General features: G+C 43.1%; 1 protein-coding gene and 1 pseudogene across 2 annotated transcripts; both read right to left on the reverse strand.

Annotated features, from left to right (window-relative positions):
- Positions 1-7,676: 7,676 nt before the first annotated feature.
- On the reverse strand, positions 7,677-191,652 carry FAM13A (family with sequence similarity 13 member A). 2 transcript variants are annotated; one of them, XM_073340682.1, is made up of 24 exons: positions 191,481-191,522; positions 188,104-188,293; positions 181,720-181,929; positions 172,672-172,852; positions 157,628-157,787; positions 150,638-150,718; positions 114,080-114,252; positions 66,749-66,790; positions 55,627-55,671; positions 53,158-53,337; positions 49,734-49,920; positions 46,131-46,207; positions 45,014-45,056; positions 38,528-38,678; positions 29,367-29,580; positions 27,768-27,906; positions 26,669-26,750; positions 26,322-26,542; positions 24,881-24,964; positions 19,699-19,794; positions 17,916-17,999; positions 13,846-14,042; positions 13,453-13,554; positions 7,677-11,467 (listed from the first exon to the last, which is right to left on the reverse strand). In XM_073340682.1, exons 1-24 carry the CDS (start codon positions 191,505-191,507, stop codon positions 11,341-11,343), a joined length of 3,093 nt encoding a protein of 1,030 aa, XP_073196783.1. In that variant the 5' UTR covers positions 191,508-191,522; the 3' UTR covers positions 7,677-11,340. The 2 variants fall into 2 exon arrangements, with proteins under 2 accessions (XP_073196783.1, XP_073196785.1); XM_073340684.2 differs by lacking the exon at positions 17,916-17,999 and having other exon boundaries at positions 191,481-191,652.
- Positions 191,653-195,844: 4,192 nt separating this feature from the next.
- On the reverse strand, positions 195,845-196,056 carry LOC140911005 (U2 spliceosomal RNA; annotated as a pseudogene).
- Positions 196,057-257,658: the final 61,602 nt, after the last annotated feature.

Raw genomic sequence — 257,658 nt, forward strand, 5'->3', positions numbered from 1 at the left:
TGGGAACTGAGGCAGAGAGACACTTGTCCAAGGTTACACAGGTAATCGGGGTACAACCAGGAACTGGGTCCAGCTCTTCGGCGTCCCAGCTAACAGCTGTGCCATCTTTCTTCTCCTTGTACCCCACCTTGTGGAGTGCTTTGAGAGCCGCAGAAGGGTGGGGCTAAGTGTGTGCCTATTTCTGTCATCTTCTCTGGGTACTGTTCTGTCAGTGCACAAGCAATTCTGTAAAATGGTGTTTTGAGTATCAGGGCGCAGTTCATTACGGTGTCAGACTGTGGGCGCATGAGAACTTCCCCAGGCTTCAGGAGAGGGGAAGAATGTTCTCTGCTGGCTTAATCTCCCAGAGGCTACTGAAGCCCATCCGGGAGATGTTAGGCCGCTAAAAGTCCAGCAGCGCAGTGGGGCTAAGGCAGGCTCCCTATCTGACCTGGCTCCGTGCTGCTCCCAGAAGCGGCAACATGTCCGGCTGCAGCTCCCTAGGACGAGGTGCGGGCAGAGGTCTCCGTGCACTGCCCCCACCCCGAGCACTGACTCCACAGCTCTCATTGGCTGGGAATGGGGAACTGTGGCCAATGGGAGCTGTGGGGGCAGTGCTTGCAGGCAGGGGCAGTGTGCAGAGCCGCCCGTGAGCCTAAGAGCCTTTGCTGGACATGCGGCCACTTCTGGGAGCCATCTGAGGTAAGTGCTGCCCAGCCAGAGCCTGCACCCCAAAACCCCCTCCCACACCCAAACTGTGTCCCAGAGCCTGCACCCCAAACTGCCTCCTACACCCCAACTCCTTGCTCCAGCCCTGAGCCTCCTCCCGCACCCAAGCTCCCTCCCCCCAAACCTCCTCCTGCACCCTAACCCCCTGCCCCAAGCTCAGCCCGGAGCCCCCTCCCACACTCTGAACCCCTTGCCCCCAGCCCAGAGCCCGCACCCCATCCTGCACCACCACCCGGTGAAAGTGAGTGAGGATGAGGGAGAACAAGTGACGGAGGGAGTGGGGCTGAAGTAAGTGGGGGTGAGGCCAGGCAGGGCAAGGGTGTTTGAGTTTGTGCTATTAGGCAGTTGGCAACCCTGTGCTCACCAAGATGGTTTTTTGGTGCTATTACTGTCATTACAACCTGGAAAAGGGAAAGCTGCTCAAAGCATTGATTAGGTGCACAGAGCAATCCTTTCCTTGTGTCTTTTGCTGCTGGAGGTTAGAGGTTTCATTTCTTCATAGGCTGTTGCTCTGCAGGGGAGTGCAGGAGGGGACCAGTGCTTCCCCCATTTTATTCTTTGAAGTGGTTTGGCTCTGATTTCTCTATGGTTGGATTCGTGTGGCTGGGGTATTGTGTATGCCTAAATACCCAAAACTTGTTAAAGGATGATCCTCAGGTGCTGTGGAGCTAAAAGCCCCTAGCCGTCGTTGTGGATGCAGTGGCAGCTGAATGCAAGAGGGGTGTGCAATGCTGGGTGGATTATGGGTGACCATTTACAATGCTGTTGATACCACTATTACAAAATATGCCATATAAGGTCTCAGTGAAAAACTTATGATTTGCCAAGTATGATAATCTTGTTTATACATTAGTAACGTTGTATGGCGCGCAATAAATATGCGTGGCATATCTGTATCTCAAACCTGTGCTGTATATCTATGTGCCACCCACAGCCAGATTGGCATCAGCACTTTCTAGCCTGCCTGATGGCCGAGCAAAGGCAATCAACTGTACAATGAACCCATTGAGAGAAGGCAGGGATACACCTATGAGTCAGCAGGACACCTAGGGACATGCCCGTGGACAGGGGACTCTGCTTTTCCATGCCCATGTTCGGTAAGTTTGTGTTTAGGACAAAAAGTACAAACCACACGGCAAAAGGTTGCTGCTGTTTCTCCATTTTGTCTTCAATCTTGCTTCTTTACGCTGGAGTAACTTATCTGGAAGCTGAACAAAGGACTGAATGAGTCCTCCAAGCTTTGGATGCGTTTCAGAGGGACTCTCCAAGCCAGCAAACTCACCAACTGCTAAGAACCTGATATATGGACTCTGAAGCCTTAGTTATATATCTAATTGCTTTACCATCTAACAACTCTCTTCTCATTCTTTTCTAATAAACCTTTATTTTTAGATACTAAAGGATTGGCTAGCAGCATGGTATTTTGAGTAAGATCCAAATTAATATTGACCTGGTAATGTGTCTGGCCCTTTGGGGTTCAGAAAAATGTAAAGCAGGCTGTGCGATTCCTTTTTTCAGCTTCTTGATAACTAGTGGCGGGATCAGGAGCACAGTTTGACTTATTGGTCACAAACCCCTAGTTTTTGGAGAATCTGCACTTCTTTTTGGAGCCTGCCCTGCCCTTGGCATTTTCACTCTGGCATTTTCAGTGAGGGCTACTCTAGGCACCCTGGGTCACAGGGTGTTCCTCTTGGTGTCTCAGGCCCAGGTCCTCAAAGGTAGGATGGTGATCAACTTCCAGTCTGGTTCTCAGGCTTTGGAAAATATGGTAGCTATGGGAAGAGGTGAGTGGGGAATGCGAGGAGGAAAAGGCTTTAGCACAAAAGCTGATGCTATGTCCACGCTTTCAGAAGGACTTTCTCAGTCTCCTCCCCCGGCAGCACCCGAGTTCAATGCTGAGATTATTTCTAAGAACCTATTGTTCATGCTTGCTAGAGGACAGAGAACTTACTGCTCAAGGGAAGGGAGACTGGACATTTCTGTTCTCCCTGTCTCCTGCTACACAAACAACGTCGGGTTGAACCGACGCAAGAGGTGGCAAGTTCAACCCTGCTAAGAATTACTCTCTTGCACAATGAACCTGGGGAACTCATTGTCACCCAAGAGATTAAATCTCATTAGCAGAGATTAAAAAAGGACTGGATATTTCTATCGGTAACTGAAGCCTCCATACTTTGCACAAATAGGAGTATTAGCATAACCTGACATCTAGCTTCCAGGAGGAAATTGTCTGGGCGGTGGGATGGGGGAAGGAGCCGGTTAGCCCATCGCTACCTACTGCATCGTCTTCTACTGAAGCATTTGGTACAAGGCACTGTTGGAGATGGGCAACAGGGCTTGATGGCCACTGGTCGGATCCACTCTGGCAGTTCCTGCGTTCCTGAGAGAGAAGCTGCTCTGGGTGCTCTGCTTCTGACGATGGGCATCGTGTAGCATGGTAGTGCTTAGAGATTATGACACCTGGCTTCTATGTGGCTGCTTCATTCTTCCAGCTAGGCAGCCTGTACCAACCAGAGCATGCACCTCCCATGAGTATCTCCCAAGATAGCTCTTCCTGTCTCAGGATTGGCTTCTACTCTACCAATGGGAATTTTGCTTGAGTAAGAAGTCCTTAGCTAAAGCCTCAAAGAGAGACAAGATGCTGGGTTAGAAGAGTCTGGCTCCTGAGTTTGCTTTGAGAGAAGGAGTTAGCCGTGATTGGGTCTGTTCGGGAGAGAACTTGGATGGGGAGGAGGGACCTCTACTTCCCAGCCATGCTCCTGGCAGCAATCGTGCACTGTTCAGAGCAGCAGATGCTTTCCAGCCCCCAGAGTAAGAAATTCACAAAGCTTTACAGCATAGAACTCCTCCACTAAGGGAAGGAGGGCGGCAGCCTGGAGGGAGGTGGTCATGTGCACTTGGCAGCAAGTCAGCACTTTAATGCTCCAAGATTAAAGGAACCTGTGGGAGAATTAGAGGATCACAGATGTTTTAAACAAGTGCAACAGTCCCTATCCCAGAGAGCCACACAGGGATGGAGTTTGCAATGCAATTAAACTGGGAAACGGCCATACCCACACCATTTTGCCACTAGGGAGCGAGTGCTAGAGTCCTTTAAAAATGGCTTTAAGTTTGCTTCTGTTTGCAGAAAACTCAAAAGCTTTGAAGTGAGGGTGTGACTTGGAAACATGGATGCCTTTTGCATGACCTGCCTCTTGGTTTTTATCTTCCTGCACACTTTACAGTGGCATCCCCCTCTCTACAGCAGACTTATATAAGGAAGCTCCCTGTGTACCCTATGAGATAATATATCAGAGGGGCAGGGGATGGGCTGAAGGGGGGCCCTTGTAAACATTTTGTCACCAAATTCAAAGGCAGGTGGGGTGATTTGCCCACCTCTCATGGGGTGCACACTTCTCTTTAGATATTGCTAAATCATCCCTGCTGCAGGTGAGAGAACCTAAAGCTCAGAAAAACACTCTTGCAGGGCAAACATTTTGCCTTTAAATGGCAAAGATTTATTTTATCAAATCAGCAAAAATTCCCAAGGCAGGATATACCTAACATTTATTTCCGCCCATGGTGATCAGTGCCAAATGTCTAGGACCAGCAGGGCAGTTTGTTAGCACCCCAAGTTCAGGACTTAACTTAGCAAGGCCCTCACCTCAGAACAATATCGTATTCTATCCCTGGAGATGCGTGCAGCTCCTTTTTCCTCTCTTCACCCATAATCTTCGCCAGCCAAATCCCTAATTAGGGTTACCGAGCCTGTTGATTGTTGCACCAGTCCCTTTTATTATCAATTCGCGCAGACGTTCACCGTGGCATGCAGTTGGCAAGGACTGCTAGAGACCTGCAGTCAAAATAGTTTTATTTCCTTTGTTTCATACAAAATACAATCATGTACAAAAATGTACACATAACATTTGTCAATCAGTTTACATTAAAAAAGACACTGTAGATTCAAATTAAATTTTGCTTACATAAATCATGTAAACATAGAACTGGGCCCACACTGGCTAAAATTTCATTATTTGTTAAATATGTCATTTGCACGAGCCGGTTATGAGTTGCTTTCATACAGAGAATGAAGTCTGCAAAAGTGATTTTTCTCCAGCCATGCATCTGGCTGTTACTGGCTTCTGAACTCCAAAATCAAATTGTATACACTCACACTCAGTCATTTGTGTAAATATATACCCCTCTATGTATATACATATACACATAATAGAAGATGGTTTACACCAATGCATGCAGATGTCCACAGAGAGGCACAAGTAGGCACAATGAATACTTTGAACATACAGGTTGTAGCAAGCATTAAATACCCTGTGTCATACAGAACAGATAATATACAGGTTGGACAGAATTGGATGCCCCGCATGCCATCATGAATAGCTTGGATGTGCAGATCCTCTAGATGTACAAGGCCAAGAACTTTTACAATTCTTTTTGCCAAGGACAACAAGATACTTCAACAATACATCGAAATGTAAGGGTAGCACAGCATATGGTTCCTTCATGGATAAAGCTAATAAGGTAACCTGTAGAGGACTCACCAATCTCACGTCCAAAAATAAAGAGGCATTATACACTGCAAATGATGGTTTCCATTGGCAGAAATCTATTTGCCTCAAAAGAATACGGCCTTTCCTCATCCTTTTTTTGTTTTTTTTGTTTTAGTATCTGCTTATAAAAAGCATGTAGAAATAGGGTAGGAGAGAAAAGCGGTCAGAGGTCATTCTGATGAAACCACGTTCCATTCTATCTAAAACCCGGTCCTGCTGTAGTCAATGGCAAAACTCCCATTAACCTCAGTGGGGTCAGGATTTCACCCCATAGATTTTTAAAAAATATTTTTAACTATGCTGATTATTCATAATGCATTAGGGTTTGAGACAGAGCGAAACTGCAGCAAATCTTCTCGCCCGTCCTGCGGCGTGTTTACTTTCACGCAGCAGGGACGTGAACAAACACGGCAAGCAGTCTCACTTTCTGGTTTGCATGCACGAGCACACAGCTGCAACGCTGTTTGCGAACACGACCATAGGCATGTTTGCATTCAGATGGAAACTGGCCGACATGCGCTTTAAAAAAAAAAAAAAAGTTACCCCAATATTAGGTTTTGAAGGACCAATATTTTTTTTTAGCCTGGTCATGTCCCTTTAAAATCCTGGATCCTAGAACTCCGTATCGTGCAGTTGAGGATACAGGGTGGAATTTTCAATAGCGCTGAAGGAAGTTAGATGACTTCCGGAGGGAGCTGGGTGCCTACCTCCCTTACGCTCCTTTCAGAAACCCACCCTAAATGCACAAACAGGACTTAAAAAAAATAAATGGCACTAAGTACCTCCCCCTTTGCCTACCAATAAAAAGGCTTGCAGATTGTCAGAGTATTTGCATAAAATCCACTCACAGAAATGTCTCCTCCACTCTCCTCACTGCCCACGTTAACTGGAAGGATTTAGAATGTCATCACATTTCCCATGTGTCAATCCCTTCCCCTGCTTAGTAGGGGCCACGCAGACACTTACAGGGAAACCAGAAAAGAAACCACTTTCCGAAATGGTGAGAGTTGGATTAAGGCTCCCAGAAGCAGCCTGTCAGACTCATGTGTATGTCACCATGCAGGCGAGGTTCAGAGTCAGACCGGTCTCACATATCTGTGAGGTCAGAGTCCAAACCCTTTTCCAGCTGGCACCTGGCCTTCACTAAGGGCCAGTTCCTGTGCAAATCAACAGGTCCGTTGCTGTGGACTCTAGGGGCAGCAGGATCAGGTCCCAACACAGCACAGGCATTTCAATAACCCAATGACTCCCTGAGGGGAAAAGCAAGAGGAAGCAGTCAAACTTATGCATTTAACTGCACTGCAAGGATTTTGGCAGGAAGTGGGCATACTGTCGATGCACTGAAAAGGTTCCTTCTTGTTCTGCAGATATTGCCAGTTCAAACAATGTTCCCAAGATACAGAATATCACTAGAGCCAGTAATCTCTCAACAACTAGACAGCACTTTTTAAGTGTGCACAGTGTAGCAAAGCACTTACTTTCTGAAATACACACAAAAATGAGAGACATTATTCAGAACATTAGCAGCTGCAAACAGGCAGCAGCTGTTAACCACATGCAGTGATTCCCCAAACTAGCACAGAGGCATAGCTAATGATAACTACTGCAACATGGCACCAATTCCAGAATTCAAAGCTACTTTCCTCTCTAGAATGAACAGGGGTGCACAAATTTCACTCCCCCGCAATCACTGGCCACCGATGCAATTTCTCTCCCACATCAATAAGAAACCCAGATGTTGCTGTGGGTCCTCACTGCGAGTTCCCTGGGGCACGGAAAATGTGAATAAGTCAACGGTACAACTTTGCATACCACCTGCAAAGCATTCGTGTGTGACAAAATCCATGCTATAAACACACTGCATGTTAACTACTGCACTAGAAGCCTCTGCAAATTTAACAAACACCGTACCTAAACACCAAGGCTACAAATAAAGTTCCCTCTGACTTCTAACCAGCTACTTCCATTACAACCTAGACATGAGATCTGTACAGAACCAGGCATCGACTGTGATATCTTACTCTCAGTGATTTATCCACGTTATACTACTGGACAGCAAGCACGCTTCTATTTCTGTTCTGTTTCCAGTGTGTCCGAATCACCATTTTGCAAACATTTCCCTAAATGGAAGTCTTGCTGAGATGTCACTAATCTATGCTTTTCCCTCTCAGGCACAAGGGCTTTTACCATGACTTGACGGCACTTATGAATTTTTGCACATATATGGAATAAAAACTGAATCCTAACAGCATGATCAAGAAATAAGATGCTTTAATTACACCATATTTAATATAAACATCTATTAATTGAGGGTTTACGCCAAAGTAAACAGAATAAAAGCAAATGCTACCTGTGAAAATTACAAGCTTTTGCCATCTTTAACTCTTTCACTTTTATCATTATATTTGTACCCTGTTTATCATCATCATCATCATTTTTAAATAAACCTCATTTATTATGTTAACATTTAGTAATACACAACCACGCACTCCTGAAAAAACAAAAGGACATGTGTCGGTATCATTTGAGGCCATGCGAAGCCAGTTACCAAACAGACCATAATGCCACGAGAGAACAGACTACAAGTTCTATTGCCATGGAAGTATATTTTGTCTTATTCCAACAGCTTACTCATTTTATTTGAAGTAGATACTTGTACTGCACTTCACTCCTATTAAAAGCACTCTCACTTGCATTCAAACATGTTCTCATGTAAACAGCAATATAAATTGGGTTATACACTCAAGGGCCTACAGTAAGTGAAATAACAAAGGAAAACTGAGATAAAAAAATGATAGCAATGATTTGATTTTTGCATGAAATTTTTTGGAGGTGGCAGGGGTTGATCAGTACCTGAACGGCTATTTTGTGAACTGCAGTAAATTCTACTAAACTCAATCAGTTTGCATGAGATACATCTCAACTGGTGCTATTCATTTTATGTTTTTGTATAAAGAACAGCTTTTTAACAACAGAGAGCTAGACAAGGATTTTTAGAGTACAATTTTGGCTATATAGGTTTTGTTATTAGCTTTCAAACTTTAAAAATATAATCTCTCTAAAGTGCATCATTATACTTATAATTTATATAAAGTATCTGAAATCATAGCAAGGTGCCATGTAAACAGCAGTAGCTAGGCAGTCAGAAAACCCTACAGTCTTATAAATTTAAAAACAAAGTATTTTGCTATACGCGGTTGGTCATGAATGGTCAGGGGCAACAAAACAGTTAATTATCAGTACACAGTTCAAGCAGGCTTTTAACAACAAAATGTAGTCTTTGTGACTTCTGGAGTTTTGCATGATGGCTACAGACACTGATGGCTAGGTAATCGCAGCCACTGTAATTTAGGTATTAAGGAGATACGGCCCTGATTCAGCAAAGTATTCAAGTTTGTGCTTAAGTCGATCTCTACTCACAAGAACACCAGCCACAGGCTTGACTTCAAGCATGTGCTTATTTCAATAGGACTTGTCACATGGTTAAGTTAAGCATGGGTTTGAGCGCGTCACTTAACTGGCACCTAATCGTACAAAAGGCAACCAGCAATATTGACTTCTGAGAAACCCAGCAGCCATTTTGTCCTACCATTTCTGCTACTAAACACCACTGTCATATTAAACAGTTATGCCCAAAATACCCAACCCTCCTCTGCACCCTTTCAACTGGCATAAAGCTGGTTTGGAGGACAATGGCACCACTATTATTTCCTGGAACTCTCAGACATCTTGCATGCAGAAGAGAAAGAGGACTGTCGTCAGCCAATCTGGCCCACATTTTCAAGTCACCTCTGCATGTGTGTGCCCAGGTATAGACATCTCTGGGGTCCGGTTCTCAGAGGAGCTGAGTGCCTACAACTCAGAGGTCAATGGAAGCTGTGGGTGCTCAGCACCTCTGAAAATCAGGCCCTAGGCTGGGCACCCAAAAACTAAAGGCGACCTTTTAAAATATAGGCTTCAGTCTTTCCTACTTCTCCTATTTCTTCTAGGTGGAGGGGATAATTCTGTGATCGATGAAGAACAACCTGGAAAATCCCCCTAAGTGCAATGAATTTGGTGACTAGCAAAAGAAAAGACCCAACTTATTTATACTACCTCTTACCAACTGGCGCTGGCTTATCTTTAATGTACTACTTCTCACAGGCCCTGTCTGATGCCTGACAGTTCTAGATAAACTCGCCAGGGTTCATGGATGGGGAAGAGAGAGACATTTCTTTTTAATATGTTTTGAAATACAGAAGCTATTGAAACATGCTGTAGATGTTCTGTATCTACTGTGGCGAGAATCAACATAACATAGCAAAGTGGGGGAAATGCGCTGAGGGAACATGAACTGCCACGTATCTTGGAGCCAGACTGTCCTTGTACGTAAGCATGGGGTAGGACGCAGGCAGGCTTCCCACCTCCTCATCTGACCTACACCAGGGCCAAGCACAATTGCAATCCCTGCACTCAATATCCACTGCCCTGCTCCTCCACATTGGCTCACTGATGGGATCAGTATGCAGGAGGGAGTATGCAGGCTTGCTCCATCTACATGCAGCAGGGATGAATCCTGCCCTGGGAAGTCAGAATTCTTGCCCTAGTTCCAAGTAGGGGCCTCTCCCTGGGCTGTGTGAAGCTGCACATTGAAGCTCTTGAGGGTGATGCAAGGAAATAATGGAGGCCAAATGCTCAGCACGACAGTAATAAGAGCCTTATACTTTTTTTGAGCTCATTTCCCTTCAAAATAGCAAATGTCTAACATCAGCATCTAAAACACCTGTCTATAATTCATTCACAATGTTTTCCTTTCTGAAAATTATTCATGTTGACTTGAGTGTGTTAAGTTCCAACTTTTGACCTCAGACTCGCACCCTTCCAAGGGCAGAATTTGGCTCAAAGTTTCCCGTTTCCTGAAGCATCCTCTCTCCTCCAAAGTATTTAAATTTGCAATTATGAGCAGGAAGAAAAGACCATGAGTTCACTGTGTTCTGTATCCCCGTCTCTGCAATTCACACTGAGTGCTGTAATCCATGTGGTCTTACCATTTAGTGCACAAAAGAACAAACCTTCGGGTGTGTGCGCTATACGTATATGGACCGTCCAGCTCAGCCTTTCATGTCAATATCAGACACTGAAAGATTGGTGGGCTGTTTATGTTGATGTGGACAGATCTTCAATCTGCTTACCAGACACCTGAACGGGGAGAGCTGTAGTGACAGAGCAGCTCGTTCATTTCAATATAACATCTCAGCTACTAAAATCCAATAGGATTCTGACTACTGCCGTCAGAACCTCCACTCTGATCCAAATGCTCAATCACAGTCCTCGTGTCACAATTCAAAATGCCAGCTAAGATGACCCGGCAACTAAGCGTATTGCTGAACCTCCTTTGACAGTGCTTTTCTGATCAGAGGCAGCTACCATTTACCTAAGCAGAAGTGACAGTTAGAAAACACATGGGTAAGAAATCAAACACTAGGAAAAGTCACACTAAAGGCCAATGCAGTAGGCAGGGTGTTGATTAATAGCAATTCTCCAGCACTCAATGGGGTAACCGAAAAGGCCAAATTCCCAAACACCAAACCTACAGGTAATTTGGGAGCCTGAGCTCACTGTCACTGTAGCTGAGAGAGAACAGCCTCAGGACTTCCCAACAGCAGGAACCGTGTGTCACGTTCCACTGGAAAGGGCACTCGTTTGGGAAAGAGGAGGTTATTGGATGATTCACCACTATTCATACCAGTCAGCCTCTCACTATGATTCTCTGGAAAAACATAATCTGACTCTGATATGCTAAACATGACAGAATTGGGAAGCGAATCAAAGCTAAGGACCCTTTCCGCGCAGTCTCTGAGCGTAGCATCACCGCTCTCTTGCTGGAAACCCCAGTCTAGGTGACTGGCCTGGTGGCACAATGGACTACAGCAAGTGCAGAGAGCGATGTAAGCCACCCTTCCTCCACCTCCCACCTCTAAAAATGGCCTTTCAGTTCTTGGGGAGCTGCTAAGCCCCTCATTGTAGGGCTCCTGCTGCACCATTCATGCATTCATCTGGTTGTCTCGGTCTCTTCTTAGCCACTCTGCGAAGTCGATCAGCTTCATTACATAATCTTGGAACTAATATCTCTTTTACTGATCAGCACCTCCAGCAACCTCAGCTTTGCCTTAATCTGCTTGTATTCATTGTATTCTTCAGCCATGGGAGTGCGATCTTCTTTCTGGACATTTCTAACAGAAACAAGGAGGAGATGTGAGAATTTTCTGCCAGGACATTACTTCCCCAGCTATCCCCCACTCCGTTACTTGTCATCTGCAGAGAAAAATGATGAATGTCATGTTTAGTTAGCTACAAAAGGAAAAAAAGGTGCATAAACTAACCTAATAATGGGGTGTGAAACTCAGGATATTTCTGTGTCAAAGCTGAAAGTGATCCTGATACTGTTCTAGAGTCAGAACATATTGACATTCTTGTATCAGAGCCAGTTATACTATCCCCCCAGACTTCAAACAGTGTTCAGTTTATCATGTCTTATGACAGCTTCCTGTTCCATTGAAACTCTCTCACTGGTTATAACAGAAGCTATTATGAGCGGGTACCCCTTTCCAAAGGTATAAAAGTTTCCATTTCCAGTTCTGGAGGGCCATGGGATATCAGACCATAAGTCTGTCAATGGAGCAAGACTGAATACTGCCAATCCTGGGACCTGGGCCACACATTTTGGGCAGAAACTTCTGCGACGACAGAAAGAAGGAAACTTTTTGTTGCAAGTTAACCCTGGGTCCTTTTTGAAGCTGAGGAGAGATTCAGAATGTTAGAAAAAGTCTCTGCGAGTGATGAGCCACGGGACAAAAGGGCTGGTGAGGTAGTCAAAGGAGCATAAATAGATGCATTTAGCACATGGATATTATCAGCTCATATGCGACATAGATACATGTCCATGTACAAGTGTATATATACATACACACACACACACCAGCAGCCAATGCAACCGAACTGAATTCCCAGCTGCATTCTTTTTCTGAGCTCTGATGCTGTACACAGAGTGAGTGCTTGAGCTGCAGGCTTATGGCCAAATTCTCCACTCAGATGCACTTGGTTTATACTGAGGTCAATGGGAACCATGCTCGTACAAGGAGAAAATTCGGCTCGTAGGGTTTATGATATCAGTTGAGCCCCTCCCCAAAGTGGGCCTACCTTTGCGTTCACTGTAGGACCATCTTTCCCCCTAGAGTACATATTTTCAGTATCCAGAATCTCTAAAGTCTAGGGTGTAGCATGTTATTTCTCATTATGGAGACTCAAATATGGAACAGACTCTTCATATACACAATATGTTACAAGAAATCACATGCATTTAACTATCAAGTTTCACATTTCTTTTTGAGAGATGATTACACCTCTTGTTGCACTGTTTTAAGTGCTGCTATTTAATGAATTACCCATTAAGTACCAAAGTAGTGTTTGCACAGACCAACAAATGGGAGGGAGGGATAGAGAGATACATTTCTATAGTGTCCCTTCAGACAAGATTATTCTTCTGTCCCAAAGAATTACATTCCTAGGAGTCAGTTCATGAGTTAGCTCTAGGTTTTAACTTATGGTTTATATGATTTACTGCTCCAAGCACATTAGAGGGAGCTTGGAACACTTGGATTTTCATCTTGGGTCCGTTGCTGCGTTTGGGACTTCTGAAAATTTTGCCCTAAGTCCCTTAGGTGCCTAACTCCTCATGGGATTTAGGTGCTTTTGAAAATTTTACTCTTAAACTCAATGGGCTGTGGCTCACAGAATTAACAGGAAGACTCTCAGGCCTGGTCTACACTGGGGGGCGGGGGGAATTGATCTAAGTTACGCAACTTCAGCTATGTGAATAACTGATGCGATAAATTGACCCCTGAGCGCTCGGGAGTCAACGGAGAGCGCTCGGGGGTCGATTTATCGCATCTAGACTAGAAGTGATAAATCGACCCCTGCTGGATGGATCGCTGCCAGCCGATCCGGCGGGTAGTATAGACATATCCCTGCTGACTTCAACAGGCTTTGGAACAGATGCTCTGTATCCCAGCTTACCTATCAACAAATTGAGGATAACAAAATGAGGATTAATTTGGTAGCATACATAGGGCACTTTCTATTTTCAGAGCCTTTTGCTCTCAGTAAGTATTACTGGCAGTAGTTATAGAGATAGATGGATGAATTAGAAATGAAATACCTTCCATTTTGTCGGAAAAAATTATCTTCAAATTCTCTCAATTTTTTTCTGATCCGTTTTTTCTCTTCCCTGACTTCTTGGAGCTGCTCTAAGAGTTCTGGCCTGTAGGGTTAAATTATAGATATAAAAATTACATAGAAAATTAAAATGGGAATGGTATAGTAATTCTACAAAAACATATGTAGCCAATCCTACAAACACTCCCTAACAAATTGACACAACTCTTAAGTTTAAGAATGTGAACAGTCCCATCACTGATCAGCAAAACAACTAAGCATGTGTTTAACTTTAACCATGTACTAAGGTCCCTCTGGCTTCAATGAGATTTAAGCACATGCTGTGGTTTGCTGCATCCAGACCCACACCCGGTATAGTTCAAGAGACTTGACATACATAGAAGCAGCATGGAGGGTAGAAAGCCCCATGTCCTGGCTACTCTTTGAAGGCATCTTATCATCCACTGGAGAAATGAAGCCATCAGCCTCATCTTCTAGTTGATCCAGGAAACTCCGCACGCTGAAATCTGGTTTCAGGGTGACTGTGAAATCTGGTTTCACGCTGCCATCCTCATCGGAACCCTCCTCTTCCTCCTACAGAAGGAGACACAGTGCCCCCATAACAAGAGGTTACTACTTCTCTCTGCAGATACAACCCGCATATCATATTCTTTTACCACAAGCACTGGGCTACAGATATGGAAAGAGGTCGACAGACAGAGACAGCACCTTAATTGCTCTAAGATTTACAGTGCACTAAAAATATCAGTAGTAATCAGTAATATCAGTAGTAACACAGAGCCCCAACCCATTATTAGTAGAAACCACCACCACAAATTCAGCTTTGTTAGTGAGACAAAGTGAGGCAGAATCACCATGGTGAAAAAAATCAGAATTCTTGGCATCCTGCTATTTTTTGTTCATTTTCAGCATTCTTGATTAAGCTACAAGTACTTCCAAACTTGACAACCATTGGACGCCATGTCTCAATGGTACCAGTGTCCTCTCTCTGTATCCTCCACACCTAAGCCCCTCAGTGATTTAGTTGTGACAAATCCACAAGCTGCCCAATTAATTTACATGAAACCTCTCCTATGGTGGATGCCTCCCAAAGACTCTACAGCGCTTGGCATGTTGCTGATAACTTTTGCATATGGTGATGATAGAACACAGCAAGGAACTGTCAGAACCAGAGAGCTAAAGGACTGATTTGTGTTGTGACAAGGAGTTACAAAGGGAGGGTTTGTGATATTTCAGTCCAATGGAGAAGTTCAAGAATTAGACTGTATCTTGATGAAACTATAACATTAAAAAGTTGAAATACTTTAGCGAGAGCGCTTCCTTCAAGCTACATTTGGGGGCCCGGCTAAGTGAGAGCTCCCTGCGTTTACAGCTACACAATGTGAAGGGCTCTGAACAGCCAAGTACACCCCCCGCTCCCTGGCACTCCCAAATGAGGAACCTGTTCTGGGATTGAGTTATTTGTTCAGACCTTGTTCCGGCTTTTAACCAATTGGTCCCTGTCCTCCTCTCGCTTCAAGCTAAGTTGCTGTATGCCAGTTGTATACCACAATATAGGTAGCAAGGGAATGAGACAGCAAATGAGATAAAAGAAATAATAGGATAGGGAAGAAATATTTCAACTAGGGACTGACACATGCCTGGTTCAGCAAGGTACTGACGCACCCCTCTAGCTTTAATGAGCTCCTGAGCAGTCCCAATGAAGTCTTGAAGGAAACGATGTGCTAACACGCACTGCTGAATTGTGGCTAAAAATAGCAACTTCTTTTGCCGGTTGTCCTGCGTTCCCTTTGCTAGTATTGCAGTTGTTTCTATAAGATCTTTCTCCCTTTCGAACCTAGATCTCCTTCTGCTTCATTCAGAAAGGAAGCAACAGAGGCAGATTCAGAGTTTGTGTACTCAGGTCAGAACCCACTGAGGTCAATGATGTGTAAATGGCCAAGGGTATACCAGGTCTGGCTTTGGCCTGTAATCATGTATTTATGAGGTCCGTGGCCTTTCCCATGGAAATGTGATATGAAGCCACAGACTGAGAATTACGACAGATTGAGCACCCACTGGCTAGCAAGGGAGAAATGAAATAAAAACAGAGACCTAAAAACATCTGAAGAAAAGCAGCAGGGAACAGGTAAAAGATAACATGATTTTTGATTGATAATTAGATTTTAAAGCTTTTCTAGAGACATACCATGACACAGCTTCACTGCCAGTTATAAAACTTAGGCCAAGCAAGAATGACTGCCAGTGCCTTCTGTTGTGTACTGTTCTCACACCTGACCCTGCTGGCTAATTCAGAGAGCAGTGCATGGGTTTTTGTATCCAGGTACAGGGTGCTGTGCATACTAGCCCTAAGTTCTAGGATAAAAGCAATGAAGAATGGGGAAGGCAACAACAGATCCTGCTCAGATGTCCGGGAGTGTTTGCTACTCTCCTTTGCCATAGGGAGAGAAATTTTAAAACTGATTATTTCGGGCCCCTCCCCCTCCAGAGTGTGGTGGATATTATAAGTCACTGAAGTCTATCCCAGTGGGGCTGGTTCAAGTGGCTTGTTCCAGTTCGAACCGCACTGCACTCGCTGCCACAACTGCCAAGGAGCAATTCAAAACCATGGTAACAAGCTTTTGCCAACTGGAACCAGAGGGATGACAAGACACCATCAGACACAGCACAGAACTGTCACTTGTCTGGGGCCAATTTATGGTCACAGATCATCTGCAAAGGTTTAAGCCCCTTGAACTGAAGGGGGCGAATCAGGAGGCTCCTTAGTAAGAATTCAACTGGAAATGCCTCAGACAGACGTGTAGAAGTATGATTTTAAATGGGCCTCGACCTGGCCTCTAATTTTGTCCCCACAATCAATTCACTTCCGCAGTTACAGTCTGATTGGCTACAGGTGACTATCTACATCTGCAATCAATTTATTTTTAATTATTTTTTCACCTTTGCGGGCATCTATTTGGAGCCCCCAGCACCTTAAAACATTCTAAAGTATACAATTTTCAACCCAGTACTGTAGTGCATCAGTTTTCCCAGAGAACAAACTTTCCAATGAATTGACCTGGCTATGGCCTCTCAGGGAGGTGGACTACCTATGCCAATAGGACAACCCCTCTCATCGGGGTAGGTACTGTCTACACTGAAGTGCTCCCGCAACCCAGCTCAGCGGCACGGCTCTGCTGCTGGAGCATGTTAAGCGTAGACAAGCCCTTGGGCAGATAGCCACGACTTCACTACCGCGGGTACTCATGCTAGGTAGATTAAAGCTAGCCTGGGTATGTCTACACGTATTGCAATCACACCTTGAGTTGGGAAGAAATCACAGCACAAAGTTGGTGGTGCAAAATTAGAGGACATTTTAAAAGAATATGGCCCTTAATTCAAGCTTGGTTCAGCAATTATCTATTAAATATTAAGAACAATTCACTGAGGGATAAGCTGCTATGTAAACACACAGCCACTTAACAAGTATGATATTGTAGCTTCACCTTAGTTAATATGTACTTCATATATGCAATTAATATTTAGCCTGCAATAATATAACCAAAGAATATTTAGTTCATGGTATCTGCAATATTACCCAGTTTTGGATGGTTAACAGACAAATGGGCAGAGGGGGTGTGAAATCAGAATGTACGGTTGTACATTTCTCTTGTTCATACTGTGATGGCAATAAAAAGCATGCAGATAATTGTGTCATATGCTAAGCCCCTTGGTGCTGGTGATTGGACTTTCTTGGACAAAAGTAATATGGACCAAATTAATCCCTAGTGCGTTAACTATTTAAGGCACATGCATTTAGGCCAGTAATGAATCTGGCCCAATGTTTTCACATCAGTGCTTAATGCTGGGAAATACCAACTCATGGCAGCAGAGAGTGAAAAAAAAATCCAGCCAAACCAAGCAGATCAAATATTCACTAACGTAACTAAGCTGTACTCACTCTGCTTCCAGAAGTGTCGTTTCAAGTGTAAAGTAAGAACTGGACACAGCCAGGAGGTGAACAGGTGTGGGTAAATTTCCATAACCTATACGTGTGTGTGAGCCGAGACCCTATTCGTGTTCTGGGAAAGCCCAACCTAGCCATGGTGTGGCAGAAAAGCCTCAGAGCTTTGGTGTGAGGAAAAGAACAGCAAAAAACTGGTGCGGAATACTCAAAAGAAAAAGAAAGCAGAGGTGCAACCAACAATCGTGAAGTTTTTATCAAGTAAAATACGTGCGGAGAGGGAAAACACAAAGCCAAGGAAATATTGTAGGCTGATCTGCAGCAACGGAAAGGAGGGATTTGTTCAAAACTGGCTCGGCTTAAGCAGCTACTGATTTCTATGTTTTTGGAGACACTGCAAAGAATCAATACTAAACGAACAAAATCAATCAATCAATCCGTCATTGGCGGGAAGGGGAAACTGATGCAGACTGAGCAATTAGTTAGCAGCTGGAGGTCTTCACCTTTATCTCCTTGAAGAAGGAAGCTGTTTCACCCTCGATAATTGGCTGCAGCAAAGGGCTTCTCCGCTTGCTGGAGGGGGAACCCTGTGACAGGTGTTAACAAGTAGGTTACATTGTGAACCCCTTTCTCCTCCACCACCTGTTCTCTTGCTCTCCTCTCATCTCCATGACTCTTTTAGCTCATCCAGACCATCGGAAGAAAACAGCTGCTTAAAAAGAAAAAACTCCTGGCGAAAACCTTGAAGCAGAGAGAGGTTTTTTTTTTTCAAGTCGCTGCTGAGCAATGGACATAGGTGCCAAAGGCGTGCAAACAGAACACGATGCATGGAAGGGCCAGCTGTGCGTGAGCGGGAAAATAAATGCTTTAAGGAAAAAACAACAACGAAAGCAACCCCATAGATGTATAAAGACAACATGTGGCTCTGTATGCCCTGTAAAACTCCATTGGGCCAATTTTCGAAAGCGCTCAGCACTCCCAACCGAGGCCAGACTTTCAATAACTCAGTTCTCATTTAGGCACCTAATTGACACAGCTGGATCTGCAAAGGTGCTCTGCCCCCAGAGCTCTCACTGTTCTCAGAGGGGTGGGGGAAGGGGAAAGACATGTACCGTTGTTCTCAATGGCAGCTGCTGGGGGCTGACTGAGCACTTTTGAAATTCTGGCCATTTCAATTTTGGTGCCTGAAAGGGAACTGAGCTCCTTGGAGAAGCTGGCGCTAAACTGCCAAGAGGTGGCACTGGGTTGGATGGCTTCCTTCTACTTGCTAGCCTTACGTACCTCGTTCACACAGGGGACTATTCACAGTAATGATTCCAGGAGGTTTTTTTTTTTTGTTTGTTTGTTTTTTTTAAATAGAGCAGGGCATGCCAAGAACGTCCAGAAAAGTGTGCTCGCCAGTGTGTCTGACTGCTCTGAGTAACACTTTGCCAGTCTGTTCTTCTGAACAGATGCTCTGTTAAAACAACTGCCAAAACGCAAGCATGGCCTGGCAGTAGAGAAAGGACACAGGATCATCTGTGAAACAAACAGCAGGCAGAAATCAATATAAAACAGCTTACTTTCACTGGCAGGGTGAAATGAGTGTGCGTATGTGTTTTATAGTACAATAATTTTAGGGCCAGTGACGAGGGCAATACCAGTTGTGTGACATAAGCAGCTTCAAATTTGGGCCACTGAAGATAAAAACACGTAAATGGAACTGACGACAATGACCCTGCAGGACAGATGTGTGGGATTCCATGGAAGCGGTAGCACTCCTCGCATCAATTTAGAAAGCAGCAGCCATTTGTGTATTCTGCTAGTAAGTGTTGAGGTTTGGGAGGCTGCCTGTCCTGTCCTGTTCTCTCCTTCAGACAAACTGGGCAGTCTGGCTGCTGGTGTAGTTGAGCTCCTCAGCAGCGTGGGCAAGACACAAGTCTCCATTCCTGCCAACGTAAGTGACCAACACTGAATCTACGATGTTGAGTGAAAAAGGAGGTGAGGCCTTAGCCAAAAACTATGTAATGACAAATCAACAGCAACCCAATGGAAGGAGGAGCACCACAAGGTGAAAAGTGCTCAACATCCATGGGCATTGGAGTCCTTGACCAGCTCTTCACTAGTCCCAGTTGCTGTGGTATAATTGACTTGCAGTCGTTCAGGTACTCGGTTCTTTGGTGATGGGAGAGGTTGGGCCTCTGTAACTGAGCGGAGTGCAGAGGTGTGATTCTCCTGTCCTCCTCCCGCCAAAAAAGCTCCCTCACCAAACCAAAGCAACCCCCCCTAGAGAAGTACTGTACTCACAATAACAGGAATGGTGTTGGCCCTGGAGAGGATCTGTTTGACCAACCGGTACCTGTCATACAAGGGCTTCATCACCTGGCGCTCATTTTTTGTTACCTGAAAAGCAAGAAAGAATGAGACCATGAGTCTGGCAGCAGATACTCTAGTCTGTAACGTATGCTCCTGCACCCTCATTTATCTGGGTTCAAAAGAGAGATGTGCTAACGGCAATGGTCCTGAGATTAGTATAGCGTGAACTTTGCCACTCTGACCTGCCAATATACCTTTAGCCCTGCTCTTCCAATCCTTGGCCTAACTTCCAGCTGTGTGGTGCTTTTGTAATGTGGATAAACGGAGGTTAAGACATTTAGGCTCAAACTAGTATTCATTTGTTCTCATTACAAGATCCCTACACACTAGGCAGTCTGCATCTGTGGCCACTTCTGTACTTGTGGCCAAAAGCACAGGGCTCATACCCACATTCTTGTGTCTGGGATCCCGGAACAGGGTGATAATTTTGACCTAGGAAGAAGCGAAAGGAGTTGTGATGACTGACTGCCTTCCCTTGCAAGTCCCTCCCCAAGCATGCTGATCTACAGACCTTATGTAAAATGACATTGCAACAACTCTCCTCTGCCTCTGCACTTTCTTCCCTAAGATGCCTGCAAGTTGTTACCACAGAATTGCTCATTTTACTCTCCAGCTCATCTTCTGGAAAAATGCTAGGGAGTAAAAATCCCTTTTAATGACTGGGGAGAATGGAGGAGAGGAGAGGGGGAGATTTAAATCTACACTAGCTAACAGTGGTGCATGAGAAAGTGAAGCTCTACACTTCTACAGAATCGTTTGATTAAATGGGTTTCTGTATCTTTAATATCTCGTGGGTGAGACTGGAAAACAACAAGTAGAATATTTCACATGACCATATAGTTTATCTTCTTCATTTTATTCACCAGTGTCTTACCCACATCCTTGGTCTGTTCTTCCATTGTATCTTTGCTCTAAGTTTACATTATAAGGGCTCTTTAACTGATTTTGATGTCATTTCTATCGACTTTTAAAGTGCTGCTCATCACTGTAGTATCTGAGCACCTTCCATGTAAAACTGATAGCAACAGAAAAGTCCCTAGCATAAAAACTCTGCTTGGGGTAGGGTGTGCACTTCGGATATTTTAGATTTTATCATTTTCCTTTTGTGCTGTTTTTGTTTTAGGTTGATTCTTTTCAGGATAGGTTTCTTCTTTTTCTAAAGGTGGTGTTTTGTGGGGTTGGTTGGATGTTTTGGATAGAAGGGAGGAATGTAACCAGCAGTATGGAGCCCAAAGATACACCACCCATTTACAGCATTCACAAGTCTAGGTTCACCATGGTCTTCCCTGGGTTTCATGCTGCTGAGATTACATTCGTTAGCTAATGCAGTCAGTGTTGCCTTGTAAACTGTGGACTATTGTCTGTAACTAGATGGTTTTAATGGTGTTACGAGGGCACAAAATGAAGTAATGCAGTGGTGAATCAGGATCATATCCTCCCTGCCTAGGCTATGTTGGGACCTAAAAATGGGCAGAATGCCCTGGCACTGCTTTTCTGTTGGACTATGCTGTCCTTAAGGGTTAGAAAACGACATGGAAAGGTGCCTGTTGAGGCAGAGAACCGAACCGTCAGTTAATGCCACTTCAAAGAGGATAAACTCCCATGTTTTGTAAATAATTAAATAAATAAATGGTTTGGACTGGGAAAAAGAATCCCTAAGCGCACTGAGGAAATAGAGGCTCTTTACCTGTCACTAGAGGGTCTTCAGGATGTGTCTGCGATGCTGCACTCTAGCATATTTTCATAAAATCATATAATGAGTGTGAATGTAATTGTAACTGGAATATGCTTCATGCAAAAGGTCTCTTGTCAGGGTACAGTTATAAAGCTTATAATCTACTGAGTGTGGTCATCCTATTTGTATGTATGTATGTATCACTCTTGTACGTGAAACTAGAAATATAAAATATAACTCTGAGGTCCTATTGTAATTATGCAAAGCGTGGGCCATTAATGGTGATTTGGAATTTTGATGGTTCCCATTAATCATGACAATTGACTGTAGATGGCTCTGTTTACTTTTAAGTCTTCCTGCATACCTATGTGCTGGCAAGTGGGTAATGAAGTCTTACAGTGACATGTGATCATGTCACCTGAACTGGAATCCATCTTTAACCTGGTGCTTTTCCATTTAGAAGGAGGGGTGGGAACCCAGAGAGGGAGAAAGGATTCCCGCCTTGTGCAAAAGCTATGTAAGGGGGTGGATCAGAACAAAGGGGGCTGCAGTCATGAGAAATCCCCTAGCTACCACCTGAGCTGGAACAAGGACTGTACCAGAGAAAGGATTGTGCCCAGACTAGGAAGGCGTCCAGTCTATCAAAGAAGCTTATTGAAACATCTCTGAGGGTGAGATTTTATCTGTATTCAGTTTTCTTACTGTATGAGGCTTAGACTTACGTGTTTTATTTTATTTTGCTTGATAATTCACTTTGTTCTGTCTGTTATTACTTGGAATCACTTAAATCCTACTTTTTTGTATAAATCACTTTTTACTTAGTAATTAACCCAGAGTATGTATTAATACCTGGCAGGGGGGGGGGGCAAACAGCTGTGTATATCTCTCTATCAGTGTTACAGAGGGTGAACAATTTATGAGTTTGTCCTGTATAAGCTTTATACAGTGTAAAACAGATTTATTTGGGGTTTGGACCTCATTGGGAGTTGGGTATCTGAGTGCAGGAGACAGGAGCACTTCTTAAGCTGTTTTCAGTTAAGCCTGCAGCTGGTGGGGGATGAGGTTCAGACTTGGATCTGTGTTTGCAGCAGGCTAGCGTGTCTGGCTCAAACAGGCAAGGCACTAAAATCCCAAGCTGGCAGGGAAAACAGGCTCAGAGGTAGTCTAGGCACATTAGGTGGCAGTCGCAAAGGTGTTTCTGTGATCGAACCCATCACAGTGTGGTCCCTATCTGTATATCTGAATATTTACATCAATGTTTTAGATAATGGCATACAGAGTATACTTATAAAGTTTGTGGACGATACCAAGCTGGGAGGGGTTGCAAGTGCTTTGAAGGATAGGATTAAAATTCAAAATGATCTGGACAAACTGGAGAAATGTAAACAGAATGAAATTCAATAAGGACAAATGCAAAGTACTCCACTTAGGAAGGAGCAATCAGTTGCTCACATACAAAATGGGAAATGACTGCCTAGGAAGGAGTCCTGTGGAAAGGGATCTGTAGGTCATAGTGGATCACAAGCTAAATATGAGTCAATAGTGTTAACTGTTGCAAAACAAAAAGCAAACATCATTCTGGGATGTATTAGCAGGAGGGTTGTAAGCAAGATACAAGAAATAATTCTTCCGCTCTATTCTGTGCTGATTCGGCCTCAACTGGAGCATTGTGTCCCGTTCTGGGCACCATATTTCAGGAAAGATGTGGACAAATTGAAGAAAGTCCAGATAAGAGCAACAAAAATGATTAGAGGTCTAGAAAACATGACCTATGAGGGAAGACTGAACAAACTGGATTTGTTTAGTTTGGAAAAGAGAAGACAGAAGGGACATATCAGTTTTCAAGAACATAAAAGGCTGTTACATGGAGGAGGAAGAAAAACTGTTCTTCTTAGCCTCTGAGGATTAATGGCATAAATTGCAGCAAAGGCAGTTTAGGTTGGACATTAGAAAAAGCTTCCTAACTGTCAGGGTGGTTAAGCACTGGAATAAATTGCTTAGGGAGGTTGTGGAATCTCACTCAAAGGAGACTTGTAAGAGGAGGTTAGATAAACACCTGCCATGGATGGTCTAGACAACATTTAATTCTGCCCTGAGTTAGGAGACTGGACTACATGATCTCTCGAGGTCCCTTCCAATCTTATGATTCTATGAAAAGGCAGCTAGCATAACAGAGCCTTTGGTCGAAATTTCGGGCCCACGCCATGTGGCGAACAGCAGCTAATGAAGAACAGACCATTTCTTGCTTCGTTAGAGTGGCTCTAGGAATTCTGCAAAAATAGACTCTCTGGTTTAACTACAGCTGTTTAGTGTCTACCTCTGCAGGTTCATCTGACACTGGTGCAGACTCAGTTACACAATAAATCTGAGCTCCACTGATTTTTATTGTTTAATTTTTTTTTTAAGTGGCCCAACTATCCACATTATCCTGGATCTCTCAGTACTTTTCCACTGCAGCAATGCCAGTAGCTGGAAACAGGAAAGATGGTCAGCTGCAGCCTCCCTGGCTACTGGGTTCAGTTTTGCTGGGTTGTAAAAGTAGCTTATTTAAAAAAAATTAAGAAGCAGTTATAATATATTTTTGTTTGTTTTTTATTAGCATAACAATAGGCCAGATTCTGCTGTCACACTGGTTTTACACGGGTGTACGTTCATTAACTTCAGTGGGGGATTACCCGATTTACAACACTGTGAGAGCAGAAGCTCGACTCAGAGAGGAGACAGGAAGGACAAATCACCTCCCTGGAATGGTTTTGTTGCTGTGCCTTACACAGTAATAAAAGTCTACTACCTAGATGGCTGAGTGTAGGCAGTAATAATCATGTGACCTTTGGGTAGCCATCTAGATGGTGATGAGAGGGGGAAATTAAAATAAATAATTTTAGAACAATGGGCTCAGAAGCAAATATTTCAGGCATGAGGGAAAAGAAGGGATCAGGGACTCCAAAGCATCAGCACACTGAAGGGGAGAGAGAATTTGCCAACTTGGCACCTTCTGATACATTGGCAGCAGAAGACAGGCGAAGTGGAACGAGAAAACGTTAGCATTTACCAGAGGTGTGCGCTGTTTAAATGATTGTTACAACAGTCTCAAAAAGGTGATAAATGAATTTACTCTCCCTCACACTATCAACGTCCCAAATGAGTTTCTCTTTACATCCAGCCAGCTTCCACCAGTGCAAGACTCAGGGATACCAATCATAATTAAGAGCCTGTTGCTCTGATATACACTAAACCTCGCAGTTAATGCAAGTCTAAAAGCACTTCTCACCAGATGAGTGATTGCATTGAGTAAAGGGGCTGGGACTGATTAGCAAAATCATTGTGCTTTCCCCCCACCAGCATGGGTGTTAATATACTTATAAGGTAGCGGGAGGTTAATTATGACAGGCAAAGACAAGTCAAGCAACTATTTTACATGTGTGCTGCTGTACGTACCGGTCTTCCATGAATGCTTTCATAATACAAGAGTGCTTTCTGAAGAGCCACTTTCTCAGCTGCTATCTCATCTCTAGTCATGTCCTAGATAAAAGATGGAGGGAGGGGGAAGAGAAAAAAAGTCATATTTCTGCACTCCAAGAACACTGAGCTTTAGCCTTATCTGCATTCATACTGTAGTTTGAAAAAATAAGCCATATTATTTTGCAATAAAGACTGCAATACTTGCCACTACTTCCCGAGTCCCTTATCCTGTGATGCACTTTAAGAAACCATTACCACAAAGGGTCCACGTTATGTGTTATGGAAACAAATTACAGCTAAATGACATTTAGATTTCAGGGGTAACGGTTTGTGTGTTTATCAAGGGGATTAATTAGTTTTTACAGTGCTTTGAAAATGTAAAGTGCTATATACTCGTTAAGGTTTATTGTTTATTTTGATGTAAGAGGACATAACAGTGTAAGTCTTTCACGAGACACTTGCCCTTCGAATCCAACACCATATATTCCATCACTTGTTCCATTACTGCACGCAATATTACAGTAGGCCCCACAGAACAACCACAGACTCTTTTTAAATCTCTCAACTTGCTGCTTTTTGTCCTGCAAATTCAAAGCGATGAGAGAATTCTGTCTGCACCTTTTCTAAAAGCATTCGTCAGGGATTATATTTTTATTTTTCAAAAAAGGTTTTGCTTAGTTGGCATGTCAGCGAACTCAAGGCCTAAATGTATGAGGCTATCAACGTTTCAGGAATTAGCTACATCAGACCGAGACCGCTTCTCTGCCAATCACACTCAGAGACAACCATGTAGCTAACGAGGCCAGATATGAAATTCTTAAGAGTGGACATAAAGTGCCTTCAGACAAGGGTGATCGACTTTGAACGAGCTACCATGAAAGATCAGACAAAGCCAAAGCATGCCCATCTTCAGAAAGTGCAAAAAGACCCACGTGATTTGCCTAAGCCTTCTTGTCATAACAGAAGATAGGGAAACCCAAACATGGGAAGGGGGAACCCATGAACAAAAGCACATCAAACACTTCTTGGAACCTGGGAGAGGCAAAGAACAGAATCCATTATGAAATTCAGTGTGGATGGTTCTTTGACAATCTAAATGATCAATTCCGTACTTCAACCCTATGGTGAGGGATGCCACAGAAAAACGAGAGAGAGAGAGATAGCGAGAAAGACTAAGCAAGACCAGCGTACTATCGTAGTTCAAGATTATTTGACAAAAATTGATGTTACAGTGCTCCAGTGAAAAGTAAAACTACTTTAAAAATGCGGTATGTTAAACATATATGAATATCATTACATTCTAAACACAGCAGTGTGCAAGGAGGCCTTGCATGGATTTCAGAAGCTGTCAGACAGCTGAGCATTACAGGACTGTATCTGAAGTCCTAACATCCAGCCTGACCTGCGTGCACTGTACCTTAATGTCCTCAGGCCGGTTTGTCTCTGCTCGTTTTTCTTGCAGCTTCTTCTGGATAGAGTCCAAGGTCACCTCCACCGCGGGTTTTGCAGATTTATCCGACAGGTCTTGCTGCTTGTCATCCTCCTTCTCAAGCTGTGACCCGAAGCTCTTGGGCAGCGTGTTGCTCCGCTGGCGCATCACAGGAGCCAGATCTTCTTCCGATCTCTTCAGTTTTGACTCTAGATGGATTTTTTTTGGGTGGCGATGGAGAAACAGAGCGTTTGCTGTTACTGAGTAATAGCGCCAGGCAGCATTTCAAGATAGGTCAAAGTCAATCTAAGCCATTTCCCCCTGCAGTTACTCACCTTTAAGCTGCTTCCGGAATTTTGCCAGTTCGTTTGTCCATTTCAGCACCTCTGGGTTGGCTGCTTTGTCACTGTGGGAAGGCTAGAGGAAGAGAACAGAGACCCACAGTGAATCATCCTGAAGGGAGTGGAGAGAGAACCTCAAACCGAGATCTGTATAAACAGGTTTATTGTTGTCAGCAGAGGTTTCGGCACAGCAGAGGGAGCCAAGAACTTCTGCTTTCCCATCACAATTCTATTTATTAACTCCCCCTGTGGCTTGGGGTTACTTTCTTAAAACTTCTTGCCTCAGTTTCTCCCTCTGTAAAACATGGATAACAATTCTCATGCAAGGGTGTTGCAAGGGTTAATTCATGCGTGTAAAGCACTCTGAAGGTGGAAAGTACGAGATATTATATTGTAAAGGAGAAACACTGAATCATCACTGCCATCTGCAGCAGCTCCAAAACAAGGCAGGAGGGCACTCTTCCTGTCTGATGCCAGCTTTTCCTAACACAGACAAGACTGTTTCAGAACTAACCTTTTCAGTTTAAATCACTAGCAAATGTGGGTGTGTGTGAGAATCTTTTCTCAGTTACAAAGCTTCCTGTGCATCAGAAGAAAACATCAGCAGTGACTGGAGTACTGTTCACATGTGCTGCTCAGCAGCACTTTGCAAGGGTGCAGGAACCAGAGTCAAGGAGCTCATTCCCCTCCCCTCCCGAGTACATGAGTACCCTGGAGTTACTGCTTTCCCCAGAGTGAGAACCTCACTAAAACAAAATGTGCATCCCATCAGCCCAACTGTCAATAAATAAGAGGTTTAACATAGCCATTCTCTCACACGGTTACCAGCTTTGGGCATATTTACTAAACAGGTAATAAAAATCCTAGCAGTTTCTTAGATGACTTCCTGCATGCACTCCCAGCATCTAATGCTTTGGAAGGGAATTCACTTGGCAGTGCTAACACATGAATATGTGCTTTCCATTGGTTGTGGGGCAGCTCCACCTCCCTCTGTTTCCAGGTACTCGAGCTGTATCTGAAAATCTCCCCTGAAGATTTTGTCAGCTTGGGCTCTATTCATTTGGTTACATGTGCTCACTTGCAGAGAACTTACTCTGTATTTCCTCTCCTCCTCAAATCTGTCCTCAAACTTCCTGATCTTTTTCTTAAGCCCCTGAATCCTCCGGGTCAGCTGTGCAGGTGTCAGATCCTCTCGGTCATCCTCACAAGATCCTAAAGAAGAACTCCGTCTCCTGTAGGGAGCACAGAATGCAGTTAAATCTTCTGTAAGCAGCCAATGTACATCTGCACGCTCAGAGGGTCAATTACACCTCAGTGTAAGTTCATTCAACTCCCATGGACATCACGAAGCTAAATTTAGGCATGATGTAATTGGTAGTTAAAGGGTTAGAATCCAGGAGCCGTGAGACCAAGAAATGGGGTGTTAGACTCTTTGCAGAAGACTGAAGGTGAGTAGGTTGACTGTTTGCTACGATTCAGAAGAAAGTAAGCAGGAAATTTAGGAGAAAGCAGGTCCACCAACTTGCTCTCTAAAATGAGGTACAAGACCTGAAGATTAGCTGGCCAACTCCAGAGATGTGATGGAGAACTGGTAACTGGCCCTCCATCCAGAAGACACCTTAAATGTTAAAAAGGAGGGGAGGAGGGAGGCGAGGAAGCCAGACAGAGGTGAGGGAATAGTCTCGCATTATTCATTGTCCAAAATTTAAACATTTTCCAAAGAGCAGGAGCTCCGAATAAAAACATCTGAATGTCAATGATGAGCCACTCCTGCATCACTACTTCCAGGATATTTCATACTTCTGGAGTGGTTCAAGTTACTCCACCCTTAGCCCGCATGCTAAAACAAGATTAACAGCACCTGGGATGAGCTACAATTGGGCCAAAATGCATAGCCTGTGATGTGCTGTTGTTCAGACTGAATTTAAAAATATAAATACATATATATCATGTGGAACTGGCAATAAAAATAGTGGGAGTGTCTACATTTGTTTTGCCATTCTTTGCCAGAATTGCCACCACATTTGTCATACTCCCAGGTCCGAATGATTTCCATTTAAAAAAAAAAATCTGATCTCAGACCACAGATCTGATCTCAGTGGGGAGAAAGTTTTTATGACCAAATTATAAATCCCTTTAAATACATATCAACCAGTATATAGGACATCACAACACAGTTTTCACCAAGCCAATACCTGGGGAACCTCATCGTCATCATTAGCACTTCAAGTGCTTTTTACCTGCAGATGACCTCAAAGCCTTTTACACAGGAGGGTAAGTATCATTATTCTCATGTCATAGATGAAGAAACCTGGGGCACACAAAGTTAACTGACTTTTCCAAAGCAACACAGTCAGTGTCAGAGCTGGGACTCCAATCAGGTGTCCACTGCATCGCACTGCCTCTCCGTAATGACAGACACACCACAGCAAGATGCGACAACATCTTTATTGTGACAGAAGTATCCTGGGGATCCACGCACAAATCTGGAAGCCACTACTAGAAATCACTGGAATAGAAAGTGAGGAGGCTTCTGTTGGTGGGGATCACCAGCCCCACCCACACATCAGGTTACATGGCATTATCTTGGTAAATGAGATGCAGCTCATTACCACTCTGCAGTCCTTTGCTACTGGGCAGTGCTGGGAGCAAAGCCTGCAGCTCAGATGGCTGCTGTGAAATCACCACCTACCTCATGAATGAATGGGAGTTGGGAGGGGAGGGAGGCACTTCTGTATCATCCAGGTACTGCTGGCTTTGCCCATAGGCATAGAAACGAGGGGACAGCATTGGATCACTGTCCTCATCCAGAAGCTGGCGAATTAGACATCCAGCCTGAGGGGACAGGTGAGCTTCGTCTGAGTCTAAGCCGTCTCGTTGCCTGGAGGAGAAAGCTGGGACGGGCCCTAGAAATCAATTGAAACCACTCAATGAAAGTGAGCTTTAATTTTCCTTATTCTAAATGCATTCAATGATCACCACAGACATGGGACAATTTTTAAAGCCCTATTCTTCTCAACTTTTCCCCTCCTTTACAGAGAGGGCCGGATTCTTCACTGGCTGGCACCCGCCGTCACCCTTTACTTGTGTGCAAAGTGAGTGCAGAAGGAGTGTGAAATGCTACCAGATTGAAATGGGAGCACGCTGCACAGGTGTGTATATGACTACACAAGGTGCCAGGCAGTGGAGAACTAAGCCCTAAATCTGGCCAGTCATCATTGCTCACTATTTCCAAGAGACACTAAACTTGACAGCACCTTCCCCCTTTGCTGTCCAAACCTTTGGGGCTGGAACTGAACAGACTTGAATATATTCAAGTATAAAGGAGGTAACTGAGGGCTGCAGAACGGTACGTGCAGGAGGAATCAGTTGATTCACAAGATGTGCAAATGCCGTAAATGATTAACAAGGTGATCACATTGTTATGACCCCTCATCCTTCCCCACCTTATCCCCTCCCTGCTTTATGATACCCTCAATCACTGCATCATGGCTAAAAGTCAATTTTTATCTCATGGGGGCATGGTTCAGATCTTACTATTGTTCTGAGTTGCGTCTAGCCTATTGCAGCTGTAAAAGTGTTAATAATTAATCATCCAGGCTCAATTAATTCTCACGTTAAAATAAAATAAATAAATAAATAAAATAAATAAATAAATGACACCAGGAGCCACCCAGTCACTCTCACACTAGCACTGTTCATAAATCTCCCATCCACGGGTTGAATTAATCGGCTGACGGTAAAAGTAACCATCTCGGAAGACTGGGGGTGTGAGAAAGGGAAATCTGTTTTGGGAATGCCAATTAGCATACTGGAACAAACTGAAAAAAAATCATCTCAATCCCGTGATCACTCTGTCCAGATGCCATAAGGGGTCTAACATTCTCTGTTCAGATAGTTTACTAATCTGGTTTGCATGCTCCTACTTAGCACCACAGGATTAGACGATCTAAGAATTGTGCTTTGAACAAGTAATTCTAACAAGAAGTTCTGAAATCAAATAAAAAAGTTAGAAAAATCATCAAATAGTGGGTGATGAATCATTGGAAAGAGCCTGAAAACAGCGATAGAACCATCTGCTTCCTGCAGATACAGGTTCTGATACCGATCTTATATCAATGAGAGAGATCAGGCCTTTTTATTTTGTAAATTTTGAAAAATGTAGCCCTTCCATTTACTGCATAATGTTACATTTCCGTATTCCTGTCCTCTTGTAAAATCACCGTATGGCCCAATGTCCTCTGCATTACTGAATTAATGGGAATACTCAGTTCAGTACCAACTGGGGTGTAAAGTGCTTTACATCATTTATGCATCAAAAGCTAGATGTCGCCTCACTGGTATGGGAGAGAAAATTGCACCCCTCTGCCTCAATGACTGATGCTGCTCGTAGAAACTTAAGTCACTCCTGAAGGAATGGTAGGTGGTATCCGCACAATGGCCCTTCTATAGGGTTCTGAGATTGAAAAGGCAAACTTTCACTTGTGGCCAGATTCCAGAAAAGCCCCAAAGGACCACAGATGCAGAGAAGATGCACTGATTCAGCTGTGATGGATGTGTAATTTTTTAACCACAAGACACGTGTACATCATGTTACCACTAGTTTATACATATATATAGGGCCCTACCAAATTCTTGGCCGTGAAAAATGTGTCACGGACCCTGAAATCTGGTCTCCCTGGTGAAATCTGGTCTTTTGGCTATTTTTACCCGAAATTATACAGATTTCACCAGGGAGACCAGCGTTTCTCAAACTGTGGGTCCTGACCCAAAAGGGACTTGTCGGGGGAGTCACAAGGTTACTGTAGGGCGTTGTAGTATTGCCACCCTTACTTCTATGCTGCCTTCAGAGCTGGGTGGCTGTAGAGCAGTGGCTGTTGGCCAGGTGCCCAGCTCTGAAGGTAGTGCCCTGCCAGCAGCAGCGCAGAGGTAAGGTTTGCAATACCATACCATGCCACCCTTACTTCTGCCCTGCTGCCTTCAGAGTTGGGTCAGGACCCCTACAGTTACAGCACCATGAAATTTCAGATTTAAATATCTGAAATCATGAAATTTACTATTTTTAAAATCCCACGACCGTGAAATTGACTGAAACGGACCGTGAATTTGGTAGGGCTATATTATATATATTTATATAAAAGGTAAATTTCAGTTCCCTTCCATAATCTCTGCAGCAAATGTCTTCTAAATTGCCTTATCCTTGACATTTCCTGGTGTTGAAAATGCTTTGCTCAAGGAACCCAATAATAAGGAGAGAGAGAGAAAATACAGAGGTTTAAGGTTAAAAAATAAACCCACAATCTACGAGCCCTTGAATCAAACTTTGATGATTTGGGGCCATATGCATTCCAGAATCCAACTATTTCCCTGAATTTAACACAGCCCAATGTTTTCAGAAAGGTATTTTGAGGCCCCTTGGTAGTGAAATGTGGAAACTAATGTCCAGTGCAAAAGGGGCATCCTTTGATTCCCCACCCTCACTGGTCAAATTAATCTCATATAATTCTTCTGCTTATCCCTCTTCCCATCACGGAGAATTAACAACTTTAGAGTCGGACCTTCTAAAATAAGAAGCATTTGGGTGATTTACAGTCAGTGGGATTAGCATTATGCCTTGCTGGGATTTAGAAGGGAAAAAATGAGGGCAAAAAGGAACGCATATAGTAGTAAACAAACTCAGCTACTACGCAACCTGTGAACAAAGACGTATGTGACTTTGTCCTGAGGCAGATTTACATTTCTGATATCAGGTACCATAAAATGACTCAAGAGGGCTCTGAGACAAGTGGTTTTACAGTCAGCAGCGACCGAGGCATGTGCGCTACCAGATTAATTTCAAATACAGATGACAAGCTGAAATGCACATTCTAAAGGAGAATGGGTCAGAAAGGGGAGGAGAAGGAAGTCCTAAAAGGAACGAAAGTTTGAAACTTGGATGGAACAAATGGCTGCTTCAGAAAACGGACTATTTCCCACTTTCATTCCTCGAGGTCTTGACTCTTTGGGTTAGTTGTTCCACTTGCGGTGTGTAATATTTAGAAAAAATTAGATCAGAAGATCACAATGGCTAACAAAGCCTGACCAGAAACGGAGCAAGTAGCAAAGGAACACATGATCTGCTGTATGGAATCAGATCAATGAATGGTCCAACTAGTCCAGTATCTCGTTTCCCAGAGTGGCTAGTGTCAAATGCTCCTTGTCATGCACAATTATAGAGTAACTGATCCAAAGTTCCTCCTGGTCCCTCTCAGTTAGTGGTTGGCTTATGGCCTGAAGCATGTGGATTTGTATTATTTATGTGTTTATCTTACCTAATGTCAGACTCTCATAATGGAAGCTCTCATTCCCTATCTAAACAACTAAGACTTTACAAAACCTGCTAAATTCTTGGACTGGATAAGTTTCACAGGTTATTTATGTCTTGTGTTAAAAATATTTTCTCTTATCAGTTTTACGTGTATTTTCAGCTTTACTGAATGTCCCTTGTTCTTGCATTAGTAAAAAGGTGAATAGGAGTGCTCTATCTATTTTCTCTAAGCCATTCATTAATTTGAATACCTTTATCATGTCTCCTCTTATTCACCTTCTCTCAACTAAACAATGCCAGTCTTGTCAACCACTTCTCCATAGGGGAGTCTCTCCATGCCTCTACCCAGCAACCAGAGCACTTCTATTTTAGGATATCTTTTTTCATTCTTCAGTAATAAGGGACATGCCTAAGTACAGGGAAGAAATTACTTAGAGATTGTGCTCATGGGTGTAAACACTTCAGAGTGTGTATGTATGAACATTCTATTTGTTGGTTTGGAACTTCCATTTCAATTCCTTTAGCCTTGTCTCTTCCGAGTCTGTGTGGAAAAGGCAAATGTGAGTATTATGTTTGTAGCCTTCACTCTCCTCTTCAATACTGGTATATTACCTTTCACAGTCCCACAGCTAATCTGCCATTGAATCTTTCAGCCACCTGTTGTGCATGCGTGCAATTCTGTAGGTGCAAATATATATGTTACCATGTTCCCTCTTTAACAAATGGCCATATGAAGGATAAGTGATGTTCTTCAGTTGACAATAGAAGTATTTTAAATCAAGAGGTGTGGAAAATGCAGTGTAGTGGTCTCTAGGCTGAAGAAATGTATATGGTTATCTCAAGACCATCTGTTATCCTCTTATAGGGAATGTTCTATATGTTTATTTTGTTTACTCACAAAATTCATGTGGTCCTCTACAGGATGAAACGTCACCTAACCATATTTAAAATCTATGCATACCGATGCAAATGCAGTTGTGAAATGGATCCATAGACTGGACAAGGATATACAAAGTGCTGTACAGCACTGAAAGGAGCACTATTTCTGAAAGGAGACAGATAGCGGAGTAACACATGAAGGCCAGATTTTCAGATAGTGTGAACTGGTGAAGCAACTGAACGATACCAGTGTTTATCAGCTGGGGTGCTGCCCTAAATTCCATTTGAAAAAGCTGAAGAAAATGAAAGGAATTAAAATGACCTTTTAAAATTAATTAATACAATTATTGTATTAATTAACACACATACTAGTTTTATAATGAATGAAAGGTGTTGTATCAGTAGAGAGAATAACTTTTTATTTTAAAAAAATATTCTTATACTGTGGCCCCTCTTAGTGTATCAAAATAATATATAGCCCTAACGAAGCATTATCACATCTTAGCTCAGGGATAAAAAAAATTTATATTAGAGAAGTCAAAGCACTGCTGTTGATTGTGGGTTTTAACAGAAGATTTTTATGACAAAATCTGGTCTAAATTTTAGTTTATAGTGTTCTTTTAATACTCTAAGGCAAAATAAATAAGGCAAAGTAGACAGCAAACTGGGGGACAGACAATTTGGGTCACCCCAGCAATATTCCACTTTCCCATTGGAAAAAACATGACTAGCCTTAGGCAAGTGGGAACATTACATATCATTAGTTGTTTTCACTTTCATTTTCATTGTGGTAAAGGATGGGGGAGTAGGTTTGGGGCCCAAACCAGTAAAGTTTTGTGGTAATTTTGCAAAGCAACGTTTGACTATGAAAGCAGCAGGGTGTCCCTTCCACTCCTGGCAGTTTGATCCACAACAACTAGATTAAAATCCTTTGTGATGGGAGCGGTTCTGGAAACGCTCGGTTTTATTTGTTGCCAGCCTGCACAGACTCACTGACTTTGCAGGCTACCCTAGCAGTCAAAAACAGCCCCCAGTACAGAACTCATTTACAGGCAGCAGAGATGAGGTGCAGGGCCAGTGTTGCTCTTTGTGAAATGCATTTTATCGGTACCTCACCTTAGCATTTGATGCAGAAACAGCCCAGTTCACCCTCTGCATGCTCTGACTGAGAACAAAACCTGCTCAATTTGTGTCAACTGAATGTATCCTATTAAACCATGGCATCGCTGCACAGCAATAGCTTCTTTTTTCAATGCCTATGGGCACCACAGTGAAATTCATTCTGGTGCAAGGGGCTGTTGCAAAGCATACTCTAAGCCCTGCAGGGGCTGCACCAGAGTGCCCGTGCACACCCTATGTAGCGCAAGACTGGTCTGTGTGCCAGCTATGTGGGGGGTGGTCCAGGGAGGGCCCACATCAGGAGCCGCAGATTGTTTTTATGCAGATCCACTGGCTCCCGTCCTTGAGAGTTTGCAGCTGCTACTCCAGCCGAATGGTAGCCCTTGTGTGGGGGGGAGAGGGGGGAAAGGAGAGGGGGAGGGAAGGAAGAAGAATTGCACCTCCCCAAACTCCTCCTACATAGGACCCATATAGTCAGTCTTTATGCAGACAGAACAAATGTCACCCCACGTGGGGATAACCATTCTCTGTGTAAGGGCCTGGACATACAGAAAGTTAATCAGCAACAACTCCACATGTAGACAAGCCTCAAATCTGAATTCATTCTAGCTGCCAACAAGTGGGCCACCTCCGTACACCGCTTAGATCAGAGCAAGGAGCACAGAGGGGCTGGGGTTCACAGAGCTATCCATGCACTCAAGTCTCAGCGGTCCCAAAGATGAACATTTTCTAACCTGATGCTGACCTCAGGTGGGTAGCGTAATTGCTACTTTGTGTCCTCACCCCCAAAAGATACTCAGTGATAACAGTCACAGTTCTAGTGAAGTGCCTGGAAGAATCCCCCAAGGGAGAGAGACTTTAATTTGCTTTAAGACATTGTGGTTTAAAAATGATGAGATTTAGTCTGTGTGTGTAAAGGTAAGAGAACAATAGCCACTCCCCACACAAGACTATCTTGTAGAACTGTTTTCATATCTGCTTCCCCTCAGATCTTTCCTAAGAATTTTAATTGGAGGCTGTGATACCTGGAGGTGAAGGGAGTCTCAGCTACTGAATTTGTGTTCACAAGCCAATTATGAGTCAATCCACCAGGAACCCAGAGTTCTGTGGCATCTAAACATGTAACAGCGTATGCAATGAGAAGTACACAATGCTAGAATTTCACAGGCAGTCCAAACCATGAGCTGCTTTCCTGAGGAACTGGCCATTTCACTGATTTTAAGGAAGATTCCGAGCTCAGTTATACTGTATTTGAATTTGGAAGATTTTGCTGTTTACCATGGAAGCGAGCACAGCTGCAGGGCCAATTCAGAGGAAGAGGGAAGACATGCAGGGATGTACACTGCCACGCGGGTCAGACTGCCCAGATCATAAGAATGGGGCCAGACTGTGAACCCCTTACTCATATTTGTGAGCAGTGACTCACGAGTCATCTCATGGACAAAGCCGGGCTCTAGACGTGGAAATTATGTATGAGTTTGGGCTAGCATCTTCCTCTTTTTAGCCACTGCCAGCTTGATCACACATTCATAGCTGAAATGGTTCAAAGTCTCCTGTTCACCAAGAGACAGCAGCCACCATTTTGCTGCACTCGTACTGCAGCTACAAAATGGTGACATTTGGAGACAACTGACACATGTCTCATCTGCTCTGGCTGTCCCTTTTGCCAAACTCCTCTTCCGTCACATATGTATTTTAAACAGGAAGGAGGAAGAAAAACAGCCTGAAAGAAGTGCTTTTTAAAAATACACCCACACGTACCCCTTTCATTTTCATGACAATGGTCCAGAGTCTCTAAGCAAGTCAGAGCATTTCCAGAAAAGTTCTTTGAATCGGAACTAAAGCACATATCACAAGGTGGGACAGTTTCTGGGAGACAGGCTTATAAGTCTATTCTCCCCTTGAGGTCTACGTACAACTCCGTTAATGTCAATGGGAGTTACGCACAGGCATCAAGGAAAGAAAATAATTTTTATTTTAAAAGGTTCGAGTGACAGCAGAATACACAGGGGAGACTCTTGCCTATGTCACCTTTGAAAACACAAATACTCGTATGCTTGTCCAAGCCCTTCAGGTTATGGCTAATGAGAATCCCAATAAAATATAATGAATCAGAGGTCTCTTGGGAGACTTCCTTCAGTACATGCTGCCCTTTCATCAGATGTGTTGTACATGATGATATCATCCAGGGAATTCCCAGGCTGGAGGTGGGGGTGGAGAAATTCAATGCAATTGAAGGTAGCTGGTGGCCTGACTTTGAATCAGGAGCACCCACTGCTACTGGTTTGGTCTGCCCAGCCCTACACTGTCATGGAAAGCAAAAGACATGTGTCACGTAGGCTATGGAACCAGGAACAAAGAACCTGGCCATTGTCAACATGCTGCACTGCTCACAGGTTTTGTTTTTCAGAGTAGCAGATGCCTGTTACACGCTTCTCTCTCTCTCTCTTTTTTAAACTCTTTTTTCTATATCAAGAGCTCCTCCCAATCCACGCCTGCCAAGTTTCAGGACTAACAACAAAAGCACACTCACTTGCACACTGAAGAAAGGGATATATGCAGGAATCATAATTGATCTGATCCTGAAAGATGCTGAGCACCTTCAACTCCTCTTGATGACAGTGGAGTTGCTCAGCATCTCGCAGGATTGGGCCCAAATTGTGTAATTCAACAATATGCATTAAAAAAAAAAAAAGTTATTTTCCTTCGCAACTTGGTCCCTTAGCATCTCTGGGATAGATCAGAAAGCCTGGACATTTTGCTGATTGGAAAATGCTTATTATAGTAAGCGGCTCCTCTCCCCACAAACATGCAGCCTACATGCTGTAAATTACTCAGGAGTATGATTTCAGTGTTTATTTACATGCAATGCAAACAATAAAACAAACACAACTCCTGCATTCATCTCTGCAAAGTGCTATACTGAAAAGATCGTTGAGTGCATCTGAATATATGTAACCCATTAATGGAGTCAGTGCAAAAAAAACCTCTGGAAAACCAAACTAAGACACAGCATTAAGACATTTGAACTGCAAGCAACTTAACATTACTTTTTTACCTGGTGAATAGAATTCTACATGGAGTATAACACAGACTAGGGAAGCCTGTCCCTAAGGACCACTGGAGGATAGGAAATAGAATAGTCTTTCTTGAAACCTGATTTTCATATCTATGTAGGGTGGGAGTGGGGAGGGGTAGCACAAGGAGAAAGCAGGATATTCTCTTTTGTCTATAAAATGATCAGTTTTGTTTAAGTGGGATCCAGCTCCTCACTAGCCTGAGCTGCAAAACACCATGAAAAGAATAAACCTTAAATCAGAAAGGAAGAATCATTGCAAGAAAGGAGCAAACACATTCTCCCGCCTTTCCCTAAATTACAATCCGACTTGGCACCAACCCAATATTCCATTTCCAGTTCCTCCAGACTTCAGATCAAAATACATTTCCTGTTGTTTTTGGCCAGGCACTGTAAACCCAAAGATACGTCCACCCCACTCATGTTTCCCTCACTCTCTCTTTGTGTCATACCAGCAAGCACACAACTGTACCTTCCCAGCTGTTGTCATCGCACAATGCTGTCAAGTCCAGCCGAGGCACTTCTGAAACGAAGCTATCTTCCTGACCATCAGCATCTTGGTTCCTCTGTAATTTGGTTTCGGGAATGCTCGAGTGCTCCTGAATCTTCATGCTTGAAATCTGCTATAATCCCAAACACACAGCAAAAGAAAAAAAAGAAAAAATAAAAAAGTAATGTTCAGAGAGGGAGGTAAAAAATACCTATAGCTGCAGCAAAAAGTGTGTGTTCCTTTAAGCTAAAAGATTAAAAACAAACCGTCCACTATGCTTCCAGCTCAGAAACTAAATTCCCTGTTCAGTGACCCCAAAATGCTAATTGGTCACTCACAGTGGCAAAAACATCCGTCCATCTGCTTTCCTTGAACTTTTCCTTGTTTAGGAAGCCACAAGGAGCTCCCAAGGCTGCTTGTCCAGACAACTGCATGCAGCTGAAAAAAGCCTCGAATCACTGACTGGGAAGAACAGGGATGGAGGGGGGAAGAGAGGGTGGGTGCGTTTCCTTAAAGAAGTGAAACTCTTTGGAACATCAACAAAAATGCCGTTGCTGTTGCTAAGGCTACAGGAGCACCATGGTGTCTTTTAAAAGCAGCGGTCGCTGCTCCTGAGGCAGCAGCTCGGGAGAGCGAGAAGCGCAGGCCCCGTACACCAATGCTCTCATGCAGGCTGGGCAGGCTCAGATCAATTAGTGCCAGCTAAGCTGTGCTGGCTGCACATGCCCTGATTTCCTGTGGTTGTTTTCTAGCTGGGCGTGGGGAGAGCAGAACTATTTATGGAGGAGCTCTGGGCTTTAAAGCAATGTTGCGCAAATCTAAACGGCAGTAGGGTTTGGCATCTCAGCTGGAAGTAGTGCAGACCCTGGGAAAAAGCCAAAAAAATGCAAGAAAAGAGCAAGTACTTTTTTTTTTTTTTCTTTTTTAAAGCACACAACCTGCTGTCAAGTAAGTGATCCATAATTTATATCTAGCAGGAAGCAACGGCTGCTTGCTTCACTATTATTCACCCGCTGAATACTACATAGGCTGCGTGTTCATGCAGAAATCACTGCTATTCTCCCACTCCATACACTGCAAGTGTGTGCATAACAGCATAGATGCTGTGCGTGTGCACACACGGTGTGTATCACCTTCTGATCTCCTCAATAGTTCTGTCACTATCAGACAAAGTAGGGGAGCTGTCCCTGCGGGCTGCTAACGCACAGGAATCTGAACAGTCTTGAATAATGACCTTCATAACTACTCAGGATGGTGGGGGGGAGGGGGGGCAGAGAAAAGAGAAAGTAAAGCACGTATGTATGTATATAGACCTATACAAACACAGAGCATTCAGAGTAGGCAGTAGTTATAATATATAAACAGTAGTGATGATCTATACATAAACGGTTACATAATACTTGATTTCAGTACGCATAGTTTATTCTTAACTGATAGAACACAGTGACGTAAGTAACTAACAAGCAGAATGTTAAAAACAAACGAATGAACAAACAAAAAGAACCTCTAGCAATCTAGTGAGCGATATAGATTATACTGAGAGTTTCTGTGTCCAAAACACTTGACACCAAAGAGAATTGTCATTGTACAGACAATGACACTGGATCCAGCCCACACTTCAAAGCTGCACGGAATGAGCTGTCAGAATTGACACTGCATACAAGTGTGTCCCTAACTCACATACAAATTTTGTGTCCTACTTACAATATTCTAAGACATAACAATTTTATTGTATTCAGCAAAGCAATGAATATTCTACAATAGAGAAAACTGCTCAGAGAATATGCATGATATCTTGACTTTTTAAATATTTATAACCTTGATGCTGAAGTTCCAGGTATTTAAAAATACTGCTATGTAATGCTTTTGTATAACTTTGCATTTTGTTTCTCTTTTCTATAGGTTAACTTTTTTAAACATTATTTAACAAAAATAAGGCAATGCTAGCTGATATTACTATGAATTAGGAACTTAACTCTCCCTGTTTTACAGTGCACCAAGGAAATACTTGACAACACTAAGCGTGTGTATCATAAGCACAAATGTCAATTCCCTACCCAGTATCTTACAAGCTGCTTCCCACATGTGGACTTAAAATATTTCCTTACAGTCAACAAAAACGTGGGTTTTTTTCCTGAAGAGATTTAAATGATGACAGATGCCTATAACAACAGGATTCATGACAGGGCAGAAACAAAGAGTGTTATCCACTCCCTAAAGGACAAACTGTACCATTTTATAATTTGCCCTTGTGTTGTCATCACACTAATTTAAGACTAAAAATCCTGCAATGAGCTTTCGAAGTGATGTAATTAATAAAAGCATCGTAGGGGAAAAACCATACTAAGTTTCTACAGCAACTGGAGTATACTAAACTATTTTCTTTAGCAGCTAACAGAACATTCAGGAATAAAGGGACCATTTAGAAGGCAGCAACCAGAAAATGTAATTTACCTTATTACCATCATTTCTACTTATTACAGAATTAACTGTTTTCCCACAACAACCTTATAATTTCATGATTCATCATGATTCTGGATACATTATGCCTGCAGCAGATATAAATGCATGTTCCAGATAGGTACATTTCACCACACTGTAAATATTTCCATGGACATAGTAACTTAATGACATGTGTTTTCCTTTGAGGTCACTTAGTTGATTGCAATATTTGAAATTCTTGCTTAAAAATGGATCTGTCCTGTTATAACAATCAGTTACTCTCAGTTCTTGAGGGCCTGGGCTAGTTACTCACTCATGTAACTGCTAATATTATGAATAAACCATTAGACATTCTGAAGAATAACGGTGGCATAAACCCAAGAGAGACAAAACGACAGATGTGCACTAGTGTAACCTAATGCATTTGAATTAACAATCTCAACCTACAGTTCCATGGATAGTTCACTATTTTAATGACAAAAATTTTCTTTTTGGTTGCCTGATGCAAGTGGCTTCCAGCCGTTATGAAGCTGAGTTGGCAGTATAAATAGCAACAGAAGAAATGGGAAGCGGCATGCTTTAGGGGTCAACAGATTACCAGGCCTTACAAATCTAAAGAACTCTGTACTGATCTTACTAGCCTGAAGTCATAATATACTCTTGGCATTAGTAACATTAAACAACAAAAATCGTACAATGAGACACTTTGGATAGGATTTTTAGAAATCTTTCACAGCTACATTTTGTAGGAACAAATATTGTAGTTGTAAATAACTGGGATTGCAACTGATGCCACTTAGAGTTTAACTACATGACTAAATCAACAAATCAGGTAGGCTGATATTTACATGATTTATTTGTACCTGGCAAAACTGGAGCTGCAAAAGAGAAGGTCAGGTTCTGACCCCTTTCAAAAAAATCAGGTCCTTTACTGAGCTGTTCATTTTAGGGGTGGAAGATGCCATAGGGGCAAGCAGCACATTGCAACACCATAGTTGAAATGCTGGTGCTAGAGCCAGAATGGAAGTGAATGACATCGCTACAGGTATCGCTCATTCCTGTTTCTTCATGGGTAAGACAACAAAGCAGAGGTAGCCTTTTATGCTTATTATGGGGAATGAGGATAGCGATTATCGTTTTGGTTACAGTAAGTGTACAAGGTGCCGTCTAAACAGAGACCAAAACATGATTCTTATTCTCAACTGTGTATGACAATGCTGTACTCAGCCATCTCAAAATGTAAGAAAGAAACAGAAATGTGTCAGAAGTCTGTATTCTACTAACATCCAGAAGTGAATCCAAGTCTCTTTTGCATTTGTTTTAAAGGGCTCTTTGACCCTCCCACCAACAAACTACTAGAACTGTGAAACATGGAACACCTTCCAAGAGAGACAAGACACTAATCATTCTGTGGCTAACCCCCTGAATTATGCAAGTCTCACTGCATCTGGGGAATCATTCGCAGCTTTGCATAAATGTAAAAAATGAAAGATTTTAGTGATTTAACTGGGGGAAAGATAATGCCACCCGACAGGACCCCTCTGTTAGTTCATTTGGCATTCCATTCCATTTATTTTACTCAACCCCTGAAATGTTTAACGTGCTGCAGAGTTGAATACTGGAAATGCATTAACTGTATTATAAACACTGGCAGGTGGAAGCTAGAGGTTTTTGCAGTTGAAGCCCCTCACACCTTTTTTTTCTTTTTTTTTTTTTTTACGACCGGGAAGGTCTGGGAAGCCATTCTAGTTTGAGGAATGAGCACATCAGCTGGATGTCACTATAATCAGCAGTTAATATGCTGATGAACAGATTGACATCGTTACATTTCGAAGTCAACACTGAAATGAATGGGAACAGTTTACATGCCTCTGAGAGCTACTGTTTCAGGGTGGATGCAGATGCAGACAGACATCATTTACATTGGTTATATTCAGTTCCGGTTTGGAAAGGTTTCCTTTGCAACCCTAAGTGCTAGAAACTTTTTTTTTTTTTTAAAAAAGGAAAGTTTAGATTCTGGAGCACATATCTACGGCAAAGGATGGACTCTGGCAAATTCCAATGCTCCAGAAGTGCAGAACACATGGGGCTCTACATGCATGCATCCAGGGTCCAGTGCAAACCGAAAACTGTATGTGCAACAACCAATGCCAAAGTGGGTGGGTGGAAGGGTAAGTAAAAGCCTTTCACTTATTGTGAGCGAGTTGTTTGTTACAAAAGGTATGTTTTAAGCTCCCCTAATCAACAGGCTTACAAGGCACAAGGAATGTAAAACTACCGTGAAGGAATGCAACATTTTCTTGACCTTATAATTCCTATATAATGCGATCTCAGGGGTAATGCTGCACTTTTCTTATTGAATTTTAAGTTCTTTATAAGGAGAAGTTCATTCTGAAACCATAATTTAATATTCCAGATTTTTTAAAATAAAATGAAACAAAAACAAAACTAGTTTGAAATCCAAGGGTCAGTTCTTAGAAGTTCCTGTGGAAGTTCCCATCCACATCATGCAGGAGCTTGGAGACAGCAGCCTCTGCAGACCCCTGTGTCCTCTCCCACACAGCATGGAGAGGTAGGGGCAAGGCATGATTGAAGCCTGGGCTGTACCCTCTGTGCCCCCATAAGTGTGTTAGCCAGCCCAGCTGAGCCAGTGTGGAGTTATCTGTACCTGGTGCAGGGCAGGCACAGATTGTTTCCCTCCCTGGAGCCAAGGGGAAACTGGGGACTAGACTGCATTTCTGAGTCACAGGGTGAACTCTGGTCAAGCTGAGAGCTTGTGGCAAAGCTACAAATTGAGCCTTAAGGCAGAGCCACCTCCCTCACTGAAAACATGGCCTGCATAACCTCTGTAGCAACGCGCCATGACAGGGCTACGCTGAGCCCAATAATGCATCATTTTCAGACAATCACTTCCCGTTCTCCCTTCCCTTCCTGCTTCTTGAGAGCGACACTGCTGGAAATCAAAGAGTCTAACAACGTCAACAAAAGAGCAGCTACTATTTTTAAACAGTGCGAGATGGGTTAAAAAAATATCAGCTGCAGACCCCCTCTCAACCTCCAACCCGTCACGTGGAATTCAGATAGCCCTTGTTCACAATAGCTTTTTCTTTTCCCCATGCCTCTTAAAATCTCCCTCTGCCACTGATGCAGCTCCACCAGTGGTAGTAACTAAAGGGGCATTACTGCAGATAGGTCTCCAGTGGCATTTTAACTGCTGTGCTGTCTAAATGAACCAGTGATGAAAATGCCCGCAGCCTACTTATGCTGGCGCTCCTTCTTGGCACTTACCAGCAGAGCTGCACTTGTTGTATTGCCACTTTAAGGGACAAAAAAGTCTTGTGGAGTAACCGGCACAGGAAAAGAAATGTGCAGTAAAAAGACAGCATGAATGCTTTTCAGGTCATCGCTCCAATCGCACCGTACCTTGCTGGCTTCTCAGGGTATGTTAGAATACTTACAGAGTCGCTGGCAAGAAGCCAGGGTGAAAAATGATTAGCATAGGGCAGAAACAGACCCCTTCTAAATAAGCAATTCCCTCCCTCAAGTCACCATCCCCAAGACAGAAAGGGGGAAAAAAATTCAATTTGCATCAGACAGTGTCATGAAAATTTATCCACCAAGATTAGGAAGCCACAATGGGAAGTCATATAGAAAAGACCAAAATTATTTCAGAAAAAAACAGGAGAGACAAAGTTAATCTCAGTACATGGTGAACTAATCAGTCACATGCCCTGCTCACCAGGATCTTTATGGAACTCAATGTCAAACTGCTGACTTCAGTGACTGTGTTTTTTTTTTATAAGTAGGGGTTACAGGGAAAGGAACAGATGTTTTAAAGACACCTCATTGTTCAACTATATCCAGGAGAAAAACAAAGCAAACTCCATTTTGGAGGTCAGGGCGCTGCCTCACAGTTACAACATTTCGTTCGAAGCATTTACCGTCCTGACCAGCTAGTTCTATAAAATTCAATGTTTTTGTTTGTTTTGCCCAGGACCAAATCTCAACAAATATGAAGATACCAACCTGCGAGTGCATGAAAAACACATCATCGTTTTCATTTTCTTTGCTATTTAAAAAAAAGAAAAGAAACAAAAATAAACCAGACTGTCTCATAGTGAAAGGAAACAGACTTTTGTACCCTCTTACTTTTTATACTTTGGCTATCATTGCCAATACCATCTCTTTTAAAAGGATTTGAGCGTACTTGCTATTGCTTGTAAATACAGTAAATATGCGATACTCAGTGAGTGTCACAGCACTTTAAGCTGTTATCCCATCCATTTTGCTTCCTCGTAGAAGCTATCTGTGGAAAATATAACAGAATTAAATTCTGCTGCCCTTAATCCAAACAAATTCACATCTCCCAACAAACCCTACACTCACAAATGCAGTGATGGAGTAAAATTCTCCTCACTCAAGCAAAGTTGAGTGATTGGGCTCGGGGGGTGGGGGAGGAAAATGAAGTGCAGGAAAGGGGGTTGGGACCCCCAAACTTGGGGCCAGGGAGCTGTGCTGAAGTGCATCAGCTGCCCTTCTGCAACAGTTGTCTTGGGGTGTGTGCTGGGGTTTACAGTACCCATGAGAAAACAGATCCTGGGGCCTATCTCCCTACTCTCCATGCTATTCTATGTGGCACAGGTGCCAAGCCCCTTTCTGGTATACAAGAGAGGGCCGAGGCTTTCCTGCAGAGCCAATCTCCTCTCTATACCAGTCCAATGTGCGGCTAATGTGGTGATGAAGCCCCTCTGCAGCAAACTGAAAGTCACCCCCATGGGCTCCTGAGGGTTTGTCTATACAGCAGATGGGAGCATGCTTCCCAGCGCAGGGAGACAGAAACATGCTAGCCCTGCTCGAGCTAGTACACTAAAAGTAGCAGCGTAGCCATGGTAACAGGGGTGGTTCCGGCTAGTGCCCGAGTACACACCCACCCATCACCCCTACATACACATAGGGTGGCTAGCCCAAGCTGCTGCCCACTACCCACGCTACAGCGTGATTTTCAGCAAGCTAGCTTGAGCAGAACTAGCAAGTGTCTGTCTGCTTGCCCTAGGAAGCATGCTCTCAGCTGCAGTGTGGATGGAAGAAACAATCACATCATACAGAACCACTTGGAGAGCAAAACGTAAGCTATAAAAGTCACCTTTCATCAGACAAAACCTCCATGTCATCAGGTCCTGCTCTGGCTGTCGGCCTTGAGGAGCTAAAACTTTCCATACTCTGTAACACAGCAAATGTTAAAATAATAAATTAGGTAAAAAGAACAACAACGCTGGAGGCTATTACAACACTGTATCCAAACCAAGTATTACATAGAACAGGGGAACAGCAGCCATAGGTCTATCTTTCATACAATTACAATTTAAAAAAGCATGCTTTATTATCAATTTCCTGCAATAGAAACAACAGTGTAGCACTTAAACAAGTACCTGTCACCAGAAACCCTTAAAGTGTTTCACAAAGAACAGTTGGCACGGGCCAAGGGATGTGCTAGCCACTGCTTCCCGCAGGTCCCATTGGCCGGGAACGGCAAACCGTGGCCAGTGGGAGCTGCGGGGCTCCGTGCCTGTGGACACTCCAGATAAACAAACCGGAACGGCCCACCAGCGGCTTTACCCTGACGGGCCAGGTGCCAAAGGTTGCTGACCCCTGTTATAGGCAATGCAATTTGATGGCCCTTCATTTGAGAGACGTTAGAGAAGTGGTCACCAACGGGTCGATCACAATCGATGGTTCGATCCTAAAGGATGTCCCAGTCGTTCCCAAGCTCTGGCAGTGCAGCGTGGCTGCTGCTAAGGCAGACTCCCTATCCCAGCCCCACGCCGCTCCAGGAAGCGGCCAGAGGTCTCCCTCTGCGAGCAGCTCCTGCCTGCAAGCATCGCCCCCGCAGCTCCCAATGACCGGGAGAGCTGCGAGGGTGGTGATTGCAGAGAGGGACAGCATGCAAAGCCACGTGCCCCTGCCCTCCCTCAGGGGCCGCAGCAGCGTGTTGGCCCCTTCCAGGAGGGCTGTGGGGCCAGGGTAGGCAGGGAGCCTGCCTGAGCCTCGCTGTGCTCGCTGCCGACCGGGAGCTGCCAGAGGTAAGTGCTGCCCTCCTTCTGCACCCCAAGACGCAACCCTGAGCCCCCTCCCAGAGCCAGCACCCTGAATCCCCTCCTGCACCCCAAACCCCAGCCCTGAGCCCCCTCCTGGAGCCAGCAACCCATACCCCCTTCTGCATGCCGAACCCCCTCCTGCACCCAAACTCCCTCCAAGAGCTTGCACCCCAACCTCCTGGCCCAGGCTCAGCCCTGAGTCCCCTCCCACACTGCGAACCCCTTGGCCCCCAGCCCAGAGCCCGCACCCCCTCCCGAACCCCAACCCCCTACCCCAGCCTGGTGAAAGCGAGTGAGGGTTGGGGAGAGCAAGCGACAGAGGGAGCGGGGGATGGGGTGAGTGGGGCGTTTGGGGAAGAGGCAGGGTAGATCCTGGGTTGCCCTTAGATTCAAAAAGTTATCTTGGGCATAAAAAGGTTGGAGACCACTGGGTTAGAGCCTCGCCCACCCCTCAACCCCAAGGTATTCAGTCAAGTAGATATTTTGACAGTCTTTTCTTCTTAAAGACCACAATCTGGGCCAGATTCTCATTTAGACTTCACTCTGGCTGAGTGAAGGGGCCTGAATGGGAACATCAGTGTAATGTCCTCCCACTTTCAGGCCTCTTTACACTGCAGGAGTGGTATTAATGGGCCTTAGTGTAAAAGCAAATCAGGCTCTCAGTGGTACTTCAGTGGAAGTTGCACATGTGTATCCAGAGCCAGAACATGGCCCCACATCTGCAGAAACTAATTTGCTTCACATTTATTTAAAAGAAAGAGAGAAGTATTTCCCATGTGTGTGGACTGTCACTGTACCATCCATTAATGCAGTAATGGGAAGCAGAAGAAGAATCCCCCACCAAAGAAAATGATAAGTCTTCCCCATTAGAGAGAGGGAAGGGAGGCAACTGCATATACTGTCCCACAGGGACGCTACTGCACGGTCAGTGCTTGCCGCCAGAGAGCATTTAGCTCGACTCTGGCCAGTTACTTCAGAATTGTAAGTACCTTGTGCAAGAGGATCTTTTTTGGATGGGGAGGCTCCTTGCATGTCTTCACCTCCTGGACACCCACAAAAGAGCCTTGCACTTACACTCTTGGCCCAAACGCTGAAATCTGTCTCGTGTGGCAGCTCTAAGGAGAGAGTGTCTCAAAGGGTGCAGACATTAAATGTCTATTATATGCGATCGGATACTGTTGCTTCATGTTAAATCTAATACACAGAGCCTATGATTTCTCAGTTTCTTTCCTTCATTTTATCAATGCCATTTCTATCTAATACACAAAAGAACCCAACTCATTCCCTCTTCGGTATCTGTGTACATTTTAGTCTGATAAATAAACCACGGCTGTGTAATCTAAAACAAGTGTGCCAGAACACGATGTACTTTTTCAAAACAAAACATATCACATTTAACGGGCACTCACCTATAGGAGACTTTGGAACTCAACCAACAACAACCAGAGAAAATATTCCACAGCTGGTAAAGCCTACTCTTTTCTCAGGGTATTGTAATGCTACCAGCGGTGCTAAGAGTTTGTGATGTGCCAAGTATCATGCAGCATTGCATGCCTGTCTTCATCAATGGCCCACGCTGAAATATGCTGTAAGTTCTAAACTGCTAACACAACATTTAGTGCCTGTGTTGGCTATACGGGGAAGGAGATGTTGCATCAGCGATTTTTGCAGTTTGTCACGGTGGGCAAACTGTCTTCTACTGGGAAGGTCAAACAGGGATCACAACATTCTGTGATTCAAAACAAAAAGGCTGCACAATGTAAACCCATGTCTTCTACAGGCTGTGCACATTCCACTGTGCTCGCGACATTGCAAATGCGCCAGATATGTTTGCAGTCAAAAGGTGTGATGTATCTAGATTGATCACCTTTCATCCTAAAGACTCCGAAGCATTTTGTATACAGCACCTCTGAAATGCAGCTGCTGCTGAGAGGAAGGGCAACCACCAAATTCACCCACTGATAATGCCCTGGCACTCACTCACTACAAACACCACACCGATAAGCTACATTGTGACGGAAAACTATCGGACAGAATTAAAAAAAAAAAAAAGCCCCACACAAGCTGATGGTCCAACCTGTGAGGTGCTGAACAGGCTCAATCCTACTAAAATCTTGCAGGCTTGGGGACAAATTTCACTTCCTTACTCTATTTTTGAAACCATATTGTTTTGCTCTATTAAAAACAAAAATAGCTATGTGTAGACTAAGAGGGTCAGTGTCTGAATTTGGCCCTTCTGTAACCACAATGCACTTGTTAAAAGTAAAGGTGTACTTGTGGCACCTTAGAGACTAACCAATTTATTTGAGCATAAGCTTTCGTGCATCCATCTGATGAAGTGAGCTGTAGCTCACGAAAGCTTATGCTCAAATAAATTGGTTAGTCTCTAAGGTGCCACAAGTACTCCTTCTCTTTTTGCGGATACAGACTAACACGGCTGCTACTCTGAAACTTGTTAAAAGTGTAAGGCCTGATTCTCCATGGCCCTAACCAGCCATTTACATCTGTGCAAAGTGCAAGTGATTACATCTGTATAAATGGCTACACAAGGTACAAGGCAGTGGGGAAGCGGGATGCTTGATTGTGAGTGGGATGCTCTTTCCCAACATGATACTGATGCTCTCTGTACTTTGTATGGCATGTTTGCTTACCACAGGGCTATCCTGGTTATCGTTAAGCTCAGAAAGTTTGGTGCTGGATTTCTGCCGTTTTGGTTTATTCCTTTCTCCAATATACCCGGAGTTGTTTTCTTGTAATTTTTCTACTTCCTGAGGAGTCAGAATACAATCTTCAAGGCTTCCGAATCCAGAAGGAATGTTTTCTTTGTTGATGACCTCTCTGAGGAAGGCAAATTACATTGCAACAAGCTGTTTTTTAAAAACACAATCCTATTGCATTTATGCTATTGGCAGAGAAATGCATTATGCTGACTGGTGCAGTTCTGGAATTGTCTCTTAAACCCCATCTGCGTTTAACCTATTGCAAGAAACACAACAAAGGTTGTGACATCCGAAATCCCAACAAGGAGTTAAAAACAGGTGCACTACATCGCATGAGAAAACATGGTCATCAGCACTGGGGAAACGATCCAACTCCCACCAAAGTCAGTGGAAAGAATGGATCAGCCCCTGGCTGTACTAGTTATTTTTAAAAGGTTATGCCAGTTAACTTTCCCAGAGACAAAATGTTTGGGTTTTTTTTTTTTTTTTTTTTTTTTAGCAACTAACAACTTGTAATAATTTCCGGTATAATTGAAAGCAGAATTTGGGCATGTCTCCCAAACCTACTGTAACTCATCTCTTTACCCAAGTTTGCAGGGTAAGAACACACGAGGGATTTCCACTGCACCACCACCCCCTGCCTCTTTTGGGAAGGGTGAGGGAGTGATAAATAACAGAGAACAGGATGGGGACGAAAATGCCTCATCAAGAATAACTGGACTGCTGTGAGAGAGGGCTGTGTGATTTGTTGTGTTGCACGGAAATGTGTTTGCTTGCTTAAATGCTTCTTATTGGACACTGGGATAAATTCCTGTTTTGTCTAGTCAGATCTGTGTGTTTTCCAGACATGTCATCTATGCTCATCTTTGCCTCCTTGTTTAGGAGGGTGAAGATCTTCTGCTAGCTCCCTTTCCCTGCAGTTGTTCTTCTGCAGTGCCACTCCTCTGCCCTCCTTAATAGGTGTTTTTCTATTACGTGCAATAATAGAGACACTTTCAAAAATACAGGCATCACTGTATCTTCTATTTGTATATCGATATGTATCTCCTTCCTCCCAACCTCTATGCTCCCTCAGGCTAAAAGCACATCTATCATGCCAGAGATGGAAGGCTGGAATGGTGGGTAACAGTTGTAAGCATCCACAGCAGTTTTGTACAGCGAGGTACAAAGCTCAAGTTCTGCTTTCAGTAACATCAGGGAAGTTGCTCTGGTGTGGCACTGGTGTAAATGAGAGAGGAGAATCTGACACTGAGGTGTTTGGCTAGTCCTCATGAGGGCAAAAGTATTCATAGTTTTAAAAAATGCTCTAGTTATTTTCTAGGTCACAAGTCATTTCTATGTTTTGTCCCTGGAAAAGGTAGATGACAGAGAATTATAAATCTCTGGATAAGGCTTACCAGACCCATTTAACTTTGTGCAATTATTATTTTTAAACCACTGAGATGTCATTCATTACATTTAGACGGTAGGTCATGTGGTGTGCAAAATGTAAGCCCATCCATATATTTATGGCATAAATACTATCCCAGTTGTGTGCTGCCACTGTGTTGTGTGGCACCATGGATCTTCTTTAGATCTGTGTCCAGACAGAAAAGAGATAAAGCCAGCCAAAATCAAAAAGGTCTCAAATGAAATTTTCAATTTTCACAATTTACCATGACAGATTGCAGGACATTTTATCCCTATGAAACCAGAGAAATGACCTGATTTGTCGGTGCCATTTAGGACTTTTGATTTGCTTTAAATTAATGTCTGGGGCTTTGGGATAAATACAGGACTGAAGAGTTAGCAGCTAAATGGGCTACAAAGCACGAACAGCAAATATACAATGCGATGCGGAGGCTGTGCAGAAAAAACTGCCTTGCAATATATGCTGCCAAACACGTACACTAGCCCGCTTCTGACCTACTTACCTGAAAAGTCAGTTAGAAATGCTTTTACTGCAGGAACATTTCTCTGCTATGTTAACATCCCATAGTTACCGAAAGTCGTGGTGTATTCTCCATCCCTGACAATTTTTAAATCAAGACTGGATGTTTTTCGAGAAGATATGCCCTTAGAATTATTTTGTGGAAGTTCTATGGCCTGTGTTATACACAGTGGTGATCACAATGGTCCCTTCTGGCTTTGGAATCTATGAATCTATATTCCTGGATGTCAAGTAGCATGGATTATAATTTTTGAGCCCGGGTGCCTAAAGTTAGGCCCCCGGAAATAAAAGTGGCTTGATTTTAAAAAATGCTAAGGCCTGTAGCTCCAGTAAGATTTGTGGGTATTCAGCAGCTCTGAAAATAAGGTAATTTTTATAAAGGCACCTATAATATGTATTTAAGAGCCTAACTTTAAGCCCTCAATTATGCAAACACTTATGCACATGATTAACGTTAATATGGCTACTCATACGCTTAATGTTAAACAGACGCGTAAATGTTTGCAAGATCAGGGTCTGAGTTTAAACATGTTGGCCGTCGTATACAGTTGTACTGCCCTACAAAAAATAGCAATATATCAAATTCCCCTCACACACCCATACTACACATTCTTGGGATGAAGTCTTCTATATATGTATTTTGAAACAGCTTAGACTGGGCAAACATCTTGACCATTTAAAAATACTTTTTATTTTCTAAAAGTGGGGAAAGGTCACATTTTTTCCTTTCAGTAAAAAAAAATCCTTAGATCCGTGCGTGAACACAACCTCTATTCAGAATGCGATGGTGACACATCTGTATTATATGCTGTATGTCATCAGGAGGAATACTATGTATGACTAATCCTTGAGAGGCATTTAAAAAAAGCTGTCTCAAAATACTGTTTATCTGTCTTATAACCACTGAGATAAAAATGGTCGATTTTTGATTAATAAAAGGGGCACGTTCTTCTCCCAAATGCACACACAGAGCACTACAAAATTTGAACAGAAGCTGTCTTTCTACATGTGAAACTAGAATTTGGTCCCAATTTTGTAGCTGTTTCGTTATACAAAAGCATTTGAAAGGGTTATTTTTTGTCCAGTATTAAGTTACAAATGCCAAAACTGATTTTTTCCAGGAGTATTACTGTTTCCAGATACATACAATTAAAACAAAAACCAAACACTACTTTTAGGCTGACACCCGTCAGCCCATTCCGCTGTGAAACGACCACAAACCAAGGCCCTGGTTCTGCAGCTCACAGCTCCAAGTAAGCCAATGGAGCTCATCCACAGGTGCAGCAGTCAGTCTGTACGCGGTCAACTGCGGAACGGGGGCCAAGGCTTGCAATAACGGAGCCACTGTCTTGCCTATTTAATGGGTGTGATTATGATGCTATCAATGAAATATCATTTTTAAAGGAGAAGAAATCGTGAACATACACGTCTCTGTTTCGTCGGCCTTCATCCTGCTCTTTGTGATGCCGCCTCCTCTGCCTGGTGGATACATTTGAAGAGGCTGATGATGTTCCTGATTCGGAGTCCTCTGAACTCTGCCCACCTGAGCCATGAGCATCAAAGAGATGCTGTTCCACTGCTGAGCGGATCGTCTTCTCTAAGTATCTGTCAAGATGAAAAATAAGGTCAATTAAACTTACAAACTTACCAGAAAACCTCTCCCTTTTTAGAAGTCACAATTTTTTAATAACTGCAGTAGTGTCAAAAACATGCTAAGGATGGCAGACGCATGGCAAGACATCAGCTAAATTGTTCAGATGTGGTTGACTAAAATGGGGCACGTTAAGCAGTGACCCAAATTTTCAAAAGTGCTGAGCATTCTCAGCTCCCATTAGCGTCAACGGCCATTATGGCCACTCAATACTTCTGTAGAGGAGTCCATTTTTACTTAGGTGCCTAACTGGAGCCCCCCCGAATTAACAGACCCCGACATGAAGAACTTTAGTTTGAAATGAGAATTTAAGATTCAAGTGATTAGACAACCCATACCAAGATAACAGGGTCTACAGCTTTTTACTGTGTGTTTTTAAATTCACTCCCAGTTCTGGGGAGGGAGGGGGAAAACTGGGGGGTGGTGGTGGTGGAAAGAGGGATACAACATGGGCAAAACACCTCATGCTGGGTGACCCATGACAAGCAAACCCAGGGTAGGGGGGTTGCTTTAGGTTTGGATGGCTGGTGCATGCATGATGCAAATATGTGCAAACGGGCCTGCGTCATCCCTTCTCTCACCGGCTCTTCATGTGCTGACCCACACCCCTAGCGGGTGGAGTGGTGTGTACGGGTGAGGAACAACACTTCTCACAGCTCCCTGGTGCACCGGCAGAATGCTCCTGCGGCACCTCCGCTTCCGATGGTGCAGCGCACTTCCCTCACTGCACCTGACCAGCATTGTTGGCCTGGATGATGTGAGGCTGGGGCTATAGTCATGCCTCCTCTTTAACTTGCCCCCATCCTTCTGGGGTGACTGACTCCCAGACGAGCTAGGAGGGAGCAGTCCCTTGTGACAGAATGCACAGACTGCAACTGTGATTGGCCCCTGTGAAAGGCCTGCCAGAAGGAAAGGCTCTTTGAAGTAAGGACCTTAAGTGACATGAATGTGTGTGCAGCAAGTTCTTTAATAAGTGTATGTTAAGGGCATGCTACTGAAAGTGTGGACAGACAGGTTATCAGGGTGAATGCTATTCATAGTTACACTCATCATATATCTCCACCAGGTGAAACAAAATTATATAAGAAATAGTAGCACCTGTGAGAATGATGAGTGATTACCTTCTCACAAGTACGACCACACAGTAGGGCAACTCATCATAAACTTTACTCAACTATATATATATATATTGCCCAATTCTGATCCCATGCTGTTTTAACACTGCTGCAACTTACTGATTTTGATGGAATGACTCCTGTTTGATTCTGGTGTGAGATTGGAATAAGAACTACTGTGAGCAGCAGAGCTTTTATTCACTTCAGTATAGTGATGGAGTCACTGTAGTGACACTAGAGTCAAGGTTGTGAGACTGTTTCCGTTGTAAACCTAACTGAACCCTCGCATTCTCACTTTGTGGAAAAAATGTTCCTTTTTTCTTGAAATTTCTTCTGCTTATTTTTGGGACAGAGGAGGGTTTGGAGGTAAAGACTGAGATAAATCAGACAAACATTTCCGATACATGACAGTTTGAAAAAAAAGGAATTTCTCTCGCACTTCCCCCGATATTTTGAAGTATCTTATGTTCTCTGGAACATCATGGCTCACAAAAGACTTGATTAGAAACTCCAGATTTGTTTCATTCATTCATGTTCAATAACATTTAGCGCACTAAAATGTTCTATGTTAAAATGATTTCTTGAGAGAATCTGATGGTTAATTTTGAAAGCGTTAGCTATGAATGTGAACCTCTACATGGGCCAAGAGGCCACTGAAGAGTTTATAAACTTGTTGCTAACTATTATGTTAGCTGAGTTTGTAAACCCTCAGAAAAATCAAACAAATCAAAAAAATTAGCAATATCATAAAAGTGTATTTTAACTTTGCTAAATGTGTATGTGTGTGTGTGTATATATAACATATGGGCAAGAATAAATTCATATGCCAAAATTTGGGACCTGAATGTCAGGCAGGTAAGGAGTCTCTTTATAGCACAGTGAGGTTGTGCTTCTTGAAATCTCCGTGGTTACATAACCATAACATCCCACGGGTGTGGGGAAAAAAGCAAGGAACTATGACACCCAGGCACTTATTTGAGAGGAAGTGGTTTATGATCACTATACACAATGCACTTTTCTTTGGACAGTACTAGGCTATTACAGAAAAATAAGAGAATAACATTTTTAAAAGCTTAAGTAGACAACAAATGACAGCAACAAAACTTAAAAATAAACAGAGACACTTACTCTCCAGTAGCAGGAATGTTACTGCTCACTTGGGATACATGGGCACTGTGGAAAGGGAAGAAAGATCTAATTACCAAAGTACTGTCGTGGAACACCTGAAGGAGAACGTTGGCTTTTCTTCTCTCATTGCCTTTTCTTAGACACTAAACCATCTACTAAATTAATTAAAGGTATGATTCATCAGCAGGAATTCATCTCCTAGAATTACATATGCACATGACAAGCTTAGAATCATAGAATATCAGGGTTGGAAGGGACCTCAGGAGGTCATCTAGTCCAACCCCCTGCTCAAAGCAGGACTAATCCCCATTTTTGCCCCAGATCCGTAAATGGCCCTCTCAAGGACTGAACTCACAACCCTGGGTTTAGCAGGCCAACGCTCAAACCACTGAGCTATCTGACCCCTCAACAGAATTTTGACTCACACTATTAGAATGTACATTTATACAAGGCTAGTACACTCAGAATTGGATTGCTTGTCATTTACTACCAAGAGACTACAGTCAAAAGGAAGGTATTTTAGGTATAGCACCTTATGATTCTTCTCTTGAATATTCTGCAGCTGTAGATCACACTTAGTTTAATCAAATGAGCTCTGTTCTTTTGAGTCAAGATTTCAAAACGTACACGCTATAAAGTGACTCAACATTTAACAGGTTTTAAACTACTCATCAGGAAAAAGGTAAAACATATTTCCTCTTCCCAGATTCCCCTGCCCCAACTCCCTGTTTTTCATGTTCTTAGCTCCCCGCCACCATTTGTTTTTAAGTATATTTTCTCGCCTTTCTGTTTGCCTCTAAGTCTGACTCCAGGCTCAGGAAGAGGTAAAATAACAGAATTCTAGTTGTCACCACTCACTGTTCAAAGCACTTTCAAGTAAGGTGACGTGCCATCCCACATGGCCATTACTGCTCTGCAATCTAACTGCAGGGTCAGATTAGATTAGGCCAAAGAAATTCCCTCCCCTTTCCATGTACCATCAGATTGCTCCCCAACTCAACTTTGACTCAACTTTGAAGATAAGAGGGCACATGAGATTTCACTCCTGTTCATCCCGCCTACAATATTAATTAAACCAAATAAGTTAGCTTAAACACTGCATTTGGCTTTATCCTCTTATCAGCAACAGAATCAGTAGCAGGGTTGGCTGGTGTACTCAGAAGTAAAACGACCCTATGCTAGATTACAAGAGGGACTTGTGAAAGTCTTACTCAAGAATTCTAGGTTTACTGTGCCGCACTAATAGAAATTTAGTGTTTTTAATCTATACATGCAAGGTGCATCCTTTCAGAAACTTTAATTGCTGATGATTCAACAATTGCTCTATTACTTTAAACCAATCACAGTTTCTAAGGTTTCTTCTATCCTTTCTCTTTAATATTTCTCCCACCAAACTACTGTAGCTTCCCTGCAGAGACCTGATGCCAGCCAAAAGGCTGGAGCACTCGCTCTCCTCAGAAGGCAAGCACATTGTCACGTCACTGGTAGCAAGTGGTAGGGAGAGGAGCTTGAACTGGTGGGAGGAGGTAAAATAAAAGTGTCACAAAAATCAGTTTAGTAAAGTCACACAACAGCACACGTCTCTACAGGTCTAGAGGACAGAACTACTGCAAGTCCACATGTTGTAGATAAGCCAGAAGGCTTTTAGTTCCTGCAAGGGATTGAGTGCATCCCCACTAACCAGCTTGGTGTGTGTAAATTAGTGCAGTGCACCCACACACGCCACTCCCTTCAACATTGGCTTCACCTGTGCACTCTTCACCTCTGCACTGTTCACCCAGACACGGTTCCTCAAAGGATTCACATAGCATGAAAGCACATGTGTATTTGGCAGTCGATTCCATGTATATACATGGATGTTATACCATTAGAATACACATACAGTTGTATATTTCAGATTAATACACTTATCATTTGTATCATCTTATTGTATTTAATATTATCCTTACACACACACACACACACACACACACACACACACACACACACACACACACAAGAGACAGATATAGAGGAAGACTCTCCTCAATACACATGTAGGTGATATCTAGCTGATTAACTTAATTTATCCCATGGCTATACTACTGATCATACATATTTGACCATTTCACCTGCTGTCTACCCACCCACTACAGTCTCTTCCCCATGACCCCTCAGCAACTTCAAAGAGTTGAAATTTTAAATATTTTTCTTGGAAGGTTTGAATAAATCCCACAGAGAATGGGTTGCTTGGCAGAAGGCAGATGAAGTGGCCAAAGTTGCATAATAAATGTAATTTCTCACAAATGTATCACTGCCACAAGTGTGGTTGTACTTTCTCATATCAATATTTGATATGTATTATATAGAAATAATAGAAATCTAACACACACATATTCACTTGCCCTTTATCTCATCTCTCTTCGCTTCTCCATCCCCAATAAGCTTTCTGTTAAAAAGACATGGGGTCTAAAAAAGGAGAGGACGCTTAAGAGGAGATTAAACTCGGAAAATAGCATTTTCCTTCACTTTATACCATATAATTCCAGCAAAATTACTGTTGTGGAAAAAAAGGAAACTCCTGTTTCATGACTGTAGTGTTGAGCTCTTCATTCCATTTGTTTACTAGTGATATTTCACACTTTGGGCAGAATTTTGAAGGTTTATGGGGGAATGATTATTATTCCCTAAAACTATTTTTTGCCTTTTATCATGTAATTTCATTTAAACTTGGGGAGAAAGGATTATTAGAGCATGCAGTTTCTTCTTCTAGGCAAAAAGTAAATAAAAAATCAAATGCAAGACAGTGTATAAAATTCCAAACATTTTCATAACCTTCACATATATTGAGTAGTGATTTTAACCCATAACAAACCTGACTTCATCAACACTGATTCAGTTTCAAGTCCATTGAACCTTCTATTTTCTGATGACACATATACATATGGCAACTATTTAGGGGTAGCTGTTAAAATATCTACTAAGGGACTGTAGGTTCTATCTGAGAGCTAGACAATACTGATTTTAAAATTACTTCATGGACATAGAGAGCATGAAGTAAATACACACACACACACACACACCCCCCATCACCACCACCACCACCTGGTGAAGAGAAAGTACTTCAAAAAAAATTTAAGCTTCATTAGCCCTTTTAAATTTTAGAAACTACCTCTTTATGTAGTAAGCATGGCCATATAAAAGAAATAGGATTTAACTTTTTCTTGGTCCTGTGATATGTTAATGCTCTTTACTGGGCCTGTCTCTCAATAATAGTGGGATTTTGAAGGAGAAGTTTTCAGATACACTAAATTTCTTATAATTCCACAGTAATTGGCCTTCCATGCTATTTAATTTTGAAGCTTAATTAAAATGCACTGCTAAATGGGTTTATTTACTCTATTCTGTAACATTAGCCAGGAAGTTAGGCCATTTTTTAAAAAATCTCTTGACGGAGTCAACAGAATTATGAAATAGCTTTAGAATGTTAGGCACAAACGTATTTCTGACTATGTTAATTTCCAGTAAATACATGGAGATATTTAATGAGAAATTCTCAAAAAGCTAAGAGCAAAGAAACACTTCTGGTAACAATTTCCTAGGGGTTTGCTGAACTTCTTGGGTGGCTGAAGTCACTTGGTCCTCAGCTTCATGCTTCACAAGGCACCCAAAGGCATGCTATGAATGCCCCAAACACATTACTTGTCATGTCTTACTGCGTAATTAATTGCCTCTAAATAGCAGCTTTGTTCATCAATCAGTGAAACAATGTGAACTCATGTCCTGCTTGGTGAATAATTTTCTCCGTCTGCGTTTGACTCATTGATATATACAGTCAATTATTTTCATTACATTATAATGTACTTCTACTGCTCCACCCCAAGCCCCACTGACATTAGTTGGAGAGTTATCCAGTTCTGGGATTTCATGCTCCCTCAGAACTAGCCTAGGCCACTAATTCCTGACAAAAGTCTTGTTTTAAACACCAACCCCTCACTGACCTGCTCCCACAACCCCCTCACACTTCTTCCCCCGGGGGGGGAGGGGTCTGAATCACCAGAGAGCCCCAGTGTTAGCTTACACCTGGCTCCCTAGACTTGCAAATACAACCTAAGTCTCATGGACACCTCAGCTCTGTCAGGGCCACATCCTCCAGGTCCTTCTCCATCTCGGACAACAGATGCTAAATTTTTCGAGTACTACTCCATTAATACAGGACAAGCCAGTTAATATCCAGCTACATAAAGGCCAAAACATTCAAACCTGGGTGCCTAAAGGTAGGCCTCCAAATTCATATTTAGGCACCTAGTTATGGGCATCTGAATTTTACAGGTACTGAGCAACCCCAGCTCTCATTGTTATTAACTCCAATGAAAGGAGGGTCGGGGGGAGAGGGGTTATATACTGTTCCATTTAGGCCCATTAGGCAAGTGGACTGATTTATTTCTGTTACAGTTCAACAGACCAGTTTTTATCAGAATTAGCTCCAGTCTCACCTAATATTACAAAGCTGGGCACGTTCATTGTAAGGGGCTTGATCTTCCTTGTACACAAGGGCAAAACAGAAGTAACTTCACTGAAATTAATGGAGTTCCAGTGGTGTCAAACTGACGTAAGAGGAGAATCTGACCCAAAGGATCTGTTAGCAAAGAGTAAGCCTTCATCACTTGCTCAATCATTTCTGCCTCTGTTCTCCTTGTTTATTTATGCTATTTTAAAATATTGCAAATAAACTTCTGACACGAATAAACTGAAAGCTGGAAATTACAATCAGTGTAGCATGGACTTAGGCAAACTGAACACAGCAATGTTACGGAGAGGCATGCATCTCAAGGTAACTAGTTACTGGTTGGATATCTTTGGAAATTAATCTTAAAAGATCTTGAGTATGATTTCACATGTAAGTCATCAAGGTAAAAATATAGGGTTAGATTCTCATCTCTGCTCTGGCACCTTTACAAGAGGTAAAAGAGCTGGAGTGGTGTAAATGGGCCCTAAAAACCCTGTTTCTGTCTTGAGGAGGATTCCCCTCCAATGTAAGCACTGCGGAAGACAGCCATAAGGTTGTCCTCTGAGAACCCCATTACAAGACCAGGAGTAGCGGAGCTGCTGGGAAAGGGGGATGGAGACAGGAGCGGGGGGTGCTGGGCTGGGCTGCAGCACACAACACTGTGGAGATTCTGGGCAGGGCTGTGGCCCTTGGGGTAGCCCAAGGAAGCAGCCATAAAACTTAGACAGGCCCTGAGGGCTGTCTAAATTATGCCAGAGTCCTCTCCAGCTCCCAGGGAAGGTCAAGACTTGGGAGATTTCGAAGGTAGCTTAAGCCACCTTCGCCATACCCCACTTGGTCTACAAATTCTGTGTTTGTGTCTCTTAGAGAAAGTCTACACTGAAAAAAAAAAAGATGTGTTCTTAACTCAGGTTAACTAACTTGGGTTAAAATAGCAGTGAAGATCCAGCAACTTCACTTTTAACGCATGATCATGAGGGTGCCCTGCCTTCTAGGTTTTAACTCACACCGTTAACCTGAATTTAAAGCCAAGTCTCCCTCCCTTCACTGCTATTTTAACACCAGTTAAGAACACAATTTCTTCTGCAGTGTAGGCATAGTCCAGAATTTCACGTATAGTTCTTTGTTACAATAAAGCTACCAAAAATGTGCAAATGAGGGTGATTTCATTTTGCACTCGATCCCACACATTTGTCATGGCTCCCACAGAGGTCAGAACTAGAAAAGTTTGGGTACCACAACTCTTTACCTTTTTAATTAATCTTAGTCTTTTAATCTAAACTGAATATACCCTGTCATGATTTTGAATTAAACTTCCCAATATCTGCACCTTGTGCAGAGTGTATCATTTACCTATTATTGCACTTGCCATATGAGTTACTCAGGAACTGAAAACCTTCTCCCCTCTCCCCCCTTCCCTCCCCACGCAATAACAGAGGCACTGCAGAGCAAAATGTATTACTGTCGAATATTAAACATTGTAATTAGAATTAGTCAGAACATACCGTACTATAATCTTGCACAGGACTGGCTTTTCCCTTCTGCCCCAGGGAAGGCGCATTAAAACAGCATGGAAAACATCTATAAATTTAATCTAAAACATTAAAAATATTTTTAAAAGCATACAGTGTTGCTTTCTGGCCATCAATAATGACCTATAATTATCAAGGTCTCAGGCTATGGAGAGCTCAGAGCTTAGGACTAATGCTATCATTTGCACAGGAGGTTACTTACTTTATGCAGAGAAGCAAAATGTTCAAAAAGAAAACGTAAATGATAACCAAAGGAAAATTACAGAAGAAGCAAACAAGTTCACTCTTCTAGCAAAGCTGCTTGAGGAAAAATGCCAATGAAAACAGTTTCTACAGCTTTTTAAAAACAGAAAAATTCCGAAGTCTAGTTGGTACATAATTCCTCTGGTTTAACAATGGGACTTTTCAATATTTAAATGTATCAGAAGATGTTGGAATCTATCTAAAAGTTATTTATTATCCAGAATCGTAATGTTAGGTGCTTTCTCCTTTATAGTTTAAGGTCTGTAACAGACCTTGTTTTGTCTCGAATTTACAATTCCATTATAAAAAATTTGCTTCATGCTGAAATTTGATGTACAAATCTTCAAAGCAGGAGAGGACTCTTTTTTGTGTATAAAATCTGAAAATGGTGATGTGCTGCAAATGCCTAGCTATGTCCAACCATGGTAAGGACTTGATTTCAACCTTCTCTTAATATTTTCATTTTTTGGAAGTTCAAATGTAACACAATTAGCCTTACCGTAATGTGGTATACTGTATTTTCATGGTTATCTTAATGCCAGGAAAAATGAATCCCATGGAGAACAGCAATTCTCCTTTGCTTTTCTTATATATGCCTCCCTTTATCCCTAGTTCGGGTATAATCTCCTGTGACTGGTGGACACTGGCACCTACTGTTCAAAGCAGAGATATCTGAGTGACGCAAGTACCCTGGCTAAGGCTAGAACTCTACTGGAGTACAGCAATAAGTACGCAGAGATCTATACTCCAGGCTTCTGTCGCCCCTTCCACTTTCATCTAATGCACATGCAGTGGAGCACAGAACCACCAGCCAAACAAGGTTTCATTTTTTCAAAGGGCCCAACACTGAAAGGGTTCTGACTAGCTAACATGACTCTGAGTCTCTCAGGAGGTGCTCAAGACATTGACGGATCAGCCCCTTAAGTAACAGCCAATAACTCTGCAAACAGATTTTCAATTTTGTCCTGAAAGGCTGACATCTGAATAAATACAGTAAATGTCACTGCATGACTTACCCATACAGACCCTACAGGCTAACACTCTTGTCAGTAATGCTGCACTGATAAGACCATTTCTCTTGTGTAACATGGGACAGATGTTAAAGAGAGAAAGAGTGGGAGGGGGATTACCACAAAGAAAGAGAATGGTGGCATTGAAAGGAAAAACACAAGGATAACACTGGGGAAAACCACCTGATGGATGAATGCAGTGTGTGTAGGGCCAGACTTCAAGTCAATCAAGTTTTGCCACAGACTTCAGTAAGACCTGGGTTGGGCATGGTATCATTTCAATACAGTGTTCATCAGTGGTGCTGGAACCCTTTTAATAGTGGGGAGTGCTGACAGCCAGGCCCCTCACCCCTGTCCGTGCGTCCCCCCCATGACAGCTGGGACCGGGAGCAGTGCCGTGTCTCCGTGATGGGGGGACCTGGATGGGGTAAGAGGACAAAGGCTGGGGACAGGCACGGAGCCAGTTGCAGAGCCCCGGCCCGGATCCTGGGAGCAGAGTCCCGAGACTGGGGGGTTGGGCACACAGCCAGTGACCCCACGTAAAAACCTGAGGGTGCTGCAGCACTCCCCGCACCTCTAGTTCCTGTGCCTCTGGTACTCATTAGTGAGACAGCCCTGCATCTCAAAGCAGCTCATTAATAGTAACTCATGAATCAGGCTATTTGCTTTTTCCATTCCTTTGGTTTACATCAAGATATACCCATTGAGAAATTTCTTTAAAAATAGTCTATATGACAACATAATTTCTAGAACATAGTCTTCACCACAGATCACTATTACCTTCTATTAGTTCATCTTACCAGACTGGGCACAACTGCCCTTACTTGGAATTGACTTTGCCAGCTGCTCCTTGCACGTGAAACTACGTTATCTAACACAGCTGACATTTGCTTTCCTGTTGTATAAGCTAAGTAGTCCAGAGCACTCCCTCTTATGTAACAATTTCAGTTCTAATGTTCACATGGCTTTGATGATAAGACATTCTGGAACACATATGCCCTTCAAGCATGAACTTCTAGGACAATCGCCAGTAAGGTTTTCCTTTTCTTTTATTATTGCAATATTCATATTGCAAGGTATTCAGTACAGCACCTCTGAGCAAGTGAACTAGATCTTCTTGATCAGACTTACTTGAGTAGTATTCTCCCCCCAGTTTCCAATAAAATCCCCAAAAGATGGATTTTTTTAATTAGTATATTTTAATAATAGTGGGTTACGAACAGTTTTGATTCAAAATAATAAGCGGAACATCATTTAAGTACTAATTCTTGCCCTTCGGTTGTTTTGTTTCTTTCTTTTTTTTTTAGTAAGATCAAGGAAAAGAAAGTTGTTTCTCACCAGGCATGGACTATGAAATACAGAATCAAGTAACTGAGTTTAATAAAAACATCATGACATTCACAAAAGTGATAGAATGTTCTTCTAGTTGGCAGAAGCCAAGAATTACGTAGCATTTGGAATATGAACAGCTCTTGTTCACATCCACCCAGCATGTTACATAACTGTCTGCATGAAATTACTGTACTACAGTACAAACCCAGAAACCGCTACACTCCTAGCAACCCATATCCCTATGTATTTACATTAAATTATTCAGTTGTTATATCACATGAATAAGGCTGCAGACTATGTAAACTTGGCTAACGGCAAACCAGGACAAATAAAATGGACCAGCAGACCAGACAGACTTATGCACTGATTCAAAGAGCTCCCCCTCCCCCCCGGAACAAAGTTGATTACAACACGTCATTTGCTTCCCTAAAGTCACATGGGAAAATCTGCCACCCACCACAGGAGCTCTGAACTGAAAAAGCACCAGCCGTTGCCCAGCATGCGCTGGCTCCCCTGTCAAATTACCTCCACCTGGCAACCAGCCTAACAATTACACATTTCTGATGTGTGATAAACAACACATCAGAAATGTTGGTTTTATTTACCAGTAATTGCTTCTCAGTGTTGTTACAAAGAAACAAGCTAGGCATGAGGGTTTGTATCACAAGGTGTGCTACTCCCTCTTTGCTCTTATTTGCCATTTCTTCATTTTCAAACTGCTTATTGGCTCTCATTTACTCCTCTTCAAACTTGCAAAGTACATCCTCCCATTCCCATAGAAGTCACCCTCCTTCAGATCGCCTTCATCCATTCCCATTAAAGTCAAACCTATACTTAGGAGACCACTTGAATCTTTCTAATTTCCTCCTCCTAAGAAATATTGTTCCTCTAATCCCACAGAGTCCATCCTTCCCTTTAATAGGCTTCTTGATTCTTCACCAATAATTCCACTCAAACCATGCATCCTAATCTCTCTTGATCACTCCAGCTCAACTGATATTTTCCTGGATCTTCTTTCCAGGAGATTTCTGCTCTAAGGGAGGTCTCAGCCCTCACTAGGTCCCAAATCAGGAAAGCACTTGGGCATGTGCTTTGTCCATCCTTAAAAAAAAAAAAAAAAAAAAAGTACAGGCTTAAGAGCTTTCCTGAATAGGAATGCTTTCATGTATCAGATCTTAAAGGAATATAAACTTCATTTTTAACAGAAAGGAGACTCAAAGGAAAACAGTATGGCACATAATTAGTAAGAGTCCTTATTATATTCCCTCCCCCTACCACAACCTTCAGGGTTAGTCAGAAGGAAGTATATCTGTTTCAACTTTTGTCCAATGATCTTTTATTTTTAGCTATTGTTGTAACAATATCTACAAGGAATGGTCTATTTTAGAGTAAAAATAAAACACAGCATTAAGGCATAATAGATCCATGAAAATGCATTGAGATGTGGGGAAGCTACCTAGCATGGATACTACAGGCATCTATGTTAGGGTCTGATCTTGGTTTACATCTTCATTAATGATCTGGGAGGTGGAATGAACAGCACGTTAATGAAATTTGCAGATGATGCTAAAATGGGTAAAGTTGCAACACCAGGCGGGATAGAGGGACAACAACAAAGGACTCTAACGAGGTTAGAAATATGGGCAGAAAATAACAAAAATGAGATTCCACGTGGAAAAATGTAAGGGAAGGAAAAATAATCTAAATGGGAGGGAGAAACATGGGAATCAGTAATTCTGACAGAGAGCTAGGAGTGAAGTTTCTAGGCAACAACTAACAGGGGAAGGTGGAAATACAGTGAGAGTCCACCAGTATCCAAGTGTAAACACCAAAGAGGGAGGGGAATTATTCAGAGTGGTAGACAGAGATACAGCTTAGAGCGATGGGCTGAAATTTTAGGCTACCTAGCAATCTGCAAATGTATCTCCACTGCTATGACAATCAATAAACCACCCCCCAAACACACCTTTCAAGATCTAGGAGTCCTACACAAGCCTCTCTCTCTCTCATCCAGACAGATGGCAATTCCCCCCTGAACAGGCATGTCTGGAAGTAAGGCATTTTCTTATTTTCCTGCACTGGCTTCCTGCAATAGCGGGAGAGCAGCCACTGCATGGCTGCTGACTTTCCACCCGGTTTCTGGGGCAGTGCAACTATGTGCTGTCTCTTACTCAGGCTTGTGGCAAAGCCACCATTGAGCTGGTACAGCACGAGTATTATTTAATGAACGAAATGATGTAATGAAATTATGTAATCAACATGAAAATCAAGTTCATCCGCTAACTGAAAAGTTGACCAGTCTGATGTTAAATCAAACCCCACGCCCACAAGCTTTCAATCTTTTTACATCTCAGAGGATTCACCTGCCCCACTGGCCGGTGATCATGACATTAAACAATAATCTTAGACTTAATTAGAGCCTGTTCACACATATCTGGCATCATCCCCAACATTATATTAAAATATCAAGTCCTTCCCAAACAGAGAAACCAACAAAAAGGAGGAGTAGTAAATACCTCAAATAGAAGGGTGACATAGGCCGCTCATCTTCTTGGGAACTAAAAATAAAACACATTTTTAAAGTTAGTATGTAGTTCTGTTCTTTATTAGCAGGTTAATTTGTAGCAAAACATTTGCTCTTTCAAAAACAAGATAAAAACAAAACACCATGTGTCTGGCCCAGAGACTATATTCAATGCATGTATTTTGTTCTACAATAACTTATGGAAGGGAACTTTAAATTATAGTCCTCAAAGTCATGAAATCCCAACTAATTTGCCAGTGATCATGAATGTGGAATGATCTGCTGTAGAACCGTCAGGAGTCACTGCAATTCTGCAGCACTTCAAGGACTATTCCCATAGCAACAATACAGAAATTCTGCCAACAGAATAACCGGACCTTTTGCTTCATGCAGTTCCAGAATTGAATAACCTGCTAGTAAAGGTAAACCAAAAAGCTTCTGTTAAACAAGAAAGATTATTTAAAAACATTTAAGATGCCAATTTAGTAACTAGGTGTGCACAGAGTGAAAAATTCTAGGCCTGATTCACCACTGCAATATGCTGGTTTTATTCTACTTAAACGAAACTGAGTTGCACTGGTATAAAACTGGAGTTGCACAGTCGTGAGTCAGGCCTGAGTAAAACTCAACCATTTTTAAAATAAATACAGATGAAAAAAAACCAGTTCCTCCTTGACTTGAGTCCATTGAGTCTCTGATTTGAGATTACTGGCCAAATTCAGCCCAGGCCCAACTCCACTGATTGTAGGGCTGTTGACAATTAGAATCAATTTAGCGCTAAAGGATTTTCCTCTCCAAAGCGCTGTTCAGTATTTGCCTTTGTATTGTTTAAAGGCCCGCTTGTTCTAGTTCCCTGATCCTACTTATATTTACGCAGGTGCTTAATTTTCCTGCTGCGAATAGGGCTACTCACAACAGTAAAGTTAAGCACATAAGTGTTTGTAGGATAAGGGCTGGAAGTCGAATTGTGTCAAGGAACAGGTGTCTACATGTTTGCTATTTGTAGCATGGAAAAAAATAAAATAAAAGATTAGAGACTCATGCCAAGGAACTGTGTTGCACTCTCAGTCATACCTAAACAAGACACTGAGCAGCAATTCAGTGTTCCCACTTCAGGAATGGGATCTCCAGATTCTAAAGCAGATTGAACAGTGCAGGAAAAGACTGTTTCTGGTATTATCAACTCTTATTCACAGACCCTCCTCCAACACAGTTATGTAATCATGTCCCAGCCACCATACAAACCCAGCGTTAGAACACAAACTTCCCTAATCAAGCCATACAAAAATGCATGTTATGGTCAGATGCATCGGGTAGACAGAGACTTTGATTGTAAGTCTTTGGGGCAAGAAACTTTGCCTTACTCTACACACGTATAGGACATGATCCAAAGCCCACTGAAATCAGTGGAAGTCTTTCCAACGTTGTCATTGAGCTGTGAATCAGGCCCACAAAGAGCCGTGTAAATTTGGGGATCTGTATAAATTATTTTAAACATAATAAATAATCATAGTAAAAGATTTGAGAAACTCATGTGCACTGGAAACAGAGAATTCTCTACAGTCTTTCCATTGTTTCAGAAGCTTGATATCAGGATCACAACCAGGACATGGTGGTCAGGGCCAATGGTCAGAGCCAAGGGGTGGCCAGGCCTCGAGGTTAGCGTGGAGCTGGAGTCAAGAATAAAGACCTTGGGACACACCCGGGAGTGTGGCCGGGAAGCAGAGCTGGAGGTCAGAGCCAAGGATCAGAAGCTGAATGCCACAGTCAAAGGGTGAGCCAGAGAAGTCAAGGATGGAGAAGGGTAGGAATTGAAGAGGGCACAAGAACAGGAAGCAGAACCAAGAGCAGCTGTAGCGTGGAATGTGTTGAGCAGCCAAGCAAGCTCTGGCTGCTGCTGGGCCAAGTAGTAGCTTAGCTACACCCCTCGCCCAGTGAGGAAGTGCAGTCAACCCAGCAGCCCCTGCCAGCTGTGCCCAGTGAGTTGCCAGGAGACTGATCCTGCTGCAGCTGGCTCCCTGACACTTAAGATGTCATCAGCTCTTGAGAGAGAGATACAGAATCTTGGACTTTGGTCTTATCAGATAAATCAAGAGGGAAACTGATTTTGTTATATGAAAATTACTGCTAATGTTTACATTTACACAGGGCTGGCCTAACTCTGCCTACACCGAGTCAATTGAGTTTGATTTCGTTGAAGTCAGTGTAGACTCCCACTGGCTTTAATGGGAGCAGAGCTAGGCCAGCAGCGAGGACTAGCGAAACACCTACCCTTAACTCCATGACTCGTTTGAGATGTTAAACAGTGTAATTTCGTACATTTACAAAAGTATCTTGGTATATATCTTTAAGAACAGAATAAAAGTGAAAAGAAAGTTTCTGTGGATTTGTTGGAATAGGGCCAAGTACTGAACTCTGACATACATCAGCAACTCCCAATGGAGTCAAACGGAAGCTGTCTGAGCATCCACAAGTTGAACTTGACCCTGAGCCAGCCACATACAGCTTCATAAGCGAAATCTGCCTCGGACTGTATTTACTGACTCTAGCCAATGCAATTACAGCCCCACCATAATGAACACCAAACATATCCATAAATAATTTTTTAAAAACAGAATGAAATCAAGCCAGCATATAGAGAGTACTACAGGCATGTTTCTGCATTATCCTTTTCATCCCCCGTTGGAGTGCAAGTAAGGGAAATGTCTAGACAAGATGACAGATATCTGTGTCACTAGATGGCAAATAATCTTCATGATGAAATGACAGCTCCATTCTCTGAGAAAACACCTGTGTTTTTAGGTTCCACAGTGGTCTAGAAATCTAAGGCAACATAAAATACCACCGAGAAGGGAATGGAGGCTATTGTTGAAATTACGAGATCTGGCAAAACCCAGGATGACTACTTTGTCTGGAACAACAATGACTCTGCAGCATTCCCATTCCTCTAACTGATCCAACAATTCAACCATCCGTGGAAAGTTTGTTGTTCATTTCCAAAGATTAGTTCTACACTGCTTGGGCAAGATTATGCTCAGCGAGAGGGGGAAGCGGGGGTAGGTGCAATGGTCCCCCACCTCCTGCACTGGCTGGTTTAGCTGTTCCTGTAAAGGGGAGCACACAATGTACTTTTCAGAGGTGCTGTGTAATCAGGCTCCCCTGTGCCCTGTCAAGTCACTTAGTTAGCATCTCTGTTTGTGTTTAAAGTGGGAACAACACCCACCTCCCAGGAGAGCTGAGAGCAGTAGTTACTGCTTGTACAGTACTCTGAAGAATTAAAGAGAGTCATGTAAGGCCAATTATTATTGCTTTGCAGAAGACAAACTACAGCATGTGTACATAACACATTCTACAAAGACAAGCATCTATAACCGAAAGAAACTAATCACAACAACATATGTAGTCCTTATGTGTGTATATTTGTCTCTCTGTAATCTGTTGCACATTCTTTATTAAATCAATAAAAAGGTTCTTATGATTCATAAGGCCAGAGGCAGAGTTTTCATCATTTACTCATTATACTTCAATAACATAACAGCTTTATTTATAGCCTGAATGCCAATACAGTCCCGATGGCCTATGCAGAACATAAAAAAATAAAGCCGAAGTGCAGAACAATCCACAGTGCTGTCAGAACTTCCAGACATCAGTGTAATTTGGTATGACAACATCAAATGCCTTTCAGTACAGAACAGACATCAACTTCGTCGCACCCATACACATTGTCTTTCCCTATCTTAGGGCTCCCAGTTAGTTCCCAGGTCACAGAAAACATTACAATGACATTAAAAGGTCAAAATAACTTTCTTATATAGATATCCACTCGAGATTTTTTGATGGGTTTGTTGAAGTGATAGCATTAGCGGAAGAAGTTGCTGTTTGAGTTATATTTTCATTTGATTGTAAGTAAAATCATTGCATTATGAGTTCCATTAAACAAGTTTTCTACGTACACAAACATATATATTCATCACTATATATTTTTGCAAAGTAAACCAGAAGAAAAACTACACTGACAGCATTAGTCAGAGGGGGAAAAAAGAACCATCTCATTTAGCTTACAGAGTTATGAAATTTCACAGGCTAAATAATAACTTTAAATGCTTTATAACTGTCTATATCCACCAGCACTAACAGACAGCCACCTCTGGGATGAATGGTGGCAACATACCGTGTCACAGCACCATCACAGGGAGAGGGGAAGACTTTGGGACAGGAACACTGGGTTTTACCCTAATCTTACGAAGTATGCTATGGTGCTTTGATATCCGCAAAGAGCGAGTTATCTCAGTTTTTAAGATCTATTCCAAAAAGCACATCCTCCCCCAGACAAGTGCATGTTAGTTACTTGATTGAGTGTGCACTGGAAGGTTGAAGACCTGTAAACCATGCCCAGATTTGAACCACGAGTTCCATGTAACCTAGGCATTCCCAAAACTGGATGTTAGATCATCAAGCCCCCTGGAAATCCAAATAAAATTCCCACATATAAATTATTACCATTTTTAATTTAAAACAACATTTCGTAGCCTGCTGCTGTAAGGTAACATCTTGTTTACAAAAACTCACAAATTGTAGTACGAGCAGAATTGGGAGCCTCACACAAGAGCTTTTAAACTAATTTCTACCTACTTTAACGCATGAAAAATCAGATGCAAGATATACAAACAAACAATGTGATTTAAACCATAAAGGGTTATCTTCCAATAGTTACACCATATCAGTAGGATGGTAATGGATTGAAAAGTATTTTGCACAAGACTCCTTTACTGCCAGCGACACTTAAGATGTTTCCTGACAGAAAGATCACAGAGTGGCACAGTGAAACATCTTGTTCTGAGGGATCTATCATTGATGACACACAGTAAAAAGTACTCCTCACCTGCTCCCTTTCAGAACATGGCCCTGAACAAAATGCTTGAAGTCTTTAAGAAATCGTAAACATTTAAGTGTACTGCACTGTGTAATAGTGATTAGACAATGACCTTTTCAGAAAGAAAGGATTACTTAGCATTTACCGCTGTAAAACCAAGTCAACTGTTTGCACAGTGGTAGAATGAGTGAGCAATTCTAACGTTAATTTCCGGTACCTTCTAGATTTCTACAGTCCTCAACAGACTATCCACCCATTAGAACCTGCTAGTCCTTCTGTAAACTACAGAACACATGAAGAAAATAAAAACTACTGGGTTTTTGGTTGTAAATTATGATTTTCCACTCCCACCATCTCCCTGTTAAACGTTACACACTATTTATAGCCACAAGGCACTGAATATATATGGGGAGAGGAGAAGTGATTTAAGTTAATAGTTGTCTGTTCAGCTTCCATTCACTGGCATGGCTAAGCAGTTGACTGGGAAGCAGAGGGGTTAACTGTGCTCCAGACATTGATAGATTTTCCACAATTAGGATTTTGAACAGACGTGCATGGCATTTTCAGACAATCCTTCAAAAGTAGGCAGTTTCTCGCTCATCCCACAGCAACATCTAAATCCTGATCATGTCCTTGCTGCTAAAATAAATAATAAATAATAATAATCTCAATGCATTTATCTTTAGTTGTCCTTGCTGCTAAAGAAATGTTGCATTCCTGTCTCCTACTGAGCTGATGAAAAAAAATCTGATTTGAAAGACTGGTCGAATGCCAGTAATGTTCCCTAGCTGGTGTAACACATAATAGGCTACTTGATCTTGAAGCAAATATTTTTCGTATGGAAAAACACACAAAACATATTACCCATAAAGAACAAACCAAAAAAATATTTAATGCTATGACATCCATGAAGTTTGAACTGTTTATTGGTACACTGTCATAATCCAAAACAAACAACAAAAACACCCTTGCACTATATTTGGCCTGGCAGGAATTGTGCCATGCAGGTAACACACTGTAAGGGACGTATTCATGAACTCTGACTCAGTTCAAGTCAAAAGAGGGTTATTGTTTTCTCTACAAAAACTGACCAACACACACACACTGGACAACTATTATTACGAATGTGGAAATCTGAATTTAAACTTCTGAATGCTTATAAAATACAAAGCTGCGCCATTGCTTTCCTGAGCTTTTGTAAGGATGGACTCCACTGGCTCCCCAAAGATGTTCCCACCATCATATGGCAAGTTCTCAAGGTTCCACTGTGCCTCTGGTTGAAGGCCAAACATTCACAGCCAATGCATCTGTGAGTACCTATCCTGGAAGCTATTTCCCTTTCCCATGGTCATGAAAGGTAGGCTGTACCTGCAGCTGACCTGTGTTCATGCTCTCAGTGAAGAATATTTTTTAAAAACAATATTCCTCATATTTCTTGTTAGATAAAGTAAGAGAACAGGTGAGCCTTTCCCAGAGCTTGAGCTAAATTCTTGTCCATTTGGACTGATAGTTTTTGATTAGGGTAACCAGTACTGAGGACTGACAAACTTTTCACCCCAGGATATCCCAGAACCCTTACGGCCCAGGATACCAAATGGCCAATCCTGTACTTGGCTAGAGCTCTCCACAATCACACCCTTGTCAGAAAGGCAGCTCTGCAAAGGTACAGAGACTGGGAAGGACCTTGATTTTAATCCTTCATTTGTTTTAAATTAGAATAGTTCAAAATGTACTTTGACTGAAAGGTCAATGTTTTGCAGTGGAGACAAAGGAGCTAGACATCAGTAGAGTATACTATTCAGCCAAGGTCATGTTTTCCTACTGCTGTGCCATAGACCGCATGTTTGTTCTGTCCCCAAAAGTTAGATAAAAATAAAGGCTCTTCTTTCCTCTCCATCACATTTTAAAAAGCTATTCTGGACTTCAAAATAAATCAATTTATTTTTTGTCACAACACTTTTTATGGAAATACACTGTTGTTGCTACTTTTAATACAGACAATTGGAGGAGCCATGGAAAAGCCAACGGTATCAGTTTACTACTGGTATCTATGCTAAAACAGGTTTTGTTATTTTGGGCTCAACTGGGAGATCTGCTATTCTGAGACCAAAAAGATATCACAGTCTAGTTTTCTTCCTTCCATTCACAATGAGCGTGTAAGGCTAATGCACATGTGTAAGAGACAGCAACACTTTTCTTTTGCAAAAGATTTTAGTGGCACTTTTTTGTTTTGCTTATTTTGATCTTCAATATTTATAAATCTCTATAGAATATTGCATAATGAAGTTATTGGAAACATAAAACAGTCCTCACAGAAAACCAATATCACGGTATGGTAGTATTTTGCACTGAATGTACAGTTTTCCCCACAGATTCTTCAGCACTCCATTATTTTTTAAAGCCGACGTGGTCTGAGTGAAAGGTGCAAGATTGACATACCTGATTAATCTTTATTGCATGTGATTTCTTAACATCACAACTGTTCCCTTGTACTCTCCTCCTCCACAACCGTGGGAGAAAGGGAAGGATTGCTAATGAGAAATATTATCAGGATATTTCAGGTTCTTTGAAGAGAAGAAGCTTCATGCCAAAAACATTAGCCATACTATCGAGGTGGGTGATGGAGAAAAAAGAAAGGAGGAGGCATAATAACTGGTAGAAATAAAATCCAGCTTCCTTTATGTAAATAAGAGGAAACACAAGTTTAACAAAGTTGTAACAGCAGTTTCAGCACACTGAGTGGTCACCATTAAAAATCAACATTTACTTCAGTTATTAAGAGATACCATTGTGGTTTCCTACTTTAATTACAGAGGGGGTGCTGTGGCATTTCAGAAACCACTGTGGAGTAACTGTTGGCATGACCTGTCTTTGTTTAAACAGAGACCAGTGCTCTTCATTTGTTCTGTGGATGACCTAAAGATCAACTTTCATATCCAGCAAATTTCAGAAAGATTTTATGTCTGTAGCACTTCTCTTCCTGATGGCCTCAGTGCAGTAAAGTATTTAAGGACGTGTATAACTTTAAGCATGTCAGGAATCCCACTGAAATCAAGTTAGGCAAATAAGTACTTTTGCTGATTAGGGCCTATGCAACAAAGCATTAGATATCTATTCAATAACAGTTATCTTTCTCCTGAACCTATGCCACATATATAATCTAAAAGGCCCTTAAAAATATTTCGGGGACCAGCTTGGCATTGACTTAGAAGGGTCAGAGGAGTCTCCTACTCCATTTTCCACAAAACCGGAGACTTTCTCTTTCTCTCATCCAAGCGTTGACCCAAGAAGACCCTGCCTTAGCTTGTAAGATAATGGCTTGTGGTGGTATGACTGCAGGCTGCAAGGAAGGCAGAATGACCTCTTAGTATGAGGTTGAGCATCTGTGCTGATCAAAGCACTGATTTATCTGGCATTTTAAAAATGGCCAATTTTATAAAAACAAGCTGAGAGAAATGTGCAGGATTAGTATGTCGTACCACTGAGAAGGTCTTATTATTACCTAACCTATGTCTCAACAACAAGACTCAGGCATCAGTACCAAGTCTATAATAGGAAGTCATTCTCTTTTAACCCGAGAGAAATCCACTAGACAGTATAGGCACGTATCATTTAAACCACAACCAAGTATCTACATATGCACTGCCTCAATAATATATACTGATTCCTGAGGACAAGGAGATGAAGGACTGCAGACTCAAAAAGAGCAGTGACACTTCCTTCAGCCTGGTCAGAGTTTTGCTGTATATTTTGCTAGTGTTCTCACATTACAAAACAGCAGCGTGGAAAGAGAAATTATTTTAATACGGCTACGATTTTGGTGCAGAGGTCACAGTTTTCAAGGTAACTGTGAATTTGAATGAAGTCCATGACCCATCAGCAGTACCTCCTGTCCCACAGAGCTGGGCCTGGCTCCCCGTTCCAGGCATTGTGACCTGGCCCATTCAGTTGGAGCATCTACCCTTCTGTAGATGGAGACAGAGGGGAAGTGAGCCAAATTTGATCAGCGTTGTGACCTAGCGCATGGGATTGCAATGCCACTCACTTTTGGTCCATCTGTCCCTCTGTCTCCATCTACGGACTGGTACTATGAGCACGTGGGCCATGTTGCAACACCCAGTCAGGCCCAGCCCCATGAGACAGGAACCATCGCAGAAGAGTGAGTGTGGGTGGGCTTGTTCTCCAAAACCCCCCCCCCATGGGCTCCTCACTCCCACCTTTCCCTGACTTATCTTTTCCCACACACCTCTGCTATGAAATTTATTAAAAATTTCTGTGACAAAACTGTAGCGCTAATTATAACAGCACGATAAGCAGAGTGGAATCACGCCCTTCCCCCTGCAAACTACAGGCCATATTTATATTTAATTTTGTTTATTTGCATGTTGTGGAAACTTATGATTGTGTAATTTTGTACAATTATTTTCTGCTTGTATCTTGTTATATTACTGATATGTTTATCTTTGTAAGCTGCTGTAAATAGTATTCAACCCTGTTCCTTCCTTCCTTCTTTTTTAATCATAAACCTCAACTAATTTTAAATCTTAAAAAAAAAAAGAAAGAAGACAGGGCAGAGTTTTGTCTCCTTATTTGTGGTTTGGCAATGCTCTCCAGTTGGATAAAACCAGAAAATAGGTTAGAAGGAGGTGGAAGGAATGACTCCAAGTGTACTCCAGCCAAAGTTGCACCCTTTCCTAGAATTTAACAGTGGCAAGATGTACAATCACTTTTACACACATTGCACAATAAAGGAACCAAACTGACTAAGTAACTGTAGGCCTTTTTGTTTCTGGACTGCTTCTAAAAAGTTGATGGGTGTCAAGTGAACATATGGAGAGGCCCAATCTTTCAGAATAAAAATCTAGATTTTCTTCTCTGATCTGCCGTTGCTGGCAAGAGAAAGTAATTGAACTTGGTTACAGATAGTTCAAGTTAACAATACTATATTTCATTTACAATGTTGATCACATCCAGAATATTTATCACAGAAAAAAAACTGGAGGCAAAGCTTAATAAATGAGAAGATTTGCAGATCGGCTTGCACTTTAGGAGCTGGAAGCCAACTCTCATTGAAGTCAATGGAAAGACTCCCATTCAATGGTTTCAATAGGCACTGAGTCACAGATCTAGCAGATCAGGCCTGGAACTTGAAGTCAAGAGATATAGACTGTATTCCTTGCTCTGTCATTGTCTTCATGTCTGACCTTGCATATGTCATTTATGATCTGTACCTCAGTTTCCCCTACCTGTAAAATGGGTTTAATAATTCCAATCTCTACCCCCAGAGTTCAACGGTGAAGCTTATTTCACTAATGTTTATAAAGCACTTTGGATTTCTGTATCACCTTCCCTCCAACGAACTCAAAGGATCAATATGATTTCATCAGGCTTATCTTACAATACAACTTTCTGATCAGCTGCTCATTGCTCTGAAAAAGAAAAGCTAAAACAAACAACCTGTCCACAATTCCACCAAGAAGAAAACGCACTAGAATAGGAACATTTTACTCCAGCGAAAATGCAGTTGTACTCATAAAAACAGAGACGGTAAATGAAACAATCAGATTGGGAACAAAGGGAGTTCGGCATCACCAGCAGCCCAGTTGGAAATCATTAACTACACTCATCAGCCCATAAAAGGGTTTAAAAATATCTGACATGGTTTTCTTACTCCTTCCTCCAATTTGTTAATTTCTGGCAGATTGTAAAAAAATTAGAGGCCACTGAGAATCTAAATCACATACATGGCTCTCTTATCAGCCAGCTCCTTGAACCTGAGATGTGGAAGGTACATTTTGTGAAAGCAGCCACATGTTTCAACTTCATGAAGTCTGTAATATGATACACACACTCAGCTAAAATAAATAAGAAATTTTGAGTCAATAGTACTGCTAATAATAAAGTTATGTTACTGTTATTCAGAAGAATACTTAATGTATTAACTCAGCGGTTCTCAAACTGTGGGTCAGGACCCCAAAATTGGAGAACCCCTGTATTAACTAAATGAAATGAAAAATGTCATTTCCTGATGCTGACTTTGAAAAACAGGAGTGCAATAAGTGTTTTGGGAACAAAGAAGTACCACATACACTCGACATTCCACCTCATGCACCACAAGAAAGTATGCCCTGGACATGTATACTGTGTTTCTCTCTTACAAAGACAGCATGTCTATTCACATACCATTCCTTCGATAAACATCTATATATAGTATGAAATGTGTATGTACAGTACACATGGTTATGTGCATAGATAATTATATAATATTCTGTGATATCTAGACAGACCTTCCCCGACATGAATATCTTGATTAGAGCTGGGCAAATTTTTCAGCTGAAACTTTCTTTGCCGAAAAAAGCAGATTTGGGTCAACCAAAACATTTTGCCAACGTGTGTCTATTTTGCCAAAATGAAAACAAAACAAAAACAAAAATTCAGAAGTACTGAAATGGTTCATTTTATCATTTACAAAATGAAATATTTTGATTTTTCAGGCTAGATTCAGATATAGATCAGAGACCAACAGTTGTGGACATGGCATAAACACATCACAGAAAGATGGTCTGGGTCCCCAAGACCTTACAGTCTATTTTGTGCTTATGAGCCCTGGTCCGTGATGCAGAGGTTCATCCACACAGATATCACTGCAGGATTCAGGCCAAAATTTAGTGGTTGCTGGGAAGAGATTTGTTTTCTGAAAAGGGAGAAGGGGACTGAAGCTCATTGCACAAGTGCTTTCATTTGCTGGTCTGTGGAGTAGCACTTGGAAGTTGTCACTAGTCTGCCTAGCCAATGGGAGCAGTGCACTCAGGAATCTAAGGCTCTGTCTTCACTGCTGAAAAAAATACGTTTTACCACAGGATACCGTAACACACATCAGCTCTCCATCTGTAAAGTATTAATGGTGCCAAGGCACTGCACTTTTATCATGAAATAAACTAAGCAAGGTCAACACCTGGTCCCTTGTCTCCGCTACAAAAGGTAAGGCACAGGATCGGAAAGGCACAGTGATTCCTCTGTAAACCCCACCACCACCTTTTTTGCAGTGAAAACACAGTGTAGGAAGAAAGGAGATTTTACGTTAGGAAGTTTTAGGATGAAAGAATTGTGTGGTGGAGAGAATGATGTTGTAGGGTGCCCGCAGGACTTTATGTGCATCTGTCTAGAGGTTAAGGGAATTTAGGGGGTGTAGAAACCAAGGAGATACAATATTCATGTCTCTATTCTAAACTGTTACTTTAAAATAGGAAACCTAAATGATTCTACACCATGTGCACAGTTTCATCACCGATTAAGAATTTTAAAAAAGCTTCCTTTCTTAATCAACTGCATTATTGTTCAAACACATTGCATTTCTAATTGCTCTCAAGTTAAATCATTTCAACTAACAGAAACAAGGAGCATAGTCAAGACAGCCCTGTGAATAAGAGCTACTTTCCCCAGAAGAGCACACATTTACAGTCAAGAGGCTGCTACAGAGAACACAGTAACAGCCACTGGTTCTGACGGCAGAGAGACAGTATCTTGGAATTGAAATCATCACAGTGAATACTTGATCCTGTAAGGCACAGACAGTACTTCTGTTTCTCTGCAGACATCCACATGAAGGCCTCTTGACTGCATCACTGCAAAACAGAGCTCCTCCACATCTGCCTGCAGAGCTGATTCTCCATGTTCCACAGCACATTGAGTCCAGGAGCAGGGCAATATGGTTTGGACATCAAATTCAATTCCTATTTATCATTGCAAGGAAAATACAGCAACTTTAGAGAAGCTGTTAACAACGCTAACTCCTTAGAACAATGCTGAAAAAGCACGGATCAATCACTTACTGCATTCACTGGTCTTTAGTTTGCATGAAGGTGAATATTCACCATATTTTATTGAAGAGGAAAGGAAACACACCATTTAGAAAATTAAAACACCAGCCAGCAAAAATATTACTGACATAATCAAAGGACTGATTACATTTCCCCCTTAATTGGTTACATATTTCCATTTTAAGAGCCCAGTTGCAGTTTACCCTACAGTGTTTTAGCACAGACACACATCAGCAGTTGTTTCTAAGGAGCTGTGTGTCCAGGTGCTATGAAAAGAGAACAGTCCAGTGAAAACCCCAGCTTTTCCTGTTTCTAAGGCAACTACAAAGGAGGATTACACCTGACATGTATCTGGATGAAAGTATTCAGAGGATCAGGGCATCTCTAGTTGTGTTCTGTCAGTCCAGCTGTTAATTCTTCGTTACTGCACAACAGCTATACATTACAGGAAAGGGATGGGAACTCCCTGTCCATCAATAGGAGAGAAATTTACAACAGCAAAAAGGGCTTTTAAGCCCTCAAATCCCATTGAAAGTTATTTGGGCATCTAAATCTCTTCGTGCCCTTTCAAAATACCCGTCTGTGTCATCATGGTAGGCTCCCTGGAAAGGAATGGGGTCATGTTTGTACTAAGCACTGAAATCAGGGGTGCTGGAACAATTTTTATAGTGGGGGTGCTAAGACCCATTGAACCAAACTGTAAACCCTGGGTATAAGGGAAACCACTGCAAGCCAGGGGGTGCTGCAGCATTTCCCACACCCTTAGTTCCAGCACTTATGACTGAATCCTTCACACAGAAAACAAAGCAAAGATGTGGCTCATATGCTCCAAAGAATTGGTAAAGAAATGGTCAGACACATTCTGTAAACCTGCCTCAGGAACTCTAGAAATTCAGCTAATTGCTATAAAGAATAGGCAAGATATGTTTGAGGTGGAGGAGATTAAGGAGGCAAGTCTAGTATTTTACATTGAGGCTAATCAGGAATAAGATGAACTTTTAAACAACTACACAAGTCTCACGCAGCAATGAAAAAAAAATCATATCCTGTAAACTGTTAGAAAGAAGTCATCCATACATAATATACAGTGCTATTACAATGTACAAGTGCTACTGCCATGGCATCACTCCAACCCTGTTAATGATTAATGTCTACATGAATCTAAATAATAGCTAGTAAAAAAAAAAAACCAGCAATATACCTTTGCAGAGGCATGATTTCACAAGCCATTCCTGAAATGAAAGTTTATACTGGTAACATACAACTGTTTCTTCCCCCAACAGGTTTTTCTCTGCAGCGGAGATCTTCTCACACTAGTGCATTCCTATTTCCTAGCCACAAGAGAGAGGCGCAGGATTAATACTGCAATACGCGACACAGAGAAAACTCACTGGAGGAGAATACAGCAAGCTACTTCCACTCTGGGAAGCTAGCGCCCAAGTACCCTCTCCAAACTTCTGCAAGTAAAAGTAATGCGGTCTGATCTGCTGCTGCAGTACTCCTTGACCTTTTGTTCCAGAGAAGCAGCTGAAGCGTCCAGCCAATCAGGCATCGCAGCTGCAGCAGTTCTGTCTGCCTACCTCCTCCTCTTCTGTGGGCTTGCCAGCCTGGTAACTGGAAACTTTCCCCCACAACGATTCCACTGCTGAGGCTGACAATCAGAGGCCACGGCAACCAATGGCTGCTCCTGAGAAAAACACACGCAGCCTCTTAGGGAGACAAAAGGTTCCAGCAAGGAACTGCATTGGCACGAGGAAGTAATTGCTAGTCCGCCAGACGAAGATCACCAGGAAGATTAAAAACACAACAACATGGGTATCAGCAGCAGCAAGATTTTTGTTTTTTAAATTGACGTGACGACGTGAAAAGGCACAACAGGTCCCTCTAGGGGGAAGCATCCTACGTGATCCCTGTGCATGCCATGCCTGCTTGCATTTCCTGTCGATATTTGTTTTCACCCTGCTGCAGGCATGTCTTCTGCAGATTGCAGTCCTGACTCCAGACCTATGACATCACGTCAGGCACGTAGCTCTCGCTTCTTGCGGGGAGGACAGGAACAGAACATCCTTTGATGCAACTTTGTCCTGCTCTTAATAGACAAAGCCCTGCCACATACACACAATCAATGAATGTCAAACCCAAGTACGCTGGGAAAACAACTGGTTTCTAATGACGAAGGGATTGGATGGGTCCTGAGTCACAATGGAAAAAGAAAAAAATGCATAGCTTTGGGGATTTAAACAGCCATAAAGTCACAGACATGATCCAAGGGAGATCAGAATCCAGTTGTCCTGAAAATGCAAGTTACAGCTGTTGAGCCATTAAGTGGAAGAGATCTTTTTCTTTCCAGTGAATTTTGTGCAAGTCAAAAGTGCCAGGCTGAAAGCCCTGGGGACTGAAATCTGTTTGTCCTCAGAACAGGAAAAAACACAGGAATCAGCAGCACTTCAGTTATTATTTAACTATATACAGCACCTAACACAAAGAGCCCTAATTTCAGTTAGTGTCTCTTGGTGCTACCACAAGGCAAATAATTAATAATAATGTTAACGTAGTGCATAGAGGCCAACCAGGTTAGGCCCTCTTAGTCTACAGTAGAAAGGATGCTATACCAGCAAACCCTCCTAGTCTACATGCAGCTTATACTTGCAAAAGGGTGCTTTTGCTGGTATAGCTTATAATGGTTTCCCGAAAGAAATCAGCTACAGTGGCAGAAGTACTTTTAAACTGGTATAATTTCATCTACACTAAAGCTTTTGCCAGTATAGAAATGTCATTTTAAAAAAAATCACCCCTGAATCGACATTACTGTACTGGCATAAATTGCTAGCACAGATCCCAACCTTAGAGGCTACTGGAAATTCGACATACCTAAGCAAGATGCCAAACTTATATCCTTTGTATTTACAGCACAGATACAATTTCATGAAACAGTGAGCAAAGCCTCTTGCCTAATTCACCATAACTTAACTAGAAGTTTATTTGTGTTTCAAAAATGTCATGAGTGACTAAGAAACACTTGTTTCAGAGTAGCAGCCGTGTTAGTCTGTATTCGCAAAAAGAAAAGGAGGACTTGTGGCACCTTAGAGACTAACAAATTTATTTGAGCATAAGCTTTCGTGAGCTACAGCTCACTTCATCGATGTGCATCCGAAAGCTCACGAAAGCTTATGCTCAAATAAATTTGTTAGTCTCTAAGGTGCCACAAGTACTCCTTTTCTTTTTAAGAAACATTGAAAATACAATGACCTATTCCAGCCATGTGCACAGGTCCATGGTGGAGCTGTGTGTCCTAGTGAATTGGACTAATGGTATAAGACTGAGGGCTTGGCTACACTTGCGAGTTATGGTGCAGTAAAGGAGCCCCGGGCACACTAGCTCACTCCCCATCCACACTGGCAAGGCACGCAGAGCGCTCTGTCTCCGCGGCTACACTGCTGCTGGTCCTGCACCTCACTGCACTGCGAGTGGAATAACGTTTGCTGTGCCCCCGCTGGAGTGCCGCGGCCTCACTGTGGACGCCCTGGTCTGTTAGTGGGCTCTGATCGGCCTCCAGAAACGTCCCACAATGCCTGTGCTAGCCACTCTGGTCATCACTTTGAACTCTACTGCCCTGCCCTCAGGTGACCAACCGTCAGACTTACCATTTAAATTCTCTGGGAATTTTGAAAATCCCCTTCCTGTTTGCTCAGCCAGGCGTGGAGTGCTCTCAGCAAATCTTTCCAAGTGACCATGCCTCCACGCGCCAGGCGATCCATAGTATGGAGCAATGGCGAGGTGCTGGCCTCCCTCAGTGTTTGGGGGAGGAAGCTGTCCAGTCCCAGCTGCGCTCCAGCCGTAGGAATTACAGTACCTTCGGGCAGATATCAAGGGGTATGATGGAAAGGGGCCATGACTGCAGTGCAGGTTAAAGTGAAGGAGCTGCAGAATGCCTAGAGCAAAGCCCGCAAGGCAAAAAGCCACTCCGAAGCTGCCCCTGCGACCTGCCGTTTCTACAAAGAGCTGGACGCGATACTTGGGGCCGACCCCACCTCCACTCCGAGGACCACCATGGACACTTCAAAGCCCAGTTCAACAAGGCAAGAGGAGGAGGAGGAGGAGGAGCAGCAGCAGCAAAGCGGGAGCGAGGGTACTGAGGAGGAGGAAGACACCCCGGAATCCCTAGAGGCATGCAGCCAGGAGCAGTTCTCAAGCCAGGAGGAAGGTAGCCAGTCGCGGTGGCCGGTGCTTGGGGGAAGGATAAACACCAGAGGAGGTTCCCGGTAAGCGGCTTTTATTTTGGGAAGGAAGTTATTCGGTGTGGGCTCTTAGGGTGAGGAGAGTTAGGGCTGCATGCATGCCTAGGTGCGGAATAGGGCATTGACGTGCTCTTTCACATCACGGTAATCGGCCTCAGTGATCTCTTCAAAGGTCTCAGACAGAACTTGGGCAATGCGCTTGCGCAGGTTTCTCGGGAGAGCCACTGTGTTTCTTTTCCCAGTCAGGCTAATTTGTCTGTGCCACTGTGCCGTGAGGGGCGGGGGGACCATTGCTGCACACAGGCGCGCTGCATATGGGCCACGGAAGAAGCCGCATTCAGAAGAAGACCCTCCCTTGCTTCCCAGGTCACCCTCAGCAGCGAGATAGCTTCCAGGATGAACTGCTGTGGAAAATGTGGGGACAGTGTTCAGTATAGGGGCCCCCTGCCGCTGTTGGCTCTCCCCAAGGCACAGAAACCCAGAGGACAGTATAGCGTTAAAACCATCAGTCACACTTGACCCTGTGCTTACTCACAATTTTGGGGCTCCCGTGTGTTATGTGCGCTCGCTTTGGGACAGGCAAATTATGCTATTGTGTAGACTGTGCTTGCTCTTGAGTACGGGGGAATCATTGCTCTGTCTGGCGTGAACAATGCTGCCTCTGTTAAGTGTTGCATTTTGCCTTTACAGATGCAACCTTGAGATCTCAGCCGTCTGTGTTATCAACTGCTGAGAGACTGCAAAGAATCAGGAGGAGGCCACGTAGAAGCAAAGAGGACATGCTGCATGAAGTCATGCAGAATTCAACTAACGAAAACAAAAAAGTGCAGAAGTGGCGGGAGAGTGAAAGGAGGGTCCTCCAGCAGAATGCAGATCGCTGGCACCAAAGCACAGAGCGGCTGATAAGCATCATGGAGCGCCAAGCAGACTCGATCCAGGCGCTTGTAGCCATGCAGGCGGAGCACTACCGCCCCCCTCCCCCTCCGCCCTTGTCCCCAAACTCTTTCCATTGTGCCACCACGTCACCTCCAAACCACTTTCCCCAACATCCGGGTTCTTACCGCCACCTGCTGCCTCCAACACCCGTAGCTTCACCATCCAGCCCTGAAAACTATGACCCTTACGCACTGCACTCAACCCCCATCACCATGCAGTGTAGCCATCCTGAAGTGCAGCACGCATTGCACAGCACTCTAGACAGGACATACACAAATCTGTGATTGTACCGTTCCCCACCCCACCTCGCCCCCTTGCCCTTTGTGATTCCCAAGCAGTTGTGTTGTTTTTCTTTTCAATAAATTGATTTTTTTGGCTTTGAAAACATCTTTATTATTGCATAACGTAAAAGAAACCTTAGCCCAGGAAAGCAACAGGCACTGCAAGTCAGTGTAGCATACGTAGAAAACACAGATTCCTACCGCACTTCACTCCTGTGCAGGGCACCACACCAGACATTTCTGTTGGCTTTCAGCCTCAAATTTCTCCCTCAAGGCATCCCTAATCCTTGCAGCCCTGCACTGGGCCCCTCTAATAGCCCTGCTCTCTGGCTGTTCAAATTCAGCCTCCAGGTGTTGAACCTCCGAGTTCCATGCCTGAGGGAATCTTTCACCCTTCCCTTCACAAATGTTATGGAGGGTACAGCACGCAGATATAACCACAAGAATGCTGTAATCGGCCAGGTCCAGCTTCCCATACAAAGAGCGCCAGCGAGCCTTTAAACAAGCAAACTCGTGTCATATGCGTTACTCGAGTTGATATCATCGTTGGAGTCCTCGCTGTCACTTTGAATCTTAAGGAATAACTTGACTGCCAAACGTGACGTGCTGGTGAGACTCGTCAGCATATTCCTCAGCAGTTCAGGCTCCATTCCCGCAGAGCGAAAGGGAAGACAGAGCACGCAGTACAAAAACTGTTGAAAGATGGTGCCAAATGTGAACGGAAGCAAAGGGAATGCTGGGATGCAAACCGATGTATCAAGGGGCATTGGGACAGGACCCAGAATGCCCCGCACTCCCCACCCCCTTCCCACAAGCCACAGGGCCAGAACGGGAAGAGGTGGTCTGTGGGATAGCTGCCCACAATGCACCGCTCCCAATGCCACTGGTGTGGCCACATTTGCGGCACCTGCAGTGTGTTTGCAGCTGTCAGTGTGGACAGACTGCAGCACTTTCCCTACTGTGCTGTACGAAGGTGGGTTTAACTCACAGCGCTCTACATCTGCAAGTGTCGCCATGCCCTGAGATTACAACCAAACTGCCTCCCTTTGACACCGACTAGCTGCAAAGGGATTCTCAAGGAATTACTGCTATCCTCAGCAATGTGTACCAATGTTTCTAAAGGCATTTCGAATGCACCAGCCCGAAGTGATCTCTTTAAACCTTAATAATGATAAATAATCATCATCATCTATTATTTGTATTGTGGTAGTGCCAAGGAGTCCCTGTCATGGACCAGGGCCCCACTGTGCTAGGCGCTGTACAAACACAACAAAAACATGGTCCCTGCCCCAAAGAGCATAAGCTTTAATGCCAGAAATCAGTCTCTTAAGAAAAAGGGGCCAAATTGAAACCTAGTATACACAAGCACAACTCTAGTAACTTCAACAGAGTTGCATCAGGTTTGAATCTGGCCCAGTAGCTTTTTCTAATGTAAACACCCTTCAGTGTTCAAAAATTATATAAAAAAAGCATCAAAATAACTGAATCTTTGCGATAAATTGAGCAGATAAATATTCTCATTACTTGTACATTTTTTCTAATATTTTACTGTATATACAGTGACTGCCATTGATATCAAAAAGATCCTAAAGTGCTTTAGTAATTAGACACATCTCTGAAATGCAGACATCTCTGATGCTGAGGGTAAAAGGCACACATCACACTACACAAAAGTGCAAGGAGTGAAATTCTCATCAAGTACACAGCATACACTCCATACTCTTATGAAAAATACCACGAGATCTTTTACACGCACACACACACCCACACACACACCCTTCATTTAAGGAATCTCTCTCTAGCCTGACTCGTGTGTTCTACTTTACTACTTCTATCCTGGTTTTAAAATCCATGTATCAGGATAGACGTATTCAATACCAGGGAACGAACAGAACAGGGCAATCATCAAGTGGTCCATCCCCTGTCATCTAGTCCTAGCATCTGGCAGTCAGAGGCCGAGGGACAACCCAGAGCACGGGGTTGCAGATTTGATTTCTCCTCTCCAACCACACAGAGGATCTGAGTCATAGGCGCCAACTCTGTGGGAGCTCCCCCGGCTTCCCTCAGTGCCTTCGGCCCGCCGGTGGCCCTGTTGATCAATTCCTCCCCTGTCCTTCTCAGTGCCTCCTGCAGCCACGGAACAGCTGTTCTGTGGTATGCAGGACGTGCTGGGAGAGAGGGGAAGGAGCAGGGACAGGTCACGCTTGGGGGAGGGAAGAGGCAGGGCGAGGTTGGGGCCTTGGGGGAAGAGGCGGGTGGGGATAGGGCTTGAGGAAGGGGTGGAATGGGGGCGGGAAGAGGCGGGGTGGGTGAGTGGGGGAGTCTTGGAAGAAGGGGTGGAGTGGGGTGGGGTGGAGTGGGCTGAGGAGGGGGTAGGGCAGAAATTGAGAACCCCCCCCAGTAGAGGAAGTTGGCGCCTATGATCTGAGTAAATCTGTTTTAACAAGGAGATTATATTATTAATAATACTTTATATGGATTTTGTTTTATTTACATCTTGGGCTCTTCAAGACAGTGACTGACTCTTACTCTGGGTATATACAAGGCCCAGTGCAATGGAGCCTCAATCTCAGCTGGCGCCCCTTGCCACGAGCGTAATGCAAATAAATAATAAATAGTTTACACGGTATTCAACAATACAAAGCCAGGCTCTATACAGTGGAGGAGAATAGACAGGAACTGCACATTTCAAATGGTACAAGGAAAGTGCACTGAAGCAACAGCACAGGTTAGTTTTACTGATGTTCCCAATATGTCCCTTCTGACTTGGTCTGCCAACTTTCCAATTTCTTAAGATTGGACACTACACCCTCCCACCCATTGCTTGATCCTCCCCTGCCCTACCCCCTGCTGGTTCCAGTCTCTCCCCCCTCTCTCAGGACTTTCCTGTGCCCTGCAGAGTCAGGCTTGGAGCTGACCCAGAGCCTGCTTGCCTGCCTAGTTAGGAGTTGCAGGTAGGAGGTGGCCCTGGCTGAGAAGGGGCTGGTATGGGTTGACTACCCGGTGCCCGCCCCATGGTGCTCTGGCCCCTCCCAATCCCCAGGCCAGGCTGGCAGGGGGCAGGCTGGTGGTGGCATTTGCAGGCAGCAATCCTCCTGTTTCAGTGCCCTTGCAAGTGGTAACTGGACTTTTGGTGTCCAGTCAGTACTTTTGACCGGACGCCTTACAGGTTCCCCTTCGACCGGACTTTCTGGTCGAAAACTGGGCACCTGGCAATCCTACTTCTGATGCCCTCAAAATCTGCTGCCTCCACATACTCTGGCGCTGCTGCCAATGGCAAACTAAAACCCTGACCCCTCGATCTTCATGTTCCAAGATGAGGAAAGCTGGGGGGGAAAATAAGCTGGGACCACCAATGGTGGGATGCGTCGGGTCACTAACCAGTTGTTCTAGGACACTGGGGTCTTGGAAAACAAATTCTCTGATACCTGGAACATGATCCTGCATTCAAGGGACACTGAGGCAGGCATGTAGAGAGTTTCTGGCATCCCCGCATTACCCACTGGCCAAGAATTCCCAGGAAATGAGCAATGACTTTGCTGCCACATCTAAAATAAATAAATAAAAAAACCACTGTGCAGCAAAAGTTACTCCTTGGAAATGGATGATTTTGCTTGTTGGATAGGGATTAAAGGAAGGGATAAATAGTGCCCTTGGTCATTCCCATTTAGGAGCTAAAATTCTAGTGATCTATGGGCTGGTTCTAACACAGTGGTTCCAACCCCATCTTGTTACCCTGATTTAATATCAAAAAGAAAAGGAGTGGCACCTTAGAGACTAACCAATTTATTTGAGCATGAGCTTTCGTGAGCTACAGCTCACTTCATCGGACGCATACCGTGGAAACTGCAGCAGACTTTATAACACACAGAGATCATGAAACAATACCTCCTCCCACCCCACTCTCCTGCTGGTAATAGCTTATCTAAAGTGATCATCAAGTTGGGCCATTTCCAGCACAAATCCAGATTTTCTCACCCTCCACCCCCCCCACACACAACATTGACAGCATTGGCCTAAAGAGACATTAAGGCCCAGAGGAGCCAGACACAGACTCAGGGGAAGCTATGGCCAGAGTCTGTTAACTACATGTTTAAAGCTTCCATATGGATGTAGATCATATGAATTAGTCATGAGCAGTCAGATCCTTTGAGAACCAAAAGACCCCCAGGGATTAGCACAGGTTTGCCAGACATCAGACAAGGATGCCTAAAATCTACACCTCCTGGTCCCTCACAGCAGGAGAAGGAAGAGTTTGCATTGAAAAAACAAAACAGAACAAAAACAATGGACAGTCCTGCAGACACACAGGAGCAGGGTGTGTGTCATGGAAACACATAAAAGAGGCTAATAAACTGAGAAGTGGCTCTGCTTTAGTGTGTTAAGCTGTTTGTTTTATGCTTGCTACTATTGACAGGCTCACTGGAAGGTCACTAGCAATGCTTCTGTAGATTGTTTCAGATGTAGTGCTCTGTGGCGTAACAATCACACCCATGCACATTATAAAGTGGTTCTGGTTTTTAAAAAAAGAGCAGCAGTGCTGACATAGGCTTCTCCGCCCTTTCAGATCCTGGGTGTTATTATTGACCTTTCTCTCAAGTAAGTGACTATTTGCAACACACAAACCTCCATGGTTTCCTGTTAAATTAAATGTGTTTTTATTTATCTAAAACCAAGCACAAGATAAGAGGAAGATTTACATAATCTTATATATAAAATTGCTCTTGATCTTAAAAAACCCTTGCATAGTATAGTTTCCTGACTTGATATTAAATGCACCTGATATTTATCAGGCAGTGTTCTATTTTTCATATAAAACAGCAATTACTGCCATATGATGTTTCTATAAATCCAGGTACAGTAGAACCTCAGAGTTATAAACGCCAGAGTTACGAACTGACCCATCAATGACACATCTCATTTGGAACTGGAGATGGCAATCAGGCAGCAGGAGAGACAAACGAACAAAAGTAAATACAGGACAGTACTGTGTTAAATGTAAACTACTAAATACATAAAGGGAAAGCAGCATTTTTCTTCTGCATAGTAAAGTTTCAAAGCTTTCAAAGTTTCAAAGTCAATGTTCAGCTGTAAGCTTTTGAAAGAACACCCATAACATTTTGTTCAGAGTCACAAACAACCTCCATTCCTGAGGTGTTCAGAATTCTGATGTTCTACTGTATTGCCAACAGAATGCTAAATCAGCTTTAAAAAAAAAAATCAGCTCCCACATTTAACTCAAAGTCTATTGATTGCAGAGAATTTTCAGATGAAAGGGGAGGTGATAATTACCAAAAGATTAACTTGGAAATTTGCATCAGAAGAGGACCATTCCTGGCATTATTCTAAAATAAGTTGTAGGGCTCAGGCGAGTATGCTTAAAGCTCCCTACAAAGCCACCACTTTCAAACTCAGCTTCACCCTCTTTGTGCCTTTTCCCCATGGTGTTTCCCTTCAAGGGGCCTTCACTTCCTGCACCCCTTCCCTCAGCTGAATCTTTAACATTTCTAAAATGCTAAGTCTGCGGCAAGGTATCATGGCTCTTGTTTCCCCACACGTTCGCTGGCACGAAACTTTAATGCCCATTAAGTGCAGAGAGATCAAAGATAGAGAAACCTAACTTTTGGCCTTTTGCTAGAAGCCCTGTTTTCCCAAGGCTTTAATTATTTCTGGAGTAAAGGCAGCTTTAAGAATCAAATGGTGTAGACATTGGAAAATGTGAAAAAGAGTCAAAAAAGAGTCAAGTTGCAGTGGGGAGGTTTAGGTTGGATATTAGGAAAAACTTTTTCACTAGGAGGGTGGTGAAACACTGGAATGCGTTACCTAGGGAGGTGGCAGAATCTCCTTCCTTAGAAGTTTTTAAGGTCAGGCTTGACAAAGCCCTGGTTGGGATGATTTAATTGGGGATTGGTCCTGCTTTGAGTGGGGGGTTGGACTAGATGACCTCCTGAGGTCCCTTCCAACCCTGATATTCTATGATTCTACTCTATGGGACTGAGATCAGCCATGTCTATGGCTAGGACTATCTGCTATTCAAACTGGGGTAAGTCACACCAGTGCAAACCTGCATTGACACTGGTGCAGTGCATCACTGGGGATTTTATCCCATTACTACGTTTGTGTAGCTACACCAGTGCAAAATTCCCTTATCCTTGATCTCTCAGCACGAGTCATTTCTCACTATACACTATGCAGACCAGGAACACTTTATGTCACAAACCAAAAACCTCTGCTTGTTGATATTTCATATTGGAGATATAAATATATATATCTATATATATAGATGTATAGGTATATATATATATATATACACACCTATACATCTATATATATCTCCCTCCTTTTACAGTAGCTACCTGTAATAGTAATATCAGATTGGACAATGCATATTTAATTTGAAGTCATTTCACTATCTTAAATGTAGCAGAGATTTTTTTCGGTCTCCCAATCATACTTTTAAATTATGCTCCCACACAATTGAGGCTAGTTATCACACGTAAAACTTGAGCAACACACAAGTTTTGTTGTTGTTGATTGTTGTCTGTACTTGTTAAATCTGTTTCCAAGACTAAACGAAATAAAGTCTCTTATGCATGTTTTAATCTCTCTATGAAATTTCTATTGCTTAAGCTGGCAAAAACTAATTTGCCTGCAGTGGGAGTACATTTCACAAGCTGTGTGCTTATCATGGGATAAATGGCATCACCACCTCAAGAGAACATCAGCTCGAGGTTTATCCCTACCATATATCAGGAAGGGCTCAGAGTGGAATCAACCAACATTCTTACATGAGAGGCAAAATGGCCTAGTGGACAGAGCTTTGGCATGGGAGAACTTGGGTTCTATTTCCACTAGCCTGGTGGATCGACTTGGGCAAGTCATGTCACCTCTCCAAAGCTCAGTTTCTCATCTATAAAATGGGGATAATACTCTCCTCCTTTGTAAGCACTTTGAGAACGACTGCTGAAAAGATGTAAGAGCTAGGCATTGTTATGATGCAACCCCTACTCTCATACACAAAGGTGTGTGCGCTTGCATAGAAAGAGTATAGGCACGATAGAAATTAGCTAGTTTGGGCAGGGACATGGCCTTCTTTTGTACCTATACTGCTCTTAGCATATTGTATGCACTAGCAGAAATAAACAACAAAAAATGAGTGAAAAAAGTAAAAGTGTCTGAGGCCAAAATATTCCAACTGGGTTACTTAAAACTAGGCATCTAAATCCATATCGGCACCCAAATTTGAACAACTTGCACTCAATCTTCTATTAAGGTTTCTTCAAAAAAAAAAAAAAAAAAAAAAAAGACACCGGCTGCGACAACACACAAATAATCTCAGCTTCCCAAAAATCAACATTTAGAGGTTGAACATAAGGATTTGGACAGAAAGCATCATGGCAATCATTATTATACTGTTGCTTTCTCCTCTTTCCTTACTTTAAACACTTTACTGCATTGTAAGTATTTTCCCCAGAGTATGAAAAGAGACAAGAGACCAGGAACTGTGAACAGCACAGAAGTAGGAGGTTGAGGAAATAACTGATCTACTTAATGGATTTTATAAGGATGCATCCGATGCAGTGAGCTGTAGCTCACAAAAGCTTATGCTCAAATAAATTGGTTAGTCTCTAAGGTGCCACAAGTCCTCCTTTTCTTTTTGCGGACACAAACTAACACGGCTGCTACTCTGAAACCTGTCTTTATAAGGATTGTGGCGGTGTCTGCCACTTGAAAAGCAGTATAGCATTTATCCAGTGCCTCCCTTCACTGTGATACACACATAAGATACCCACTGAAAAAATAAGATCCTGACTGTTCTGATGAAACTTTTAGTTAAAGCTAAAGATCAGTTCTGTGCCTCTTAAACACTGCTTTAATATTTAGTAAATTATGTAGTAGCTTCTCCTTTTCGGAAACATCACATGTGAAGCAGTGATATAAGCACCTCCTAATCAGATGCCTGATGGAAGTCTGATGTATGTTACAAGGAAAAGAAAATATCTAAACAACTTAAAAAAATAACCCAATACTAATTGTGAACACAATGGATAGGTGCAGTTTTTGGTGTAATATAATTTGTGAATGTAAATGATGGCATTTCTATGTGAAAAATCCATTGGAAAGAGTTTTGCTTATGTAAGATGGTCCCTGTGCATAATCAAAACACTGTGTGCATATAAATAGAAGGTGCATTTTCAAAACGTAACCCTTAATTGTCCACGTAAAGTAGCCTGAATATCCCATTTAAACAGTCCTGTCCAAAATAGCTATATATATTGCATGGGATTCAGTTTATTTCAAAAGGATGAATGAATAACTGATAGATCTCAAAGCGTAACTGTAAACAGGGAACTGTCATCAAGCAGGTGTGTTTATACGCAGGCCTCGCAGGACTTAGTTCTTGGCCCTACACTATTTTAAACATTTTTATCAATGACCTGGAAGAAAACATTACTGATCAAGTTTGCAAATGACAAAGACTGTGGTAGTGGTAAAAAATGAAGAGGACAGGTCAGTGATGCAGAGCAATCTGGATCGCTTGGTGAACAGGAAGCAAGCAAACAATCATAGAAATGTAGGGCTGGAAGAGACCTCAAGAGGTCATCTAGTCCATCCCCCTGTGCTGTGGCAGAATTAAATAAACCCAGACCATCCCTGACAGATGTTTGTCTAACCTGCAATGGCAGGGATTCCACAACCACATTTCAGAACAGCCAAACAAAGTCACACATCTAGAAACAAAGAATGCAGGCCATATTTACAGGATAGGGGACTCTACTGTGGGAAGCACTGACTCGGATAAAGACGTGGAGGTCATGGTGGCTAATCCACCTGAACATGAGCTCCCAGTGCAACACTGGCTAAATGGGCTAATGTGATCCTTGGAGGTATAAGTAGGAGTAGGAAGGCTATATTACCTCTGTATTTGGCACAATACAACTGCAACTGGAAAATTCTGTCAAGTTCTGGTGTCCACATCCAGGATTAAAAGATTGGAACACATGCCTTTTGGCAAAAGACGCAAGGAGTTCCATCTGTTTAGCTTAACAAAGAGAAGGTTAAGGAGTGACCTGATGAACACAGTCTTTTAGGATCTACATGGGGAACAAAAATTTGATAAAAGAGGGCTCTTCAATCTAGCAGATAAAAGTATAACTATATCTAATGGCTGGAAGCTGAGCTAGACAAATTCAGATTAGAAATATGATTTTAAAAATTAACAGTGAGGGTAATTAACCACTGAAACAACTTACCAAGGGTTGTGGTGGATTCTCTTTTGCTGGAAAATTTTAAATCACAATTAGATGTTTTACTAAGAGATATGCTTGTTTAACCACAGATACTCGGCTCAAAGCAGGAATTAATTAATGGAAGTCCTAAAGCCTGTTTTATGCAGGGAGGTCAGACAAGATGATCACAATGGTCCTTCAAAATTTATGAGTCTATGAATGAAGTGACCCTATGAATAGAAGCCGACTCTGTGGGTGCTCGGGGCTGGAGCACCCACAGGGAAAAAATGGTGGGTGCTGAGCACCCAATGGCAGCCTCCCTATCAGCTTCCCCTCAACCCCCCAGCGCTGTATCACTGACCTGTCCTCATTTTTCACCACAACCACAGTCTTTGTCATTCGCAAACTGAAGTTCAGGGATGATCCATTTCTCTGCATAAAATTCTTCCCACACCAAAAAAAACCAAACAAAAACACCCTGCATCCATTTCACTGTTTCCCATTCCCAAAATAACTCCAACAATCATGACACACAGGCCACTCACAAAACACTCACTTTTTCCCTCGTGCTCCAGACCTCCTATCTCTCCACCCACTATACTTCCTAAAACACCTCACAGAAGTTCTTAAGGTGTCAGCCCATCAGGCAATTGATTCTTACTGTAGTAGAGGTGGTGAATGATGATGATCATCCTGTGGAAACTGGCTGAGATGTGACTGGTTGTGGGGGGTGAAGAAGAATGTATTGGGTGTCTGGTGGTAGGCTGGATGGTAAGTGGCCGAGTACCCTGTTGGGAATATGTCCCTTTGGTTCTAGAAGTGAGCAGCTCTCCCCTGACTACTAGTAGTCTCCCGTAGCTGGTGACAATATAGAAGGCTCTCTCTCCAGATGATTAATGAGGATCAGGTGGATGTGAGTGTGAGCAGTTCCTAGCCCGTGCTAGAGGAAGTGTGGGGCTCCAGACTTGCTCCCAGGACCAGCTCTTCACATTCCAGGCTGGAGCTGGGCAAGGAGGCACCACTGATGGAAGGGGTGGGGCTGCAGGACTCAGATTTAGGGCAGCAACAGCAGTTTAGCTCCGACTCCTCTTTTCTTCTCACTGCACTGAGCTGCTCCTGGGCGGGACGATGTTTCTGAGAGCTGTTTGGTATGTGTGTACCTGGTGAGTCTGAAACCTGGAGAATTTATGCAAATGATGCAATAGTTCAATTGACATATCTGAGGAATACACATGACCCCACTGGCCTGCTCTGGGTTTGCTTCTTTCTGTTTTCATTTTCTGCTTCTGCCCCCTCACCACAGTACCTGTTGCTCTGCTACAGTAACAGGAATACCACAGCAGTCAGTTAAAATAAAATAATGTTACTAGCCATTTAGGTGTCCTAGAGACAGTGAAAGATAAATACAAACTTAAGTTAAACACTTGGAAATAGGACTTTTAAACCATTGTTCACTGACACCTGATGAGTGGGCGGGGGGGTGTCTCATGTCAGAAACTTCAGCAGCCACCAAAAGAGGGCAAACAAATAACATAGACATCCGGGGGTGGGGGGGCAGGGGGACCATATCCCTGAGATTTCTGGTTCGTTCAGGGGGGACTGTCTCTCTGGGTACTGGTTTAGACTCACCTGCCTAGCTCAGTGAGAGATGGGATCCTCGAGGCCAATTCCAGCCCCTGCTCTGCCATTACTGCTGGTCCTGCTCTTCTCACCACAGCTCTCACTGTGAAAGCCCCTCCCTGCTACACAAGGGGAGCTACACACACTACCTGCAATACAATGCATAATCTCTGTGCTCTGCAAAGAAGTGGGGGCGAGATGCTCTGCCCCCATGCTTCTAGTCTCTCTGGCCTCACCGAGGTTGCACTGTCCCTAGATTAAAGCTGAGACGACAGAAAGCAGAAGCATTTGAGAGTACAGCATCTCACCTCCACTTTCTGTTTAAGTCTCCTTGTTTTCCCAGGAGATTTAGCCCTGGTCTACACTAGGAGTTGAGGTCGAATTTAGCAGCATTAAATCAATTTAACCCTGCACCCGTCCACACGACGAAGCCCTTTTTCTCGACTTAAAGAGCTCTTAAAATCGATTTTCTTACTCCACCCCCGACAAGGGGATTAGCGCCGAAATCGGCATTGCTGGGTCGAATTTGGGGTACTGTGGACACAATTAGATGGTATTGGCCTCCGGGAGTTATCCCAGAGTGCTCCATTGTGACCGCTCTGGACAGCATTCTCAACTCAGATGCGCTGGCCAGGTAGACGGGAAAAGGCCCGCGAACTTTTGAATGTCAATTTCCTGTTTGGCTAGCATAGCAAGCTGCAGGTGACCATGCAGAGCTCATCAGCAGAGGCGACCATGATGGAGTCCCAGAATTGCAAAGGAGCTCCAGCATGGACCGAGCGGGGAGGTACGGGATCTGATTGCTGTATGGGGAGAGGAATCCATGCTATCAGAACTACGTTCCAGTTTTCGAAATGCCAAAACATTTGTCAAAATCTCCCAGGGCATGAAGGACAGAGGCCATAACAGGGACCCGAAGCAGTGCCGCGTGAAACTTAAGGATCTGAAGCAAACCTACCAGAAAACCAGAGAGGCGAACGGCCGCTCCGGGTCAGAGCCCCAAACATGCCGCTTCTATGATGAGCTGCATGCCATTTTAGGAGGTTCAGCCACCACTACCCCAGCCGTGTTGTTTGACTCCTTCAATGGAGATGGAGGCAACACGGAAGCAGGTTTTGGGGACGAGGAAGATGATGATGATGAGGTTCTAGATAGCTCACAGCAAGCAAGCGGAGAAACCGGTTTTCCAGACAGCCAGGAACTGTTTCTCACCCTGGGCCTGGAGCCAGTACCCCCCGAACCCACCCAAGGCTGCCTCCCGGACCTGCCAGGTGGAGAAGGGACCTCTGGTGAATGTACCTTTTAAAATACTATATATGTTTAATATATAGTCTTTTAATGCATGTTTAATGATTAATTTGCCCTGGCATTCGCAGCTCTCCTGGATGTACTCCCAAAGCCTTTGCAAAAGGTTTCTGGGGAGGGCAGCCTTATTCCATCCACCATGGTAGGACACTTCACCACTCCAGGCCAGTAGCACATACTCGGGAATCATTGTAGAACAAAGCATTGCAGTGTATGTTTGCTGGCGTTCAAACAACATCCGTTCTTTATCTCTCTGTGTTATCCTCAGGATAGTGATATCATTCATAATCACCTGGTTGAAATAGGATGCTTTTCTTAAGGGGACATTCAGAGGCGCCCATGCCTGCTGGGCTGTTTGCCTGTGGCTGAACAGAAATGTTCCCCACTGGTAGCCACGGGGAGGGGAGAGGGGGGAGGGGCTAGCCACACGCTGGGGGTAGGCAAAATGTGAGCTTGGAACAAAAGCACATGTACTATGTATGTAATGTTAACAGCAAGGTTTACCGTGAAAGAGTGTACCCACTGTTCTATAAAATGTGTCTTTTTAAATACCACTGTCCCTTTTTTTTTCTCCACCAGCTGCATGTGTTTCAAGGATCACAGGATCTTCTCCTCCCCAGAGGCTAGCGAAGATCAGAAGGCGAAAAAAACGCACTTGCGATGAAATGTTCTCTGAGCACATGCTGTCCTCCCATACTGACAGAGCACAGACGAATGCATGCAGGCAGACAATGTCAGAGTGCAGGAAAGCACAAAATGACCGGGAGGAGAAGTGGCGGGCTGAAGAGAGGGCTGAAGCTGAAAGGTGGTGGCAGCGTCATAAGAGGAGGCAGGACTCAATGCTGAGGCTGCTGGAGGATCAAACTAATATGCTCCAGCGTATGGTTGAGCTGCAGGAAAGGCAGCAGGAGCCCAGACCGCCGCGACAGCCCCTGTATAACCAACCGCCCTCCTCCCCAAGTTCCATAGCCTCCTCACCCAGACGGCCAAGAATGCGGTAGGTGGCCCTCCAGCCACCCAGCCACTCCATCCCAGAGGATTGCCCAAGCAACAGAAGGCTAGCATTCAATAATTTTTAAAGTTTTAAACTTTTAAAGTGCTGTGTGGCCTTGTCCTTCCCTCCTCCACCACCCCTCCTAGTGCTTCTCTCCTCCACCACCCCTCCTGGGCTACCTTGGTAGTTATCCCCCTATTTGTGTGATGAATTAATACAGAACGCATGAATGTGAAGCAACAATGACTTTATTGCCTCTGCAAGCGGTGATTGAAGGGAGGAGGGGAGGGTGGTTAGCTTACAGGGAAGTAGAGTGAACCAAGGGGCGGGGGGTTTCATCAAGGAGAAACAAACAGAACTTTCACACCGTAGCCTGGCCAGTCAAGAATCTGGTTTTCAAAGCTTCTCTGATGCGCACCGCACCCTCCTGTGGTCTTCTAACCTCCCTGGTGTCTGGCTGTGCATAACCAGCAGCCAGGCTATTTGAGTCAACCTCCCACCTCGCCGCAAATGTCTCCCCCTTACTCTCATAGATATTGTGGAGTGCACAGCAAGCAGTAATAACAGTGGGAATATTGGTTTTGCTGAGGTCAGTAAACTGCGCCAGCGCGCTTTTAAACATCCAAATGCACATTCTACCACCATTCTGCACTTGCTCAGCCTGATAGTTGAACCGCTCCTGACTACTGTCCTTGCTGCCTGTGTACAGTTTCATGAGCCATGGCATTAAGGGGTAGGCTGGGTACCCAAGGATAACTGTAGGCATTTCAACATCCCCAACGGTTATTTTCTGGTCTGGGAATAAAGTCCCTTCCTGCAGCTTTTGAAACAGACCAGAGTTCCTGAAGACGCGAATGTCATGTACTTTTTCCGGCCATCCCATGTTGATGTTGGTGAAACGTCCCTTGTGATCCACCAGTGCTTGCAGCACTATTGAAAAGTACCCCTTGCGGTTTATGTACTCGCCGGCTTGGTGCTCCAGTGCCAAGATGGGGATATGGGTTCCGTCTATGGCCCCACCACAGTTAGGGAATCCCATTGCAGCAAAGCCATCCACTATGACCTGCACATTTCCCAAGGTAACTACCCTTGGTATCAGCAGATCTTTGACTGCATTGGCTACTTGCATCACAGCAGCCCCCACAGGTGATTTGCCCACTCCAAATTGATTCCCGACTGACCGGAAGCTGTCTGGCTTTACAAGCTTCCACAGGGCTATCGCCTCTCGCTTCTCAACTGTGAGGGCTGCTCTCATCTTGTTATTATTGCACCTCAGGGCAGGGGAAAGCAAGTCACAAAGTTCCATGAAAGTGCCCTTACGCATGCGAAAGTTTTGCAGCCACTGGGGATCGTGCCAGACCTGCAATACTATGCGGTCCCACCAGTCTGTGCTTGTTTCCCACGCCCAGAATTGGTGTTCCACACATGAACCTGCCCCATTAGCACCATGATGCCCACACTGCCAGGGCCCGTGCTTTGAGAGAAGTCTGTGTCCATGTCCTCATCACTGTCGTCATTGCACTGACGTTGCCTACTCACCCAGTTTTGCTTTGCCAGGTTCTGGTGCTGCATATACTGCTGGATAATGCGTGTGGTGTTTAATGTGCTCCTAATTGCCAAAGTGAGCTGAGCGGCCTCCATGCTTGCCTTGGTATGGCGTCCGCTCAGAAAAAAGGCACGGAACGATTGTCTGCCGTTGCTCTGACCGAGGGAAGGGCGACTGACGACATGGCTTACAGGGCATTAAAATCAACAAAGGGGGTGGCTTTGTGAGAAACTGAATGGCCCCCTCAAGGACAGAACTCAAAACTGGGTTTAGCAGGCCATTGATTTCACAGAGGTAGGGAGGGAGGGAGGAGAAAATGAATACAAAACAAATCTGGTCTATTTCTTGTTTTGAGCCACTTTGTGCAGGAAATGGCCCAACTTGATTATCATGCACACTGTGTAGAGAGTTGTCACTTTGGATGGGCTATCACCAGCAGGAGAGTGAATTTGTGTGGGGGGGATGGAGGGTGAGAAAACCTGGATTTGTGCTGGAAATGGCCCAACTTGATGATCACTTTAGATAAGCTATTACCAGCAGGACAGTGGGGTGGGAGGAGGTATTGTTTTATATTCTCTGTGTGTATATAAAGTCTGCTGCAGTTTCCACGGTATGCATCCGATGAAGTGAGCTGTAGCTCACGAAAGCTTATGCTCAAATAAATAGGTTAGTCTCTAAGGTGCCACAAGTACTCCTTTTCTTTTTGCAAATACAGACTAACACGGCTGTTACTCTGAAACAATTCATCTACCTTTATACACCTTGCTGGCAGCAGACTGTGCAGTATGACCGCTAGCCATCATCATCTCCTGGGTGCTCGGCAGAAGACGGTGCAGTATGACTACTGGCCATCGTCTTCTGCTGGCTGCTGATTAAAAGACAGTGCACTGCCGGTAGGACTCAATCGCCATGAGACGAAACTTAAAAGGGAAATGACCTGGCTGAGACACTCCCATGTTTGCCCAGGCGCCCCTGACCTCATCGAGGTTGGTTAAAAGAGCACCCAGGACTATGTCGACGACGGCTACCAGTCACACTGCACTGTCCGCTGCCAAAAGGCAATAAACTGTTGCTGTGTAGCAATGCAGTACCACGTCTCCCAGCACCCAGGAGACATACGGTGATGGTTAGCTGAGCGGGCTCCATGCTTGCCGTGATATGGTGTCTGCACAGGTAACTCAAGAAAAAAGGTGCAAAATGATTGTCTGCCGTTGCTTTCACGGAAGGAGGGAGGGAAGGGGGGCCTGATGATATGTACCCAGAACCACCCGCGACAATGTTTTAGCCCCATCAGGCACTGGGATTTCTACCCAGAATTCAAATGGGCGGCGGAGACCGCAGGAACTGTGGGATAGCTACCCACAGTGCAACGCTCCGGAAGTCGACTCTAGCCTCGGTACTGTGGAAGCGCTCCGCCGACTACATGCACTTAGAGCATTTGTGTGGGGACACACACAATCGACTGTATAAAAACGCTTTCTACAAAACTGACTTCTATAAATTTGACCTAATTTCGTAGTGTAGACATACCCTCAGACTCCTAATTAGGAGCTAAAGAGAGAGCTTCCGAAATCAGGAGCCTGACAGGGAAGATAGGAGACTTCACAGGTGTGTGTAGAAGCATTTATTGTGATCGTACATGCAAATGCATGTGCAGGTGGCTAGTTATGCATCTAGGTACCCGTTTCAGGAGGGAAGGTCTTGGTGCAGAAGTTATTGAGTGAAGTTCTTTGGCCTGTTATATCAGAACAGGTGGTCATAATGGTCCCTTCAGGCCTTAAAAATCTATGAGTCTATTAATCTAATCCTGAGTGGTGTCTTTCCATGCTACATGTAGCACGGAATACAAATAAATAAAATAACACACAAGATCCCATAGAGGTGTGACGCTTCTAGATAGAAAGCTAACTACTCCTCCAGCACAGTGGCACCGATGATTAAAAACAGACTTTTTTCATGCAGACTAAGAGCATATTTAACATTAAGCAGATTTAACATCAATTTTGCTTGAAAATAGTGAACAATTATTCTCTCAGGGGTGGAGAGGGTTTACCACTGGGTGAAATGCTAGTGCAGATAAGGCCCTGGAGCCTGGAACCATTTTTATAACCTTCTTGAGCACAAGGGACTGCTACCAAGTGGCTGGGGAATGCAGAGGTTGTGTGATGATAGTACCACAGACATAGCAGCTTTCCCAAAGACAGTGAGGAAAGACAAGATAAGGGTGAGCCCATGATGATGAGAAAGCCATTCTCTGGTTGCTAGTTAGAGCTGGCAGAATGCAAGGCCAAGCAAATACATTCAGGCACTGCAATGTAAACTCGCCGTCAGAGCTCTCGGGATAATTCTGCCTTAGTCAGCCCCTGTGATGCCATTCCTAAGTGCAATGCTTCATTCACATTGATTGGCTAGAATGAGCTGATTTTGCCTGCCTTTGCAATGACAAACACTTTGAATATTAACTGCGGCAGGTGGGATTTTTGAAAGTGCTCCTTACTCACCTAACTCTGCTCCTAGCAATGACAACTGTAAAACTCGCCCTGATTTCAGAGGGAACAAGTCCACTCTAATGGCCAGATTTTATTCTGCAACCAGCAGCTCCCATTGTGAAAAATCAAGCCCGAACAGTTAAAATTACAAACAGTTTTTTTTAATTGATGTGAAACACTGACAAAAACATGCAGTTTTGAAAGATCAATCTTCATATCCATCTAGAATTAAAAGAGAATCATACAAAAATGTCTTTTTTATTGATTAAAAGCTAATCTGTCGCTCTATGTATTTACAGCACATTGTTTACTCTGGAATAGACAGTGTGGAAGGGGATAAGCTGCAACTGTTTACAAGAAGTTTTAGAAGAGTCACACAAAAATCCACTGTTCTCAATCTGCAAGCAGCAGATTCATGGAAGCCAACTCTGACAATGATGGGTTGTGTGACAGGTGGTATAATACGCTCCAGAGTTAGTGCCTCTTCCGGAGCAAATGATATACTACAAAGGAATGCTCTTTTTGAAGCAATTACCAGACAGTCAAGTGGTTTACGAGATGGGTGTTGGGAGGAAATGACTGGGCTCAGGCTCAGCTGGGAGGCACTATGTGAACAACCCTTTCCTGAAAAAGATCCCTCACTCTCACAGATCTTGGGAGACAGGCCAGTCCTCGCTTACCGACAGCCCCCCAACCTGAAGCGAATACTCTCCAGCAACCGCACAACAGAACCACTAACCCAGGAACCTATCCTTGTAACAAAGCCCGATGCCAACTCTGTCCACATATTTATTCAAGTGACATCATCATAGGACCTAATCACATTAGCCACGCAATTAGGGACTCGTTCACCTGCACATCCACCAGTGTGATAGATGCCATCATGTGCCAGCAATGCCCCTCTGCCATGTACATTGGTCAAACTGGACAGTCTCTATGTAAAAGAATAAATGGACACAAATCAGACATCAAGAATTATAACATTCAAAAACCAGTCGGAGAACACTTCAATCTCTCTGGTCACTCAATTACAGACCTAAAAGTGGCAATACTTCAACAAAAAAACTTCAAAAACAGACTCCAACGAGAGACTGCTGAATTGGAATTAATTTGCAAACTGGATTTGCAATTTGCAATTAACTTAGGCTTGAATAGAGACTGGGAGTGGATGTGTCATTACACAAAGTAAAACTATTTCCCCATGTTTATTCCTCCTCCCCCTCCCCCCCACTCTCCTGCTGGTAATAGCTCACTTAAGTGATCACTCTCGTTACAGTGGGTATGGTAACACCCATTGTTTCATGTTCTCTGTGTATATAAATCTCCCCACTGTATTTTCCACTGAATGCATCCGATGAAGTGAGCTGTAGCACACGAAAGCTTATGCTCAAATAAATTTGTTAGTCTCTCAGGTGCCACAAGTACTCCTTTTCTTATTACACATATTGAATCTATTTCCCCATATTAAGTATCCTCACATCTTCTTGTCAACTGTCTAAATGGGGCATCTTGATTATCAATACAAAAGTTTTTTTCTCCTGATGATAATAGCTCATCTTAATTAATTAACCTCTTAAAGTTGATATGGCTACTTCCACCTTTTCATGTTCTCTGTATCTCTGTGTGTGTGTGTATATATCTATCTTCTTTCTATATGTTCCATTCTATGCATCCGATGAAGTGGGCTGTAGCCCATGAAAGCTTATGCTCAAATACATTTGTTAGTCTCTAAGGTGCCATAAGTACTCCTGTTCTTTTTCCGGATACAGACTAACACGGCTGCTACTCTGAAACCTGTCACTATGAGAAGAGTGAGCTGTAGATAGTAACTTGATCTCTGCATTTGGATAGAACTGGCAGTCAGACCAATGCTGGGAAGAGGGGAGATGTAGACTGTGAGAAACCCTGTGACTTAGGGTATGTCTGCACAGCTGACGAAGAAAGTTTTAGCGCTGTAAGTGGCAGTGTAGACAAGGCCTTACGCATATTAACCCCCTACTGCAAGAATCCTGTTTGCCTTTAGCTCTCTGAACCCAAAATTGTGGGCTGTTTCTGCTGCACGCTAGCCTCACTTTACCTGACCTATCACATTAACGAACATGAACGTTGCTTTCCTGCACAGCTGAATACATTGGTGCCAGCTCAGCAGCCTATTAATCAGTGCCATTCACTGCTATGACCAGTGTTGAAGATTCACATTTGATCCTTAGCTCTCAGGCTGATGCAGGCTGTGAGCATTGCAAAAAGAGAACACTTTGCCTCTGAAATCTGAGGCAGAAGATGCTCTTGTGATTCTGAAGTGGCCATTTTGAACAATTTATGAGTGAACAAGATACCACTGAGGGTAAGAGCTTGGCTGGATTCAGAAAAGGACCGGCCATTTGCATAGATAACAAGAACATCCAGAATTACAATAGAAAGGATTAAAACAACAAAACCAAACCCCAAGTTGTCTGGATGGGATATAAACATTTATGCTTCAAGGCATAAGATGATCATAAACTAATGAGGGCTTTAAGAGAAAACTTTCCCTACAGACCTGTTATTTTATAACTGCTTACTGTAGTATTTCTTACACCTTCCTCTTAAGCATCTGCTACTGGCCACTGCAACTATTAATTCCTGAAATGACCAGACAACATGCCAGGCCTGTGCAGTAATAAATGTCTAGACATAGCAATGATAGGAACACTTGAGCCACTCATTTTTAAAATCTTGATTACAATTTTAAAAAGCCAGAGCTGCCCAGAGGGGCAACTACATCTCTAAAGGTTTCAGAGTAACAGCCGTGTTAGTCTGTATTTGCAAAAAGAAAAGGAGTACTTGTGGCACCTTAGAGACTAACCAATTTATTTGAGCATAAGCTTTCATGAGCTACAGCTCACTTCATCGGATTCATCGAAAGCTTATGCTCAAATAAATTGGTTAGTCTCTAAGGTGCCACAAGTACTCCTTTTCTTTTTATATCTTTAAAAATATTCTGCAATCCCTTCGCAGAGTCTCGTGATACCAACAATCCAAAGTAAGGTAAACAATTCATGGTAAGAAGGTTCTGAATAAGTCCGCTAGCTTGTAAGCATCTTGGAGCAGGGAACTTCTTTTGGTTTGTGTTTGTAAAATGCTGCATAAACTAATGGTGCGCTATGCACAGCAATAATAATCAAATTATGTTTGGGTAATTTCTAACAGTAATTTAACTAAAACACATCATTGGACATCAGCAATACTGGGAGAGATGAGCTGGAGTGCCAGTGATAAGTGCAGTCGAGAAAGTAACTGAAACACTTCTCTGACGGATTGTATTTTCTAAATACAATTTTGTAAATTCTCAATTACTGAAGGACAATCTTCACTCAGCCATCAATTTGCTTTCCACAACCAACTCTCTGTATAACTTTTTCCCTGAGTGATGTACCCAAATACTTGGATGCTAATATCTAAATTGTATTGTTATATTTATTAATCTTATTTGGGTTATTGCTGATTATGTACTATGTATATTGTAATGCTTTCAAACCAACCTTTGTACTTCTGAATAATTTAAGCACTGCACCCATATGTACCCTACTCTTTTCTTAACCTATGTATTTTATCATTTTAACATTCACTCACTACCAATCACAGCTTTATGAATCCATCCCCACTTGAACCTAAAATTCTGAGGGAATAAAATAAAATAAGGAAGTACAGAAATTATGAGAGGCCTGGCTGACTCAGTGAATTGGCAATGGGGTAACAGAACCTTTTGACTGTGGAGTAGCAGCCGTGTCTGTAGCTCACGAAAGCTTAGGCTCAAATAAATTTGTTAGTCTCTAAGGTGCCATAAGTCCTCCTCTTCTTTTTGACTGTGGGTCACCAGTAAGATTCCTGCCAAGTCATTAATGACGGGAAGTCATTAACAGCAGATGGACATTTGGGAGTTTCCCAGTGATCCACAGCACCATAGCACTCAAATCATGCTACCACAATTGGCAGAGTGACCAGGGACCAAACAGATATGGAGACAAAACTACTTTTTGACCCCTAAACCAGTGGTCCTTCTGAGTCAAGTTTGAGGCAGGTTGCTAATGCAGCGAAGTGCAGATTCCACTACTTCTGGGTAAGCAGACCCTTTCAGTACCCAAATCACTTACAAAAAATAAAAATAAAAATACAAATCTGTTTTTCCTTAGGCCATGAAGGAGAAGGATTTTACAGGACTGAAATGCTCAGATTACAGATACACCGGACCGGAACGTGGGATTTGGGATCCATGCCAAGTATTGCGTTATAGCGGGGACCGTGTTAAAATGAAATTACTGTATACAGTAAATGTCACATCTATAAAGTATAGAAAACCTTAGAAAATAAACTCCTACTTGAAGGAAAGAAACGAGAAAAGAAGTGTTGCTTTATTAGAGATTTAAACATTACAATAAACTAGTCTAGTTTTTCTTAAAAAAGTCGGTGAGTTGCTTTTGCTTCGTGCTGCTGTGCTGCTTCGGCTTAGCAAACTGCAAAAGGCTATGTAGCTGCATAATTTTTATAGGCTCAACGTCTTGCGTCTCACACCATCTCAAAGCAGTCTCTAAGCCAGCTACGGTCGCAGCTGACGTTGGAACGACGTCCACTTCATCTTCCTCTTCTTCTTCCATGGCGAAGGCCAGTTCTTCAGCTTCTGGAATGTTGTTTGGTCGTACTGCCTGTAAATCCCTTGAAGTCGAATTCCTCATCAGACTGTGATCTGCTTACTTTATTTTCTTCCAGGAGCGGGTGGCCAAACGACTCTCTCATCCCACCATCCAACAGCGGTTTATCGTTTCAGCACATAATAAATTCCAGGAATCGCCACCAATGTAAAAGAAGTCTTTTATAGTCAACTTCTTCAGAAAATCGGTGACAGACAACTCGCTTTCTATCATTTGTCGTATCAACGTCCGTCAATAGTGCTGCTTAAAGTGGCGATAACACCTTGATTAAGCGTGAATAGCTGATGCTTTCCCATCGATTGTGCTTGTGCTTCTCATTCTGGTGGAGTACTAGAGTCGACAGGACAGCGCTCAGCGGTTGATTTATCGTGTCTATACTCAAAAAAATTGTACTGTACAGTACTTAAATTTGGGATCCATAGCTGCGGCCGCGTTATATCCGAATTCGCGTTATATAGACGCGCATTCTAGCGAGAGTCCGGTGTCCAAGCAAAATGACAGGAGCACCAAGTGACAAGCCTACCCTTGTAACCCCTCTCTTCACTTGACATCCAGCTGACTACCTTGATTAAAAATCTCTCTTTGTCATGGGAAATCATAGCTGAACTCCTTCAGCAAACACTACACTGCACACGCACACAACATTCCACACCACATTTCTTGCAGCTGAACTGGGGAAAGTGCACAAGTAAATGCATGATTCTGATTCAGCACTGGGACCTTTTATACTAGTCTTTCCTGGAGATGGCCAGGGAAGATGCTCTCTGGAAAGCACAACAGGAAGAAAAATCACAAAGCTTCAAATGCAAAACTACCTGGTGTATTCGTGTCTGAAAAGGAATCCTGCTACCGGGGCGGCTCTACAAATTTTGCCGCCCCAAGCAGTCACCGCGCCCGGAAGAGCGGCGGAGCTGCCGCCGAATTGCCGCCGCGGGACCCGGACGGCCGCCCCATTCTGAATGCAGCCCAAAGCACCTGCTTGCAAAGCTGGTGCCTGGAGCCGGCCTGCCTGCTACACTGATCTTCAGCGCTGAACAATGCAACTGGCACATGAGAGAAAACACCAAGAATAAAAAGAGAAAAGGATCCACTGATTCTCGAGTATTAAACATTAAATGGTCAGTGCTCTGAACTGTCAATTTTATCTGTTTATAATGAACTGCTGGGGATGTGCAGAGATGTACATCTAGGTGTCCGGGTTAAAAATCAACTGACTTTTCAAGGATAGGCTGAAACTTCATCAGCCATTTGAGTACTGCCTGTTCTTCTGTGCAAGAGCCCATTGATATCTCATGCTTGAAAAGGCCTCCAAACTCTTCGAGGAGGAGTGCAGTCCAATTTGCTTAAGGTGAAATGTAGCATGACTACTCCATCTGACTCCCCAGGCACCAGAGTAAGGAGTTCTCGCTGGCCTCATGAGAAGAAAAATCTTTCTCCACCAGGGAAAAGCAGGAAGTACTGAACAATCCTCCCATTCAGTGAGGAAAAGCCTGAACTCTGGAAAGAGTTTCATTTCAGATTTCTCTTTATGCCTCAACTGGGATACAGAATCTTTCTTAGAATGACGTGCTCGTTGGGGCCACTGAAGCTACATGTATACTGCAAACAACAAGCCGCAGCTGGCATGTGACAGCCGACTTGGGCTACTGTGTCTGAAGCTGCAAGACTATTTCATTGCAGCATAGACTTGGGCTATAGCCTGAGCTATGGGACCTCACAGGGTCCGAGGGCCCAGGTTTCAGTCTGAGCCTCGAAGTCTACACTGCAATTAAACAGCCTCGCAGCCCCAGCCCGAATCAGCTGGCACAGGTCAGCCAGTGTCTAACTGCAGTTTAGACATACCCTTATAGTCCTTGAGTCCCCAGAATAGTTTCCACACATAGGAAAGAAAGTCCCTTTGCACACAAAATGAAAGAAGTATCTTTTTTCCAGATCAGCCACTAAAAAGATGAGTCAATCAAATGCAGTCTCACACGTACAGCTAGTGATAGACCTCTCTCTCACATGTAAGCTGTTAGTTCTTTGTCCCATCAAGAACTCTTGCTGTTTCCACTGGTTGAACCTCTACTTATGATGCACTGTTCAGACCACAAGATTTAGAATACTCTTCAGCTTTCCAGCCACCACTGTGTCACCAGAGAAATTCTAGGCAAAGAGACAAAAACATGATTGCTAGAAACAAGGAGGTGCCAATGCTCACATGGATTGATAATAAGGTGTTTTGATTCTAGCATACAGACTCTAAGCCCAAAGAGGTAGCAATTTACCTGTCCTGGGCTGATGAAGAGAGGGGCATCTGAATTTTTTATTTTTTATTTTTTTTTGCAATCAAACCAGGTGAATTACTGGAGGAGAAATAATGTGTTCACATGTTATTTTAATTGACAATGTGACCTGATTATAGATGGCCAAGGGACAACAAAGTGACAGTTCAGACCACAGCCAGCTACTAGATCACAATCACCTAAGCTGAACAAACACATAAATCGCAAAAGTCTTTGTTACATTCTCCCAAGGCACAAGCATTTCTTGAAAACTCATTATGTAACAGTTCATACTGCCAGCATCTCACAATGCAAGAAAGAAGGGAACTGATTGCATATGAGGGTAGAGAGAAATGTATTCTCAAGATTAAGTGAGTCAGCTTGGAAAAACTAACTCAACAGAGCCTAAAGCACAGAGAGAGGCAGACACAGAGAAAACAAATCTTGATTAAATGAAAAATAGTGCCTCACTGAGCCATTATTTATTAAGGATATTACTACAGCCCCACAAAGATGCTAGACACTATGCAGACATATAGGAAGATATTCCTTGTCCCAAAGAACTTACCACCTCACCCTAAACCTTTGCTCCATTGTTGAGAAATCAGCAGTTTTCTCCAAGATTCAGGAGAGCTCACAGGGCAGGGATTGTTGTTTGGCTCTGATCCCTTATGCAAACCTGTTATAGAGGCTCTTGTGTGATAAGGGAAGTTGTTAGTTTGGGTAAGAAATATGTACCTAATATAATGCCCAGATAAACTAAAAAAACAGATCTGCTTGATTTGTTCTCTCAGCACTATGTAATCAAGTTCTTATCACATCACATACCACGGAACAATGACAAGTTTTTGCTTGTGTTGCTTTTAAAGGAAAGTTGCTAAAAAGAAAGTCACAAGTGAGCAAAACAAAAGGCAAGTGTTTATATTATGTACATATTTTAAAGCGTACAGATATACGTATTGACACCTCAGCAGTTTACGGTTTGAACACACAAACATCATCCTTAAGAACAGGGTGCAGCTATGTACACAAACCCACACCTTGTTTTAACGACATATGAGCCAGTACGATGGTAGGAATTAGGACAAGAGGCAATATAAGTTACTTTGTGAAAGAAACGCTGACGTAAACAAGCTTCCCTTTGAAAACATTCAAAGGTTGGAAAGCTACTACACGGTAGTTCTGCTGGCAAATCCCACGGCAGCTAAGACTGCAGCCATAAACAAGAGTTTATGATCTATGACACAAGGTGAGAATGGATGAAAAGCACTCCAAAAGCTGGTTTACAATTTAGGATCCCCAAGTGACTTCAGACTGGCGGCTTGCTCTAAGGTTTCAGGTCCTGGAATCTGCATGTAATTTTTCTTTCAAATTTCCCTGCAGATTTTTTCCCCCACCACCTGAATATGTAAATTGGTGATAAAGCAGGTACCTGGAAAAACACTTCTTAGCCAGGTAAGTCTGTGTGTAATGGCTGTGTCTAGCAAGGAGGGTGTTAATCTCCCAGTACAGGCAAATGTCCTTGAAAATGCTGCCAGGATCAAGAATGGATGCAGCCCCAATATGCAATGGCTATGAGCGATACGCAGCAAAGCCTTATTAATTGGCAGGGGATTCATGATGGTAGATGCTAACAAGTCTATAGGTAGCAAACATCTGGTACTCTACAGAAATATAAACAGCATCCGGAAAGGACCTCTGCTCAGCACAACACACTCCCACCTTGGGCTTTGGCTGTGGGAAGCATTTTTCACTCTTACCTTTGTGCTGTAGAAAGCCTTACGCTTTCTGTTACTGTTATATTTGGGCACACGTAGCTTCAAACTTGTATGTTAGAGACTTTGGCAGAAGGAGGCCTTTCCTCCTTTGTGACTGAATAAGCTTCACAAACCCTGTTCCTGAAACAAAAAATCCATTTGAACCTCAATCCAAAGCACTTAAGCCACGCAAAACTTTAAGTGCACAATTAATCCCAATGAAGTCAATGGGACCAGTGCTTAAAGTTAAGCACGTGCTTTGCTGGATAAGAGCCTTATGCATGTTCCTCTTTTCTAGCTGGTAGAGCTCTGACAGCCATTTATACCCACGCAGTTTCAAAATGGGAGAAGTCCTGGGAAAATGTGCGCGCGGGCATGCTTATTCACTTTACCCGTTCTTCCACAGGGCCTGGCTTAAAGTTGTGTTTTTCTGCTACTGTATGCAAAGCAGTTTGCCCTTAGCACATAGTTTTAAAGATGATGTAATTCTTGAGAGAACATATATATTAGGTACCTGGCACAGATTGCTGGTACAAACAGTACTCTACCTATTTTGAAAGACAAAATTATCTCTTTTTATACGTACAGAAATACTTCAACCTCAACATAAAATTGTTCTCTATATCAACAGTCAACATGGTGCAGGGCAGGGACTTCAGAAAGGATAAAATACATATTTTATGCACTGCAATATACCTTGACTGCAAACAATACTTTGCATAGTTAAATTTGTAAAGGGAAATCATGCCTCACCAATCTATTAGAATTCTTTGAGAGAGTCAGGAAGCATGTGGACAAGGATAATCCAGCGGATTCAGTGTACTTGGACTTTCAGAAAGTCTTTGAAAAAGGTCCAACACCAAATGCTCTTAAGCAAAGTAAGCAGTCATGGGATAAGAGAGGGTACTCTCGTGGATCAGTAACTGGTTGAAAGATGGGAAACAAAGGAGAGAGGTAAACAGTGGGATCTGTGCCGTGCAAAATATTCATAAATGATTTGGAAAAAGAGGGTGAACAGTGAACAGAAAATACTAAATTACGCAAGATAGTTAAATCCAAAACAGACTGAGAAGAACTCCAAAGGGATCTCACAAAACTGGGTGACTGGGCACCAAAATGGCAGAAGAAATTCAATGTTGATAAATTCAAAGTAATGCACATAGGAAAACATAATCCCAACTATACATACAAAATGAAGGGGTCTAAGTTACCATTCAAGAAAAATCTTACAGTCATGGAGGATAGTTCTCTGAAAACATCTGCTCAAGGTGCAGTGACAGTCAGAAAAACTAACAATATTAGGAACCTTTAGGAAAGGGACAGATAATAAGAGACAAAATATCATATTGCTTCTATGTAAATCCATGGTATATCTGCACCTTGAAGACTGTGTGCGGTTCTGGTCGCCCCATCTCAAAAAAAGTATATTACAAATGAAAAAAGTACAGAGGTGGTCAACAAAAATGACTAGGGGTGTGGAACAGCTTCCGTATGAGGGGAGATTAAAAAGACTGGGACTGTTCAGCTTGGAAAAGAGATGACTGAGGGGGGACATGACTGAGGTCTATAAAATCGTGAATGGTATGGAGAGAAAGTGAATAAGGACGTGTTATTTTAACACAAGAACCAGGGGTCACCCAATTAAATTAATAGGCAGCATGTTTAAAACAAATGTAAGGAAGTTCCTCTTCACACAATGCACAGTCAATCCGTGGAACTCATTGGCAGGGGTTGTACTTTTCTATAAATATTGTACTTACATTTCAGTGTACAGTATATAGAGCAGTATAAACAAATCACTGTGTGAAATATTAGTTTGTACATGTGCATCTGAATATCTGTTTGTACTGATTTCGCTAGTGTTTTTTATGTTGCCTGTTGTAAACCTAGGCAAATATCTAGATGAGTTGATGTACCCCCGGAAGACCTCTGTGTACCCCATGGGTACAGGTACCCCTGGTTGAGAACCACCGCACTACACAACTCATTCGTTCCCAGCGCATCGTCCATCCTGTGTGTGCACGTGCAGACACATACAGATGTAATATATAATGTACATATACACACATTTTTAGTGTGCTCACATTTACCCAGCAGCCTCAGAAACCACTGCACCATATTGACCGTTTTTTTTAATTATTTTAATATTTTGTACTTCCTTCCATTCAAGGGTGACTTTAAAAACTTTAATGAATTTAGCTTCAAAACCTTCCTATAAGCCAAGTAAGTATTATTATCCCATTTTACAAACAGAGAAACTCAGACACAGAAAGATTAAGTCACAAGACTAAAGTCACATAGGAAGCCTGCGGCAAGAGCAACCTTCCTTCAGTTTGTGTGTTCAGTTATTCCAGAAACACATCTACGTTTCTCAACACAGTTTCAAATGTTTAACAGCTTTCTCAACCACATTCCTTTACAAAACAGGCCAGGTTTATATGCATGCAAATTTTTATGGGGAACAAACTTGTGTGTTCTTTTTATATATGCATCTGAATATCTGTTTGCACACAGTACTCCATTTGGACCATGCACGTTTTTAATAATTCAGCCCTATGTGCAAGTGTGCCATAAGAGTAGGCACATGTGCACATGAACATGTGTATAAATGAAGAAAAGAGCTGGATTGCCAGGTAATGGTATATACAGAAAGCAATATGGGATTAAGTTCTACCAGTTAGTGAAATTTATTTCAATATTAAACTTAGCGTAATAAACTGCGAAAAAAGCAAAAATGAACTGATGCCCTTTTATTACAGTATGGCTGAGAAATTTTATTTTTTAAAAGTATTTTTAAGCTACCCTTTTTCCCTCTTCACTGGCTCCCAACAGGAGTGCTTAAAAATTGCCCCCACATGCCTATGAAACATAAAATTGAAGACATCATAAAAACGGCTTAGGTATGTATCCTCTTATTAAGAGTATATTTGAATATTTTCCATAGTTTCCAATTAGTATCTTAGAAATACATTAGTTTTAAATCATGGATGTCTTAAACTGCATTTCAAAGAGCGTCAGGGCATTTGGGAATCTGGGTGAATTATGGTCCCCTTGCTTAGTTAGGCATCTAGCATAATGTTTTATTCCATGCAGATGGTAACATGATGCAGGCCCTATTCAATGTAAAAGGAACTGGCTGCTTTAAGATTAAAATCTGAGCATCAGCAGCATTTACAATACTGATACAAAGCTACACACCTGCTTTCTGTCCTGGCCATATAATAATAGTCCGAATATAAACACATCCACAGATGTATTTTATGAAAAGAAAGGAGCACTAACCTAGAGAAGAATGCAGCACTGTTAATGAAAGAGATTTCATCTGGTAAATCCATTTTCTCCAAACATGCACTACTGTCAGTTAATCGGCGGCTGACCTGAGGAATTCCATCCGACAACTCTGGTTGTGGCAAGAGACGTTCCTGTATAGACCCTTCCCTGATGGACTTTGTGATCTAGAGAAGAAAAAAAAAGAACAAAATGAAAATGAAAGAAGGGCACAGGAACCTTTCCAGCTAATTTGTAGTAGAAAGCCAAGTTAGAATAGCGTATAAATAACAAAGAATGACAGACTGCAAAACATTTGTATAAACCAAACCTTTTACTAGATGAAAACAATTAAAAAAAAAAAAAGACTGAAAAGATGTGTCAGCTGATCATCAAGGAAATTAACCAAAGGAAGGTAATTGCAATCACTGTAAAGTTATTTTCTACATGATGGTAGGATATCATAGATCACTAAAAGACAAATTAATTATTTCTCCTTGAGATGAATAGGAAACAGAGACTGTAAAAGACAGGAAGTACTAGCAATGGAATTAAAATCTGTTAGGGCAGCTCAAACTTCTAACTGCAGTTAATGTCAACACAAACTGCATGACTGCTCCCCAGGATAAATATATCCATAACAATGCTCAAAAGTAGTATGGTTTAATTTTGGACAAAATCTCTCAATGCTGAATTCTGCACTCATGTGTCCATGCAGGACTCCCACTGACTCGGACAGGTGCCAAACACACACATCCAAATGGGAAATTTGGACCGGAAAGGTTAGGAAGTATAAACAGGAGCCGAAAGAAAAATATTTTTACAACACAGGAAAAATATTAGTTCTTGGGGACAGCAACTGATAGAAGTCATGCAGGAATTAGACTTAAAAGGAGGGACAGGATGGATTTTCTTGAAGCAATTACATATGGAACACCTGTTACTTGGGGAGGAAAGAGATTTACATATTTCTGTTGCCAAAACTTTTGCTATGAAGCCACTGTGATGTTTTTGAAATCACCCAGACCTGTAAGGGGTTCTGTCACCGCCTGTCCTGTAACCTTAAGGTGTCTTAATTCTGTGTTGCTATGGCTTGGATCCCTGACACCAGTATTGTGCCCACAAGCACAAGGTCTCACTCTGGCTTTCACCAGCCTAGTTACCTCTTGGAGGGTGACACCAACAGCCTTTGTAGTCCCAAGTCTCCCCATATCTGTGCTCCCCAAGTTCTTAACTACCAAACACTCAGCCAGTTCCCCTCTGGTTCATCACCACTGACGGCGTGAAACCAGCCCCCCCAGTCATCACGTCACTTGTGCTCCCCACACTCCACACAGTTTACACACCAGAATCCTGCTTGGAATAAAAACCAAAAGTTTATTTAATAGAAAAACCACAGATTCAAAGATGAAATAATATAGGGAAGCAAACACATACAAATCACACAAACTAAAAGTCGCACCCTTGGATTTTACACTTCCATAGTAGATAAAATCCTTTTTTCGAATACAAGTTAACTATTGCCTTTGCACAGTTTCCCAGCGTACCTCCTGTCAAAAGGAGGAAACCCAATATTCACACACAGCCTCCTGCCTAGAGGCTGTCCCTCAGTTTCTGGATGGATTTCACTTCAAACCCCTTCCATTTTAAAAGGGGTTGCGGTATTTTTCTTCAGTCATTATTGGTATGAAATGTGAGGAAATTCCCAGCTGAGTCAATGTCTTCACATTAACTCTAATGGTCCCTCACTGTCATTTCCCAGGCTGGATAATGGAGGGGTACTTGAAGTTGGCTTTGTGTAAACATCTGGCTTGGGAGATGCTTCTCCCTTCTTGACTGCTTCACCACCCTACTGTGAGGTGGAGCTAGGGTGAGCAGATGACAAGAACAAAATATCAGGACACAGGGGGGTGGGGGGACAACCACAGACTCACCCCCCTCCCACTGGAACTATGGGGGAAGGAGGATACAAAGCCTGAGGAAGCCACGGGTTGGGGGCGCAGGTCCCCAGCCCCGCCATGGGTCGGGGGTACACGGCCCCCGCTCCAGCCCTGTCAGAAACATACAGCCCCAGCTCCCGACCGCAGCCCTGCCACAAACTACGGGCACAGGGCCCCAGCCGCAGCCCTGCTACTTACCTGGGGGTCGGTTCCCACCCACTGGGAAGCACCTGGCAGGTTCCTCTGGCTCCTAGGGTCAGCAGCGGCCAGCGGGGTCTCCACTCCACGTGCTGCACCTGCCACAAGCACTGGCTCCAGCTGCCATTGGCTGGAAGTGGTGGGGGCAGGACTTAGTTGGGGGCGTGAGTAGCACGCAGCGCCCCAGGATCAGGGTCAGCCAGGGGGGCTCTGCGCCCTGTCCGCACCCGCAGCTCCCACTGGCCACAACGGAGCCAGTGTTTGTGGTAGGTGCAGCAGGCAGAGACCCCGCCCTGGTCGCCCCGTGCCTAGGGGCTGCAGGGTCCTGCTGCCCGCCGTTTCCTGGGAGCCGCCCCAAATAAGCACCGCCGGGATCCCAGGTGACCTCTTACCAGTGTACTCCTCCAGTCCCGAGCCAAAATATCAGGACAAATGGCGTCCCAACCATACATCTGTTGGCACGCAGGACAAACAACTAAATATCGGGACGTCTGGTCACCCTAGGTGGAGCTGAAGCTTCCCCAAAAATTAGAAGTACAGTTTTCTACAAACACAAATACATACATTTATAACCATAGTCTGTGTACATATCTGATAGCCACCATCAAGTACAGAACAGGGTACACTTTCATAAAAGACCTTAATATATTTTATAGTACACTAGCACTGGATACAATTAGTTGATTTAACTGCTTATTTTGCAGGTTTAAACCTTCTGTTCTCCCCTTGGGGTGATTGGACGTTGATTTTTACAGCCACTCCTGTCTGTTCTGAATAATAACAATATATCTCAGACACGGTGGGTGAGCTAATATCTTTTATTGGACCAACTTCTGTTGGTGAGAGAGACAGGCTTTTGAGCTTACTCAGAGCTCTTCTTCAGGCCCTGAAGGTCATTTCACAATGACCTGAAGAAGAGCTCAGTGTAAGCTCGAAAGCTTGTCTCTCTCACCAACAGAAGCTGGTCCAATAAAAGATATTACCTCACCCACCCTGTGTTTCTAATATCCCGGGACCAACACAGCTACAACAACACTGCATAAGATAACCCTGAGGTGATCTAATAGAGATTCTCTGATTTATGAGACAGAATGATAGATGTCTCCGGAAACTGGTTATGAATAGGTTTATAATAATTGCACTCATATCTGATACGTAAGGATCATAATAATTGCAATCATATCTACCTAGTTTCAGGCTTTTGGCCTGTGACTCTCACTGTTGAGGAATTTCTTCAGCTGTCAGAACACTATCCAAAATCTCAGGACCATTGGTGGTGATGCAGCTGCAGGCTGGTATGGAATCGACAGTAGAGGAGCAATGGAGAGGTCCTGTTCCAACAGGAGACAATTCCTACCATCCTCTGGATTCTTTTAAAGGGGGCATGTAACCGAGGAACTTCTTGGTGTCAACTGACAGAGGGCACAGGTGTTTAGGTGGCATATGAGGTCTCTACCAAGAACCAGGAATTCACTGGTCATCCTAGTCATTATGAAATGTACGTATCACTAATATTTATGAAGTTAGGCTATACTGGAAATTAAGTTCTTAAAGCCTTGAAGTTAAAAGTAGATCACCAGGAGGTTCAGGCAGGGGATAGGACATGCTTCTCTCTCTCTGTCTGGTCAACTGTATATTTTGCATTTTGTGTCCCACAATGTAAGCCTGTCTGCAAGTGGAGACAGATACAAATTAAAAGACTGTAAGGTCAACAAGAGAAGGAGGCCACAGGAAAGAACAATGAGTAGAGGTGTCCTGTTTACAAATAATAAGACTGAAGGACTGTTTTGATATATCTGGGATTGCAAAGAGACAGGGGATCTTTCCACTGAAGAGGCAAGGGGACAGTGTGACTTATCTTGTGAACGTGAGACCACAGCCAAGTCTGGCTGTAATACACGGGAAGGATTTGGGTAAGCTTTTGCTCTATGTGACATGACAATAACTATCTAAGTAAGTTCAGGCTCTAGAAAACATGTTATAATTTTATTTTGTATATGTAACCATTTGTTTCCATTAATTCTACTTGCTTCTTCTCAAATCTCACTTCTTTTTTAAACAAAATTCTTCTTTTTATGGTAAATGTATCTATGTGCTGTGTGATGAGCAGAGTGGTGATCCTGAGGAGTAACTGGTAAGCTGGTGTGTACTGGTCCTTTGGAAGTAGTGGATCTGCAAATTCTCTTGAGTGTCCAGTGGAACAGGAGCCAAAAACTCCAGGGCATGCTCAGAATGCTGGAAGGGAGAGGGGGGCATTGGGGTGTACCTATTACTTACCTGCAGAGAGGCAGCCAAGTCTGCAAGGGCTGAGAGGGGAACGCTTGTGTTGCCTCTGGCTGCCGGAGTCCTCCTCACACTAAGGCAGGGAATAGTGAGGTGCCTCATAGAGCATTATTATTTTCCTTATGTAAAATGAAAACCGTCAATGTATTCGAGATGTCAGTGCAAAGAGAAACCGAGGTACACCGGTGCAGGCCTGAGGTCAATGAAAAGGGAAATCTCAGGCTTTCAATTTTCCACTGTAGGCAGGTATAATTTCACGTCATTCGGCCACCATTTCACCACTTGTATGCACAGGCACAAGAGAAGGCCTGAAGCTCGCCTGATCTAAGTTTCTACAGTGGATAAAATAAGGGTATAGATGACCATAAGAAGCATTTACCCTTGTTCCTGCATGAGCATGGGACAGACACTATGGAAACAAAGGAGGAAGGTGGGATTAAGATGAACTGGGAAGAGACAGGCACCTCAGGCTGAGTCACCTTTCCCTGTTCTACCATTTATGTCACATGCACCAGAGACAGAGTGACTTCAGCAACAAATAAACTAAGTGAAATAGCATTTGCTCAGTGTCTCTGGCCTACAGCCTGTAGGCTGCACACCTAGGGTGAAACCCTGGCCTCCCTGAAGGCAATAGGCCTTTTGCCAGGGGTAAATAGGGCCCATTTGTCAATGGGGCCCAGGATTTCACCTTTACAGCCAGATTTTGCCACCGCTCCTCAAGCGGTAGCAATTTTCTATTGAAATCAGTGGGGCTGTGTGCATTGAAGTATGAGCCTCAGAATCTGGCTCTTAGCAGCTCCATACTGCAGTTTGGACTGGTTTGAATGTGACTGGAGGAAACAAAAAGTGAAACTGTGTGTCCTTCTGGGAGATATGGGGGGTGTCTGAAGCCAGCACTGGGGTGTGAGGACTCCAGTTCAATAAGTCTATTGGATACTTTTTTGACAACGTGGAGTGCCTTATTTATCCAGATATCCCTGATGCTACTATAGTTTATGTTGCACAAGGAGATGTATGTATATAGGAGCTGATATAGAGATCATTTGGTTGTGCTGCTTTGAAAGCTATAAACATTGATGACTGAATGAAATATAAAGGATTTACCATTATTAAAAGCCTTAAATAGAACAGAATTTGCTCTGCTGTACTTCAAAGAGCAAGAGGACATGGGCCTGATGCTCCAATCCTGACAAATGCAACAAGCCTTTTGCTTACCCAGACAGCCAGTGGGTTTCAAAGGGGCTCCTCATGCAAAATCATAGTTAAAACTAGAATCAGAGCATTATAAAATAAACACACTTAATTAGCCACTAAACTCATCAAGGGAAGAAGAAATGACCTCTCAGTGGCAATATTTTTTCTTAATGTGGCAAGTGTATTTTTCTTTGAAAGCTGGCACTCCTAGCCTTCACTTTCCTGAGGCTGTGGGGTCTGTTGTCATTGGTTTTATGTTTGTACAGGGCCTAGCACAATGAGGACCAACTTGACTGTGGCCTTTAGGTGCTACCACAGTATAAATGTTAAACAACAACTCCATTCAAGTCACAGCAGCAGAAAACTCCATGCAATTAATAAAATCATAAATTATTTTTAGTATTTTAGTATTTGAATAGAGAGCTTTTCTGCCTCTGTGACTTGAATGGAATTGTTGTTATTCAACATTTATGTGTGAACACACACACACACACACACACTCGTTATTCTGTGCAAACTACAAGGCTCGGTTGTAACTTTAAGGTACAGCTCCATGTTAGAGGCAGCAGGAATTACACTCTCGAAGATGTAAACAATTCTACTATAACACTGTAATGAATAAGGAATAAATGAATAAATAAATGTGTGTGTAAACAGAGCAGACTCACATGCCATGCTAGATATGGGAGTAGTGATCCAAGGCCAGGAAGTAGCAGAAAGTTCCCCTTATGCCCTTAACAAATTGTAGGCAAACTGATTTAAGTACAAGAGCAGTCATGAGATAAGAAGGAAGGGCCTCGAATGAGTAAGCAATCATGGGATAAGAGGGAAGGTCCCCTCATGGATGAGTAACTGGTTAAAACACAGGAAACAAACGAAGAGCAGGAATAAATGGTCAGTTTTCAGAATGGAGAGAAGTTAATAATGGGCTCCCCCAGGGATGTGTACTGGAACCACTGCTGTTCAGCATATTCATAAATGATCTGTAAAAGGGATAAACAGTGAGGTGGCAAAATTTGCAGACAATGCAAAACTACTCAAGATAGTTAAGTCCAAAGCAAACTGTGAAGAGTTACCAAGGGATCTCACAAAACTGGGTGACTGGGCAACAAAATGGGAGATGAAATTCAATGTTGATAAATGCAAATTAATGCACATTGGAAAACATAATCCTAACTATACATACAAAATGATGGCATCTAAATTTGCTGTTACCAGTCAAAAAAAAGAGATCCTGGAGTCACTGTGGATAGTTCTCTGAAAACATCTGCTCAATGTGCAGTGGCAGCCAAAAAAGCTAACAATGTTAGGAACCACTAGAAAATATCATAATGACACTATAAATCTACAGTATGCCCACATCTTGAATACTGCGTGCAGTTCTGGTTGCCCCATCTCAAAAAATATATATTAGAATTGGAAAAGGTACAGAGAAGGGCAACAAAAATGATTACGGGTATGGAACAGTTTCTGTATGAGGCGAGATTAAAAGACTGGGATTTTTTAGCTTAGAAAAGAGACGACTAAGAGGGGATATGATAGAGGTCTATAAAATTGTGAATAGCGTGGAGAAAGTGAATAAGGAAGTGTTATTTACTCCTTCATATAACATAAGAACCAGGGGCAACCCAATGAATTAATCGGCAGCAGGTTTAAAACAAATAAAAGGAAGTACTTCACACAGTGCACAGTCAATCTGTGGAACTCATTGCCAGGGGATGATGTGAAGGCCAAAACTACAACTGGGTTCAAAAAGAATTAGATAAGTTCATTAAGGCTATTCCATCCGTGGTTATTAGCCAAGATGGTCAGGGATGCAACCCCATGCTCTGGGTATCCCTAGCCTCTGATTGCCAGAAGCTGGGAGTGGATGACGAGATGGATCATTCAATGATTGCCTATTCTGTTCATGCTCTCTGAAGCACCTGGCATTGACCATTGATGGACCATAGTATAGTGGGCTAGATGGATCCTTGGTCTGACCCAGTATGGCTGTTCTTATGTTCATGACCAATACCGCCACAGAATATTTCTGCCAGACATTTCATCTGTAGAATCTGCCTCACACAATGCTAGAAAAAGTAATGGAAAGAGAGCCTTTTGGCAAGTCTGCAAAACAAGACACTATGTATCAGACTGAATTTTTAGAGCTGTTCACACCCCTTGGTCTGTAACACCATGACTTATAAATGCTTTGATATCTTGAGGCTTTCCAAATAAAAAACTATTGTTCAGGTTGTGACGTTGCACTCTATATGATTTTATGAAAATATGCTAATGAGTGTGAATATAATTGTAACTGGAATATGCTTCATGCAAAAGGTCTCTTGTAAAGTATCATTACAAAGCTTATAATCTACTGTGTGCGGTCATCCTATTTGTATAAAGGCATCACTTGTATCTGAAACTAGAAATATGAAATACAACTCTGAGGTCCTATTGTAGTTATGCAAACTGTGGGCCATTAATGGTGGTTTGGAATCTTGATGGCTCCCATCAACCAGGACAATTGACTGTGGATGGCTCTGTTTGCAGGCAGGCCCTCCTGTGAGTCAGGCTGCAAGAAATGAAGGCTTGGGTTCTCACAGGACTTGTGATCATGTAACCTGAACTGGAATCCATCTTTAACCTGGTGCTTTTCCACTGAGAAGGAGGGGTGGGAACCCAGAGGGACAAAGGATTCCAGCCTTATGCAAAAGATATATAAGTGGGTGGAACAGAACAAGGGAGGCAGCCATCATGAGAAATCCCCTAGCTACCACCTGAGCTGGAACAAGGACTGTAACAGGGGAAAGGATTGAGCCCAGACTAGGAAGGCGTCCAGTGTATGATAGAAGCTTACTGAAACATCTCTGAGGGTGAGATTTTATCTGTATTCAGTTTTCTTACTGTATTAGGCTTAGACTTGCGTGTTTTATTTTATTTTGCTTGGTAATTCACTTTGTTCTGGTTTCAGAGTAACAGCCGTGTTAGTCTGTATTCGCAAAAAGAAAAGGAGTACTTGTGGCACCTTAGAGACTAACCAATTTATTTGAGCATGAGCTTTCGTGAGCTACAGCTCACTTCATCTGACAATCACTATCAGAGAATAGGTATTCTATTCCAGCACAGCAAAGTTTTACAGCCAAGTTTTGTTTGTTTATTTCTAAACCTCGGGTGTAAAGTTAGTTAAAAACAGAGAGGTTAGAATGACAAAATCCGCAGCTCGACTACAGCTGGAATTAGCCAAATTTCAGGCTGAGGAAAGACAAAGGGAACATGAAAGACAGATAGAACTCATGCGGCTGAAGAAGGAACAAGAAAGGGAGGCAGCGAGAGAAGCAGAACAACACCAAGCGGCTGCTCACAGGAGAGCTATGGAAGCAAGAGACAAAGAACTGGAGGAGAAGGAAAAAGAGAAACAAAGGGTCTGTGTGTCTGTCTATATGCTGGTTTCTGCCGGGGATAGACCAGGAATGGAGTCTTAGAACTTTTAGTAAGTAATCTAGCTGGGTATGTGTTAGATTATGATTTCTTTAAATGGCTGAGAAAAGAATTGTGCTGAATAGAATAACTATTTCTGTCTGTGTATCTTTTTTGTAACTTAAGGTTTTGCCTAGAGGGATTCTCTATGTTTTTGAATCTAATTACCCTGTAAGATATCTACCATCCTGATTTTACAGGGGGGATTTCTTCATTTCTATTTACTTCTATTTTTATTAAAAGTCTTCTTGTAAGAAAACTGAATGCTTTTTCATTGTTCTCAGATCCAAGGGTTTGGGTCTGTGGTCACCTATGCAAATTGGTGAGGCTTTTTATCCAACATTTCCCAGGAAAGGGGGGGTGCAAGTGTTGGGAGGATTGTTCATTGTTCTTAAGATCCAAGGGTCTGGGTCTGTAGTCACCTAGGCACATTGGTGAGGCTTTTTACCAAACTTTGTCCAGGAAGTGGGGTGCAAGGTTTTGGGAAGTATTTTGGGGGGAAAGACGCGTCCAAACAGCTCTTCCCCAGTAACCAGTATTAGTTTGGTGGTGGTGGTGGTAGCGGCCAATCCAAGGACAACGGGTGGAATATTTTGTACCTTGGGGAAGTTTTGACCTAAGCTGGTAAAGATAAGCTTAGGAGGTTTTTCATGCAGGTCCCCACATCTGTACCCTAGAGTTCAGAGTGGGGGAGGAACCTTGACATGGATGAAGTGAGCTGTAGCTCACGAAAGCTCATGCTCAAATAAATTGGTTAGTCTCTAAGGTGCCACAAGTACTCCTTTTCTTTTCACTTTGTTCTGTCTATTACTTGGAACCACTTAAATCCTACTTTTTGAATTTAATAAAATCACTTTTTACTTATTAATTAACCCAGAGTATGTATTAATACCTGGGGGGAGGGGGCAAACAGCTGTGCATATCTCTCTATCAGTGTTATAGAGGGCGAACAATTTATGAGTTTACCCTGTATAAGCTTTACACAGAGTAAGACGGATTTATTTGGGGTTTGGAACCCATTGGGAACTGGGTACTTGGGTGCTGGAGACAGGAACACTGCTTAAGCTGTTTTCAGGTAAGCCTGCAGCTTTTAAGGGACATGGTTCAGACCTTGGTCTGTGTTTGCAGCAGGCAAGTGTGTCTGGCTCAAACAAGGCAAGGTTCTAGAGTCCCAAGCTGGCAGGGAAAATGGGTCTGGGGTAGTCTCAGTGCACCAGTTGCCAGTCCCAAAGGGGTTTCTGTGATCCAACCCGTCACACAGGTGTCCATAGGAGGAAAAAAAATCCTAGTGAATCCTTTTATTTTTCTCTAAAGTTTTTTTCCCCTCTTTCCTGTGTTGGTATTGGGATCACTTATATAATGCTACTGCTACAAGCCAATATCTGTATCACACACAAACTCTGAGGGACAATTATGCTTGTAAAACCAGATTTTAGGCTAGGATTTTCATTGCACAATTACAACACACCAAACCTAATAGCTAAAGGGAGAAAAAAAGGAATGCTTCATTCTCTATTCCATACTATTTGGAACCAAGCAACAAGACAATGTTATAACACAACACCATAGTATTGTGGTTATTTGCTGGACAACAGTTCCCCACTTCCCCTGTGAGACCTCCTCTGCCTGAGGGGAATACCATCTTGCTGCCTCACATGTCATAGTTCTACACACTGGGCTAGCTAGAGCTGGTTAGGAACTGAAATCCAAGGGCTATACAGTGAGAGCTGGTGGGGGTGTGTTACCAATCAGCTCTGTGTTGTTGGGGAACCAGGACGCAGTACCCAGCCTGTCTGACTCACAAAAGACCTTCTCCCCTCCCCCCAGCTCCCCCAGCCTCTGCTTGAACCAAAGCCAATCAGAAGAAAGGCTTACAAAAAGCAATGAAAAGGTAGGGAGAGATGCACCTAAACCCCTCTGGACAAGGATGACAGGATTAAGGAAACTCCCCTAGCCTCATCTGCATCGAAGATGGGACAGAGAGGGATCTCCATTAGCATACAGAATGGAGAACAGAAATTCCAAGGCAAGAACTGCATTGAACTATCGGACCAGAAAAGCAGGAAAGCACTGCATGATGGGGGAATCTCTGCTCCAGATGTTAATGAACCCACACCTGCACACACCCAGCTCAGTAGTTATCAGACCAATTCTAGTAATAAATACTTTATTGGTATCCAAAATACTGAAGATGCCTAATTGCTTCGTGAGCTCCCTCGAAGGAACACCGCCCATAGAAATGATCAGTTCCTATTGTCTAGCCTGAACAAAACAACTTTGGTATACTCTCTTGAGCCATCAGTTTACCCACAAACAAATCTCATGTTCTCCCTTGAACCATTGTTCTTTCCCTACAAAAACCCCTACCCTGCTCAGGTAAGTGCTCTGATGCCTGGATCCAAAATCTGCATCAGTTCCATTGGGACTTCATCTTCTCCTGACTGATCGTGCTGGGGGCTCTGCCCGTCTCCAGCATTCCAGAACCTCAGCCATCACCAATCGACTCAAGCTTCATGGAGTGGTAAGGACCCATCTCTCTCTTTCTCTCTCTAGGTATAGCCTTCTGACCCTGACTTGTGTGATCAGTCACTTTTCTAAACCTGACTTTTATAATCAAATTTAAGTTAGATTTAATATTATAACTGTTTTGTTTGTTTGGCTCTCCTGTGGTTATTACCTGGCAATAAATAACTTCCATGGTTAAGCTGGTTGCTTTTCTCTCTCTCTTCCCCTCTTGGGTGTTTTTTGGCTTCCTCATTCGCTCTGCAGCAACGCTCCTCATGCCTAAGTTAAAGATCCCTGCAGCGTCCAAAAATCCTCTGGGGTTTGCTCATCAAGTGGGTTTCTACCAGAACAATTGTAACGTGAAAGTGGGGATAGGGACATGCTGAACCTGGGGTGTACGAGGGTGGCAGCTTGGAAGTGCTGCTCGACCCAGCCTGCTGAGTCCAGGGGCATATAAGGGGTCAGCTTGAGTGTGCTGATGAACCTGTCCTCTCAGATGCGCTCTGTTATTATGTGTGTATTCATCTGATTCTGGGGCTGGAAGATCCCAGCCCTGGGGAACCTAGGTCCTGCAGGATAGCTCCACTGGGAGGGAACGTGCAGAAGTAGAGCTCCATATGAGAACACAAGTGACACAAGGAGTACATTGACAGAATTACAGAACCCACCCCACCCCCCTCCCCCGAAAAAATGAGCATAACCCAAAGTAACAGGCAAATCTGGTAACAGATGGGAGGGTAAATGTCATGAATCAGAGGTCAGCACTAGTAACCTCTGCCTTCTCATGGTGGGATTAATTGGTCTGCCAGTCCTGGCCTGAACTCCTGCCCATGTATATCTCTGTCCCATCTCTAAAGCTCTCTCTGCAAGGAGCCCCTTCCTCCAGCTCATCAGAGCCACACTGTTGGGCTCCGTAGGGGTCAAGATTTGCTGCAATCCCAAATGTCCCCTTAATTCCTCACAAACAGGACAACACTAGCACGACATGGCAAGTTTGTGCAGGTAACTGTACTCTTAAAAAAAGAAAAGATATCATTCCTCATTAATTACAAATAACTCCTCATGGAGGCAATAGTTTTGCCTCCCTCAGGCTGACCTTTGGACACAGCAGAGTGTTTCTGATTTTTGCTTAAGGCCACTTGCTTTTGCTTTGGGAGATGCCTTAAAAAATTCTGCATGTTCACCATCACATCCACAAAAGTTGTTACCTTCTCTATGCTTTTTATCAACCTCCTGCATTCCCAGCCACCAGTATACAGCAATCCTGGTACAATTAGGAGTTGCTGCAGATTGCACTGGAGAAAAATGGTTGGCTTTTTTTCTGGCACGATGTTAACTGTACCAAATGGGGATGGTCTCCTGTTAGAATTAAAATCAGTGCATAAGCCTCACACCAAGCTGAACCACAGAACAGAAATCCTTCTGAATGAGTAAACAACTTAATGTTGTTTGATGTTAAGAGATACCGATAAATTCAAGGACAGGCCAAACAGCAAGCTTTGTTTAGGGAAAAGTGAAATGCCTAACATCTGTCTGCTGATAACCTTTTCATTGATGAAGCTGAACCTCAAATGACACATGACAAAGACAGGAGTATGCCTGACCCTTTATGCAAAGACTGTGCTACAACTGCTATTAGCTATCCCAGCGGGACAGCAGGACGGTGAGATATGGTTCCCTCTCAAGGGAAGGAGGCTTTCACTGAGGAGAGCACATGCTGCACTATCTTAAGAGGTGGGTCTGTGCAGGAAGGGTACACTGCAGCAGGGAACGTGCTTCCCAAGCATAGGCGCCGACTCTGCCAGCTCCCCCCTCCTTCAGCGCTTCTCCTCCGCCCGCGGCCCCCCCGCCGATCAACTCCTCCCCCTTCCTCCCAGCGCCTCCCACCCGCTGCAATCAGCTGTTTCGCGGCATGCAGGTGCAGGGGAGTGGGAGGTTGAGCACCCCTGGGGCCTGCAGGAAGCCGGCACCTGTGTTCCCAAGTCAGGTAGACAAGACATGCTAACAGAGTGGCTGTGTGGCCCAGGCGGTGGCTCAGGCTAGCCACCTGAGTGCATACCGGGGTGGCAGGTGAGACTGTACTTGGGTGGCTAACCCAAGCCACTGCCCGTGCTGCCATGGACACACTGTAATTTTTAGCGTTCTAGCTCAAGCAGAGCTAGGGCGTGTCTGTGTACATACATTTTACTGTATGTATTATTTAAGACAATAAAAATACCTATATTTTAAATCCAGAGACAGCTGTTTCATGACTTGAAATTGAATTGATTTTGTGCTGAATACACAGATTTTGTGCTCTGGTTCAGGTGCGAGGGGCTGTCCAACAATATGAAAACAAAAAGTCTCTGAGTGAAATTAGCCATCGGATCATGTAGAATTAATACAAGGAAATACCAATTCACACAGACTGGATTCAGCCATTCACTGTCCCAGCAAGGTCACAGAAGTCAGTAACTGTATCTGAACTTTAAGAGAGACTGGATACTTTTATGGCCAATGTAAAAATTTGTATTGAATCACGCTGAAATAAGGATAATTAAATCTCTCCCCTCAAGGCATATACTGACCATTCAGGAAGGCATCCATTTGCAGTCCTCACTGTTAGTATTTCACAACTGGCTAGGTGCACTATGGGGGTTTTTCCATCTTCCTGTGAAGCATTAGACATTGGCCAAGGTCAGAGGAAAGATAACAGATCTTATAGACTAAAGATCTGGTGCAGTATGGCAAATCCTAGCTTTCTGTATTCCTAAAGAGGAGGCTGTGATGCTCCGCAGAGGTACTCAGGGTTGAGAGACACCTCACCATCATCTGCCCTTAGCATAAGGAAATCTTGTCTGTGCCTGCTATGGGTCAACTCACTGAAACCACCAGTCTCCTGGCAACACAAACACTACCTTCCAGGCCCCCACAGGCCTTGCTTTCTCTATCTGGGTCAGCAATAGGCAAGCACCAACCTCTGAGTCCTCCGAGCATTTCCTGTGGCATCCAGCCCCTTATCCACTGGACACTCACAGAATTACCAAACCAGCTGTTCACAAAGGAACACAACGTACCAAGCACTTAGATATATTTATAGTGAAAACAAGGATAAGTTTATTATCAAAGAACAGAGATTCAAGTGATAGCGAATAAGAACATCGGAAATGAATGGTTACATATAAAAACAAAATCATAACATGCTTCTAGAGACTAAACTTAACTAACAAAGTTACCTCCTGTCTAAAGAAGCTTATTGCACCCAAATTTCTCTCCCGAGTTTTCAGTCAAGCCTGGCTGAGACCCCTCTTCCATGAAGCAAACTCAATGTCCATTCACTACTTATGTGAAGGATGATAGGGTCTCTTCTTTGCCCCCCAACTATACTCGATCAAATCTTTGATATGCACCACAAGGTAGGTCCCCTCCACATCCCACTGTTTACTTCCTCCAGTTATTTTTATCTTTCTGAAGTTTTCACAGTCCTTCATTAGCATTCAGTTCAGACTGGTGAGAGGAGACCCAGCATGAAAGTATCCAACATGTAAGCAGATAAAAATTTCTTATCTGACAGAAATCCTGTTTCTTATCTTTGCTGGCACCAGTCCCTAGCCACAGCCATTAAGAACATCATTTTCAGTGTACATAAGTGATGTCTTCCACACCATCGGTACGCATATTTCACAATGATACTGATGCCCAGCATGACACCGGCTCTTCTTGAGACCTCATATGACATTCTTTGGTGAACTAGAATGTATACACTGGAACCAGGAGACCCCTACAGCCCCTATACACCCTCTGTACTCCTGGCCAGTTGGCACTCAGGGTCACAAGGGATTACAAGTATTCCATGAGCGAGGCAGTGAATATATCTAGTTATATCTTCACTGGCACGCAGTAAAGTTGCAGATCCTAATACAGATCATCCTTCTTCACCAAAGACCTTCACTCATCCTCTGAGGGAGGAAAAAAGATACTCCCCAGTATCTTAAGTTATACATCCATGTACAGATATAGTTAGGATAACTCCATAATTATATACATTTAAACAAAGATGAAGTCAGAATAAGGCAATCAAAATAAAGCGGAAATAACATCGGCTAGTTATAGTTTAAAATAGCATACACAAAAATATGCCTTCAGTTAGTATTTCATTATAACAGCACTCTCCTGGTTGCAAAATCAACTACATTCAAAATATGATTTATACAAGTGAAACTGCAATCTTAAAAATATAAAAGTGGTCTGATACTAACATGATAGGAACCATATAGGTACCTAAATACAGATGTATGTGTTATTTGAAGGGCTCCACATTTTACCAATCTAATCTGTTGCAAAGACCCTCTTCTTTTTCCAGGTTGATATATGTTAGCCTAACCACTATACTGAACAGGCAAAGCCTCTTGGTTTTGCTAAAGCTGGGACAAGACAGACTGATTTAGAACCCGCAGAATGCTATTTGAATTTAACACCAGTCTAAGATTTTGCCTAAAACACTTCAATTAGCTCTCAATGTAAGCTGTATATTTTAACATGCAATCTATCTATCAGCATTATTTCTGCTTCATGAACAATTGGGGAAGTGGGAGGAGCCTTAGCCAGATGCATCTCTCACCTATAGGACAACTAACTTGCTCTCACTGAACCTGACTTACCCAATTTGTCTAATCAGGTAACTTGGAAATGAGCCGCCTGCCTAGTTACCTACATTTTGAATTTGACCACTGGTGCCTCTTGACGCAAACATATTCACTCCATTTGAATGATCAATAGTTTTGATGTGGTTTCAAATCACGTATACACAGACCTGTAAGCTTACCACCTGGGTCATTCAAGATAAACTATTTTAGGTTCTGTTTTAAGACAGATTTTCTCAAGAACTTCATGTTGTTCCTAGTTGTTTATTTTTTTGGGGTAGCAGCATCCTTTAAGTCCCTTACGGAACTCCCAGAGATCTCAATTTCTTCCTGCATTATACTCCATCAAAGGTTGTGCAGTGTCACAACCCTCCTACCAGCCCAACATCACAGCCATTCATTACAGCTATAGACTTGCTTGGAGACGGAGCAAAGTCAGGAGTACACTGTGTCTGGACACCCCCGCACCCATGCCATCCCAGGATGGAGGAACTAAATTTTGGATTTTAAATCTGGGGAGTCATTTAAAAAAAATAAAATTAATTACCTCTTCCCCTTGTTGCCAAAATGCCATCCCCTCTCAAGTACTATTTGTCTCTAACAATTCAAGGCCTGATTCATTACATGACAGAACACATTACAGAATATCCCCGTATGCAGAAGCAAGTGCCAATCTTGATTCTGCACATCTACCAGGCTTCATTTCCATCTCTCCCAACATAGGCTGTTACAAAGGTCACTCATTCCCCCTGATATTTTATTAACCAAATAAATTAGAACTATAACGGCATTTTCCGCAAACAACTACGACACCAATTCAGCAAAGCCCTTAAACACATGCCTAACTTTAAGCACAAGTACCCTACTAAAGTCAGTGGGATTACTCAGGTGCTTAAAGTTAGGCATGTGCTTAAACACCCTGCTGAACTGGGGCCTAAATCGTGAAAATATTTAAGAAAATAACTTGACCAATCATTTAAAATACCGTCGACATTATGTTAAAAATATACACACAAAGCATGTTTGAAGAGGTTTAATTCAAATCAAGTTTTCAACTAGAAAACACACCACCATGTGAGTCTGAAGAAAGCGAGAGATATGTCTTACCAAGATTTATTTATGCACACCACCAGAAAGGTTAGTATAGGCAGCAAAGGCAGCTGAACACACCAGATTCAGTCTTTAATTCTCACACTCGCTCAAAACCAAAGCACAAGCTCTGCCTTTCCAAACCGCCACAGTGATGTCACAAAATTCCACATCCCGTCATCACATTCTGTGCTGCTGTTGCCACATCCACCACTGTCTACGTCAGATTCTGATCTGAGTTACACTGCTGAAACTTCACTTCAGTGGAGTTATTCTGGGTTTACACCAGTGTAACGGAGATTAGAAACTTGGCCTCTGTTATTCAGGGCCCTGGTAAGTCATATGCTGCTGACAGCTTCTGAAGAAACATGGTTGAGCCATTTTGGTTGTCAATAACTTCTTTAAAAAAAAATCTAAATAATTACCAGGGAAGGGTTAAATAAGGTTTATTAGTATAAATAAGATGCCATATGTGTAAAGGATTTATCTGACATCAAAAATCTTAACTGAATCAACATAATTTTCATTTACAATGATCTAGATTGAATGGTTACTGTATCTGTATGTTTAAATAATATATCACTAAACCATTTACTCTGTGCAGCTGGCCTTTTCAAACATCAACGCTTTTGATTCACTGCTATATTAAAATGTCTGAAGCTTTAAGACTCACCCTGGCACTGATATTTTAAGGAGTGTTTCTCCACTCCAGCCTTATGGAGGACAAAGTTGGTTGGGATTTACAGGGTTGGATATTACTTTGGGGCCTAATCCTCCTAAGCACATGCTATCTTTAAAGCACGTGAGTGGTCCTGTTGACTTCAGCGGGGGTAATCACATACTTAAAGTTAAGCGCACATTTAAATACATTGTTGGACTGGAGCGTTAGCCTTTTTTAATTCCAGAGAGGAGATGCCAGAGGATACTAATTACTGAGGATAAATCTGTGTCACAATTGCTCGAATATATAGAACAATATTTCACTAGTAGGGTGGAGTTCTGTCGGGATGACTTCCAAGCAACAGTTCACTCATTCAAGAAATCCTGGTTCTAGAAACCTCTCCACTTGATTTAAAAAGCAAATTTACTCTAGAAAATAACTGTATGTAGGGCATTATGGGGTTCCCTATTTATTACACCCCCTTGGTGAATTCCACATCAAGTGTGCTCCATTTAACAAGGAAAAAGGTATTTCCCCCTACTCACCTAATCCTGCTGTTCCCCAGTGTGAAGGCAAGGTCCTGTCTTTCTTGCTCAAGAATCACCATCAATAACAAAGATTCTAGGAGTTAAATTCGATCCTCAGTTATACTTGTCCAATCCCATTGGTTTCAAACAGCACATAAATTACTTTTATTATGGTTTGCATACCAATAACAAAATTGTTAACTAAATTGCAATTACAGTGCCAACTTTTGCCTTCACTTATAGCTACCCAACTCAGTCAACGGATTGAACAGGTATCTCTCAAGGTATAATTTGGGCACTGTAATTGCAATTTTGTTAACAATTCTGTTGTTGATATGCAAAACTTCATGGTCTCTCACTTGCGTTGTCTCTGAAGGCAAACTCAAGTAAAGAGCAATAAGTTTAGTTACTCAAGTAAACAGATATGATTCTGAACATAGCCAAGGAGCAGATCTGTTGTGAAAGATGATGCCATTTCTCCATAGACACTTTTTCTGAGCTTAACCACTTTTATAAAAGACTTTTGAGACCTAACCTCAGAGGAATCAAGGAATCAGATGGAGGAATTTGTTTTGAGAATGAGGGAAAAATCAATACTGGGAGATACATTCTGTTCTAGAGACATGAGACCAGTTTGGGAAACTGCTTTCTGCATGGCTTTATCAGAGCTCCTAAAATGATGGCAGCATGCTAAACATATCTGAACTTATTTATTCACTGCTCTTGGTAACAGCACGTGAAGAAAGAAGGCACGAAAAGGAATAGACTGCAGCTGTCCTCATCCTTAATAAGAAAATGCAGCCCATGTATACCAGACGTCTCAGGCTACTAAAATCATGAGAGAACATTGCATACTTGCATTATTAATATGACTTGAGTCTGTATTAAAAATAAGGCAGCTTTGAACAGCTTTGCAAAATTCCACATGCCACATTTTGCCATCCCTGGCCTTAGCTGCACTTAATTGTGTGTGTGTGTGTGTTGTTGGAAAGGCCTATCCATATGCCTGCTGCTTCTTGATGGAGCAAGACATACTGCATTTCCTTGTGCCTCCATATTTGTTTACATAAGTAGCTGCTGTCCTGATCCTAACTGTTCCTTGTTTGACTCAGAAGGGCTGGTGTTAGGCTAAATAATGCTCTACATGTACAGCTCATGATAAGACCCCAATCCTGACCCCCACTTTTTTTTTAAACTAAGTTCTTCCCCCAAGTCCCTATCACATGGACTACCAACTCATCAAAGCTTCCAGTGATAGGTGGTCTCTTACTATAAATCAGCTGTTGTACAGCATGGGAAGGATTAGTCCAATACCAAAAACTAACTCTGGAAGTATTTCTGACAGGATGGATTGAATACATGAGTTTCCAAATCTCTCACAAAAACAGTAAAGACAGAACATAATATAACTGAACTCCCACAGCCACGTACTTCTAAAGTTCATCATATGCAATAAACCAAAGAATTAGACTATGTTGGAACCTGGGAATTCTCCCACATGGCAAACAAAGAACTCAATATAGGTGCAACTCTGGCTTGGGAAATTCTCTGGCTTGTGTTATACTGGGGAACTGGAGCTCTTATTTTAGCTTCACTTTTCATTACTGACATGGGGTGCCATGAAAAGACAGTAGACTTACTCTGCTGTTATGCAGGAGCTCAGATTAGATGACCTAATGGTCCCTTCTGGCCCTGAAAATCTATGCATCTAAGAGTGTTTTGCTAAAATGCCAACAATATCAGACATATTTAGAGCTCAGTCTAGAAGATGTTCTGTGCTCAGAATGCTCATTGATTGCCATGCGAGTTCTGCCTGCAGTACGCAGCAGATACAGGATCCGGCCCTAGTTGAAAGAAGTATGGGACAGACTTGGCCCTGAGGATGAGCATGCAGGGGACATTCCGTGTGAAGTGTCCCCCTCTGCCCATGGAACAGGGGGCTCAGTCTACAGAGCTCTCTGTGAGTCGACAAACGGTGAATGGGCACGTAGGGGTTGCCTGCAGCAGGACGACCCACACAGTGCCCACTGCACCCAGTGCAAATAGAAGAGGAATGTGAATATGATCTCTGCACTGGAGAAACTCAGTAGAGGGGGTTCCAGAGGAAGGTGTCTGCTGGCAGCCTGGGAACAAAGCACAGGGTACCCAGTCTCCGCATGCATAGTCCTGGACCTCATCCAATGGACTGGATGCAAACCCCCTCCATAATCAAAAGATTCAGAGGAAACTCTGCAAAGGGAACGGCATTGACCATTCTGTCCTCTGTGTATGTATTTCCGCACGGAGCCAGAAATCATCTTCTTTATCCACCAAAAATGGGGATTCGAGCTCATGAGTGTATCTTTCCCCTCTCAGTTTTCACTGTTTATTTTTAGGCAAGTTGAGATGTATTTAGTTTGACAATGACTGGTTTGTTTAAATTGGTGTGTAAAAATAAAAAGATTTTTCTTGGATTCTAGAAAAGGAATGGGCGAGATCCCTGCAAGCACAGGGGAGCTTTTTAGAGCTTGCTGCATACAATTTTCACTAATGGACCAACTATGAGTAGCAGGGAGGGGCTACAAGAGATACGGATGGGCTTTGTTTTCGAAGACCTATTCTCAAAAACTGCCCTGGAGAGTTTTATTGGTTTTAACATAAAATAAGAAGCCCTAATCATTAATATTTCCACCCCAGATGTAAATGTGATTTTTCACTGTCTTGCTTTTCACTGTGGTTCTCACACTTGTGCAGAGCACTGATATCACAATGATTGTTTCACATGCCTTGTGTTCAGTCCATACATGGTGTAAATGCAACCACCAAGTACAAAGAAGAAGTGAATCAGGCCTAATATGCCAGTAATTCTTTAGCTGTAAATCCTTCTTCTTTCCTCTCTCCAACATTTCTGTTTTGCATGCAGACATGGGTAAAAAAATATATGCAAAATGTCTTGTGTTTGCATGAATCTGGCAGGGTGACACTCGTGGTGCTATAGCAGGTAACTGATGTTTGGAATGGTGCCTACCTGCATGCTGGTGACTGCATTTTAGACACAGATTTTTAAATGACAGGGCTTACAGTATAGTAATGATTCAATATCTCAGATTACTAAATTAAGCTTTGTCGTCAGCCCTTTGATGACAATTATTTTTAAACATATACAATAAAGTAAAACTAGTAGAGAAGAACACCAAGATTTATGCAGAATAATGCAATCCTGGCTAATCACCCTAGGAAAGCGAGCAGGGAAGGGAGACAGACTGAGGGAATGGGGGATTTGCGAATTTTGTAATGAACTGTCAGTCTAGTGTTTCTGCAGAACTACAGAAATGTATTTGTATACTGCCTTCCAGTACAAATATGATCTCTTGCCAAAATCAATAGGAGAGAGACACATACAGGTTAATGTTTAAAGCAGGGATTCTCAGACTTTTGTACTGGTGACCCCTTTTCACACAGCAAGCCTCTGAGTGCGACCCCACCCCCACTTATACATTAAAACACTTTTTTATACATTTAACACCATTATAAATGCTGAAAGCAAAGTGGGATTTGGGGTGGAGGCTGACAGCTCATGACCCCCCCATGTAATAACCTCGTGACCCTGAGGGGTCCCGACCCCCACTTTGAGAACCTTGGTTTAAAGGATTCCTGAGTGCTTTTGTTGCATTGTCTGTGTGCATACCCCTAGTTCATTCTGAGTGTCATTCTGTATAAATGAAATGCAAGTTTAGATTAAAATGAATCTGTCTACAATATGCTGTTTAGTATCCATGATGAATCACTTACTAGTTACTATCAAAGGGTCACCTGCTTTCAGGCTCTTTCTGTTTTTCATCTCAGTTCCGCAGAATGAAAGCAATTATTGTACTACTTCATTCCTGCAACAACAGAGTCTTACATGGTCATCTTTGTGGTGTTCTCGTCTAAAGTGGGTTTCTGATTCTCCTCTCACTTAACTCCCAGTTTTAAATTCTCCTCAGGGGCATTACTTCTAGCTTCCACCAGTGCTAGTGTAAGAAGAATCTGGCCCAACTTGACTAGATGAGTAACTTCTCTTATGAGTCACTTGTCTGTCATAACTCCTATTTAAAATTAGAGGTGTGCCAACACTAAAAGCAAAATGTTATGAAAATTGGGGATGGAGAAGATGATTGAGATCACCCTGCTCTCCCTGTGTCAATACAAGATTATTCTCCACAGTGTATTTTCCAATGCTTTGTCCAGTCTAGTTCTAAATGTTCCAAGAAATGGAAGCTTCTGCCTCTTCCCATGGCATATTTTTATACAGTCGCACCATTACAGAGATTTTCCTAATCATCACATTAAATTTGTTAATTTAATTCTGTAATTATGCATGTACCACTTTAAATAAATTCTCTCCAAATGAGAAACAGGAGAGAGGCTGCAAACTGGATATCTTACAGTGGGTCACTTTTATTCCGCTGTGGTTCTTTGCTCTTGATTCAGATGGCCACAACAAACTAACAGCGGTGACAGAGCAACTGTGTTTCTGTTGCTGTTCTACCAGTTTGTTTTGGACGGATAAAATACTACTCAATGAGAGTAACAGTGGCAGAATTGAACCCAGGATAATTATTTCAGTGCTTTAGATTCCTCCCCTTTTTAATGAGCTGTTAATATACAGTATGGGGTAGGAGAAAAATAGGGTGTAAATATAAACTATTCACTTTCCTTGAAGGACCTGCCTATGTCTCTTGATTAATCATGCAGGATAGGACCATGCCAATGATGTCAGTCAGGCACCACAAATACTTTTGTTAGTCTGTAATTCTTTGTGATGATGGTAAGTTGAGCAACACCATAAATGGAGAAAGACAAGTTTCCCAGCAATGTATTCGAGCCTTTCAAACCTACATACATGGACTTCAGTGGAGCAGCTCTGGTGTATTGGCACATCTGCTTCTTTTACTAGTGCAGAAATCTTATTTCCATATTTACAGCACAAGCACTTTGCTAAAAGGATGGAAATATATGATTGGCACGTTGTTTCCTTACCACTCAAGCCTACCCTTTGGGGGTCATATTACTATTTGTTTTTTAACACTGGGACTGATCTTTTCAGAGTCTCTGCTTGAAGATTCCTTTACTGTAATTTGTACATTTGTTTTCAGAATATGTTAAAAACAGCCAATAATCAGCATCCATTGGGACTACTTCAGATTATTACTATTATTCTGGTGGCGTGCAAGTGCTAAACACAGGTCACACGGGTACCAGAGGCAACTCATTAGGACAAAATGCTTGAAGAAAATCTGCTCAGCCACAGGATGATAAGAGAAGTCCTACATCATGGTTTGCTGAAATGTTGAATTTTTCCTAGGGCCCTCCTTTGTATGCCACTTACTGCCATGATCTGCACTCCTTATCCAGGCAAAACACTCATTCAAATCAATGAGAGTTCAAAGAACCAAATAAATGAACAACAGGAATTTTGTCAGAGTAAGAAGTTCCTATTTTTAATATGGCCCAGTCCTTCACTTGTTGAAGTCAGCAGCAACATTCTTATTGGTTTCAATGATTGTTAACAAGTCCACCTTCTTTAAGATCAGAAATAAGGGCACAAACAAAAATGAAAACATGGTACCTGAAGGCCTAACATTTGCAGGATATTCGTGTTCATATATTGACTCAAACTTAACGAAAAAGTCTATTAGATTCCTTGCTATTGCCAATTTTGCTTTTCCATATTAACTAGCCAATATTACTGTCACTCTGTCTGAGGTTGTTATTCTTTATATCCGTCACTGCTCTTTTGGAAATGGGTTCTTTTGTTTTTCAGTCCCACTGGAAACTCTGGGCTTAAAAAGAGTAAACAGGCTAGCTGGAGGAGGGATAAAACTAATAGCAAAAGGGAAAGGTAAGAAGAAGGAAGATATTGGCACTAAGCACAAAATTGAGATATTGAGAACAAAATTAATCAAGGAACCAAAGGACAAGAAGAGAAGAAATTCTTGATTTGCTTATACACCAATGCTCGGGGCCTGGGTAACAAAGAAGAGGACTAGGAATTGCTCATTTAAAAGTATAAATTCAATCTAGTTGGTATTACTGAAACCCGGTGGGATGACTAGCACCACTGGACAGTTAAAATCTATAACCAATTTAGGAAGTCTAGAGTTAGCAAAAGGGGGGGGGGGGAAGCGGCACTTTACGTCAAAATTGGCATTACCTGTTTTTAAGTCACTGATAACTCAGATGGACCTAGGTCAGAGGTGGGCAAACTGCAGCCCGCGGGACCCTCCTGCCCGGCCCCTGAGCTCCCAGCCAGGGAGGCTAGTCCCCAGCCCCTCCCCTGGTGTCCCACCTCCCTCGCAGCCCCAGCTTGCTGCGCCGACAGCGCAAGGCTCTGGGCAGCCGGGCAGCGCAATTTCAGAGCCGCAGCCTGACCCGCTGCTCTGGGCGGTGCAGCTGCAGCGCCGGCAGCCATCGGTGCTTCAGGTAGCGTGGTAGGGGGACAGGGAGGGTTGGATAGAGGGCAGGGGAGTTGGGGAGGGCGGGTAGTCAGGGGGTGTGGATAGGGGTCGGGTCGGTCAGAGGGCAGGGGGGTTGGAAGGGGCAGAGGTCCCGGGGGCAGTCAGGAGTTGGGAGGGTCTGGAGGTGGTCATGGGACAGGGAGTGGTGGATGGGGCAGGAGTCCTGGGGGTGCGGGAGTCGGAGAGGGGGGCGGGGGCCGGGCCACGCCTGGCTGTTTGGGGGAGACACAGCCTCCCCTAACCGGCCCTCCATACAATTTTGGAAACCCAATGTGGCCCTCAGGCCAAAAAGTTTGCCCACCCCTGATCTAGGTCCTAACAGATCAAGCACAATATGAGGTACCAGTCGGTGTCTACTACAGACCACCAAATCAAACTAGGGAGCAGGATGACAGCTTCATTAAGCACCTATTTACAAAGCGGGGGTGTGTGGGGTGTGGGTTGGAACCGTGTGATCACGGGGAACTTCAATCTGAGTGACATATGCTGCAGGTCTCATGCTGCCAATACTAAAACATTATTGGAATTTCTAAACATTATAGATGACAATCTCCTAATTCACAAAGTGTTGCCGCCAACATAGGGGAATTCTATATTAGACCTTGTTGTAACAGATAAAGAGGAACTGATCACACAACTAAAATTTAATGGTAGCTTAGGTACAAGTGATCATGACTTGATCACATTTATAATATGCAAGCAGAATAAAGTCCAGACGAGTGATATATATACTTGGTGCTTTAATAGGGCCAATTTCACAAACCTGAAAACAAGTATGAGCCAAATCAGCTGGGAGAAAGAATTTAATCAGAAAAACGTGAATGACAATTGGAAATCATTTAAGAACACCTTCCTAGATGCCACAAAATGCCACAGGCCACAGCGAGGATTTTTTTAAAAAAAAAAAAACCTGGTTTAGAGGGGAAGCAAAGGGAGCTGTAAAAAAAATTAATATATATATTACAAATGGACAAAAGGGATGGTTGACAGTAATGAATATAAATCAGAAGTTAGGAATGGTAGAAAATTGATAAGAGAAGCCAAGAGACACAAGGAGAAATCTATGGCCAGGAGAGTTAAGGACAATAAGGAGTTTTTAAAATATATTAGGATAAAAAAAAATCCTGAGAATGGTATCAGTCCATTACTAGATGGAAATGGTAGAATTATCCATAACAGTGCAGAAAAGACAGAAGTGTTCAATAAATATTTCAGTTCTGTATTTGAGGGGGGAAAAAGAATGATGGTGATAACACTCTTTCCATTCCACTAGTATTTCTGGAGAATGTTAAAATGGAACTTACTAAAAGGTTAGACATTTTCAAATCTGCTAGTCCAGAGAGCTTTCATCCAAGAGTTTTTAAAGAGCTCACTGAGGAGCTTGCTGGCCCATTAATGTTGATTTTCAATAAGCCTTAGAGCACCGGGGAAGTTCCAGAAGACTGGAAGAAAGCTAATGTTGTGCCAATTTTTAACTGCAGTAAAGGGGATGAGCCAGGTAAGTATCGGCCTGCCAGCCTGTCATTGATACCAGGCAAAATAATGGAGCGGCTGAGTCAGGACTCAATAAATAATGAACTAAAGGGGTGAAATGTAATTCATTCAAATGAACATGGGTTTATGGAAAATAGACCCTGTCAAATTAACTTAATATCTTTTTTGATGAGATTACAAGCTTGGTTGATAAACCAAATTGGAGAATTTCTGCTGGACAGGCTCTAAAAGAATATTTCCATTCAGTGTTGGTACAACTCCTGGAAAAGGCTATGATACTTCACAGGTGCATGGCAAGCACCACATCAAATACTGAATCAAGGTTTAACAGACAGCAATAACAAAGGATGAATTTCCCACAAAAGGTGACATCCCACCATGTTGCTCTTTTTTACTCTCAAGTATTCCCTTCCTGCATGTCTTCCCCATCTTCAGCTTTATAGACTACCAAAGCTAAAAGTAATATTTGCGTTAGATTTCCAAACAGCCTCACTGGGGGTGGGAGGAAAAGACTGATGACTTGCATCCTCTCCTCATCCTTGCCAAAAACCTTGGAAAAACCATGCTGTATACACCCAGATTTCAGGCTAGCATCTGAAAGGCAGGACTTTTGTTTTGTGTTCTTAACAGCAGTTCCAGATGACCTCTGCATGTACGTTCTCTACTATGTTTAAATTCCTGACCTGTGTAATCAGCTTGTTTACATTTGGAAAATTACCCACTACCCTGATCATTTGCAAGGCTCTTACAAAAAAACACCCTCTGCCAACTGGGGATGGGGAAGTTGGCCCCCACAGCACCTGCAGGGACTTCTCCCATGTAGGGTTTACTGCCAGTAATAAAACCCCACAATGTAAGTCCACATCTTGGTAGGCTGAAATAAATATCTAATATCCTTATGATAAATTGTCAGAATCCACCTTTTGGTCATATCACTTAACAGCACTTCCCTCCCAAGCAGGTAGGTGCATAATAATAAGGAATGGCAGAGAACGTACATTTAACTTGCTTTCTTTGATAAGCAGCGACTCCTGTCACAAATCTGTCAGCATGATGTGACACCTCTGTCATCCCTTACATACTTGCTCGTGAACTGAGGCACTTTTAGACCACCCTTTTTTAATCGACCTTCTGTGGAAACAAATGCTTTGCTTAACCCCTTCTGGACCATGTATTTAGCTCAAAATGACTATCATTATTATTTATAATTCATATTACAATAGCATCTAGAGGCCCCAACCAATGTGCTTGCTACTGTACAAAGTAAGGCTAATCTCTATGGAGTGTGGACAGTCCTTTTGCTCTGGGTTTGTACAGATCCTAGCACAACAAGGTCCTGGTTTATGGCTATGGCTCCTATGCACTATGACAATACAAATAATAACAGTGAAAGACGGAGTCCTGAAGAGCTCACAGTCTACATAGACAAGCCACACAAAAAGTGGAAGTAGAAAGAGAGAAGTGATGTAGGGTCACACAGCAGGTCAGTGGCAAAGCCAAGAAGAGAATCCAGTTCTCCCGAGTCCCAGTCCAGTACCCTAGATCATGCTGACTGTATATTTCCTCAAACAATGAGCTCCTTCTCCCTACCACCAAAAACATCCCGCTGGCCAAGAATCTCTCTCTCTCATGTTCCCAAGTTCCTTACACGATCCGTAAGTGACTCTAAAGGAAGTTTCTGCTTTTTCAATGTATTAGAGACCTCACTTGGATACTATTTTAAACCAATTAACTACAGAGATCTCCCTGCTTAGAAAAGATTACATCACTTCAAGAATACTTTTCGTCCCACTCATTTTGTAGGTGAATAATCCCTGGATGTGAAATTGAGTTGACATTACTCAAGGCAGGTAGAAAGGAGGAGAGTAGAGCCCAGGGCGTTCCTAGAGGGGATAATGGAGCAGCATGAGGGGGGAGCATGGCCAGGGAGAAAGGGGAATACCGTGCAGGGCAGGCAGTCAGCCTGTGATCCACAGCTCAACCACGGGTTAAGGAGTGCTACAGCAAGAACCAGGGGGGTGGGAACAATACATGAGGTCATAAAGCGGGATGAGAGGGGAACACGGCTGGCTGAGCAAATCTGGAGAGGATGGCCTGTGTGAACGGGGAGAGCCAGGGAGATGGGAAAAGTGGGGCCCCTCCGTTAGCAAACTAAGGAGGTTCCCTGTTAGCTCCGATCACTGATAAAGATGACAGCTGTTAGAGTTGAAAGTGCATCAACTATGCCAGCCTGTTGTGTCCACCCAGGCACAGAATCGATCGAGTCTGCACCAGTTCAGGCTATCCCAGTTCTTATCTATACAGTTTTTGAGTAAGGTAAATGGATTGATGCTACCTTTCCAGAAAATTGAGTGTGGTCCTTTTGCATGTGGGCACAAGGGCCTCTTCAAATTCTTGAAAGGGGGAAAAAAAAATCAGACTAATTTTTCTAACTGCCCAAAGCTGACAGTGCTCAGAAAGCAAGATGGGACTCAGTCTTCTAGCAATGACTTAATGTTCAATAAGTACTTTAAAATTACGGGACAAATCCTTTCTTACTAGCCCCAGTTGCCAATTGCCCAGGGAATCCTGCTTCAGGCTGCAGAGCAGGCTCCACACCCCCTCACACTGACCTCACAGAGCTGGGGAGGAAAAGGAGAATCTGCATCCCAATGGATTCTCTGCCTCCACTGGTCCTCCTGCCTGGCCTTCCCCTTCGGTGCTAATGCATAGGGGACCCTCCTGGGGCTGAGCTCTCTGGAGGGATTATGCACCCACTCGATTCCTCTGTGACACACATCAGTGAAGACTGGACTGAAGCCAAGATAGCTGAAAAAAAAAATGGCTCCTGCTGGCTTGGTGATGGGTCTGAGATGTCCACATATCAAAAGGTGTGTTGTTAATATTTCTGTGGGCTCTGCATTATGACTGTAAAGAGCAACGACAAAAAGACTTTGAATAGTGCAGATCTGCAGCCATGTATTTATTTATTTTTGACAGTACAGACTGTCCATTGGTTCCTTTTTAGGCTGCCATTACTCAGTAGGAATAGTCCATATTACATGTTTGTATCTTGCATTATTGTCCTGTTACAATACGAAACTCAAACTGGACAGGATATTACATTTGTCTCTGCCCTTTAAAACAAAATGCTGAACAAGTGTAAACAGCCTGCCAGGCATCAACCTTTAATATAGTGTAATCTCAGAGCTATAAAGCTTCTCCGTAAAAGAGCAGAGTTATAAAGGAAACGCTGACAGATCTTTTATATCTGTAGCACACCATTGCTTTGTATTGCAGTTGCTTAAGTGCATTAAGTTTATATTAAGTTTGAGGTTTGAAAACTAAGCTCTTTTTAGGTATTAACAGATGCCAAAACACGTTAGATCCTTCTACCAACATTTCAAATGTGACTTGCCCCGACTCCATTCAGCTGGGTCCGTTTCTTTGGAACTTGGCAAATAAATAAATAACCAACCTTCCTCTGAGACTAAGCATGGAGTTTTGAGAGGCCAAAAGGAGGTTACTTAATGAAATTAACACAGGAAGGAGGGGGGCGGCTGAAAATAGGGCTGGAAATGGGACGCTGGCAAAGCTGACTGTAAACCCTGTCTCACTACCTCCATAGTATTTAGCGAAGAAAGTTAACATCCACCAATAAAACAAAACTAACAGTGTTTACCAACCCTCATTCCCTATTGCCGTTGATCTAATCACAACCAATGCATTTCCAATACCGTAATGCAGAGCAATGGTGATATCTTAAAAATACCCACAAACATGTTAAAATAGTTACTCTATGAATATTTTTTGACCAACCATCATGGCTCTCTCCATTTTTAGTGAAAACTTAGATTAGCACTGACATTTGCAGACTTAATCTCCAAATGCTTAATAACTGGTTTCTCCAGTCAGAGCTGCTCACATAGAATCAGTCAGTAAGCAAACAAACCTTTACCAACACTTTCTCTTCAAGACACAGAGCCAAATTCCCTGCTGATATCAACGTGGGGCTGCTGTTCTGAAGTCAATGGAGCTGTGCCGGCACTGTATCAGCAGTGACTATGCCACACAGTTTCTGCAAAACTAGTCTGGGAGTGCATGGGGATGGGGGGGCGTGTAAAATCTGTGCCAGATCTACACCTGGTATAGACTACTTCCCCAGCTGCCCTGGCTCAGTTGTGCTAGCCAGTGGCAATGTGGGGGTATAAGAGGGAGTAGCTACTTCATGGAAGCTCTTCCCGCCACCCATGCAGTGAAGGTAGCTCACCAAAGGAAGTAAGAGGGCAGTTTACTCCACCTCTCTCCCCTGCATGGTTGTGTAAAGTGGTTCACTATTGAGCCCTAATGAATTAAGCTTCACAGCAGCCCTGTGAGATGGTAATAATCTTTACCTATTCTCGACAGCTAAATTAAGGTACAAAGAGGCTAAGCCTGGGAATTTCAAAGCAGCCTAAGGGAATTAGGCAAACAACTCCCATCAAATTTCAGTGGGATTTGGGTATCTGACTCCCTTGGACTCCTTTGGAAAAAAAACAACAACTGAGCCTGAATAGATTGGCCAGGGTCAAAGAGTGCTTGGAACAGAACCCGAGCCTCGACGTCCAGCCCCTTGCTTTAACACTCCCTTCTCAGCACAAAGAACCATGTTCAAACAGACACAACTTTAATCTTATAGCAATAAGTCCTTAAGTTAAAATGCTGACCTAAAAAAAAAGGGGGGGGGGGAGCGGGGTGCAGTCCTAGTGCAGCAGAGTTCTCTCAAAACAAAGGGCTGCCGAGAAGTCAAGAAAGCTAGCCGAAAGGAACAACGCCATCGATAGGTCCATCAGTGGCTATTAGCCAAGGCAGTCAGGGACACAACCCCATGCTCTGAATGTCCCTAAACCTCAGACTGCCAGAAGCTGGGACTGGACGACAGGGGATGGATCACTCGATAAATTGCCCTGTTCTGTTCATTCCCTCTAAAGCACCCAGCATTGGCCACTGTCGGAAAACAGAATGGACCACTGTGTCTGACCTAGTATGGCCGTTCTTAGATTCTTAACTCATTTTTATTCATTTATCTGTTCATGAAACCACCACCGTGGTAAGTTTTCTTCTGGGTAAAACCAAACATGCACAGCGATTTAACATAAGCATGAAAACCCCCTCTGCTGCCACTAGTGTTCCACACCCCATCCCCCACTATGTGAACCTATTTGCTTTCAGCTTCACAGGAAAAGAAGAAAAAACATCCTTGTTGAAAGAGGAAATTATTTAAGCAAAGTTGTTTAGATAAAAGAATGATTAACAAGGCATATAATGAGGTATAAAAACTCCTGTTTTAAACATGCTGATTTCATCTCGATTGCTACTGAGGCCTGGGAAGGAAAGTTAAGGTGCATCAGAACCTATTTTACGATCTTTCCAAACAGAGACTTTTGAGATGGAAGTAATAAAAAGTGCAGCCAAATAGCTTTCAAATATATATCACCACTGTTTCACTGTGTCACCAATACCCACATTCAGTTCTCCTTTCGTTTCCTTTTGTCCTCCCAAGATATTATATATGTGGCCTTTTACCTGAGACCATATCTCTTACTAAAAAAATAAACGGGACTTTGCTCTGCTTTGACACAGCCTTAATCTACTTCATTTGTTATAGATATTGCAACAAAACATACACAAGGGTCTTGAAATGTAGTCTGTGATGAAAAAGAGATGGAGACACCCATTTTTTAGAAAACACTACAGCATACAATAGTAATGGTCCAAACACAGCAGGAACGCTCTGATAAGCCGGAATGTTGGGGACTGGTGCTAGAGAACGTAGCAACATTTTTATAAGGAAATGAAAAGCATCTACAAAAAAGTTTTGCTACGCATATAAAATACACTCTTTCCCTGTTGCCAAGTTGCTCTTAATTGGTCAACTTTTAAAATTTCCCATTTTCCTCTGTTCTTAAAATGTGTTCTCTCCACAGTTGCCAGATAGGGATTTTATTTAATTATATGTGTGAGGCAGAGAGACTTTTCCATATTCATACAGCAAAACACACATTTTGGCAATCAACGGGCATTCAATAATAAATGCATGAAGGGTTAAACAGACAATCCTGCAAGCACATGTTGAGCTTGTGAGTCCTGAGTTTGGAAAGGGCACATCAGTAACATTTTAAGGTGGCTCGTTTTCTGCTGTCCCCTTTCTGTGACTGTAACCCCCACTGTTATTAGTTCAACAAGTGGGTTCAGGAGACAAAAGACCCACATGTGTTTCCATCTAGCATAACCATCTGCACACATTCAGCATCTGTCACACCTGACACCTTAAGAGCTAAGATGCCATAAGCAAAGTTAATGAGAATGATTCAAGGTCTCATGACTGTCAGGACGTTTACACTGCAACATAAGCCCGGGCTGAGACTCAGGCTTGAGCCCAAACCCCCATTTCCATCTACACACAAATCTCTCAGGTTAGGGTCTATTGCTTTGCAGTTTAGAGGCAGCCCTCTCGACTTGGGAGTCCACCAAAAGTATCCCACAGTCCCATGGGCCAACTTCCTCTCTAACCACAATCCTTATAAAGACAAGTTTCAGAGTAGCAGCCGTGTTAGTCTGTATTCGCAAAAAGAAAAGGAATACTAGTGGCACCTCAGAGACTAAAAAATTTATTTGAGCATAAGTTTCCATGAGCTACAGCTCACTTCATCGGATCTATTCCATTTCCACTGAATGCATCTGACGAAGTGAGCTGTAGCTCACGAAAGCTTATGCTCAAATAAATTGGTTAGTCTCTAAGGTGCCACAAGTACTCCTTTCCCCTTGGTACAGTACAGCAGCTCGGTCAGTCAGCATTTAACACTTCCATTGGCTTCCGAACACCAGGTTACACACACACCAGGAGAGAGCCTTCTGTGCCAGCAGTAGAGACTGACCAGAAGTCGTCTTTCGTGAAGCAAGCAGCTTCATGGTCACAGGAGCACAGCCAGATTTTGGTAAATCTCTGGTGCAAGGCCAGAAAAAACAATGGACTTCAGTAAGAGGACCAGGAATGACCACTCATACCAGCAAATAGCGAAGAAACTAGGAATGATGCAAATTTACTGGATCAATGACCAGTGCAGGGAGCGGATTAAGCATCTCAAGATTGAGTACAGAAAAAAAGAGAGACCAGAACCACACCTCAGGCAACCCATCATCACACCCATTTTATGAGGAGTTTGATTGGGTGCTGTGCTGAGCATGGAGTCAATGGTGGTGTAGGATGACCTGGTCAGCCGGGATGGTGCTCTACTGGCCCCAGAACCCAGCATGGGGCCTGAAGGAAGCCAGCAGCAGGTGCCGAGTGAAGACAGTGAAGTGACCTGTTGCATTCAGCAGCCCTTTGCTGTCACAGGTCCATTCAGGGAGACATAGCTCACCCTCGGGCACCACAAAGACACAGCAAGCTACAGTAATGCAGACAGCACTGATGACTATGGAATCCAAACAGATATGCAGACACCTCCAGAGGGATTTCAATCTGCCAAAGCACATTCAACCACCATTCTACACCTGCTGAGAGTGTAATTAAAAACTGTCTTCTGTCAGGGCCTCGGAAATCAGGACACAGTTTCATGAGCCCAGACAAAAGGAGGTATTCAGGGTCCTCCAAACCAATGGTGGGGACAGTAATTCAATTTATGACAATATCATTTGGTAGGAATAGTGTCCCAGCCTATCCGTGAATGTAGACTCCCAACCGGCAAAAAACCCTGGCATCATGAACTTTTTCATTGCACCCCGCTAACATTCATAAATTGACCTCTGTTATCCACAAAAGCCTACATCTTTGTGGTTTATGTACTCATGTACAACTTGAGGATGGCAAACTAAGGGCACAAGACTCACAAAGTTCCAGAAGTGTACCTTTCTTCATGCGGGGGCTCTGGACTATCTGCTGGTCATCCCAGGTCTGCAGGACAATGGGATCCCACCAATTTGTGCTGGTGGCCATGCTTCGGAAGTGGCTGTACCAAGTGTCATATGCAGCAACAACTAGTTTGAGTCCGCCAGGACTGTGTCCTCCTCCTTCTCCATCATAAGGTCTGTGAGGTGCCTTCGGTGGGTCAGAAAACACTGCTGAACCATGCATCCGCATCTCACGGAAGCTCTGTCAATTTCCTGACACAGGAGTGAGTGAAAGTGCAAGCAAGAGAAGTTCATCAAAAGATGCCTCCTTCATGTTGCTGGGTCCCGTAGCTAGGAGCGCAAAGACCAAAATGACTGCTTGGCAGGATGTGTTGGCGGGCTGTTCAAACTTCCTGCAATGTGCAGGATGGACAGTCACGTTTTCCCACAATGCATCACAGTCAAAGGGCTAGAGCAGCCACATTTCAAGAGGGTGCTAGGGATTCTGGGATGTGGTTGGATTGACTCGGGTCTGCGTGCTGCAGCGTGGACATCAGAGATCGAGGTTCGAACTCGGGTTAGAAAATTCTTAAAGTACGGTTAACAATCAATCAACGTAGACACTCAAGCCCTTGGTTCTTGAACCCCGGGTCTGCTGATTCGAGTCCCACTAACCTGGGGCTTACACTACTGTGTAGACATACCCTCACTGTCATGCTAAATAAGGAATCAGTATCAAAATTAAAATAAAACCCGCAAAGAAATATTGCCAAAGCAAATGCATGGCTAAAATTCCTTGCAACTTACCAGAAAGCTAGGTGTACGTGCTGTAACATGGGTTTGTTTATGGAACAGCAAAGCTTGGATCAGCACTAAGGACTTTTATTGTTCTCTCTGAGTGGTTTAAGAACAGGTGTCTGATTTATCTATTTATTGTAAAGTAATCCATAAATAGAACATGACCTCAAAGAAAAGCATGACCTAGATGTGGGAGAAATTCAGGCTCTCCAGACTAGCATCTCATGTTACTCTTGCTTTGAGCCAGCCCTGAAAAAGTAGAAGTTGGGCTGCTGATCTAAAAGTCAAGCACACGCACAATAGCAGAAACTTGCCATAGAGAAACAGCCCAAAGAGAATTCATCAATTTGAATTTTAAAATAAATAATTTACTGGAATGCCAAATACTTACTTTTAAATGTACTTACGTAGTTCGTTCAATTACTGTCCCAGAGGTTCCCTACGTACACAAGATAGGACTTTTCTAATTACTGGAAATGTGCTATTAACTACATGCAAGCTTGTTCTCTCTAAGTATAGACAATCGGGGCCTAAGGGTGGTTGGACCTGGTAGAAGAGACACAGAATGTGTCTAACCGATAGCTAGAGCTTTTGTTCCCTCTCAGACCTGCACAGGAACCAGTCACAACTGCACTTACTGGGCTGTCCTGAGAACAGAGACTGCTTACTTCGAGAACATTCTGGGGCACAAGCCACAACCTAAAGAGCTACAGTAGAGGTGCGGCAAGGACCCCAACCCCCATGCTCCGCAAGGGCCAGCAGAAATGCAGAGAAGATCATGTGGCACTCTCTTAAGAAATAGTGCATCAGCTGTGCTTGGACTGTGTACCCAGGAACCCAGGGAAGCATTCTGCCTTCCCACACAGCCCCTGGGGTGGTGTGACTCCACTCAGACCCCAACACAGGCCAGTATGCTACTAGGCATTACCTGTCCTTGAACGTATTTAATGATGGGATTTTCGCAAGTGCACAGTGCCTGCCGAACTCTGCTCCCACTGAAGTCAGCGGGAGTTTTGCCACTGATCACAATGGGAGGAGAGTTGCACCAATGCTAAGCCCTTTTGAAAATCCCACCCTAAAAGTAGTGAAGATCAAAACACCATAGTTCAGAATCTGGTGAACTCCCCACAGTGAAAAATATCTACACTTAACCTGTCTAGAGTAGGTCTGCCTTCTCATAACATGCCCTTCTTCTAAACACGGCCTCAAGTTTATCAAACTTTAAAATGGTTATAATACGTATCTATCGCTCAGGGTTCCTGTGAAACTTGACTGGTCAATTGTGTGACTGATTAATGAGAAGCAGCATGAAGATTGAGGAATCTGAAGAAGAGGACCAAGGGGATCTTGGCAACATGAAAACCTCTCATTCCCTTTACCACCAGGTAAAAGAATTCTTATTTCCCATCTGGCGGGGAAACTGAACCACAACAGAATGGTGTGTCTGCAAATATGCCCATTTTACTGTACCTTGCTTCGTGGCGTTGACTTCGGTGCCTCTCTTTCTAAAGCTCTTGTCAGACTGATAGGCAGGGACTGCTCACAACTGGCCTAATATAAGGAGACCCCAAAAATAAACAGACAATAAAAATACTTAAAAATAAACATGCACACACACACAAATAACTTTCTATTTACTCAGATCACTCAGCATTACTGCCAAGCACCTGCCTGCTTATATATACACACACAACAGGGCACCAAGCAAAGGCAAAGCTCCCTCATGATTTCAAATGACAAAAATTTGGTGGTTCTCTTTAAAGAAGGTACCCGAGAAATAGAGATGGAAGGAGGCAGGAAAAGATTTGCCACCTGATTCAATAATAGTTGAGATCTGCTGTACCTTAAGTACTCTATTTTAGCCTCACAACAGAATATTTCAATGCAGTCTATCACTTCACAGTGGCGTTCTATGTAAAAAAAACATGGTGCAGGGAAATTTTACATCCTTGGTGCACATGCAGATCTGTGTATGTCTTTAGGATTATATTAAGGGCTCGTTAAACTAGCTCCCCCAGGGACGTAAGTATACCCGCAACTCATACTTCGGTTTAAGTTGTGTCTACATGGAGGGAGGGAGCATAGCTATGAGGGTTAGGGATGTGATTTTCAATTCCCTAATTAATAAAGCTATGCCAACAAGCAGCATAGACCTGACATTAGCAACACCACTATCTATTGCTTTATAATTTTGCAAGTGCTTCAGCTAAATTCAACTAAATGAACTCTTATGTATTAATAACATGAAAACAATAACTCTGTTTTACGTAAGTACAGGGTGTAGTACAGTGGGATCCTGGTTTATTAATAGGGCTCCCACGTGCTAAAGTAATACAAATAATTAAGTATTATTGATAATAAATAATAATAATACTTAAAGCTCCTGAGTCAAGAGCATTCGAAAGAGATGCCAAAATTATACATGTGATTATTTGAGGATCATCTGATCTTTCCCATTCCTACTTGACTTATACATAGACTAAACATAATAGCATTCCTTTCCCCCCCCTTGGCATTAAACACACTGCTGTAGGTGAAGCATTTGGAGGCTTGTAAACTTTCCCTTACACATTTCATACTGCTCATTTCCTGTCAGCTCTCATCTTAAAATGTCACCCTAGCTAATCACTTTTTGCTCCTATTATAAATATGCCCATCTGCTCATTGGTGGATAACACTGAAGTACAATAGTCACTAAACAAGGAAACATTACCCAGAAAGCCAAAGAAAGATATTCACAGGTGCTTTTCTCCACACTGCTCTCTTATTTGAATCTGCTATCATAAACGCTGATTGCTCTGTAGGCCAGGTGAGAGAGACCGGTTGTTGTCTTGTCCAAATATGGTAATACAGAAAGAAAAGAAGCCTGCAAGGTTCATCAGGGCTACTATAGCCTTAAGGTGGGATTTTCAAACAGGATCAATTCCCACGGACTTCAATGGGAGAAGAGTTAGGCCAATGCGGAGCCCTTTAGAAAACTCTGGCCTTTGTACAATGTTAGAATGGCACGGAAAAATATTAAACTGGACATAATTAGAAGGAAGCTGTTCAGAACTTCAAAAGCTTCCCAGGGGAAGACACACATTTGGGACTACAGCATGGGTCCTTCTTTTCCTGACCAGTGGAGGGACAACTTGTTCGTGTTTGTTACATATATAATGTCCAGTATCTCAGCAGAGATGAGTGAAGGGGAAGATCAGTTGACTAAAATTAGGGAGGAAGTGAGGGACTTCACCACCAGCCACCCAAGGGGACAGTTTTGGGAAACTCTTTCTGGCCATTGTCATAGAAGTGCTTAGGCTGTTTTACATACTTGTGAGAAGAGGGCTGAGGAAAGGGAGGGAGACTATTATTTTAAAAATTGCTGTGTGCAGGATGTTTTCTGTCCAGTAACCTCAGGGTGGGGTTTGCAAAAGTACAAAGTGGAAATGGAGTTTTACCACTGACTTCCATGGGAGCAAAGTTAGACCAACACTAACTACTTTTGAACCTCCACCTTCATTGTTCTACCTGGAGATAACATGCTTGATTCTGCAAGGGGCTGAGCCCTCTGGCCTGATCCAATTAAGTATTTAAGCATGTGGCTAAGATTGCAGTCAATGGGATCACTCATACTCTTAAAGTAAGGCACATCCTTAAGTATTTTGCCTCACTGGACTGGGCCCAGAGTGCTCAGCACCTTGAGGATCAGGCCCCAAACGATTTCATTTCCAAACACAATTGCACTGGATAGTTCTCTCACAAAAATCTAACTAAGCATTCATAGACCAACAGTGGACATGATGCTGGGCTAGCAGCACACACGTCTGCTAGAACACTGCTGTGATTTAAAGCACCAAGTGCAGAAATCTGGTTTGCCAGCTAATCCCTATGTGAAGTGGAACCATTTAGCTGAATAGTAGAAATGGGTGAAGGGAAAACTACAGACCACCTAAAAAGAAAAAGCTGGCAGGAGATCAGTTTTCATATCACTCCACAGTTTCAAATCCCCTAACTAACTTCCCCTCCTCATCGGATGCATGAACTATATGAAATGTAGCTCATGAAAGCTTATGCTCAAATAAACTGGTTAGTCTCTAAGGTGCCACAAGTACTCCTTTTCTTTTTGCGAATACAGACTAACACGGCTGCTACTCTGAAACTAGAGATTACTTGTAATTTTATAAACAGAGTTTACTTGGTATTTTGCATCCAGGCAAACAGGGGCTGTCTGCTCTGTCACTAAAAAGGGAAGAAAAGGACAGTTCCAAGGCTTTGCCACATCTCCTATAGCTAAACGAGGAGCAGCATCAAGCCCTGTTCAACCCACTGCTTGAGCAGGTTCTATTGTGTTTCAGTGCAGGCATTTTCATCTCTGTGCTGTCAGCTGGTCAGTGATTACAAATTTAAAGTGTTCTGCTAAAAAGATATTTGGGTGGGAGACCTCCAAAGGAAAAAACTTTGCGTGGCCGGGAGCCAGGTTGCACTTTGCCATCCAAGTCAGCACTCAACCAAGGCCTTAGCATGTTGCTGAGAGTCACCCTGCTACTGGAGTGTCACCTTTCACCTGAGATATAATGTAAGGCTGAGGTCTTGATGGTTTCTGGTAATTAAAAATCCCACTATATTTTTTTTGTAGAAGTAGTTATGTGGCAAGACTCACTGGGGTAATTATATTCTGCCTGCCTAGATTCCCTCCTCAGTTCAAACTGAATAAAGACATTCTTCACTTCCAATTCATAACTGTTGGGATTCATAACAATTAGCATTATTGATCACTGCTAATCAGTTGTCACATTTCATCACAGATGTGGCTGCATAACAATGGCTAACTGTATTATTGGACTGTCTATAATTGCAGTTTGAACAGCACTTTGAGATCCTCTAGAATGAAAGGAACTACATAAAAATGGAAGGAAGCATTATTATTGGGTAGGTTTCTTAAACAAGTTTATTCACAGGTCAGGTGATAAATTGCAATAATGAAATGGGGAATTGATTTATATTTTAATTATGTACGTTATTTTTCAGTTTAATGCCACAAAACTGAGTCAAGACCATATCTAAACACGCTGAGAATTCTGCTACAAAGCAGAACATGAGTAACATTTTCTTTTAGCACACATACACCCACAGTGCAGTTCAGACACAGCAGTCCAGTTATGCTGTCCCCTTTCCTGGATGGATGGTCAAGGAATCCAAGTTCTGATGTGACACTACTCTATAAATGCCGAAATTAGGAGGGTGCACTGAGGTCTTATTTTATGGTTCTTGTAAATCAGAGGTATGCACCACAAGATAGGTATCTAATCTGTACACACAACCCTTTTGTTAATGTGCATCTACTCTACTAGTTTATCTCTTATCTTTAGGCTGGCAAATACCACAGAAAGGAGTCACCCCCAATTTGATAATTATGCCACTATATGATAGTGGTCCAGAAACTCTCTCAAGGTCATTGAAGGGTACCGAAAATTAAGGAACAGCCTTGATGATTTTTTCATTGCTTTGAGATTATAATCTTACAATATGGCCTGAGTAACAGGCAGCATGCAGCTGTACTGTCCCAGGAGCGAGCAAAGCAGGGACTCAACTGCAACTTGGAAAGTCTTCATTCAGTCCCTGCTTCCCTACTGATCCATGGGGAAAGCCAACCCTTTCCTTGGCACATCTTATATTCCTGTGCACGGCAGCTGAGCACGTAGGGGAGTGGAGCCAATGTCCTGTCCCCACCCTTGCCCATCTGTGAGAGAGGTGAAACACATGCAGGGATGAAGATGCTCACTAGGCCCCCCCAGCCCTGTGCAGGCACACAGCAAGAGTCACAATCTCGCCTTTGATATTTTACATTGTTATAGCATTGTGGAGTCACTTCTCTTTTTTCCTTCTCATAAAGCTATTTACTTTTGGTTTCCTCCAAAACACTGAATTTTTCAAAACTCTTGCACTTTGTACAATAATAAAACTACGAGGTGCTGAGTTTTAAATGCTTTGCATCTTGCATGGTTTTTGCATTCAAGAGTTTTTTCAAAATGCAACTCAAAAACCACCTGTGATTTTTGCATGGCCTTGGTCGACTGATCCACATTTTTAGTTTTAAAAAGAGCATATTCCCTTCCTTTAAGGAAGCAAAAGGTTTTATTTGTAGTTTGGGCAGATCTTAAGATATCCAGGCCACAGGGCGTCATGTGTCACGTGAGGTCAAGAAGGTGATGAGCATAACGGAGTTCAAGGGAAGATGCTACAGTCCCAAAGTGGGAAGCGATGGCAAAAGCCATAATCCCCTTGTATCATGTTTTATCACCAAATACCTAGAATAGGCCTGGTGCCTGTTCTAAAAGTAGAGCATTACATATGCAGGATGTGAGGACAGCTGGCAATCACGTGTCTGAAATGCACTCATGAAAGACAGAGAAGATACGGGGAAGAAAAAGAAAAGAAAAAAAAAATCTATACTAAGGCTCTGTCTAAAAGCAGGTTCCTGATTTCCATGCCACCTTTCAGCAACAAAATAAATACAAAAGGCCTTTGTCCAAGGCCCTTGGCACTTGCCCCCAGCTCTGCATCAGGAATCTTTCTGTGCCAACACTGATGTTTTTAAAAGTCTAAACCAGTGCTGGAGAAACATTTTTTAATTCATTTTCTTCACCTATTTACCCCTCTGTTCCCATCCCCTGGTCTCTTCATGTTGCATTTCAAAATAAAGGATTCCCACAGAATCGTGTCCCAGTACCCTAGTGTCGCAGCACACACCTAGGAGGAAACAAGGCTAAAAATACACCAAAAAGGGTGGAGGAAAATATATAACATACAGACACAATGATCAGGGGTAGGAGAGACCAGGGCCTGATAGCACAAAGTGGTTATTTTACAACATTTATTTTATTTTTACAATATAAATTTAAATTTGGATTGGGGGCAGAAGGACAAGTTGGGGTTAAAGTATAAGGACAGGAATTGTGGGATGAAGGGAGGAAAGAAGGAGAAGCGAAGAGGCTGGGAAGGGGAGAGATGGGCACTGTGGACTGGGAAGGTGAGGCTGGGCACCTGCAGGACTGCAACGGCAGGAGAGGGAGTTGGATGCAAGGGTAATACAACCAATGGCAATACAGATAATGATGAACGGGATGGAAATACCCCATGTCCAGATTTCAGAGTCCAGGAAATGATGATGTCAGGAGGCTGCAAAGGCTCCCCCCAGCTGCTGCTCTTCTCCATGTGGAATGAGGGTTGGGAGGCCACTGAGACTGGCACCCTAGGATGAACCAACTGGACCTGGCAAAGAGGAGCTGGAAGGCTCTGGCATACCTGCATTTTCAAATTGTAGCCAATGCTTGCTGCACCAGATTCTGTTTTGGTTCATACCCCATGCAACATCAGAGTTTAACGGGATTGCATGAGGGTGTAAATCGGATCAGAATTTGGACCAAAAACTCTTCACTTGTGCAAACACTGCAATTATTGTAAATCTCCCACTAGCCAACGGTAGATGGGAATTATTCAATAGCTTTGCAAGAAGAATTGACTTTGCACACAAACCACATGCAAGTTGCTGGACTGTGTGACCCGGAGCAAGTCAATAAATCTGTAAAGTAATTGTATTTTTGTGACAGGGAGCAATGTGCTGCTACCTTCTGCTGATGCATGAGTTTTTGTAATCTGGAACCTCATTGACTTTCTCCTGCATACTGAACTAATTTATTATCATTCCTTTTTTAAGTTCCACTGCGCCATCTAGAATTTATTACACAATCAGCAGGTTTAGGGACACTTGCCAGGATACAAGGAAGGTGACTTTCAGGAATGGCAGAACACACACCGTCAAAGGGCCCATTAAGTAGTTATGCAGCTTTGAGTAAACAGGTTGCTCTTATTCTTTTTGCCCGAGTGTTTGGTTAGATCATACCAAATCGACTGTGAATAACACCAAACATTAGCCACAGGTCTACAATTAATTGCTTCCAGAAGTACAGGTCTTTCCAGGAAGGTGATACTTTCTTTACTGCAAGTTAATGGTGAGGGACTATGATGTTTTAGGTCGGTGCATGACTGAACCTTTGCCAAGGTGGCCCCTGGGCATTATACTCGCTTGTCTTGGACACGGACCTCCGTCACCCCCTCCACCCCACCACTCTTAGATCCACCTTTTTATTTTAACTAAATGAAATTATTAGAGATGTTTCCTGTTTAATCATAGGCACTCGCTATGTTAAATTTAATAGAGAATAAACTTGTTAAATAGAATAAACTCCCAGGGCATCAAAAGGCAAATGGCAGTAGAAAAATGACCTGCTAAAGGACAGTCATTAGAAGAGTGAAATAGTGGTAGCAGCATATGAAGGTCAATATCAGAGAAATGTATTATACCAGTATCAATGCCTCCCATCCAGCTTGTGAAGAATTCTAGACTGCACCCTGCATGGTCTCACCTGTATCACAGCATTGCATCAAAACTGAAAGGGCAATATTACAGGTACTCACTTTCACTAAAATAATTCTTGCTAGCTCTTCACATGCATGATTTTCATCATCCTTCTTTGTGTGCTCCAGCTCAAACAAGGTATTATAGTTTTCCAGCATTTTGGCCATTATTTTGTTGCAGATTTCCTGTTCCTTCATACCTTCAAATCCAGAAGGCACGCTGCAAAATTGGATGAAACATCAAGCAGAGCATTAGAAGGACTCAAAATACCAGTGTTCTTGGAAATAGCCATCATATTGTATTAGATACTCTTGCTGGTACATAGAAAAAACTCCCTTTACCTGTGAATGGGCTTTCAATGAAAGAAGTTCTAAACATTCAAACTTTGCCTTGGTTACAATTATTGCATTTGTTCTCAATTACTTTGACCCGCTATTAAAAATGTGGTCACACCTTATATTATATGGTACATTTATAAATAATTTAGAAATCGCTAAATAGAGGTTATAAGCATGCTACAGACATGAGCACTATGTTGCATAGATGGTTAAAGTAATTTGTTAACACATTGGACTCAATACATGGCTAATCAATTGTTGTTAAATCAATTAACTGATTAGCAATTAGTCATTTATAACCCCTTAAGCTAGTTATAAGTGGACATTATAAAGTGTGACCAAAATTGCAAACATTTCAAAGAACAGGGGAAACATGTAATCTACTCAATTTAAAAAAAAAAAAACAAATAAAACTTAGTAAAAAGTAGTTTCAAGCATGACACCTGCCCTTGTATCCCTCTGACAATTTTTGTGGTTTTACAATCATATTTTCTTATTTTTTAAATGTTTTCTCTCTCCTGTTGCCATGCGACAGATCCACACAAACAACAGGGGACCACCTGACTCTACTGGTGGAACACTTAAACTGACTATACACAAAAGTGCTATTAAATGTGCAACATAAACACACACACACACACACACACACACACATTAGAGGCTTAACACCCTGTCTCTGTCACTCCCCTTGCTATCTCAACACTGGGTTCCATGTCAGAGCAGACTGCTCAACAACAGGAAAGTTAACCACACTGCTTAATAACTCCCTCTGCTTTTGCCAGCCTTAATATCAAATTTAAACAGTCCCTTTGAAAATCACAGTCCTTCTTGATACCAAGTAAATGTACCCAGGTGATATCAGACCCCTTTCACCATATCATCACAGAAAATCCAAGTTCCTCTGTTCCTGAAGGACCAAACACATGCCATTGGTCAGTTCCTCCTCATATCTCCCTATCCAATAAGACAACACTAAGTCCGAACCTGTAATAAACTTATCTAGACTTTATTCATTTTAAATGAAAATGTAGCAAGACACAGTTGAACAAGAATATTGGACAGACAGACAAAGACAAACTTCGGTTATTATTTTATAAAACTTCTGATCAAAGTAACAGTCTTATAGGTTCAGCTTCTGAGGCTTATCCCAGCTATGGCAGCCAAGGGTCCTTTACCTGACAGACAAAGTTGTTGCCTCTTAGGATCCAGTCTGGTAAAAAGAATCTTGTTTCCTTCCACTAGTCAGCTTTTACCCCAAACCCCTGCCATATGACCGTTCTAACCCCCTTGCTCACAGATGCAAAAGGTGATGGGAGGAGTCCATGAGGTAATTCTTCGGTGAAGTCATCCTGTGTGGGAGTTCCCCCTTCTTCGTTGTCCCGTAAGCTGTTTGCTACCTATTGTACGGAGACTCAAGGAGTTCCCTCTGGACATGTTGCTTTTTAATGGGCATCAACTGACCCGTCTCTCCTCTAAGTGGTGTACCAAAACTCAGCAATGACTTGTTATCATGAAATCTGTCCCAGACATATGAGAGTTATATAACATACATGTATAGATATTACTCTTAACAGGAGAAATACAGAGATGAGCATGAGTATTAAAGTCATCCGTTCACCAGCATTTAGGAAAGTCCAAACACTACATATTTTACTGTGATTTTAATCACTTAAATTGAATAACGTTCCACCAGCGTTAAGCCTGAGAGACTCTCAGTTGATACGTAGGCCTAGAGTTGGCCTAAGCCTTCAGCTTCACAATCTCTCTGATTGGTTTTAGACCTGGTCTACACTACTAAGTGATGCTGACAAAAGCTGCCTTGCATTGCCCTAGTTGTGCATGAGTCTACACTTAAATTTGCCTCCCACTGATGTAAGTGGCCCATTACACGAGCACAGTAACACCATCTCCATGAGCGGCGTTGCAATCTTTAGTAGTCACCAGTTCATTTCATATACAGGATGTGAGGTGACAGAACAGACATATGATAATTACCACTGAAACCCAGTTGTGCAACAGAAACTCAACAAGTGGGGAAAATATACAAAATAATCCTAGATATGTAATAGCCCACAAAATACACCAGAGGAATGTCACACCTGCAAATATTTTCATGTTATTTAGGAACATGACTGGGTGCAATTTTGGTGTTATTATCCTATGTCTAACATTAATAATTTGAAGTAGTACTTATAATTCAAATTATTAATATTAGACATAGGATAATCTAGTAGTGTGCTAGATTTCTATTGGATCAATTATTTTCATTCTCATTGGTTATCGCATTACTTCAGCTATCCACTGAAGTAACACTCTACCAACATTCCAGACATTTTATTTACATACACACACAATTTTACAATGCAGTTCTACTCTTAACAGCATCTGTTTGCTCCTTTCATGCATTCAGAGTCATATCCGCCAATGATAGTGACAAAAATAAAGTTTTTACTGCACTTTACTCCTGCTCCTCCTTCAGAGTTGATAGAGCTAAGAGAGAATGAGCTGAAATCTATTTCATTTTCATGCATCAACAGATCCAATCACTGGCACTTCTACGCCACAACCAAAAGATCACTGAGGGCATCATGCAATAACAACAGAGTTGTAAGTCCAACCACAGGTGTATCCAGGGGCCTCGTTTGCCCTGTCTTGTAACAGAGGCCTTGAACCTTTTTAGTGGTGATGATGCAGATAATGGAAATAGAACATGACTCTCAGATTGCAGGGTGAGTCTGAAGAGCTGAAAATTAGAAAAGTAAACATTTCTTTACTTGTAACCTGAGCCTTTTTAACCTAGAGATCAGTAAGAGGCAACAAACAAACCCCACAAAGTTACTTTTCAGGAATTGTTTTTTCCCCCCACAAAACCTTATTACTGCCTTTAAGGCCAAGATCAGGGGTCTCAAACTCGCAGGGCTTCTGCGGCCCACAAACCTCCCCAATGTGGCCCGTGGGGCTCCAGCAGTTTTGGGGCCCCACCTCCCTTGGCCCCACCTGCCACCCCGGGCGTGTCTCCCCCCGGTGATTTACAATGGCCCGGGGCCCCAGCAGCGCAGCGGAGCTGAGTGGCGTCTGCCTGCTCGCTCCACGTGTCTGCCAGGGCGGGGCTGTGCCTCCTCACGCTGCCCCATCCCCGAGCGCCCGTGCGGCCAATGGGAAGCTGCAGGGGTGGTGTCTGGGGGCAGCAGCGCACCAAGGCACCCCGGCCCGCCCCGGAGCCCCAGGTAAGCGCCGCACCCCCTGACCCTATCCCAGAGCCTGCACCCCCTCCCCACACACCCCCTCCCACCCTCAAACTCCTTCCCAAGCCTGCACCCCTCCCCCCTCCTTGAGCCTGCAACCCCACCCCCTCCTCCTGCACCCCCACTCCCTGACCCACCCCAGAGCCTGCACCCAGCACCCAAACTCCATCCCAGAGCCTGCACCTCAGACCCCTCCCCCAGCCAAACTCCCTCCCAGAGCCCAACCTCTCACCCCTTCTGCACCCAAACTCCCTCCCGGAGCCTACACTCCAATTCCCTACCCCAGACCTCCTACTCTCTCTCCCAGAGCCTTAGGCAAGTGGGGAGGGGCAGAGTTTTGGGGGGGCGGGTTCTGGGTGGCATGAGTGGCATTATTGGCCTGCTGGGAGGATTTGAGGACTGGCATTGGCCCTAAGGTAAATTGAGTTTGAGACCCCTGGCTTAGATTGTCTAGTTTGGATCAGGTGAGGAGTGAAAATTACACTGGTAGTGGGTTCTAACCACACACAAGGGGCAGCCTGTAGTCAGAGGCAGTAGCCCAGGTCTACAATAACAGGCATCTTACAGGTCAACGAGTGAGCAATAAGGTGCAAACTTTAATCTCCAGCCAGTAATATTCATCCCTCACAAACAATAAATCCACTCACAGAATTTAAACAAATAAACAAAAAACTAACACCTCCACTTAGATGATAATGCTAAAATGCTAGATTGCTGGGGATTAGAACTAACTCTGGAATGCTTTAGAAGTGATAAATCTTCAGACTTTGCCTCGGGTTACGTTGTTCTCACCCATGGTCTACAACAGGACTGGCCATACCGTTTCTGTGTCAGAACTTCTTGTGCTATAGGAACTCCCCAAAGAGGGCAAACACTGGGCCTGATCTAAAGTCTACCGAGGTCCATGGGAATCTTTCCTCTGACTTCAGTGGGTTTTTGACTCAGTCCCATTTTGCTCAAGAACAGCTTTTCCAGAACTCACTTAGCACCTTACAGGATTATAGTATTGTAACTAATAATTAGATGCCAACAACTATGTTATGGCAACTTAATCATTTATACAGGAAAGAAGTCAGACAATATTAAAAGTTAAGGCCCTCAGAGTAACATTACCTCCTCCACGTTACTCCAACTGTGTATTAAAATGTAACTGTAACTGCCTAATTAACAATAAAGAGCTATTACATAGATATGTGAAATAGGAATGATTTGACACTCTTTTGAGAGCCTTCTTTTATTTTCTGATATTTTCCATGTTGCAGTTTACTGCCTTAACATGGCATTGAAATAAGGAAATTAAATGCAAAAAACTTGGTATTTTTGTGAACGGGAAAAAGAAACAAATGGGACTCCCTAAAACTCCCCCCACTCACATTAATTATTCCTACTTCTCCTCTCCTCCTACTCACATCGGTTCAACTTTGCAACCAGTCCAGAAACAGAGTCCTTTTGATCCCTGCCCTGTGAGCTCTGCCCATTCCAATGAATGCTCCAGTAGCATCACGGAGAAGGAGTGGCTTCAGAAGCTCCCCTCACACCTCACTGATGAGCCCTTCAATGGGGAGCTGAAACAATGCCTACTCCTACTCTGCTGAACATGATCACTGGGGACCAGAGGAGTGAGCTGCTGTAGCTGCGGCAGTACTAAAGTCCTGACTAGCACTGGGTCTAGTAAGAGAAGGGAAATCATACCCTTTGGTCACATCTTTGTGGAGAATACAAGGGACAAATCAACAACACTTCTTCCCAAGCAGCACCAGAGATTAATTCCAGGCCAACCCCTAGCAAGGCAGGACAAATGTTCAGAAATCTCCTCATGCCTGACTGTGACATAATGATGTTTATATGTAGGTCTGGCTCTAATGCTGGCCCACACACAGGATATGTGGCCTTGCACTACTGGCTGATAACTTTTCTTTTTAGCTCAAGAGGTAAGGGCCTGTGTTTTGGAGCTGTAGGACCAGAATTTTACTCTTGGCTGGGTGATTTTATCAACTAACCCATGTCTGTAGCGTTTGGATTTCATTATAACAAGGCTTCCTTAGGCTCTGCAAAAGTCTTAGAAATTCCCTACTCATCATGCTCACAAGCAAATATTTCAACTCGTCATTTTTTTTTTAACTCAGAATTTTCTTCCTTCACAGCTGACAATAACTATTCCTCACTGAGGACTAGGTATGTGCCACATCTGAATTTTTTGTCTAAGTGATTTTGAGCTACCAGTCAGCAAAAAAAAAAAAAAAAGGTATTTATATATTTTAGTTCAAAAATATATTTCCTTCATTCTTCAGTAGCTCAAAAATGGCTTAAATTGCTTTCTTCAAACCCAAAATTAAAAAATAATATCTGGAGTGAGCTCCTACAGAGTTTCACCTCAAAGGGAAAGTTCTTCAAAAAGGTTTCAACCAGTGTCAATAGCACTGTACATTACAGGAGTTATATTCCAAGCTTAATTTGTGATAGTGACTATTACAGCAATTATGTATGTGTGTTTTGAGGTGTATTTTTTAATGAATACCCTGGCTCCAAATGTACAGTCCAGGTGTGTAGAGCTCATTGCAGGCGCAGGGTCAGTGGGGGCTGAGACAAAATGGAACCAAAGAGAGCCTGAAAGGCACTTCGGGCCAATGCTGCAAGTTAAACAACAATTCTAGTTTTAAAGATTCAGTCCCTCTACTTTCATTCGAATAGTCTGTGTGCTATGTCTGTATGCGTTACATGTCACCAGCAGCCAAAATAGGTACAATTCAAATGAATAACCCCTGTTGAAATTTAGGTCGCTTTTTTAACTTTTGCAAATTAAGCAATAAACCAAAAGCACAGTTTGGATCCTTGGATTTCATACAGCAAATATGCCCAGCAAACAGCCCTTGCACAGAATCAATATATTCCATGCTGGAATCCCAAGAAATACTTGACACATTATAGAGGGGGAAAACAAATCTAAGTCTCAGCCATTACAAATATTAAAATCCCATTTTGGGTTTTTTTTTTTTTTTTTTTACACAGAGATTTTATTCTTCCAAGCAGTAAACAGAAGTTGAAAAGCACATTTGGTTCATAGCGTACTATTAGAGTTATACTGTGGTCTATTTCCACACCTTTTCTTCCTTTTCCTCGCATTCTTCAGACACAGTGATGCAAGGGGGAGGGATAGCTCAGTGGTTTGAGCATTGGCCTGCTAAACCCAGGGTTGTGACTTCAATCCTTGAGGGGGCCATTTAGGGATCTGGGGCAAAAATTGGGGATTGATCCTGCTTTGAGCAGGGGGTTGGACTAGATGACCTCCTGAGGTCCCTTCCAACCCTGATATTCTATGATTCTAAGAGTAAATCAGAGACAATTTACCGGTACTTAAAATGCACACACACTGGCGTTTGTACACTGGCAGACTACAAGAGGGTATAATGATTTAGCTGTGGGTGAAATAGTTATCTAGGGCAAATAAGTGAAGCAGAAGTGCAGTCTGTGCAATGGTGCAATTCACTGTTGGCCTAAAACCCCATAGCCAGGTTTGGAGTGCAAGAGAATTGGTGGGAACAGAAAACAAAAGGTGCATGCAAACAGGAGAATATGCACCCTCTCTGAAAGTTTCATTCATGCGCCAGAGCCTGGTTCCAAGAGATTACGAGTCAAACTACTGTTTGGCCATGACTTCAACCCTATTCCTAGCAGGGCATCTGTCAATGTCCAAATTTACCTGCCCAAGCAAAAGAACATGTCTCACTAAAAAAAGAAAAGAAACTCAAAGGGATGGCTTTTTCTTGACAGGAGGCTACATGTGCAGCCCCACATGATCATCTGTGAGTGGGTTTCAAGTAGGCCGCAAATTTATTAGTTGCAGATACATAAACAGAGTTGCACAAAGTACTACACCATATAGGTTTGATTAAGAGGACACAGTTGGGGGGGACCCTTATTCAGAACCCACAGTAATCCTCCATATGAAATATTTCAGATATTCAAAGGGCCAGATCCGGAAAAAATTACTCAGCACAAGTAATCCTCCTGAAACCAAACATGTGCATACTTTTGTAGGGGTGAACCAATAGCTACTGGACTAAAACAGCCAATATTTGTTGTGCATTTGATCTGTGTAAATTTCCTCTATTCCCTGTTATAAAATGTGTAAGATGGGTTATAAAATCCAGAGGCGTCAAAATCCATGTATGTACAAAATTCTTCTGAAGAATTATCACCATCCTCTGGAAAGCGTTCTCCAGCTACCACACTACCATCAACAAAAAAGAAAGACACAAGGGACGAGAAAAGGGCACAATGCCTATTTATGGAAACCAGCTGCAAAACAACAACAACATCAGAAAGAAAAATGTTCTTGCCCATCACAATAAGAAGCCTTCACCTGAGGCAATTAAACTTATTTTGTCATCACAAAAGGGCAAATATCCAGCAAGCAGAAAAAGCAACGCCGTTTAATACTGTGCTTTAAAATAGCATCCATCTGCTTTTAAAGGCACTCACAATTTGCACTATTTTAAATTTCATCACTGTGGCTGCTTTGTCTTTCCTGATGATCCACCACATCATCATTCCATAAAGGAGCTTTCCTACAGACCTTCATCACCAATTTACAGATTTAAGTAATACAAATGCAGAATAAAGTAATAAGCAGAAAAAAAAATCAGAAGATATAAAAGAAAAACATGTTTTTTAGCTGTGATTTCAAGAAACAATTATACAGGACCACAGTTTACCAGCGCTGGCAGAGGAAGGTATAAAATTACACCTTCCTAAAGAGCTATGTTTCCAGAATAGAAGCTGTTTGGTTTGAAGAGCTTACAAATGTTTCTCTGTGATCTGTCAAGCTTCCAAACTCCTTGAATAAGGCTATTTGGTTTACACAGTTTACAAACTCCACAGACTATGGAGTTTACAAAATGTTTTGTGACACTTATAAACAAGGTGGAGTTTTAACGGCTAAATCTATCCTTTCAAAATTACAGGGGAGGAGCATACAGCTTATAAACCATGGTAAGCGCACCTTTCAGATGTGGGACATTTTCTATGGCAATCAGTTGCAGTTGACGGGAGTCTGGAGACAACACCCCAAAATAAGGATCCCTCATACTGTGCCAACTCAATTCACTTTGACACTTTATTTTTGATCAGAGCAGCAGCAACAACCAGTGAAAGCCACTGTGGTTAATTAAAAAGTCATGTTTTGTTTAATGAATTGTTGGGAGACACATGAAATGTCCCAACATGGTGTTAGGGGCACTGGGCTGTCTTTCAGATGACACATAAAACTACAGTCAGGACCACATGTGCTCTTTGGGATCCTATGGAAACAGGAGCATTAGCCCCACCATTTCAGCCATATTCCAATTAGCGATATCATAATGGGCCTGAACCAAATGGAAGACACCCATTGGCTTAAGTGGGGTTTGGATCAGGCCCACTCTGCCTACAAATTCTTCCATCAGTTTCAGCTAGCTGAAGTATTTTTCTTTGTTTCCTGTCCAAAATTGTTATGTCGGTTGTGAGCACTAAAAGTAATAGCTGTCACATTCAATCCTAGAGATGAACTCCACTGAGGAACAGAAAGATTCCTATATCCAGCTTGAAAAGTTGTTTGGATGTCCTTCCAGATGCCAAGTTCTACATAACTACAAGGTTTTATTGTTATTAATTTGTAGACTATGACACGAACACTAGGCCACCACCAGCCCCGATATTCAAGGCTAGATGCTGCCCTTGGCTACATTTTATTTTATAAACAAATTATTAGTTTGTTGTGCAAGGTCTCTCTCTTTGTTTCAGCTGGGCACATCTTTCTACAGGTTCTCTCTGCACCATTTACACTGGATTGTAACACTTTGCAACAATTTGTGACAGTTCACAAATACATGCAGCAACTGCGTTCCAAAGGAGAAAAGGAAGTCAAACAAGTACATTACATTGTTCTGCCTGAGTGTTTTTGCCAGCATTTAATTTACTAATAAAAATGGATCTCCATGTTGCTAACATTGGGAGCCTTGTTCATTGTTTAACAATTTAATGGGGTGGGTTTTTTTTTATAAAGCTATTACTCTAGACTCATTTACCATGCAATCAAACTCAAATAAGGAAATGTTTCTGTAAAATAATCCATAAAACAATCAAGGCCTTAAATTGTTAGTCGACGAACAGGTTCTGAAACAATCACCAACTAATCGACACCACCAGAAATCACTTTAGCATTCACTGACCTCTCTCTTAATCAATACTGGGAAATTAACAGTCGTCAGTGAGCACTGTAAATGTGTCAACAGGCAGCCTTTTAATGTTGTAACAGAAAAGGAGGAGTGAGAGGGGGAAATTGTCATGCAGCAACATCAAAAAATATTCATGATTGACCTAATAATTATTTACACACCAGTATCACATTTCTGGTATTTGTTAATTTTTAGCAGCATAAACTTTGGGGCAGTTTTGCAATTTTTCATGCTTTAATTGCTATTTCTATTCTCCTAGTTCATGTCAGAACGCAATTTTGTCTTTTGCCCTGTGGGGGCTAGAACTTCTAGCATGCTGCTAGTTTGCCTCTGTCTTTACATGAAGAAATTAAGAAAAAGTCAAGGGTTTGGGCATGAAAATCCCCACCACTTCAAACAGCTGCTGCAATGTACCGATTATAATGTAGGATTGATAGAAATGGAAGACATGTGTGAGGATCTAGGAGAGTATTACAAACAACAGTATTCAAATCAGAGCTACAAAAATAAATCCCTTATTATCCTAATTCAAAAGACACCCTTACTAAATATTTCACTTTGGACTATACTGGAATTGGAATTAGTGGTTAGGATTTACTGAACTCTTCCTTCCAGCTCCACTTCTCAGTGGAAAAATCAGCATGTCTGCAACGCTTCGCTTTTGCCCACACTCAGGAATAGTCTTATTCAGCAATAGATATGGCTGCATCAATGCTGACCCCTAAGCATAGACAAAGGCATGCAAGGGTTTGCACAGACCAGGCTCATGGAGGTTTATCCCTTCTCATAATCGGGGTAAAACCTGATTATCTCAATCACTGCAAAACTCGGTTTGCCCTTGTCTACTCTTATGGGTCAGTCCCAGCACAGCTCCATCAACTGCTTAAATCGGAGGAATTTCCGATTGCAGACAAGGCCTTGTGGGAGAGCAGGAAACCTGCATTTTTATTATATTTTTCTTGGCTCCACAATGGCACGTGGGATGGCCTTATCCAAATAAAAACAGACATACACTGGAGGGACCACACCATACCCTCCTGTGGAAATACCTACTGGAGGTGTACAAAGGATCTAGGTGATTCCAAGAAGCTCACCTACGGAGTTCCCGTCTAATGCATCTCCCATGAAGGGAAGAATTTCCTAATCCCCAGAGATCCTTGTGTTGGCAAGATGCTCTACCTCTATGCATGGTCAGCTCCTGCCTGCTCCTCCTCTCCCCTCCCTTCACCCCCACAGGAGCATGCCACCATTCACCACCCACCCAGTTCTTACACAAAATTCCCTTTTCTAACTGGCATGCAGGCATGGACCATTCCAGCAGCACTCACTTGGGTATGAATATCGACTCTGTTGTCAGAAGGCTTTGCAGAGTAGAATGCCACTGAGTGCGGCTGCATCCCGGCTCCATCTCTGCACCACAGCCCCTGTAGAAGACCTTCCACGAACTCTCCCTCACAAGTAGGGGAGGCCTGATCAGGAGTATGGAGCTCAGGAGATGATTGGGCAAGCTAAGCTAAAGAAGAAGGGAAGTCTCAGAGGAAAATATCCAATTGCTAACTATGCTCCACTCCACAGATCAGACAAGGAAATTTTCCTGTACTATTTCCAAGCAATGTAACCGGCATCACTAGACAACTTATATCAACACTTACAGTTGGATACATGAGCTTCTCCCTCTCAACACAAACCTCTCTGTGGGGGAGAAAAGAACCAACAATATTGTTCATCTACTTCAGAGTGAGATAGGTTTGTTCAGGACAGAAACCCTGGGGTGACGCACAGTGTACTGTTAGCCAGAGAACCCTGCATCCCTTACAGGTGACCATCCATGAGCCGACATTTAGCGCTTCCTGAGCTCAAGAACAGGACACATCTGGGAGCCTCTGGTACTGGACGCAAAGAAGGGAGGGAAGAGCAGCGTGAGGACAGAGCCTTGGTCCTACGTTCCCCTTCCATGCTAGCCAGGAGAGCTGAACAGGATGTCATACCACTGAGTTGCAGTTTCACGCACTTACACAACCAGAAAACTGGGCTGAAGAAATCTGAATTATTGCTCATGGTTTAAAGCCTCTCTCTCCTCACTATAGCGTATAATTACCTATTACCAGCAGATCCCTGAACAACTGAGGACCGTTCCTTCAATGACACCATGCTGCTAGAAGAATGGGTCTGATGAAATGTTTAAAAGAATTTTCTTGGGTTGAAAATAAATGTGGACTTATTAGAATAAGAATCTACATCTCTTCTCTCTGACATGTCTCGATCTTGTAAAGATATAGCAGCCAACTGTCAAAAGCTAAGAAGAAAAATAAGCCAACGGGGACCGGCACCTGCATGTCTTCCCTTTGGGAGATTACCATCAGTGGTGAATACCAGACATTTTTCTTAAACCAGAGTATTGTTTAATTTTAGCAGCTGGAACAAAGCATAAAGACCAACACGTTTATAGGCGTGCCTGTCTTATCCAAGCCTCACCACCCTTTGGCAGGGGGCCAGGGAGGTTTTGATTCTTCAGACCCTCCAGTGGAGCATGTCTCTTATCAATTTGTTTCCAAGGGACAGTTTCCTGACAATGACTCCCCTGCCCAAGAGAGGGACTATTGAACTGTTTAGTGTCCTTCTGAGTGTTTGGATCCCAGCCGTGGCAAAACAAGGCTTATTACTCTGCTAGTACTTCCCAGTTAATAGCTCAGGCAGGAGGCTGCTCATCTGGGACCATTGTGTTGCCTTCCTGTTAGTTTCCTATCAGGCCTGCTATTAAACTAAACCAGCATACGTATAAAACATTCTACTAACCCAGTACAGTCATACTGCTACCATCCCCAACACTGGGTAACATACAGTATTTGTAAATTAATACAGATCAGCCCCACGACCTTCTCAGTCACTGCGACCTTAAAACAACAGTAACTAGGCATAGGGGCTTTATCTTTTCTGTGTGGAGAACTACACTGACCTGGTATTTTGATCTTTTCTTTTTTTCACTTGAGAAATAGTGACTAAAAAGGTGGAAACACACAGAATCCTGGCACTTCACTTTCCTGGGCATCAACACTCACTTTTCCTTTGTCTCTAGATTCTGACCATTGCCAACAACAGTGACAGAGCTCTAGTACAGACCAGACAGCAGCACTGTAACCACCCGGTCCTTCAACCCTGTCAGAGCAGGTCTAAAACGCCAGCAGCTACCAGGCTACCATCTATGCTAGCACTCCCCATTGCTATCATGGTGTAGCTGGCAGCAATGATGGAGAATTTTAGGCAAAATAAATCTAACCTACATGAGCCCAAAGGCATCCCCGTCTGCCTGTGTCCAGGCACAGCCTCAGCTCGAGCGTACCAAATACTTAGGTTTGAAATCCACTGATCTGCTTTTCTTTGGAAGTTTTCCATTTCCACCTGTGGGTCGTGCCACCTTTTCCTTCCCTTCTCATCAAAATACATCATTCCACCTAGCTCTGTTGGACAGAAACGTCATCTTGAGAGTCATTCATTAAGAAAATGAATGAGGAGTTGGAGGCTACAATGCAGAATTTCACTTTCTTCTTGTAAAGCGTTTTGTTCTGCTTTGGTAAAAAATTAACTTCTCTGCTTACTCACTGATGAGCAAGACCACAGATTCCAAGGACAAAAAGAAGCCCAAGAACATATTTTTTAATATTTAATGCCCTGCATAGCTGCTGTGACACCCATTTCTGGTGCTGGGTGGCAGCAGCCTTCCTGTCCTGCGAAGCTTTGAGATTTCAGATGTTTCCCCCATTGCACATCAAGGAAAAAACCAAGACCTTTCAACATTTTTTTTAAACCAAAAAAAAAAAAAAAAAAAAAACCCAAACAAAACCAAAGACACACCCAACCCAAACTAGCCAACAGGCTGGTGGTCAGGGCACTCACCTACGATGTGGCAAACTCAGGTTCAAGTCCTGCCTGATTTGGGACAGACACTTGAAACTAGGTCTCTCATAACCCAGGCAAATGCCCGGGCCCCTGGGCATTTAACTATTCTTGTGTTCGACCAGAAATTCCATCTTGGACCTCAGAAACTTTCCCCAACGAAAGTTTCATCAAAACTTGCCCATTTCCAGGAAAAGTTTTGGTTTCAACAAAGCAGCATTTTCCAATGCAAATCTTCAGTCACACAATTCATGACCATTTCTACCCCAGGGTGTAACAGCTGGTAAATGTTGGCTTTTTAACGGTGACCTACATATGTGACTCTGTATACACCAATCTTTGCAATCCTGTGGTACTGAGTTTGTTTTTTTCTGATTCCAGTGATGGAGACTAACACCACAATAAAATTTACAATATTATTATCTGTAATTTTCAGGTTTATTTATGGACTCTTCAACCTCAAAGGAAACCAAAAACACCATGTCCCCACCACCAACAGGCTGGTTAAAGTTTCAAACGACAATAATTCGACACTTCTGGTAGCACGGACTACTAGAATACTCATCACTTAATGCAGTGAGGTTATCTAAAATAATCATTACTTCAACAACCACCTGGGATTTTGAAGCATGGAGGTTAATGGCTGTAAAAACAAGTGAGTAGGAAGAAACTCTGCATCTCTGCGCAGGGCCCTACTATCTGAAACTCCATCACAATGAACTCCAAACTTCACATTAGCACTGGAGGAGTCCATTACATCCTTGCCTCCAGAAAGGAGGAGGAGGAGTCTGGACCAGAAGGAAGCAGTCAGTAGAACCAATGAATCTAGTGTCAAATCCCACTCCCACTTTCTCTGCAGAGTCCCATCCCCTCCAGATAGGTCTCTGGGTCCTCTAGGAGCACAGCTCCTGTCAGCACCACAGTGCCATTGGATCTGGATCACACACTCCTGAATCAAGAGGATTTGCATGTCTCACTACCTGGAAGCATGGAGCAGGCAGCATCCAGCAGCTGCCCTGTGATGCTCTCTTCCCTAACTGCCTCCTCTCTAGATGTTGTGCAGAGAAGCCTCCCTGGCGTGTGGCAGAAAAGGAAGAAAGCTGTGTAGATGCAACTTTCTTCCTTCTACAAATTTGGGGGATTTTCTGCTCCATTTTTCTCCGGTCTACACCACCTAACAAACTGCTTAAAAAAGAAGTGTTTCAAAATGCCAACAAACTCCCTCCTCACGCCCCGAAAGGACAACCAAACCCCAAATGTTACCTCTAAAGCCTGCATCCATTGTTCAGGGAATTTATAAGATCAACTGAAATGGTGAGAATTCTGAGCTGCGTCTCTTGCCACCTGCTTCAAAACGTGCTCAGCTGAAGTGAAAGAAAGGGGAGGGAAAAAAAAAGCCCCATGAACTTACTGAAAACAAGTTGGTCCAAAAACGGTGGCCAAATTGAAAACGTTCATTCTGTTTGCCGTGTGATGCTCAGCAACTCGGGTCAAGAACCGGCACAGGTACTTCAGCAGGCAATAGTTGGCATCAGGCAGCTCTTTTATTAGTTCTTTCAAGTTGTTCTCCTTCTCAGCATTGTTTCTAGTGTCTGGGAAGAAAAGGGGGAGAAAGAACATGGTTTCTGAGCTCGATCTTTCCTCACCTCCAATTTATTGATGGACATTAACTAAACTAATTAAATGATCAGGATCAGATTCTTTTGTAAGGGCTGGTCTACACACAAACTTGCACTGAAATAACTAGATTGCAAACTGATGCAAGCTTGTTTGTAGACCAGCCCGTATTTACATAGGATTAAATCCAGATTAATGCAAATTAAACTCAGTGCAGTTATACCTGTGTGACAAACCTCTGCCCACAAATCCTGCCTCAAAACACACTTTTACCATTCAAGTATCAGAAGGGTAGCCATGTTAGTCTGGATCTGTAAAAACGGCAGAGTCCTGTGGCACCTTATAGACTAACAGACGTATCGGAGCATAAGCTTTTGTGGGTGAATAGCCACTTCATCAGATGCATGTAATGGAAATTTCCAGAGGCAGGTATAAATATGCAAGCAAGAATCAGGCTAGGGATAACGAGGTTAGTTCAATCAGGGAGGATGAGGTCCTCTTCAAACAGTTGAGGTGTGAACACCAAGGGAGGAGAAACTGCTTTTGTAGTTGGCTAGCCAGTCAGTGTCTTTGTTTAATCCTGAGCTGATGGTGTCAAATTTGAAAATGAACTGAAGCTCAGCAGTTTTTCTTTGAAGTCTGGTCCTGAAGTTTTTTTGCTGCAGGATGGCTACCTTTCAATCTGCTATTGTGAGTCCAGGGAGGTTGAAGTGTTCTCCTCCCAGGTTTTTGTATATTGCCATTCCTAATATTTGATTTGTGTCCATTTACCCTTTTACGTAGGAATTGTCCAGTTTGGCCGATGTACATAGCAGAGCGGCACTGCTGGCACATGATGGCGTATATTACATTGGTGGACGTGCAGGTGAATGAACCGGTGATGGTGTAGCTGATCTGGTTTGGTCCTGTGATGGTGTCACTGGTGTAGACACCTGAAGCATATTCTCATCAGCAACTACACACCGCACCATAGTAACTCTAACTCAGGAACCAATCCATACAACAAACCTCGATGCCAACTCTGCCCACATATCTACACCAGGAACACCACCACAGGACCTAACCAGATCAGCCACACCATCACCGGTTCATAAGGGCTTTTTTTGTGTGGGGGAGGGGGCTACGATTCCCCTTTCCCTGCTCTCCCTCTATACTTGACCTATCTTCTCCCCTTGCTTCTTCCACTAGTCACAAACTCTCTCTCTTTGTACCATACCTCTCTAATTTATCCGATTGCTTTCTCCCACTCAGCCATTCCATGGGCTCTTTCCCAGTCTCAGAGGATGGCTCTTGGATCTTGCAATGTGTCTTGCTGCAGCTCTACCATTCCCTTTGCTCTATGGCTGTATGAAGAAGGTTCTCTGATTTTTTAAAAAAAAGTCATTTTGGATCAATCAGATCATTTTGTTTTGACAAAATCATTTCGTTCAGAAATGTTTTGCTTCTACCTAATTTTAATGCTGCAAGTAAAACTGACAGGTAACAAAGGTTTTTTTCCTCAGACTGATTTAAGATGTATTCAGTAACACTTATAGCTCCTCATGTTTCTCCCTTCCTACCGGAGAGACGTCCTTGCTCCATCTAACCCCACTTGAACTCTTCTGTCTCACCGATACTGACCTACTTTGTCAGGGATGGACAACTGGGGCCATACCTAATCTGCCGGATAACTTCACTTGGCCTGAACTTTACTAGTTCAGGGCAGGCGATCCCACAGCACCAGGGCCAAGAAGGGGGCAGGACATGGAGTCACAAGGGGAGGCCCCACCTGTGTGCAGACATGCATGTCACATGATGCTGAGGCAAGATCCAACGGGCCACAGCAGGGAGCTGTGCCACCTCTTCAGGACAGCAGCCACCCTGGAGGAGTGAGCACAGGGTGGGCTCGCTCTCCACACCTCTACCCAGCCTCTCCCCAGGACCTGACCTCTCTCCCCCACCACATCACATCCCCAGGCCCACCAAAGGGTTTTAGTGGATTCTGTCACCGTGTACTACCTTAAAGTTGCCCATCCCTGTACTATGTGTTCCTAGCAGAAGAGTGTCTTGTCCCGAAGCAGCTAGTGGTTTGAAGAGAGAATACATAATGCTGAGAGTCAAAAAGAGCTTCTTTAGTTCAAAAGGTAAAGCCTTCTGGTTTTGGAACAGAGCATCCTCTGGTTAAGTCCCAACGAGGTCAGGGACTTCTGAGACCCGTGTCCAGTAAACAGCCATGCATGTTGTGACTTAGGCAGCTCAGCAAGTGCGTACTGGAACAATATACATGCCAAGTACATGCTGCTTTGGAACAGCTCGATGTTTTGTGCACTTCGTGCAGAGTGCTTTGCAAAAGAAGGGACAGGACGTTGTGTTGTGGGCTTGCCCTTTCATGGCTGGAGGCTAGGATAGAGGATACATAAAATGATGCTACTGCTACTGACAGCCAAGATGGAGGTTATGCTTTAAGGCCTGAACTGATGTTTTTGATATAGTGCCCTCAGTTTCAAATACCAGTAGGGGACAATTCCGTACACTAAGTCACAGGTCCAAGGACTTTCAAAACAATCCTATTTTTGGCTTACATTTTCCCAAACCCCTTTAACAGAGACTGTGAATAATAATAATAATAATAAAAAAAAAAGAAGTAGTTGGTGTTTTAAAAAACACTTTTGTGCCCAGTAACTATTTTCAGGGTGAATTACAGAGTACCCTGGGGAAAGAAGAGCGCGAAGTAGAAAAATATGAATGATCAACATGCTTACAACTGCCACAGTTTGGAGACTGAGGGCACGATCGTTAGGTTGGGATGTGCTTTATATTTTGCGCAGTCAGACATTCTTACAGTTAAAAATTAAACAAGACTTATCTTGCATGTAATTTAGGAAGGCCAGGCAATAAATGTTCTCACATCTGTCACTCAGTATAGTTTCTCATAAATTAGATTAACTGGAATTACAGCATGTTGAAATACCAGAGACAACTGTTTCTCAGGCTATGGTTTAGTGATTATATGATGTACTGATTTGAGAAGCCCTTTAAAAAAAAATCTCAATGCACATTACAAATTAAGCTTATTTCTATCTCTTTTTACACTACAAGCTTAAATCAGAATTCATTCACAGTTCATGTCTAAACATACCTGACAATTCCAGGACACACATTAATTTTAATTGTGCTGGTCTCTCTGCAGCCAAAAGCTAGCGCCTTCCTCAAAAGGAAAAGGTCAAACATGGCACGAAGCAGATTTGCAAAATTCTGCTCTCTCACTTAATCCATGGCAAGTAATTTTTTTTTTTGAAAGATATATGCTAAAATACCATTAGATGCCTCATTATCATCCATCAGCATATGGTGAGACAGTAGGGTTTGAGTAACAACCGTGTTAGTCTGTATTCGCAAAAAGAAAAAGGAGGACTTGTGGCACCTTAGAGACTAACCAATTTATTTGAGCATAAGCTTCGTGAGCTACAGCTCACTTCATGTAGCTCACGAAAGCTCATGCTCAAATAAATTGGTTAGTCTCTAAGGTGCCACATGTACTCCTTTTCCTTTTAGTAGGGTTTTTGTTTATTTTTTTCCTTTCTTTCTTTTTACTAGGGCTGGTAAGACTTTTATGACAATTTTGAAAGATTGGGATAATAAGCGATAATAATAAGGAAGTTAATAGTATCTCAATTTGCACAGATAATTGGGTAATCCCTTTGATTTGATTTCTAACCACCTTTTTGTTTTAACAACAACTGGTTAAAAAGCCAGGTCAGTATCACTGCCACAAGGTTGCGAGAACATTAGAATTAAACCTCCACAAATACTTCTGATTAGGCAGCAAACACTGCCTACTATTCTAAATATTTGTTCCCCTAAGAAGCTTACAGTTATGATCAGTAAAGCCAAATCCTAACACTCAGGGAAAACATGTCTCCCCACACCTAACTACCTGATTAGGAAATGCCTTTGAGAGCTAATTGTCTCTCTCACCTTCCAACTGGCAACTGAGATTGTTCGGTACTTTTCCATCTACTGAAGGTTCTTTCATTCCTGGAAAAACTGGCAAGATGCTAATCCTCTCTACACTATATTTTGAAGTCAGGAGGGCATTCTTGCGGTAAACAAAGCTACCAATATCACAGCAGCAGACTTAATTCAATGGCCTTGATTTCCCTATTCATTAAGTGTACTATCCTGCAAGGTATTCATCAGGAGCAGGAGGAGTATTTAGCCCTGCGCAGGATCCAACCCTCACCCTCGCTCAGCATTACTCTGATCTTAGGCATGCCATGTCCAGTGATTTCAAGAGAAGCTCAGATTGTTCGGTGGTCAGACAGGAACAGTCTGGGAGTGAGAACACATTTCTACTGAACAGCGTGAAGCACCGATCCCTCTTCTCCTTCATTGAACAGGCATCTATACAGCTTCTCCGCATCAAGCTGAAACGGGGATATGCAAAGGTGGCTGCTCTCTCTCGACACCCCCTGCGAGGCGGGGGGAAGGGGGGAGAAGCATATAAGAGGGGCTGGAAGTCAAGCCTTCCCTCGCCACCACAATTTTAAAAAAGAGGCACAAATCTACAAGTTGCACCACTAGTGACATTCCATTTTATTCAGTCCCCTTAATACTTACAATAAATATGAAGACTGATGAATTGGGAGGAGGCAGGAAACATACACATAGCATTGCATGGGCTTTGTAAACGTGTTAGGGTAAATCTCTCTCAACCACACTTGACAGTATCTCTCTAAATGGGGCACTCTCTTTGAAGCTTATCAGAGGGCACAAATGTTTTCGTGCCATGACAACCAAGCACACAGACTACTCCTGGCTTGTTTGATCATCTGCTATTACAGTTTTCTATTCCATTTTAAATCGAGCATTAAGAACCACTTAACAACTAGTGGACAGCACAGAAAACACAATAATTTATAGAGTGTCACTGCTGTTCACGGTACTATACAGACAAGTAAATAGCAGGTAGTCAAAGTCCCAGCCTCAGGACTTCACAATCTAAAGCTCTGATCCTTATGCACCTTATGCTCAGCTTTATGCTCTGTGAGTAATCTTACTGAAGTCAGTAACGTTTATGGATTTTGTATAGTCCTATTGACTTCAATAAGACTACACACAATGCACACCGTTAAGCATGTGCTTAAGTCTTCGCAGCATTGTGACCTAAATTACCAGGTGAACATCACTGCAACAACATGTGACAACCCGGATTTTCAAGGAAGCACAGCTCCAGTTTGGGCACTTGAATCAGGGCCCTATTTTCAGAAGTGCTCAGCGCCCAGCAGCTCTTACTGTGACATACAAGGCCAGATTTTCAAAAACAGTACAGGATCCAGCGTGCTGAGCTCTTTTGAAAATTTGGCCCTAAATGGTGGAAAGGAGGAAGAAGGGTAACAGGGAACAAGTGAAAACTGCTCTTGGGTGAGTATCGTGACAACAAGGTTTGCTTAGTTTGTGTGTGAGCACACATACTATTTAAAAAAAAAAAAAAAAAATCAGGCAACAAGACGGAGCAGAGATGAACAAGAAAAGCCCAGCCAGAAGAAGTGCGCTTTGACGGAAGACTTGAAGAAAGGAGAGAAGTTGGAGAAAAAGGGAGCTACTTCCAGACATAATGCACAGCATCGAGAAATGCACAGAACTGTGATTGGGTGCATTAAAGAGAGAGAAGTAAGCAGACTACCGTCCGTGAGGGGAGGGATACAGTTGTGTGGTCGTTTTTAGTCTCATGGCATGTCACTACCCATTCACATAATTGAACAATGGGGACAGCTTTGTAATGGGTCATCATATTTCTATACATATTGGGTTTCTCTGAACGAGCAGTAAGCATTAGCTAATCATCTAATTCAATCCCTTTTGCCCCTTACTCATTTCCCTCCCATTTCCAAACACGATGACTGAGAATAATTAAGAAGTGCCATGCAGTGAGTTAAGTTTTACAATTGCTACTGTGGTTAATGGGGAGTTGGGAAACTTTGAAACCCTCTTTTATTCATTCATACACCATCCTAAAAATATACCTACATCAGCTCATCTGTCAGACACAGTGACATGTTTAAGATGTGGTCCTGCCTTTGGGCAACAGATCACACCTTGTTTAAGTCAATAAAAGAAATACCAAAACCCCACCTTTTATAATAATGTAAACAGGTAGCTCAGGGGTAAACTACCCAAAACAGGAACATAATGACGCAGAGATGGGTCTCATAATCCACTTCATAAAGCGGCATTTATTCTCCCTCTCTAAAGCTTTGCGTCCTTACTGTTATTACTGCTGCACTAAATGTTATCTACACATGAAATGCAGATTCAAGTGTTATTATTGGTTGATAAGTATCTTGTGCATTTAGACAACAAACAAGTTGTTCTTTTAGCTCCTTGCTAACCATGATATTAATCAAAATGAAAATACAAGCCAAGCAATGTTCAAAAAAATGAACAGTGATAGCCAATAACAATGCACCATGCAGGAAGTCGGGCCAGCTTTATTACAGTGCTGGATTTGAAATACTTTGATGAAGAGATCCGCTTCCATTTCCATTCTTGGACCCATTTCTCAGGCTGAAACTTGGCCAACAGAAGTTGAGAACCCATATTTTAGCTCTGTCTTTAAGGAGTTAATTGGGACAGCGCTTGGCTATGAAGCAGGATATAAAGGGATACACAGGAATGAACTGTTGTTGCAGAACAGATCTTCCCTTCTCTCGTACTAGGAAGCCCTTCCAATGATACTACAGAAAGCCAGAAATGTGCCTCACCTTGCCAAACAAGGCTACTGATGAGAATGGAGAATATATGATCTCACTCTAGATACAACATATGAAGAAAGAACACTCTCAGATGGAGCCATGACTGCACAGGAACATTCTTTAGCAAGCATTATAATTAGGTTGCTCTTCAACATAAATACACAGAGTGCCAAAAACAAACAATACACAGTGGGACCCACTTTTCAATACATACCTACTCCAGGGAGGAATGCAACAAAAGGCTTATACAAGAAAAAGCTTCCTGTGTTCTGGAAGGAAAGTTACTGTAACAACTTGGCCTGCTGAAAGGAAGTGACTTGTGAAAGGGGATAAGGGCTTTATGTACAGAGCTTGTGCTTGACTGGTTCCTAGAATGTACCAGGGTCTTTACAAGGCAAAAATCAAGCAGCAAAAAGATAAGACATGAATGAATAAACAATCTTAGACAGGGGACCCTAGTCTGGGGGCTGGAGAGCACTTCCAAGGGGGACTTGATCACAACAACAAAATCTCCAAGCAGTGATGCTTCCTGTTAGTCTATAGGTTTGATTCACGCTGCTTGGGTGGGCAAGTACCAATCACACTTCCCTGTACCAATGAGACTCTCTGTACAGACAGAGGGAGGGATGGACATGTCCTCTACCATGGCAGGGAGCATTAATTTCTGCCAGGTGCACCACAGAAGCCAGTTGGCAGAGGCTGCAATAGGGATGTGCTAGAACCAGTGCATCACCTACCCATGCATCTTCTCTGGCCAAAACCACCACTTTTGGGGCAATGGTGGCCTGCTACAAGCACCTTGCCAAAGGCATGGCAGCGACTTGCACTGCTGCAAACCCTCTCCTGGAAGACTTGTGCCAGGGCCTGGGTGAGACTATGGAGCGGAGCTAAGGGTGCCTTTAGAATATGTTGTGATATTTTATCTGGGATTGTATGAACTGAGAGTGTATTGGTGTTCATTTCCATACATTTAAATCCTCTTTTCCATACATTTAAATCCTCTTTTCAGTGGAAATAAATAGTAACAACCTTAAAGCTAACACACTTGGTTGTCAATTTCACTTAAACAATTTTTAAAACTAAACTAAGGGGTTTAGCAGCTCTCTCGCTCTCTTTCACACCCATCCACCCTGCCTTGCAAAGTGGAAGTTCACTAACAGCTGGTGTTTCTGGTTTCCCACGAGCTGACTGTCATGCAGAACTCTAAAGCTCTACAAGATTCTCAGCTTTCCAAAGATTCTATTTGCTGTTCTTTATAGGTTGTCACTGCACCAATGTGTTTTAAATGCAACAGTGGCATTCAGTGGCCAGATCTCTCTGTTAATTAGAGAGGAAATGAGTATATATCTCCATCCAGAGGAATTCTCCATTCCTAGGGGAAATTGCCTGTGGATTCCAAAGTATGAATGGAGCTTTCCAAATGGCTGGCTACCTGTGTTGTTCCAAATGGCTGCCTACCTGCGTTGGTAATTCCCAACATAATGCACTGGTATGACCTTTTGGAGGACGAGGCATTAAACAATTTTCCATTTCATAACAGCAATGAAATACAAGAGGCACTATAGGTAGATAAGTCACAGCTGATGAAATCTTAAAATAATAATCATCATCATCAGTAAGTATGGCTGTAACCAGGAAAGGGCCCTTCTGAACAATGACACCTTCTTTTCAACAATGGAACAGTGTGTCCTTGTGTATGTGAGTATTCAGTGTGGAGAAGGGCGCAAAGAGCTTTCTCCTGCATTTGCACAGCCTGCACAAGGGCCAGTTACAAAAGCAATTCCTGCACTCCTGGACTGCTTCTTCACTGCATTTCCAAGAGAACACATCACCCCAAGGTGGGGCATGGAGAAAGTGCGACTGTGGCCTTGCTTTCTCTTCTCATCAGTGCATTGTTTTGCACTCAAATTGTTAGGAGTGCGTGTGTGTGCACACACACGCAAGCAAGCAAATGCATTGGGAGGAGATGGTGATTGATGCCAAGGGAAATCCAAAATGGAAAGAGCAAGACAGTAAGAAATGCTATACGGGCAGGTGGAGTCTGTAAATTCTGGTTCCCAAGAAAGCCACTACATGTAAGGTTATCAAGGGATTTTACTTGTACTCACCCTGATAAAGCCGTATAAATCTGGGATGCAATGCAGAAGTGATCACCCCATCTGGCAGCTCCCTCAGAAATAATTTCAGCAGACTGGCTACTGAGCACACATCAGCATCTTTAGCCAGCTCCACTTCCTCCCCTTGGTCATATTTCAGACGCAACTGATCCACCATTTTCATGTTACCATTCACCCTGAAGAGACCTTCCTGTGTCAGCCCTGTAATTACATATTAATCATGAGTAAAACAAACAACATACACTTGGCTTTCAGTTAGCACACCCAACAGTACCATTCTGTAAGTAACCAAGACACCACAAATATCACAAAGCTATTAGCCAGTGGATTCTCTAGATAAAGTAATAATGAATGTTGAAGACCAGCTCCTGAGTCCTACAAATATCTACCAAGCACCCACAACACCTAATGACTTCAGTATAACTTGTCAATATTCAGCACCATTCTGGATTTGGGCACAAATGGCTGGAACCTATTTCCACATACTTCAGTTGGTGCCCAGTCAGGTCCTGATCCTGCTACCACTTATGTGAGTAACTTCATTCATGTGAAAAGTCCCCTATTTGCTTCAGTGCACCTGTTCAGGTAAGTAAAAGAAATTTACATCTTCCATAGAGGACACCAGGAGAACTACATCATATTAAAAAGTTCACTACATTCCAAGGACATTCCTAGATTCAAACACTTAAGTAGAACAACTCCACAAAACTGAAGAGCGTCAGTATATTTTCTTAAAAAGCACCCCAGTAACCAAAATGTAGCATTCTTTCAAACCAGTTCTGCAGAATTACTCTTTCATGCTGAAGCTTAATACTAAAAGGATTACAAACAAAGCATGGAACATTTTAAAGAGTCAGAAAGAGACATGGTTAAAACACAAGGCCCAACTTGCAGAATACACCTGTGCAGAAAGCAATCTTGCAATGTGAAATGCTATTCTGACATCTGCTGGACAATGGGAAGCACTGCAGAACAGTAACGAATGGCATTGCTGTGCGAGAAGTTGGGCAAAGTAACAAATTCCCCACAGAGATAAGACGTTCTTTACCTTCCAATAAGGAAGTCATTCTGGAAAAAGGCTAGGCTAGATGATTTTGGAAAAAAATGGGCTATTTTTAACATTTAAAGAGGTAACTTCCCCCATAAAATGCAAATTCTGTCTGTATAACAGAGCGTCACTAGATGATACAGCTGACCTACAGCCAGAGCAGCTAGCTTGGCTAGGCATTCGGTTCAAGACGAACTTGAACAGGGGTTCTGTAGTGGGTTGTCCACATCTAACTTCAGATGTCAGCAGTGACCATTCATGTGTGTTTTCACTCTAGTAAGAGCACCAGGATGGAACTGAATTGGCATTAGTGGTGGTGCACTGTGTGCCTCTTATTTCCCATCTAAATTAACCGAGTTCACATGGAGGGCTGTGTTAGTTATTCTTCCTAGTTAACTTCAACATCTATGCAGAAAATTGCTCTTCCAGGTTAGCTTAGGAGCTCATGGCTGCCTTGAAAACCGTGAGTTTATCTCAGGCTCTTCTCACCCAAGCGGACAGCTTTTAGTTCTTGTTTTCACGTTGGAGAAGGATGGGGATTATATCTTTATCAGACCATCACCGTCTCAGTTTAGAACCCAGGGCTCACTTAAGTTTCCACCAGGGACGAGGATCTAATTCCACCAGGGACGAGGATCTAATTCCACCAGGGACGAGGATCCAGTCAGTTTATATTTGCAGACAGATGGGGGCATTTGGGTGTCAGGTTTCTTTAAGGGAGCGTAGTGTGCCACCACCTGTCCATTTTCTCAATACACCAGTAGGATACTACCATGATCTTTTCCCCTTGACCATTAGTTGATTGGCTCCCAAGCATCTTCTCCCTATCCTTCATCCTCACAAGTCATTGTGCCACACGAATAAAACAACACTGAAGCATGGTGGTGGTAATCTCACTCCAATCATCTGTAATACACAGAGCATGTCTATGCTGCAATGAGATGCCTGGGACTGGCCCGTGACAGCTGACCGGGCTCACAGGGCTTAGGCTAAGGGGCTGTTTAATTGCAGTGCAGACATTTGGGATTGCACTGCAGCTCAAACTTTGGGACCCTCCCACCTCACGTAGTCCTAGAGCCAAGGCTCTAGCCGAAGCCCGAACACCTACATTGCAATTGCAAAACACCTTCGCCCGAGCCCCGTGAGCCCAAATCAGCTGACATGGGCCAGCCGCGGGTTTTTAATTGCAGTGAAAACAAACTCACAGAGTCTCTTCACCCAAGAACGTGGCAGTCAAAGGCAGCCCACAGTAGGGTGACCAGGTGTCCGGTTTTGGACCGGAACACCCGGTCCAAAAGGGATCCTGGCAGGCCGTTGACTGTGTGATTCGTGGCGGTGCCGCGCCATACAGCGAGGTTGGCAACCTCCCTGCTAGTCGCCGCGCGGCTCCTGGGTCTGGAAGCAGCCGGCATGTCCAGCTCCTAGTCTTAGGGGTGGCCGGGGGGGCCACGTGATGCCCCGCCCCACGCCTGCAGGCGCAGCTCCCATTGGCTGGGTCAGGTCAGGGGAAGAACTAGCACAACTCACGAGCGCTCAGCAGACGGCAGTTGAAGGGTCCCATGGTGCACACCTCTCCTGCTGCTGCCTGGCCCTCTTCTCCTCGCGCTGCTCGTGTGGCTGGGCTCGAGCTGAGCCGTAGACCGTGGCTCGCCTAAGGGCATATCTGTCGCCCCACTGCCGGCACCCAGGAGTTTGAGGTATGTGTATCCCCGTCTCCGAGTGCTGGGAACGGGGCCGCACCCCTGTCCCCCTCACTGCGTCCCACCTCCGCACCTCCCATCGTTGCATCCCTCCCCGTCCCAACCGCCCCGAACTCCCATCATTGCATCCCTCCCCGTCCCAACCCCTCTACGCTCCCATCCCCCTCACTGCATCTCTGTGCATGGAGCTGGTTACGAAAAATGGGAAGAGGGGAGGGAAAGAATCATGAAAACCTTTGTGAAATTTCATTTTTTTTTAAATTACCCTTTTTGATGATTTTGCTGCCAGCTCTAGCGTCCTGTAACAAATGAAACCGAATTTAGCATAATACATCTGTCAAAACAATAAATATGCCTGGTTAGGCCTTGCAGTGAAAATGAGCACAAGAGAGAGGGTGGGGGGAGAGCAAGCGACGGAGGGAGGGGGAAAGGAATGAGCGGGGGCAGGGCCTCGGGAAGGGGCAGGGCTTCAGGGAAAGAGCGGGGCAAGGGTGTTCGGTTTTCTGGAATTAGGAAGTTGGCAACCCTAGCCCATGGCCTCGTGAATCTACTGGGAAAGAAGAGTATTTCTCATTATGCAGATTAGATCAATAAAAAAGCAGGTCAATTCTCTTCTGCTGTTGCTTGTAGAAAAACAGAGGACACCCATGGGTTCAACAATGGAGGGTGCAAGAAGGGCACAGTAGCAGGCACATCCCCTTTTCTCTCAATAAATGTAGCCAGAAGGTTAAGGAAGGGTTGAATAGCAAAGATCCCTTTCCTCCCTCCTGACCCCTCCTTACACAACCCTGCTCACTCACAGAAGCCATTTGGAGTCCTCGGATTTGCCTTCCATCAGTCTCACTTTTGACCTAGGGGACTGTGCTAGGCTTGCTGATGAATGATCTCACATTAGCTGTTATTACATGCTTACTATTGCACAGGTCCGCAATATCTACAAGGCCCTGCCTTGGAAAGCTTACAATCTAAAGATCAGAGATGCACAGAGCAACCAAGAGGAAGGAGTCATGTATCTAAAGAAAAGGGTACATTCACCAGATGGGTCTCAGCTAATCCCCTACCTGATTTCAGTACAATTCCTCACAGAGTAACACACTACTCAGAATGAATAGGGGTGACAAAATCAGGCACCGCATTGATTCACATTTGGAAGGTTGTCTCCAGCCATACAGGCTAGAACAGGGTTCATGGGTTGTTGTTTTTAAATCCTGCAGAAATCGACTGCTCCAGTTCGCCCATCTCTGCTCCCCTGCCATCCTCATGAGAGTGACAGTAGAAAAGGAAAATATGTAATGTAAAATTAAACTCAAACAGCAAGGTGTTGGGACAATAAAGAAAAGGAAATCTGTCAGATGATACATAAAGAGGCCACACTCAGAGGTACAGAAAGGGGAGCCATTCTCAGCCTGTAAACTCCAGAGGAGTTTGTTTCTCTCACTAACTGAAAATGTGAAGCTATTAAGTTTGGATAAAGAAGAATCCAAACAGAAAACAAAACCAGAGGAAGAGTCCCCGAAGAAACCCAAGTGAAAGAAGACAAGATGATGGCCAGAGGGGTACCGTGGGAAAACAGAAGGAGCTGAAGAAGCTGTGCAAAACCCAGCAGCATCTCGTGTACGCAGAGGAATACTCATTTAAGTGGTCATGGCACTGTGGGAGGCTTGCTCATTCACACCCACCCACCACTGGGGATCAATGCCAAGACGCCTTCTAAACAAAGTCCACAGTCTTGCTCAGAGACTTTGGGAAAGCAAATTGTAGTTGCAGAGAAATGTTTTCAGTGGAGAGGAGAAAAATCCACAGGAACATCTGCTCTAGGAACCTTCTTACAAAAAAACCACCAAGTTTTCCAGCCTACTGCCATTACTATATGCTATCACAGTCCACAACGCTCTCTCATGACAGTTAAGAAGGAACACTGGAAGACTTCAAAGGGAGCACCAGTCAATCTTCATCCCCACCCCAACCACACTTTAGCCACAAGGTAATACAGGTGCAGCACTGCACCACTATAAAATACACGTGGCTTGAGACCCCACTGCACTGCATCAGTTTATGACAGTGACCCTCCCCTGGTGTCAGACAGGCAAAGTAGTGGAGAATCTGGCCCAAGCACTGTATGTTACTTCCCAAGGGCAGACTATTGGCCCTTCACAACGCATATAACAGAGGAATACTTATTACTAATCTTCTCAAGGGTTTAGGGAAGATTTCACCATAATGTATGCTGAGAATCCTAATCATTTTCCAATGTACATTATTACACCAGTGGACTGGTATTGTGCCTCCAATTCCAAAGGGTTGTGCATGCTACAAGTACTCCATCAAGGCATTACCAAACTGGCCTCCTCATTGCTATGACACAAAATGAATCTAACAAGGATCAACCCTCCTTCCCACTAACCAAATCAATTAAACAAAAGTGAGGTCCAAACCATGACCCCAAACAGCAACCACCCACATCACCTGTTATGAAAAGGTCTTGGGCGGTGACTGAGATCTCACACCACTTTTATACCAGTGTACCTCTAGTGACTGAAATGGAGTTATACAAGTTTAAGTGAAAAGAGACTCAGGCCCTTGATTTCTCCCTCCTCCAGCACATCTGAAATATCTTACGGCTTGTCTGACCGTGGAATAATCCAGGAACAGCTCTTCCTGAATAACTATAGGTGGACACTTATTCCAGAAGAAGAGTGCTTTGTCCCTGTTTAGCTTAACCCACTTGGAAAGTTATTTGTTAAGAGTTAATCACAAACAGCTATTGCACTGGGAATTCACCTCCTATATTAATCCCTGTTAGCTTATTATGAGTTTTTTTTTAAAAGCTTGGTTATTTTCTCAAAGTGTGGGCTGGAAACCCAACACACTGCAATTTAACCAGGGCTTGTAAAAAGCAGGCATGAAGGATGATCCTTAAAAAGGACATTGTTCCACTCTCCAGGGTGAGATGAGAAGATGTAAATTCTCACAGGGTGAAATTCACTCCTATGTAGCAGGCCAGCACAAGGCTTAGCCATCATTTAAGAGCCACGGAAGGGCTTTGCATATATACCAATGGCCTTCATTGGCCCTCTGCAAAGAGGTGCATTTCATCCGCTGAGAAAGAAGTTCATTCTGTTCTACAACTTAAAATGCATGTAAGGAGACGTTGGAAGTTCAGAGGCTTACATGAAACCTTCCAGTGCTAGTTGATAAAAACAAAAAGCCCATTCTGGGGCTTACAATTACACATGGCATTTTATTCACTATCATACACATTCACTACTATGCTTATGTGTAGGACCTAGAGTCGGAAATGATGAGCATATCTGGTTAATTTTAATCAAGCAATAATAGAAGGCTAGTTATAAAAACATTTTGAATTATAAAATGAACAGATTCTTTATAGTCACTTTACAACACAGCAGATTACATTTGCGAATGTCCCTTTGAATATACTTCCACATAAAGGCAACCAAACCACGAAAGGAAAGCCAAATGCAGAATTGTTTTCAGCACATAGTTTGATCCACAACTTGATTCAGTTTTCATGCCAAATAAACGAAAATAAACAAACAGAAAACTTCCTTTGCAGAGGCTTACATAAATAACACTATTAAATGAAAGAGACCGTGTTAACTTTACCATGCTGGGTCAGATATTCTACTGTATTCCACACCACCGCTGGGAGGCCATTCTTGGTAAGACCCTGCTGCTGGAGGTCCTGGAGACTCACACCAAACACCTTCTGACAGCAATCGTCCCTCTGCTTGTTCAGTGGCAGTGCTGCTATCTTTTTCATGTCTTCTTTCAGCCTCACTGCTGATTTACTTTGCTTAAGGGAGCACAAGAGAGCAGTCAGTCACATTTACTACACATTTATTTGCATAGTTACAGCACAGGCATGTCAGTTAAGAATTAAGCTTTTGGGTTTTGAAATAGAACAGTCTGCAGGGCTGGGTTTTTGTTTTGTTTTACTTTAATCCACAACAAAATCTCTATGAAGTAGCACATTATAAACTGGTAGGACAGAGAACAAGGGGAGCGAAAGGAAAAAGAAAGTAAGGCGGAGGAGCCCAAAGCAACAACTTATCTGTAACTAAGAGACAGGGTGGATAACACACTGCTGAGTATCCAAGCTATACTGCTACAGTAACCAGTGGGCCAGACTCAGGAGAGACCACGTATGTCAGCTGCAAAATCTCAATCATCAACTTCGACTCTGATTTTAAGGCCAGAAGGGACCACTCTGACCACCGAGTCTGACCTCCTATATAACACAGAGAAAAGAACCTCCCTCACCCAATAATTTCTGCATCAAGCTCATAACTTCTGTTTGAACGACACCATTACCTTGTGGAAAGATAACCCACCTTGACTTAAGACTGCAAGAGATGAAGAATCCACAAGATAAAGTGTCCAGATAAAACCTAATGGTAACAGGGTAAGTAATAGATAAGAGTAAAAATGTAAACCAAGATAGGGTAGCTTGCGGTTGAAAGAGGAACTCTTTTCATCTAGCAGTAGCTTAACGCACCATCCATCACATCATCTTTGGTTTATTTAGGTAAGCAGAATATAACTCACCTAAATCCATTCAACCAGCATTTTTAAAAAAGTGTTTGCACATATTTCTGGCATCAAGTTTATTAGCGGCTAACAAGACCTGTGGACATGATCCATGACACAATGGAATTCAAAGTGTGGCACATGAGAAACAGCTGAATCTGGGAATGTATTGATAACAAGCACTGATACCTCGCTGAAACCTGGTAGAAATGTCTCAAGTCTTGTCTGTGATTTGTGCGTTACAACATAAAGGGACAGAGCTATTTAACAATACTCACACTGATGATTTTGTTTTCAAATAAACATGACTATTTTCTAATCTCTTTAAATGCAACATGATGTTTCAATTCCACCTCATTAACTAACTTGAACACTTGCCCAGACTTTGCTATTAAGCCAGGCTGTACCTTGTTCCAGGTACAAGACAGAGAATTTGCATTAATTGTTTCTTACTAAGATTGCTGCATCTTTTTGCTAAGCACAGCTTCTCTGAGGAAATGTGTACTAGAATCATCTGTTTGATACCAGGACTTGGCAACTTCGTTCTATCTGGTATGTAAATGACTTTCTTGGACTGTGTTGGTCTGACATACACAGAAGATGTTGCTTGTGTATCTAAGGCTATAGAACAAGTTATAAATATTCCATACTTTTGAGAAAGGGTTTAAGTCCACGTAATTAAAAATTATGCTGTAATGATCATCTTTTAAATACATATGATAAATAAGTATAGTTCATGTTCAAAGTCCAGCTTCCACTGACTGATGCCAAGATGCCATTTAAGAAATAATATTTCTTATGAGAATGACAAGTGACTACCATAAGCTATTTTCATTTAAGATATATGCCAACTCAAAGATTGGGTTGTAAGGACCAGACAAATAAATAATAAATAATTATACTTCCATCAGAGGATCTTGAAACACTTTTCTAATAAAGGCCCCAAACTTGTAAAGTCTTATGCATGCGCTTAGCCTCAAAGAATCACTGGCTGGTAAGTGGTAACCCATTTCGATTTCACAATGGGGAAACTGAAGCCCCAAGGGGTGAGGTGTGTTGCTCAAGTTTACAAGGGAAGTCTGTAAAAGATCCAGGAACAGAATCCAGATCTCCCAGTCCTATCCTTTAACAGAGACTAGAAAAAGGAAATTGTTTAAAGCTGACATATCCTGTGTAATTCCTGACATATTTATAAATCTTTGTTAGACCTAAGTATGTAAAATATAAAAGTCTTGCCTCTAGCAGAAAGAAAAACCCCTACTTAAGTGATCAGTAAGAAACCATTCCCTGTGGAATGCATCCAATGAAGTGAGCTGTAGCTCACGAAAGCTTATGCGCAAATAAATTTGTTAGTCTCTAAGGTGCCACAAGTCCTCCTTTTCTTTTTGCGGATACAGACTTACACGGCTGCTACTCTGAAACCTGTCATTCCCTGCGGCAGTGTCTAAGCAGCCGACTGAATCCTACCTAGTCTCAGTTGAGAAAAAAAATCAATCAAAATATGGGTATACTTCTCTCTTTTTTAAATTCACTGATTCCTGTAATTGGTTGCTTTTTTAGATAAAGATATAAATGATTGGCCCACTTAACCATTTTTTTGCTTAATGGCATTGCAGAGTGTAACAAAAGACAGCAGTATGAATTTTAGAAGACTAGTCACACACTTCAGAAACACGTTTTTTCACGTCTTCCCTTTTCAAATTATCTTAATTAAACTACATGTTGCAGTTGGCCTGTGGTTAAAAAACAAAACTGTCAGTCAATTTCACCATCACTAGACACTGTTTTGAAGGGGCAACAGGTCATCTAAACATAAAATAGAGTGAAAAGACTAGGAGCAAAAACAAGAGAGGAGAAATAACAATCATACCATTTTAGTTTACTGAATCAATCAAAAACATGTCAGTTCTAGTACATGTACCATGTTCCCAGTAAAAAGAAAAGGAGTACTTGTGGCACCTTAGCGAAAGCTTATGCTCAAATAAATTGGTTAGTCTCTGAGGTGCCACAAGTCCTCCTTTTCTTTTTGCGAATACAGACTAACACGACTGCTACTCTGAAACATGTTCCCAGTGTAACAGCCTCCTGAACAAGGTGTCTAATATAAACAGGAGAGAGAGAGCACTTGTATTTCAATTCAGAGTCAAAGTGAGAAAGAAACTAGGAAATATTCACTCATTCCCCCCCCCCCCATGAAATTAACAATCGCTCACAGTGCAAGGATGTTGTGGATGGAGCAGAAGAGGAAAATCCCTACTAGATCCACAGTGATTGGTTAGTTTAGATTTGAAAGATGAAAAAAAATAAGCCAGCCAATCCGAGACATGTTGATACTATCCAACATCTTCCCCTGTAAATGCAGACACTGTTAAGTTTACGCAGTTTAATAAACTAGAGGCCTCCCTCCGCATACTCGGAGTAACCACAGCATACAACAGGCAGCCTGTACTCACACAGATGGCTAATGCACCTGCCCCCATTCTTTCAGGAAGTGTCTAGACGAACTGATGAAGATGGGATGAAAGCATTAAGCAGAGTACTGACGGCGATTAAGATTCCATGCCATGAAAGCCTTACAGTTCAGGGAAAAAGACAAAAATATCCCCCCAAATATGGGCCAAAAATTGCTACGGAACTCTTATAATTTCGTTGGATGAATCTCCTGCGACGTTAGCTTTTGATTCAATACACATGGCTGGGATCAGCCCCCTGCAGTTGAAATCTGATTCCAGGGAGTCTTTTATTGGCAGTCTGGAGGAGTCATGTGACTTGGTACTTAAGTCGTTAACATCTCTTCATTAATTACCAGGCATTTCTTACAGGCAGGCAGAGGCTAACGCTGGGTGACACTGCGGCATTAGCATCATTGTTCCCATTTCTGAGTTAGTGACACTAATACTTCGCTCTTCCTTCCAGCCTGTTACAAAACTCAAACATACCTTCAGGCTGAACAAATCCCTTTGCGAAGACTCCACACTGCACTACTCGCCAAGGCACAAACTTTTCAACTTTCTGAAGCAATGCTGATTTTTCAAAACAAAATACATTCTGCGTAGAGTGCATCTCGCATATATCACTCCCTCTGTATCATTTTGACTGCTCCATTTAGCCGAACCTAGTAAACTGCAGTTGCCATTCAATTCAAAGTAGCAAATGCATTAATTCCTTCTAACATTTTGGCAACAAAAATAATTAAGTAGCTATTGACAAATAACCGTGGCACCTCTCTGGATGGCATCAGAACAGGGGCAACATCTAGGCCTTTTGCATTGATGGGGCATGTTCCTGCAGCAATTTACAGTGACATTTTTTCACTTAACACATTTAACAGTTAAAGCGAAAAAGTCTTAGACATCACAGTTCTGTCACCAATATTATGTATGATTAGGTCAGCCTTGCAAAATGTCTCCATTCACCCAGAGAGAATTATCATTATTATTTTTACACAGGTGAATGTTATCTTTTCCCACTGCTATTAGCCTCAATCACGGCAAAAGGTAGGCAAGTAGATTGGTGCATGAGCTGATAAATTTTCATGTAAGGTTTCTGAAGGCATAATTCTATTAACCTCAAATTCAGCACTAATATGCCACCTCATCTCAATCCAGTAATGTACTTAGAAATGGCAGGGTAGACTACAGTACTAGAAGACCCATTACACGACCTGAATTTTGAAATGCCTGTGATACCGCTCATTCCTCTCTCCTCTCCCCTGAAACTTAAACGACACAAACAATCCTCCTGGGTCATCCTCTTCTCCTGTGGTATTGGTCATATGGCAAAAGGAACAGAGAGACTAATGGCTTGTCTACACAGAGACATAGTGGATGGCAAGCCAGGGTTTAAATCTACAGCATGGTAGCCCGCCATGTACTGGGCAAGTGGACCCTGCAACCACGTACATCAAAGTGCACTACAGAACTTATAGCACGTGGTACCAGGGTCCACATGGCCAGCTTGTGTGTGGCAAGTTAATGTGCTCTGGATTCACATCCCTGCTTGCCGCACACTAGAGCTCCATGTACACAAGCCCTAACACAGCCAGGGGGAAGGAGCATGAGACATGCTACCAGTAACTGACAGTATTCAAGCATCCATAAAATTCCAGATTGCAACACTTGGAAGAGCACTAGAGAGAGTTCCAGACTCTGCCCAGTTCCCTTTCATTCGGGCTTGTACCAGAGTTTGATTCCCAGCAAGGATCAGAAATTACTCAACTAGGAGTTAAGGAGTACTTAACATACAGACTAACATGGCTGTTACTCTGAAACCTGTCAACTAGGAGTTGAAAATCTGGGCTGGATTTTCAAAACAGCTCAGCTCCCGTTAGGCACTAAAAGAAGGGCCTAGATCTTCCAACTGCATTCCAAGTGCTGAGCTCTTTTGAATATTCGGCACTCTTTTGGAATCGCACTTCACCTAACCACATCAGCCACACCATCAAGGGCTCATTCACCTGCACATCTACCAATGTGATATATGCCATCATGTGCCAGCAATGCCCCTCTGCCATGTACGCAAAAGAATAAATGGACACAAATCTGACATCAGGAATTATAACATTCAAAAACCAGTAGGAGAACACTTTAATCTCCCTGGACACTCAATAACAGACTTAAAAGTGGCAACAAAAAAACTTCAAAAACAGACTCCAACGAGAAACTGCAGAACTGGAATTAATTTGCAAACCGGACACCGTCAAATTGAGCCTGAATAAAGACTGGGAGTGGATGGGTCACTATAAAAACTAATTTCCCCCATTGTTACTTACATCTTCTTGTCAACTGTTTGAAATGGGCCACTACAAAAGTGATTTTTCCTCATGTTGATAATAGCCCATTTTAATTGAACTGTCTTATTAGAACTGACCCCCCCCCACTCGGTAAGGCAACTCCCATCTTTTCATGTACTGTGTATATATATCTGCTACCGTATTTTCCACTCCATGCATCTGATGAAGTGGGTTTTAGCCCACGAAAGCTTATGCCCAAATAAATTCGTTCATCTCTAAGGTGCCACAAGGACTCCTCGTTGTTTTTGCACTTCACAAGAGCACTTTGGCATGTACTGAAGTCCATTTCTATTCAGAACAGCACTTTGGCATGTGCTTAACTTTAAACATGTAATTATAGTGCTGTCAGGAATACCTGCTGCTTTTCTGAATCAGGACCTAGGTGCCTAAGTAGAGGTTGAGCTCCTTTGAAAATCTGGTCCTTAGAGGTGGGCTGGGCCATCAGGTACAGGAGCATTAAACTTCAAGAGAAAAAATTAGGTGTCCAGAGACAACAGAGTTTTTTCAGGGGTAGGTTAGAAGGAACTGAACTGCAAGTCAGACGGGAAGGGGATGGGCCCAGCTGACATCAGCCACATAAATATTGCCTTGGGACCAAGGAGATTTTTTCTGTAAGTGACGGAGTCTTTTTTGTAATTAGGTGAAAGTATTAGAATCTCCTATATTAAATTTCAGTTCTCCTTTAAGAAAAGTTTTGTCAATTTAATACGTCCATTCCCTCACTTTGCAGGTGAAGGTAACAGTAACAGATGGTTACTATTACCTTAACATCAACTGTCTTTTAGCTTTCTATTTCCTTCAAGGAATTATAGGACTCAAGAGTGGATTTGAGTCAACATCCTCCTATTCCATTCCCCTCCTTAAGCCCCTAATGTGCTTTTCACAAAAATCACACAAAGCCATGTTCTTCTTAACCTCCATTGTAGTTACAAAGGTGAAACCAGATAACATCTCAGACTAGGATCTGGTCAACAGTCTCTGGGGAACAGACTGTCCATGTGGACCGCAAGAGTGATGGGTTTAAACCATGATCCCAAGATAAATAACAAGCGATTTATTAAAAGGCTTTCATAAACCTATTTATTGGAGTGGACAAGAAATTCTCATTTCCATAATAGTGGAAGAGTAAAAAATTATCAGTTGGCCAAAGGCGGCAATGGTGAGTAGTGTTCACCAGGGAGAAGTTACTGCAACTGAAAGATGCAATTAACAAGAATGGACAGGAGCCAGAGCCTGCATTTTTTTAAACTCACTATCTTCATTAAAATGCAATGGGTCTCCTCCTTCAGTATTATTATTATGTACTTGCTTAACCTCTTCAGAGAGCTCACAGGTACATACATCGTCTACTCCTCAATCCCTCTTCCAAACCAGAGATGCTTTCCAAATGCTGCTATCCCCATCCCACCTCCACTTACTTTGCCCATTGCAGCACCGCAACTCAGCGTCCCATTGTCCACACAGACACAGTCCAATCTTCTCTTACACCTGCCATCTAATACCAGCCTAGGTTTAAGCATTCCCTGGTCCTTCCCCTGGATACATGTTCCTGGGTGACTTGTTCCCCCACTCCCAGCAGTTACTGGACCAGGGGTCAGGCTGAGAATTGTCAGAAGGAAAACAGGCTGCATCAACAGCTCCAAGGATCAGTTTGTATTTCTGGCATTGGAGAAGTAAGGCAGACCCAGACACACAGAGGTTCTTAACTGCAGTGAATCTCCCTACCTAGGAAACCTTCAATGATTTGCCATAAGTGACTCACAAAATCTGTAAAGAACAAAATCAGTAGCAATCATCCCTATCACAGAGAGTCACCAAATAATTCCTGTAAGACATCCCAACTCTGCTTCGGGGTATTTGGTTGTGGTATTGCATGAAACTAATGTGGTAAAGTCACAGTGATGCAACATTGCAACTTAATACCATGTTCCACCATGATTGCTTTTTGCTTCTACACCACCATTTGACATAACATTGGCTTCTCTCTCCCTCTTCCTTACCCCCCCCCCCCACTTCCCCTCCAAAAGATGATGCACCGTTTCTGGAAACACTGCAATACCTGGTCAATGCATGGGGTGGACAGAGCAAGCTCCTCTTCCATCCCCCTGTTTCAAAAATCAATTAAATATACAGTCCTCAAATAAAGGACATATCAGATATTAAACTGATAAGAACAGACACTACACTTTGATCTTAGCACGTCCTAAGCACTTAAATGTGTCAGGCAGCAAGGAGAGTGCTCCTGTATGGGAAACATTTATGCAACCACTGTTCCGACCCCAAGAACGGCCAGCACATGAAGGGTTCCGATCAGACTGTGCATTTCACAGGCGATATATCCAGGGCCCTCTAGAGCCACAAGCTGAGTATCACTGGCTGCCAAGCTAGCTTTAATCACATAGAGGTTTCCTGCAGCATGGAGCTGTACCACCACATTAATGCCGGCAGAAGATGCTGCTTGAAGGCTTTTGAAATAAATACACTCTGTTGTAATCCAGAGGACATGATGTACAGGTCTATATTATCAGCTCTCTAATTAGAGGTAATAACCAGCACGTGATGCAAAGACACTCAAGAGCACAAGCTAACTCCAAAATTATTTGGCTAGGCATATAAATCTAAACTTCAGGTGATGAATCAACACTCCCTAGAGGAAAGGAAAGGTTTGAGGAGTATTTAAATGTTCAAAGGAATTTCCCCACATCCCTCCCACAAATAATCCCCCTCTTCCACGGTACGTAATATCACAACGGATCGAAGTGACTTTTGTTCATGGGTTCCACTGTGACACCAGAATACAGCATTGCTACCATGACAGCCCACACGTAGCAGGGAGTTGGCCTTGACAACAGCCAGTCTATGTATTCCTGGACCCTCCCTTCATTCCTTTCTTGCCCACACAGAGGAAGAACTAGAGAATTCTCTGGTAATGCCGCAAAGAGTCCTGTGGCACTTTATAGACTAACAGACGTATTGGAGCATAAGCTTCCGTGGGTGAATACCCACTTCATTGGATGCATGTAGTGGAAAATGCTGTGGACAGCCGCAGTAAGAAAACAGCTACAGCTGACCACACTGCCTGACCTTCTGCTGGGCTGAAGAACTTCCACACTCCCAATTCCTTTTTTTTTTTTTTAAATTTAAGTTCCCTCTTCCCACTAATAATTCCAGTGGGGCAGGAGGCATGCGCATCCCTGGATACCACAACTTAGAACAGTGGAGAAAAAAATAAACTCAGATACTATGGTGATGAGCACAGATCTGGAGAGAGATTAAGGGAATTGTACAGGACAAGAAACCTCAGGTGTGGCCGGAGTGCAGAAAACACTGGAAATGCACAGACTGACCCAATCTGGTCCATTTCCTCTCACAGCAGTCTCTCTGGCACCATAAGTAGTCCTTTAATCATTCTCGTGGCTCTTCTCTGAACCCGCTTCAATTTTCCAATGTCCTTTGTGTCCAGTTCTAGTGCCCACAATTCACGGTGTTCCAGTAGTGGTTGCACCAGTCCCAATACAGAAGTAAACTAACCTCTCTACTACTCAAAATTCTCCTGTTTATGCATTCCAGGATCACATGTGCCCTTTTGGGCACAGTGTCACACTGGGCGCTCACATTCAGCTGATCATCCACCATGACTCCCAAATCTTTTTCAAAGTCACTGCTTCCCACGACACAGTCCCCCATCCTGAAAGTATGGCATATATTCATAATCACTTGCTTTAGAGCTTGTGCAGGCAGAGCACCAGCACTGAAACTCCTTGCTGTTTTCATGCTCTAGAACTAGTTCAGTGTGTGGTGGAGTTTCAGAAAGCCAGGGAACATGAAAAAAAATTTAGCGCATCTTCTCATGCATTATTTTATAAAGTCACGTTGCAAAGGATGCAACAATACTCACTAAAACCAGTTGAATTTGGGACTCTCAGAAGTATGAAAAAGAAAATGCAACAAAGGAAAAGAAGGTTTACAAACAAGTCAGCCCATCTACTATACCTCAAATACCACTGCCAGATGTACACACCTTTTTCTGAACTGGGGATGGCAGAAGAGTTTGATTTATTGTACAGTAGGGCTGTCAAATGATTTTTGCACCGTAAAAAAAGATAAACAAAAGATTGTGCTTTGACTTGTAGCTTGCACTAAAGGGCATACAAATGTTTACCGGATCTGGCACATAAATACCTTGCAATGCCAGCTACAACAGTGACATGCAAACACCTGCTCTCACTTTCAGGTGACACTGTAAATAAGTAGCGGGCAGCATTATCTCCCGTAAATGTAAACAAACTCATTTGTCTTAGCAATTGGCTGAACAAGAAGTAGGACTGAGTGGACTTGTAGGCTCTGAAGTTTTACATTGTTTTGTTTTTGAGCGCAGTTATGTAATAAAATAATTCTACATTTGTAAATTGCACTTTCATGATAAAGAGATTGCACTATAGTACTTGTATAAGGTGAATTGAAAAACACCATTTATTTGATCTTTTTATAGTGCAAATATTTGTAATAAAATAATACAAAGTGAGTACTGTGCACTTTGTATTTTGTGTTGTAAGTGATAAATATATTTGAAAATGTAGAAAAACATCCAAAAATATTTATAATAAATTCAAATTGGCAGTCTATTACTAACATTGCAATTAATCATGATTCATTTTTTAAATTGAATTCATTTGTTTTGAGTCACAGAGGTCTTCCAGGGGGTACATCAGCTCATCTAGATATTTGCCTAGGTTTACAACGGGCTACGTAAAAAGCACTAGCAAAGTTAGTACAAATCAGTATTTTATACAGGCAATGACTTGTTTATACTGGTCTGTATACACTATACACTGAAATGTAAGTACAATATTTATATTGCAATTGATTTATTGTATAATTATATGGTAAAAATCAGAAAGTAACCAATTTTTTTTACACCTTTTGTATTCTGATGTCTGATTTTGTAGGTAAGTCGTTTTTAAGTTGAAGTGAAACTTGGGGGTCCTCAAGACAAACCAGACTCCTGAAAGGGGAGTATACAGTGGTCTGGAAAGGTTGAGAACCACTGCCCTAGATAACAGCACCTCTTTAAAAAAGCCTATCAGTCTGCCCAGGGGTTAGAAGACAGGGCTGAGAGTGGAGTCAGAGCGGCCTAGCTTCCATTCACACCTTTGCCACAAATCCTGTAGGGCTGCGTTGCCAGACACTGCGTCCAAGGGTTGAGTAACCGATTTCACACAATTCGGTTTTGGAAATTTGGAGCCCCGGTGATCAGGGGTCACTTCTGAAAATGTAGCTCTTGGCCTCCCTGTTTTTAGTTACACCAGCTGTAAAGCTGGGCTGTTTATTTCACAGACGGGGCACTGGGAGGATTCACTCGTTCACGTACGGGGTACGATCGCTATTACTAGCCTCGTAGCGGCGCTGTGCCCGGGCCTGCAGCTCCCCATCTCCAATGCTCCCGGAAAGAGAGCGGCCAAGGGCACAGGTAGGTGTGCGCTCCCCCCCACGCTACCACGAGGAAGTGCGGAGAGATCAAGAAGGTGTTTCCCGCCCCCGCAACCAGGCACAGCCCTTGTTTTCCTCCTAGCGCCATTCCCCGGGGAAGGGGAAGCTCAGGGCACCGGAGCAGGGACCATGGGGCGAGGGCGGTGCTGCCAACCCCCTTCCTTCCTCACCCACGCCTGCGCTCCCTACACAGGACAGAGCCAGAGGTTCCGGGGAGGGGGGTGACCCCACCCCCCCAGTCAACAGCGAAAGCACCGGGGGGCTCCTGGGCTGGCATGCCGGAGAGCGCTGCCCTCCCTTAGCCTCAGGGGCGAGGGGGCGGTCACACACCCCCGGCCGCAGCGGGCTCCTCCTCCGCCTAGACCAATCGCCGCTGCCTTGCGCGGCGGCGCTTGCATGCAGGGGTTAAAGGGCCGAGCCCCGCTCGCGGCTGCAGCCCTCCGCCTTCTCCTACCTGAGTAGTCGCAACGTGGGAAGCTGCTGCAGCTGCTGCTCAAGGCGCTTCCCCGCCTAACGTGGCACCTTCCGCCTCATCGTCTGCAGCCGGAGGCGGGGGAGCGCGGTAGGGACACCCCCCACGGCACCTCCCCGGGCCGTGCCTGGGTGGGGTAAAGCGGGGGCACCTCCCCGTCCCAACTCTGTTTGTAAATACGCTCCACGTGCACGTTGCCCCCGCCCCCCCTCCCCGCGATTCACCATGGCTTTCCGGCCCAGCCGCCGCCCTGCTCAGGGACAGGGCGCTCCGCCCGAGGCCGCTAGGCGCCCGCAAAGCAGCTGTGGTGGGTGCCTAGCGGCCCTGTCTCGCGCCTGCCGACACAACGTTCCATCCTGCCGGGGGGGGGGGCAGCCCGCCCAAAGCCGCTTAATCGCGCCTGCTGCGCTCTAGCAAGGAGGAGAAGCGGGGTAGGGATGCACCCGTGACAGTCTGTGAAATCTGTGGGAGCTTTGCCATTCACTTCAATGCCAGCTGCATCTCACTGCCTCTGCAGGGGCACAGCAGGAAGGGGCGCAGCCCTGCAGCAAACATAACTTTCCTCCTCTTACTATAGTCACAGCTAGGTTGGCTGCCCCTTGCTGCTGGGTGCAGGGTTGCTATGGGACATGCTGCAGGGTAGGCTTTTCCAGGGCACCCTGCCAGACAAGCTTTTGGCCCTGCAACAGGGCGCCTGTGAAAGCGAGAACCTGCCAGTGAAACGGAGTCCATAACTAGTCCTAGCCTAAAACCAGAGGGCTTCCAGTAGGGGAGCAGATTACCATGGAGAGTGACAGGGGATTTCCAAATTCTTTCCCTTTCAATACTGGCTTGATGCTGCATGACCCCCACCACTGCAGGCTGAAGGGAGTGAAGTGTAGCACCTTGCCTGCCCAGGCACAGTGGAAGGGTTCACGCTAAGATACCTTTTCCTAGCCCGGGCACAGGGAAAAGGTGTGGTTGGATCACTGAATACATAAGCCTGTGGCGAAGAATAGGGGTTTATGTGGAAGAGGGAGGGGAGGCTAGGCAATAGCAGGAGGAGGTAGAAAGGCCATTGTCTTAGGGGGACAACAGCTTGTCCTTGGCTGCCTACCAAACCCTGTCTGCTGATCATGGCAAGGCAGGAAACTCTGACCATTTCTCCACCCCTACCTTCCTTTTCTTACACTTATGGTTACTAATGCCTTTGCTCCTGCCCTGCCTCACCTTACTGCTTCCCCCACCTAAAAACAAAAACCAGGGCCCAGCTCCTTACAGATATTTAGACTCCCAACTTCCATTGACAATCTAGGCCCATTGAACTAGCCAGCTATGCCCATCGTTCACCACGTTCACTCTCTTTCATGTTATTTTCCCTTCCTGAACTCTTCCTGGTTGGTGCCTTTTAGATGGTGAATCCCCTACAGCAGGGACTGTCTTTATATTTGTGCAGCCCCCAGCCCCACTGGAGTCTTTGGGCACTTATCTAATAAATATTTCTTATTACCATTCCTAATAATAGCAATAGAGGTACATTTGTACACGAGTGTTATAGTTCTGGCACTCCTTAATAGCATGAAGAATGCCAAAGAATTATCCAAACAACAGTGGCATCAGCTGAGAAGCAAGTACTCTGCTGCTGGCTTTGGAACTGCTTTGACACAGGGTGGAATAACAATTGCAAGCATCACCATTTTGCTGATCTAAAGCACCTGTAGCAAATAGGAACACAGGAACTCACCTGAATTTCATCTCAGCCTATACACATACATTGAGAGATAATTAACACTTTAGTTATTGGACTGACAACTTTACAAAGCAGATAGCCAACAACTGTGACACTAAGCACATGAATAGTCCCAGTTGTGTAAAGTTAATGAAATATGTAAATATGCTTTCATGTTTTGCTGGCTAGGAGCCTATATAAGTATGACTACTGCACATTTTAAATAGAAGTTGATTGCTTAATACAATTGTAGTGAATGATGTATGCTTCACCTTTTAAATTTTTTTATTTCTTGGGCTACAAAAAGATCAAAATGTAATAATAAACTCAAACACCAAGTCCAAATGATGTTCTGTTTGGGAGCTGCTTTTTTTTAAAAAAAAAAAAAAAGACTTTTGTCCTCAGCTCGGCTGAGCTAAGGAGAAAATTTGTAGATTAAAGTTTCTGGCCCCTAAAATAACCCTTTGATCCCAATGAGAGAAAAGGCCCCAGAAGCAGTGTTAGGGCTGGAGGCATTTGGGAAACCTGCTGTGGTACATTAGTTCTCTGTCTGCGTGCTGGGATCTGATCCCTGCCGTCTGTAGCCTACACAAGATCCATGCCTTTGTCTTTCCTACCTCAGTGAGGGACTGACAGAATGTGTTTTCAGCCAAGGAAAAATCTATGGATTTTATTTTATTTTATTTTCTCCCCCCCCCCCCCAGTTTTTACTAGGAAATTGAAGATAGTCACCTACATTCTGTTCAGAGGAACAGTTTATCTGGTGAAGCAGACAAGTAATTTCTTTTAATGGACTTTAATCCTAAACCATTTAATCCTTCCGCCTCTGCTTCTGAGTTGCTGTAAGTTTTTAACTATTACTTTGTCAGAACAGCTGAGGATTGCCCCCTCTGAAATTAAATTCCTAGAAGTCAAACTTTTGTAAGATTTATTTCTGATTCAAAATCATTACAGTATCACCTTTCCAAGAGTGTTCTTGGCACTACATGTTGAGAGACCTGAAAATTAGCTGCAAGTAAGCTGTTGTAGAGTAAGCCTGAGGCATTCTAGGATGGGTTGTGTTATAGTCAAGATATCATTCAACAAAACAAAGCACTAATTCTAAAAACACGGTTTCAGCTTCCCTCTCTCTTCAGTCTATCCCGAACCACAATTTTCCTTATTGAGTATTTCTTTCATGGAGGGTAGCCAAACACATCATTTTCAATGCTAGCTTCCTGAACGAGGACTCAAGAGCTGCAAGTGAAAGATTCTTTGAATAGTGGAAGTCTGGGGCGTCAATGACATTATTGCGTAAAGACCGCACTGACAGTTCTTGTGATGTGTTTCCCCAGATACTTTTATGGTAATTACTTTGATTCAGACTCTAAAAAGAAAGTTCATACACTTTGGATTCTGCAGCTGCTGCAATGCAAGCAGTTCCTATTGGCCTTTTCAGGAGTTGCTCATATGCAGTGGATGCACAATCAGGCCCAAGCAGATGAGAAAGGGTAAAAAATGGAGAGGAGAGAGGGAGCAGCACTGGAATTATGCCAGCACTGAGCACTCCTACACAGCTCAACAAGGAGCCCAAGTACCTTTTATGATGGGAGGTCTGGCTATATCACAGTGGGTCCCTCGGAGCTGGCAGCCAAATTCCAGTACTAGAGAAAATAGTTGAAGTCATATGCCTCAAGCTTTTTGGCAAAGGTTCAGGAACTCAGACTCTTACCAGACAAGATTCATACAGAAACCTACTGAAAAGAACTGTAGTTTGAGTTGCACACACCATTTTTCAACTTGCAAAACTCCTGCAGAAGGGCTACAAAATCACCAGTCACTTGGAAAAGGCAGAATTGTTTGCACAAATAGCAGCTAGGAGAGGGGGAAACTGCAGTATTGCTAGCCCTAGGAATTCAAAAGTCATGCATCAAGCCCCCTAGAAATCATGAAACTGGCTTAAAAACATGACATTTTGAAATACTGGATTTTGCATTTTTTCTTGATCTTCTAGGTTTTGAACCCTTAGAGGTTACATTTTCAATTTTTTTTTCTCTGAAACAAGGGCTAGAAACTTGCTTTTTTCAAAAAAAAAAAAAAAACAACCAAGCATAAAGCTCTGATCCAGGTGTATTTACCCCAAGGTCTAGGGCTTTAAGAAAAAAACTCCACCAAATATTGTGGATTACAATAATAAAAAATCACAGCATTGTAAGACTGTCAATATTGACTGCTTGAATTGGCCTGTAAACTAGTTAACTGCACACAAATAGATACTTATAAATCCAATCAGTGCATGCAGTTTCAAGCTCTGCTGGCACAATTATTCAGCCATTATTGAAAAATTAGTTTGTTAAGCTGAGTGTGGATGAGGTTCTATTTGCCACTCTGGTTTAGTCAGCTTTCCATTCATCTTTGCTTGATGACAGTCGTATAGTCACCTGCCAAATACAATCACTGAAGGGTCAATAGAATACCAAACCTTCCCCCAAATCTTTGTTTTGTTTTGTGATAAAAACTTTCAAAACATTTTTGAAAACCTAAGAATAATGCAAGTGTGTCCTTGTTTTTATTTTGATTCAGTTGAAAACATTAAGAACCAAAACAAGCAAACACTCATGTCCTGTGCCAGCATTGTGGTAATGCATGAAAATCAGAAATTAAAATGGACTAGAAACTGACTAGCCTATGTTCATTGTCCAGACTTAAAGAAATGAATAAGGCAGCACAAACAGTGAAGAATAAATTAGATCTTGAAAATGCTTCCAGTTTTAATCAATAATCCGGGCATATGATTGTGTTACTCCAATTTTATATCAATGTAACTCAAAGTATTGGAGATGAATTTGAACCCCACCCCCTTCAAACTCATCCTGTTTCTTGCTGGAGGAGAGAGGGAGAGATCATTATTCTTACTCTTAGGAGGTGCTCAGATGAACTAGAATGATGTTGTTCAGCAGGATGAGTTTTCCCCTGAGCTGTCTTTTTAACCCCCACTTTATTTATATATCCAATATTTCACTTAATGTTAATTCTTGTTGGAGGCAACAAATTCCTAGGTGTGGCTACTTTGATATAAAAAACTAAATAGCTTGAAAAATATGTCTCTTGACTATTTGTCAGACTAAAAGTTATCATCAATTCAGGAAGAAAAAAAAGTGGCAATGTCTAGGAGAAATTGTTTTTGCCAACACCAAATATCTATCTGTCTAACCATTTGTAAATCTGCTATTTGAATTCTTGCCTGTAGGAAATGCTGAAGATAATAAAATACGGGTACTTACATATAGTATTTGCTTTGGATAGTACTTGAAGGTTTAGGACATTTGGAATAATCCACCATTATCTCTTTTCTCCAAATAGTATTGCATGAACCGGGTTAGAGATCTCACAATGTGATAGAGGTTGATCCAATGGCCGGACTCCGATTGATTTCTATGAGCATGAGATCAGGCCAACAGTGGTGAGTGAGCTAGTTAATGAACTAGACTAACACATAGCGATAAAGATTTAGTAGGACACTGGCCAAGAGTGCAAGACACTGAATTAGCTCAGAAGGGGATGGGAGAATAGATGGTACAGAAATTAAAATAAACACATAAGTCATGCCAAAGGTCCACCAAAACCAGCAAGGGAGGACTACAGCACTATGATACAATGTGTAATGAGATACTTATTGTGTCCAACTTGTCAGCCACTTCCAGTTTATCTCCCTGTGTATTTCCCCACTTTCACACCCAAAGCAAGTAATTGTCAATTTAGCAAGACAGCTCAGAGATCCTCCAGCTTTACAGGGCAAATCTGCTGGATAGCAGTCTAATGCAGAGAGTTTTTAGACTGGACTTTCCCCCTCAGTGGCCATATTATAACTACAGTATTACTGATACATACTGATGCGAAATTCAAAAGACGATAAAAGTGTCTCAGATTAGCCTCCTTTAGTTTTAGGTGTCTGTAAGGAGAATATTAGCCTGTACTTATGGATATAAAATTCTTTAGATAGAGGCTTGTCTCCTACTGATGCTACTGTAATTCTGACATGGAGTTGTCACAAGCCAATATTATATAAAATATAATACATAAATATTCTATAAAATAGAATAGACTACATCAGACAGATGTTTTATCCACAGTGAAGGGAAGGAGTGTTTCAGATGCAGACTTCTGAAAATAATTACAGGGAAGAATTCAAGCTGGTACTTCTAAATGAACAAAATCTTGCTTGTGTGGACTCTACAGATAATAGCTGCAATATTAAATAAGTTCCCAAGGGGAGAATGCCCTGGAGATTCATCCTCACAGTGTAGAAAGCTGATTGCTACACTTGTCTGATGGAAGTTAATCTAGACTTCAATGTCAGATCTGTGTTCTCTGTAGAGAATTTAAAGTGTTATCAACATTTTTAACAACATTAGGAAATTATCCTAATTTTAAATACATATATAGCCAATGAAACAAACCAACCAAGTGCATGTGAGAAATCTCCAGCATGCTGGCCCTGGGGTGCTCAGTATTGTGAGTGGTTTCCTCTTGGAGCTGAGGCGACAGATGGTGTTGCACCGTCACTGATCCTTTGCACACTGTTGGTCAGGAGCAAAAATTGGCCAGGCAGGGGAGTCCAAACCTATTCCTCCCAGCTGCTGTTATCTTCTTGAGGAGGTACCTCAGGAGACCATGGGCTGGAGGACCTCTTAGGGTGTCAAAAAGATGAAGAGGTGACTTGATTGTGGTGAGTAAGTACCTTCACAGAAAGAAAACACCCTGGGAGGAAAAAAAAGGGGGGTGGGGGTCTTTATCTAGCAGCGAGAGACATAGCAAGAACCTATGTCTGGAAGCTGAAGCCAGGCAAATACAAATTAGAAACAAGGCACACATTTTTAACCATCAGTTTGTTACAGCTCTCCTGAATAACCCCCATGAACCTTCACTAGGCTGTTGTTCTGGACCCAAACCATGTGCTCTTGGCTTGCTAGGTAGAGCTGAGGCAGTGTCTCTGGGTCTTCCCCGGAGAGTGCAGCGAACTTGGCAGAAGAGACTATCTAGGCTAATTGCCTAGGCCCTGGAATAGTGCCAGCTCTCCTGAGCCTCCCTAGTAGCTGTTATATGTTCTGAGTTCCACCAAAGCTGTGGACTCTCAAGTTTACTATTTCCCTCTTCAGGGAGTGCATGACAGTGTAAGCAAGGAACACCTGGACTCTGCAAAGGGATTTCACACTTTCCTCACAGAGAAGATACAAGAGGTATACAGATCTATAGAACAAACAACAAAACCTGCACACAAATCTCTCATCCACTGTCCTTGCACTCCAAGAGCCCTTTGGGAATCGGTCAGTCATTTCTGGGGTTTCAGGTCCTCCCCACACACCTCTCTTCCTGCTTAGCCTTCAGGTTCCAGTCAAGGTCTTATCCCCACAATTCCGGAGCTCTCCGACCTTAGATTGTCCAGGTCCCACAGTCAAAAGGCCTCCCCACACAGAAAGCATGTGTTTTTTGAACATCAGCACCTAACACTTCTTTGTTCCTTTTCTTTCCTGGGGATTTTCCATTCCAGCCCCACCCTGCAAAAGACAACCTGGGAGAACCAGCTTCTGTGAAGGTAGACAATCACTTTAGCACATTCATTGTTCTACTAGGGCACATTAACATTTTGATTGTCTTTCCATAGCAGTTTCCACACAGGGTTTGTGAGATACATGACCAGTCTTTGCTAGCAAATGGCTGTTTCAATACACATTGATGGTCAGTGTTATACATAGACTTCATAAAAATCAATCCGAATTTCTTAAGTTTTACACAGACAAATTCCCCAAACTGTCACAGAGGATGATCAACCACTAGAATAAACCACCAAGGGAAGTGGTGGATAATTTCAAACACAAGTTATTAGGTTCAATACAGGGGTAACTGGGTGAAATTCTGTTCATATACAGGAAAACAGGCTAGAGGATCACGAAGGTCCCTTCTGGCCTTAAAAAAATCTATGATCTTCCTATGAAGAGACTCTCTCAAATTTTACTACAGAAAATTTCCCCTCTTTCTGGAGCATAAAAGCATTCAGGGCCCAAGTTCTATGTGGTTAGTCCATCCTTATTCAGATAAAACTCTCATTGGACTATGCACTGTGGCACTGGGACCTGAGTCAATTCTGATCTAAAACACGGCACATTTTCAATGGAGGAGCAATAATGGTGCATCCATAAATCAGCATTATTTCCACGTGTACGTTCAGTGAGTGTGTGTGCAAGAGGGTAATTAATTAGTTAGTGAGTCATGTTTAGAGCACAGAAATAGGAGAAGAGACATAGGTTCCAGTCCCAGCTCTGCCACTGACATGCTATGTGAGTTGGGGTAAGTCACTTAACCTTTCTGTGCCTCAGTTTCCACATTTGTTTTGAGACCTTTACATGAAATGTGCTATATAAAGGCCCAGTTCTGCAAACCCTTTCTCACACATGAAGATCCATTCACGTGACTAAGGATTGCGGGTCTAGGTCCTATGTGCAAAATGATTATTTATTTCCATCTTTGAAAACTCAAATCCTTCCATGGCAAAACTCCACCCCTTCTGCCTACGTGACTGTCCCTTGAGCAGTTACCCCTGCATCTGGGGGCAAAGCTTGGAAAGCCTGTGGAGGGAATGTGTGATTTCCTTGTGCTGAACAGCTCTGCTCCTTGTGACTTCCCTGTTCTTTAAGAAACCGCCTGGTGTGGGCAGAAGGGTGAGGCTAGTGGATCTGCAATTATACAGCCCCAGTGGCCTACATACATCTCACAATGATTATGCGGATCATTATGACATCAGCTGCTATTAGATATCTCATGTATTATTCTTTATGGGTGAACATTATGAAAGGAGTGTGCTAGGTGTAGTGAGTTTGTCAGGCCTGATAGGAGTTGCTGATAGAGAAGTGAACCTTTTACCAGCTGGCATCAATGGGCCTCTGTGTCATAAATGCACACTGGAGGGAATAATTTAGACTACTCACACCCCTATACTCTTCAACCCAAGAAAGGGACATGGGTATTACTGTAGACAGGTCAGTGAAGACCACTGCTCAAAGCTCAGCCACAGTCAAAAAAGCAAAGATATTAGGATTTAAGGACGAGACTAATAGGGAGACTATAGATCAATGGTGTGGCCTCATCTGGAATACTGCATGCAGTGTGGGTCAGTGATGAGTGATCGAGGAGATTGGCTTGTTTACCTTAAAAAGGGAAGAATAGGAGGGGACACTGTGAAAGTATATAAATAATGAATGGTCTCGGGAAGGTAGATTGGGAACTTCTGTTTTCCCATAACACAAGAAGAAGTGGACAGGCAATGAAACACATTTTTTACACAATGTATAATTAGACTGTGGAACTTACTGCCACATGAAACTGAGAATAGGAATTTAGCCAGATTCAAAAAGGGATGGGCATGTATATGGACATTAAGAATATTCAGAGTTATCAGAATTAATGATAATTTGCTGGAAGTGATATTAAACCTCAAACTTCAGGGTTTAAGACTATCTCTAATGATTAGAGATCAGGATGAGAACTAATGTTTGTGGGGGGACAGGGAGGAGGAAATTATCCCACATCTGCCTGCTGCAGGGTTCTTCTCACAGGGTTCCTGGAGAATCCAGTTTAAAACAGTATATTCATGCCTCTCTCCAGTTAGTGGTAACTCTCTAGAGATGTTGCAACCTGACTGAATTTGCCTAACTGCCCTCCACTGTTCTTAGTTCTGGAAAGGCTGTGGTCCCTCTCTCCTATGGAAAAAGGGAGGGATAGCTCAGTGGTTTGAGTATTGGCCTACTAAACCCAGGGTTGTGAGTTCAATCCTTGAGGGGGCCATTTAGGGATTTGGGGCAAAAATTGGGGATTGGTCCGGCTTTGAGCAGGGGGTTGGACTAGATGACCTCCTGAGGTCCCTTCCAATCCTGATATTCTATGCAATACATACCAGCCCTGGGGCCACAAGGATACATAAACCTAATTCGCTGTTTAACTTAATTCAATAAGGTTTGACCAGGGTATTGCAAGAAATTGCCCTATCTGTCACAGAGGCCACCATCAGAGAAGGCATACTGAAATAGATGGACCTCAGTTGTGATGCAGTCTGGCAATTCCAAGGTTCCTGTGTCCCAGTTGTTCTAGAAACATAACTTTCTGGCTTTGGTGATCGCTTTGTCTTCCCTTTGTTTAGCCAGAATTCGCTCCAGCTAAGTTTTGGGAAACATCTTTAAAATTTAACGGCCTGGGAGAAGAAGCAAATCTCAGATGGATTTCAAAAAGCCAAACACAGCAGCAACCGTTGCCACCAAGTGCCCCTACCACACTGCCTCCAAGGCTGTTGTGAACAACCACTGGGTTTGCTGGTTGGCTCATTCATAGGATATACACATTTGTAACCGAGCATAAAGGATTTATTTCACCTTCAGAACAAGGACATTGGCAGCCAGGGTTCTGTAGTGATTAGTAGTTACGTTAGATGACTGATGTTGCCGCTTTGGCATAGAGAGGACTGAAGTATGCAGCACATTGAGTCCCAAGAGACAGGAAGGGTTATAAACTGTTTACATAATTAGTCTGGTGGGCGTTGCAAAAAGAATCAAAGAATAACCAATCTGATAGGGGGAGGGGAAGGAAGAGAGCAGAAAGTCTGTAACAAATATACTGCAGCCCCATAATGTAGTGCAGAGTTGCCAGCAACCGTTTGGGAACAATGAAGAGAGTTTTATGAACAGACAGTGTTGTCCCCACTAACTGAGCCTACTTCAATGATTAAACTACTGAAGATGAATTATGTTACAAGAGGAGATAAATGCTGGTGCCTGATGGCATTATTACCCAGTAATGAAATGCTGCCCAGTGATAAATGGCAATAATATTATAAAAGTGATGTATGATATATGATGAACCTTGCCCAGATTTTCTAAACCCGGCATATTTTATGCATGCACTTGGCAGGATCTAGCCTGCTTAAGGATTTTTAGGAGGCATATGAGACAACCAGTGTAGGAATATGAAATGATGAGCATATGCACTTGTATCAGGATTGTAATATTTTTAGTTTAAAATGATATGGACTTATTCTCCAAGCCCCACCTCCCAGCTGCCTCAAAAACACACACCATAAAGCCCCAGGCCAAATACTGAAAGGTGTTTAGGCATTGCTGTGCTCAGCATTGCAACGCCTAACTGATTTAAGAGCCTAAATTGCATTTGCAAGAGGAATTTCGGAACATTGAATCAACTGTCAACGGGACTTTGGCTTCTATGTCGACTTTGGGCTTGTCTACACCAGCAACTTACAGCGCTGCAATTTCTCACTCGGGGGTGTGAAAAAACACCCCCGAGCACAGCAAGTTTCAGCGCTGTAAAGCGCCAGTGTAGACAGTGCATCAGGCCTGGGAGCTGCGTTCCCAGTGCCGGGAGCTGCGCCCCCGTGAAGGTGGGTTTTTTAGAGCGATAGGAGAGCGCTCTCTCCCAGCGCTCTGCCGCGACCACCGAAGTCATGTTAAAGCGCTGCCACGGCAGCACTTTAGCGTTGCCAGTGTAGACTAGCCCTAAGTGAGATTTAGCCTCTTAAATCAGCAAGGCATTGCAACACCGAGCACAGCAATGCTGAAATACCTTTCAAAAGCTGGGCCCAAGAGCTGATAGTTCAATTCCTCTGGCGTAGAAACTTAAATACTGACAGACTCTGTTTGGATATGTATTCATGCATTACTACAAATGATGGGAGAGGTCAGCTGATTTAATAGGGCACTAGATAGCACTAGAATCCAGCTGCAACCCCTGCTTTACTGAGAGAAGAGTCTGAGCCCACAGTGCTGGCCTATCCGTGCCGCTGGTTGTTGGGAGAAGGTAAGTACCTCTCTGAGTGTGGGGCTGCTGGAGTTTAAAAAGCAATAAACAATCCAAACAAATGCCAGAAATCAAGGGAAGCAGCTTTCAGCACCTCCTTCCCATCAGTTCAGAGTATCATACTGAACAGCAGTGCAGCGGGATGGGAAGCAAAAACATTAGGGCAGAAAACCCTTCTCTACCGTATTTCCTGGTACAGTACTAAACCCTCTGAACAAAGCAGAGGTCATTTGGACAGCCATAAGGCAAATACTTCAAATAGTAATAATAAATAAGTGTTCATAAATCAATTAAACCACACCATTTACAATAGATCAATTGTAACTGAGGTTGAGTTATTAACTATTTGCCAATTCCTAGAAATTTTCAACTGTAGGAAACACTGTTATGACAGACATCACCAGATGGCACAGTGACACAAAATCTTACAAGTTATTTTTCTTAACACCTGAAGAGGTTGTTAGACTCTGGAAGATATGTCTGTTAGTTTTTGTCTTGCAGTTATCCTTTGAGAGCAGCTGTGACAGGAAGCATTGGCTCTTTGCTTTACTCTCTATATTTGGAGACGTCCAGGCCCGCATCCCAAAGAAACTCACTAATACTCTTTCAGTCTGTGCACTAAACTCCTGTTCCACTTCCTTTTTCAGTCACTCTCACCCTTTTTGGAAAAATAAAATGCTGATAATGACAACACAACTAAGAGCAGTGGATCCACTGTCTGTTCTTTCTCAGCTCTTTCCTGTTTTAAGCCTTTCTGGCATGTCTCAGGTCATCCAGAGCTGTGAGTCACTGTGTTAAAGCTCTGTCTCAGCAAGAACAAGCTTAGCTGTGGGATGGCTTTTCCTGGGTATGGATCCCTGGTGAGTGGGGTTGTAGTGTTGCTTGCCCAGTGGTGAACCCCTTTGGGTGAATTCTACTATCAGGCACCCTCCTCCCTGGTGGAAGCTAGCCTATCTCAGGGATGACTCAAGCCCAAGATGTGTAGCACTGGGGACTTTTGAGTAAACACCGAGAAGGTGGGGTGGGTCAAGCCTGTGGTTTTGGGATGGACACATAAAAAATGGCAAGAGGTTGGCATATATTGACTCATCAAGGAAAGAATAAGTGGAGGAGTATATCGTGTAATGTCCAGGGCACACATATAGTAGCTGCCCAATACATACAGTAGTATGTCTAACAAGAGACAACATAGTGGAGATTTGTGCCTAAAATTTGTGAATGCAATTGGCATACAGGTGAAAAGTTATCTCATGAATTCAAGTGGCGGGCATGTGGGAATACAGGGAGGAAGGACAGAATTTTATTTGAGAAACTTTAACTCTATTTCCATATGACCTGATGGGCTTTGAAATTGTAACAATAACTTAGAATTTCTTTGCCTTCCAACAAACTACAATGTTCTACTTTCCCCCTCCCTTTTCATAATTGATACAAATTTGCTATCTTGACTCCAACTTAATCAGTTTTGCTTGGGAAGTGCATTAATTACTGTGCATGAGCTAGAAGTCATTAATCAGGCGCTTCAGGGTAGGGTAGGGTGACCAGATGTCCCAATTTTATAGGGACAGTCCCAATTTTTGGGTCTTTTTCTTATATAGGCTCCTATTATCCCCCACCTCCTGTCCCGATTTTTCACACTTGCCGTCTGGTCACCCTAGGGTAGGGCCATAATTGTTGTTTCATAGAGATGCTGATTGCTGATAGCCAATGCAACACAAGGTGGCAGTGCATCACAATATCCTAACACAGCCGCTGGTCAGCAATGCTTCCGTACTCTCCATTGCTCACGAGGTTTCTGCTTTTTTATTACTACTCTTCATTGTAAGTGAGCAAGTCCAGGCTGTCCATCGGAAGAAACTATTTCTCAATGTCCCTGCAGCTCTGCAGGGTATTAATATGTTCAATCCCCCTGAAACCTCAAATTAGATTAAACTATTCCGTGTTTCAGAGTAACAGCCGTGTTAGTCTGTATTCGCAAAAAGAAAAGGAGTACTTGTGGCACCTTAGAGACTAACCAATTTATTTGAGCATGAGCTTTCGTGAGCTACAGGTGAGCTGTAGCTCACGAAAGCTCATGCTCAAATAAATTGGTTAGTCTCTAAGGTGCCACAAGTACTCCTTTTCTTATTCCGTGTTTGTTGGAGATGCAATAAAGTGGAGCCATCCAGCACAGACCTTTGCCCTGCCTGCAGAGCTACTTTTTCCTTGTGTGAATAGGAAGGCTTCAGAGATGACTATTAAGTCTTATAAACTGGGATCCAAGGCAGTCACAGAATCATAGAATCTTAGAATATCAGGGTTGGAAGGGACCTCAGGAGGTCATCTAGTCCAACCCCCTGCTCAAAGCAGGACCAATCCCCAACTAAATCATCCCAGCCAGGGCTTTGTCAAGCCTGACCTTAAAAATATCTAAGGAAGGAGATTCCACCATCTCCCTAGTCACTGGGGGGGGGGGGGGAGGGAGAAGTACAAAATATTGGAAAATATTTGATCCCCCACCTCCAAATACTGCCAGGATGTACTCAGGACCAGCAGGGATTAAGCAGCAGATGGCCTTGGTGACCCTGCCATTTGACCTAGCAGAAGATATATAACATGCAGACTTTACCTGAGGAAAGGGCTGAGAGATCACACAGACAGGCCAGAAAGCATACAGGAAGGATGCTTGCCTCGCTAGCAACGGGGAGGATTTACCCATGTTTGGATTTTCTGTTCTTTGGCTTGTCACAGTTTGTTGTCTGGTCAAGAGATGTTTGGCCTGGGACTCTGGACACCTATGTTAGATACTGGATGCATACAACTCCCATTAATATGGAGGGGAGAACATGTCATGACATTACCTTGCAAAGCATGTCTTTTGCAGTGGGTGATTCCTGGGCCTTTTCCATTTTTGCTTTGTGTAATAGCTATATTGCTAGCCCTTGTATAGTATTTAAGCACATAAGGCCAGATCCCTGTGTTGCTCAGCCCATGACCTGGACTGGGTTGGGGAGGAAGATAACTCTAAACCACCCGTTATCCTCAGCCTGATCACTATGGGCAGATCTAAAGTGCGGCTGGGTCGAGGTGGTCCGTGTGGAGGGACAGACTTGCATTAGCTTCGCTCGAACTAACAGGGTGGATGTTGAATGGGGAGACTCAGGCTAGCCACCCGAGCTCAGACCCAGGGGGTTGGGTGGGCTTGAAAGGCAAGGAACAGTATATTGAAGAATAAGCACAATACAGAAATAGCATAGTAATAATAAAACCTATCACTCAGGCTCAGGATCCCTTAACTAGCGTTTTCATGCTCTCTGAACTTCCAGCCCTCCTCGCAAAGGCATCCACTTCTTTAAGGAGTCTAAAGACAAGTCTTTTCTCCACATTCATCTACTCCAAGCTTTGTCACTCTCCAGATTCAACCTGCAGCTCACTATACACTTACATTATTTTCTATTGCTGCGTTCATACATACAATATCAGGGTTGGAAGGGACCTCAGGAGGTCATCTAGTCCAACCCCCTGCTCAAAGCAGGACCAATCCCCAATTTTTGCCCCAGAGCCCCTAAATGGCCCCTTCAAGGATTGAACTCACAACCCTGGGTTTAGCAGGCCAATGCTCAAACCACTGAGCTATCCCTCAGCTGTCAGTAAAATGCTTTCCAGTGGCCCATTGTGAATCGCGACAGTGCTCTCATAATATCTGCAAGATGCACTCAGTCTATTAAACTTGCAAAGACTGAGCAGACACCTGAGAAGGATGCAACCAAAGTTTTGGGGTCAAAAATATTCTCAGGAATGAGATATTGGCAGTTACCCCATCTGTAAAAGGGGTTATCTTCCTTACCCACCCTAGTGAAGCATATTGAGCTCAATATTATTATATTACATTTGATCTAAAGTCTGCCCATAAAGGCAGGCTATATGAATAGCATCCTATTCACCTCATACAGTAGCTACATGGCTTGTAATATCCCTATTAGAAAAACATCTGTATTTTATTTAATTGTTAAGATGTGTTTAATGAATTTCCTTCCCCGCCTGTGTGTGTTGTGTGTTGCTGTGCACCATTACAGAGCTGCCATGTTCCCAAAGTGGATGCTATTCAGTCGTGGGTGAAGTGATCCTTGCACAGAGGGTGGGCTTTCCAAAAGTGCTCAGCATTAGCGGAACACTGCTCCCAGGGAAGTCAATTGCAAACCTCCCATTAACTGCGGTGGGAGCAGAGTTAGGCTTTTCACTAGTGGTCAGCATTGGCCTACAAAGAGCCTGTGAAGTGCTTTCTAATCAAAATGCAAAGTGCATTGGGAACCTATACTCATGCAGATAATCCTTACCTATTATCTGGTGACACTATTATCCTGGTGACTTCAGTGGAGTCATATGGCAGTGAATCCAGCACGAGCTGTTCAGATTTGTTAGAAGGGCAACAGTCATTTAAAGTATAGCTCTACTCTGAAACAGAACTTTATGCCAATGGTGTCGCAAGGCCCCACTTTTAGCGGCTTTGTGATTTCCATGTCAACGTACTCTGTTTCTGGTAAAATGATTATTTTTTTCCTGAGTGCCAGCCCTGCAAACTTACCTTTGGATCTGAGTTACACAAGAAGGAAAGAACTCCGTATATCTTCAACAGGAAGTGAGCTGTAGCTCACGAAAGCTTATGCTCTAATAAATTGGTTAGTCTCTAAGGTGCCACAAGTACTCCTTTTCTTTTTAGGAATAACAGTGTTTTACAAGCCAAAGTGCGTCCTCCTCAGTGACACCTGAACAACCTAATTACCTTCAATGAGGTTGAACAGGTATTACTGACTGTAAGCAATTCTGTGGCTCCTCAAAAAGGAACGAATCCAGCTCACTCTCCCTAAGCTTTGTTGGCTCTGGAGGACTAGAGGAAGCAGATTTGAATCTAAATACACACCCCAGCTGTGAGCAAGAAGGTGCCATTTTTACATAGTCACTTTTCACAGTATTAACACTCTTCAGCAGTAAGTTAACTCTTGGTATTATTATGGCAGTTCACTGCAGGCTCCCTTTAATGGGTTCATCAGCTTCCCGTCAACAGCAGTTTTGTTTTTCACTGGCTACAAAGTATTCCAGGATGGTAATTGAAACAATATGAATCATTTGGCTGACTAAATATGTTCAAGATTTTGGAAGGGATTCCATGGTCCGTGCAAAATTACCTCAGAGCAAGGATTCCAATGTATCCTTAATGTAACTCCACTGAAGTGTTTGGAGTTACATCAAGGACGGATTTAGCCAAATAGTTCTTATTTACACTGTCGTACAGCAATTGGAAATACATTAGTAGTCCCACCGTAAACTGGTAAAAAGAATTGGTATATTTCTAGGCCAAGGTTTTCTTTTTTTAAATTTTTTAAAGAGGCTTCTAAGTTGATATTTAGGCACCTGAATAACCTGATTTTCAAAAAAGTGCTGGACACTCAGTTACTCTTTAAGGAGTCTAAATAAGGATTCAGGGCTGGAAATATTAAAAAAATGCCTAAAGGCGTTAGGCACCCAACTCCCATAGGTCTCTGAAAATTCCAGCGTAGGAGCCTACATTTTGAAGATCTTGTCCATAGAGACAGATACTAGATAATTGGAGAACAAATACATGTTAGGTCAGGTTTTCAGAAGAGCTCAGCCCACAGCTGCTCCCATTTGGGCACCTAAATGAAGTGACAATATTTTCAAAGGTGCGCCGCACCCAGAAGCTCCCACTCATTGCAGTTGCTGACCACTTCTGAAAATCTGGCCCTTTGCCAGGAAATATTTTTTCCACATTCTCTCATTTTTCTAGTCATACTGTAAATACCATCCTTGTGTACATTTCACCCCCTCCGCCAACATCATTCTGGGAAATGTAGTTCACAAAGCACTGAACGAGCACTGTATTTGGATTTATTCTTACACTACTTTTAAAAATCCTGTTTATTTAACACCACATTAGAAAGGTTGCTGAGCTGGAAAATTTATAGTTGGATCCAGACTCAATATTTCCCAGAGTTCAAGTACGCTCTGATCCTGATCCAGGATTTGGCTCAAAAGCAATCTCAGCTGCTATGAAATACACATGAACACTGACTGTATTCTCTTCATGGATTCCAAATGCACGAGAGTTTCTGGGAGAAGTAGCAGAATCCGACGCTCACTCTCTGTCAACAAGTCCCCAGTTATTAGACCCTGGCTGCATGGAAAGAACGTTAACATACCTGACACATCAGCGACTGATTGTTCTGCTTTACCCCAATTTCCCCAGCCTTCCTTCCCTGCTGTAGCTGACAGCTGACTTAGCTGTCAGTGCTGGTTTGGAGAATACAAAGTTACTTCTACTGTCTTTCCCCCATGGAGTGGCCAGTGATTTCTAGCCAGTGAAGTCTAGCACCCTTGCCTATACATGGGAATATGCAGCATAGGGACTTGCTGTTAACTGCTCAGTCTGTCCTCAGTAGAAACAGGAGGTCTCTGTGCTCAAATGATCCTGGCTACATTTCTTAGTTCTTGAATGGCTTTACCTTTATGTACTTTACAAAGTGAACAGTAGGCTATTCGTGTAGCCTGTAAACAACAACACTTCGCAATTAGAGTACTGCTCATTCATAGATCTCAGTGCACGACATCAGAGCGGGTAAGCAGCATACACCCCATTTTACAGATGAGGTAACAGTCACTGAGGTTATATCTTCCCAGAGGAGGACCTGGCCACAGTGATCTAATGCATTTGTCACCTCCACACTGGATAACTAATTCATTGAATCTAAACTCAGTGTGAAAACAATGCACTGACTCTGGGTGATGGAAAATGCAAAGTATTGGGAAATATTTACTCCCCCACCTCCAAATACTGCCAGGATGTACTCAGGACCAGCAGGGATTAAGCAGCAGATGGCCTTGGTTACCCTGCCATTTGACCAAGCAGAAGATATATAACATGCAGATTTTACCTGAGGAAAGAGCTGAGAGATCACACAGATGCCTATGCTCTGGTCCCTCCTCAGGCTCTCAGCCTGCTTCTGTTGTCAATTTAAGGGTTTGGTCCTAACCTTGAAAGCAGTTAAGGTATCAGAACCCAGCTACATTAGCAACCACAGCTCCATCTATGAACTGCCGTCCACCTGGCACAAAGCCAACCACAAAGCCAGAATGACCTGCATGAGGTCTAAGGTTAAAGCATTCTCCTTGGATGGGTTTCAGCTCTAACTTACACTGGGGGTTGAATCAGGGCCTAAATGCCACCTGCCGCTGTGCTGAGGGCTGTGAGAGGATGAGACAGTGCTGGCTTTTCTGGCTCTAAGCCACATGGAGATTCCTTGAGGCCTCTTGGGTCAGCCATTAGCATTGCAAAGCAGCCATGCTGGAGGCTGAGGACCTGGCCTAAAATACCACCGCTGCCTGCATACCACCAATGAACTACCACTTCAGTTACGTGGGTTAAGCACCTACACATACCATGAAGGGAAGCCATCAGATTTTCCTCTTCACCAAGTGTTATTTTGGGGGGAAATCATAGAGCCCCAAATTTCTAAATGTTGGCGGAGATGGATATCTAAATCTATAACAGCACACAGATCCCGAGCTGGTGTAAATCAGCACGGCTGCATTGACTCCAATGGAGCTACACCAGGTTACACCCGCTGATGAACTATTTAAGCAAGAGATTCACAAGACACCACCCCCATCCCAAAACACACATATAGTTTGTCAGACCCTACCCTTTGGCTTCTCATCTGGTGAGTGACAGACTCCTGATTCTTGAGGTCCAACTACTGCTCTGCTCTGGGTTAGCATTAATCCCAAAGATGCTCCTGACCAAAGTGTTCAGTCTCATCAGAAAATTCATGCTGCAGTGGGTCTGCTGTTCCCCAGATACTCAGACCATTGCATACTGAACATGGAGTTGAAGGGTCAAGCAGCTCAAAGAACGTGTGCCATATGAAGCTCCTCCCTTCCAAATGAGAGTGGATGTAAAAACAGAGGGGATGAAACCACATCTTAGCCGATAAAAGATTGGATTGTAAATGGTTTTCCCATGACATGGCCATGTGAGGTATATCATTTTTGAAGCTTTGAACCTTCTCAATTGCCTTTGTCTTACTATAAAGTGTCTCAGAGCAGGGGCTTGGTGACGTTGCAAACCACCTATTTGAAAGCACACTTGCGAAGGGCTCTTTTGTTCTTGAAACTGGCAATTATTTTGTCCCTGTACTCAAGGCTGAGACAGGTACAATCTTTTCCACAGCCGTTAGACAATGGACAGAACAGAAGCTTTTATTTTATGGAAATAGACAAGAAGGGCCTGAATCTCCACTACCTGGCACTTTGTGTTTTCTCTTACAGCTGGGCAAAACGAAGAACACAACTGTTCTGATTTGCTACATCCACTTTACGCAGGTGTAAATGACCACACAAGGTGCCAGGCCGTGGGGAATCAGGGCCTACAATGTTAGGCTGTCTGATATAAGGTTGCACTTTTACCCACCCAAATGGTTTGTTAAAAAAAAAACAAAAAAGAAAATCACTGGAATCTTGAAATAAATATACAGTGCCTGGTTCTGCTCTCACTCTGGTGAGAATGTGGAACAGCTTGACTGACATTCATAGAGTTACACTGGTGTAAAACTAGTATTAGTAGGATGAGAAACAAGCCCACAACCTTAACTGTAGCTTTGGTGACCTAACCAACCACAAATATTCTCAGCTGGTGTAAATTGCCATAGCTCCATTGAAGGTAATCAAGCAACAATGATTGATAGTCAGAGGATCTGGCCCAAGGGTCTTCATTTTTATTCAACCACATAATTATTTCAAACATTGTTTCAAACTTCTTATGGTCACTTCTGTCTTTGTTTGATACAGCTACCTAATTATCTACAATGGCCAGTTAACGTTAGTGTGTGGATGGGAATTGTATGGTTTTCAGCCATTTGTCCTTTTCTGTCCCGCTGCAACCTTAATGCAGCCTCCTTGCTCATATGCACGATGCCAGTCTCGAATTACATGGTCACCTACTATTTCCCCCCTCATTCAGTGCACCAGATGGACTATTCAATATTTATTTTTATGCTCATCATTCAATGTGCAGCCCCAGGCCTTATTTACTGCACATCATCCAAACACTGTACTGAATACAAAAGTTATACATTTCCTTCTGGCTTTTTTTTTTTTTTAAATGACGCTCATCACCACAGCATCACTGCCAGCTCTGCCTAGGAGATCTTGTTTCATTATCTATTTCTTTCTTTGCTCCCAGAACGAATAGTAACGCCATGACCTTTTGAGGACATTTGGCATCTGTGAAACCAATTAAATTTCTCTTAAAATGTAGGTTGATGCATCCTGTCTTGTAACAATTCAGTGGGCTAGTTTTTGTTCCTATTTACCACAGGGTAAATCTGGAACAGTTTCTAGTAAGTGACAGTAGGGAGGAATGAAACTATAAAACCCCGGGACAGGGACAAAAGGCCCATGAATCTCTGAAAGTTTCACCTGGGGGAGAACCTCAATCATGTTCCACAGGAGTGTGGGAGAAGAGAGTTCCAAACCCCACAGATTTTGCAGTTCCTTGGGGAAGAAACCATGATGCAGCCCATAATCTATGTGCACAAATACATGTGACCATATCACCCTCTTTCTCAAGCAGCTTTTCTGACCTCCCCCCGCCCATTAATTTAATTACCCAATTAAAATATATGCTCTTTTAATAAAAAAAAAATAAGGTCTGGGGGCTTCCCTCAGCCTACCTCATAGTTCTTGGGCCAGATCTTCTTCTGGTGTAACTTCACCATGGGCCAGATCACAATAAGAAGAGATCCTGTATTTACATCAGCTGAAAACCTGGTCCCTTGCTCTCCCTGTTTAGGTAAAGGGCCAGAAAGTGCTGAATAAGCTCACCACTCTTGGTGTAAGAACATTCTCTGCTCCAGCAGCCTTCCTGTATCTCTCCGTCTCACTGACTTTTCATCTTTTTTCAAATTTGATCCTCAAAGATTTCTCTTTTCCCTCCTGTTCATACTGGCTAATTGCCATCTGCTTCTGTGTTTTATATCAGTTTTGTAACTGTATTTGGGACAGGGTTAAAAAAAATGCACCCTCTCCCCCATCAAATACAAATGCCATGAGTGTAACATGGCAAAAATAGGATTTCATCTCAGCCTGAACCTTTCAGCTGTTATCTGTGGCTGATGAGCTCCAGAACAAATGAAGTCAAAGCCAGTTGGGGCCTCAAGGATAGCTTTAAAGAGCTGCTAAGGGCTCATGGAGAAGTCTGAAAAAAATATAGCAAGAATATTATTTTCTCCAATGTGTTACTGACTCAGGGTGGGGTTTTCAAAGGACTCGTGTATGAAAACAGAGGAACAGCAGGCATGAAAACAGGACTCAGAAGCACTGAGATTAGAAGGAAGAGGTTTGCCATCCCAGGATTCCAGCAGGTTCCCCCTCCATCACTGAGGATACGTCTATACAGCCAAAAAACCCATCCCACAGTCGCAAGTCTCAGAGTCCAGGTCTGCGGATTCAGGCTATGGCACTAAAAATAGCTATGGAGCTGTTCCAGCTCTGGCCCTGAAACCCTCCCCTCTCCCCAGACCCTGAACGCCACTCCCCATTGGAGTGTCACTGCAGCTACTTTCAGCACTGCAGTGCAAGCCCCACTAGTGCGAATTCTCAGCAGACCCCAGTTCTGAGACTCGCGGGTGCAGGTTTCATTTTTGCTGTGTAGATGCACCATCTGAGTCGTGACATGGGTGAGCAGACAGCTTTAGACCTCTCAACCAATAGGAAGAGGGGTACTGTTTAAAGAAAAGCCTCTTCTATTAATGTCCCTGTACCACCTAACTGGCTTTAAAGAAGAAGTGTGTTTCCAACCATTTTAAAGTTAGCAGACAGTGCTCGTGATATAGACATGCTGTACCAATATTATAACATGGGGTGTCTAGTGAAAATATACCTTGATTAACATTTTACATTTATATGACTTCTCTGCAACCATGAAGGCTAGAAAACTGACTTTTTAAAAAAAATCAAAGCTGAAGTTTTCCCTTAATCAAAGGATTCCAGCAGCTGGGGCTTTACGAAAACCACCAAATATCAGAAGACTTGGAACACTGTGGCTGCCACCAATCTGTATTACAAATCACTCCCTCTCAGGGGACACCTGGAGTGGGAACACCAAACTCTTTAAACACCTGGCAGGATGTTATGTATGTGTGAGCTTAAAGGCAAGGACTGTAGGCACTCCAAAGAATAAACATGAATTCAAACCTCGGTATGACAAGGGGGATTCATTTTTGGTGTGCTCTTTATTTTAGGAGCTGAACTGAATTTTTGGAGGAAGTCATAATTTGTTTGAATGTTTATCTGAAGTTTGTTATGTTTTAAATCAGTGTCTAGGGCTTCAGGCAGGTACTTTTTCAATGTATCCAAATAAATCAATCACTCCAGTTTTGCAAGCTACATGCACAACATACATGGGTCATGTTGGGCCATAACTTATTGTCTGTTCTATTTTTTATGGATGTGTCAGGACAATAGTATTTTGAATTTCAAGAGTTCTATGGTGACAAAAATAAGGCCCCAGTCCACCAAAATACTTAAGCATCTGCTTAACTTTAAGCACACGAGTCATCTGATTGAAGCCAATGGGTTTACTCATACGCTAACGTGCTTATCTGGAGTAGGGCTCAAATATGGTACATCATCTAGTTTTCTTTAAAAGATATTTTAAGAGGACTGTTGATATCAAGTTAACAAAGTTACTTCAAGTTACTTCCCCATTGATCTGTCTGTCTCCATCTGTTGCCTCTTGTCTTAGCCTTGGATTGTAAACTCTTTGGGGCACAGACTGTCTTTGTTCCATGTTTGTACAGCACCTAGCGCAATGGGCTCCTAGGTGCTATAGCACTACAAATAAAACTCAGATTGGGACATCAGTTATCCAAAGAGGGACTAATCAGGACTGTAGAAATCAGTGTCACCAGAGCTGAGCAAAAAAACCGAGTAAGCTCTGCTGACCAAAGTGGAAACAAAACATTTGACCATCTATGGGTTGAGCAACCTACCTACCCACTAACCACAGTAATGGACAACTTTAGATGGATACCTATCTAGGTTCTATAATCTAAATCCATCAATGGTATTTAAGTGCCTCTAACAATCACCTGACCATGGAAAGAAACATTTTTAAATTCTGCTCTCCTTTTTCACTGGATTCAGTGGGAAAGTGACCTGTCACGGTGAACAACTCTTTCCGGTTCAAAACACGGTAGGATTCTCCTGCATACAGAAGTGCTGTCGCTGTGTCAACTACAAGAACAGGAGAGAGGCTAGGTGAGTGAGGACCGTCACTCTGTTGGTCTGTTCACTGGACCGTCTTCTGTTGGTGAGAGAGAGACAAACTTTCAAACTACACAGAGTTCTTCCTCAGGCCTCGTGAGAAATTCACCATTTTGATCAGTGGTGGATAATCCCAATTTACGGTGTCATCACCAATTGCTCCATTAGCTGCAGCTGCAGACACCACTATGAATTCAAATTCATATTTCTTACTGGGTGATATAACCACTTGAGTCCAGTGTCTAAACCCACCATTAGTGTAGTCTATTTACATTGAAGCCAGTTAGCCTGTAATTGGTGTTTTACCTCACCCCACAGTATGCAAATTAGGTCTGAACCCAATGGTATTACCGATTGATACAAAATAGGATTCCTTATGTTCACACTTCCTAATCATATAATAATTGTATACCAATATCACATCACCGGTACTCTGTCTGCCAGAAAAAGTACTGGGGAGATGGACAAACATTCCAGAGCTGTGAACAACTGCAACCTGCTCTCAATATCTTTTAAAAATCAGCTAGCCTTCCAGGAAAATGTTTCCTCCTCCTTACTCCAAATAGGGAACTGCCCTCCCAACACTTTGTACTACTGTGAAGCAAATATTCTTGGGTTCTCAGTGGAACACACGGCACTTGCTTCTATCTCTCAAAGAGACCAAGATATTGGACTTTAAAATCATGACATTTCTAGATATAGGAAAGCTATTTCAAGTCATCGTAGGGGGTGTTTTACATTTATTTCTCACCCGGCTTTACAGATGGAAGATATATAAAAATAGTCCTGACAGAAAGTTTAAAAACTCTCAAACATTTCTAAAAGATTTTCCTGTAACATACATGGCAAATACAAATTCTGTGATGGTGTATTGTAACAAAGGTATTATCAGCAGAGGAGTCCCTATGTTATTCACTCCTGATTTCTCCCCTTGTAAGTAATTCAACAATCCTACACTCATGCCAACAAAACACACCAGCATACATGTAGGACGCTCGAGTTTCTGGCAGCTTGATAAGGGTCATGTGAGGCTTTTTGACACTTGTAGAGGAGCAGGAGTAAGTTTGGGATCAGCACACTAGGTGGATGTTTCTACTCAACTGAGCAGCAGTGAAATTGTTAACAGTGTTGCTGGTTCAATTGTCGTGTTTAGGTTTCAGAGTCAACCACTCATTGGAGTGGTATTGGGCAGTTTGCTCCTCCCATAGCTATTGTTTCAGGCTGTCTGCAAATTTAGGAAGACAACACTGCATTGGTCACCCTTTCAAGATTTTCTTCACAATTGTTAAGTATATGAAACTTTTGTTTATAAAATGAAAGCTTGAGTCTGTGTGTACAATTTTGTGGAAAGGGGCGGATTCATTGATAAATGCTGTGGCCATATAATATATGGGGCCTTGATTCTCAGGCTTTTGTTTAGTTAACAAAACCTCTGCTCAAGAAATCACTCCCTGCTGTAATTGCAGCTCTCCTAGTTTTAATTATAAGCAGTGTCAGATTGCAGTACCTAGGTCTGCAGAAAAACAAACAGATTTCAGAAAATAGCTGGATGGCAGCCTGCATTCAGCAGGGTTTTAATGACTCTACCCTGAGCCTCATCTCAGCTTCATGCCAGTCACACACAACTGGATTCAATTTCAGTCTGCAAGTCTAATTTCTGCACTGTGGGATGTGCACCTGTGAATACACATACTGCAAAAATATTTCTATTAATATGGAAATTCACCAAAAAAAGTTGTGTTAAAAGAAAGTGATTTTGAATCATTTACTTCTATGACAAAACAACACCCCAAAGTTGGACCATCTCCAGGGGAAAGGAAACTAGCCAACATTTTTAATAGGTTCTTGGGGGAGGGCCGATCAGATAAGTAGTCTTCAGATTGTTCTTAAATTAGGTCACACTGGAATATAAAGAACAGGCTGCTATTACTTATTTGACTCATGATTGTGTCCTATGAGAAGCATATAAACTGCTGGAGTCAGCAAATAGAAACACTAACTTGCTCTGCAGATGCTCTTGTACTAATATACAGCACAAGGCTCTTATGTTTAGATGAAAGCTCCCTCTAGTGGCAACATCACACTTTGTAACAATGGAGCCAAGCAAAGTGACTTTCTCAGGGGCAGAAAGCTACCTCTTAAATTTTGGTCTGCAAATTTAGGTCATATTTGTATTTTAGAAGATATTTATCTTCATAAGGACAGCTGAGCATTGCCCCGCATTTTCCATTCAGTTCAAGAGATGGGTGAACATTTGAGACAATTCTTGCCAAATTGGTTCTTTCAACCTCAGACAAAGTTCAGAATTGAAATGAAACACAGTGGAGGAACAGCTAAACTGAACCCCATTCAAAACCATGACACGCACAGTTAATGCACAAAAACAGCATCTTTAACCCACACGTTCTGCCTCAGTATTATGTTCACTGAACAGCAGGGATCCTAAAAATCCATTTGCCATGGAAAAACGCAGAATTCACTTTTTTTTAAAAAAAAACACAGAGACTCTTTAGTTTTTACATTTTGTGAAAAAATAAATACTAAAATTTTACTGAAAGTACCGGTGTCACTTATTCAAGGTGCACAACCTCCCACTCTTGTGGTTGATTTTTGAATGTGCTTTAAATTTACATAGCTAAGCTCCAATAAATTGCTTCTGGCATATATAGGTTACTCAACGGCGCATAGGGTTCATGTTCTAATGCATCACAAATTTCACTTCAGCCTTCAGTTGTGAGTAATTAAAGTTATGAAAAGATGCCAAAAACTTTAAAAATCCCCCCTAAAGACCATGTCACTGAGTTTGGCAAGGACAAATTTCATGTCGATGGTAATGTGCTGTTCTGTACTTTAAGCAGCAAGGCTGTAGGTTACGTTTGAAGGCAGACAATTGTAGAACACATGGAAAGCACTAAACAAACTGAAAAATGAAAACAAGAGGCTGAAACAGCAGGGCCATTGACAAAGAAACAATGCACTCTTACTGGATCATTGTGTTAATTGTATTATAATGATTGATGGCACTGGTAGGCTTCAAACTTGCTGAAAAATTGTAAATATAGCAATAAAATATTGTGTTCAACTGATTCCCTATTTATATAAATAAATAGGGAAACTAAAGTTCAGCATTTTCCCACTATTAAAAAAACCCATAAAAATCCGTGTTTCATGTTGTCAGAGAATTTTGTTTTTTTTACATGGAAAAGCAAACAGTGGTGGATTTTCCTTCTTTTAGTGCTCAGATACCATGGATAGAGATGTTAGAGCAAACAGATTACTGTAGATAGAGCCTAGAGCGGATGCAAGAGCTATACACGGGGTAGGTTAAGGAGAACAAAAATCCTCTCAATTCTACATTTCCTGACTTTTGCCAGTTTCAGTGAACCCCTCTGGGTCAGATCCTCAGCTGGTTTAAATGTGCATAGCACAATTGATGTCAATGGAATTATGCTGATTTATGGCACCTGAGGGTCTAGTCTATTATGAAAATATTGTCAGTATTTAATTTTCCTTTTTAAAGCTTGTTTTGAAAATGTATTGAGGCCCCAAGTCTTGCTTCAGGTTTGGCTATTGACTTGACAGGGAACAGGAGCGGGACCTGAGGTTTTACATATTAAAATAGAAGAAGATTCTGAAAAGTCTTGTCAAAGTATTAACAGTGCTGTCAGCTCTCTTGAATTGATTGCCAGAATCACACTATTGGGTGTTTTTCTGAGAGCTCAAGCTTTGGAATCATGTGAATGTGTGAGGATTCAACTTTCATTAAAAAAAAAAAAAAAAAAGGTTTCTAGCCTCATGGTTGCAGACAAAATCTTGAAAACATGAACCCTAAAAGCTCAGAAACCAGAAGAGAAAGAGCCCAGATTTTAAAATTATTTTTAAGCTAGTCTTGTCTTATTCTGGGGGAGGGTCTGATTTAAAGTTTGAATGAATGGTGGGAGGTGGATTTGGCATTACTGAAATCAATACAGTGCAGTTTTAGCCATGTAAGTCCCAGGATATTAAAGAGACAGTGTGTGTGTGTGTGTGTGTGTGTGTATGTGTGTGTGTGTAAATGAAAGAGAATACCTTTTATTGGGCCAACTTTTGGAGGAGAGAGAGAGAGACAAGCTTTCAGTCCACACAGAGACCTGAAGAAGAGCTCTGTGTGGCTCAAAAGTTTGTGTCTCAGTCTCTCATGAACAGAAGTTGGTCCAATAAGAGATATCACCTCACACACCTTGTCTCTCTGAAATCAGAATATAAACAACAACAATCGAGTAATAACTGTCTACACATACTATCCCCTACCCTTCGTCAAATAATTCTCCAGAATACTATGTTCACAGCTTTAGTTCCCTTTTTATTAGTGTGGATTTATTAATTAAGAGGAAATGATTTCTCAGGTGTGCACCAGGGCTGAGATGACAGATCACACCACCATGTTTGTCTTTCACAGCTGAGGTGCAAATCCCTAAAATACCAGGTGTGGATAATGACAGTGCTGACACACCATTAACAGCAGTGGTGCTGCTGTCAGGCTTTGGTGTTATTTGGGAAAGAGAAAGAGTGATCAGGGTGATGTAATCAAGGATATTTTAGTTTTCTGCAACCATCATTTTAATCATTACCTTAATGAACATCTGTAAAGTGAGAAATCTGGGGTATTAAAATTCGGAATCCACTATTCAACATGCCTCCAACAAAGTAAACAGGAAAGGTCTAAGTATAAAAGGGCTTCAAATAAATGAGCAAAAAATGGCAAGCACACCATGAAGTGAAAACTGTCACAAGATGCTGCATACATAGCACAGCTCTTATTTTTATAAGCCAAGTCAAAAATAGGAACAACATAAAGGCTTCTTTAGGAAAACTAGCAGTTCTTGGGATCTTGTTTTCATTACTATGTTGTCTGTGGCTTTAAACAAAAGTTTCTAACACAAACAGTCCCTCATGCTGCATGATTTGCCATTTTCGCAGCGTTTGCTCTCTTCAATCAACTTGTTGCCAAAGTCTTCACATGTATTTATTTGTGAAAGTAGGTTTGGTGAAAGTTTCTGCATGAACAACTCTGGAGAACTGTCCATGTATCCACAGGACAGGCACACAGCAGAGGGAGTGGAAATGCTTGCATTAACAATGTCTCCGAACCCGTAGCTGGAGACTGACCGTTCTAGGGCCACGTTCAAATCTGCCAAATGAGAAGACGTTCAAACATCGGTTGTTGACAAATTGGAAAGGGTTCAGAAAAGAGTTAGGAGCAATACAAAGTCTGGAAAACCTGCCCTGCAGTGAGAGGCTCAAGAATTTCAGTCTTTTCAGTTTATCCAAGAGATGTCGAGGCTATGTCTACACCAGCACTTTTGTCGCGCAGGGATGTGAAAAAACACCCCTGTGAGCGACACAGGTTACACGGATAGAAGCACAGGTGCGGACGGCACTATGTTGATGACAGAGCCCTCTCCTGTCGACACAGAGCGGCTACATGGGAGATTTTACCACGGCGCAGCTGCAGCAGTACAGTTGTGCCACGGTAAGGTCTCTAGTGTAGATGTGGCCTAAGACTTTATTAGATCATGGTTTACATCTTGCTAAAAGATATGGTCTAGCTCAAACATAAGTTATGGGCTTGATGCAGGAATCACTGGGAAGAGGTTCTATGGCCTGCGTATACAGAAGGAGATAGCAGATGTTCAGAATGAAGTCTGTGAATCTAAAATACGGCTGATGTTGCTTTAAAATCTGACTCTTGGAAGCAGAGCTGTATTTTTAAACAAATACATTTTGACTGTTCATATGCCACTTCCATGTTCAATATCTGCTGATCTAGCAAGCAAGTTTTTTGACAGGGATATTTGTTTTGTTTTTTTTTAAAAAAGTGATTTTTTTAATCCAGTATTGCGGAATAGTTAATACAAACATCTGATTCTAGAGAATTACTGTCTCCCATTATGGGGCCAGCCAGCTAGCCAGTTAGTTGTACCACTATCCCTATTTAAAGCAGCCCTGAAGCATACATGTTGCTTAAAAAAAAAAAAAAAAAAAAACACACCCAACCCATGTTCTTATAAGCTTTGCTGAATCAGGGTCTGGATACTGAAAGGACCATTACATTTTCTTGCAGTCTCCCAAACCAAATTTGAAGGGAAGAAAATGGGAAGGAATGAAAAGGGAGACAAGATTGTAGTAAAATAAGGTCTGAGCTCTGTTTGTAACTCACCTAATTCAAACCTAGTGATATTGTGCATAAAATTTTTCATGTTCCTTTAAACAGACACAAACAATTCCTCCAGTTACAATGCCCCTCAGGATATGACAGTGGACGACAGTTTACGTTTGCTGATGGAGGGCTGCATTTATATTTATCACAGGGCATTTGGTGCAAGTATCCTTGACTTTTTCTTGGAGAGTGCTCTTTCAACGACCACAGAAAATACTTTTGTTCAGGACAGTGGTCTATTTCTCTCTCTTAGGCACACTTCCTCTTACTGTTCAATAGTGGGTTTTTTAAACACTGAGGAAGAACGCTAGCTCAGTGTAATTTGAGGGGCATTTTTGTCATTGAATGATGTATAAATCTGAGACACGCCTACCTGGGAAGGCAAGGAAAGGTAAGATTGCTCACTGCTGCTGAGCCAAGGAGCATCTCATAAATAACAGTGCTGATTAGTTTAGCTTAGGCTGGTGCACCATCCACTTAAATAAATGTCAGAAACACTGCATGAAAAGAGTTACAGCTAGCTGCTTAATGGTTTGGAATCATTTTTTAAATACTAAGGAGGGGAAATACACAGGGAATTTGTGTCAGGGGCTCAGTTGAGCAGTGAAGTGAAAATGCATAACAGATAAAAGCAGATAACCTTTCTGAACAAAACTGACCTCTCAGGTCTCGGCAAGACTTGCTTCGTGATTGCTCAGGCCTGTGATAAGGAACAAACGGGGCCGTCCGTCAGCAAAAGTGATAATTATTGGCCAATGTCATGGGTGGACCTGACAGACTTGTTTCATTGTAGCTGGAGTCGTTTTATGCTTGATAAAGGAATGTAAATAAATGTTATAGATTTAATTGCCGCCTTTCATTTAAGATAGATGAGACAGGTAAGCATCTCACTGCCCAGAACACTGATATGCGAGTCCACTCAGGAGTTCAAACGATGTGGGGATATTGGCGTTGCTGGATATTGTTTTGGCGCAGAGAGAGAGTCAGAGAGCAGAAAGCAAGAGACAGCCTGAACAGACCCTCTGTAGCAAAACACTGAGAAAAGACTGGAGAGGGCTTTTGGGTGGGGTACTGGCTGACAGGAGTTTGGTGCAAGGAAACGGTGATTTGGTTCCTCCTCTCATCTGTGGAAAAAGGAATTCGTACATTCTTTGTAGAGAAGATTGAATCAAAAGGTACCAGACTCCATCAATTTCTCCTCCTGACTGGGACAACCGACAAGATCCTAAATTTTGGCTAGCCACTTAGGGCAAAAGGGGTAACAAGAACTTGACTCCTAGCAGAACTTCACTGCATTAAAGTCTGGCTGGGGAGATTTTAGAGTCTGATTTTCAGCTGAGCCTCAACCTGGCAAATAATTCTTACTGCATTTTTTGCTTGAAATGCATTCTGGAAAACATCTACCTACTTGCGGTGAAATCCTGTCACTAATGGAGTCTATCAGAGTTTTAACATTGACTTCCATAAGGCCAGATTTTCAGCCAGCTCTGTGGGTGCAAATGTAGTTATTGCTGGGCAATTTCAGACCCTTTCCCCTTCATATCCACTTCTTTCCCTACCCCTTCCACGGAAAGAGTTACAGTAGTATTGCAAATTAATCAATCGAATGAAGCGTCTAGTGCAAACAGCTTTTGTTACAACCTAATGATATTCCACCACTGGGAGGGATAGACTGGATGTTACTTTAAACCCTCCCAGCAGGAGTTACTCCAGTCCTGCAAATTCACTGCTAGACGTACTTTTTTCTTTGTAAAGACTCAGGAAATCAGGACCGAGACAGACGTTAAAACCATAGGAAAAGCTGCAGTCATCCTTCGCACTGTGTGTTGCCCAAGGAGCCCCTCATAGTTGATATTTTAGTGACAATAATGCCCAACACAGAGCTGCTGCTCAGAGAGAAGCAAATATTAAAGCAACGTCACAGCAACTTGTTCAGCCCTTGTGGGCTTTGCTTGAAGTTCTTAATTCTTCCCCAAAGGCAGACACATCAGTGCCTGGAAGAGTTAAAGACACCCTGCTTCTACGATAGTGCTTGCTTTAAGACAGTTTATAGCCTGTTCATTTAATGGTTTATACCTTTTTTAACCCATGTTCTTTCTTGGATTGTATATTGAGCAATTAGCTAGTGGATGAAGAGCATTCCAAAGGGACCATAAGAGCGCTGGAAATAAAGTATAGCACAGTCAAGAGCCATGCAAGCTTCCCTATGGTGCATCAGCAGTGCGCCTCATTGCTTGTGGACAAAGTCAGGGGTAAGACCAAAGTTCAGTCTCCAGGCCTGTTAATTCATCATACCATAGTTCTAAAAGAACCGTCTAGGACTTCAAACAGTTTACAGCAAAAGAGGAATATTTTTCAAACAGGAACATTATGACAAATGGCTAATTCAATTCACAGAAATACAAAACAAGCCGCAGGTCAGGGCAGGGACGGTCAGCACTAACTGCGCTGTGCTTACTGCGCTGTCAGCATTTAACAAATACATTATTTTTCATTATTGCAATAGCACCTGGCGGCCCCAATCAGGGATCAGAGCCCTGTTGTGCTAGGTGCAATGCAGACTCATAAAAATAAAGGTTTTCCCTGCCCGTGAGAGCTCGTAATCAAGGATTATGACAAAACAGTGAAGTAAAAGAGAGATTGGGGCAGGGGATGAGCAGTAACAGCAAATAGATAATAAGATAGACCTGACTGAAGTGGAGTGTAGGCCACCAGATTATGGGTCAATAAACCTGAGCCTCAAAGCTGGGATCAGAATCAAATCTAAGCTTCCCCAAACCTTTTGGGATCTAAGGTTTTGATTTGGCTTCTGATATATTGTGAGGCCAGCAGTGAAATTCAGATTGAGATCTGAAGGGGTATTCTGAATCAGAGCCACAGCCTCCCCTGGTGAAAGGTAGCATAGTGCCTTTGCAGCCAATGGAGCTACACCAGTTAACACCAAGCTCAGGATCTAGCCCATGGGGTTTTGATTCAGACTCAGCTGTAACTTAACGAGACAATGAGACAGATGTATTGGACTGCATGCACCCTCAGAGAGAGGTGAACGCTTTAGCTCTAACTTGTACTTAGATTTTATTTTTTAAATATTCTACTTAGGATATGCTATATAAACCAAAGTTTAACATGAAAGACATATAGCTAATAAAGCCTGTGTTGATGTGCAGTATTTGGGGAGGTGTCCCTTGGAGAAGGCTCTCACATCATGCCATGGTGAACTTCTGATCTGCTCGTAATCCCTGAAGAAGCTAGGAACTTGGAGGCTGACTGGCCCAGAGATGAAATTTTTTCCAGGAAATAGGTAAAGGCAAGAGGCACATTCCCTATGGCTCCCAGATGGAGATCAAGTTAGTTAATTTTTCCTGGAAAATCCCTTAATTTCGTAAAATTATTAACCACCAGAGCATTCGTAGAGCAGGAGTTTCTCTGTGAGGCCAAAGAATTTAGGAATTTTATTTAAATCTCAACATCACTCATGGGTAAAGATCAGAGGGATGCCCTCTGTCGGTCAGCCTCACTGGAAAAAAAATAATCAGGACGTAGTTTATGCTCAGTGGAAAGAAAGCTACCAGAAGACTCCATGGCAGAAAACATCCTAAAGTAAATCAAAGGGTGCTAGGAGAAACAGATGGCATTAGCTATAGCACAGTGTCTCCCACGTTTACTGAACAGTCTGAAATGGTGCAAAAAGCCTTGACAATGTAGACCTCCTCCCAGTTAGTGCGGAAGTTTGTTACCATACATTAGCATCTGTCAGGTCAGGTCGGGCCCTTAGCATTGCTCCATATAGCACAGACTCCTGGCCAGGAAGCTACACCTGTTCCATTGTGCATGGGCCTGTGAGATTCTTTGTAACACACCTGAAGGGCTCTTGTACCCAGGATGCACTATTTCAGTGAGCACCCTTTAGCCGCTTTTGTTCTAGAAACTTGTGATCTTTTCAAGCTGCTGCTGACCTCTCCTCTTTCCTGCTCCCGAATGGGAGCTATCCAGTCCAGCTGCCCTCCTGAAATGGTTCACTGGTATTCTATCCCTCTCACTCATCACTATTACTTAACAGAGATTGGAGTTCTGTTGTGTTATTCAGACACAGAGTTTACAGTCTAAACAGACAAAGGGAAGCAAAGCTGAGATGTAGTAACACAGCAGGGAAAAGAATCCACATCTCCTGGCTTCCAGTCTAGAGTCCGATTCCTTGAACCATGTCACTTCTACTGTAGGTACAGTCTCATCCCCGTGACATGCATTATGTAGTCTGTGTCCTCTCCTTGCACTCTAAGGGCCTGATCAAAAACCCTTTGAAGTCAATGGGAGCCTTTTCAATGACTTCCTGGGCTTTGGATCAGGCCTCGAGAATACCCTGTGTTCATACAAATCCCACTGTGATGCTGTATAGAAAGAATGATAATCAGGTGCCCACTTCTGTTACAATCACTACTGATGCACAGTTGCACTAAATCTGATAAGGTATGTAATGCAAGTTATCAAGGGAAAAGTTGCAATCTGTTAAATACGATAATCCTGTTCATAAGCATTTATCATCTTTGTATCTGAAGTTAGGAATATTTGCTGTGTATTTGTATCTCAACCATGTGTTGTGTTTCTGGGTGACACCCCCCAGGAAAGTTTACATTCAGGCTCGCCACCATTGGCTGATGGCCATCCATGTGGTGATGGGCCATTGAAGGAAATCAGCTTTTCAGGGAGTCCTTCCTGAAGACACCTCAGAGACAGTGGAGTCAATGGCTACCCCTCTGATTCAGCAAAGCATGTAAGGACATATGATCAAAGATTCCATATTGGTTAGTATGTAACTTTCCATACAGAGAAGCTGAGCTATAAATAGCAAGCTGTGACATCACTGCTTTGTCTTCAGTTCTGTTCCACATCTCTGGATGGGATTTCTAACACAGAGGAGCTTTAAACAATGGACTGAATGACCCCAAAACTGTTTGGGTAAACCGGAGACTTTTTTTTTTTTTTTGCAAGCGAGCACATTTAACATCACTGCTGTGATCTTCATCTATGAGCCTGGAAAATCACTTGCCATGTATATGATTCTGTAGCGAGGCACATACTGGGCCCCTCTGGTTTCGGCCCCTGTTGCCCGCTCCAATCAGTCAGGAACGCCTCAGCTTGATGCGACACCAGTGTTCTTTATTTATAATTGCTTTCCCACCACCACTGTCCACCTATGTACAGGTTTTGCAGCTGACTTTGCCAAGTACAGGCCTAGCCAGCAACAGACCAGAAGGCTCCTTCTGTGCCTGGCCTTTCTCTCCCCCCTTCCTCACAGCTTTTATAGGCCTGGCTAATGAGGCTGGCAGGTGCTGTCTGTTACCAGATACAGGGCTATCCAACAAGCCCTAATCCAGTCCACGTCTGGGTGGTGATAAGGGCTGGATTGCCTGGAGGACTGTGTTTTTGGCGGCTTTTTAGCCAGTGTGGTGACACAGGAGCTCAATTTTGATACTGATTTGGTGAATCTAATTATAGAATAAGCCAGGAGTTTGGGGTGTGTCTGCTCTGTTTTACCACTCTGCCCACAGTTTGGCATTCTTAGCTGTGACCCACCTCAGCCACCGCTCGGACCCACCATAAAGCCCACTTCTCCCACAAAAGTTCTCAGTGCTAATCAGCAAAGGGCTACACACGTAGCAATACACAGAACAGAACAAAACAAAACATGCACTGCTGGAAGGCTGGCGTTTCAAACTGTAGATCATGTGTCTAGACCATGTGGTCTGTGTTGTGCTCCCCTTTCCATCAGCTTAATTAGGGACCAATTTGAGAGTGCTGAGCATCACCAACTCTCAGCTGTTCTCAATGGAAGGTGAGTGGGAGGAAACATTCAGTATCTTGCAAGTTTAAGCCTTCTATGACATCATGCACAGCCATATGGAGGAAGAGGAGCTCTTTAGATTTTTACATCCAGAAAGGACCATTATGATCGTCTTGTCTGACTTCCTGCATAACACAGGCCAGATAACCTTGCCCAGTAATTTCTGTGTTAAGCACATATCTTGGGGCTGAGCTAGAGTATATATCGGAGAAACGCATTCAACCTTAAAAACTTGAAGCTATGGAGAATCCACCACATCCCTAGGTATGTTGTTCCAATGATTAATTACTCTTACTGTTAAAACCATGCATCTTATTGCTAGCCCCAGTTTATCTAGCTTTAGCTTCTAGACACTAAATCTTGTTTAAATTTTCTGGAAGATGATCTTAGTTGCAGGTTGGGTGGCTTGAAAAATTTCCTGCCTGAGATTTGTGCCCGCTGAAGCAGATGGACGAACACACTTGGACCAAGCAGAGAAGCTGAAATATGTTGCGACAAGCTGAAATATGTTGCGACAAGCAGCGTGACTTTTGGATGACCTTTGGCAAAGAACTCATGCCCTGGCTCCTCTGTTGTGAGAGGGTCATGAAGAAAAATATTCCCTCAGGCTCTGGGTGAGGGCTGGTGCACTCGTCACATGCAAGGACTTCATTTCGATTTGTGTAATTACAAGGTTATCCAGCATTAAGCCAGAGCCTGCGTAATAGAATATAGAAGAACCTTTCACTTCTAGGTCATCAATTCAAATGCAACCCTGGCACTGCGGGCCAAAAGTTCCTACTGCCTGGTGGCTATTTGGTGGTCTAGGTGAAAGGGATGGTTGTCTCAGTCCAGTTTCCAGTGGATAGATACCGCAGCTCCAAAAACAGCCACTACATTTGGCACCACTTAACCACCTTGTGAAGGCATGGATGGGCACTGGAGAATGGGCTCACCCTTGGAGGCAGGCCCACTAAGTCAGGCTGGAGGCGCACTGGCGGAGGGTGCTGATGGGGAGACGGCACTGCTGCCTGGTTTGGTGGGTAAATGGTAGACTACTGGTTTTCCCCATTTACTAAAGCAATGCATGCTGGAACTAAGCTCTAGACCTAACAAACATGTGTCCAATGCACAGCTTCTTAGGGTGAAGTCTGCCTCCCTCCTGCCATGTACATCAAATGCAGCCAAAGTGTTGCTCTTGTGAGCAGGAGGAGCAGGCTTCATGAGTAGACGCTGCATCTACTACATGCTGTTAAGTTATGCTCCACCATGGCTTGCTCTGTGGCACTGCAGAAGGGAGGGGGTCGGTAAGGGGGAAGGGATCGCAGCAGATCCACTGATGCATTTACACGGTTCTCCATGGAAGGGAGGCACAGGGGCTCCAGACGCTAAGTACTGAAACCCTGTCATAGCAACTATGGAGCAGTGTGACTGACTGGTGCTCCCCTTCTGCCAAGCCTGTGCATACATTGAAGATTTAACCCTTTGTGAACAACACATTATAGATTTCAAACCACGGTAGAATTGTCACACCTGCAGCTTAGGTGGTAGCGTGCTGCAATATTTTATCACGAAGAATGCTAATCCATTGGTCACATGACTGTGTAGACGTGAGGAGGGTCACTTTTGCTCCTGGCAGACAGTTAGCCATGCAATGCAAAAGTGCTGCCAAGGCTTGTTGTCTTTTCAAGTCTTGTCAAGGTTTGACAGCTCATTGAAAGTTTTGAAGTGTGATCCTCAAATCCTGAACACACAAATGTAGAACTGAGCCAAAGTCATTTCTGGTGACACTGCAGTGAACCAACAGAATTACTCCAAAGATCTGGCTGCTTCCTGTTGCAATCACTAGGAAGAGATTCTAACCTTTTACTTGCATGGGGAAAAAGAGACGCCCGCCACACTCACTGGCTCCCCTGTGCCACAACAAAGCTAACAGCAAGATCTAGCTCAGGGGGATCAAACTCAGTCAGAGGAGAGAGCAAATTGTGTGTGTAAAATGGCAGTCTTTGGGCCAGGGTATAAATTTAAGACTAGGTACTCCCCACTGTACACAGTGCAATGCTCACTGACGTCAGTAAGAGATTTGCAGAGCGTTCAAGACAAAAAATGGCTTGTGTCATAAGTGTTTATTTGTTCAAAGCACTATTTTCACATTCATCATTCCCTGAGAAAAATCTGCCTCCCTTTAAGCGGCTGGTATTTCTGCCCTGGGTTTCTTTTCCTTCCTCCCCTCCTTTCCCGTCTTTGGAATGTTCCCCATTTTCTTTTCCCCCTCTGCATTTTCTTCCCTGCAGCAAGACACTCGTTTCCCCTCACTCCATGGGCTTCAAGCCCGCCCACCCCCTTTCTCCAGGCCTTTCACTAAAACGTGAACATATCATCACTGGGTTTTACAGCTAGCACTCCTATCAGATTAATAAGGGAGAGGGGATTTCACACTGTGAGGAATTGTTTCAGGCTGCTTGCAGATTTAGGCAAACAGGACTGCATTGATTACACTTGGGTTACATTTAGAAGGTTCTCTTTGCAGGCCTGAAAGATAGAAACTTGTTTTTAAATGGGAGTCTGCTGGCTCTGAGTCTGCCTAGATTTACAGGCTAGATGCAGCCCACAGGCCATGTTTGACCCCTCTGATCTAACTCTTAATTCAGTGGCTCTCAACCTTTTGAGACTACTGTACCCCTTTCAGGAGTGTGATTGGTCTTGCATACCCCAAGTTTCACCTACATTCAAAAACGAGTTGCTTACAAAAAATCACACAAACAAAAAGGGGTTGCCCTTGACGGGGCCCCATTTTACTCTCCCCCCACCCCGCACAATAGTTCCCGTGCATGCTTTGGCTGCTTCTCCATGTTTTCCGCTAAGGAAGCCCTCTGTATAAAATGCTGAAGCAGGGGGAAAGCTGCGCTGTCAGGATCATATTTCTTGTTGCTGCCAGGGCAGCCTTCTGCCATGAATACAGAACTGCAGCATCTAAACATATAGCAGAAGGATGGAACTGAATTACTGCTGCACGCACGTTTTCCAGTCATTCAGCTCCCTGTCACTTTTCTTTTGGCGCAGAATATTTGCTGTGCAATTCTTGCATGTTTCTTCAATGAGCCTGCCAAGATCAAATGTGGGGGTAATATTGACTATCAGAGGCAAAAGAAACAATAAGCCAGGTAGTGATGTACAATGTGGGATGTATGTAAGCACAGTGGTTGAATGGCATACACACCCAGGAGAAGAGACCTCTGCTTAGGGTGAGTGAAGGGACATGACTGGATAGAGTGGAATTAAACTGAAAAAAAGAACAAAGTTTAGGGTGACTATCAGGAAAACTTCCTAACAAGGAGCTGTGACACAGAAGCCCATTTGTGGTTCACTGCTGTGCGTCAGCAACTCGTCAGGCCTGACATACTGCACCTCAGACACTAATGTCACGATATTTATTTTAAAAGTTGATATGCACTATATTGTTTGAAATCACGTGGACAGGAGGGGACACCACAACAATGTACCTGATTCCTACATAAATTAAACATGGTAGAATCAAAACAATGGAAAGCCCATTTACATGCAGGGGTATGGGAGGCCCACAGGAAGGGGAAAAACAACATGAGGTCATCCTGCCTTTTGAAACAAAGCCATTGAACTTGAGACAATATAAGCAAAGACCGAAGCCATCTTTGGCATCAATCACTAGACAGATAAGGGTCCAGAGCTCTTGCAAGCTGGGAGAGATGCGTCCTTCAGTGAAGGGTGAGATTAAAGTCTCTAGGATCTGAATATAGGTGAGAAACTTGCTTAGGCAGACCTCTTTTTAGGAAGACAAGGGAAGCCAGCCTCTTGTTCTTCTGAGGAAGGTTCTGATGGAGGGAAAGTTGGCCATGGTTGGTGAGTGGCTAGTGAGAGAAACTATCTTGAACAAAGCCTGTACTTTGCTCGATCAAGTTTTAGACTTTTAGATGCACCTTTTCACTTTTGCTTGCAACAAGCTCGACTTCTATTCCTTTTACTTGGCATCACTTAACACAGCATTTCTCAAACTGGGGGTCCCCACCCAAAAGAGAGTCACAAGCTAATAGGGGGTTTATGACATGGCTACCTTTACTTATGTGCTGCCTTCAGAGCTGGATGGCCAGAGAGTGTTGGCTGGGTGCCTAGCTCTGAAGGCAGTGCTGCCATCAGCAGCAGCGCAGAAGTAAGGGTGGCCATGGTATAGGGTTGTTGTCACTTTTTTCCGGGGGGGGGGGGGGGGGAGGGCAGGAGGAAGTGTTGTCACAACCTGAAATATTTTCAAAGGGGGACCCAGCAAAAAAAGTTTTATTTTTACCATAAGCCAACTCAGTGCAGTGTTTACTGGAGTAAGTAACCCCTTCCCTTCAAAGTTAATAAGCTTTAATCTCTTTAAAGGAGCAACAAACCTTATTATTTCTGAGTGGTTCAGGTGAGGGTTGGACGCTTCAGGGCACACAGTTTAGGGGAAATTCAGGACTGCCAGTGTGTTGAGTTCATCCTACTAGTTTAAATAAAGGCTGGTGGAAGCCAGTGGGGGGCTATACACAAGCAGCTGGGGTCAGAGCTGCTGAACCAGGGCTGTCTAGCGGACAGATGCTCAGGGTGTGACCTGCATGCTTGTCTGCTGTTGCTGGTGTCCAGGTTGTGAGCTATAGTAGCAGGGCATTTTGAGGCACACAGGATTCCAGGGCAGGCAGTGACAACCCCTCACTGGTCTGGATTGCACCCCTACAACGTGACAGGAAATAAATTAGAATGCAGAATTTTCCCCACCCATTGCTTGGGTTACTTAGACATGGGCAAAACATTTGAGAATATACTTTAGGGAACAGCCTTGTATTGGCCCTGATTTAATTTCTTATGAGAGATGGAAAAGTCAGTCCTGTTTTCTAGCAAAAACCAACCTCTACAAACCCTTAGTTTCATAAGTCACCATTTCTGATGTAACTAATTGATCAGGGGACTGATACTAGAGTGTGGGAAAACAGTAGTGGTGGTGAGGTTCATACATGGAAGGGAAAGAGACATACCTGAACAAGTGTCAGCACTGTTCTCCATGCCTATCCAGCTAGAAATGCTGTGCCACACCCCTCAGAGAGGCCTGTGCCTTGATGCCAGAGCAGCATGTAAGAGCTACTGAACCACAGATATCCCGTGGAGACAGAGATACCCAGAGATCTTGTCCCCTGACATCAGCCACATGAACAGGGGTTGCTGAGCCAGCAACTCTGGACCTTTACTGAAGAGCAGCATGCTAGATATTCTTAGCTGGTAACTTCACAGTGGCTTGTTCCTCGAGATCAGGTTGGCAAGATATAGACACTAAGCCAGTAAGCCTCAAAGACTTGTGCCTTGAATTCATCCCAGCAAGCTAAATGTAGAAAGCTCGCTCATGAGAAGGAGAAGGGCAACTCCACAACCAAAGGGGAAGAAATATGTCTGCTCTTCTTGAGTTGTTACTGTCTTCTTTGCTCTGCCAGTGACTCCATCCTCATTTGCCTACCCGACAGCTCTTCACAAAAACCTCTCTCATCTCCCACCCTGCCCCGGCATACGGAATGCTCTCCCTGGACTGATTTGTAACCCTCACTTCGAGGCCCACCTCTACCAGAAGGTCTAGAAGAGATTTGCTGACATGCACTTGAAAAATTAGCGCTGTAGCCTCCACCTGCAGATAGTGCTGACATGCATTATTATTTCCAGATTACTACTAATGAACACTTACCTCTGTTGAGCATCACATGGGTCCTGTCTGCGATCCATACACTGATTATCACAGGGCACCATCCTCAAGCACTTCACTTTGCAGCCCGGTTGGTGCTTAAAATCATTTACTCAGACTCAGCAATTGAGAACAAGATGCCCCCTTTGTAGGGTCTTGTTTACTAACTCCTTTTACCAAGTGCAAACCTATCTCATTAGTCCCTCAAGTCCAACCCGTCTCCTGGCCTGGAGCCAATCCCAACAAGCATCTTCTCTGAGCACCCTCCTCCCCAAGCAAGGTTATAGTTTTAAACAAACTCACACTCCTCAAATAAGGATACCACTCCTCTCTTACTGGAGCAGAGTAGTGTTTCAGGCTAGCTATAAACCTTAGTCAGCTTATTCAACCCTGCTCCCTTGGTTCCCTTTAAATCAGTCCCGTCACCTGGTGGCTTAGGGGAAATTCGCAGGCAGTAATCACAGCCGCCTTCTGCTGCTACTGCCTTCTCTGGGAGCTCCTCTCCTTAGGAGCCTTCCATCTCTAAAATCAACCTTCTTGGGCAGAGTTCTGGTAGCTTCTTACCAGCTCCAGGTGATTGTTATTTCGCTGCCTAGCTAGCAGCTAATTGCTTATAGGAGGGCTGAGATGGGCTCATTCTCCTTAAAGAAGCCAGGTTAAGTGGGCCCTGACTCCCTTCAGGTTAACCACCCCATGACAATGACCTTATGCAACAGTGTAGGTACACAGCTTTACTTCCTTTACTGAGCCCTGTGGGCATTTCTATATGGAAGCCTTCCGTATAGGTGCCAAGGAAACCATGAATGCTAGTTCTCTAGCTCTCTGCACGTCTTCCACCCCTGCTCAGCAGCCTGTGGGCACTGAGCTCTTAAAATCATCACTCACCTGCATTTTTCTGATATGCTGTAATAACAGGTTAAGCTGGGACTGAGTAACAGGCATAACCAGCGAGACAAAGCATTAGCACGAGCAGAGTTCTCAGCATTAATTAGGAAAGGAAATAAATGGAGTGACAGAATTAAAGCAGAACCTCAGCACGAATGACCCAATTCCCGTCTTTGTGCTGGAGCACACAGCAGGCCACGAAGAAACAGGTTTTCTTCAAAGTTCATTCAACACTGAGCTGGAATAGCAAAGGCAAATTCCTTTACAGGCTAGCCACCACAGCTCTGATTCCCACCTTCCTGGATTCTAGTAAAGATACAGGACTACAGTTTCAAAAATGTGCATCTCTGTGGCAAACGCATCCCCCTGCACACATGCCCACCAGTACTGGTATAAAAAAGGGTAAGAGGTTACCATTTCCTGATGGCTAGTTGACACGTGGCTGCATGCACAATTCACTGCAGGCCCACATTTTGAAAATGTATGCTAACCTTTTCAATCCTAACTGCCTACAGTGAAATATCTAAGTTGTCTAAAGGCATCTAATGAAAAGTGGCTTGATATGCAGAGATACTGAGCAGTTATGGATCCCAGTGATTTTAGTGGGAGTTTTGGGTGATCACTGCCACTAAAAATTCAGTCATTTTTATTTCAGTGCCTGCTTATGGATTTCAGTGCCTAGCTTTAAACACGTTGGTTTTAGAAAACAGTGAGAAGCATCTAAAACGCAGGTTGATTATCTATATGTAACTCAAGCTCCTGGGCTTTGAAATCTCATGAGAAAGCTCCTGAGATTTCCACTCACAGTACATGTTGCAGTGTCTTTGACACAAACTGAGTCCCAAACCGCTTTGCACTTTTGTTTTCTGGTTTCATAGTTTACTAAGCTCGGGTTATTCTGATGTTTTCTCCTTTTACGTTGTGAATCTTGTGGCCTCAATAAATAGAACTAATCTGCACAGATAGGACCAAACTGATTCTTGAGTGGATGTAAGCAGATGCAATGCCACTAGAGTTGTTTCCTGGCATTGTATCAGCAGTGAAAATGGGCCATATTTCTTGGCTGCTTAGATTCATGCTCACATGAACTGGCTCCCAACTTACTGTCCGCTTATCGCTGCAGGATGGTATTGGGCAGTGATGGGTTTATACAAGCAACCCAACAAGGGTCATGTTTTTGCAAGCCCCCTCCGTGGGCTGGATGGGCTCTTTAAACTTTAGCGTACATCTGCGCCATATTAAGCATCCCTGAGCAGGGTAGGAAAGGGAGAGCTGTCATAGGTTTTGCTGGCGATAACCAAGAGACTCATTGGCAGCAAATAGCTGGAAAACCCTTGAAAGCCACATTTGTTGTTGAAATACAGTAGGCTCCAGGCGCTCCATGTGCCAGCTAATCCCTGGCAGACAATGGCACCTGGATGAACTGAACCACACCCAATAGGATCCAGGAAAGCTCATTAATAAAGCAAGTTGTGTAATTGTCCAAAGAAATGGTTGTTTGCAGCTTGGGCTCATGCTATTTCGTCTAACAAAAGGGCGTGTGAAGCCCCATATACACGTGGCACAGGCAGCAACAACATCATGTGACTTTGGGGGCAGATGCTCATCTGGTGTAAATTGTCACAGCTCCCTTTGAGTCAACACAGTGATGACAATTTACACCAGGTGAGGCTCTTAGTACTCCAGGCAAGATTAGAGAGCGGAATGCAACTCATGGACCTGCTCCCACCCAGTGTCAATGCACAGATGAGCCAGTCAGGCCATCTGGGACACCTGCTGGAAGAGAGCAGGAAGGCACATGACAAAACCACATCTCCCTATGTGATCAAACTGCCATAAGGGGTAAGTCAGTCATCCTCTGTGCTGTGACAACAGTATTGTTGTCTCTGGGAAGGTTATTCTGAAACCCACGCTCTGAGCACCCTCCTCCACAGGCGGAATGTGGGGAAGACAGAGGACAGCTTGCTCCATGGCTGTGGTGACTTAAGTTACATTTCTCCAGGGCTAAACAACTGTTTGACCTGGAAACAGGATATGCCTCCTGGGGAACTGTGCTGGATGTAGCATACTTTTCTTCTGGACAGGGGGTGAGGAGAAGCTAAGGGTGTGTCTGCACTGCAATCAAAGGTGTGACTACAGTCCACAACGACATACCTGAGCTAGCTTTGGTCAAGCTAGTTTGAATAATAATAGCAGAGAAGTCAGTGCAGCATGGACTACCTAGTCTGCTGTCTCCCTCGATACCTTTGAGGAGCAGTAGGTGCTGTCTGGGGTTTCCCCGCTTTCTTATTAGCGGTCCCCCAAAATCATTTGGGCCCCGGGTTTAGTGGCTCTTCCCCTTAGGCTGGGGGGAGGGGCCTTTTGATGTGGGTGGACTTGCACCCGCCCACCTCCCCTCAACTCAACAGGTATGTAGCCAGGACGGCAGGTGCGGCGGTACAGCTTCTGTTACCTGAACTAGCTCTCTCAAAGCTGGCTACAATCTCTTCTCCTCCCCCGCAGGGACTAAGTATGTTGGTTTTCCAGCACTCTTGGGCTCCGATTCCCAGCGCAAGTAGATGTACTAGGGTTAGTTCCCATCGGGCTAGCATGCTAAAAATAGGAGCGTAGCCACAGCAGCATGGGCGGTAGCATGGGTTCGCCTCCATGGGTACAAAACTGGCTGGGCCTTATCGGGATGAACTCAAGGGGGTTCGCCTGCGCCACTTCTCCCTGGGCGACTGTGGCTACCCTACTATTTTAGTGCACTAGTTTGATGAGAACTAGTGCAAGTATATGTATGCAAGCTGGGAATCACAGCCCCAGCCCCGGCCATAGCCCTAGTCTTTGCTAGGCAGCCAGCTTCACACCTAAATTTCAGAAAGCACTCGTCTGTTGTTGCGTGTAGATACTCATAGGCTTACAGTGACTCTTATAAACCTATTTCTTCTCCACATTCCCAGCCCACACCCAGAGACCCAAAAGTAATTAAGACTGTTCATTTTATTGTATTTATTGTGGAAACCAGGTGATGTAAAACACTGAACAGGATTTCATAAGAGATACGACCAGGTCTAAATGCAATGTTAGTATCACTGAACAACGTCTTTACATGCACGTTTCTAATGTTAGTTCTAAAATTAATGCTGAAGTACATTCTGACGCCGAGAACTAGCTCTACTTTGTACAGTACGCCACATTCAGTCATTTTGATTAGAAAAAGAATGAAGCCACAAGAACATTAGTCAGCATTAGGAGCCCATAAATAGGTTCTAATCTTTTGACAACAGATTTGTGGCCATCTTTCTAATGACATTTTGGAATGGCCAAGCATTTAAAGTTCACCCCCATCTCTCCATTTATCGTTGGAGTCAAATTCCATTAATTCCTCAGTGGGCTGCCGAGACTAACTCGTTTTTATAGTTGGCTTTGTGTACCACAAGTGGACAGATCCTTCTCTTCCATAGAGGTGCAGTTTTTCAAGATAGCTTCTAAATTTGGGAGTTTCATACAACATCTTTGAAACCCTTTGTTACTTATAAAGGAAAAAGCTATCGGGAGAACCATCTCAGAATAAAAGGATAAGTTACTGTGTCAGAACTGCTTAGAAGGGTTTGGTAAATAATGGATAATATTCTGTAGCAACACCTGCTAGAGTCTCTGCTGGCAGCATTCCTATGATATACATCATTTGTTCCAGGGTTTGACATTAAATGCCTAATATTTTAAAGGGAGGGGAGGTTTCGTGGGTGTGTTGCAAAACTCCACCAATGTGTGCAAAATGGGCTCTTATGTTTGCAATTACCCGTTTTCTATGCACACAGGTTAGGTTACATGTGCAAATGTGGGTTTCTGCAGGCACACTGAGCCAGCGTGCATTTCTGCAGGCTCATCTGTTGCACACTCCTTTGATGATCTGGACCCCAAGATCAGTTAGTTGTCTTTCAGCGTGGTGCGGGGAATCTCCATTGAGGCCAGCATCCTTGCCCTTAGGCTGCAGAGCGCTCTGCAGCTACCCCAGGGCAGTAATGGACCACATCCAAAGGGGGTGTGAAATAGCTGATTGGCCACATAGTCACAGATACACTAACCTCCACCCTGCTCTTTCCTGAGCCTTCAACTCCTCTGCTGTGGAGAGAAAGGATGCCACTTCCACACAGGAGCAGAGTTTCACATGGATGCTGGCATCCTGCCCCCATGCAGAGAGGAACACTCCAATGCTGTTGTTTTCTGGACCCTCTATATCCAGGGGATGGAAAAGAATTATTTCAGTCACAAACAATTAGACATTGCCCATTTATGCTAAGATAATGAGTATCTGCTGTTGGAGATGCTGCTGTATCACAATAGATTAACACTGATAATTCCTCCATTTACTGTTCTGGGGTTAAGCCAGTGCCTAACGTGACTTTAATGTCATCCTTTGTTAGTATGTACGCAATGTGTGTGTGAGACCCCTCTCCAAAACACACACACACACACTCACTCACACTCTCTCTCTCACATGTTATAAACTTAGTACCAGAGGCAAAAATACTTCCTCCCAAGTGAGGCTGGTACTTGTTAAAAGTGTTGCCTTTGTTAAGTCTGCCTGAATGGTAAAGACAGAATTCCAACTCTCCAAACCCGTGACACTACACCTCATATTCATCATAGTAATATTAGGATGTGATTATGGCATAATTATGATGCATTTTGCAGAAGATGGGTCACATAAGGGGTCAATTGAAAAGTTATTTGCACGATATAATTATCATTTGTATGCATGTATCATTTTGGTATCTGAAGTTATGAACATTGATTATGGATCTGTATTTAAATGGGCTTACTCTGGAAAACACCCACAGTCAGCCTTTCAGGTACAACAATGAAGAAGCCAAACAGTGCTAATGGCTCATCAACAAAAAGACAATGGGCAGTTGAATAGCTTAGCCTTCCTATGGACATTTCGGCCAGCCTGTAAGTAATGGCAGCTATGACTCTGCAAGGGCATGTGAGCAGACCACGTGACTCTGGACTCCATTTTGGGTGCCTGTATTTTTCCACAAACTGGGCTGGGAACTGCTTTTAGAACAAATGGTTCCTGCCCTATGCTAAAGCTATATAAGGCAGGGAGTGACCTCATCTGTTATTCTTCATTCCCCCACAACTCAACACCTAAGAGAAACTCCCAAGGAAAAGGACTTGGAACGGGGGTGGAGATCCCAAGCTGCAAAGCAAGTGCAGCTTGTGCCTTGAGAATCTGCAAGCCTGCTCATATCATCAGTCAGGGTGAGAAATTGCTAATTCATAGCCAATCTTTCTAGTATTTTAGGCTTAGTCTGTGTTGTTTATTTAGTAGGTAATCTGCTTTTATCTGTTTGCTATCACTTAAAAATCTTTTTGTAGTTAATAAAGTTTTGTGTTTTTAATCTAAACCAGTGTGCCCTTGACTGAAGTGTCTGGGGAAAATCTCAGCTTGGTTTAACACTAGCATATTCCTCTCCACATTGAGCGAGAGGCGAACTGAGTAATAAATTCTTACTGGTAGGGGTTTTGACCAGGGCAGGACCAGTTCTGGGGTCCTAGGCTGGAGAGCTGGGAGTTATTTTGGCTTCAGCCTCTCTATTGGTTCATGCACTGGCTGGCCAAAGCCTGCATGTAACTACAGGTATGTCTGAATGCTGGTGAGAGTGTAGGACCGGGAGCGGTCTATAGCCTGTCACAGCAGCATGGTGCTGAGAGGGAGCCCAGGCTGGTGAGTCAGAGGGCTCAGTGGTACCCCAGTTCCATGTGGCAGCGCAGGGGGGAACCTGTCGCACCTTCTTTGCCAGGGTCTAACTTAAGATACAGTACAAAACACTGGGGAAAACAACTGCTTGGAAAAGCACAGAGGGGAAAAGTAACTAGTCACTGCCCTTCAAAATAACTGATGCTGACTTTTATTTCATTTTGGGTGTTTGATCATCTTCGGCCCAGCTATACTCCTTTGCTTTTTCTTTGAAATGCCTACAGTGGCCAAGATGGGTAACTAAATTTAGGCTCTTAAATTTATATTGAAGCTTTGTAATAAGTAGCTTGATTTTCAAGACAGCTGAACACCTGCAGCTGCCACTCACTCCCAAGGGATTCAGGAGCTCAGCACTTGGAAATAAGGCCAGCTGCTAACCTGGATAAGGAGAGACTTAGGAGCAAAAAGAAAAGGAGTACTTGTGGCACCTTAGAGACTAACCAATTTATTAGAGCATAAGCTTTCGTGAGCTACAGCTCACTTCCTCAGATGCATATCGTGGAAACTGCAGCAGGCTTTATATATACACAGAGAATATGAAACAATACCTACTCCCACCCCACTGTCCTGCTGGTAATAGCTTATCTAAAGTGATCATCAGGTGGGCCATTTCCAGCACAAATCCAGGTTTTCTCACCCTCCACCCCCCGACACAAATTCACTCTCCTGCTGGTGATAGCCCATCCAAAGTGACAACTCTTTACACAATGTGCATGACAATCAAGTTGGGCTATTTCCTGCACAAAACATGATACAGTTCTGTGGTGACCTAGAATCCTATTTTCGACGTCTCCGACTCAAGGAATATTTCCAAAATACCTCTGAACAGCATACTAATCCACAGAGTTCTCCCTACCAACACTACAGAAAGAGGGATTCTAGGTGGACTCCTCCTGAAGGTCGAAACAGCAGACTGGACTTCTACATAGAGTGCTTCCGCCGACGTGCACGGGCTGAAATTGTGGAAAAGCAGCATCACTTGCCCCATAACCTCAGCCATGCGGAACGCAATGCCATCCACAGCCTCAGAAACAACTCTGACATCATAATCAAAAAGGCTGATAAAGGAGGTGCTGTTGTCATCATGAATAGGTCGGAATATGAACAAGAGGCTGCTCGGCAGCTCTCCAACACGAGTTTCTACAAGCCATTACCCTCTGATCCCACTGAGAGTTACCAAAAGCAACTACAGCATTTGCTCAAGAAACTTCCTGAAAAAGCACAAGATCAAATCCGCACAGACACACCCCTGGAACCCCGACCTGGGATATTCTATCTACTACCCAAGATCCATAAACCTGGAAATCCTGGGCGCCCCATCATCTCAGGCATTGGCACCCTGACAGCAGGATTGTCTGGCTATGTAGACTCCCTCCTCAGGCCCTACGCTACCAGCACTCCCAGCTACCTTCGAGACACCACTGACTTCCTGAGGAAACTTCAATCCATCGGTGATCTTCCTGATAACACCATCCTGGCCACTATGGATGTAGAAGCCCTCTACACCAACATTCCACACAAAGATGGACTACAAGCCGTCAAGAACACTATCCCCGATACTGTCACGGCTAACCTAGTAGCTGAACTTTGTGACTTTGTCCTTACCCATAACTACTTCACATTTGGGGACAATGTATACCTTCAGATCAGCGGCACTGCTATAGGTACCCGCATGGCCCCACAGTATGCCAACATTTTTATGGCTGATTTAGAACAACGCTTCCTCAGCTCTCGTCCCCTAAAGCCCCTACTCTACTTGCGCTATATTGATGACATCTTCATCATCTGGACCCATGGAAAAGAAGCCCTTGAGGAATTCCACCATGATTTCAACAATTTCCATCCCACCACCACCCTCAGCCTGGTCCAGTCCACACAAGAGATCCACTTCCTGGACACTACAGTGCTAATAAACAATGGTCACATAAACACCACCCTATACCGGAAACCTACTGACCGCTATTCCTACCTGCATGCCTCCAGCTTTCACCCTGACCACACCACACGATCCATCGTCTACAGCCAAGCTCTGCGATACAACCGCATTTGCTCCAACCCCTCAGACAGAGACAAACACCTACAAGATCTCTGTCAAGCTTTCTTACAACTACAATACCCACCTGCAGAAGTAAAGAAACAGATTGATAGAGCCAGAAGAGTTCCCAGAAGTTACCTACTACAGGACAGGCCTAACAAAGAAAATAACAGAACGCCGCTAGCCGTCACCTTCAGCCCCCAACTAAAACCCCTCCAACGCATTATTAAGGATCTACAACCTATCCTAAAGGATGACCCAACACTCTCACAAATCTTGGGAGACAGGCCAGTCCTTGCCTACAGACAGCCCCGCAACCTGAAGCAAATACTCACCAACAACCACATACCACACAACAGAACCACTAACCCAGGAACTTATCCTTGCAACAAAGCCCGTTGCCAATTGTGCCCACATATCTATTCAGGGGACACCATCACAGGGCCTAATAACATCAGCCACACTATCAGAGGCTCGTTCACCTGCACATCCACCAATGTGATATATGCCATCATGTGCCAGCAATGCCCCTCTGCCATATACATTGGTCAAACTGGACAGTCTCTACGTAAAAGAATAAATGGACACAAATCAGATGTCAAGAATTATAACATTCATAAACCAGTCGGAGAACACTTCAGTCTCTCTGGTCACGCAATCACAGACATGAAGGTCGCTATCTTAAAACAAAAAAACTTCAAATCCAGACTCCAGCGAGAAACTGCTGAATTGGAATTCATTTGCAAATTGGATACTATTAATTTAGGCTTAAATAGAGACTGGGAGTGGCTAAGTCATTATGCAAGGTAGCCTGTTTCCTCTTGTTTTTTCCTACCCCACCCCCCCTAGATGTTCTGGTTTAACTTGGATTTAAACTTGAAGAGTGTTCAGTTTGGATGAGCTATTACCAGCAGGAGAGTGAGTTTGTGTGTGTATGGGGGTGGGGGGGATGTGAGAAAACCTGGATTTGTGCAGGAAATAGCCCAACTTGATTGTCATGCACATTGTGTAAAGAGTTGTCACTTTGGATGGGCTATCACCAGCAGGAGAGTGAATTTGTGTGGGGGGGTGGAGGGTGAGAAAACCTGGATTTGTGCTGGAAATGGCCCACCTGATGATCACTTTAGATAAGCTATTACCAGCAGGACAGTGGGGTGGGAGGAGGTATTGTTTCATATTCTCTGTGTATATATAAAGCCTGCTGCAGTTTCCACGATATGCATCTGAGGAAGTGAGCTGTAGCTCACGAAAGCTTATGCTCGAATAAATTGGTTAGTCTCTAAGGTGCCACAAGTACTCCTTTTCTTTTTGCGAATACAGACTAACACGGCTGTTACTCTGAAACCAGACTTAGGAGCATAACTTTTGGCACCCATTTTTGAAAAATGTGGCTTCTTTCTAGATCACAAGTACAAATACATTACCTACGAAAACGAAACCAACCAGCGAAAGGTGAGATCGTTCGGATCTCAGTGGCTTTCCAAACCCTGAACTGAAATATCAGGTGGCACACTATCATTATTCCTAAACTCAAGGGGCTGGATGGCCTTGCACTGTGTGTACTCATTTACACATGCGCAAAGAGGGTGTAAAACACCCATTCTGACTGGGTGGCACTTGGCACTCGCTTTGCAAAGGTGTAGATGGTTACACAAGGAGAAAGGCAGTGGAGACTCAAGTCCAATATATTGATAGTGCTTGTACTTTTTATACATACCTTGGTATATGGTAAGAAAGAAAAAAGCCCCTCTTTTTAAAAGTCAGAAACAGTTTACAGTACTGTAATATTTCCCCCACATACCGATAATATAAACGTGAGCTAATCTTTTTTCTGCGTAGGGAAGAAGTCCATCATTCAGTTATGATTTCAAAGCCATCACCACACCTATATAGATACTTCCATACACAGTATTTTGGTTGCTAGAGAGTTTAGTTTGTTAGTTTACCCCCTTTTGTTACCACACCACTGGCAACAATAAGCACTCTGGTGTTTATACTTTTTTTTATTTTGTCTACACTACTCCTGACTTGTCCGTCTTTTCAACTGACTTTGGATCACCTTCCTCTCACTTATGATTGGAGTTTATTCAATAACTACAAGATTCTGGGGCACTTTTCAACATACCGCTTCTGTTTTTTCACCATGGGCTTGATCCTGCCAAGGTGCTGAGTGGTCTCAACACCAACTGATGTCAAGGAACATTAAGGGTGCTCAGCACCAATCAGTAGATTCTCAGCACCTTGCAAAATTGAGTCCTAAAACAAGGGACTACTGATATTGTGGTCTCTGTTACATTTCCCAATTTAAGGCCAATGGGAAATCAATGGGAGTCTTTCTATTGATCTCTATAGGCTTTGGATCAGGCACTAAATCGGTCGTCATTTATCGGTCGTACATTTATAGTTAATGTTGCCGATGACACACAATAATGTAGAATAAATCTCAAAAAGATTAGTTAAATATGAAGGCTAGTGAGAACACTAACAACAATAACTTTAGAGAGCACACTCACTTTCCCCACATCCCTAGGACATACTTTGACTTCGGGTTTGTTTCTCAAGACCCATGCGTAACAGGGGTACCAACAACAGATTGAGACTTTTCACCTCCGGTGCTGCCAGTTACTTTTACCAGTTAGGTTTCATGACACAACAGCATTTATATGCATCAGCAAAACAATCAATGTCTAGGAACGTACAATAACCGGGACTATTGCAGATACAGATTCTTTATTTCAGAATAAGCCAAAGGCAAGAATTGCAAAAAATAAACCAGTGTGTTCCTGGATACAGGATTTGGGGAGTCCCTACTAAAGGCCCTATCACTCAATTTCTCCTCCTTTTTGCTCCCTCTCCCCCATTTTTCTCATCCCTTCTCTCCTCTTCTATGATAAGAGGGAAGGAATAGGTGGTTGATCATCCTTTTTTGAGAGAGGGGAGGGTCATATTTCTTTCCACCTGCCACTCATAGGTTGGTTGCCAGAATGAGTCCTGCCCACGTGGTCTTTTCCCAGAGTGGGCTAGCAGAAAGCACACAGATCTTCAATCTATTGGCTCTGCCCAAGCCAATGCAAAGCTAACAGAACCCAGATCAATGACCTCAGACAACAGCAGACTCCACAGATGTTTGGGACTATCCTGCAAATTGCCTGAGTCGGGGGGTTCCCCTGGGCTTTATGTTTATGGATCCTAAAAACTGGCTCAGGCTCCCAATCTAGAAAAATATAGTGTTCCTGAGGTCAAGATGGAAACAACTTTTCTATTTCCATGAACTCCACTTATCCCAAATCTATCTGGCCACTTATAACTTTCCAAGAGATACACCAACATGGAACTTGTTCCCTTTCCTCTGACTGGTTTCCACATTTTCTTTTTCCTACAGCAAATTAAATACAAGGGTTGCTTCAATCTGTTACTCTACCTTCTGTTTCGAAACCTGGGGCTTTTCAGACATTTTTACCCATAGGAAAGACATATGTCGTTCAGTTTCACTTTACATGTGGACCTTCTTTTCACCATTCTGTATAGTATTCCTTCATATTATTAACCATTTAACTGCCGCAGTGTGGTTTTGGGTCACAGGGCAAGAGGAGTGCAGGGAGCGTGTGTGAAGGCAAACAGGACTTTTTTCAGTATTTTCTTTCATCCCACCAGGCTGATTACACACTTCTGATTTTGACACCAACATGGCTGAAACCAAGAACAAGTTTTCCCAGCCAGTGGGAGGATGGCTACATAATCATATTCCTTGCTAAGCTCCATGACAGGTCAGTGCTGCCCCAAGCATAAGGTTCCTTTTGTTGATGATGAAATCTCCAGTAGCTCCAACAAGGTTCATTTTAAACATGGTTGTCTAGATAGCTTACACCGGAGAAAGCTCTAACCTGGCATTTAGTTATCAAGTTGCTTAAATTCTGCCCTAGTAGAGCAAAGTAAAAATATAGACTAGTTTACATGAGCTGTGCTGGTGTTTATTGACTCTTTTGGACACATTATTGCTTGGCTTCAAATGCATTTCAGTAGGCGGTTGTGCCCACGTACAGTTTCACAGACATTTCTGAGATTAGCATTAAACAACGTTTTTAAGGATCATTCTGTTGTCATGCTCTGCTGACCATCTCAGTCTTTCCACTGATGCCTGAGCAGTCTTTTGGACGCAGCCGCCTGGCAGTCTCACTTCTTTAGTTTTAGTTTATAAATGTATTGGCGATACTTTACTTCGAGAGAGGTTGTTTAGTTGTGATGAGGGATGGATAGGCTAGTGAATATTACAACTAGAAACAGCTGCAGGGAATTAAGACAGATCTTGCCGATTCCTCATGAAGCAAAACAATTATTTTACTCAGTTCATCTACATGTTCATCCTCCGTCATTAAGCGCCAAGCAAATTTTGGTCTAAATTGAGCAAACTGAGCCCAGATTTTCAAAATATTTTTTGGGAGTGGGCTGCAGGATGAAGTCCATGGAACTCTGTAAATATCCATAGCCACAGTTCGCCCCCAGGACACTCTGAATCATACATGTATATGCTCCTATTAACAAGTTCATACAGGGACAATTCAGACTAGAATGAATCACAAAAGTTTATAACAAGGGGAATAATAGAGGAAGGGACAAAAGGCTCCTCAATTGACATCACTTCACAGGGCATCAGGCATGGCTACCGCTGATGAGGGTGCGAGCAGAATTGAGCTGAAGTCACAAGAACAAACAGCACAAAAGGCTTAAACCTGAACATGAAACAACAACACTGCAGCAAATATTGGGAACTTCTTTGGTGCCAGCACAGACACAAACGTGGTAAGAGACGCCAAACTTGTCAACTCGCCTTACCAAACAATACTGCCCACATTTAATTCCACGCAAAAATCCACATGAAATTCACAATGCTAGGAGGGGATGGAAAGAAACAAAAAGTATGTCCTTGACAGACGTACATAGGAAGAATCCCTATATGTGTCAGCCCAAGTTCAGTAGTAAGACTGGATGCCACTTAAAGTAATGTGACATGACAGGGTGGAGGAATGGAATTAATGTATTGTAAGCCTGAAAATATGCCAAAAGGAAAGTTAAGAATCAATTCAGTACTGAGCTTAGAAATAATAACTTTAATTAAACTAAGCTAAAATATTATATTGTATAAGCTTTATGGGATTTAAGTCCCCTTTGGGGACCAAAAGGGCCCCAAAGTGGACATACCCACAAATTTTGGTTCCATCAATGAAAAGGTAATTACTCAGGGCTGTTTTTGAGAAGAGCATTGCAGTACATTTACATTTGGGAAGTATAACACGATCTACAGTATAAGAAGGTATGTGGCATTGCAGACAGGAATAAATGACCATCACCATTCCTGATCAGTCTTTGGTGGAAGCAAAATAATTCCTATTTAACAGTCGTCCTCGGCGGAAGTGCAAAAACCAAAGCTACAAAGCCACACAGTGCTGAAGACAGGATTTTCTACAAATCACAGCAATTTCCCCCAAATATCCCACAGACGGTAGTGGACAGTGTAGGAAAATTAGTGGGAAATAAATGCTCAAGCTTGGAGAATATTGCTAATCTTACAAATGTGGAAACATACACTGGAAACACTATTGTATATCACGCTTTTGGGGAAATAGTCACTTTGCTACCATTTATTAGCAGATGCTATTTACTACTACTCTAATATTATAAACACAGTAAAGACTGTCTCAAAGGCTTCTGCTGCTGCATGGTAATGATTTCAAATTTACAATATGAGGGATTATAATGCATGCCATGTAAAACGTGACCTATACACAGGATAATTAAATGGAATGGCCTTAATGAAAGGCAGCAACAGAACTGTGAACCTATTGGAAAAACAAAGATTTAAACAAGAAGTCAGGAAGAAAATCAAGACAGCGTATATACACTAGACAGATGGGCAAATAGATCCAGATGAGCTGCATGGCCTCTTTTAACCTCAAAATATTAGTGTGTGCCATTAAAGACCAAGTCCAAGATTTTCCAAGGTGATTTACACAAGGCAGCTGCTCAGCCCTTTCTGAGAATCAGCTCCCTTTACACTGATTCAAGTTGGGCACCGAGACCCACCAGCTACTTTTGAAAATCTTGGCTAAAATATTGTAGCGCGAGTGATCGTGCACTCTCATTAGCCAGGGGTAAGTCTAGGTAAGCATCATTCCATGTTGCCTGTATGCACACTCCACTTATTGTCAGTGCGCACAGCTGAAAAAAAAAATTAAATGCCAGTAAAAATCTATTTCTTCCTCTCTCACTTCTTGTTTTGTGCTCGAAAGCCATGTCTGTTTAGGTCACTTCTTCTCCAAACTGAGAGTGTCTCAGCTTGGATCTCCACTCTTATCTTCAGGAGTTTTAAATCAAAGGCAAAGTCATCAGACTTCTGTTAAAGGTACTGAGCCTTCCTGTGCTAGCCCCAACATGTAAAATGAAAAGTGGGGAAGGGGTCAAGGAACACCCAAAATAGCATCTGATAAATATGGAAAGCTGCACTCGGAAGCAGATACACCTTTCTTAGTGAGAAAGCTCTTATTCAGGAGAGATATATGACAAAGTACTTAATACCTTTCCTCTCACAGGATGCTACACTCAATATGTATCAGTCATACAACTCACCTGAGGCCTGATCCAAAGCACACTGATGTCACTAGGAATCTTTCCATTGACTTCACGGGTTTTTGCATCAGGCCCTGGGTGAGCCTCAATGCCAAAACTGAAGGTGGGAAAACACTTTCCATTAAAAATGCAGATAACCTACAAAACGTAACAGTGACGCAAGGTAACAGCTTTGCTCTCTAGTTGCAATGCATCAGAATTCATGGTTTTTTAATTGGGCTGTTATTTTCAGGGTTAAAAAGGCAGCGGATTGCAGAACCACAGCTTATTACAAATGTTGCACTCCTTCTATCATCAGTGTATTAAGATCATGTCAAAGCGGCTTGCTTTGCAGAAAGGCAAACAAACAGCAAGACTAGGATAAGACATCCTGCTGGCTAAAGTCCACTGCCACAGCTAGCTGCTTGAGCCCCAAAACTCAGCCAGGATCAAAATGCAAAAACTTTACAAATCACAAAATAAAACTTAAAAAACAACCACTTTCCCCTCAGGGGACATCCCAATGAAGAGCAGAATAAACCTTTTCTTTTCAGGTTTCAAAGTAACAGCCGTGTTAGTCTGTATTTGCAAAAAGAAAAGGAGTACTTGTGGCACCTTAGAGACTAGTCTCTAAGGTGCCACAAGTACTCCTTTTCATTTCTTTTCACTCATTTGGAATGATCCTGCAACTCGGCCTCACCAAACTTCTCACAAGTTATGTGGTCACCCTGAGCGTCTGTAACACACAAGACTATTACCCTGTGATCATTTATACAAAAGGGTCAGATCGTTAAGCTAGTGCAAATGGCAAAGTTTCATTGACTTCAATGGAGCTGCTCCAATTTATGCCAGTGGAGTATTTGGGCCCTGAAGTTTGTTATCCTGCATGATTTCAGTATGTGCATTTACAGGACGTTAAATAGGTTGCAGTACATGTACATATAGATCATTGTGTTGCACTAGTTATTCTGCACATCACAGTGTAAGTACATGCATG

This window comes from Lepidochelys kempii, chromosome 4 (assembly GCF_965140285.1).
Source record: "Lepidochelys kempii isolate rLepKem1 chromosome 4, rLepKem1.hap1, whole genome shotgun sequence".
NCBI classification, from domain to species: domain Eukaryota; kingdom Metazoa; phylum Chordata; order Testudines; family Cheloniidae; genus Lepidochelys; species Lepidochelys kempii.

Coding starts and splice junctions, on each gene's coding strand:
- FAM13A (XM_073340682.1), bottom strand. CDS start 191,507: ATGGGGGCAGGTGCATTAGCCATCTGT. Junction 49,921..53,157: donor GGCCGACGAAACAGAGACGT/GTATGTTCACGA, acceptor TGCCTTCCTCAG/AGAGGTCATCAACAAAGAAA. Junction 14,043..17,915: donor CCTTCTTCAAGGAGATAAAG/GTGAAGACCTCC, acceptor CTCCTTCTGTAG/GAGGAAGAGGAGGGTTCCGA.